This window comes from Aplidium turbinatum, chromosome 13, assembly GCF_918807975.1.
Source record: "Aplidium turbinatum chromosome 13, kaAplTurb1.1, whole genome shotgun sequence".
Lineage (NCBI taxonomy): Eukaryota > Metazoa > Chordata > Ascidiacea > Aplousobranchia > Polyclinidae > Aplidium > Aplidium turbinatum.
In genome coordinates, this window is record NC_137484.1 from 23709027 (window position 1) to 23997384 (window position 288358).

Here is a 288358-nt window from a genome sequence, read left to right on the forward strand (position 1 = left end):
ATAGAACGCCCACATTGATAGAACGCCCACATTGCTTGAACGCCCACATTGATAGAACGCCCACATTGATTGAACGCCCACATTGCTTGAACGCCCACACTGATTGAACGCCAACATTGATTGAACGTCCACATTGCTTGAACGCCCACATTGATAGAACGCCCACATTGATAGAACGCCCACATTGCTTGAACGCCCACATTGATTGAACGCCCACATTGATTGAACGCCCACATTGATTGATCGACCACATTGATTGAACGCCCACATTGATTGAACGCCCACATTGCTTGAACGCCCACACTGATTGAACGCCCACATTGATAGAACGCCCACATTGATAGAACGCCCACATTGCTTGAACGCCCACATTGATTGAACGCCCACATTGATTGAACGCCCACATTGATTGATCGACCACATTGCTTGAACGCCCACATTGATTGAACGCCCACATTGCTTGAACGCCCACACTGATTGAACGCCCACATTGCTTGAACGCCCACACTGATTGAACGCCCACATTGATAGAACGCCCACATTGATAGAACGCCCACATTGATTAAACGCCCACATTGATTGAACGCCCGCATTGATTGAACGCCCGCATTGATTGAACGCCCGCATTGATTGAACGCCCGCATTGATTGAACGCCCACATTGATTGAACACCCACATTGATTGAACGCCCGCATTGATTGAACGCCCACATTGATTGAACGCCCACAGTGCTTGAACGCCCACACTGATTGAACGCCCACATTGACTGAACACCCACATTGATAGAACGCCCACATTGATTGAACGCCCACACTGATTGAACGCCCACATTGATAGAACGCCCACATTGCTTGAACGCCCACATTGATTGAACGCCCACATTGATTGAACGCCCACATTGATTGATCGACCACATTGATTGAACGCCCACATTGATTGAACGCCCACACTGATTGAACGCCCACATTGATAGAACGCCCACATTGATAGAACGCCCACATTGCTTGAACGCCCACATTGATTGAACGCCCGCATTGATTGAACGCCCACATTGATTGATCGACCACATTGATTGAACGCCCACATTGATTGAACGCCCACATTGATTGAACACCCACATTGATTGAACGCCCACATTGCTTGAACGCCCACATTGCTTGAACGCCCACATTGCTTGAACGCCCACATTGATAGAACGCCCACATTGATTGAACGACCACATTGATTGAACACCCACATTGATTGAACGCCCACAGTGCTTGAACGCCCACATTGATTGAACGCCCACATTGCTTGAACGCCCACATTGCTTGAACGCCCACATTGATTGAACGCCCACAATGATTGAACGCCCACATTGCTTGAACGTCCACACTGATTGAACGCCCACATTGATTGAACGCCCACATTGATAGAACGCCCACATTGATTGAACGCCCACATTGCTTGAACGCCCACATTGATTGAACGCCCACATTGATAGAACGCCCACATTGATAGAACGCCCACATTGATTGAACGCCCACATTGATTGAACGCCCACATTGATAAAACGCCCACATTGATAGAACGCCCACATTGCTTGAACGCCCACATTGATTGAACGCCCACATTGCTTGAACGCCCACATTGATTGAACGGCCACATTGCTTGAACACCCACATTGATTGAACGCCCACATTGCTTGAACGCCCACATTGATTGAACGCCCACATTGCTTGAACGCCCACATTGATAGAACGCCCACATGGATAGAATGCCCACATTGATTGAACGGCCACATTGCTTGAACGCCCACATTGATTGAACGCCCACACTGATAGAACGCCCACATTGATTGAACACCCACATTGCTTGAACGCCCACATTGATTGAACGCCCACAGTGCTTGAACGCCCACATTGCTTGAACACCCACATTGATTGAACGCTCACATTGCTTGAACGCCCACATTGATTGAACGCCCACATTGATTGAACGGCCACATTGCTTGAACGCCCACATTGCTTGAACACCCACAGTGCTTGAACGCCCACATTGCTTGAACACCCACATTGATTGAACGCTCACATTGCTTGAACGCCCACATTGCTTGAACGCCCACATTGATTGAACGGCCACATTGCTTGAACGCCCACATTGCTTGAACACCCACATTGATTGAACGCTCACATTGCTAGAACGCCCACATTGATTGAACGCCCACATTGCTTGAACGCCCACATTGATAGAATGCCCACATTGATAGAACGCCCACATTGATTGAACGGCCACATTGCTTGAACGCCAACACTGATTGAACGCCCACATTGATTGAACGCCCACATTGCTTGAACGCCCACATTGATAGAACGCCCACATTGATAGAACGCCCACATTGATGGAACGCCCACATTGATTGAACGCTCACATTGCTTGAACGCCCACATTGATTGAACGCCCACATTGCTTGAACGCCCACACTGATTGAACGCCCACATTGATAGAACGCCCACATTGATAGAACGCCCACATTGAATGAACGCCCACATTGATTGAACGCCCACATTGATTGAACGCCCACATTGATTGAACACCCACATTGATTGAACGCCCACATTGCTTGAACGCCCACATTGACTGAACGCCCACATTGCTTGAACGCCCACATTGATTGAACGCCCACATTGAATGAACGCCCACATTGCTTGAACACCCACATTGCTTGAACGCCCACATTGATTGAACGCCCACATTGAATGAACGCCCACATTGCTTGAACACCCACATTGCTTGAACGCCCACACTGATTGAACGCCCACATTGATTGAACGCCCACATTGCTTGAACGCCCACATTGATTGAACGCCCGCATTGATAGAACGCCCACATTGATAGAACGCCCACATTGATTGAACGCCCACATTGATTGAACGCCCACATTGATAGAACGCCCACATTGATAGAACGCCCACATTGAATGAACGCCCACATTGCTTGAACGTCCACATTGATTGAACGCCCACATTGATTGAACACCCACATTGATAGAACGCCCACATTGATTGAACGCCCACATTGACTGAACGCCCACATTGCTTGAACGCCCACATTGATTGAACGCCCACATTGATAGAACGCCCACATTGATTGAACGCCCACATTGCTTGAACGCCCACATTGATAGAACGCCCACATTGCTTGAACGCCCACATTGATTGAACGCCCACATTGCTTGAACGCCCACATTGATTGAACGGCCACATTGCTTGAACGCCCACATTGATTGAACGCCCACATTGCTTGAACGCCCACATTGATTGAACGCCCACATTGCTTGAACGCCCACATTGATAGAACGCCCACATTGATTGAACGCCCACATTGCTTGAACGCCCACATTGCTTGAACGCTCACATTGATTGAACGCCCGCATTGATTGAACGCCCACATTGAATGAACGCCCACATTGATAGAACACCCACATTGATTGAACGCCCACATTGATTGAACGCCCGCATTGATTGAACGCCCACATTGATTGAACGCCCACATTGATTGAACGCCCACATTGATAGAACACCCACATTGATTGAACGCCCACATTGATAGAACGCCCACATTGATTGAACGCCCACATTGATTGAACGCCCACATTGATTGAACGCCCAAATTGATTGAACGCCCACATTGATAGAACGCCCGCATTGATTGAACGCCCGCATTGATTGAACGCCCACATTGATTGAACGCCCACATTGATTGAACGCCCACATTGATAGAGCACCCACATTGATTGAACGCCCACATTGATAGAACACCCACATTGATTGAACACCCACATTGATTGAACGCCCACATTGATTGAACGGCCACATTGATTGAACACCCACATTGCTTGAACGCCCACATTGATTGAACGCCCACATTGCTTGAACGCCCACATTGATAGAACGCCCACATTGATTGAACGCCCACATTGCTTGAACGCCCACATTGAATGAACGCCCACATTGCTTGAACGCCCACATTGATAGAACGCCCACATTGATTGAACGCCCACATTGATTGAACGCCCACATTGCTTGAACGCTCACATTGATTGAACGCCCGCATTGATTGAACGCCCACATTGAATGAACGCCCACATTGATAGAACACCCACATTGCTTGAACGCCCACATTGATTGAACGCCCGCATTGATTGAACGCCCACATTGATTGAACGCCCACATTGATTGAACGCCCACATTGATTGAACGCCCGCATTGATTGAACGCCCACATTGATTGAACGGCCACATTGCTTGAACGCCCACATTGATTGAACGCCCACATTGCTTGAACGCCCACATTGATTGAACGCCCACATTGCTTGAACGCCCACATTGATAGAACGCCCACATTGATTGAACGCCCACATTGCTTGAACGCCCACATTGCTTGAACGCTCACATTGATTGAACGCCCGCATTGATTGAACGCCCACATTGAATGAACGCCCACATTGATAGAACACCCACATTGATTGAACGCCCACATTGATTGAACGCCCGCATTGATTGAACGCCCACATTGATTGAACGCCCACATTGATTGAACGCCCACATTGATAGAACACCCACATTGATTGAACGCCCACATTGATAGAACGCCCACATTGATTGAACGCCCACATTGATTGAACGCCCACATTGATTGAACGCCCAAATTGATTGAACGCCCACATTGATAGAACGCCCGCATTGATTGAACGCCCGCATTGATTGAACGCCCACATTGATTGAACGCCCACATTGATTGAACGCCCACATTGATAGAGCACCCACATTGATTGAACGCCCACATTGATAGAACACCCACATTGATTGAACACCCACATTGATTGAACGCCCACATTGATTGAACGGCCACATTGATTGAACACCCACATTGCTTGAACGCCCACATTGATTGAACGCCCACATTGCTTGAACGCCCACATTGATAGAACGCCCACATTGATTGAACGCCCACATTGCTTGAACGCCCACATTGAATGAACGCCCACATTGCTTGAACGCCCACATTGATAGAACGCCCACATTGATTGAACGCCCACATTGATTGAACGCCCACATTGCTTGAACGCTCACATTGATTGAACGCCCGCATTGATTGAACGCCCACATTGAATGAACGCCCACATTGATAGAACACCCACATTGCTTGAACGCCCACATTGATTGAACGCCCGCATTGATTGAACGCCCACATTGATTGAACGCCCACATTGATTGAACGCCCACATTGATTGAACGCCCGCATTGATTGAACGCCCACATTGATTGAACGCCCGCATTGATTGAACGCCCACATTGATAGAACACCCACATTGATTGAACGCCCACATTGATTGAACGCCCGCATTGATTGAACGCCCACATTGATTGAACGCCCGCATTGATTGAACGCCCACATTGATAGAACACCCACATTGATTGAACGCCCACATTGATAGAACACCCACATTGATTGAACGCCCACATTGATAGAACGCCCACATTGATTGAACGCCCACATTGATTGAACGCCCACATTGATTGAACGCCCAAATTGATTGAACGCCCACATTGATAGAACGCCCGCATTGATTGAACGCCCGCATTGATTGAACGCCCACATTGATTGAACGCCCACATTGATTGAACGCCCACATTGATAGAGCACCCACATTGATTGAACGCCCACATTGATTGAACGCCCACATTGATAGAACACCCACATTGATTGAACGCCCACATTGATTGAACGCCCACATTGATAGAACGCCCACATTGATTGAACGCCCACATTGATTGAACGCCCACATTGATAGAACGCCCACATTGATTGAACGCCCACATTGATTGAACGCCCACATTGATAGAACGCCCGCATTGATTGAACGCCCGCATTGATTGAACGCCCACATTGATTGAACGCCCACATTGATTGAACGCCCACATTGATAGAGCACCCACATTGATTGAACGCCCACATTGATAGAACACCCACATTGATTGAACGCCCACGTTGATTGAACGCCCACATTGATTGAACGGCCACATTGATTGAACACCCACATTGATTGAACGCCCACATTGCTTGAACGCCCACATTGATTGAACACCCACATTGCTTGAACGCCCACATTGATTGAACGCCCACATTGCTTGAACGCCCACATTGATAGAACGCCCACATTGATTGAACGCCCACATTGCTTGAACGCCCACATTGATTGAACGCCCACATTGCTTGAACGCCCACATTGATAGAACGCCCACATTGATTGAACGCCCACATTGCTTGAACGCCCACATTGCTTGAACGCTCACATTAATTGAACGCCCGCATTGATTGAACGCCCACATTGAATGAACGCCCACATTGATAGAACACCCACATTGATTGAACGCCCACATTGATTGAACGCCCGCATTGATTGAACGCCCACATTGATTGAACGCCCACATTGATTGAACGCCCACATTGATTGAACGCCCGCATTGATTGAACGCCCACATTGATTGAACGCCCGCATTGATTGAACGCCCACATTGATAGAACACCCACATTGATTGAACGCCCACATTGATAGAACACCCACATTGATTGAACGCCCACATTGATAGAACGCCCACATTGATTGAACGCCCACATTGATTGAACGCCCACATTGATTGAACGCCCAAATTGATTGAACGCCCACATTGATAGAACGCCCGCATTGATTGAACGCCCGCATTGATTGAACGCCCACATTGATTGAACGCCCACATTGATTGAACGCCCACATTGATAGAGCACCCACATTGATTGAACGCCCACATTGATAGAACACCCACATTGATTGAACACCCACATTGATTGAACGCCCACATTGATTGAACGGCCACATTGATTGAACACCCACATTGCTTGAACGCCCACATTGATTGAACGCCCACATTGCTTGAACGCCCACATTGATAGAACGCCCACATTGATTGAACGCCCACATTGCTTGAACGCCCACATTGAATGAACGCCCACATTGCTTGAACGCCCACATTGATAGAACGCCCACATTGATTGAACGCCCACATTGATTGAACGCCCACATTGCTTGAACGCTCACATTGATTGAACGCCCGCATTGATTGAACGCCCACATTGAATGAACGCCCACATTGATAGAACACCCACATTGCTTGAACGCCCACATTGATTGAACGCCCGCATTGATTGAACGCCCACATTGATTGAACGCCCACATTGATTGAACGCACACATTGATTGAACGCCCGCATTGATTGAACGCCCACATTGATTGAACGCCCGCATTGATTGAACGCCCACATTGATAGAACACCCACATTGATTGAACGCCCACATTGATTGAACGCCCGCATTGATTGAACGCCCACATTGATTGAACGCCCGCATTGATTGAACGCCCACATTGATAGAACACCCACATTGATTGAACGCCCACATTGATAGAACACCCACATTGATTGAACGCCCACATTGATAGAACGCCCACATTGATTGAACGCCCACATTGATTGAACGCCCACATTGATTGAACGCCCAAATTGATTGAACGCCCACATTGATAGAACGCCCGCATTGATTGAACGCCCGCATTGATTGAACGCCCACATTGATTGAACGCCCACATTGATTGAACGCCCACATTGATAGAGCACCCACATTGATTGAACGCCCACATTGATTGAACGCCCACATTGATAGAACACCCACATTGATTGAACGCCCACATTGATTGAACGCCCACATTGATAGAACGCCCACATTGATTGAACGCCCACATTGATTGAACGCCCACATTGATAGAACGCCCACATTGATTGAACGCCCACATTGATTAAACGCCCACATTGATAGAACGCCCGCATTGATTGAACGCCCGCATTGATTGAACGCCCACATTGATTGAACGCCCACATTGATTGAACGCCCACATTGATAGAGCACCCACATTGATTGAACGCCCACATTGATAGAACACCCACATTGATTGAACGCCCACGTTGATTGAACGCCCACATTGATTGAACGGCCACATTGATTGAACACCCACATTGATTGAACGCCCACATTGCTTGAACGCCCACATTGATTGAACACCCACATTGCTTGAACGCCCACATTGATTGAACGCCCACATTGCTTGAACGCCCACATTGATAGAACGCCCACATTGATTGAACGCCCACATTGCTTGAACGCCCACATTGACTGAACGCCCACATTGCTTGAACGCCCACATTGATAGAACGCCCACATTGATTGAACGCCCACATTGCTTGAACGCCCACATTGCTTGAACGCTCACATTGATTGAACGCCCGCATTGATTGAACGCCCACATTGAATGAACGCCCACATTGATAGAACACCCACATTGATTGAACGCCCACAATGATTGAACGCCCACATTGATTGAACGCCCACATTGATTGAACGCCCACATTGATTGAACGCCCACATTGATTGAACGCCCGCATTGATTGAACGCCCACATTGATTGAACGCCCACATTGATTGAACGCCCACATTGATAGAACACCCACATTGATTGAACGCCCACATTGATTGAACACCCACATTGATTGAACGCCCACATTGATAGAACGCCCACATTGATTGAACGCCTACATTGATTGAACGCCCACATTGATTGAACGCCCACATTGATTGAACGCCCACATTGATAGAACGCCCGCATTGATTGAACGCCCGCATTGATTGAACGCCCACATTGATTGAACGCCCACATTGATTGAACGCCCACATTGATAGAGCACCCACATTGATTGAACGCCCACATTGATAGAACACCCACATTGATTGAACACCCACATTGATTGAACGCCCACATTGATTGAACGGCCACATTGATTGAACGCCCACATTGCTTGAACGCCCACATTGATTGAACGCCCACATTGCTTGAACGCCCACATTGATAGAACGCCCACATTGATTGAACGCCCACATTGCTTGAACGCCCACATTGATTGAACGCCCACATTGCTTGAACGCCAACACTGATTGAACGCCCACATTGATTGAACACCCACAGTGCTTGAACACCCACATTGAATGAACGCCCACATTGATTGAACGCCCACATTGCTTGAACGCCCACATTGATTGAACGCCCACATTGCTTGAACGCCAACACTGATTGAACGCCCACATTGATTGAACGCCCACATTGATTGAACGCCCACATTGCTTGAACGCCCACATTGATAGAACGCCCACATTGATAGAACGCCCACATTGATAGAACGCCCACATTGCTTGAACACCCACATTGATTGAACGCCCACATTGCTTGAACGCCCACATTGATTGAACGCCCACATTGATAGAACGCCCACATTGATAGAACGCCCACATTGAATGAACGCCCACATTGATTGAACGCCCACATTGATTGAACGCCCACATTGATTGAACACCCACATTGATTGAACGCCCACATTGATTGAACGCCCACATTGACTGAACGCCCACATTGCTTGAACGCCCACATTGATTGAACGCCCACATTGAATGAACGCCCACATTGCTTGAACACCCACATTGCTTGAACGCCCACATTGATTGAACGCCCACATTGATTGAACGACCACATTGATTGAACGCCCACATTGCTTGAACGCCCACATTGATTGAACGCCCACATTGCTTGAACGCCCACATTGATTGAACGCCCACATTGCTTGAACGCCCACATTGAATGAACGCCCACATTGCTTGAACACCCACATTGCTTGAACGCCCACACTTATTGAACGCCCACATTGATTGAACGCCCACATTGCTTGAACGCCCACATTGATTGAACGCCCACATTGATAGAACGCCCACATTGATAGAACGCCCACATTGATTGAACGCCCACATTGATTGAACGCATACATTGATAGAACGCCCACATTGATAGAACGCCCACATTGAATGAACGCCCACATTGCTTGAACGCCCACATTGATTGAACGCCCACATTGATTGAACACCCACATTGATTGAACGCCCACATTGCTTGAACGCCCACATTGACTGAACGCCCACATTGCTTTAACGCCCACATTGATTGAACGCCCACATTGATAGAACGCCCACATTGATTGAACGCCCACATTGCTTGAACGCCCACATTGCTTGAACGCCCACATTGATAGAACGCCCACATTGCTTGAACGCCCACATTGATTGAACGCCCACATTGCTTGAACGCCCACATTGATTGAACGCCCACATTGATTGAACGCCCACATTGATTGAACGCCCACATTGCTTGAACGCCCACATTGATTGAACGCCCGCATTGATTGAACGCCCACATTGATTGAACGCCCACATTGAATGAACGCCCACATTGATAGAACACCCACATTGATTGAACGCCCACATTGATTGAACGCCCGCATTGATTGAACGCCCACATTGATTGAACGCCCACATTGATTGAACGCCCGCATTGATTGAACGCCCACATTGCTTGAACGCCCGCATTGATTGAACGCCCACATTGAATGAACGCCCACATTGATAGAACACCCACATTGATTGAACGCCCACATTGATTGAACGCCCGCATTGATTGAACGCCCACATTGATTGAACGCCCGCATTGATTGAACGCCCACATTGATTGAACGCCCGCATTGATTGAACGCCCACATTGATAGAACACCCACATTGATTGAACGCCCACATTGATAGAACACCCACATTGATTGAACGCCCACATTGATAGAACGCCCACATTGATTGAACGCCCACATTGATTGAACGCCCACATTGATTGAACGCCCACATTGATTGAACGCCCGCATTGATTGAACGCCCACATTGCTTGAACGCCCACATTGATTGAACGGCCACATTGATTGAACGCCCACATTGATTGAACGCCCACATTGATAGAGCACCCACATTGATTGAACGCCCACATTGATAGAACACCCACATTGATTGAACGCCCACATTGATTGAACGCCCACATTGATTGAACGCCCACATTGATTGAACGCCCACATTGATTGAACGCCCACATTGATTGAACGCCCACATTGATAGAACGCCCGCATTGATTGAACGCCCGCATTGATTGAACGCCCATATTGATTGAACGCCCACATTGATTGAACGCCCACATTGATAGAGCACCCACATTGATTGAACGCCCACATTGATAGAACACCCACATTGATTGAACACCCACATTGATTGAACGCCCACATTGATTGAACGGCCACATTGATTGAACGCCCACATTGCTTGAACGCCCACATTGATTGAACGCCCACATTGCTTGAACGCCCACATTGATAGAACGCCCACATTGATTGAACGCCCACATTGCTTGAACGCCCACATTGCTTGAACGCCCACATTGCTTGAACGCCCACATTGATTGAACGCCCACATTGATAGAACGCCCAAATTGCTTGAACGCCCACATTGATAGAACGCCCACATTGATAGAACGCCCACATTGATAGAACGCCCACATTGCTTGAACACCCACATTGATTGAACGCCCACATTGCTTGAACGCCCACACTGATTGAACGCCCACATTGATAGAACGCCCACATTGATAGAACGCCCACATTGAATGAACGCCCACATTGATTGAACGCCCACATTGATTGAACGCCCACATTGATTGAACACCCACATTGATTGAACGCCCACATTGCTTGAACGCCCACATTGCTTGAACGCCCACATTGATTGAACGGCCACATTGAATGAACGCCCACATTGCTTGAACACCCACATTGATTGAACGCCCACATTGATTGAACGCCCGCATTGATTGAACGCCCACATTGATTGAACGCCCGCATTGATTGAACGCCCACATTGATAGAACGCCCACATTGATTGAACGCCCACATTGATTGAACGCCCACATTGATAGAGCACCCACATTGATTGAATGCCCACATTGATAGAACACCCACATTGATTGAACACCCACATTGATTGAACGCCCACATTGATTGAACGGCCACATTGATTGAACACCCACATTGCTTGAACGCCCACATTGATTGAACGCCCACATTGCTTGAACGCCCACATTGATAGAACGCCCACATTGATTGAACACCCACATTGCTTGAACGCCCACATTGCTTGAACGCCCACATTGCTTGAACGCCCACATTGATAGAGCACCCACATTGATTGAACGCCCACATTGATAGAACACCCACATTGATTGAACGCCCACATTGAATGAACGCCCACATTGATAGAACACCCACATTGATTGAACGCCCACATTGATTGAACGCCCACATTGATTGAACGCCCACATTGATTGAACGCCCACATTGATTGAACGCCCACATTGCTTGAACGCCCACATTGATAGAACGCCCACATTGATTGAACGCCCACATTGCTTGAACGCCCACATTGCTTGAACGCTCACATTGATTGAACGCCCGCATTGATTGAACACCCACATTGCTTGAACGCCCACATTGATTGAACGCCCACATTGCTTGAACGTCCACATTGATTGAACGCCCACATTGCTTGAACGCCCACATTGATAGAACGCCCACATTGATTGAACGCCCACAGTGCTTGAACGCCCACATTGCTTGAACGCCCACATTGACTGAACGCCCACATTGCTTGAACGCCCACATTGATTGAACGCCCACATTGATTGAACGCCCACATTGATTGAACGCCCACATTGAATGAACGCCCACATTGATTGAACGCCCACATTGAATGAACGCCCACATTGATAGAACACCCACATTGATTGAACGCCCACATTGATAGAACACCCACATTGATTGAACGCCCACATTGATAGAACGCCCACATTGATTGAACGCCCACATTGATTCAACGCCCACATTGATTGAACGCCCACATTGATTGAACGCCCACATTGATAGAACGCCCGCATTGATTGAACGCCCACATTGATTGAACGCCCACATTGCTTGAACGCCCACATTGATTGAACGGCCACATTGATAGAACGCCCACATTGATTGAACGCCCACATTGATTGAACGCCCACATTGATTGAACGGCCACATTGATTGAACGCCCACATTGATTGAACGCCCACATTGATTGAACGGCCACATTGATAGAACGCCCACATTGATTGAACGCCCACATTGATTGAACGCCCACATTGATTGAACGCCCACATTGATAGAGCACCCACATTGATAGAACGCCCACATTGATAGAACGCCCACATTGATTGAACGGCCACATTGATTGAACGCCCACATTGATTGAACGCCCACATTGATTGAACGCCCACATTGATAGAACGCCCACATTGATTGAACGCCCACATTGATAGAGCACCCACATTGATTGAACGCCCACATTGATAGAACACCCACATTGATTTAACGCCCACATTGATTGAACGCCCACATTGATAGAACGCCCACATTGATTGAACGCCCACATTGATTGAACGCCCACATTGATTGAACGCCCACATTGATTGAACGCCCACATTGATAGAACGCCCACATTGATTGAACGGCCACATTGATTGAACGCCCACATTGATTGAACGCCCACATTGATTGAACGCCCACATTGATTGAACGCCCACATTGATTGAACGCCCACATTGATAGAACGCCCACATTGATTGAACGGCCACATTGATTGAACGCCCACATTGATTGAACGCCCACATTGATTGAACGCCCGCATTGATCGAACGCCCACATTGATTGAACGCCCACATTGATAGAACGCCCACATTGATTGAACGGCCACATTGATTGAACGCCCACATTGATTGAACGCCCGCATTGATTGAACGCCCACATTGATCGAACGCCAACATTGATTGAACGCCCACATTGATCGAACGCCCACAGAATATAAAAACGACTAATTTTGTTACTTTAGTTAAGTTCTTTGTGTCTAGGTAAGTCTTCATCATTCTCCAGCTTTTCAAGGAGTCGATGGAATTGGAATTTTAATTTGTTTTGCTGGTGGATACTGTAGTATAGCATCGGGCGGTGGGATGGCGCAGCGAATGAAACGCTTGCTTTCCAATCATGAAATCCTGGTTCGACTCCCGGATTAAGCTGGTTGTTGATAAACACCCTTCACCTCTACCCAGGATCAGTGATGTACGCGCATACAAAAAATATTGACGCCGTCAGCGTAAACGCAAACGTTCGAAAAAACATACGCCGTATGCGTCAACGCAACTTGTAAAAGAAGTTGGCGGCGTCAACGTCAGCGCATACACTAGCGTAAACTAATTTTGTTTGCTAGGTGCCAAACATTCACACGGTATAAACCACTCGAAACAAACAAGTTTTATTTTGAATTTCCACGAAGAAGCACAAGCATCTGAAAGTGTTCATCTGACATTTTGCTGTGTTTTGGTTCCAATATGTCTTTGCCCATTGAAAACATTCTTTCATCTGCAGCGCTGGAAGGTATTGGCGTGTTGTACAGAAAAAAATACATTAAAAAGTATGCGTTGACGCTATGCGCTAAAAAAACGCGAAAACTTTACGGCGTAACCTCAAGCGCAAACTATCCAAAAAGATGTGGCCGCAAGCGTTAGCGCAAACAAAAAGTCTACGCCGCAAGCATGCGGCGTATACGTACATCTCTGCCCAGGATGTACTAAATTAGGTGAGGGTCATTCTGAAGGAAAAGCGGCCGAGAGAAAGGAACTGGCCACACTACTCTCGTTAGTGCCTAAAGCACAGTATGATGAGAAGCTTATCTGCTCATTGTCCGAAGATCAGCAACTGAATACAGGATCACCTTACCTTATAGAATCAGGAGGCCTCAGGACTATGTATTACAGTTCAGTTTATTTTATTTTTTCCGGTAAATAATCAAAATATACAAACCACAACAACTCATGCTGATGTAGCATGTATCTCCGCTTCACGCATAGATTGGATAAACGCTTTTCTACTTGTACACACGATTCCATTTTTTACTCATAGTTGTTGGTTCGTTGTTGGTATGGACGAGTTATGACGAAGGAACACGGCAGCACTCTTTTCACTTCATCCAAGCTGGAAAAAGGATGAATTATTCTTCTGAAAGCAAGCCAAGCCGAGTAATAAAGTTGCCTTCTTCATATTACACATCGCGACTACAAGGCCTGATAGCTGACTATCGACAAAATAGAATCATTTTCTCCGATTGGCTGTAAGTTGACTTTGTATGGACGACTACAAAAGTATAAGCTATGTCTAATTTAAGAGCATTCAATTTTAGATTATTTCGTTTGCAGGTCCAACGTAATTGGAGTTCTTCCACTTCACACAGTCCCAACTCCTTCCTACTACCAGTTAGTTGATGATGTCGTCATTCCTCTGTCTGAGTGCAATGGCTTCGCTGCGGCTTCAATGCAAAGGACGCTTTCTAACTTGGCATTTTCTGATGACATTGCATATGACTGGATGACCCGTAATATATACTTGGCAAAGCTCAACACCATCTCGGTTATTGAGCCAAGTTTACGTTATTACGTCACAATATTTGACAGCAAGCCTTACAGAATAAAAGCTTTGGCTGTACACTCAATAAAAAGGTCAGTAAATGAACTGGTTTGTTTTCATGTTGGGGCTAAATAAGTTGTTCCTGTACAACTTATAATTGTGAATTATCTTCCTTATGTGCATGAGAAGAGTGGCTAACTTCTAACTTGAATAAAAAGGAATTGTTGCTTTAATTATGGCAGCAGCCCCAAGCAACTTTTTCTACTTTTTGTAACATCCATATACTTACACCTAAAAAGGTAAATAAGAAGATACCAAATCAAGAAGACGAATATTCGTGTCTATCTTCAACTATGTTCATGTCCATCAGGCAGGGCCGTGAGAATATTTTGGGACCGGGCCGGTACCAATAACATCCTCGGGACCCAAATTAAGAAACTTTTAAGAAAAACGCATTACACCCAAAGAACACGTGATGGTTTCTCAAGGTTCCGGGCCAATTATAAATTTCCTGGGCTCCTAAAATCACCCCGGGCATTGGCCCAAAATTACCTCCTGGACCCCCCTGTCAACGCTATTGTCATCAGGTTTTACAGAAACACAGCCATGTATGCTCTCGATGGGTATCGAACCGGTGTTTTTTCAACCATCGACCAAACACTGCAACTCAGCCACGTTGCTAACTTTCCTTTAAATTTATATTTCTTGTGTAGACTTCTATTTCTTTCCACACATGGAGATGTTGATTACTTTGCACCTCACAATGACGACAGTTCGCGCATAATTGTGGTTGATTTGGCGGGAAAACAACCACGTGTTTTGTTCAACGATGAAGTTCACAATGTCCAAAGCTTGGCTGTGGATTTCAATGAAAACAGGTAGTTAGTAAGTTTTAAATGTTTACACAAATATCCAATGTCCAGGTTTTTTATGCATGTGAAATGTGTCGTTTCGAAATATATTTCTTCTTTACCTGTGACTTATTTTACTTTAAGAAATATTTCAGCTCTCACTTTTAACCATGTCGCAAAAATACAAGTAGCTTAATGTGGAATGCATTATCACGGCTGTTGAGAGAATAATTTGGCCCTGTGGCAATAGAAAGCCAGGGCCTCCCAAACAAGACTCTTTCAAAGAAAACAATAGGACTCTAAAGAATGTGTGATGTTCGCTTTGTTCTTGCTATAAAGTTTTAATACCATTATAAAATTCATCTTAAATGACGTTTCCTCCACAACAGTTGCCCCCTAAAATTTTCTTTTTTTTCTAATTTTTTTTCCAAATAATTCTTTGTCGTCACTGCACTTGTGTTTGTTTATTTAGATTGTACTTCACTGACGTCATTGGAACAAATAGCAAACTGATGTCGTCAGACTTAGACGGGTCCGACTTGATCATAAAGTATCAACGACAAAATTCTATCTTTAGCAAGTTGAGTGTTTTTGAAGTAAGTGACAATTATGATTGCCACGTTATATAATTTGTAGCATAATGAACAAATCGTGAACATCTTTTCTAAAGTTTTCTTTTACTTATTTATAATTGTATTTTTCTATATAGGCTACCAATCAAATAACTTTGGTGAAAGCTTAGATATGTTGTGTCACAATTGTGAAAGTCATTGTTGGCTAATTATAATTGGAGGATAAGAACAATAGGCTTCTTTCCACAAAGATAAGAGTTAAACTGACTGGTAAAGCGGCGGACGGATTGCGGCTACAACCTTCCTGCCAAAGAAGACGACAAGTGCGTTGTATGGCTTATGCACGACATCTGCCTCGTTTTTTCCGATCGCGAGCAGATGATCTCTCTCCTATCTTCTACCGAACCCTTCTCTTCCTGGTCCGGGCTACGGTTCAACCCACGCAAGTGTGGCACCCTTTTGTATGGGAAAGTGTCGGCGTCCCGTCTGCGGGTCGACCCGAAACCTTTCTCCCTTGCCGGGGAGAAAATTCGAGTCATCCCCAAGGGCGAGACATATAAACACCTCGGCGCTCGAACCGGTTACGCCTCGGACGCATCCCTAACCCAACCCTTCATCTCCACTCTGGAGAAGCACATTTCTCTATTAATGAAATCCTTTCTTACCCCAAGCCAGAAACTCCTGGCACTCACCTCTATCATTCTCCCGTCCGCGTCATACCATCTGCGAGTGCGGCGCTTCAGACAGTATGAGCTTCTGAAGCTTGACCGACTGGTATTGCGGTGTTTGAAGGTGGCGTGGCGTCTTCCCAAGTGGGCGTGCAGCGCGTTCTTCTACTGTAAGCCTGCATTAGGAGGTTTGGGCATCCTGAACTTGTGTCGCGAAAGTGACACGCTTTCGGTAGCTCATGCTTTCAAGATGCTGACGTCACCTGACAACATTGTCTCTGCCGTCGCTCTCGGGCAGCTTAGGCGTCATGCCTGTCTGAGGCTCGGCACTCCGGATCTCACGCCTGGTCACCTGGCCAGTTATCTAAACAGCGAACCCCCTCCCGACGGCGCCCGCTCTAGACCGTGCCCTACAGGCGAGAGCCTGTGGGGCCGTGTCCCGGCGGCCACCCGTCGTCTGAACGTACGCTGGTCCGCCCGCCCGGATGGCGGCCTTGAGTTGGCCGCGGGGAGCTCCACAATCACCCCTCCCTTAAGGAAAACAGTGGTGCCGACCCTCCATCAACACAATGACTTGTGGTGGAGGAGACAGTGGGAATCCAAACCTGACCAAGGCAAGACGGTCAGTGCCCACTGCCTGTCCGGTTTCTCAAATTCCTGGACCCGGCGCCCGGAGCTCCTGGATCACGCGGACCGAGTATTTGCGTACAAGGCCAGATTGAACCTATTGCCACTCAAATCCAAACAAAGCCATGGCCGTCCTTACCTACCTGCCATGTGTCGTGCGTGTGGGAAAGCGGCAGAGACTCTCACTCACATATTGAATCACTGCCCTACCGTGATGACTGTCGTCACGGAACGTCACAATTCAATATTGAGAGAGATCGCGGGGCACGTGCCTGCCGAATGGCAACCCGGGCTTGCCATAGATAGTACGGTTCCACAGCACGTGGAAGCGGGCGGTGCCGATCTGCGCCCTGACATCGTCTTGCAACGCCCTGACGGTGTCACGGTCGTATGTGACGTCACATGCCCGTTCGACTACGGCGCGGATTCTCTTCGAAAAGCCGCCGACAGGAAACACGACAAGTACGGCGAGTTATGTGTCAACATAAAGGAAGACAGGAAGCGCCCTTGCAGGGACGTCCTGTCATTTCCGTACGTCGTAGGCTCCCTCGGGAGCTATGCCCCGACGAGCTCTCGAGCTCTGACGGCCTTGGGCGTTCCTGCTCGGGGGGTAGCAGAGGTGGCTAGAAAAGTGGCCTCCCTCTCAATCGAAGGATCCTTCCGCGTCTGGAAAGCTTGGAACGCCGGGCTCACTTGTGGAGGGGCTACGTCATAGAAAAGACGACATCAGCGATCAGAAACTTATTCCCTAGTAACGTTACAGGAAGTATCCGAGCGCGCAAGACAGCAAACCGTTTAGACGCTATAACCTTATAACAATATTGTCTTAAAATTGATCACCTTATATCATCACCTTATTTCTATAAACCAGCGCCTTTTCTTTTACATGATACTCCAGTCTCATCAAAAACAAACATTCTAAAGTAAAAAGTAAGGAAATAAAATACCTCATGTACATTGTGACTTGAGACTGGTTTAATAGCAATTAAGCAATTTCAGTCATCACTAGATTCTCTATGTATTAATCAATCAATTGTTTCGAACTGTCATACGCTACTTTTGCCTTGTAACGTTGTTCTTGCCCGCTCGGATCAACCTCTCTCTGCTTCAACGCATCGATCAACACGATCCCCTGATCAACTCGATGCAGCCTCAAAATTTCCACCCCAATTTTCTACTTTTTCCTGGTAATGTAGCCTATCAGTGCCTCTGGTTTCGATCGCTAGCCTCCCCGACCCAGCTGGGCGAACCTGCCTCAACGTCTGGCCAGTGCACATCCGTGCTCGTCGAATCAAAGCTTACTCTTCTCCAGTGAGTATGTATTACATTCCCACCTATATTTTTTGTTTCTCTTGATTAATCGAGCCTCTGCTCCACATTTTTATTTGAATTTCGTCTGCCACGAGAGCCAAATTATCCTTAAATAGTTGACTCTCTTCCTCGTGGTAGACCCCAATTTTATCCGCTCTGCCTACTGGCAGACCGGGTATAAGAGTCAAGTACCTGCGCCGAGGTCGCGTGAAGGAGACGTGGACGCCGCCCGGCGGTCAATTACTGCCGGTTCCAGCGTCCACACGCGACGGGTCGCCCGGCCCGTCGCAGGCCATCTTTCTGGGCAATGCAGAAAGAGCCTGTCTCCCTGGCCCGCTCCGCCATTCTAAATTTGCGGACGGGTCATGTAACGTTTTCGATCCACACTCTCCCTCCACAGGTACCTCGACTCCCCAGCCTGGCCCCCACGACCTAAGCTGGTGGACTTACCCCTCCGGGTGCATCGTCACCCCTAAATCACGCCGTTCCCCGCCGCCGCGGGGTGTGGCAGGCCGGTTTCTGAAAGTCTTCGACCTGGCTATGTTTGTTTGTGCTCTCTCGCCGTGTCAATCCTTTGTACCCGTGCGCTGTTGATGCGAATAAAACAGTTTAACACTACAGTGCGATACTGATGAGCCCAGCCTCATGGGCAAAAACACGTGTCCATCGCTGTCAATTCTTGCTACAAATCGGCTGCCCAGAAACTTAGCAATAGGCTACGTTAATTTCAGCCTAGTATAGTTTTATTTAAGTTGAACGGGCTGAATTTCAACTTTAAAAAATCATCTCTAAGCATTAATTCGACACAATCCCTGATTCGACATCTACGACGAGTCGATGAAAGAAGAACAAATTTTTCTGGTGAGATGAAGAACCTTCAACGATCATTGCCAGAAATCACGAAGTTATTTTGTCGAATTTTAAAAGTAGTTTACAAAATAAAACATATTTCACAGAATCACATCTACGTAGCCGATGCGCTGAAGCAAACGCTGGCCAAGAAAACGTCGTTTGTAATTTGGACGTTAGTGAAACCAGAAAATCCTCAAGATCAACTTGCAATCTATCCCAGTAGATGTAAAAACAGACCTGTGTCTATTGCTTTATATACCCAGCAACAATCCGAACTTGTGTATAATGGTAAGTGATGTCATAGTAAAGGTGAGTCGCACACTTGAATCCAAGCATCGGGGATGAGAAGATAAGGTTCTCATTACACTAAGCCTTTGACACTAACGAGAGTAGGATGCCCAGTTCCTTTCTCTCGGCATCCCTTACTTCAGCAACTACGCCCACCCAATTTATTACACTCTAGGTCAGTGGTTCTCAACATTTTTGTTTTGGTGACCCCCTTTAAAAATTTTCGTAGATACCGCGACCCCCACTTATATTCTTTCCTAAATGCAAGTATACTATTAACAAATAATACAACAAAAAGCAGCACTAAAAATGTTTTTCTTGCATTTATTGACTAATCAATGCGATGGTTGACCTTGTAGGTCTGCAGCTAACCGTGAAATTCGAGGTTGCGTGCTACTGCTAGACAGAGCCAGTCTCGTGTCGTCTTCCACATCCATTCTATTTCTTTCCTTCGTTTTCATATGCAGAAGAGCTGAAAAACCACTCTCCCTTAGATACGTCGTAGCGAAGGGCAGTAATAATTGAAAAGCCAGCTTAGAAATCTGTGGATATGTAGATTTCTAAAGAACAACGTTGCAAAAAACACACTGTGGCTTCTCAACACTATTGGTCAATAAAGAAGTAAAACCAAGGTTAATGTACTCTTCAACGTATTTTCTCCATGGAACGATGCTCCCTTTACCTATTTTTTAGCAATCTCGAGTATTGACTGATCTCTGTTGTCTAATATACAAGGCTACTTCGTTAATAGAGTTTCAATTTACACTTTTACAGCGAATCCTACACAGTATGCGTCCACTGTGATGTAATAAACGTGACTGTAGGACCTACAGTCACGCTTATTACATCACAGTGGACGCATACTCATGCAATAATGTTGTGCTACAAGCAATCCGAATGAAATGGTACCTCGTCCTACTTACATTCACTTTTGTTGTTGCATGAGCAACAGCTTTGCGACCCCTTATAACATGCTCTGCAACCCCCTTGGGGGGTCGCGACCACCAGGTTGGGAACCACTGCTCTAGGTAGAGGTGAGCGGTGTTTGTCAACAACCAGCATAACCCGGGAGTCGAACCAGGATTCCATGATTCGAAAGCAAGCGCCTTATCCGCTGCGCCAACCCACCGCAGTAAACCCAATAGTAGTATACTCTTTTCGGCTGATTTGCTGGCTGGGTAATAACATAACGCTAGCTATGCAGCTAACACTGGGTCGAGTGAAGGCAACTTGTGGGCTTTTGTTGCTTTATCTTATCCGGCTCCGACACTGGCATGACAAGCTATGAATGAATTGATTGAAATTTACGTTTGATCAGCTGTCCCAGAGAGAGGAAGTTGCTCCTATTCACCACCTTGTGACCATATATGCTTGCCACGTTTCAACGCTAGCAGGATGTGTGTGTGCCATGCTGGTTACAAGTCCATAAACGACACAAAGTGCATTTCAAGTGAGTGATTGGTGAAAGTATTGACCAATTTAAAAGAAGCTTCGTAAGGTCTTTGCGTTTACGACAGGATTGGCTGTTCATCATAACAGCGTGATATTTAAGTTAGGCCTAATCATTCGATCATGTTTTTTTTTTCATTGCTTCCACATAGGCTATACAAGACAACTAAATACATTCAAATAAGGTTTATTTTCAAAAGTTTTAAAACTTTTTGCTGCATTGTAAAAAGAATGGTAAAATTCTGTCTAATTATATTTGATACAACGGAACTGTCACGTGTAAACGTTTTTATAAAGTTACTTATTCCGAGAAGGAGGTTTGTCATTGCTCGAAGCTGAATTTCGTTTAGTCTGACTCTCTTCATGAGCCTGTCGTCACAGTATCCGAAATGTGGTAAGGTATTTACAGATTCAAGAAATGATTAAAAACAAAAAGTAAATGCTTTGAGCTATGAAAAACCTTCTCCTAGCCAGGGGCGGATTTAACTGATGAGGGCTCGGGGCACTTTTAGATCGGGGGCCCCCGTGCAAAAAAGTCTACAGTAGACAAAACGTCTACAGTAGCATTGATCCAGCACTGCACTACACAGCATTTTGCCCTTCAAAGGCTGAAAAACAAAAAAATGATAACACAAAATCACATTTTTTCCACTTTAGGAGGCCCTTCAGAAGGGGGCCCGAGGCACCTTCTTCCCCCCCCCTAAATCTGGGCCTGCTCCTAGCAATACTAAAGTACTGTACCACAAATCATTTCTTCCAGATACTTATTCCTCATCTAATTTAATTTTGGACCCTACTACTCAATGCCATGCGCTTTACCGAGTATCGGTTTGAGAACGTATGAATCACCCAATCACGCCCTCGTGTATTGTTATCCGATGCCAAACTCACCATTTATCGTTTATGTTCAGCGACCAGTCTCCCGCGCAACACAATCACAATAGAATCTCCCTCAAAGACAGATGACACGGTCATCATTATCGCTGTGCTGCTTCCCATTGTTATCATGGCTTGCGCTGGGGCTTGGTGAGTAGTGAGTTTAAAAATATTTAATCTTTATTATGGCCTACATTGCGCTTTCTTGGCATAATCTAATCTTGGCATGACTTGAACCATTGACTTGGGTCTGGCTACCAAGAATGAAGTTTTCGGTTATGCAGCTATTTAAGTGTTCAAGCCCGCCGCCCCGATAGCTTAGTTGGTTAGCCCTTGACTTTGTGAACGGAGAAACTTCAAGATCAAACTGCTCTGGTTCGACTCTAGGGGTGTGCGCTTGAGCAACGCATTTAAGGACTGCTCTCCATTCAGCGACACTCAATGGATAGAATAAATCCCTGGCAACAAAACTTCAACAATCGGAAAACTTTACTCTGCTATTCTCGGTAACCTGCCCTGCGTCAAAAGCCTCTGCAAGTATGCGAAACTACCAGGAATAACCTATCAAGGCTTTGTCAGCCGAGGATAAAGATTCAAAACCAACTAAGCCATCGTGATTGGGTTACAAAATTAGTTCCTCGCTCAATTGTTTCAATTATAGTTTTTTAGCTATTCACCACGGGTTGAATATACTAATAGCAGATTATCCACCAATTAACAAACTTAAGGCAAGGTCTATTTTTTTATGTAAGCTACCAACTTTAATCCGCAGATTAAAGTTGACGATTACTGATTTACCAATAAACTTTAGGCAGACTGATCCTCGATTACCTAATCAGACGATCACAATCGTTTGTTTAAAAGATCCGTTGTTGATGTAACCAGCTTTAAATGTAAACTTAACACCATGGAAATTACCAATAACAACAAGTCATTGTCTATTTATTTTAACACAATATTTTAAAGTCCAGTTTTAACATCGACTTTGTCTTTCGGTGTAACTTTAATACCGAGCTCCATGGATACTAAAACTTCTTAAATTCAAAATTTTCTTTGAGAATAGTGAACCAAAAGCACTTAACATCTCAATACAATAAGGCTTAACTTTCGAAAAATAATCTTTAGTAGGAATTGCCTTTCTTCGAATATGTTTGTAAATACTTTTTTATTCGACTTCCATGTGCTCATTCCAGGTGCCTAGCGCTGCAACGCCGCAAGAGAGCGACGATGATGATACAAGACAGATCATCTGCATCCACATACCCATCACAATCTTCCACCTTCCTGTACCTTCCTGACTGCTGCAAGTGTACAGATTTTATTTGGAGTATGTGATTCTGCTTTGGACTAGCCATTCTGTGCAAGGTCACAGTGCTGCCAAAGTGGTTTTGCATCCAGGGTAGTTGAAAGGATTATTTGGACCAGATACCAATAAGATTTTCAGGCCTCAAATCAAGACAATTTCAAGAAAAACGCACCATATCCCAAAAATACTCGGTGGTTTCTATAAGTTCCCAGGCTCTTTGAAAGATTACGGGCTCAATTTATTCCGGCCCCGGGTCTAAAAGTACGCTTGGACCCAAGTGTCAACGCTACTGTTTGTACCCCTAAGGTCTTTCTAAGGTCACGTGTGATTTATTCACTGACTGATCCAAGTCAGCAAGAAAAGCCTCCCAAATCCTCTTACAAGAACGATCTCCAGATTCCATTACGCGTGGAAAGTCATGTTTGAAGTCAAAGTCAACCCAAAGTGCATTTTGTAGTCAATTTTTAATTTGAGTTGCATTACATTTACATACCATTCCCATTTTTTTAAAAGAAGCATTGTATATAACTAACTTGTTGAGAGCAAAAGTGTAATGCTTCGTTCGGCACACACGGTCACATCAATCAATTATTTTATTTTTGTCATTAACGCGTCCGGGACGAAAAAGATACTGACTACAAAAATCGATATAGACCTACCAGCACATTAATGAACGGGAAAAGGTGGTAAAACCTTGAAAGGTTTAAAACGTGCCTGAATGAAAAATTATGTAGTAGGCTATATATCAGTAGTTAGCACGGCCACAAACGGAAAATTACCCAGAGAAATTCTCAAATTCCAGCAAATTAAAAAAACTCTAACTTTATTACTCACATTTGAAAAGACATAAGAAATTGGGCTGTAGGCAACTGAAATTAAAAATTGACTACAAAAATGCACTTCGCGTCAAAATTTAGTTAAAGAAAAAAGAACGCTTCCGGGTAGTATCAAACTCATTCCCTCTAGAATAAAAGCCGGCGAAGTATCGCACGCACCACGTATCGAGTTGAATAAACTTGTCGAATTTGGAACTTATACACGCGCTTCTCGTCTTTTGCTTTGTAAGAGAAAAAGGTGCCTGTATAGTGATGTCATGACCGGTCAAATAGTGTTTCAGATTCAAAGACCGGCGCCGGTCAAATAGCCACTGCCTAATCTTTTTATAGTACGATTCCAGCACTGGATCTTCCAATCCAGAGTCCAAATGCTAGAAGCTACTACAACAGAGCTCGACTACTTCAACATTGTGTGTTCAGTAGGCTACAATACTGGTATACTGGGAAGATGTGTTAGGTAGTTCTTCACATTGACTCAGGGGTGCAGTGGTTAGAAAATTGTAGGGAGGGGGCAGAGCCTCACTGCATTGACTGACAGACCGACCTGCCTGATCTAAGTCATTGTTGTTCAGTGCATATTGCTTAACTATGTAATTTCGTAGCAGTTTAATGCAGTTAACTTACTAAAAGCATCGAAATAAATTAATTTCAATGGTACGCTATTGTTCTCATTTGTCCATGGTAAACATAAAAAAAATCAGCAAAGATACCATTTGTAGGATTAAACTTGTTACCTGTTCAGTGATACAGGTTTAACGATGCTACTTTTGCTATTGACACGCTTCCTCTGTCTATGTGAAACTTATGACTGCAACAAAACCAGCTGTAACTAAGTTACTGCACTATTCCTGCAACCATGCTTGATGCTTGTATCCTTGCACATGCTCAGTTGCAGCGTTGCCAGATGCTGGAAGCTGCTTGGCACCAAAAAGTAACTAAAATTTCACCAGATTGCATACAATTTCACCAGATATTTAAAACACTCTAAATAAAGCAATTTCACCTAAAAATACAAATTATTTTTGAGACATAAGAGTAAAATGAACCGAAAATGGAAAACACATGTTTTGTCACACATTGCATACACGGATTATAACTGTTCAATGGCAAATTGGCATATTCAATTCACAACACTTTTCATTAGGCTGTCATTCATTACTACATGTGTGCTTCTTTCTGTTTTTGCTTTATTTTTTGCTATTTGTTTTTTTTGGGTTTTGTGGCCGTGCCAACTACTGATATATAGCCTACTACATAATTTTTCATTCAGGCATGTTTTAAAACTTTCAAGGTTTTGCCACCTTTTCCTGTTCGTTAACGTGCTGGTAGGTTCAGTGGCGTAGCCAAGGGGGGAGTTTTGGGGGTTACAACCCCCCCTTTGGCACGCGTATGACGTCACGATATTGAGAATAATGCTTTCAGTCTAAAAAAAAATTGCCTAATTTTAAACAAAATTGCATTAAAAGAGCGAGTTTTGCCAATACCAAACATCTCAGCCAGGAATTAGCAACAAGAAAACATAGAGACTAAGCTTTATTTCCGAAAAATGCCGAAGAAAACTTGATCTTATCCTTTTGCTATGCTACCGGACAGCACCATTTTACAGGAATATTCGTACCCACATTTTTGTTGAAAATGCTCTCAGAATGCACCAAATTCAAAGTAATTTTTCAAAATTTTCTGGGGGAGGCCCCCCAGACCCCCCGCCGCTGGGTGGTCAAAACCCCCCCCCTTTCAAAATTCCTGGCTACGCTACTGGGTAGGTTTATATAGATTTTTGTAGTTAGTATCTTTTTCGTCCCGAACGCGTTAATGACGAAAAATAAAATGATTGATTGATGATTGATTGTAGCAGTCATATTTACCAGTAAACATCAAAAGTTCTTTACCAAAAAAGTTGCTATTTTTACTTCAAAACAGACAACATTTACTGCCAGCGTTAAAATGCACTCAAAGATGCAATAACATCCCGATGAAAAAAATTGAAAGACTTTTGCATATCCTGCTCAGGATGTCCAAGGAAATGAAATAAGTGGCCTGTAGCCTATAACTTATAAGGTCACTGATGTTGATAAACTTCTAGTTTTTGGGCAAAAAACAACCTCCTTCAAACTTGTCATTGATTTGGGCCAGTTTTTTGGTAAAAAGAACTCTCCAAACAGCAGTGTCTCGCCACTGCCTGCAACTTTGCCAGTGGCAAAATCTACACGATTGCTGGTACAGTGCTGCTGTCAAATTCAAAAGATTGATTGAAGAGCGCAAATTGGTCACTCTGAACTTGCAATACACTGCCATCACACATGCGCAAATCTCTTGCAATACGTTTTCTGTACGAGGAAAGTTTTGGCTGAAATATTTAAAAAATTTTGTAAAACTTGAGTGGGGAAAATTTCACCAGATTTCACCAAAAAGTTGTCTGGTTCCAAGGTCAAAAAGCTTGGCACCACAGACCTCTAAATTCCACCAGAATTTTTTTATTTGGTATCCTGTTTCCCCATCTGGCAACGCTGCTCAGTTGTCAGACTCAGTGTTGCCAGATGCTTAGCACCAAAAAGTAAATAAAATTTCACCAGATTGCATACAACTTCACCAGATATGTAAAACACCCTAAATAAAACAATTTCGCCTAAAAATACAAATACTTTTTAAGACATAAGACACTGCCGTCACGCATGCGCAAACCTCTTGCAAAACGTTTTCTATACGAGCGGGGATTTTTCGCTTAAAAGTTTAAAAAAACTTTCTTGAAAAAAAATGATTGGGGGAAAATTTCACTAGATTTCACCAAAAAGTTTTCTGGTCCCAAAGTCAAAAAATTTGGCATCAAAGGCCTCTAAAATTGAATTTCACCAGAATTTTTTTAAATTTGTTATCCTATTTCCCCATCTGGCAACGCTAATCAGACTCTGCAAATTCTGAGCGGGAAGGCGGGAAATTGAGCGCGGACCAGGATAACATTCGCCAGCCCATTGGCTGACGACTGATAAGTGATAATAAATCTCGGGTTTTAGTCAGAGAGTCGAACCGTTTGACTATAAAACTTGGGTTCGGTTCGACTCTCTAGTACTTTCAGTGCATTTTTAAGGAACCAATATTACAAACAATTAAAACATTTTTGTTGGAAGCCCGTGAGTTCGGATCTCTAGCAAACTTTCCTTCCAGTCATGATTGTTTCAATTAACCCACGAACTCTATATTGCTGGCCAAGGTAGCCTATATCAGATATCAAAACAGAAAGGCATGACATAACGTAGCATCCCACTGTTTCGAGAATGTGCTGGTGTGACCATAAATATGTTGACCGGAAAAAAGGTTGACGTTTCGTAGAAGTGCTAAATGTATTGCTGCACAGGAGTATAGTAGCCTAATCGGACTAAAATAACGGTGTTAATAAAATGTTACTGCCCATGTAGCCTACCGTACCTATAGTACAATTACTGCCAATGCAAGTTAAAAAAAAAACTATAAAAAGTCAGTAAAATTTTACTATTTTTGTCAGTAAAATTGCAAAACACTTTCACAGACCAGTAAATTCACTTCCAAAAAAGAAGTGAAATCATCTACTACGAAAAGAAGTAAAATTTAAAACTGCTCAATCAGTGATTCTACTATATTTGGAGTAAAAAAACGTCTTTGTCTAGTAAATATACCACAAAATGGCCAGTAATTTCAAGTACTGTAACAAGATAGTAATATTCTACTGCTCTTTTGACAGTAAAATTACGAAAATTTTTAACAGTGTGACTGCAGCATCGTGGCCCTTCTAGCATTCAGCCAGAGAGTCGATTTTTGCTTTGAAGTTTGTTTGGTAATTACAGAAGAAAAAAAAGAGTAATGGCAGAAGTGGGCATCGAACCCACGCCATCGAAATGACTACTTCCCAGCCCTAACCCTCTAAACCAGGATTGCGACGGCGAAACGTTTAATTACTTTACTTTCTAACGTGCATGAGTTACATGACTGCAATCAGTTGATTTAAATATTGCCTTCTAACTTATTTGATTAATAAACTTCATCTGCCACACCGACTTGCAGATCATTAACACTCCTACAGATTTAGAGCCAGCTGTTCAATTACCTTCAGTTGAAATGTGAAATTTTGTACAACCTGACTAGTAAATAGTAAATAACATGTAAGTTACTCTGCTTCCAGCAAATTAAAAACAGTTCTTCATACATTGCTTAAACGCAGGTGGGTGTACACACTGTATAGTCTAAGAAAGATGAACTGATTTTGTTGGTCTAGATATGTGACGAGTTAAAGGCAAGTAAATTACCTCGTGGCACCCGTGGCTCAGTGGTTATCTTCTTTGGCTCTTGTGCTGGTAGCCCTGGGTTCGATTCCAGGTCAGGTCATACCAAAGACTTTAAAAAGGGTACCGATTGTGTTCTTTCTAGCATAACGCAGTGAGGATAAATCGGGTAATAATCTGGTGACGTATCACCCTCTTCCAATCTGCCTTGAGCCAGCATGGAAGCAGTACGGCTCATAAAATCACATGGAACCCTGTCAAGTAACCATTGTTGATGCGCAATCTGCTGCGCTGCAATCTGATGCGCAATGATTATTAAATTACCTCTAGTTAGAATGTTGGAAAACTGAATTATTTTATTTGCTACAACTTAAAATATAACGCAGACTTTAAATTAATGTTAAAAGGAAGCTCATTTTGTTGAAAAACTTTACAACGAGTTATAAAGTCTACTCGAACTTTTGCAGGTTCTGCCATTTTGCAAGAATGTGCGATGACGTGCAAACAGGCCACTTTGAATTGAAGCAGACAATCTAGCAGTCAAACGCGATTCTGTGACGCGCAGGGCAAAGGTAGCGATCTTTGCACTGAACAGTTTAATCACGTTTTTGCTCGCTACTGAAAGCGGCATATGCTTCCCGAGCACCTCAAGGCAGCTTTATGATGCGATAGAAACTTCTCACAACAGCGTTGGCGATACAGCTTGATTAGTGTTCCTGCGCTGTGGAGTAGCTGCCATTATTGCATCACTTCAGGAGCGAGAGAATGGTATTCGAAAGCGCTTTATACACGCGTAGGGCAGGAAGTGGTATTTGGTGATAATGGGATTTATGAGAAAAGGAAACATCTTAAAAAAGATCAATCTTTTTCATCATCGTAGATCCAGCCAGCAAATAAATGTCTCTTTACATTGACTTAACTGCTGCAGGCAAAAAAAAATATTGTAAAATAAGAGTGATCAAAAAACAAGTTTATTCGCTGACTGGGTAGACTATAATGTTGTTACTCCTCATCAAGTACAACTGAGGATAGATATTAGCACTAGCAGCTAGACCAGAAATCTATAGGTTACTTAACGGATATTCAGTACTTCTCTACTTTCAGTACTTCAAGTACTTCAAGTGATTATTCAGTCATAAATAGTCTTCAGTTTCCGAAAAACAAAATACCGATTACCACAAGCGATATGCATTCCACATCCCAATCAGCATTCCAACCAACGGGAATGAGATGGCAAAATCTTCTACAAGTTGCAAGGTAAATGACTATAGGGACTCCAGTTAGGATGTCACCAGCTCAGTGGTCGAGTGGTTTCGCCTTCGACTGTGGTGCTGGTAGATCTGAGATCGATTCCAGGTCGGGTCAAACCGAAGACTTTAAAAACGGTACCGATTGTGTTCTATCCTGCATAGCGCAGTGAGAATGAGTCGGGTAATAATGTGATAACATCGTAAACCTGATATAAAAATAAACATGAGCCCTGTCGCTAAAAGACCTTAGCTGTTGTAGAGCGACAATAAATAAAACCATAACATTATTATTATTATTATCCAGTTAGGATGTCACATGGAAATACACTAAAATTTGGATCTACAAGAAAGGAATTATTGCTTTTAGGCTCTGGTACTAGAGAAGAATATTAAAATTATCACATTACAAATGAAGCGATTAGAAATAGAATTGGAGTGCAAGATAGATGGGTAAAGGATTCAGCAAAACAAAAGATAAAATTCGCGAGACATATGTTGAGTGGAACGGCAGGACAGCCACATCAAGTGGTTATTAAAGGTATGATGGAAGAAAACATGTGAAGGGGGCGACTTTGGGGAGATGATGTATAACAATGGGCTGACTTGTCAAGCATCGGTGAAGCAAAGCGAGTAGAAGAAGAACGTGGAGTGTGAAAGCAATTGACAACCAACCTTGGGCACGGAGACGACACATGATGATGACAGTGATGACTTCAGTCTATCTGTAGGTACGATACATCTGTAGCGACCATGACGTTTTACCTGTTTGGTATGATGACGTAATGCTGTGACATACTTTTTTCAGAGCCGAAAGTTAACTTTTGATGTTTTCACGCTGCTTCAGTTCAAAAACGCAGCAATCTCTTAGTGAAGATGTTTCTTTTGAAGCGGGAATAAGCAAAAGGTTCCTGTTTTAAAGTTTTATAAATAATAGTTTCATATTCTTAGTCATGCAATTGCGTATGTAAAGGCGGTGGGATACTAGAGCTTTCGATAAGACGTTGGCTTTCGAATATAGTATGCACACCTGGTTCGACTCTCGGCTTAAGCTGGTTGTTGAAACACACCGCTCACTTCTACCCAGGATGTAACAAATTGAATGGGCGTAGTTGCTGATGGAAAGGTGGCCGAGAGAAAGAAACTGGCCACTCTACTTTTTGTTAGTGACAAAGGTTGAGTAGGAGTATGTAAAAAGTAAGCAATAGATTGAGTTTTGCTTTTAGCAGCATGATCGTTGCTTGCTTCACAATGTAGATATTGAACACCTGTTTTAGCCTGATGCTGTGAGTTCGCTGTGGAAAGCAGTGTTGCCAGATTTTTTGAAAAAAAAGAGCCCAAAAATGCGCCAAAGCGATTTAAAAGTAGCCCAATTTGCCGTCGCGACGTCGACGATCGAGCGACGAAGGCGCAAGCTTTCTAGGGAGGTTTTGAGGCATGCCCCCAAGAGTCATGGACAAAGCAACATCTTTGTCCATCATGCTGATTGTGTAGATACAAAATGCATACACTGTTACAACATACAAGAAGTACCGTAGAATGTTCAATATTGAATCAAGCATTGTTCAATAGAAAAAAACTTAGATGGGACAATGCTATACAGACTTCCTACAAATTCCTATTTTCAAATTCAAGATACAAATGGTTCCATAGTAGATGCTAACGCATAGCATAAGCCTGTCAACTCAGATGAACTACTAAGAACTAAGACCCGACAAAATTCTTTCATCAACTGCTGAAGCTTCATTTTCATAAATAGAGCTATCATACTTCAGCACTGATGACCGGGGATCAACCAGTCATTTTTCCAATTGTTGCAGCAGAGTTCTGATCCTCAAAATCGCTGACAAAAGTTGAAGTCCCATACGATTTCGCAGTTTGGTTTTGATTGCAGAAACTCTCGAAAATGCTCGCTCAACCAATGCATTGCTGATTGATATACATTGTTAGTGCCAATTGAGCAACTTCTCTAAATTTATACTCCCCTGCACTGCAGCATTTCTAAACTCGTACACCTTGGTACAAAAAGTAGCCTACAACAATCTATCATTGTTTTTTCATCATACAAGGAAGACCAGTTTACATTCAGTATATTTCTCCACTGACATTCAATTTTTCCAACTTTAATTTATAGCTTAGACACCAATAAAAGCTTCAAAAATTATGGCACTAAAAAGATCATAACTATAATTTCCGATATTCGATACAAGTGCAATTTCACTTTCGCCACTCACCAGTCAGTCCTTCCGTTTTCCCGGATGAAAATAAATACAGCATTAATGCAACAACAGTCAAAGCTGCTCATGATCAGCGGTAAAATCAATCTTCACGCCGAATCATAAAAATAACGTCATTTTTTCCGTAATAAACCGAAACTTTACCAACATTTTCAAAGGCTCGTCGGATTCTACCAATTATTCAATTCTGCCAACTCAAAATTCACTGCCAAACAACTTAAAGTTCTGCCAAATTTAAGCGCCGTATCGCGCCAAATAAGAGACTGAAAGTAGCCCAAAAAAGCGCAAGTCGCAAACCAACATTTTTTGGCGCCAAGCCCAACTAAAAGTAGCCCAATTGCAGATAAATCGCCCAATCTGACAACACTGGTGGAAAGTAATCCCGTGTTGTAAAAGTTCTGAAGTTAAATCACGTTGAATTCTGCAATGAAGTACCTTTGTGACGTCAGGGGCGGTTTAGGCGTGAGGTCGACAAAACAATTGGTGGAATGCCGGTGGGCGTCTTGCGCTGTTGCAACGTTCGCACAGAATTCTTTATTTCTTTATGAACTCACCCACGAGCAACATAAGGAGCGAACAAAGTAATGAATCTTGCTTTAAAGTTTGCGCGGTTAACAGCTCTATGTTTATGAGCACAGCAACACGTCACAGATGTATTTGCGAATCTGATTTCCCAACAAAGTTCCAGGTGCTGGCCAAAGGAATTCTCAAAGAAAAATTTCAATAGTTGGATAGTCTTCTTACTTGTCTGAAGCTTAAGAAAGTGCTACAGAACAACTGAACCATCAACAGTTGGGGGTACGTTTATAGAAGATAGCTTTTTTAATGCTAACCATAGTAATTATCCGTTGTGTTGGAAAGAAGAAGCAGATATATTAATGTTTCAATGCTTCACTGACATTGATTTAATTTACTACTTCATCGGATAAACGTTGCAGAATGGATGAAAAGAAAGTGTACCTACGCATAGCGCCCGGAAGTTACTTGTTGATCAAATCATTTTGTTGATCCAGGTTTTAACGAGTACCTGATAGCTCAGATAATACAGAATTCATAAATTGTTCTGACAAAAGCTTAGAGAAGCTCAATGGTGAGATGGTTAAGTTTCACAAATGTTAAGAAGCCAATGTTTTGAAAAAGAGTTTGTTTTCTATAGCACGAACAAGTAGCCAATGACAATCTGTTTCTGTGCTATCCATTCCAGATATGCGTTACTCTCAGCGCTTTGTGAGGCAGACAGTGTCAGTGCAGTCTCATAGAAGCGCAACTGAGTACATTATTATCGTAAATCAATTTATTTGCCGTTACAATAACAACATTTCCCAATGGGGCCTCGCCGACTCACCATCTTGTGCATGTGGCTCAGATTTTCAGACTGCACGCCTCATTATCTATTAATGTCCAATACACTCACCATTGGGCCATGCCCCCCCTCCCCCCTTGAAAATGTTTTAGTAGTTAACGACGTAGATTAAAGCATTTAATATGTTTTGGATTGCACTGTCAAAGCAATTAGCAATGTTGTTCTATAGACTAAGCCAATACGAAATACATAGCCCAATCCACCTACCCCACCCCAGGTATGCCAATGTAGCATAGCGTTCTGTAAGCCTATTATAGTGAGAAAGAAATGGATAAAGTCTAAACTAAAACCATACTGGGATATCATGAAGACGTCTGGGATATCAATGGCCAGTGTCGTAGCCAGGGGGGGGGGTTGGGAGTTACAACCCCCCAGCCCGCCCGCCAGTCGTTAAAATCCCCCCTTTCAAAATTCCTGGCTACGCTACTGTCAATGCACCCCCCCCTCCCTTGAGAAAATCCTGCGTACGCCACTGCATGTGGACCTATGAACTCGCCATCGTCGATTGGCTGCTGTGACTGGATCTAACAATAAAACCTGGGTTGGTCTCGAAGGCAAGAAGCAGGTTATCCATCACTGAATGCAAAACAGGAATAAAGTTCAGTAGCAGTTTTGAAAAGCTTGAAGATATGACCCGACAGGGTATTGAACCCATGTCTACTAATTCAGAAGTGAATACTTTAACCATTCAGCCACTGAGCTGATTTAACAATATTTTACCTGAAATAAAACAAACAAAACGAAAAATATATATATCGAAACTTTCAGTTGTCTACGAGGCTTACTCAGGAAAATAAAATTAACCAGAGAAGCGAAACTTTGATGGAAACTATTTTGTCACAGAATCTGTTGCAAAACCGTCTGTTTTCGGTACTTTAGCTTTTGCTGACGTAATCTTGGTCTTGGTGTGTTTGGCAAGGGTTGAGATTAAAGAAGCTGATACGTGGATAATTTATCACTGCAGGTTGACCAAAAGTGGCGTGTATGAAACTCGAATGGACAAATTGGTCGCCTTAGTATCTGACGTTTCATTTCAAAGAATCCAGTTATTTTCTTGTGGTGAAAAACCTAGAAACAAAATATTAGAACTAGCGATACTTTGTCCCATTGTTTACGCAACAGAACAGTGTGCGGCAGAGAACGAGGCTTCCACAACGTGGTGTGACATCCTATGACTCAACAAACACACCTCACTAACTTGCATTGATTCATCTCCAGATTATTTGCAGCAACACAGCCGTTTAAATGCTCGAATAGGTTTGCAAGTAGTGCAAGAGTGCTGTGCAGATCGCTTGTGTTTACATTTTAAAGAAAAATAAACGCGCTTCCTCATCTTCAAGACTATTGGAACTTCAGGTGAGTGTTATCGAGCCAAACGGCTGTGGAAAGCATTGTCAGAAAGTTTGTTGTTTGTTTGTTTGCAGAAAGTTTATCACAAAGGCACAACAATCAGTAACATAGTCAGATTTGACAAAATATTTAAAGATGTTGAGCTTTTTATTTCAATTAAACTTTTTATGTTAATTACTTCGTGTGGTATATTGGCACCACTTTGTCGTTAAGCAAAAAAAAAAATAGAACAGCATCGCAAATCTAAGGTTTTAAAAGAATATACCTTTGGAACCACAGGCTCACTCGACGAAAAAGAAGCATCCCAAAGGTAAAACATATAACTGGAATAATTAATTAAACTACCATTCAACGTTTTATAGGCAGAGAAAACTTTTTCTCGAACCGTAGAAAATTTCATTATCAGATCACCGCTTCAATGCGTGATGGAAATCTACAGATAAATCTGCATCAGGCATTGCAGAGTGCAAAAAACAGTGTTGCAGAACGCGTTTTCGAATATTAAATTCTCATCAGTGCAACTACGTTTATGAACGCAATAACAACGGTTAAATTTAAACTCAATACAATACATTACAAACATTATAAGGACATATTCTCAGTGTTCAATTGAATATTAATAAATCCAGAGACATCAGAAAATCACTTCCCGCATGCAATTCCAGACCGACATTTCTATAAAACGTTGAATGGTAGTTTAATTAATTATTTCTGAAAGTTCCTTGGTTTCATATTATATAACTGGAAGTATTGTAGAGGAAACGGAAAGAGTTTCTTGGCTAGTAGTAGGCCACATCTAGCTGAGTCTCAAGCCAACGTGTGAAAAAATTTCAAAGTTGTTTTGATAAAAGTTCCCTTGGTGTTGTTTGGCTCCTACACAGTACACATTGTTATTGTAGTGCTGCAGGAAATAGCTAATTTGTCATTTCGGTAACAAGGCCCCGAGTGTCAAAGACGCAGCCAGGTTACACCGTAGATAATGATTGTCTTGTGAGTGCTCGTCTCCGCAGTGGAGCATGGCATTGCACGTTAGGGTGAATCTCTTACGTCATAGCAGGTAGTTCCCTGCCTGGTTCGCTAATGCGCTTTGCTTATTTTTGAAAAAAAAAGCTAGACGGAAAGTTTGAGCAATAATGCAGTTTTCTAAAGAATACAACAAATTGATTATTAACAGATAGAAGGTTTGCAATAAAACATTTTTACAATAAATTGAGTTTCGCTTTTAGCAGCATGATCGTTGCTTACTTCACAATGTAGATATTAACGACCTGTTTTAGCCTGATGTTGCGAGTTTGCTGCGGTAATAGCGATATGCATTAACTTTCGGAACACAGTGCTATGACGAATGGTGCTGAAGTCAGTGTGTTGTTGTTTTATTGTTTTATGTGTTGTCAGACTTAAATAGAGTCCAGTGCGTTTCCAGGTTTGTTGTCAGAACAAGTTATGTTACAAACCATGTTATTCAGGCGCAAGAAAACAATTAGGCTAGGTTTTGCATATTGATTGAAAATTACTTTTAAAACCAATGTTTTAACCCTCTACTTCAGTGGTTCTCAAAATTTTTCAAAAAATCAATTGAACTGTCCCCTTGCGATTTTTTCCACGACTCAGGGTCCTCCAAAACGGTAAATTAGCAAAAACGGTAAATAATAATTGTTACATGCAATCAAAAATGCACACGTCAATAAAATGGGTGCACCTGCTTGGGTGTTATCAGTTCTATGTTAGGTTCCGTTTGGTTCAATATGATCTTGATGTGTTACCAAATGTCTTTTCAGCTTGCTAGGTTATAGAGCAGAACTTGCTAAAACTTTACAGCATACCACGCACTGCGGCCTTTCTTCTCCTCCAGATTGTATCACAGTGAAACCAAATTGAACATAGGAATCATTGCATCCTAATTTTTTTCAAGGCTGAGCCATTTTCACTTTTTGTAGGCCTACTCAAATTTAAGTTAAAAATTCAATTAGTAAAGTTAAAAAGTTCTTAATTTTAGGTTAATTTGACTCAGGCTAAAAAAGCTAAAAGTTCGGAAAAGCATTCAAATCAAAACTGAAATTAGTAAAAATAACCAGCCTTAATCAACTTCGCCTACTTCCTTTTTAGTCATTTATATTTCGTAATTCTGTTCTTGATCTGGTAAACACGAGTGTTGTCGGAGTACGTCACAACTATGCACTCCCCTTGATGTCACAAAGACGATAAAAAACGAAACAAAGGCTATCACAATCAAACGAAAAGCCAGGTTTAAAAAACTGTGTGGAGGGATGCCAAGCCAACTTATTAAAATATATCTGTTAAGTTTGGTTTGGAAAATAAGTTGCCGGAAAATTTTTACTTTCCACAATTTTTTTTTATTTGGGATCGTGTTAATTTTTTTGGAAGATGCTTTGCGGTCCTAGAAAACTGTCTCGCGGACCCCAAAAGGCCCGCGGACCCCAGTTTGAGAACCACTGCTCTACTTAGATCATAGCAAATTTACTTAACTGCATTGGTCCACCCTGCCATTTCCTGGGTAGAGTTGCCAAATGCTTTGCCGAAAATGAAATAACATGATGCTTTCATAGTCAGGTTAAGCGGTCTACCTTTTTCAATGCAATAAATTTATGTTTAGGCTATATTAAATAGCTCGGTTTAACTATTTCATTAGCACCCCTTAAATACGGTGATGGCAGGGAGAACTGCCTGTAGTAAATGCGGGCATTAAATTACAATTAAACAAACACATTGAATGATAGCCTATAATTGTTTGTAGACAATTCAGCAGTGATGTCATCAAACGCCACTCGAATCTTGGAGCTGGAGAAGCAAATCCGGGAGCTGAGAGCGGAAAAAGATCGGACCAATGTGATGAAAGTTTCTCAATCCGCAACGGAGTTAGCGGAATTCTGCCAATCCCATGTTCTAGAAGACTTCTTCCTCGCAAGATCAGACAAATCTAACCCGTTCAAGGAAAGCAAATCCCCCTGCGTTGTTGTATAAAGTTTCACTTTCTGCTCATGAATTATTTATTTCAAAACATTGAATTGTTTTAACGTTTGTGAAGAGTAGCCGTGAATTATCTATTTACCCAGAGAGCAAAATCTATCATATGCCGACGTTGAATCAATGTAAAAGTGATAGATTTTACTCTCTGGGTAGTTAGTTCTTTGCCTCATGTCCACTGCTCTTCTCTAGTTTGCACATTTCGTCCTTTAGTCTCTTTCTCATTTCCCCATTAAGATTCCTCTTTATGACAAAATCTAATATTTCATCTACGCTTCCCTGCCTTTGTCTTTTTTGATCGAGTCTTTTAATAATCTCGCATGCTGAATAATTGCCGGAACCATTGACGTTGCCTGCTTGAGGTGCAGAGATTTATCTTGAAGTATAAATAATAATAAAAGCATATATACAACGCCAATCCACAGTGCAAACTACGCTCCTGAGCCCCGTACATGACCATGGTGATAAAATAATTTATCTAGTGATAATGTTCAGTCAAATGGAATATTTTGAATGTTAATGAATGAATAGCTACAAAGAGACATTTTCATCATCAGCAACAAACAGCTCCAGAATAGTCAAGCGTAAAAAAACGCAAAAAAACTTTTTTAATAGAAATTTATTTCATGGTTTGTTTTTTTGGATTTGTTAATGCGCACCAAATTTTGTTTCCAACTTTGCACGTTTTCATGCTGATTTTTGTGACTTTTTTGAACCCGTTATCACAAACCTAAAAACAGTCTTAGTAGTTTATTGTTTACCGTTTATTCCTGTTGTAGGCCTATATTTTTTGAATGAGCAAATGATCTCTATTTCAAGCGACTGAAGAACAGTTTCAAAACATTAAATAAGTAGATATCCCAACGATGTTAGCTTTCAGATTGTTGCTGAATGCTGAGCCTACTTCCACTTATGAAGTTGGAATTCCCCGGATTAGGAATCAGTGATTTGAATTGACGAATGCCTTAGTTCTCAAATTGTTTTAGTTTGTCAAAAAAAAAACTGGAAGACTTACCCCTGACGTTAGATTTTGAATATTGTGTAGTGCCTTCTGGCAATTATTGCTCTGCAGCTTATTGTAGCTCATTCTAGGCTACTTGTAGGCTAATAATGATCAGCAAGTACTGTAATTGTGAAATAATTTTCAATATTATTCTGCTTTGGGATAAATAAATGCAAACACTAAATCTTGCTCGTTGACATGAAAATAATTACAAAGTCGAAATCCTTACGATGAACAAGCGTATTGCTGCTGTTATTTCAACATTTGTCTGGATTGCAACGTCTGCGGACGTTGAATCAATGTACAAATGACAGATTTTTCTGTCTGGGAATATACTGCACGGGTTGGTGTTTCCGTTCATCTAAGCTGCATGACTGAATTTCCATTCTGATGTTAATTTACATCAGAAATTTATTTCTTGTGGGTTTAATCGGAGACTAATGTGATGTCACTGTGCACATTGTTTTTGATTTCTAAAAGCAAAGAAGTAAAAGCAGCATTGATGCATTGAGCAAATATTATTTTTAAACTAAGAAGGTGGCCTTTAGTGACTAGTGTCCACTGTCCACATTCAGCTCAGCAGGCCATAGCGCTAAGAAGGCATTTCTCTCTAGAGCAGCATACTGATCATACATAAGAGAAATCAACGGCAAAAGTCGAAGAGGTGCCACTCCACAAGCAACGGTATGTCTAAGTGTCTTTCCAAAGACACAACTACATGCTCTATAGCGGTGTAGAACTGGCGACCTTTCGATCGCCAAACCATCTAGGTCGTCGGAACATGATCAAGTGGGGCTGGTTCAGCAACGCATTTCAGGACTCCTCTCCATTCAGTGGCACCTAGTGGATGGAATAATTCCCCGGCAACAAGACTTCAACAATTAGAAGTTTCACTCTGTCAATTTCACTCTGTCAATTTCGGTTAGGGAACGTTCAAATATTACGTAACGCTTTTTTTCCGAATTTTTGACCCCCCCCTCCCCCATGTAACGCCAACGTAACGCTTTTTTCAATCCCCCCCTCCCCCATGTAACGCTTTTTCACTACGAATTCAGCACAAAAAACTACCATTCCGTACTCGAAAGCGTTACGTAACGTTTTGCTTGAACCCCCTCCCCCCCGATGTGACGCTAACGTAACGCTTTGCATAAACCCCCCCCCCCTCCCCCTCGAAGGCGTTACGTAATATTTGAACGTTCCCTTACCGGCCCTGCGTCAAAAGCCGCTAGAAATATGCGAAACTGCTAGAAAAATGCGATAGCAGAGGCTTTGTCATACCGTACTTTGTTTGTTTTTGGTTTTAGAAATTATATAGCCTAAGTCTATCTGAAACGCTTAAATGAGGCAACAACTTTTTTCAAGACGACATCTTCATAAGAATAACATTGACTTCTTTTGTTCATACAATGCTTGTTTGTGATGTAAAGCTGTGCCACCTCGCGTACAAATTAATGGGAGTCAACTATGGTCAATTATTTCAATTATTTGGACAACATATTTGTTTTCTTTGGAATGAAGCAAATTTCTTCTCCGTAGCTTTGACAAGGGGTTCCACGTAGTAGCCTACTTTTGGTCTCAGTCTCGAAATAATCTTAAGGCCCCGAAACCTTTCCAGGAGACCCAAAAAGTTGAAAAAAATGTGGCCTATATTTTTTGTTACAGTAAACCACACTTGCTTAGCGATGTTTATAGGCTACATTTGTTTTGGGGGCCTATGAATATCATTGGCCTTCCCGGCTCTATGTGGCTTCTTAACTGGCCTGGTTATTTTCATTGTAATTATTAAAAATTTTATTTGAAGCAAAATAAAATGATCGTAACAAAGAATTTTGCCTCCACAAAATGTATTTCAAACATTTTAAATAAGATCTCAAGCGAATAATTAGGCCTGCAGCATATCAAACGTGATCTGCATTTTTTTGGATGACTATGACGTAGGCTACTTTGAAACAAACAACCTTGGAAATTGTAGACCAACGTCCTACTTTGTGCATGATTTAATTTAAGTCACAATAATCAATCAATCAATGGTTTATTTATTAGTAACAGGAACATAGCAGCACAAAATGAATGAAGCAAGTTTGACCAAATAAAAGTTGCAGTCACTAAATAGCTTTCCAGCAATAAAAGAATGAAATTACAATTTTTTTAAGACGCTGCAGGCTATTGGTATAGGCTACGAGCAGGGCTAACAATCTACTCATTTTCAAAATTCCAGTGCAGGAGAAGGTCAGGTCATCGGTTCATGAATGGAATCATTTTCTCAAACCGTTCAAAGAATGAGAAGAAGTTAAAAGTTCGCTTTATTTGTACTAATTCTAAACATCACATAAAACAAATCGTCAAGCAATAGCAGAGGTCTAAAAAATGTAAAAACGGCAAAACTCGAACGATAAGAAAGCGAAAAAGAATAGTAACATAAGTTATTGAAAAAAATATAGCCCATATCGAGTAAAAAACTTTAGCACGGTCGCAACATCTTGGAAAAATTAAAAAACTGCAACAACCAGTAGCTACCATTCATTAAGAAAAGAATACGGCAGGGGTTCACTTTTCTAATTCATGTAGGCTATGTGGTTTTGCTCTCAAAAAACTTGGAAGATCAGAAACTATTTGTTTTTCCACCGTTTATAGCTCTATTTATTATCTAACAAGTAGGCTATGGTGGATCTTTACCATAACTATAAGGGCTAGAAAATAACTAATTTTTACATTTTATTTGTTTTTGAATAATCTGGACCCTTGAAAGTTTATTGTGAGAATGGGTGTCTTTGTTACGTCAGTTTCGCGCCTGAATCGACCCTCGCTTCGATGTAGTCCAGTCTGTGTTCTAAAAGCGAGAGTTTCTGATTTAAGAGTGCAAGCCGATGACGACAGGAAGAGTCAAACTCATTTAGAAAACTTGAAATCTTCCGGATGCTTCCGACTACCAGTTCAATGTACTCCCGATTATTCCAGTCCTCCTGGACCATGTCATGCTTTCCTGGTTCTCCCAAAGTCATATGCTTGGTAGACATCTTTCAAAAATAGCAAAGTTATTATCGTTTTGCTATATTTCATACACTCTTCTAGGCTACTATTTGGAACTTGTCAAGCTTTCAACTGAATTTCTACTTTAGAAACAAAGCAAGATGATTATAAGCAAAACCCGAACAAATACAATTATGTGATAACTTGGCCTAAGTAATGAAATCACAACTGATCAAGTAGTAGATAGCTTCAATAAAATTATGATAAACATGATCTTCGCCTATTTTTTGTTGTTTCAACGGGGCAAGCGTATCATTTCCAAGTGGTTGCTTTTCGAATTTGGTCACTGAGATATTTCATAAGGAAAAAGTTGCGGCTTTAACAGACCAATAGTTTACAAACTGACGAGTTTTTATATTCTTCAATGCGGTAGGCCGTTGCGTAGCCAATGGGCTGTCTTTTGTAGTCTAAGCTATAGCCTACAAGCTACCTTCTTTTGGCCTAAACACAACCATTTTTCTTTATGTTAAACAGTTTACAAAAAATTAGTAGGCTAAGTCATGGCTAAAGAAATATTCCATTTGCTGCTGCAATAGCAACGAATCAGTTCCAATGAACGGCAACTCGGCCAAAGCTTCATTTAGAAACCGGAAATAATGTGCAATATTAAAACGTCATGAGTTGGCTATTCAAACTGCTTGCACGAATTGCTTGCATAAGCTGGCAGAATAACTGAACTGAATTGAAAACAGTTAGCATTCTAACACCTCATTCACGCATACCCTTTCAATCATGAATTATTTTTTTTCACTTTTTTTATTATTTTTTGTGTAATTCTGGGTAAATTGAGTACACTGAACATGATTAACCACATTTTGTATTCCAAAAATTTTTACTTTGGCAGAAATTGCTTGTATCATATATGATACAATATGACTACATGGGTGCAAAATGACAAAATTGTGTCTTACAACAAAACACAGGATATGTAAGAAGTGATAACATTTTAGCTTACATTTATAGCTTAGAAAGCTTACATTGCATTTACTACCAAACTGCAAGACATTATAACTTGTTTTTTTTGCATTTTGCAACCCCCCTGCAGGCAGCTCTCCCCCAAAATTTTACCAAGCATTGGCTAAAAAGCCTTTGGCTTACCCAAAAAAAGAAGCAAATAGCAGAAAATGATCCTAACAAACATGTTACATACACACATTAGATATACAATGAATGGAAGTGATGAAAACAGTTTCTATTTTAGCTCAAACATGCATTTTATGCAAAATTTTGATGTGCAACAAGTATCTTTCATTTTATTTTCCACAACCATAGAGTCATTCTGTATCATATTTGATACACATGTCAAAAAGTACCAATAATTTATGAGAATCTAGTCCAATACCTGCTAAATAACATGGTACGAAGTCTCTAATGTCCCCCCACTACAAATCGAAACATTTCAAGCTGTACAGATGGAAATACAGGGCTAAGTTGACATGCACATAGCCTAAGTCAACAACCTTGTACTTTGACCACCAGTAATTCTTGCCAAGCAGGAAATCACTCGTCACACTTGATTGAATTTCATTCCCACACTCATTCAGGCATGATACCAAGTTAGTTGACAAATAAAAAATAATAAGGGGCTGCAGAACAAGACTTTGAAAAATGTATCATATATGATACAAGATGAATGAAAGGGTTAAGCTATTGAGGCACAGTTTTTTTTTAAAGGCTTTCTTATAGGCTATCTTTTCGAAAACATGATAAAAAATATAACAGCGTCTAGCTTCAATATTGAAATACAACTACATTTCCAAAATATAAATTCTAACAATATTTCTTTGATTATTTTTGAATGTGCTGTATAAATTTAGCCTACTAAGTAATTTAGTACTATACGGTATGTTTTTGAAGTTTTTTTTTTAATTTTCGGTAAGCGACGGCAATAGAATTTTAAAAATTGTTTAATTTATTGTTGGGCTGATGGCTGTCAAGTCTATGGTATATTTCACTACCACCCTGATTGGGCCATGATATAGCCAGCAGTAACACAATGTATCGTTTTAAGTTAACAATTCCACCAGTGCCGGTCTTAACCCAGCTAGAAATTTCACGTGTATTACACATAGATTCTACGTACCTTGGGTCGTGTATTATACGTTAATTTTCACGTATAATACACGCATATGTGTAGACACTATTTCACGTGCATTACACGTATATTTGGTGGTGGATTTTACGTGTTTTACGCTCGCATTACACCTAATTTCCTCGTATCTGACAACACTAATACACGTGTTTTCCACCTATATTTGGTGGTGGATTTTACGTGTTTTACACCCGCATTACACCTAATTTCCTCGTATCTGACACGTAGATTCTACGTACCTTGGGTCGTGTATTATACGTTAATTTTCACGTATAATACACGCATATGTGTAGACACTTATTCACGTGCATTACACGTATATTTGGTGGTGGATTTTACGTGTTTTACGCCCGCATTACACCTAATTTCCTCGTATCTGACAACACTAATACACGTGTTTTCCGCGTATATTTGGTGGTGGATTTTACGTGTTGTACACCCGCATTACACCTAATTTCCTCGTATCTGACACGTAGATTCTATGTACCTTGGGTCGTGTATTATACGTTAATTTTCACGTATAATACACGCATATGTGTAGACACTATTTCACGTGCATTACACGTATATTTGGTGGTGGATTTTACGTGTTTTTACACCCACATTCTACCTAATTTCCGCGTACCGTATCTGAAATCAACAATTTAACACATTTGTATTTATTTAACACATTTGTATAACACATATTGTTATAAGAGGCTACTGTCCAATTGTGACCCTTTTAGCACTCATTCGGAGAGTTAACGCTTGTTTTGAACTTTATTTGGAATTAGAGAAGAAAAAGAGCAATAGCAGTGGTGGGAATCGAACCCGCGTCAATGAAAGCCAACCAGCTGACAAAACCCCTAAACCAACCAGCTGACAAAAAATCCATCACTTAATTTGCTTTCTATCATCTTCTTTTCGCCATTTTTACGTCACTTAAACCGGAGCTTATGATTGGTTGGCGGTTTCATTCTAGTCATTTTTAGTGGCAGAATTTCGACTTGTTAAAGTGGCTACCGTACCAAACCTTAGTAAGTAATTGTTTAATATCAGTAAGCGAGACCACTTAAATTTACACTAAGAACTATCGTTAAAAGATCACATTAATTTGCGACTAAAAATGTCATGAAGTTTCCTTTTTACATAACGTAATAAAAACGTGTAAAGACACCTACAAAAACGCATAATCTAACTTATATCCTAAAAAATGCGGAGGAGCGTGGTTAACACCAATCCACTTGAGTGGAGAATTCTTTCTGTTTATACCGTCCTTTGGAGGTAGTTTTACCTAACACAGATTAAAAATTGCCCAAATGAACGAAAGAACTTCAACACGTTTAATATACGTGGCAAACACGTGTTACTTTTCAACAGATGGAAACGTGCAATACACGTGGAAACAACATATAATCAAAATACAAAAAATTCCTGTAAAACATCCTTCTGCTCGGGTAAACATTTTTTCTCTTTTGTATGCCCTCTTCTGGGTGTGATTTTACCTTATATACCTTAAAAATTAGTCAAATAATCATAGGATTTTGAACATGTGTAATATACGTGGAAAATACGTGTTATTTTTGCAAGAGTTATATTCAAAAAATAATCCCTGATAAAACTTCTAGAATCATATTTACACACTAGTCATACTAAATGATAGCTAAAATATGTCTCTAAAAAAATGTTTTTTAAACAAGTGAATTTGTATTGGTGTACACAAACTCCTTAATAACACCTGAATTCTACCTAAGATACCATACTACCTAAAATCAACCAAAAATCAACGTGTAATATACGTAGCTTTCTAGCTGGGAAGGTATTTCGAGCCCTGTGCGGAATATGCTTTGCGGGCCCCAATGACAATGATCCAATTCAGTAGCGTAGCTAGGTATTTTGAAAGGGGAGGGCGGTGGTTTTACGGTCGGCGGGCGAAGCCTGACGATGTGATCGCCGAAGCCGACACCCAGAGACGGGGAGTCTGGGGGAGATCCCCCAGAAAAATTTGAAAAATTACTTTGAATTTGGAGCATTCTGAGAGCATGTTCAACAAAAATTTGGGTATAAATATTACTGTAAAATGGTGCTGTCCGGTGGCATAGCAAAAGGATAAGATTATGCTTTCTTTAGCATTTTTCGGAAATAAAGCTATGTCTCTATGTTGAGTCTGGATGCAACCTATTTCGTTCCCTGAAAAATTCGTACCCTGATTTTGTACCCTGAAATCGGAGAAACCAAATCAAATTTCGACTTATTTCCCAGCTAGAAATTTCACGTGTATTACACGTAGATTCTACGTACCTTGGGTCGTGTATTATACGTTAATTTTCACGTATAATACACGCATATGTGTAGACACTATTTCACGTGCATTACACGTATATTTGGTGGTGGATTTTACGTGTTTTACGCCCGCGTTACACCTAATTTCCTCGTATCTGACACGTAGATTCTACGTACCTTGGGTCGTGTATTATACGTTAATTTTCACGTATAATACACGCATATGTGTAGACACTATTTCACGTGCATTACACGTATATTTGGTGGTGGATTTTACGTGTTTTACGCCCGCGTTACACCTAATTTCCTCGTATCTGACAACACTAATACACGTGTTTTCCACGTATATTTGGTGGTGGATTTTACGTGTTTTACACCCGCATTACACCTAATTTCCTCGTACCTGACACGTAGATTCTACGTACCTTGGGTCGTGTATTATACGTTAATTTTCACGTATAATACACGCATATGTGTAGACACTATTTCACGTGCATTACACGTATATTTGGTGGTGGATTTTACGTGTTTTACGCCCGCATTACACCTAATTTCCTCGTATCTGACACGTAGATTCTAAGTTCCTTGGGTCGTGTATTATACGTTAATTTTCACGTATAAGTGTCGACACTATTTCACGTGTATTACACGTATATTTGGTGGTGGATTTTACGTGTTTTTACACCCACATTCTACCTAATTTCCGCGTACCGTATCTGAAATCAACAATTTAACACATTTGTATTTATTTAACACATTTGTATAACACATATTGTTATAAGAGGCTACTGTCCAATTGTGACCCTTCTAGCACTCATTCGGAGAGTTAACGCTTGTTTTGAACTTTATTTGGAATTAGAGAAGAAAAAGAGCAATAGCAGTGGTGGGAATCGAACCCGCGTCAATGAAAGCCAACCAGCTGACAAAACCCCTAAGCCAACCAGCTGACAAAAAACCCATCACTTAATTTGCTTTCTATCAACTTTTTTTCGCCATTTTTACGTCACTTAAACCGGAGCTTATGATTGGTTGGCGGTTTCATTCTAGTCATTTTTAGTGGCAGAATTTCGACTTGTTAAAGTGGCTACCGTACCAAACCTTAGTAAGTAATTGTTTAATATCAGTAAGCGAGACCACTTAAATTTACACTAAGAACTATCGTTAAAAGATCACATTAATTTGCGACTAAAAAATGTCATGAAGTTTCCTTTTTACATAACGTAATAAAAACGTGTAAAGACACCTACAAAAACACATAATCTAACTTATATCCTAAAAAATGCGGAGGAGTGTGGTTGACACCAATCCACTTGAGTGGAGAATTCTTTTTGTTTATACCGTCCTTGGGAGGTAGTTTTACCTAACACAGATTAAAAATTGCCCAAATGAACGAAAGAACTTCAACACGTTTAATATACGTGGAAAACACGTGTTACTTTTCAACAGATGGAAACGTGCAATACACGTGGAAACAACATATAATCAAAATATAAAAAATTCCGATAAAACATCCTTCTGCTCGGGTAAACATTTTTTCTCTTTTGTATGCCCTCTTCTGGGTGTGATTTTACCTTATATACCTTAAAAATTAGTCAAATAATCATAGGATTTTGAACACGTGTAATATACGTGGAAAACACGTGCTATTTTTGCAAGAGTTATATTCAAAAAATAATCCCTGATAAAACTTCTAGAATCATATTTACACACTAGTCATACTAAATGATAGCTAAAATATGTCTCTAAAAAAATGTTTTTTAAACTAGTGAATTTGTGTTGGTGTACACAAACTCCTTAATAACACCTGAATTCTACCTAAGATACCATACTACCTAAAATCAACCAAAAATCAACGTGTAATATACGTAGCTTTCTAGCTGGGTTCGTCCCCTGAAAAGATCGAGAGAAATTTTGAAATGTTTGCGATAACTCCTCGATAACTTTCTCGATCTTTTCAGGGTAGGAAATGTTCAGCGGACGAAATAGGTTGCACCCGTTGAGTCTCTATGTTTTCTTTTGCTAATTCCTTTGTTGAATTCACTTGTTGAATTTTTCCATTGGAAATGACAAAATTAGTGCATTTTCTGAGTAAATTGCGGGCCCCCTAAATTGCGGGCCCTGTGCGATCGCACGGTTTGCACACCCCAAAGACCGGCACTGATTCCACTCACTTTGTTTGTCATATGGCGCTATCGAAACAAATAAATTGACTTGACTTGAATTGACTTTAAATGTTGAGATCGTGCCATTATTTTAAAGTGATTATCCTATTAAATATCAAGCCATAGCATCTTTTCACATATAAGCTAGGTGGGCAATTGCCCACCTAGTCCCATTGCTTGCCTTCCTAGTTTGAAACTAGGTGGGCAATTTTTACGACGTAATTTTTGTTTAAGTTTGATCCTAACAGCAAATCTGTAGTTTTTCTACATTCTTATGGAACACTTTACTTTTGCGAACTATCAGCGCTACCCAACGCGGGAAATCGTTGTATTTCATTGTAATTATTTTTATATAGCCTATTTACGCTATAGCAACATAGGGTGGCATCACTAGATGCCTGTATCATTTCTTACGAACGAAACCTGCCTGCCAACGCAACTACTCCGTGATTCTCACAGATTTTACCATTAATGACTCATAGACCCAAGAAGCTGAGTTGAGAATGTAACCCCACCCCTGTGTCATCAAAATAGTCCTTTCCAATTTTAATAAAAGTGATTTGGCAATTGATTCTTAACGAAAAATTATAGGGAATAGGCTATGTTTTGGTACGATGGAAATCGTCGTATTTTCATATTTAAATATGAAAATACAACGATTCCCATCATACTTAAACAAATTCCCTATAATTTAAAAATAAATTGACTGGCTATAGGGCTAAAATTGAGTAGGCTACCTACAGTTTCCATTTAAGTAGATTTCGTTTTGTAACTCTGTTCATTTCTTTCTTTCTGGCTTAAAGCAACTGAATTTTCTTGTTTTTTTCGAGGTATGTGTAATGATGCATTAGAATTTGCAGGTTATGCCGTACTGAGCAATAATGTTTCATCAGCTTGTTGCTGTCTCGCTGCTAATTATTCATTATTATTATTATTGTATAATATGTGCGGACTGCTCTGAAGTTTGAATAAACTGCAACATGATCTTCTAAATTTCCAAAAGACATGGAAAAGAATTTGCAGGACTAAACAACAGCCAGGTACCCAAACCTTAGTCATCAATGACAAAAGAACAAGAAAAGTGATAGGACAAGCTACATAACAGATTCTGCACTATTTTTTATTTCAAAAATATATTTTTATTAGGCATAACAGTTGGGAGAAAACTTTGCAGCTTTTTTCGATTGAACTTTTTAGATTATAAAAGAGATCAAGTAACGTTTTTGATACTCTTCACATTTTGAACTATTTTATTTCTTTGGCAGTTAAAGAATGAACAGCTAAATGGAAAGCTTCAGCATATATCTAGAACTTATGAGCCTACGCGAACTTGACCTTACTTATAATATCGTTAATGTTCCATTCAAGCAGATATCAATGAGTGTTGTGAGTAGGCCACCTCAAATTTTGTGTGAGATTTTAAAAGTCTGAATTACCGAAGTTTGTTGCCTGATTTTCATCAATATGAAATACCAGCTCTTTAGAATCATCTAATTCTGCAAAGATTTAACTCACTATAATATCTTAGCAGTTGTCTGTCATATATTATCATAGTTGTTTCTTTTTACTATAGTTCAAGAGACCTCTGCAACTAAATGTTGCTAGATTAAATTTTATTACATTATTAATATTTATGAAATATTGTGGGCGGGGATGAATATAGGAATCAATTATGGGTCTCAAAAGTTTAGCCTAAGCAGAATATGTCTTTTTACCCAAAATTTTCCTGAGAAGTCTACATTTTTACTTGTTTTACGCTCGAAAAAATGCCCTTTTTCCATCATTTACGCGCTAAAAGTGCCCTTTTTAACATAATTCACGCGCTAAAAATGCCCTTTTTTGAAAATTTGCCCACCTAGTCCCAATTTGTGAAAAGATGCTATGTATCAAGCACGTTATTAATGTCAGTGTTTTGTCGCTTTTACCTTTTTATGGACCTCTGCTACGTTTGACATATATTATTTTTTGGTTGTGAAGGACTGAGGGTCACAAATAAACACAAACTGAAGTGAACTGACGTGTTGTTGGGTGACAAATTACCATAATAGAAACTCAATTTTATGTTAAATAATTGTTAAAATGGCCATTGTTATTGGGAACTTACAAAATTCTGCATTTTATTTTTAAAATGTTCAAAGTCGATAGCATAAATCAGAGTTTTAGCACAGTTTGAATCACTTTACAAGTTCAATTTTGGTCCTTTTCTGCGGTTCTTTAGGACGACTGTGTTGGCATCCGTAATTATCTCCAGCCATGTGTTTTGTGACGTAATTTCGAAGTGAGTTGCTGAACATGTCTTCCCAATTTTGAGCTGAGTTGTGATTTGTAAAATAGCCAAGTTTTCTGGCTTTCGGATGCATGGATATGTTAATAAGTTGTAGTTTTCTATCTCTGATCCTATTTGCGATTCCTTTATACAAGCTTGATTAGTTCACAGGTTAATCAATTTAAAGAACTGTACTATTGAAATTGAAAGCAACCTCACTGGTGTTGACATGAATTGCAATTTGACCAATTAAATTACAGTAGAGTTTACTGAATTATGTTATTCTTTCAGAATTTTAGATGTGTAATATCAGACTCACAAGTCCTTGGGGTTAAAATTAAAAATGCCAGAATATTTTCAACGCCCAGAAAATGCTTTGAGAAAAGCCCACGGTAAGTTCTTGCAATGCCAAGTTATGATTGCCGGATATGTTGTGTTTGCTTTGATTATGTCCTAAACAGTAGTTAGTTTGGTCAAAGCAGTGCTTAGCAGACATGGCTTTTTAAGTAATATTTTTTAATCAATTATTTATAGAAATTTTATGGTACTGTACTGTATATATGTTATTTAGGCCTACATCACCAAGCTTGAGGTGGCTGCTGACTAGATGACCGTTTGGTCTTTTCGCAGTCTCCTCGTCATATGACACACAACCGATTATTATTGTATACTTTGTATTCTTTTCATGTTTGTGTTTGTGACAAATAAATGAACTGAACAACTGTACCATAGGCTACTGGTCAAAGCGGAAAACCGTGTTTTCAACTTTGCTCATCACAACAACAGCTCCATAGCTATACCAGTAACTTTTTGCATTGTAAAGGCATTTTTGTCTGGTAACGTACCTATGACCACTTATTATTTTATAATGACGATATGCTTTAATGTTAGTTACAACTGCTGAATCAGCAATAATTCATGTTTTTGAAACTTGTGATGAATTTTCGGAGCTGGTATACACATGTATTCACCCTGGTCAAAAATACCATAAAGTATATACCGTAATGCATTGAAATCAATTACAAACATAGAGTGAAATTGCTTTATCTTTGCTTTACTGTTCATTTCACATTTCACCTCATATGTCTTGGTGAATTCCAATCTTTAACATATTCATGTCCTCATTTATGGCCAGAGCAGGGATTTGTACACCAGCTAGGGATAGGCAATTCAGAATAATTCACTATTCCAGAATTATTCCGGAATACTAAACCGAATACTGAATTCTATTAACTTCCAGACTCCAGCAACGCAAAAAGTAAAAAATTTTAGACACAAAAGCTACACAATCAATGTAAATGTTTGTTGCAATGTAACACATTAAGGCATTCTAAATAACTGCCAGCCAAACGGGAGCAGTGTTGCCAGATGATGGAAGCCACTTGGCACCAAAAAGTAACTAAAATTTCACCAAATATTTAAAATTCCCTAAATAAAGCAATTTCTCCTAAAATACAAATAGTTTTTAAGACATAAGACACTGCCATCACACATACGCAAACCTCTTGCAAAACGTTTTCTATACGAGCAGGGATTATTATTTTGCTAAAAAGTTTTAAAAAATTGAAAAAACTTTCTTGAAAAAAATTGAGTGGGGAAAACTTTACCAAATTTCACCAAAAAGTTATCAGGTTCCAAGGTCAAAATGCTTGGCACCAAAGAGCTCTAAATTTCACCAGATTTTTTTAATTTGGTATTCCATTTCCCCATCTGGCAACGCTGAATGGGAGCGCATCTTAGTTGCGTCAAACCCGCACTGCAAAAGCATCGCTCGGAAGATGCTGATGTGGCAGGTATGCTGAGATATTTCAGAGCCAACTCCTTTAGCAGGGGCATCTGCTCAATGTTGTTACGCCTACCAGTCAAACTATCGCAGAGTCGCATACGCACGTAGATTGAAAAAAGCATTGCACGATTGTGCATGTGTACAAAGCGTTAAGAAAATTGCGCGCTTAGTTTCTTTGATTGCTCATGCGAGCGAGTGACGTAGGGTTGCATGCGCCGTGCGCGCACAACGCATGCAAAATGTTTTTGAAGGTGCAGAACTGCGAATGGTGTCAGTGCAAAGAAAAGAGTGAGTAAACCACACTTTTTTCAGTTCATTGTCTCCAGCTGACAGCTTGCACAAGACTTATGCATGTCCAACCGAATCTTATTACCGGTTTTATTGCCGTTTTGGATTCGGATAGTGTAGGATCCGAATCCTTCTGGATTCGGTATTCTGAATTGCCCATCCCTGACACCAGCTCTAATTTTTTTTCATGTTCATTGTAAAATGGGGTGCAACCTAGTTTGTACCATGAACAGTTCGTAGCCTACCCTGAAAAGATCGAGAAAAAAAATTCAAAACAGCCGAAGTTGCTGTTTGGAGTTTCCGCAAACAAACAAACTGAAAAGATCAATAAAAAAAATAAAACAAAGCCGAAGTCGCTGATCGCAGTTTCCATTTTTCCGCAGTTTCCGCAAACGTTTAAAAAAGGTTAGGGTTAGGAAAAAATCGAGAGAAAAAATCAGAAAAAAGCCGAAGTCGCTGATCGCAGTTTCTACAAACATTTAAAAAAGGATAAGGTTAGGGTTGGGAAAAAGATCAAGAGAAAAAAATTAAAAAAAGCCGAAGTTGCTGATCAGAGTTTCCGCAAACAAACAAGCAAACTGAAAAGATCGAGAGAAAAAATAGAACAAAGCGTAATTCGCTGATCGCAGTTTCCGTTTTTCCACAAACATTTTAAAATTTCCGGTAATGATCCTAAGAGTTTGCCGAAGTCGCTAATCGCACTTTCCGCAAACATTTTAAAAGGGTTAGGGTTGAAATCGGAGTTTTTGCAAACATTTTAAAGTTTGCGGTAATGATCTTGAAAGTTTTTGTTTGTTTTGGAAGCTGCGATCAGCGACTTCGGCTTTGTGCTATTTTTTCTTTCAATCTTTTCAGAGGGAAAATTTTAAAATGTTTGCAGAAACTGCGATCAGCGACTTCGGCTTTTTTTAATTTTTTCTTTCAATCTTTTCAGGGTACAAACTACTAACTAGGTTGCATCCGTAAAATATGCCAATATTGCAAGCATAAAAATGAGGCTTTCACGTGGGTGTAACCTATTCCGTCTCCTGAAAAGATACAACAGAGCGGAAGTCGCTTATCGGAGTTGCTCCAAACATTTCAAAATTTTTCCATTGAAAAGATTGAGAGAAAAGATACAGAAGCACCGAGACTTTGTCGAAACATTTGACCACGCTAAGTAGGGATGCACAATACAGAATATCGAATCTTAGAGATTCGAATCTCAATGTATTCGAATCGCATTTGCAGTTTCTTTTCGGATATCATGATTCGAAAATAAATATGTTAAATGAACAGTGTGCGACGTTGAACACATGTAAAGTTGATATTTTTCGTCTTGCGCGCCGACTTTTTTCTTCATGGACTGTTTGTTCCAAGCGCTTTTTTTCTTCCTTCATAAGGTTCACCGTACGAGTGCAGTGCAGTGCGTTCCCGTACGTTCCCAGACATGCGTTCCCGTGCGTTCCCAGACATGCGTTCCAGTGCGAGTGAATAATTTGTGTTTGCGGCCACGAATGATTCATTACGTCCTACAAATCCTACATTGGTGTAACAGCTCACTGCTTGGACACCAAGAGTGGTCAGTTACAAACTTTTGTTATAGCTACTAAGCAAGTCATGGACTCACACACTGGTGATAATGTAGTAGATTGGATTGAGTCCACACTTGAGGAGTATTCACTGAGCCCTAGTCAAATATTTGCTGTGGTGTCAGACAACGGTAGCAACATGGTTCGTGCATGTGATATTTTAAATGAACGGCATAACTGGACACATGTTCGATGCTCAGAGCATACTCTGCAATTGTGTATCAAAGACGCTTACAGTTCCTTACCTGCTATAAAATCTGCTCTTGCAGCTGCAAGGCACCTGATGCAATATTTTAAGCAGCCACATAAGGCAGCAGAAGCTTTGCAATTATTACAGCGGCAATAGCAACAGGGTGAAACTGTAAGTGGTACAAATATTTTTGTACAAATATTTTTGCTTTTTGTTCGATAGTATTTGAAAAAAATTGCTGTGTAATTTCAGAATAGATTCGAAATTCTGGATTCGAAATTAAGTATTCTAGAATAGCCAGGTATTCTGTATTGTGCATCCCTAACGCTAAGTATCTTGAAATAATAGTTGATAAACAGAACCTCACTATTGGGTTAGGGGTGCAACCTAGTTTGTACTCTGAAAAGATCGAGAGAAAAAATTCAAAAAAGCCGAAGTCGCTGTTCGAAGTTTCTGCAAACAAACTGAAAAAATTAATAGAAAAAAATAGAACAAAGCCGAAGTCGCTGATCGCAGTTTTTGTTTTTCCGCAGTTTCCGCAAACATTTTAAAATTTTCGGTAATGATCCTAAGAGTTTGCTGAAGTCGCTGATTGCAGTTTCCGCAAACATTTTAAAAGGGTTAGGGTTAGGAAAAGATTGAGAGAAAAAATTAAAAAAAGCCAAAGTCACTGATCGCAGTTTCCGCAAACATTTTAAAAGGGTTAGGGTTAGGAAAAGATCGAGAGAAAAAATTCTAAAAAGCCGAAGTTGCTGATTGGAGTTTCCGCAAACAAACAAACTGAAAAGATCAAGAGAAAAAAATAGAACAAAGCATAAGTCGCTGGTCGCAGTTTCCGCAAACATTTAAAAATTTCCGGTAATGAACCTAAAAGGTTGCCAAAGTCCCTGATTACAGTTTCCGCAAACATTTTAAAAGGGTTAGGGTTGAGATAAAAAAAAAGAGATTACAGTTTCTGCAAACATTTTAAAATTTCCGGTAATGATCCTGAGAGTTTTTGCTTGTTTGCGGAAACTGTGATCAGCGACTTCGGCTTTATGCTATTTTTCTCTCGATCTTTTCAAAGGAAAATTTTTTAAATGTTTGCGGAAACTGCGATCAGCGACTTTGGCTTTTTTGATTTTTTCTCTCAATCTTTTCAGGGTACGAACTAGGTTGCATCCTCGGGTTAGGGTTATTGAATTGAGGTTTGGGTTAGTCACACTTATTTTGTGGTGACCCATAAAAATTCAATGAATAATTCAAGGGGAAAATTTTGAAATGTTTGCGGAAACTTCTACCAGCGACATCAGCTTTGTTTTATTTTTTTCTCGATCTTTTCAGGGGATGCAATAGGTTGCATCCGTCTTTCACTTGCTTCATTTAAACAATGACTTGCAGAGTTTTTGGATGTTGGAAAGTTGAAACCTGCGTTGGATGTTTTGAGTGATGTTCTTCGCAGCAAGAAACATCGAACATGGCAGAAAGTCCATGAACCCATTATCCAGCAGTATTTAGAGCTCTGTGTTCAGCTACGAAAGAGCCAAGCTGCAAAAGAAGGTCTTTATCAGTACAAGATCATTTGTCAGCAGGTCAGATACTACAATTACGTGTTAAATTAAAACTGTTTAGAGAAGAAAGTCTTGTTTGCAGGCTTTTTGGTACTAGGCTTCAGAATTAAATTTAAATTGAAAAGTTTCAACAGAGTTTTTAACACATTTCTGCAGCACTAACAACAACCATTCTAAACAATTTTAGGATCCCTTTCATAGTTTTAAAGCTTGGTTTTAATATAAATTCATTTTACAAGTTTCACATTTTACTTGATTTTTTCTAGCAAGCTCTCATTGAAGGCAACTTTTTATTAACCCTTGCAATGAAGCAAAAGTTCTAAACTTGTTTATGAACAAAAGGTCAACACTAAATCACTGGAAGATGCCGTCACTCACTACTTGGAGATGGCAGAGGCTAGGACTAAGGAGGCTCGTGAAAAATCTGCAGTAACCGCATTAAAGATGGTGGAAGACTTGGATATGATTGAGTCACCAGAAGGGTGAGCCGAGGCTGTTGTCATAATGTCATATTACAGACTGATGAAAGTGCAGACATTACATTTGACTGTTGTTGTTGATGGACTTATTTGTCAATCAAGAACAAAGCATTTTCATGAAGAAGGCAGCAATGGCAACAACAAAACATCCAGGCACTGTAGAATGAAGATCTTAATCCTCGTGTAGCGGTCTAGGGTTGCCAAATATTTTTTTGGAAAATAATGAAATTTTTAACCCTTCAAAGTCACAGTAACAATTTTAAGCATTGATTAATCTTAACTGAAAAATTATACATTAGTTTGAGACTAACAAGTGAATTTAACTTAGTTCCAAAATTTTTGCTTTTTGTATCGTTTACGAATGCACAATGCACATGGAAGCTCTTAGTTACTGCTATTGTAACAGAGTATGGTGTTTTTAAATAGGTTTGAGAAAATTTGCAAATGGATAGGATACCATATTATACGGTTGAAACTTTTTTTTGCATATTTTACAACTAGACTACAGTGTTCACTGTAAAACTATGACTGAAAAGTCATTGGCAATGCGGATTGCGGAGAAGTTTAGATTTTGCAGTTATATTTTTTAAAGCACTTCTTAAAGATTTAAATGAGTTATGTTCTCATACTTTGTTGGTAATTACCTTGTCTTGTGAGGTTGTAAGTACTTTGTCGTATCGGCTGTGTCGCCGAATGGTGACAGCCATAGTTTGAAAGGGTGCTAGTTTGACACCGCTCAAGAGCTTATGGCTGTGCCTGTGTAGTGTCTATTTATAATGTATTCTGTTTTCAGAATGTTGCTTCGTGCTGTCACTGGAGAAGTGACCCAGGACCGAACAGATCGCTTGATGCTCACTCCATGGGTGAAGTATTTGTGGGAAAGCTACCGACAATGTCTTGATTTGCTTCGTAACAACAATCGTGTTGAACGACTCTACCACACTATTGCTCAACATGGTTGGTTTGTTATTTTTACCACCCACAGATATCACTGTCGACTAAATTCAAGAAGTTTTTGCAATGAAAATGCCTAAATTCCTATGTAGTTGAAAAAAGTAATAACATTTTCAGTATCGAGATTTGAACATTTTCCAAAAATTATCTAAATAGACTTTTGATTGAGATTTGTTGTTGGCCAGTGTCATGATTGAATTTTGAGTTTTGTGATACGCACAAAAAGCGAGTATCTACATCAGTACAATCTAGATAAGATTCTATTTGAATAAGACCTTCTGATGATCCGTTAGGTGAAACAATTTGTAAAGGCTTCAGATAGTAATAACTATATTTGATTTAATTCGCTCTGCTTTGCCTTTTTGCTTGGCATTGAGCACTTTTTGTAGTATTAATAGTTTTCATTGTTTCAGTACAATCTATGTATTCTTGAGTATAAGCCCTCTGGTTATCTGATAAAATTATGAATTATTTTAGTCAAGAAAATCCAGCAACTTGTTAATCTTTTCCCAACCAGCTTTCAAGTTCTGTTTGAACTATGAACGAAGAACAGAGTTTCGCAAGTTGTGTGACAACTTGCGGAATCATGTCAAGTTGAGCGAGCAACGCCAGGGGGCTCAGTTTTCAGTTGATCTGACCAAACTGGAAACCCAGGCTCTTCACCTTGAAACACGAATTGCGCAACTCGATGCTGCGATACGAATCGAGCTCTGGCAGGTTTGTATTTAATATATTTGTCTAGTTTATCATAGTTCAGCAGCCATTTTTACGGTAGGCAGGAATTGCATTGGTTGTAAAACAAGTAAAGTAGTTTAGCAAAAACTGTGTATCTGGATGATAGTCAGTTGACAGATTCATATATGCTTCTAGTTCTATATGTTGAGGTTATTGCTTCCGAGTCAAATCTTGCACTAATGTGTTGTTCCTATCATACATTGAACCAATTTAAGTTGCCAAGTAATGTCTTTTTGTTGTATCCAGATTTCAGGCATATGCCTGGTGGGCAGGATGCATCAAACCCCCCGTGAAAAAATTTTATCATGGCTGATTGGCTGTATATTAAAGTTGTACTACCCTTAGAGAAAATCAGTTGTGTTAAATATTACCAAATTTGGATGAACTCTACCGGGTCCACATCAAGCTTAAAAAAACGAAAAGTCGGTCATTCCACATTAAAAAACAACCAATATGAAAATATCTTCAATGCGATACCTCGCAAATTTTGCTGAAAAGTTGTCATACTTTGCCTTAGGCTACCAAACGAAAGAATCCCTAGTTTTAGATCAATGTCTTAAAAGGTTCGTTCTTGGCGGCCATTTGAATTTCTAGTATCACCCTCGTTTTTGACTTACAGAGATAGCGTATAGCAATTTTTGCCATTTTCAGAGCCCCATAACTTCTATTGTCAATGTAATGAAAGACTAAAATTTGTTATGCTGATTCCCACTCTTCAAAAATGAGGGTGCTACTCGAAATTAAAATGGCCACCATGGACAAACCTTTTAAGATATTGATCTAAAACTAGGGATTCTTTGCTTTTGTAGCCTAAGGCAAAGTATGACAACTTTTCAGTTAATTCTGAGAGGTATCATATTCGAGATATCTTTATAGTGTTAAAATTAAATCCCCTGCTCATTGTTTACAGGAAGCCTTTAAGGCCGTAGAGGACATTCACTATCTGATGTCGTTGTCTAAACGGCCACCAAAGCCGCAGACACTCGCCAACTTCAATGTCAAGCTGTCGTTGGTCTTCTGGATGGCTGGGAACCTCCTCTTCCATGCTTGTGCTCGCCATCGGTTGTTCCACCTCACTAAGGACATGAAAAAGAATCCATCCATTGATGACTTAACCAGGTAAGTCTGTTGCTCGAACATTCATTTTTCGTTTGAATTTTCAAATGTTAAGACAATTGGTAAAGCAATGTAGTTCATAACCACTGCATCCGAATTTTTTCCTGATTTTTATTGAAGAAACTAAACTTGCATGTTTTCCGTGTGAGCGATGTACAGTGCACCACACTGCACTAGGATAACATGGTCAACAGTTTGTTCTTTTGCGCTGCATTCTCATAATACAACTTTATTTGGTTTTGTTGAATCAAGCCATGATCACTCTGTTCCACCTCCTCCAGGATGGCATCTTTGATGCTGGTGGCCACACTGGCGATCCCCATCACCCAGCAGAAGCATGGAATTGGGAAGTTACTGGATATGGAGCAGGCATTGATTGAAAAGCACCTCAACCTCTCCAAGCTGCTTGGACTGGATCGACCTCCCACCCGGAGTGGCTTGATTGAGGACTTTGTAAGATGGCTGCTTTTTATTCATTTGCAGTTATCAAAATTGTTTTTTACGTCTCATAAAGAGTTTACGAACTAAGTTTGCGCTAATGTGAAACATTAGTATTTTATTTTTGTTTGGTTCCATATTTTTTCGGTTGCCACAGCCACTACCTACACAACAAATCTCGTTTTATTTCATTGATTCAACGTGTGCAGGCGTTGAATCAATGTAAAAACGACTGATTAGCTCGCTAGATAATGGGCTCGTTTCGTGATAAAATAAATCCTGTTTAAGCTCAGTCATTGCCTTATGCCTCGTGAAAATTGCTGATGATACTTTTACATTGATTAAACGATTCCTGACGCAAATCCAACCATCACCCAGTCAGCCTTGATGCTAACCATAGCATGAAGGTGTTACGGCGATGGCAGAGCAACTTCCATCCTGTCTCCTCAACCGCGGGATCGTATTGATTCCACATGGAGGATGCCAAGATGGTTGTTCATCACGGAGAGTGGGTGGCTTCGTATGGATGCTGCCCTAGTGTGGTTGATGAACAATGAGAATATACTGTGCAGGATCCATGCGCGAATTTGCGACCATTTTGTTACAAGGACCTCTGAAAAATATATTTGTTAACTTAAACAGTTACTTTTGTTTTTACTAGAGAGAGATTTTCATACTCTTAAGCAGTCTTCGAAATTAGCACATATTTACTTCGGTTTGATAAAGAACTAGCTGTCAGAATCGGAATCATCAGATGCTGTATCAGAGGATGATGTTGTCGCGTCGTCACTGGAATCAGAACCATCAAGAAGCTCATCGCTTGGCTGTAAATCTACACTGTCTTTGCCGTTCGCAATGAAGCGTTCACATTTTGCTGCTTTCATGTTTTTTTTTGCTTTGATAGGCCTACTTATCCACACGCCTCTTTCGCAGAGCTCCATGAGAGTGTTGACTAAGGATCAAATTTATGGCTGAGGCATGATGACTGGGAAGAATGTTTAACCCTAACCTTACAACTGCTCGTGTGCCTTCTGTATTTTTATTGCCGAATGCCGACGCTACTGCGCCATTCATGCGTCTGCAATTGCCAACGCTAATTTTGAAGTCTGCTTAAGCGTGTAATAATTTGGTTGTAGCGTTGTGTGTATAAAAAATTAGAAATGGTGCATTTTGTGATTGCTGTTTTGATACGAAATTACGTCCGAACACCACTGTCATTCTGGCAAATATTTTTGCGCGATCCGCATAATCCAACATCATCATCATCCATTTTGCTTCCAAGAAGCCTTATCTTTATCTCGAAACATCAGAGTCGACCAGTTGTCTGCAGCAACTCCTCCATCTCTATTGTTGGCATCTTTAATTTTCAAGTTTCTTTTGTTCAGGTATTCTTTCACGTCATTCCAAGTTTTCTTAGGTCTTTCTTTTCTCATTTTTCCTGTCACTACCTTATTCCAAACTTGCTTTGTCAAGTTGTTGCCATCCATTCGTTCAAGCTGTCCAGCCCATCTCAGACAATGACCACTCAAGACATCATTTCAAAATTTGTCGAGAAGTGTCTTGCCACACATCATACGAACCATCCTCATTTCTGTCGTCTGCGTTCTCCTACTATCTATCCTCTGCATCGCCCAGCATTCACTTCCATAACACATCACACTTTGTACAACCTTTCTTTCAATCTGCAAGAAAGCATTCTGACACAAAGTGTGCCTGACAACTCTTTAATTTTTTTCCAACCCGCACGTATTCTTGCCATCACTGCTCTGCTGGTACAATTATCTATTTCTAACATATTTCCAAGATAGCGGAACTCCTTAACAACTTCTATCTCATCGCATCACAATTTCACATGCTTCCCGTACGTTTCATCAGTTACAATACTGTACCTTCACATCTTGTACATTTAAAACGCATCCCACTCATCAATCTTCCATAAATGCCTGAACATCTCTTGTGCACCCAATACTTGCATTTAATCCAACAATCTGTAAAAGAACGCGCGGCAAACAATTCGATGAAAGCAATAACTCTCGGACCCTGATAAAAGCACTTCTCGTTCACATATTACCTTTTTATTACAAAAAACGTCATTTTAAAAACAAGTCACATTGTTGGCGTAAAAAGATAAAACTTACACAAGCTGTGGTAACATTATTAAACTGTTAGATTTTTTTGTGAAGTGAACGCAATTACGTTGATGGCCGCAAATTCGTATATGGACCCTATGGCTGAAACTAATTTTTGTAATAAAAAAATTTAATGTTTTGTTAAATCTTCATGTCTCAATATTCTGTTTCTATGAGAAACGTAATTCTGAATATGTTCTTGTACTTTCACAAGGCAGCAGTTTTTCATAAATGTTGGGAGAAATTTTGAAGAAAAAATCATTTTGATCTTCAGCTCAAGTTCAACTTGCTCCAATACGTCCCTCGTCAGCTCCGAGAGCTTTATCAGTGGCTAGAGGTAGACTTCCATCCCCTGCAGCTCAATCAGCGTGTTTCCACCACTCTCAAATGGATAGCGGAACAGACAAGGGAGCCGGAGTTGGTTCAATATATTCCTCATCTTCAAGGAATTGTTGTTTCACGGGTTCTCCAGCAGGTAAGGTGTTTATTACATCATTCTGTGGTGAGCATGCTATTGGCTGGATCTGTGGGCGGGCTTCAAAACCACTTGATTGACAGTTATGAAATCAATTACTGCTTTCTTTAAAAGCCATGTCATCGGAAGATTTGAGCTCTAAGGGGTTAATAATTTCATTTCAATGTGCCTCAACATCTCAGCGACTTTGACTTATGAAAATTTTCCGCATTTTGACTCATCTTTTTTATATTGTATAGCTTAGTGCGTAGTATGACAAAGTTGTTCAATTAATATCTTTCATCGTCTTGCATAAGAAGCCAACAAGTTTTGTTCATTTGATCTTTGCTCTGGAGAACTACCTGCATGGTATGTGCTAATAGCAGTATCGACGGTTTTGGTGACAAGGTGTGTGAACGTCTCATGACCGTGATGTCTCGTGCAGGTCTCGGATGTCTACCAAACCATCTCATTCAGCAAACTTCTTAAGCTGCTTCCATTCTCCACGCCGTTCCAGCTGGAACGCACTATTGTTGACGCCGCAAGGAACGGGCAATTGCAGGTGACTTCATTAATTGGCCATTATGACGCATGTGTCCTGCCACAGCCTGATCTGTCATTGTTTGAAGCTCATGCTACGACTATTCATTGTTTGATAGATGCATCGAAACGGCCGCACCAACATGATTTCGATATTGCAATTGTGTTGCGGCTATTCATCTTTTTCTTCAAATCTATTCCATAGGTTCGTTTGGACCACAATCGAGGCTCGTTAAGTTTTGGAACCGACCTCAACGCCTCCCCACTTTATGTCGAGGATGAGTTCTTTGAGGCCAACCGCTTACAGGCACTACCTAGTGAGCGGGTGTCGGACCGGTTCAACCAGATGGCTCGGGCACTGAAAGCAGCCTGCCACAAGTTGAATGGAGCGGCCCAGGAGGTACGTAAAATGATATTGCCAGTGAAACGATCCTTCATGGTGAAGCAAATGAACTTTGGAGACATTTTCTCAAACACTTTCGTTTCTTTGGTTTCAAAGTTACACTGGCATAGCTTTTGAGCTTTTTGTTCTGTGCGTTGTTGAACGATGTTAAGGATTCCTAATGTTAAGTTGCACACATAGAAGATTGCCAAACAGCAGGTTGAGCTTGGCATGATGAAGGAAGTGATTGATGGGAAGTTATTCTGGCTTCACCTACGAAACAACGCGGTGTGTTATATAAGTTCATGTATGAGTTAGCCTTTGTTAGAAAGTTTAATGAAATGTAGTTTACTTTTTTTTGGAAAGTAGATAGTTTGACTGGTCATTGCCGAGACTTTTCAAATACTCAAACTTTCCGACAGCAACCGCGTTTTGAGAAGTTTTCGTGTCGTCACGTGATACGAAGATGGTAAAAGGCGCGTATATGGCAACACTGCGAGTTGAGAGCTTCTTTTTAGTTGTTTTACTTCGATGAAATGAAAGTGTTTCACAAAGGTCGGAATTGTGACGCATTTTATTCTTCCAGGCGGAGATAAAGAAATCACAGCAGCAGGTGCTGTCGTATTACAACAAGACCCATGTCAAGGACCACCAGGCGATCCTCCAGAGGAAGATAATCATAGAACAACGGAAGGAGAGGCTGGAACACATCAACATGGAGAAGGTGGGAGTGATAAGTTTGAGGTTGTTTCATTTGCTTCTGTGGCAGCAGAATACAGGGTTGCCAACCTGTCTTCACCAAAAAAAGCCAGACCTAGTCACAAAAAAAGCCTAAAAAAAGCCAGAAGAAAATAGCTGAAAAAGCCAGTATAAAATAGCTGAAACAGCCAAGAAAAAGCCAATTAGTATTCATTAAACATACACATATAAAAAGTGCACAACCAAATAGTGTCCCACCGAACTTTGACTTCAGCGACAACGCAGAAACATAGTTAATGAAAAGACAAGCAACTAGAAAATTTTCTAGTTTCGGCTTCAAAACGACATTCGGTCGGACACTACAACCAAATATAAGTTAGAAATTACTGCTCCAACTGACGCTGACTGAATTTTTTTTCTAAAAAAAACGGGAAAGGCAAAATTAAGCCAAAAAAAGCCAAAATTATGTTGGCTTTTTATTAAGTTGACAAAAAATCGATGAAACATGAAAAAAAGCCAGAAAAAGCCAAATTTTTCTGGCTTTTTTTATTTAAAAAAAATAAGCCAAGGGAGTTGAAAAACAGCCAGATTCTCAAAATATAGCTTCAAAAAAGCCAAATTGGCCACCCTGGCAGAATATTGGAATTAGTTCATGGTTTAACTAATCTGTGTTTTTACAGAAGCAACTTTCAAGGAACAATTTCAATAGTGCTCTGTCTGTCTGGAAAGTTGAAATTTGTGTGAAACCCAGTTTCTATGTTAAGATTAACCAAGCTCAAAGATCCCGCACGGTTGCAATTTCCTTGCCCACGTCCAAAGTTTAAATAAATTAGTTTTCACAACATTCCATGCCTCACGGAACAAAATGCTTCTTGCATTCCAAGTGATAATGCCGACAAAAGTGGAGGACGAGACGGGACACTAAATCTTGAAATTTGTTTTACAGGAGATGAAGGAGATGTTGGCTGTACAGAAGCAAGAAGAGGCCGTTAAAGCCGCAGAGCAGGAGAGGCTCCAGAAGGAACAAAAGGAGAGAGAAGCTCAGCGGAAACAGGAAGAAGAACGCGAAGAAAAGCGGAAAAACGTGAGCGATCGCCTGGAGATGATCCGGAAGACGGAAATCGGGCAAAAGATGCTTGGAGGAATAAACATCACTGTGAGTTACCCGGATGCTACAAGCATCGAGTTAAAGAAACATTCTTTATTGTCTTGACAGAAAACTTACTTATTGCGTAACAAGAATGACCTTGTCTATTAGGGTGGTCCTTATTTGAGGGTAAATTTTTTTTGTGTGAAAGTTTCAGGTCTGACCATGCCAAAATGTTCTCATCGGCTTAAAAACACTCTGTGTAAAATATGAAAAAAATATACATATATTTAAAGGTAGCCCAGAGCCGTTGAAATTTGGAATTTATAGCGAAAAATGTGCATATACTAGATGTCAAAGAAATAGAGCACAAGTGCTTTTACATCATTCCATGATTGTATAGCAGTCATCAGTCCATGCTATCTGTGCTAACGATGAAAGGCAAGTAGCAAATTCTGGGAAATGAGTATGCCTGGCTAGTCACATGACCTGTTCTGATTCAACATTTTGAACTTTAGCATCTCTTTATTTACTGTGAGGGGGCCTAGCTAACTGCTTGGCGAAGGACTATTAATAAATTGATGCTTTAAAGTCCTAGCGACATAGATTTTTATCAGAAGAACATCAACCATCACAGAGTAACACAAAATACTTATTGATTGACTATAGTGTTCAACAGGTTTTTGTTCAGTCTAGAAATCATACTGATAACACAGCAAATAATATATATAGTTATATACCGATATTCTATATTTCTAATACCCTTAATTTAGGATATTATACTATGCAATGTCCATGTCCTTAGTTAGACAGTATATTCGATACTCCAACCAAGAGTGTCATGGTGACCAACAAATCATTGTTGCATTGAGGTCTTTTTGAGGGCTTGTGGATATTTCTTGCGCTGATCAGAAACGACTTGCAGGAGGAATTGTAATTGTTCTTCATCTTTTGTCAAACGTCCAGAGAAATCTTGCAGAAGAGCAACTCCTCTTTCAGCATGCTCGTTTGTAACAGCCAGAGACTTTACAGTTGCTTGAGCGGTTTGAAAATTAAGATCTTTTTCCCACTCTGTTGCTGGATGTTGAAGGTAAGAGTCTGGAATGTTCAGTTTCTTGAAGAGTGACTATGTGTTACATTGTGTTAGTTGTGAAGAATGGTGATAACATTTTTCCTTCAAGGTTACTCAATACTAATGTAACCCGTTTTACCAGGCTTTCTCCTTCATGGCTGGACATTGCTTGCACCATCTCATCTTTCATATCTGTTGTAATGTCATCATCAAACAGGGAAAGACCCACTAACTCTTTCGATAAATACCGTAAATGGGCAGCCATCTTCTTAGCCGTCACCATTGAAATGCCTTTATTAATGCACTTATAATCAACCAAGCTCTTCGAAACACACAGGTCACTGTTGGGAGCTTTAACCGCAAGTGGAGCAAGAATCCAGGCTTTTACGTAGATTCTTCATTTTTACAGTAGTTCATCCATTCTTACAATAGTTTTTGACTTTTTGTAAACCTGCATCTCGCTCAGCGGCTTCAATAAGTTCACCCATACGAGATGGCGCAACACACTTGACAGTTGATGAGATTGACGAAACTATGTTATGAATTATGAGCTATATGTTGGCACTATAATATGTTATCAGTTTTATGTTAAGTTCAATATTGAACAACAATCCGCTGTTTCAAAAGAATTAAGTTGCAGATAGCCAACATAGCCTTATTAAAAGGTTTAAGTCATTGATATGATATCTTTTGTTAAGAAACCAAACCTTTGTGCAATGTCCTTTGCAATTTCACACGACGCACCAGTGCGTTGCAACTTACAGTTGGAGAATCACTGTAGGCTAATACAGAAACAAACCACAAAAAATTTTTAAATTTCACAATTTATCAATCATGCTGAAAACTCGGAAACTTTCACGGACCCCTTGAGATTGCTTCACGGACCCCCGGTTGAGAACCACTGATCTAGAAGGTACACCTTTTTTCGACTTTTAAACACACTTGCCATTATTTTCTACTTAACTTACCAATCTGTTTAGAAAATAAGAAAGCATTGTTAGAAATTCATTTATGAAAAATAATGGTGTAAATTAAATATGATTAACCGAACAACATTCCTTCTATGGGGGTGGTGTATGGTGATTTTTCATTGCTCTTGGGCAACCTCTAAACATCAATATTTTTTAAAAAGATTTCACACACAGTGTTTTTGTGCCTAGTAGCACATTTTAGCAGGGTCAGACATTGAATTTTCCAAAATTGAAAAATAAGGACCACCCTATTGTCTATTTGTTATGGTAATGGCTACAAATACAGTAGATTAATTATTTTACAAAAACTACTGCAAATCCATCCTTTAAAATTGTGTTCTTCCCCGTATGAAGGTAACACTGTAAGGTAAGAGCTAATTACTGAACAACAATATTTTCCCAGTATTTCAAACGTGGAAGTAACGATGGTCCTACCTCTTGTAGCGTTGCCTAAAAACAACTTACTGTAAATAATTTTTCTTTCGTCTGATTGATAAATGCGGATTACCACCTGAAACACTTTGTGGTAGTTCAGCTTATTTTACACCAGAACAGCGCTTCGTGTTATTGGATGACTTTATTACTCTTAGAACATTGAGCAAATCGACCCCGATGAGTTGATGAAGAGACAGATGGAAACGATGGAACGAGAGAAGAAAGAGCTGCAAGATAAACTCAAGGCACAGGAGAAGAAGGTTTGTACTGGGAGGGGAGGGGGGTCAGTGCTCTGGTGGTTTTCGAGGAAAGGAGTTCGATTTCACTTTTGGGTTATCTTGCGAATAGCAACTTGTCATTTTTATAAATAAATACAAAGTTTACAAACATTCAACACATAATGCCAGTAAACATTCAATTGATGAATTCAAAATAGCAGTAAACATTCAATGAATCTGAATGTTTTGGTTACTTCTAGTTATTGTGCCGGTCTGCAGGACAAGGTGCTATAAAGGAGATGTTAACAAGTAATAATGATTGGTGTTCCCATGTGTCTATTTACGTGTTTGATGTTGAATGGTCTGTTTCTCTCGTAATATTTGTAACATTTGTTTGGTTGCGAAGTCTAGTCCACTTTTAAGTCTGTTGTGTTACATTGATTAAACGTTTCCTGACGCACATCCAACCATCACCCAGTCAGCCTTGATGCTAACCATAGCATGAAGGTGTTACGGCGATGGCAGAGCAACTTCCATCCTGTCTCCTCAACCGCGGGATCGTATTGATTCCACATGGAGGATGCCAAGATGGTTGTTCATCACGGAGAGTGGGTGGCTTCGTATGGATGCTGCCCTAGTGTGGTTGATGAACAATGGGTTTACACAAATAACATCGGAATGTAGATTTCATATTTTATTACTTCCGACGGCTTAAATACATAGCCGAGTGATGAATGCCCTTGTCCGGCGATCGAAAGGGCACCGGTTCGAGACCGCTCAAGAGCACTCAGCTATGTAAAAAGCTTCCCTCGGTCATGCCGTTGGGTAGGAAACAATGGCCGGTCTAGGCATGAAATCGAACTCTAAACACTCTGATTCAGAGCTCGCTGCTGAAACAATCTCGTCACAAAATCAATTGTGGGCTTAATTTCACCACGTGGTGACGCACACAAGCCACTAACTTCCTCTCAATACCAGGTCGATTATTTCGAACGTGCGAAGAGGATCAAAGAGATTCCTCTCTACCAGGCGAGAGCAGCAGAGAAGGCCGTCGGGGATGCCAAGCTCTGGGATCAGTTGGAGGATGAGAAGGTGAGTTTGGATGCTGCTGTGTTGGACATTGAGACGTTTGGATACTCGTTCAAATGGTTTGCGAGTCCGCAGCATCCACAGCTTTCATTTAAACTGACAATATACAATGTTAAGATATTTCAAGTATGCACCACACTGTAAGTATTGGTAGAAAAAAAAAGTAAACATTGATTTCGCGTGAGAGAAGAAGTAAAGATGATTTTGGTGAGGATTACGTACAACTTCCAAACAAAAGCGATTGAAGAGCTGAGTTGTAAAACTACTTAAGTGATATCTTGTGGAAATTGAGTTATCACCAAAAATAAGTGCCCGACACCATCCTTGTTATTGTTACCAATTGTTTATTCTCCTGATTTATTTCGCTTTCTGCATTCAATGAATTTGTTTCCAGATTGAAAAGTTAAAGAAAGATCAGGAAGTCGCTCTGGCTCACAGAAACCGGTTGAGTCGGATGTTTGAGGCTAGAGACGCTTTTTTGCAGCATTTGTGTCAAACACGAAGAGCTGTTTATGAGGTAATTGTTGTTAGTGAAGTCATAGAAATGTTTGGTTTCTATGTGATGTCATTGAGAGAACTTTCAGTTGTTCAAATTGAGGAAATAAAAGTGATGAGGGCAATTCTATCTGGGTTGTCTCATATATGTCCTCCTCATCACTAGGAAAAGTTGAGCGCTTTTGAAGAGGTTCTTGCTTCGGAGCGTGAAGTCCGACTCGCAAAACGGAGAGAACAACGTAAGGAGGAGCGGAGAGCAAAGTGGCTAAAAGATCGGGAGGAAGCGGAACAAAGGAGGAAGGATGAAGAGCTCAAACAAAGTAAGATGCAAAACGTTGATGGTGGCTCATTGAGGCAAGATCATGGTTGACCGAGCAATATATTCGTCCTTCCACCATGTGCCTCGCGTTTATGACGTCATCATTACGAGCTTTATAAACGTGCTTTTCATGTGGTAATTCAAGCGTTGTCGTGGCGACATGCTTGTTGAAACTCGTGGTTTTACTGTTCAGAACACGAGGAAGAAGAAAGGATAAAGAAGGAGAAAGAAGAAGAAGAGAAACGAAATTACGAAGAGAAGATGAAGAGGTTACAGGAACAGGAACAACGACAGAAGGAGAAGGAAGCAGAGATAGAAGCGAAACTGGAGAAGGAACGACAAGCAAAACTACGGCAAACTGAAAGGTTGGTTGTGATGTATCGGACAGTGTCGCCGGGTTTGCTTACAATTCTGTCACTTTTAGCTCGCTAACGCTGCCTAGTCAGAGGACAAGTGTAGCAAAGTGTCTACTTATCAAACATAGAATGATCAAACACCGGACCATTCGGACTCTATTCCGCTAGGAATGCTTGCACAGTTTTTGAAGGAATAAGATTTGCCTTTAAAATGACGACTTCGATAACTTCTATTTATTTCTGTTGACTTTAATTTCTCAGCAGTTCTGCGAGGCCTTCAAGTGAGAGGTGGGAGCCTTCTTCTGACAAGGGATCTTGGAGGACCAGGGAGGCTGAGAGTGATAGAGGTGCATGGAGAAATCGTGGGGATGAAAACCGCGAGGAATCCAAAACTCCAGAGGCATGGAGTCGTCGTGGACCCCCAAGAGATGCGTAAGTTATCTAAGGAGGAGTTTTGATCTTTTTGCGAATGAGATGAGGTTGGCAGTTACGTTATTTCATCCAAGCACTTCCTACGAAGCGCTGTAAGATTGATATTTCTATTTCGAGGTCCATAGATGAGGCAGTGGTGAATGATGAGTTGTGTGTTTTTTTTTTTTTAAAAACAACTTTGTGTCATGCAGGTCGCCACCTTCTAGGGGCTCATGGCGTGATCGCGCCCCACAGAGAGATTTCGACCGCGGACCTTCTCGAGATTTCGACCGTGGACCTCGAGACTTTGATCGTCGTCCCCAAAAAGACTCCGATCGTCCATCTCGTGATTTCCGGGACTTTGAGCGTTCGGTCCCCCGTGCTGGACCTCCATCGAGGTGGGTGAATGTTCACTTTTGACATAACCGCCCGCTTCATGGTTATGCAAAAAAAATCTCCGATGCCACGCACTTCTGGTCGTGTGGTTTATCCCGGGTGTGGCGTGCTCCTGGATTTTCTTAATTTCGCTTAAGCAGCAGTTTTGCAATTTCATCATCCGCATAAAGTGTTGCCCCATCATTGTTTATTACTTCACAGAGACGATGGTCGGTCATGGCGTCAACGCTCTCCCTCCCCCCGTCGCTCGTCTCCCCCAGGCCGACGCAGGTCTCCTCCAGGAAGAAGATTTTCTCCAACCGGGCGTCGGGACTCCCCACCCGGCCGTAGCTCTCCCCCAGGGAGGAGAAGGTCCCCAGCAGGTCGCCGCAGCCCCACTCGAGCAGCTTGGGGCAAGAGTTCTGACCAGAACACCAGCTGGCGCGGGTCAGGGTCCAACCGGCCCAGCGAGCAATCATCCTGGAGGTCGTCTCGCGCCCCACCAAGTGACAACCCGGCACCCTGGAGGCCATCAAGGTGAGTTGACGTGACAGTGTTGCCAGCTCATTCATCTTTAACTTGATAATTGACATTGTGTTGTCATAGATCCCGCACTGAGCAAGCGCCACCGCGGACCGTGGGAAAGCCCCCAAATGAGGAGCCTCGAAAGAAAGTTGATGACAACGAATGGCAGACCGTTCGCCGATGAGATGCGCCATTGGATAGATAACTTAATTTCGTATAAGGTTAAACATTACTAGACATTTATGATAATTTAATTAGCCGGAAAAAATTTACACTACATTGATTCAAAGTATGCAGTCATTGAATTAGTGTAAAAAGCGCTTTTGCCAGCTGGGTGGTGCATTGGTTCTTACACTGCAGTCGGTGTGGTGTCTGTAAATTTTTGTTAAAAATCTATATTGTGTGACAATGCCTTAAAAGCACTAAAAAAGTTTCATTCTTGCTGCTAACCGGTTTAAATGACGTGTACTGTACATATTTGTTGAAGAATTTCTGCTGATGTTGGCAGCTGCCAAACATGCTTCAGTGTTGTGGGCGCGTGTGAATAAAGTTATTACAACCAGTGTTTTGTGAGGAGGTGGGAATAGCTGACGCTTGTGCGTTGCAGTTTTAGTGGCTTTAAAATTAAGACGATAGAATAGGGTGAGGCGCCTGCCGCCACTATGTTTAGAAGCTACTGTAAGTTTCGCAAATTCCGGAGTTCTTGAATAAAAAGGCGGCTTAGTAACTAGCGATTTCAACAAACACAATGATGTGTAGGTCTAGCGTGTCAAGGCGATGAGCCGATACTGCGGCATTGTAGCTATGAATTTTGAAGATCAATGTGTCAAAAAGTTCTACCAGTAGTGACAACTAGCCCAATGTAAACCAGTATCTTGTAGTCACTTCTATAGGCTACAACAGAGTTACTCAACTAATGTTAACAAAGGTCCAAGTTGAAAGTGCTGGGGGGCGAAACCCTCCAGCAACTCGGATAATCACAGTAAAAATTGCTTCCTCCCAGAAGAAGCCCTGAAATGAGGTTAATCTTCCAAATGGTTCGGACTGCGGTCCACCAGTTGAGTAGCCCTGGGCTACAAGACATCCGTTTTTCAGCAAAGACCCGCTCAGCTTCTTCGTATGAATTACAATGATGTTTAGAACTACTGTATCAAATAGGCTGCGTAAATACGCAGTGCGTAGCTTGCGATCTCAAAGCAAAATGTTTTACAAACATCTTTCAGCAAAAATCCGGATCTCAATAAGGCAAAAGCCTGATCAAACTCCTAAAAATGTTGGTGAAGGTTTGCATATGACCATAGGAAAGAGAAGCATCAGATGAAAAAGAGTGTTTTTTTTCTGCTTAATCTTTTTCTGAATTCATTTTATTCTCTAGTTGCATAAACCACTCACCATTCCTTTCAGCTTATGCTTCTTTTTCTTAAATCTATGATCATGTGCGAACCTCTACCAAGTGTGTTAGATTCAAACCCCTCAAAGAGTTGCAAATTTCGCGGAATTCGGCTAGTTTTGCTTCAGAGTTGTAGGAAAATTCAGCAGTTGCGGACTTTTGGCCTAGTGACAATGTTCTGGCAGAACATTGACTGGTGTGATGGCAAATATAACAGGAATGCTTAGCCTATGAACATCAAAAATATCAAGATTGATACGCATAACTTGCTTTTTTTTCACAGGCTGTGAGGTTTGAAGACCACTTATTGAATCTTTTTTTTAGGACTGAAAAAGGTTTGATCTTGATCCTAGCAGTTTTGCGTAGGCTACTGTTCTTAAGGCTTTGAAGCACTGACACAGGGGCCGTCATCAAGATTAACAGTGAAGTTTCCGATTGTTGAAGTGTTGCCTGTAAATCATTTCATCCACTTATATTGTTATGTTAGTCGTATCCAGGCTTACACCTGGTGGTTGAAGATTTAGATTGAGTGGACGAGAAGGCAAGAAAGCCAATCTTTGTGTCCACCTTCAGGCATGCCTTTAAGTGCCCTGCCAAAGACATAGCCACATGCTCTTGAGCGGTGTCGAACCGGCGCCCTTTTGATTGCCGTTCCAAGGCTTTCACCACTCGGCTATGCAGCCGACTTCATCCACTTGATGGTGCTGAATGGAGAACATTTCTTGAAATGCGTTAAGCACATTCCCCAAGTGTCAAATCAACGCCACTTCATCTTGTGGAGTAGATTCTTCATTTGTGAAGTCAAACCCTCAACCAACTGAGCTGCCATTTTGAAATTTGTGTAAATCAGCAAAAAGTCGGCAGCAGTGGCCGAGTGGTTAGCGCGTTGGGCTCGCAGTCGAGAGCCTGCATGTTCGACTCCAGCCACCCACACTTGCTGTTGTTTCTCTGGGCAAGAAACTTTACGATAATTGCCTCTACCCAGTGATCGATTTCGAGTAATGGGTAGCACCAAATTTCAGTCATAAGTAGAGTAGACAGTGATGGGCATTATCGGCGATAAATTTTTATCGCTTATCGTTATCGCTCAATTATTTTTTCAGTTATCGTTTATCGTTATCGCCAAAGGCAATATTTGATTATCGCCGATAAATTTGTTTCGGATCAACGCACAAGTGGAAAAAACATGAAAAGTAGCCTAATATTTTTACTAGCCACCTAGTTAATGAAACTAAAATTGAAACCAGTTCTTCTTCAGTACCTGAAGTGTGTGTGCACAGGTCGTTGTCAGGGGAGGGGGCACACCTCCCTGCAGCGACGGCCTTGACAACACAATAATTTTTAGAGTTGCAAATTGCAATGAAATGCATGCAACAATTCTCTTGTTGTTTTGCTGCAATCGGCAATCGTGAGTGAATTTTACAATTAGAATGTAAGCGCAACTCTGACTGCAGCATCGTGCATTTTACCTCACTTTTCAAGATCAAGACTCTAGAGATTGGGATTTTATTGCATAGGCTTAGATTAGGGGCGTAGCAAGTTAAAAGTTGTTCCTGTTTAAAGTTAAAGAAAATTAGCCATGCAGTAGGCTAAGTATGAAGTAGATAGGCTATGTATGACCGTCGAGAAAAGATGCAAGAACAATACAATAGACCTATAGTTCAGTGCTCTCGCCAGAGCGAAAAAAGTAGGGAGGGGGGGCACCTGCCCAAAGTGAGAGAGCACCAAATTGTTAACCTAATGAACAAGTCATAAAAAAGCCGGTCACATAATAAACGCCATAAGTTTTCGTGGGGCAACAATATTATGAATACGGAATGGTAATTTTGCAAATCAAAGTTAACAAATAACTAATCAACATAATAAGAAATCGGTTTATAACGAGAGGCCACAGAGACAAAAAACGTAACAAATAATAGCCTCGTGAATTTGAATGAAAAATTATTTAAAATTCAGCCAGAGAACTGGGGAAGCGCTGCAAACTCACTCAGTGAAATCCGAGGATCGGAAGCTCAGGGAGTTTATCAGAGAGTTTTTGGCATTGAATAGCTAATTTTAACATTGAAAATTCCGATATTGTTGTTCCGACATAGACTTCGTTTGATTTTGCGTTTTTTGGAATTTTTTCAATTATTGCTGACTTTGCTGTAAACAGGCTTTGAAGCAGAAAGCAAAATACAAAGTTTGGAACTTTTTATGGTATTTTCATTTGATTTAATTATTTTGCCTACTGCACGTAAGCGGCAGTGTAACTCAATTGATAAAAGCATCCAACTGGTATCTGAAGGTATAATTATAAGCACGGCGGTTACCTCAGTGGTTTGATTCTGGATCAAGAGGTTGAAGATTCGATACCCACTGCCGCTGTTGCGATTCTATTCATGCATAACTTACAAAAAGTTTTGTCCCTTTACAGTAGCCTATATTATGTTCGATTTTTCGTCATGTTGATGAAAACAGTTCGTGCTGCATAGGATGGGGCAGCGCTAATCAAGAAAAATAAATTATCGTTATTGGCAGGGGCGCCGGAAGCGGGGGGGCATCTGCCCCACTGCCCCTTAATTTTTTCTGCAGAAAGAGGGGCAGGGGGGGCAATGGTGCCCTTTTAAAGTCATGTAAGCTACTGCACATGTTGCAATATAACAATTTCTGCTATTCGCTTTTAGCCTATTTATAATCTTTCATTTTTACCTCAAAATAATATTATTTACGGCACAAAATTTTGCAACTGCAACACAGTAGGCTACAGGCCTTAAAACTCGTTTTTTTTCGGCAGCCATCGTGGCCTACCGGGAGCTCCTTCTCGGCTGCCAAATCTGCGTAATTGGAGGCCAAAATACAAAATAAAAATAACGACAGCACAAGTAAATAAAATTAAACTTGCAACAATGCTAAAATGATCACTTAGCGTTGTTGAAGTCTGGACCTGGGCGACGTCCTACAATAGAATCGTTGCACCACGCAGTAACTGCTTTATCGGGATTGTAATCCAGTACTGCGGGACCATCTAACGACACTCGCACGAGTGTCTCCAATGTGGCTGATTTTAAAGAAGTTCGCCACTCCCCTAGAATTCTTTTTAGCAACGAAAAACAACGTTCGACATGTGTTGACGATGACGGCAAGGTAATAAGTATTTCAATGATGTGAAGGACATTACTAAAAGAAGCATAATTTTTGCAAAATACCTCAAAATATTTTTCCCCTCGGATGTCAACTAACCTAGTTCTCCTTTTTAACAACGATTCAATGTCCGACAACATCAAATCGACATAAAAACGACAATATTTCCAGCCGATGTAAATTAGCACTCCGAATTAAGACTTTGTTAAAATAAACGCCGGGCCGGGCCAATTGAGGAGGTAGCACCGGCGGTCATTCAAGCACTACTTTACGTCCATGGCCGCAGGCTGCTTTAAGGCTTAACAGTAGGTTACATCATTATAACATAGCATGATGCCCTTCTTTGTATACAGGACACTTGTAGGCCATCATTCCTCAATAGCCTACATAGTGAGCTGATAGATTAGCATTATCGCTATATCTTATCTTAAAACTTGAAAAAAATTGGCCTTTTAGTGAACAAAAGTGCCCTTTTTTTGTAATCTTGCCCCCCCCTTAGTCAAAAATCGTTCCGGCGCCCCTGGTTATCGGACATTATCGGCGATAATTTATCGTTTATCGTTATCGCTTAACTGAAAAATGAGTTATCGCGCCCAACACTGAGAGTAGACAACCGGAAACAGACATTGCAGTCGGCTGCAGCGTGGTTCAGGTGTACGTCGGAAGGCGTACACCGATGCATAGCGCTCAAGTCCGCTTTCCCGCAATGCAGGATAAAGATGATAAAACAAAACAAACAACATTCATTTTTTGGCACTATGTTTATCACGAAAAAATTGGGCTAGAAATTTAAAAAACATCTGGCAACCCTAAATCCCTTAAAAATTTTTTAACCTGACAAGATCCAGACCAGAATCCAGATAAAAGCATTATCATTATCAATCAATCAATCAATCAATGTTTTATTTGTCAGTAACAGGAACATAGGTACATGTTTGAAATATGCAATATACACAGTACAAAAGTTACACAAGTTCCCATACCGACAGCAAGACAACGAGACGACCATACGGTCTACTAGTCAATTGCCACCCTACGGAAATTACGATTTTGCCATTTAAAATAAGCTTACAAGAGAAAAATAATAATTGAAACGTTCCCGCGCTTCAACAACAGCATAAGCACAAAAAAAAACATATTGATGATGACGTAGGCCAAAACACAAAATTCCATGAAGCAAGCAGAGAATAATAAAGTTTCCGAAGCAACTGACAAGTTGGTTTCCATAACATATCACTTACGATGCACTGTAGCTTTGTAAAATTACCGTTTTGATCTCTTTTTTGAAACAATGAAATGATAAGTTTTTTAGCCTACTTGGAACCTCTGACCAGAGCATTGGTCCCGATACCTGCATGGACTTCTTGCCAAATTCTGTGTTTGATCTGTTTATAAAATAATTGTTGCCTGTTTGATATCTTGTGTTATGCTGATGAATAGATGAAGCATTTGTAAATAAATCACAATACGTAGACGGATACTCATTCATATGAACTTTGTACATATGTTTTTTTATTTCAATGTTATGTATGTCTTTTAGTTTCAAGATGTTCATTTTGAAAAATAAAAAATTAGTGTGAGCATAGTAATTTTGTTTCGTAATTATTCTTATAACCTTTTTTTGTAATTTTATTAATGGATCCAGTGCACTGTCACAGGCCTTTCCCCAGCTTGAAATACAATATTGCAAATGACAGTAAATCAAAGCGTGATACACATCTTTTAAAGTGTCTGTGTTGACATAATTTCTGAGTTTAAGCAACGCCCATGAACCTTTTGCTACTTTTCCGCAAATTTTATCTATGTGATATTTCCATGTTAATTTTTTATCTATGTAAACGCCAAGGTATTTTATTTGATCTTTTTGTTGAATGCTTGTGTTACCAATGTTAATGTTAAAATTTTTTATGTGTTTTTTATTTGTTATTAGCATGTATTCAGTTTTTGAGAAATTTAATGATAATCTATTAAGCTTCAACCAGTTGTAAACTTTTTGCATTTCGGCATTCACATTGTTCTGCAAATTTATTTCACATTTGTCGCTCATCGTAAGATTGGTGTCGTCAGCAAATAGTTTAACATTCATGTTTGTTGAATTTGGTAAGTCATTTATATAAAGTAAGAAAAGAAGGGGTCCCAATGTCGATCCTTGGGGCACACCGCAGGTAACCTGTCTTGAGTTTGAAGAGATTCCATTGACGACCGTGTGCTGTAGACGATTGCTGATATAGCTTTTTAACAATTGTAATGGAAGGCCCCGAAAACCGTATGTTTGCAGTTTCTGTACGAGAATAGTGTGATCAACTGTGTCGAAGGCTTTAGCTAAATCAAGAAATACAGAGCAAGTTGTATCTTTATTATCTAGGTTAGTTAAGATGTTATCACAAACGTTTGACACAGCTAACGAAGTGGAATATTGTGGTCTAAATCCATACTGATGTGGTGTGATCAGGTCTTTTTTTGTTAGATAATTGTACATTTGTTCATACAGGCATTTTTCGAATATTTTGGTGAAGGGGGACAATAGTGATATGGGCCTATAGTTGGAACAATTTTTCCTGGAGCCACTTTTGAAGATTGGGGTAACTTGAGCGACCTTTAGTACATCAGGATATACACCTTTATCGATACACTCATTGAATAAGTTGGTGAGGAAAGGGGCGATTATTGGTGAGGATAGTTTGACAAATCTTATAGGTATTCCATCATGTCCTGTACTTTTAGAGACAGAAAGATTATTAAGATGTTTTAATACTTCTTCTTGATTGACAGGTTTTAGGAAAAAGGAGAATGGGACACTTTGCAATTTCAATAATGAGCCAGGAGACGGTAGAGGGATTTTAGATGCCATAGAACAGTGGTCTCCAACCTTTTTAAGAAGCGACCCCAATTTAAGCGAAAACGAAATCAGCATTTACATGAGACCCCATTTTTGTTTTTGTTTATTTTTCTTATCTTTATCCTGCATTGAGAGAAAGCGACTTGAGCGCTATGCATCGCTGTACGCCTTCCGACGTACACCTGACCCACGCTGCAGCCGACGGCAATGTCTGTTTCCGGTTGTCTACTCTACTTATGACTTAAATTTGGTACTACCCATTACTCGAAATCGATCACTGGGTAAAGGCAATTATCGTAAAGTTTCTTGCCCAGAGAAACAATTTTCCAATACGGAGAAAAATATTTTAAGTAATGCTGAAACTAAATAGGCCTAATACGAGTAAGTTTGCAGAATTACATAGAAATGTGGCTACACAAAAGTATTCCAAATGATTGTTTTTAAGAAGTTTTACATAACACATGAACGTGATTTCACGAACACAAAATTGTCAATTTGTTTCAACATTTAATTTGCACTGTTAATGCGATGATTTCAATTTGGTCAAGAACGTCATTGGACATATCTTCAATCCTACGTTTTACTGATAGTGAAATTGAATTCAAGAGATTGCAATTTACGTTCAAAAAACTCAGATGGTTTATCCATGCAAGCAGCCTGGATGATTTTTTTTCAAAATGACGTTTAAGTTTATTTTTCTTCATCGATTCTTCTGCGAGAACTTTATGACACTTTGGTTTGCGATTTGAATCAGTAAAACCAAGTTTTAAAAAAGCCTCGTCATAGCATTTTTTTATGGTATTTTTTGCTGCAATTTTTGTATAATATTTAGCTATACTTACTAGCTACAAATTACCATTACTAACTGCAAAGCAAACCAAAAACAGCCGATGAAATGTCTGCACACTACACCTGCATAAATAACTATTCGCTCGTTCTAGAGTCACCATGAATAACAAAAAGTTAATCTAAACTAGCATCGTAGTCTTTTTTTTTCGGTAATAAATTCAATATGGTGAGTTTTGGAGACCCCAGGAAAAATTAAGGCGACCCCACTTGGGGTCGCGACCCACAGGTTGGAGACCACTGCCATAGAAGGACCAATTTCTGTGAAATAATCATTAAAACAGTTACTTATTTGTGCAGGGTCAGATATTTTTTCATTGTCAGTGCTAATTATTTCTTCTGGTATGTGAGCTGTGTGCTTATGTTTGTACTTGATGATGTCATTTATGGTTTTCCATATTTTTCCAGTGTTGTGCTTGCTTTGCGTAATAAGAAAACTGTAATGCATTTTTTTGCTTGCTCTTTGGTATGAGTAAGTACATTTCTGTACTTTTTGTATGTTGCTTGTGCAGAAGTGTTTGTTGGGTCTTTTATTTTTAAATGATATAGTCTGTTTTTAGTTTTGATGGAGTTCAAAATTCCTTTTGTTAGCCATGGTTTGGTCTTGAGTTTTCTTTCTCTTCGAGACAACAATCGTAAAGGTGCATGCTTGTTTAAAGTGTCATTAAAAGTGTCGATGAAATGATTAAATTTGCTATGAACTGAATCATTCCTTTCTGTGTATTTGGTTGGTCAAGCTATAATGGTTGGTCAAGCTATTTTCCAGATCACAAACGAATTCATTAACAACAAAGTTTTTCATGTTCCTTACTTTTTGTGTATATTTTTCTTGTTTTGGTTTTACAGAGTTTATCACAACTACAATAGGAAAGTGGTCAGAAACATCGTGAATAAGAACATGGCGTTGAATTTTATTTGATTGGTCGTTGCTGTATACATGATCGATTAAAGTTGAACTTGTGGAAGTTACACGGGTTGGGGATTGTACTAATTGATTGCAGCCTAAAGAGAGAAACGCATCACAGTAATTTTTTACAGCAGAATTTTTTGTCTTTGCTAACATATCAATATTAAAATCACCACAAATGTAATATTGTTTTTTGAAATTATTTAACGAATCAATGAATTATGAATTAATTATGAATAATGAATTATTTAACGAATTATGAAAGTGGAACAGCACTGATCAAAGTTTCCTGAAAAAACTTTCACTCTTAAACTTATTTTGTGGATGAGTCATAAAAACTTGCAACGATTGCTGATACCCAACAGAATTGAACTTCTGCGAAAACTCTGATCAGCAAGGAAGGGTTTAACTTACACAAAGCTAATATTGAAAAACCGACAAGAATGAAATTTGCTGAAATTCAACCCTTGTCACTGATCATGGAGAATTGGTGTGAAGCTTCGCCATGCATGCAGCTATCCAGTGATCTGGAGTTGGGGCCATGAATGTAGAAGTTCCGGCTGTTAAACCTATACATTGAAAAAAAGCTTGATGATGATGATGATGAAGGGCGGGAGAAAAACTTGGAAACAGTGTTGTTTGAGATAATATACGTTACCTTCTTGTATTTTTATTTTTGCTGTAGCTGTGGTTACCGGTACCACATGATAGCCATAGCCTCTAAAGCTATAGTAACCAAATGTTTATTAAAAGCAGAGTGTAAAATTTTTGGATTGAAATACCTGAACTGTTAGCACTATTATTACACAAACCCTAAAGTTCAGATCCAATTAAATTTTGCCTGGCATTTAAAAAAGATGACTTCATGGTGTGATTATTTGTTACTTCAATGACTTGTATGTTACTCACTAATGTACATCACACAGTCAATCTTGTACCCTGCTGCTACACTTTATAAACAACTTGGAAGGGCCTACCCTTTTCAATACATAAAAATAGAATGTAGTTTTCTCTGCAAAATTCAACAATAGTGGTACCAGTACTCAGTAGGCTATGTGTCAATGCATGTGTTGTAGGTAGTTCGAATATCAAACATGGTAGATTCTTAAATTATATGTATAACTTAAGTCACTAAATATATATAAACTGATTCCGCATAAGTACTTGCTTTGCTTCTTTCTTTATTTTGATAAAATGACCTCAGGTTTAACCAAGATCTTGGAGGTGGACTTAAAAAATTTGGTCCAAAACAGCGTTTTTTAACATTTGTAGATATATTCTATATCTGGTGTCATTGCATAGACTGGCCTAGCAAACATTTAAATATTGGAACATTGCCATTTCACCGGGTGCAGTGATAAGTTGGAGTCATTCAAAGTTGTGGATCGGCCTGTACTATGCTCAAAAGGACATTAGTTCAACCCGGTTTAAAGCAGATGAGGATGTTGTGGCGTGAGAGAATTGACCTGTCGCAAGGATATTTCAGTGCAAGACAGTTGGGCATGAATTAAATTTCATCTATTGAGCATATCTTGCCTTGTGCAAATGCAAATATTTTTTTTAACAGTGTCCAATTTTTGTCACAATTTTTTCATGTGGCCTTTGTGACACAAAAGTTATATAATATTGGAATAAAGAAACAAAAAAGCTAATGTACAACTAGAAGTAGCATGCTGTTACAATGCCCACTGTATGAGAGTATGTGTGTGACTTAGTAAGGGACTATATTGCAATCTAAAATGGAAGCAGGTTACTTAATGACTGATCATCTTTCACTACTTCCTAGTACTAAAACAATATGTATATAAAATTTTACAGTATTTATACTTATTTGTGTGTTTTTGTAGTTTACGAACTGCCATACTGAAACAAGTAAAAAGACTTCAAGTCTTGTCTCGTCTCTTGTGTTACATCATCATCTGTCATGTATTTTACATTTCAGAAGCTTTGTTTAAATTACCAGGATGGTGAATGATGAAGTGATTTATAGTTCAGTTTTAGTTTCTACAATTTTAATTGGACTTCCGATAAGGCAGTTGTCTTCTGTTCGATCAAAGCAACTAGCAACTTCTTTCATTGGACTGTGTCTCACCTTTGGATTATGCAAAGCTGATGGATTTCATTCTTTTGCTGCATTTCTAGGTAATCTTATCATCATTAAAATAACCAGAAACCACACTTCCTTGTTATCTTTTTTGTGGTGTTTTGGATATCTTTTATTTTTCCGATGTGCTACATTTTTTGGATTGCCCAAGGCATCTCCATTAGCTAATGCCATCCAATTGATGCTGACTTTGAAGTTAGTGAGTGTTGCAATAGAAGTTCATGATTTTAGAATTAAACAAAAGTCTCATAAGAAAGAAAATTTAGACAATGTTAAGTTTCAACTTGAATTGGTTTGTGAACCATCTACATTTGACATATTTTGTTACTCCTACTGCTACACTGGGCTTTTTACTGGGCCTTTTTTTAAATATCGAACATATTATGATTTTCTGCACATGAAATCTGCTGTTGTACAAAAAGTTGCATGGAAGGAAGAAATATTTTCCAAAACTAAAAAAGTTGTGGTCTTTGCACCATTGTACTTCTTGGCAGCTTATTTCTTTTCGATTGAGTATCCAAAATCGAATGCTTTTTATGATGAACCGTTGTGGTATCGGCTTTTCTACATGGTTCCTATTTTCTTTCTTGGTCGAATGCGATTTTACACAGGATGGCTACTTGCTGAGTGTTCGTTTGTAACTTTAACTCTTGGAGCATACAAGGGAAGCTCAAAACCAAGGCCAGGACATGGGCCAACTATCGATTTACCAGAATCTGACAAAACAAGTGATTCAGGATATAACTTTGAAGCAATTCGCAATGTAGACCCGTATGGATGTGATTTTTCACCCACGGTACGTCTCGGAATGAGAAACTGGAACATGGGAGTCCAGTGGTGGCTTGCCAATTATGTTCACAAGCGCTGGCCGCATAATCTGAAGCAACTCCGCATCCCTGCTGTCATGGGCATCAGTGCATTCTGGCATGGCATTGACCCCGGGTTCTTCGGTGCTTTTCTTACTATGCCATTTGTAATGTTTGCTGAAGATCTACTGGGAAGTTTAATTAAAAAACGTCTCCCTTCAAAACTTCATGGCACTTATGATTGGTTAAATTGGTTCACAAAGATGAGGGCTTTTGAGTACATGTACATGGCATTTGCGCTATTAACCTGGTCCGATACATACAGGTATTGGAAGTCTTTATATTTCTGTGGCCATCTCATAACTGTATTTCTGATTGCAATATGTTTGGTATCCAAAACAGTTTTGAAAAAGCCAAGACTGAAAGACTCAGCCATTGACAAAACAGCAAAAAAAGACAATTAGATGTTTTATAATATACATTTCTGTCAATTTTTATTGTATACAACAACATAGTCAGTATAACTATTAACTATTGTGCTATTTAAACCAGTGGTTCTCAAACTTTTTTGAGCGCGACCCAAATCTGAGTTTTATGAACATCTCACAACCCAAGCCTCAAGCATCAAAAATTGTATTTTTTCTGATACGCATGAAATAGAAAAGACACAGACAACCAGTTGTTTGTTTGTTTGTTTGTTTATCTTTATCCTGCATTGCGGGAAAGCGGACTTGAGCGCTATGCATCGGTGTACGCCTTCCGACATACACCTGACCCACGCTGCAGCCGACGGCAATGTCTGTTTTCCGGTTGTCTACTTTACTTATGACTTAAATTTGGTACTACCCATTACTCGAAATCGATCACTAGGTAGAGGCAATTATCGTTAAGTTTCTTGCCCAGAGAAACAACAGCAAGTGCGGGTGGCTGGAGTCGAACATGCAGGCTCTCGACTGCGAGCCCAACGCGCTAACCACTCGGCCATGGCTGCCGACGAAGTACACAGTAGCCTACTATGTACACAGTTGTAGTACACAGTAGCCTACTATGAAACAATGATTTATTACAAAGAAATGATTGATTTATTTTAGTGGGATTGATGAAACTGAAGTTTTTCCTTCATAATATCTTCAATGCACGGCTCTCTTTTAGTGAGCGCAATGCGCAGATCGTCACTAGGATCGAGGCAATTGCGATCCTTGGTTTTTATAGTAAGTGTCAGTGCCAAAAATCCTTGCTCGCACACTCGCACTGTCGCACAGATACGTGGTCGCAAACGGGAGCAGATAAGTCATTGCTTCGTCATCAATTATTGGCTTTTCCTTTTTAACCAAAGTCCAGAATTCTCCAAGTGACGCTGTGGAAAAAAATTGTCGATGAAACTGATTGTGGTGCAATTCGATAAGCTTCTCCTGTAGTCATGCAATATCTTCTGATAAGTCGTCAACCTTTGCCATAAACGGATTTCAGACCCACACCTGAGATGCCATATTTACATCCGGGATGTAACGATCGAACTCCGTGATAAGGTTTCCTAAATGCTCCAATAAGATGGGTTTAATGACATCAATTGATTCCATTCCTCGGTTCCTCCAGATACTCATTCTTGGATGGAAACGTTTGCTGTTCGTCCACGCTCCAGTTTCTTCTTCCAGAGTTGCAGCTTTTCTTTTAAGCCAGACAGCTTCTCAGAGAGAGAGTGATAACATTTTGATTTCTGCCTTGCATTGATGTGCTAAGATTGTTCACTGCGGTGAAGATGTCGTCTAAGCAACATACTTTTAACATCCACTCCTTGCAAAGCTGCGGAAAGTCTACCTTTTGATTATATCAAAAATCCTGCAAAATACTACAGTCACGGCAGGTACACTGAATTATCTCTGTTCGTAAACGTAAAAGAAAAAATTGCATTCCTAGGCTGCTATTATACTTGTTGCACTGTCTGCCTTCCACTTATCTAAAATTAATAACAAACGGGATTCTCTGAAAAACTAAGCAAGTCTTAGCAGCTACTGTAGTTGGCTATGGCTCTAGCTGGCTGCCTTCAAAACTCTCAGAAAACCACTTATATATGATGCAATCCAGGTTACTGAGAAAAAATAACTGAGAAGCCACATAAAATGATGCAATAATTCAGTCATAATGGAATTAAAAATATTATACTTGAAAAATGAAATGAAAAAAAGTTTGTTTGGGCAGAATTGAATCACCATAGCGCGACCCATTTTTTGACCCTGCATGACCCATGTTTGGGTCGCGACCCATACTTTGAGAACCACTGAATTAAAGCAATCAAGTTATTAAGTTGGGATGGTATTGTTGGTTTGTGGCGAAATAATTTCGAGATGATGCACTTCAATTGACCAAATATTCAACTATTTGTGCCCAGGCTTCAGTTATTCCTCTGTTTCAGAGTAATTTGTTTGGATATTGCCTTTAAAATATTTTCTTGTTGAACTATTATTATTGAATATATCATCATTTTTGCATAATATTGTTAGCAGTGATCCACACAACTTGTTGCCGGTTTTAGTGAAGTTTTTTTAAGATAAAATTTCAACTTTTTTGTGATATATACCCTTGCAATTTGTGAATTGTTTCAAGCAACTTGAAAATGTTCAATTTCAAAATTTTGACCCATTGTGATACCGTAACTCACTTTTGTAGCGTGGACTCCGTGTGCTTCTGATGTCCTGATGGAATGTGTGCTGGTCAGTCTTTCACTGTGTAAGGGATGGATGGTCCATTCCAGTGTTATTGCTCAGCTGCGATTTGCAGCATTAATTTGAACAATTTTGTAGCTGAAATTTAGAGAATGTTTACAAAGAAGAGATTGATCGGAACGTTGAAGTTTGAAGGCTCTTTTGTTCATCAGACAAGATCGGGTTTTATCCATGACCTTGTCTAACTGAAGATGGATATGGTCATATTAAATGTTTTCATGACATGGAACTACGCGGACATAAAAATGAAATTTCACACTCGTTGGTGTACAAAAATTCGTGTCAGGGCCGATTGAAGTCTTTCACGTCAGGGCCATGTTAATCAACATATTACTGCGAAATGAACCTTGCCTCATCCATTGTCGTGTTATCACAACTTTTAAGTTACTCAACTGTTCGTTCTACCGTTGAAGGTAATGTGCGTGGTATTGTGTATTTTACTGATGTGGTTACTTGCTGACTGATCAATTTTAAACCAATTTGTGGATAACATGTTGGGCTAACATCATGTGCTGTATTTTGCGTTGTGACATACATCATAATTTTGAATCTGTTTTTCTGAACCATGTTGAAAAAAATACCTGATAAATTTTTCCTGCCTTAGATATCACTCTGACGACAGTTCTCAACCGGGCGTGACTTTACCGACAAAGGAAGCACGGCTACATGGTGCGTTCTTGAATTTGATCTTAAAAAACATCTCTATTCGTCAACTGGGATGTTTGTAGCTCGGCAAATTGATATTTTATTCACTAATGTTGTGTAACTGTTGCATCGTGTACTTTCTACTGTGCGTATCTGATGTAAATTGAGTTGCGTTTTCAAAACACTCAACAAAAGATTTTTTTTAATCGAAAATTGCTCACCTCATTTTTGTGGAAATAAGTGGTAGGCTACGGTTCTGAGTTGAAAGGATAAATAATTGGGATAGTTGAAAAGGGATTAATGTGGATCAATATTGCCAACATTTTTATCCAATGTTTCATCAAGCAAGATGGTGTGTGGACTGTAGAGCAAACTTAAAGCCATAGTTTCTCATCAGACTTGTGTATTTTTTTTACCGTCATGCTTGTTTGTGCTGATCTTTCCTCCCACTGTTTCCGCTTTTGATCAATGGAGACTCTGTGAAACGTGAGTCAAATCTTAACTTCCGTTTGTTGGTTTGTCACCTTTAGAATTTTCAATTCAGAGGTAAATATAAATTGAAATGCGTTTCTTTTTTCGATTCAGTTTCTGTATATACTGTAGTTTCAATTTATGAAGAACATCAGTCATCAAATTATGTTAATAGACCTTTTGCATAACAAACCAACAGAGCGTGACGTTGGAGTCGTGAACGACTAGCCGCTGTTTACAATACTGTTCGCTAGAGTCAGTGGCGTAGTTTGCAGGCGAATAAATTGATTAACGTTTGCTTGAGCTGTTGTTTTGTGGTCTTTACAGGCGTGTATCAGTGTTTCAGTATAATTTACCAGAAAATAAATGTCTTTTAAGTTGTAGACTTAGGCTACAAAAACGTAAACCTTCGACCAGTTCTTTGCTGTATTGGAAGCGACCTTGCCAGGCAAAGATAGGAAGAATTTCCTGTATTATACAGCTTTAAAAGCTGGGCATGCCAATCAAAATGTTGATGCAGAACTTGATGACGATGCTAATTTCGAAATAGCTACAGGAGCACTGCATCAACACAGCGGTGGAAGATGAATTTTTGTTGGTGTTGATGAAGCTTCGCCTGGGTTTGTTTTATACAGACTTAAGCACAAGGTTTGGTATTAGTTCTGCATTCGTATTGTACACCGTATTTTTTATTCATGAATGCATCTCATGTATTTAAGGTTGATTAGTTTGAACATATTCCCTCATCGTGATGTTATCATAGCAGCCATGAAGCCAGACTTCAAGAAGGTCTACACAAGCGCCATGATCATCATCGACTGCACTGAAGTAGGCCTACGTCTCGAAACACCATCTTCACTTCACCTTTAAAAACGTACCGACGTACCGTACTCAAAAAATAAAAGTACTAACACTGCAAAGGCATTAGTCATTAGTGGGAGCTCTAAATGGGGATATTATGTTTGTATCTCAGTTGTACACTGGTAATGTGCGTGACAAAGAAATATGTGAGAGGAGTGGATTTTTTCATCTTTTGAAGCAGAAAATAGCTGCTAATGAACTGCACTTCAAGTCTTCAATGATGCTATTATGGCCGATAAAGGGTTTCTTTTCTTATAGAAAAAGATTTGCCTACATGATAATTAATATTGGTCTACATTTGAATATCCCACCGTTCCTAGGTAAGGTGAGTCCCATACTTGATCCAAGCATCGGGGAACGAGAAGATAAGGTTCTCATAGACTAAGCCTTCGGCACTAACGAGAGTAGGGTGGCCAGTTCCTTTCTCTCGGCCGCCTTTACTTCAGCAACTACGCCCACCCAATTTATTACACCCTGGGTAGAGGTGAGCGGTGTTTTTCAACAACCAGCTGAAGCCGGGAGTCGAACTAGGATTGCATGATTGGAAAGCGAGCGCCTTATCCGCTGCGCCATCCCACCGCGTGTTCCTAGGTAGAAGGCTTCAAATGAGTGAAGACGAAGTGTTGAATACACGAAGTATTGCACGCCATCGCATTCATGTAGAGAGGGCCATAAAAAAAAATTCGTCAATTTCCCATCTTCGACAGGCAAATACCAGTGACTATGCTTGGTATCATCAATGAAGTGTGGTTGGTTTGTTGCATATGTTATGCAGAATCAAAATGAAATATTGCAAGACAAGATACCATTAACGTGGTGTATAATACCCGGTCAAAATGCACACGCTCCACAATGGCCGTCCTAAATTGCCTTTCCTAGTCTGTTAGCCAAAACTATGATTAAAACGAACAAGAACTGAAATGTACCGATAACCTACAACTCGTAAACACAAAAAAATTACTTTCACCTGCCAGCGACTTCACGCTTGCTTGCAATAACAAGAAACGCCTTCATTAACCGTAGTAAACAAGCGCGTTCTTGACCCACAGTCTCTATATTACTATTGTAATATAAGATTACTATATTATTACTCTATATTACTATTGTAATATAGAGACTGTGCTTGACCCTCAGACTCCGCGTAACTCAAACGTCACGCTCTGGTGATTTTGAATGTGCAAAAGGTCTACAGTAGAACTCGGTTAATCCGGATCTTCGCCTAATGCAGATAAAACTGGAAGTACAAATGATTTGTAATCTTTTTCTTGAGAAACAGCTTCGGATCTTCGCCTATTCCGGACAAAAGTTGCGCTTTCTCCGGATTTGCCCAACCGTTTTGCCATTTTATGCTAAAACGTAACGTGGCTTATTGCGAGAAATTTGTTATCTATTGTTCCGTTAATGTGACGCAATAAATTATTACGGATTTCTTCCTTTTATGAACAGTCATCCCTCCTAACGCAAAATTCGTTGCCCAAACTCGTACTGTAACTTGAAAAGATATCGGTGGAATTTTCGGCGGTATGTCGGTGACGTTTTTCCAATAGAAGACTTTGTTTGACCGTGATTTTTTGTAAGTTTTCCAAAGAAACTCGTCTTCCGTAACTGTTTTCAAAAGTTTTGAGTGACTACAGATTATTCCGAGACGCATGTCTGAAGATATAACTTTTGCCAGTGTGTTCTTGCGTTAGACGCAGAGTTTGGGAACGTTCAAATATTACGTAACGCTTTTTTTCCGAATTTTTGACCCCCCCCCTCCCCCATGTAACGCTTTTTTCAATCCCCCCCTCCCCCATGTAACGCTTTTTCACTACGAATTCAGCACAAAAAACTACCATTCCGTACTCGAAAGCGTTACGTAACGTTTTGCTTGAACCCCCTCCGCCCCGATGTGACGCCAACGTAACGCTTTGCATAAACCCCCCCTCCCCCTCGAAGGCGTTAGGGAACGTTTAAATATTACGTAACGCTTTTTTTCCGAATTTTTGACCCTCCCCCATGTAACGCTTTTTTCAATCCCCCCCTCCCCCATGTAACGCTTTTTCACTACGAATTCAGCACAAAAAACTACCATTCCGTACTCGAAAGCGTTACGTAACGTTTTGCTTGAACCCCCTCCCCCCCGATGTGACGCTAACGTAACGCTTTGCATAAACCCCCCCTTCCCCTCGAAGGCGTTACGTAATATTTGAACGTTCCCTTTACAAAATAATACATTCGTTTTACATGCATATGGCATTTCAAAAGAATTCTATCGCTAATGTGGTGATCGCGCGTCTCGGAAATGGCAGATGACCACACTAATGCGTTCAATTCGGTGATTTTTACCGATACCCTTCTATCTAGGTACCGTAACGTCAGGCTTGATAGAACCGTCATCGGTTAATCCGGATCTTCGGTTAATCCGGATGGGAACGTTCAAATATTACGTAACGCTTTTTTTCCGAATTTTTGACCCCCCCCTCCCCCATGTAACGCTTTTTCACTACGAATTCAGCACAAAAAACTACCATTCCGTACTCGAAAGCGTTACGTAACGATTTGCTTGAACCCCCTCCCCCCCCGGTGTGACGCTAACGTAACGCTTTGCATAAACCCCCCTCCTCCCCCTCGAAGGCGTTACGTAATATTTGAACGTTCCCTATGGAATCGCCGGTCAAATCGAATTAACCGAGTTCTACTGTATTGCTGTCTGGTTGTTAGGTTTTATTTACCTAATTAAATGTTGTAATAGGCTCGGGACTGACCAACGTATTTCAGGACTTGTGATGGACAGAAATTAAAACAAACAAAATCAAGGCTTTGTCAGTCCGAGGATAAATATTTAAAAGCCAAACCAATCATTTGCATGATGTTTTTGGAATCATAAAACATAGGAGGGTCTTACCAGCTCTTTTGGTAGGTTTTGAATCTTTATCCTCGGACTGACTAAGCCTTGATAAGTTATTCTTGGTAGTTTCGCATACTTGTAGAGGCTCTTGACGTAGGGCCGGTTACCGAGATTGACAGAATGAAGTTTTCCGATTGTTGAAGTGTTGTCAGGGAATTATTCCATTCATTAGGTGCGCTGAATGGAGAGCAGTCCTGGAATGCGTTGCTCAAGCGCACACCCCCGAAAGTAGAACCAGCGCAGCGTGATCTCGAGCCGGGCGCATAACCACTGAGCTAACGGAGCAGACTAAATTTGCTCGGCCCACGCCGTGTTCTTTCAGTAAGGGAAGTGCTGTGACTTCAAGCAAGCGCGACTTCTCCACATTGCCACAAACACGGTGAGGTACGTTATTATAAAAGAAAATAGACAAACTGATTGTACGTCAAACCTTGTGCTCGCTATGACATCACGCACAGTGTTGTGTCATAAACAACGGTGAAAAATCAGTTAAACCCTTATACAAAGGTTTTGCATTAAATGAGGCTATTCCAACATTGCATGACGCTTCTGATTCTTCCTCGTAGACGTCATGTGATGTTAAAACAGCCTGTCTAGGTTGTGTATTGGCACAAGCAGCTACCTAAGGCGTATACTACGAATATGCAAAGTAAGACACGGATTTAAGGCACCTCACTTAGCGAACACAAAAATATTGAGACGAACGTATAAAAGGAAGTGGTAATCTACAAGGGAAAAGGTAGAGCGATCATCGTTCAGCATGCGTAGTCCGACAAAACATTCTATCCGGTGATGTGCACGACACAAGACGATTTACGACAACACTGCTTCTTAACCTCCAGGGTAAGCACCAAACGACATGTGGAGGACTCTGTGTGTTGCACGTCAAGGCAACAGCGAGGTAGGTGCGTGTCACGTCACAATAATGATTATCGTGACATCACAAAACGAGTGCAGCCCATCGCGCTACTGCTTTGAAGCTATGGTTTCATCAGGTCTTCGAACGACTTCTGGATTAATCAGAACATGTTCTACACGGGCGCTCTATTGAGCATACGCATTATAACGTTATGGGCAAGAATACATCAAAACTTTCTCTGCAACCGATCGTTCTCTTCCCGCAACCTCTCGCACTCCCGGAGGAGCTCCTCATTGACCGTGCACCTCTTCTCACTCAACATCCTCCGCATCATCTCCTCCTGATGCAAGGACAGCTTCACCATCACGCTCATGACGTCACTAATCTGAGCGCGCAGGTCGTCGCTGTGAAGAAAACAATCGTGTAACGATCGGGCTTGTCCGGTCACAAGCAGTTGGGAAATTGTTTTCTTTGTGATTGGAATGCTACCACCGCCGCTCGTTTGGAATTGCCAGGTCAGATCTTAGGTTTATTGGTTGCTAAGATTCAATACAAAAGTTTTCATATTCTTATTAATTATCTGGAATCCATGGCGCGATACAACAGAAAGCGTCACGCTTAACTAATGAGTTTGTTCGCAAACACAGAATTATAGATAAGATTTATGAAAATACTTTGTGTGGTGGTATATTTTATGGTCGACACGTAGATATCTAGCTGAATAAGAAAGCACAGAAAATGCAACTAGGCTAGGTCTGCAGTGTATGACAACACGCTTTAAATCATAGCCGCCGCTTTTATTTCTCAACCACTTTTGTCCACCCCGATAGCTCAGTTGGTTAGTGCGTGACTTCTGGAACGAAGAAGCTTCAAAATCAAGCGGCGCTGGTTCGACTCTCGGGGTGTGCGCTTGAGCAACGCATGTTAAGGACATCTGATAAATGGAATAATTCCCTGGCAACAAGACTTCAACAATCGGAAACTTCACTCTGTCAATCTCGGTGACCGGGCCTGCGTCAGTGATTCAAGCCTCTACAAGTATGCGAAACTGCCAGGATTAAGCTCTGCAAGAAGCTTTCCCAGTCCGAGGATAAAGATTCAATCAATCCTCTTCCCGTAAATGACCACATCAATGACTGTACCATCTTCAAGCCACCAAACGGAGTGGAAAGTCTGCGCGTCGTGGATGATGAATCCAAAGACTGGCTGCTCTCTAGTAGCCTTCCAGTGTAGTCCGAGTACATCGTGAATCTGGGGTGGTAAAAGTATAGACCCTCGGCCCTTGAGGCTCACACGACGAAGAGCATGTGGCTGTGCCTTTGGCAGCACACTTATGGGCATGCCTGAAGGTGGACACGAAGATTGGCTTACTTGCCTTCCCGTCCACTTAATCTAAATCTTTAACCACCGGGCGTAAGCCTGGATACGACAAAAAAGCGGCTCGATTGATACATCACCTCATCTCGTCGACCATCTCCTTAACTGTGTTCCTGAGATATTCCGCCTGGTACTGGAAGGCTGCCATCTCATGGTCACGTGACTGGTTGCCGGCGGATGACGTGGAAGGGGCGGAGTCTGTTGGTTGCCTGGTCACGGTTGACTGGAGCTTTCCTGTGATTGACATGAAGCATGATCAAGGTCCCGCCATCGAAGAGTTCACAGAACATTTGTAACATAAAACTCAGCAGCAATGACGTATATGTGACGTAGTCGGCGTGAAACAGCTTCACAAGCAAACCAACTTTGACACTGATGTTCAGTCGCAAACAGTTGTTGTTGTAAATTCTGCAAATCACATATGTTCAATGATAGAATGGCAACACTGCCAACAACAAAGCACAACCGACCTTGTGTGTTGCCCGGAAGGTCTGTAGATACGTCATCGCTCACTGGAGTGGGTTGCGGGTTTACGGCGATTTGGGAGGTAGGGGGCTTCAAAGTGTCTGCTGTCGTGCCGTTGCTTCGATTGCCCGTGCTGGTGGCTCCCTTTCTATTGCGGAACAAAGACGAATCTTCTGTGACATTGTCAGTGTTGCCAGGTAATGCTGATGCGGGTGAGGCGTTGTAGGATTGACGAAGGGGGTGGGGGGAGCTCTTGCTGTGGATCTGTACCCCGACTGGGGCTTTGCCTTTACTGTATCTAGTGTTTCCGGCGAGAGGGGATAAAATGTCTAAAGCAACAGAATAACATTATCTCAGTAAACAACGATGTACATCAGACAAAAGTTTAAATTTATCAAAAGTAAAAACATTTCGACAAAAATTGTAAACGAGTCCACCCAGGTGCGATTTTGAACCCAAAGCAATTGAAATACGTCACTTGTATTTTCAACTGATAGAGTTAAACCTCGTTCGAACGCACTGACGAACATGACGTAATAATAGGAGGCGTCATAGACGACTTACCGTCAGTATACGAACCGATGGTGTCGCTAGAGAGCGAAAACGTTGCCCCGGCAATTGCGCCATCTGGCGGATTGCTATCTGCAGAGGCAAGAGAGTAGTTTCCAAAGACCTCCTCACGAACAGGTGAAATGGCGCCACCTAGGTCATCCACATTGCTGGGTAAGGTTTGGCGCACTCTAGTAGTCGGGGTTGAGCTTTGGGCTTCCTTCCCATTTGTGCGGTGGCCGTTCGTTAAAACGGCCGCTGAATGAAAGCCACGGAAAGTGATTTAGCTTAAATCTAACATACAACGCAACTAGAGGTTCCCGTATGTTTCCTGCCGTTGAATTATAACAGTGTAACACGTTTTGCGGTGGTGGTAACAAGCGGTGGAATGCGTTTCCACTGCTCAGCCAAGCAATAAACACAATGCAGGGTATGACATGATTGCAAGAGCATCAACAAAGGTAATATTTATAAACCAAACTGCTATTGCACGCAGGGAAATAATTTATTGCAAAATTGTTAAAATCCTCTGATGTCTTCATCACCAACCAATTGTGATGATTATACAAGCCATGAATTAATCCTCATGTTGAGGGTGTGGCTTGTCTGTCTGTCGAGGCGAAGCCGTCCTCTCCACACCTTGCGAGCCATTGGGTTTACGAATTTTCTTCATTACTGTACTTCAAACAAAACTCCTATTTGACCTACACTGGCATCGCTACAAATGCAGTTCTCAAAATAAATAAATTTAGTCAAATTCCAAACACAAATTTAAATTGTTAAAATATTTCTTTGTTTGGGTTGCTATGACGACGAACAATAAATCGGCAAATGCGGGTTCAACATTTTGTGCCAAGTTCGAAAACTGACCATTTCTGAAGATATTTTCAAAACCAACCTTTCTTATTGGCACGCGCTGCGGAATCCATGCTCGATGAACTAGATGTCGCACTTGAGCTTATTGACTGAGGGTAATCCCCTTTACCGTGAACTGCATGACAAAAAATTAGTTTCATAAATATCGTCATTTGAGCAAAAGTAAAATTCAAAAAGAAATCTTAATTCGTTAAGATTGTATTGGACAGTAATTTCAAGTGACAATCACTTTATTACGGTACTCAAAATCAGATTTTAAAAAACTTTAAAAAGGTTTTATTTTGTGAAATATCCAAAGTAGAGTTTTAAAATTTTGCTCAAAATTGAAAGTGTTTCCCTTGAAACCTGTCTAGCCAGGACAATGTTCTAGTTTTTACTCAACAGTCGCTTTTCTACTCAATTTGTTTGTAAATTTCATCAAGTATTAATGTGCCACCCCATCCCCAGTTAGCAAATCAGTCGTTTTTTACATTGATTTAACGTCTGCAGATGTTTGATGTGAAAAACGGTTGATTTGCTGTATGGGTCACCTTTGGTTTGGGGAGGTTCCTTGATTTTGGTGGGGGCATCCCCAGCTCCTTTCCTCTCCCGAGCATCTGGTCGCGAACTTCGCGAGTGCTTCTGCAAATCGATACGTCACACGTCATAATGGCATTCGAGATTGTGTGGTTAGAAAGGACCCGTGTTATGTCACGCTTTACGGAATGTATTTCCGAACCTTTCTTTCCATATAATTCACGTTTGTAGCTGACTCTCACCCATGTACAGTTGCCAACAAGTTCACGACTTGCAGCCGCATGCCAGGTAGACGTCGGGCTATTTAGGTGCCGTCTCTTAAGTTCATTTTTCTTAATTTTATTTTACTTTTTCAATTGCAACTTGTTTTACTTTAATACAAACTTTTGTTCAAAAAGCATTGACCAAACCAGCTGGAAAATAGAAAATCAATGACAGCAGATTTAAGCACATGCGTTGTTATAAAGCCTAAAATATATAAATAAAAATCACATCAAAAAATATAACAATCATCAGTGTCAAGAGCTTGCAATCTACTAGATGTCGCTAGAGTTGCCCCTACAGCACCAGCCAGAACGCACCAACCTTGGACTTAATGAGGTTCCTCACAGCGAGGCGGTAGACGGATGTTGTGTGAGCCGATACCTCCTTGATAGGTTTGCTGAAGAACCGAAGATCATAATGGATAATCTTCCCCAAGGACGACCCGGTGAAGAGGGAGTACCCGTCGTTGAGGAAAGTGAGGGAGAGAAGGGGTTGGTCGGCTGTTACTTTGCTCAAAAATCTTGGAAAAAAATAAAGTTGCTGATTAAATAAATATCGCAGCGCCACCGGACCATTAGCAAACTGTTATCTTCCGGACAAGCTAACAACAAACAATGATACCAGATCAGTGGCCGAGTGGTTTCGGTTCTGAAGCTGTTAGATCATAGATCGATTCCAGGTCGGGTCATTCCAAAGACTTTAAAGACGGTACCGATTGTATTTTCTTTTGCATAAGGCAGTGAGAATAAGTCGCGTAATGATGCAATGACATCGTAAACCTGATACAAAATTAAAAATGAACCCTGTCGCTAAAAGACCTTATAGCAGTTGTAAAGCTACAATAAATGAACCATATCATCATTGTTAACAAACAAAAGCTGAAAAAACGCATGCCCGTCGCCACAGCAATGATATTTACACAGACAAGAATTTGTGTACTTGTGCGGAACATTCAGCAGCTTTTCAACGACTGCCGTCAACACAGAAGCAATTGTCACAGAGCACGATACATACTTTCGTCCTTTGACGTCATAGACCCGCAGCGTCTTGTCGAGGCCGACGGAGGCAAGCAGAAGCTCATTGAAGGGAGAAAACACGAGGGACATGGCGGGGGCGGTGTGGTCGTTGGTGAACTCGTGGTAGGGGCACCCTTGGAGGGAATCCCACAAACTGATGCTCCCATCGTCTGTGCACATACCTGGAGGGAGACATGACCACTAAGGGGGGCAGTTGTAAGTGCAGAAGCATTCCAAGGCTAGCCTCTCATATTATTACGTAACATAATCATCACGGGGTTAGTTTTACCACTCGAATTAGTCCTTGTCACGTGGTTGCAAGATTTTAGGAAATGATAAATGGACGATAAGTTCATATCACACATTTGCTTAGTTCATCGGGTTGAATCAGAAAGCAAACGACTAATTGACCGGGTCATTTCCACAAAACAAATTTACTTTCTACTATTCGTTCAGGATAAAATTGCTAGCACTGTTTATTGAAAACATCTTATACGTTTTTGTTCAATATAGTTAAAGCATACAGTGCATGCTTTGGATACACGAAGAATACACAACCGCTATAAACACATGTAAACTTGCACCAGAGATGAGGCTAGAGAAAAAAAAATAAAGTAAAGCAACATAAACTTTAACGTGCCACGACTATTCTGATTAAATGAAGATTATTCTCACAGTTGGCCACAAATATGTTCACAATCTTTCTTAGACAAAGTTTTCCATACGATCAAGTGATAGGCTACTTCGCAAACCTAACAACGAATGTTTCCATGGTGAGAAACTCATTGAGCGGATGGCAGAGGGCATGGCGCCATCCAGTGGCTTAGTGACGAGCTCGTTGCTAAGGTTACGGATGACAACGTCGCCTTTGTTGCTGCCAGAGGCCACGTGGGTCTCGGAATCGTTGAGGGCGATGCAGGTGATGGGGTGGCTGTGAGTCTCCTGCAAGGTCAGGGGGTGTCAACATAATTTAAACAAAATTATGCCATTCTGATAAATTAGTTCTCGAAGAAACCAAAGCAAGAGGATGCACAACAGAGCTTCAACTCTTCCGCATTACTTTCAACTAACAAGCCCTCGGTTAGTATCTGTGGGCCTCAAAGTAGACTAACAAAAATTGAAGAGCAAACAATGCGCTCACGTCGACCACTGCTCTGCTACAAAGTCTCAACAGTTTAAATAGTTACAGCATCCAGCATGGAACAAACTTTATACGGCACTGACCGGAATGGCTCGTTTCGGTGAGTCCGATTTGGTGAATTCCCTATTCGGTGAGAGCCTTTTTCGGAGAGTTCCCTATTCGGTGATTTTTTGAATTTTTTTTTTAATTATTGGGTACCGTAGCCTAATTATCATTGCCGTTTTAGGGTTAGGGTCTTATTTCAACGTTTAGCGACTTTAAAACGATGTAAAAGCGGCAATGATAGTTAGGCTACGGTACCCGATAATTTTCAAAAAAAAATTCAAAAAAATCACCAAATAGGGAACTCTCCGAAAAAGGCTCTCACCGAATAGGGAACTCACCGAATAGGGAATTCACCGAATAGAGAACTCACCGAATCGGACTCACCGAATAGTACCAGACCCGCCAATGCTCAGAATTGTTAATGGGGAATGTCTGGTTCGTGATATTTTTAAAAAGCAACAGCTTTATGACCCAACAAAGCTCCTGCTACTATCGTGGATTTTGTATCTTTCATTCAAACCTTGAACGATTTCTTCATACGGCCCGTCTCTCTATCCCAGACGCAGACTGCGCCATCAACTCCTCCCGTATACAACTTCCTGCCGTTACTTGAGACGCGGACGCAGGTTTGGTGGTCACCGATGGCATGCTCTGCTATCACCTAGCAACATGAGCAAAGTGAGGGTTAGTCAGCGAATTTCGGCAATATAAGCTATACGTTAAAAGGCGATGGAATGGATTGGCAAGAAAAGAAGAAGGCCTTCGCTCTGCAGTGGGTTACTATTGGCTGGAAGTGATGATACCGTTTAAAGTAAAAATTGGCAAATTATCGCACGTACTATTAATTCTCAGGTTTAAAACTTGATAAGACACTGGGGGTATTTCATGGGGAGCACAAGTTGCAAATGCGGAAAGGAGCAAACGATGCAACATCTACTGGAATGGCCTGACCTAAAAGCCAAGTGTTCCGCACAGGATTTGGTCCACTTCCACATTAGAGCAAGAGCTTGCATGATGCTCGGGGCTACGGCCGTGTGACACACGATGAAGAAGAATTCTCAGGTTGGGAATATAAATCTGTTTTTGTCTCTGTTTCAGACACTCCAGTAATACCATGGTACTCAGTTAAAAAGCCATCACCTTTTGACCATAAGTTACCTTTGGTTTCTCTGTTCCTTGTGGTAGGCACTCACACAACACTATCTTGTCCCCACAGGATGATGCGCTGCATAAAAACTGTGAAAACACAAAGCAAGTGGTTTGTTGATTAAGGAAACACTAATCCACAGAGCAGGAGAAAGAAAGCTTTGAACATTGAAAACTTAATTCTACCACTTTCGCATGCATCACCTTTATGAGTCAGCAAAAATCCCTTACCGAGCTATCCCTGCTCCAGGCGAGATCTTTAACAACATCCTTGTGAACATCATATTGTTTGACTACTTCCAGTTTTGAAGCATCCCATATCTTGATACCATCTCCCGCAGAGGCAAAATACTCTGTTCCTGGAACACACAACTGTTTCATTTCAAACATGTTTTGTTGAATTTTTTCAGCTCTTTTTTCGTAGCAAATCCACTCGGTAATAATTACATCACGTAGCTTATTGCACAACTAGACCTTGTTATACATACAGCTCCCTGTGGAAGTGACATCATGGATACGGTCAAGCAAACAAGCTCACCTGTAGTGCTCTGCATAGCGGCTATGTCATCACATCCATGTTCTGGAGAGCATCAATTCCAACATTGTCCGGTCACTGCGCCAGTTATCACCCAACAATACATTATCTGTTGTGACACAATCATGCAACATAAGAAAGTAACTGATCACAACATGTTGGAGAACACCAAGTTTGAAAATTTTTATGGCAGTAAACTCAGCTGAAAGGCTAGCAGCAACTTTCCGCTACCGTACTTTTTATTGCTTGTCCCAGGCATGTTAACGTATTAAAATAGTGAAATGAACATAAGCTGTATCGTGCGAGTAGTTTCACTTAACGAAATCTAGAAGCAGTGAAAATAATTGCATAGATAGAATACGGTACGTGAACAAGCATTGAAAAGTTCGGAATGGCCCGTTTCGGCGAGTCCGATTCGGCGAGTCCGATTCGACTAGTCCGATTCGGCGAGTTCCCTATTCGGCGAGAGCCTTTTTCGGCGAGTGCCCTATTCGGCGAGTTTTTGAAATTTTTAAAATGAAATTATCGGGTACCGTAGCCTAATTACAATTGCCGTTTTTACATCGTTTTAACATCGCTAAACGTTTAAATCGTGCAGAAAGGAATAAAAATAAAATGTTTGAACTATTAAATTAAAATTCGTCATGTCAGTTCAGTTATTTTTATTTTTGACCATCATATCAAAAACAATACACGTCAACATAGCAAAGGTCGAGAAAAAGGTAGAAGCGACAAAACGCGAAGTTAAAACGTGCTTGTGACCGAAGTAAGTTATTGAGTTGAAAGAAATTTGGCACGGCCGCAACACCTTCAGAAAAATTTAAGATATGAAGGGAAAATAAAACAAAGACAATGTTACAAAAAAAATCATGTTTATGTCTATAAGTTAGTACTTTTGAATAGTTAAAATGATTAGTTTGGATCAACAAATGTGTGACCTACAGCTTAGATTGAAAGGAAATTATCGGGTACCGTAGCCTAGTTATCCCGACCAGCAAAAATTTGTTCCAAGAACCCAGTTAGCCTAACAGTTCATTTTTACATTGTAGTAACAGAATAAAAAGGCTAACCAAATGTGTGGCCTATCGTTTTAACGTCGCTAAACGTTGAAATCGTGTAGAAAAGAGAACTTTGCTGACTAGGATACGTTGAAACTGAAAAACATTCACAGAAGCCCTACGATACGTTGCATTTTTAAGATAATGTATTCAGACGTTGAATCAATGTACAAATGAAATGTTATGCTAAATGGGTTCTTGGAACAATTCGAAAGGCTTCTGTGAATGTTTCTCAGCTTCAACGTATCCTAGTCAGCAAAGTTCTCTTTTCTACACGATTTCAACATTTAGCGACGTTAAAACGATGTAAAAACGGCAATTTTTGCTGGTCGGGATAACTGGGCTACGGCATCCGATAATTTCCTTTAACAAATTTCAAAAACTCGCCGAATAGGGCACTCGCCGAAAAAGGCTCTCGCCGAATAGGGAACTCGCCGAATCGGACTAGTCGAATCGGACTCGCCGAATAGTAGCAGACCCTGAAAAGTTATGGCCAAATTGTATGCATCAAACCAAGCAAGCCTTGTACCCTTTAAGGTTTAAACGCTACCGGTATTCAAATTCATGGGTAACCTTATCTGGCTCATTTATTTAGAAAAACAAAAGAATCAATGTAATACTGCACACCAAAAATCTTAAACTGACAGTGTTGTTTACTGAACAATTGTAGAATGTAGGGGTGCATAATATTCTGGGGTGGAAGATCTGGGGGAAAACTACTGACCGCGCCAAGCTGTCGTAGGTGTACATCTCACAACGAGACTATTTCACATGAATTCTATTCCATCCATTGAGCGTATCTTGCCTTACGCAGATCTTTTTGTTCACCAGTAATTCCCATCACAATTATTTTCACTTGTGACGTAACAGTTTCTGATGTATGAAACAAGGAAGTGCAAGTTACACACAAACAAAAATGTTTACCTACAACAGGAACGTATGATGATGTCACAATACCATTACATTGTTGCGTTGATACAATGGGCAATACATTCAGTAATTTGGCTTTATGATCAAAGGCAGTGGCATTTTGAGAAGTCCTAAGTTATTTTTGGTGGATACGCTCATAAGATGAAATAGAATTCGTGCCGTGTCTGGCAATGGGGCAGGCTCTGTGACAGGTCACATTGAATATCAAATGCAAAATTTAAAACGAATGCTGCATGAAAGCACCACAACATTTCCATTCTTAAATTGTCTAGATATGTTACTTCAACCTTGTAAAATAACAATGTAACACATCAGAAAACCACACATGATGCAGACATGACATTTTAACAAAACTTTTTGTTTCTTAAAAGTCAGCTGAAAAAATAATAGAAATAAGAAACTGGTGACAAGGATTCATTCGGAATCAACAGCAGATGTACTTAGCCGTTGTCGCTTTCGTTCTAAACTATCAATTTTTTCTTCAAGCGTGCAGCCTGCAGGCCTGTCCATTATTTTTCTATATGGTTTCCCAGTATTTGATGACTTTGTAAATTTGTTGTGAACTCCATGATAACCAGCATCAATATTCGCACAAACATCAGCATAACCACGTTTCGCATCAACTTTACAGTTTTGCAAAGATGTTGTTGTGTCATTTTCAATGCAATGTATCAGCTCCCTAGACAAGCATGCTTTGGTTTCTGTGTTGCACCAATACGACCGAACGTGACGCACTAGCAATACTAACGCCTCTTTTGATACTTTCCAATTTATTCCGTTATAATATGTCTTGTAAAGCACTAATGGCATCGCATCAGCAAGTCCATAACAAGGTTTGCGAGCATTCTTCTTGATGTCCAGTAATTCTGTGATAACTTCTGCTTTTTCAAGACCTGCTCCAATGAGATACAACACTGCCATCATGCTTCGGACTTGATGGTATACAAATCCGCTCCCCATGATTCTAGCATGACACATGCTATATTGTGAAGTGATATCAGTGCTGTCATTTAGTTGGATCGCAAACTCATCTATTCTCCGAACAAAGTTTGTGCTGTTCACCACATTCAATTTACCAAAGTTTCGAAAGTCGTGCAAACCACAAAACAATTTGGCAGCATTGTTCATGGCATCAATATCCAAATTTCCTTTAGGGAAAAAATATCGATATTCTCGGCCAATGCAATCATGCCGAGCACTGAAAGTTTCCTCTTCCACTGGGGCCCAAGCCAGAATTCGGACTTCAGCTGGCAACACTCTATTCAACATCATCACAAAATCAAAGTCTTGATCACTGATCATGGTTTTTAACGCAACATTTTCTGAAGTTTCCTGTAAACTCTCATGTTCATACAATTCAGAAGCATTTGTTAATGAAGCCGATTTAAATAGCTTCAGTTCTGATTCTAGATTTCCTGAGCTGTCTTTCACTTTAGTGGAGTTATCAGGGGGAATACGATGGGCTGACTCTCGATCGTCAACAGGAAGTAAAGAGGGATCAACCCACTTAGTTATACCTGGCCCACACATCAGACGAGTCCGAACTCTCACAGTGATGACTTGCTGAAAAGCACTAACACCTTTATCAGTTCGTCCACACCGTGAAAACTTTAAGGGATCATCAGTAGCAGCAAGTTTGGTTTTCCGGATTGCATCACGCAATATGTACTCCACAGTGTCTGCGAGATGAGGATTGTCCTGCAATCCACTGTAGTCCCAACCAAGATATGCAAATTTCAAGGCAATACGTCGATAATTGGAAGCCTTAAAATCAATATCTTTACCTCGACATTTTTTGCGCCGACTGTTTGCTTCTTGACAGTCTTCATTCCTTTGATTAAGCAGCTGCCGATACAAACACTGAAAGTGAATTACTTTAGATATTAACTGCTCTTTTGTCATTGATTCAAGTTCATCAGTTTTGACGAGTCGCTCAGTCATCATAAACACAGGTGTACAAGTTGAAAACAACTTCAAAGTTGTAACAGCAATATCAGAGAAAGATCTTCTTATGATCACATTCATTTGACATCAATATCTAAAAAAGAAATATCTTATAATAGCACAGAAATGAGGAACCACTGAATGCATTGAACACATTGAGCAAGGTTGCCAGATGTTGTCAACTGTCCAGATGTCGGAAACTGTCAACTCTGACATTGAACAAAAATTGTGCATACGCTAAAGTTGTACACAAATCAAAACTTGAAGTCTTCTTCTTCAGATGATTTAAATTTAAATGGAATGCAATTTGTTCAGGCTTACATATATATATTCAGTTCAGTTTGTTTTCATATCTGACCATCACAACGAAAAACAATACATATTGACCGTCGAAAACAAAAAAGTCGTAAGTGACATTTTGAGAAATTTCTTTTTTTGCATTTTCAAAGCCTATGCAGTATGCACTTAGGGCTATCTACTGCTATTTTACTATTATAGTTACAGATATTAATGCTCAAAGCAAAAGCATTAAAGAAATTCAAACAAAGAAAATAAAGGTGTTTTTTTGGTCCTTTACTCCAAAGTGTAAAAATGCACTTACGACTTTTTTGTTTTCGACCGTCGATATATGCCAAACATAGCAGAGGTCTAGAAAAAGGTAGAAGCGACAAAACACGGATATTAGCAGAGATGTTGTTGAAAATTTTAATAATTTTTGCCATTTGAGCAGAACCGGAATTAGTTATAACAGACACTTATGATAGCACAAAAATTAGAAGACAGATTGCTATGGCTAATATAGCTGTCATGTCACTTAGTACGATGTGTAAACAACAGTCAATTGGGGAAAGCACAAAATTAAGATTACTCTCATACTTTAAACAACCACATATATATGGATGAGAAAGATACGGTAGGCTACGAGCAATGAACAATTGAACATGACATAAGAAAGTCAAAATATTTTAAAATGTGGTGTCATACGAAGGTATCATGCATCAGCTAAAGAGAATGAAAATTAAATGAATCCATTATCATATCCAACAAATAGATAACTAGAATCTAATTAACAACATCAACCTCAGAAAATTATGATACATTGCAAAAAGCAGGCCAATACAAAATGTAAGGTTGACTAAGATGAGGCAAGAGAAATGATTAAAAGGATGACAAAAAATGGAATATTTTCATCATATCAAGCAAATTACAAGACTGAAAAGTATACTAAAAAGGTAAAGGTGGTCCCATACTTGATTCAAGTATCGTGTTTGTGAAAATAAGGTTCTCACTTTACTAAGCCATCGGTACTAGGAGAGTAGGGTAGACAGCTCCTTTCTCTCGACTGCCTTTCCTGCAGCAATTATACCCACCCAACTTATTACACCCTGGGTAGAGATGAGCAGTGTTTTCACCAACCAGCTAAGCCAGAAGTCGAACCAGGTTTGCATTATTGGAAAGCCAAAGTCAATGCCGTTGCACCATCCCACCACAAAAAATAGAACAGAATTCAGAGGGAGTTTATACGGAAGGTCACAGATAATAATCAAACAAAAGAAAACTCCAGTTTAAAAATTTTCTATACCTCCAATACACGTTACATCTGTCAATTATATTTTTGAAGATGGCTTCCGTGTCATCAGCATTCTTGACATTAATAGAGCCTTTAAAAACATTAAACAGAAGATATGTGTTGCCGCACAGTTAATGTATTACTATCACAATATGCACTTCATTTCAAACTGATGCCAGTAATAGACTTTAAACAAATCCAGAATAAACGATACAAGGATTATATATATGAAAACTACTTAGTTATTAACAAAAAAAACTTCTAATAACAATTTGATATTAATTAGATGAACTGTTCAAACCCTTCATTTTTATTCAAACATTCTTGGACTTACTAGAATGGGAGCCGGTGTACATGTCTCTGCCCTGGTCATAAATGCTATGATGTGAATATTCGGCTGAACCAGGGTGGAAATTTGTACACCAGCTCCCTAGAATGGTTAATGCAAATTACAGATTGGACTTGGAATCTTTTCACATTGTCTCACATTGTGGTCTACAAATCACAGTATCAGGCTCTGCTTGCTATCACAACTCATATTATGCTTGTTGTGCTTTGTCAGGACCAGTACTTTAAAGTTTAAGTCTTTTTCATTTCATTAGTTACATCAAGGTAAGCTTTACGAATCAATTTAAATGCATTCATGTCATAGTAGGGAAGTTTAGTCACAGGATCAATATATCTTGCTACTTTTTTAGTAACAGGGCAGTACAATTTAGGGTGCGGTCTGATTTTTTTGTGAGAAAATGTTTCTTTATAAGCAGAGTTTTCTGAAAATATTAAAAATGCTCGAGACACTTTGTTTTGATCATTGCTGTCTGAAGATTGTTCATTTCCAGTTTTATCAAATTTGGGGGAGGTTGGCATAGCTGTGGAAAAGTAAGTGATGGTCGGTTCATTAAAAACCCGTTTTTTCACTGAAGCTTTTTTTCTGCTTGCTTCTAACCGTTGATAATTTTCAAGAGACTTAAGATTTTTCCGCTCTGTTTTTTCAGCAACTGCCATTAACTCCTCTTGAGTTAAGCGACGAAAACCAGTTGTTGGTTTTTTTGCTGTTTCTTTTTTCTTTTTGTCAGTTTCTTCTCGTTCTTTTTGACGCAATGTAGTCATCATAGAATTAGTGGCAGTTGATCGACGTGAAGATTTTCTCATTGGCCCATCAAGAGAACTAACAGCACTACGCTTTTTAGGCACATTTTCAGATGACGTTTTACCTTCCTCCTTATTTTCTGTACTAGATTTTGTAGTTTTTTTGATTAAAGGCTCTTTGTAAGCTTTTGTAGATATCCCTTTTTTCTTGCGCTTTGGTTTGTCATCATCTTCATCACTGATTGGTTCATCATGCTCCGACTTATCAAAATCTGAATCAACTTCATCAGCAGAGTCTTCTTGATCGGACTGAAAATCTTTGTCTTCCTCTTCTTCATTAAAACCTCCATATGTTGTTTTGTAGAAATCATCTTCATCCAGCTCTTCTTCAAGAACTTTTGACATGCGATTTCCAGCATTACAACGAGGCTCTCTGGATGCAGCCATGAAGCATGTAATACACAAATGCTGTATTTAAAATAACCTAAGTCTATTTGACAAATTAAATATATAGTTTATTCCAAGACACCGGTAAGCTATAGAGTCCATATACAAATTTGCGACTATCAACGTAATTGCGCCCACTTCACAAATATTTTACAATAAAAAATAATTTGACAAAATAATTCAACAGTTCATTTATCAATAAAGCTATCACAACTTATAGCCTATAAGTTTTATCTTTTTACGCCAACTATGTGACTTGTTTTTTGGTTTTGAAATGACGTTTTTAAGACAAATTTTGTTTTTTATAAAAAAAATGATATTCTGGCTTTCATAAAATAAAAATGGGTGCTCTTCCACAAGACGCCCTGTTGGTCAATCGGAAAAAATGATGACGTCACACACATTGGAATGGACTATTATGAAGGAGGAAGTGCGGGGTGGAAATGCAATGAAACACACCAGAAGGAAATTGTCTCCCATTTATTGATTTGTTGTTCAATTTAAAGAAATTTGCGATCGTTGAAAAGCACAAGCATAGATCTAACCAACTAAGTTAATACCAAGTCCCAAAATACTACTAGCTCCATCTGGTGTCCACCTAAACTTGACCAAATTCAAACCATTATCAAAAGTTTATTTGCAATGATAAAAACATTAAACGACAACCAAATAAAAGAACATGTTACTGTTTATTGAAGTGCTAACTTTCATTTTTATATCTTATTCAATATGCGCGCAATCGTTGTTTGAAGACAGCCCCCCAACGAAGCTTTTGGCCAATGCATTTCAATGGCGAATCGATCGTCTTCCAGTTCACGCCCTGCGTGATCACGAAAATTAATTGTCTCCCATTTATTCATTTCTTGCTCAATTTCAACAGATTTGCTATCGTTGAAAAGCACAAGCATAGATCTAACCAACTAAGTTAATACTAAGTCTCAAAATACTACTAGCTCCATCTGGTGGCCACTTAAACTTGACCAAATTCAAACCATTATCAAAAGTTTATTTGCAATGATAAAGACATTAAACCACAACCAATTAAAAGAACATGTTACTGTTTATTGAAGTGTTAACTTTCATTTTTATATCCTATTCAATATGCGCGCAATCGTTGTTCGAAGACAGCTCCCCAACGAAGCTTTTGGCCAATGCATTTCAATGGCGAATCTATCGTCTTCCAGTTCACGCCCTGCGTGATCACGATTCTTCTTCTTGCGTTTGAGATCACGATAATTAATTGTCTCCCATTTATTTATTTCTTGCTCAATTTTAACAGATTTGCTATCGTTGAAAAGCACAAGCATAGATCTAACCAACTAAGTTAATACCAAGTCCCAAAATACTACTAGCTCCATCTGGTGGCCACCTAAACTTGACCAAATTCAAACCATTATCAAAAGTTTATTTGCAATGATAAAAACATTAAACGACAGCCAATTAAATGATTGCTTGCACAGTCCCATTGGTCATTCAACCACCAGTTTGTGTTTAGCTTGTCTGAAGACATATCACAGTACAATGTGTACTTTTCTGTTGTGATAGCATCATACCCAACCATATGGCTTAAACTATCATTCCAGGTCCCACTTGATACAACTTATTCATAGTGTAGAAACTGTTAACAACAGTTAACCATTTAAAGTTACTTTGGGAGCAAAAAAAACAATCAACTGACCTCGCCACTAAACTGCACAGCTCCTTTTCAAAAAGCACGATGGCTCATGTCAAAAGAATTATGCATCCATTAAAAATAAATTTACCAATTTAACATGTTTTTGTTATTTCTATTTGGAAACCGTTGCAGCAGGCATTTTACGCTGAAATTTATTTAAAGTTGCTTTCGTATTTTTTTAGATTTTGGATATCGCCACCAAACGGTCAACCATCACCATCATTATGTTTCGGCCACAGGGGTTCATACGAACCACATTGAAAACCTGTGGCTGAATTGTAAACGGAAATTTAAAAGAATGGGTGGCACCACAAGGCACATGATACCTGGGTATCTTGATAAATTTATGTCGCGACATCAGTTTCCACGGGGACGACATTTTCCGGAAGTTCTCCGCGCCATAAGGGAGTCCTACCCCTTACTGTAGCCGCCACATCGTCCATTTGCCAAAAAAAAAAACAGCCCTTTTCACGGCTACCTAATGATAAAAAAAAGTTGCTGCCAGGGGCGCCGGAACGATCATAAATATGTAGCGGACGCTGCCTTCAGCATATCCACCCATACACAGCCATCAGTGGGATGGCAACATTCCTGGGCGAAGTCGACAAGGAATGATAGAACACGAGGTCGACTACGCTGCTGTATTGTTGCTAATTCAAACTCAGAAGATCGATGCTTGCTCACAACGTAATTGTTTATAGGTTTTAATCTTCGATCCAGAAAACAGAAAGTAAAGAAAAACACCAGAATCATTAAAGCTCCACCACCAACAACTGGATACGAAATGTTGTCGCTGCTACATTATTAACAATAAACTGATCCAAACGTCATCCTGGCAGTGCCAAAAATATAGAAACAGTAGCAACAACGAAACTGATATATTGCTTTAGAATTACCAAGACTGATTGCTTGATACTGGTTTTAAGTTCTGATTTTAGATATTGCATTCAACTGATTTTCATATTGAAAGAAACAACTTTTCATATTGAACAAAAATTCAACAACCTGATTTTACATATTGCAAAACTCGACAAAAGACTGATTTTCACATAGCAAAAGACTGATTTTCACATAGCAAAAGACTTAACACATTGCTTCTTTTAATTGGTTGTCGTTTAATGTTTTTATCATAGCAAATAAACTTTTGATAATGGTTTGAATTTGGTCAAGTTTAAGTGGCCACCAGATGGAGCTAGTAGTATTTTGGGACTTGGTATTAACTTAGTTGGTTAGATCTATGCTTGTGCTTTTCAACAATAGCAAATCTGTTGAAATTGAGCAAGAAATGAATAAATGGAAGACAATTAATTATCGTGATCACGCAGGGCGTGAACTGGAAGACGATCGATTCGCCATTGAAATGCATTGGACAAAAGCTTCGTTGGGGGGCTGTTTTCGAACAACGATTGCGCGCATATTGAATAAGATATAAAAATGAAAGTTAACACTTCAATAAACAGTAACATGTTCTTTTAATTGGTTGTGGTTTAATGTCTTTATCATTGCAAATAAACTTTTGATAATGGTTTGAATTTGGTCAAGTTTAAGTGGCCACCAGATGGAGCTAGTAGTATTTTGGGACTTGGTATTAACTTAGTTGGTTAGATCTATGCTTGTGCTTTTCAACGATAGCAAATCTGTTGAAATTGAGCAAGAAATGAATAAATGGGAGACAATTAATTATGGTGAACATGCAGGGCGTGAACTGGAAGACGATCGATTCGCCATTGAAATGCATTGGCCAAAAGTTTCGTTGGGGGGCTGTCTTCGAACAACGATTGCGCGCATATTGAATAAGATATAAAAATGAAAGTTAGCACTTCAATAAACAGTAACATGTTCTTTTAATTGGTTGTCGTTTAATGTTTTTATCATTGCAAATAAACTTTTGATAATGGTTTGAATTTGGTCAAGTTTAGGTGGCCACCAGATGGAGCTAGTAGTATTTTGGGACTTGGTATTAACTTAGTTGGTTAGATCTATGCTTGTGCTTTTCAACGATCGCAAATTTCTTTAAATTGAACAACAAATCAATAAATGGGAGACAATTTCCTCCTTCATAATAGTCCATTCCAATGTGTGTGACGTCATCATTTTTTCCGATTGACCAACAGGGCGTCTTGTGGAAGAGCACCTAAAAATGTATATAATATATATACCGTATCCATGAAACTTTTTTTATCTTCACAAATTGTTTTATTAGGCGGATTGCACTGAATTATTCCACCTCCACCAGAATGACAATGGTGTTTAAACGCAATTTTTTATGAAAACAGTAATCACAAAATATGCTAAATTGTAAGTGTAGGCTACTTCACACAAACACAACAACAACACCAAATTATTACACACATAGGAGTATGAAATATCTTTCTAATAAAAAAGAAAAACTGTTTAAGTTAGAAAATACGAATTTCAGATGTCCATGAAACAAAATGGTCACAAATTCGTACACGGATGGACCCTACTTTTAGCGTTTCTAGCACTAGTTGCTACGTTCATCTGATGAAATTGAAAGTAAAATTAACAACAAACAAGATGGTTTATTGAAGGCAAGAAATTGAAGGCAGAAAAGAAATTTTCTTGCTTTCAATCGCACTGCAGTATACCGTATAACCTGGTGAAATTTTATTTTGTATGTTATTCGCTCTGAGGATGCGCATTGTCATGGTGCGCGAAACGTCAGTGAAGCAATAAACCATCTTGTTTGTTGTTAATTTTACTTTCAATTTCATCAGATGAACGTAGCAACTAGTGCTAGAAACGATAATTGTCCTGATGAACACCCAAACTTTTCAGTATTCAGCCTACTTTTAGTATTAAAAGTTATGTTAACCTCCTACTATATAGAAAAAACATGGACTGCATTCTGCATAGAGTTTATATCAGGTCAAGTTATTCAATTCAAAATACATTTAAGCTTTCTTGTAGATATTTGCAAGTTTAAGTGCCACAATTGTTAAGTTTAATCTTGTGTAGGCTACCCGAAAGAGTTTAAAACATCATATTTTACAAAATAACCAATCTTCTTTGTATTAAATTTACACCTTAATTCTAACTTATGCTATTCCTGGTATTATTTCTTCTGTTGTAAATTTATTTGGAATTACATACTGACTTGATAAACTCAAATCATTTTAAGTTAAAATTCATGGACTTTTGAATGCAGCTTTCAAATATGCCTGTCTTAGAGATTTTCTTTCAACCCGAAAAAAATGAAATTCTTCTTAAAAACTGAACAACTCCTATCAACAAAATTGGTTAAAACAAGCTGAAAGTGTGTGTTTTTATTTTTTGAAATCACGAATCCAACACATAAGGTTTTTGTAGCCCCTTTCCGAAAATGTCTTCGGGAAATTCCCTTTCTACGTCACACCGGTGAATTGATGAACGATTGTAGTTTTTCACTGTTCAGTTCAGTTCAGTTGTTTTTATTTCTAACCTTCACAGCAAAGACAATTACACGACAACATAAAGACATATACTGCATTAAGACAGCTGAAAGCGACGTTTCATTTGCTTAGTTGAGGTTTAGGCTACAAAGTAAACTGTTAATTCATTTGTAAAAGTTATTTGTTGGAGCAAAAATGCCTGGAAGATGTGTTGTTTGGGGATGCAGCAATAATCCGAAGCCTGGGATAAGTGTTCATCAGTTTCCCAAAGATCCAAACCTGTTTAAAAAATGGCAGAAATTTGTTCAACAAAACCGAAAGTATTGGAAGGCTAAAGCAAGCTCACAAATTTGTTCCGTACACTTTGACAGTAACCAATTTGAAGAATCGAGTCTACAAGTACAATTGGGGTTTTCAGGCAGGTAAGTTTCTACAGCCTAGCCTGGGTTAGACTGCATTTCCAATAGTGCTCATTGCTGCATTGCTATACTAAACTACCATAGTGTTATTAAGCTAGACTACCACTGTCACACATTAATTGGGTTAGTCTAATGTCGTTATTTCAAAGTTGATCTTTGATAAGGTTTACAGCAGGACAAGAAAGTTTTTTTTTTAAATAATCTTGAGAGTTAACTGTAAGATAATTAAACTTTCAGTAAAAGGATTCTCAAGAAACGTGCAGTTCCATCAATTCTTAGCCTGCGGCAAAACGTAGCTTGTACGTCTACGGCTGAACCACATGCAAAGACAGAGAGGAGTGCTGTCAGAAAGCGCCGAGTTCAACAAGTAAATTAGCTACCATAGCTAGCCTATAAATTGCAAACCTACTAGTTATATTCTCTCATACTATTCAGGTTTTGTGTTTATACTACGTGAAGGTTAGTAAATTATCTCGTAGCCTACATATAAAGGTGTTAATGATCAATTTTCTTTTCTGCTCATAAGACTGCCTTTAAGTACCGTACTTTTTCTTTAATTAACACATATGTTAAGTTCTATACTGGCATGTCAAGTGCACTGCTGTATTAGTCTACTTAGAGAGTATTTTATGTGGTACTGATGCCAAAAAATATTTCAGCTTTTGCAACATGAAGTAACTACAGTGCATTCGAAAGAAACCCAAAATATTGGTAGCAGCCTTGTAGATCAACAAGTGGTGTCTGTGGAAACAGAGTTAATTGCTGGTCAAAACTCTACTAGTATAACAAAAGAAGCAATTGATGAACAGGAACAGCCTTTGATGATTTATGAAGCCATGTTTATAAATCCACAATGCAAAGTTGCAATGACCCAAACCGTTAATGTTTCCAATACCAGAAGTATAGGTAATAAACTTGTTAAATAGGTTACTAGATGCTAGCCTATCGATGTTAGTCGATTTCATAATCATGCTACACTGCCCAAGGTTTAAAATAAATTATTTTTTCCTTCTTCATCAAGTTGTAAATAACTTATTGTACTGCAGTGAAATATATTGTATGTAGGCTACTGGTAAATTGTTACACAATCCACATGTGCTAAAAGTTTTCAATGATCCACTAAAGTTATTGTAGTGTCATCCAATAGTTAACATTGCATTAAAAGTATCAAAGATTAATGTTAGTGTTACAATGAAAAAAAGCAAATCCTTCATTGAGACAATACCACAGTCATAATACTACTGTAAACATTAGTTAACATAACATACATACTAGTTAACATAATTTATGACTAGCTGTATCAGCCACATTTAATTTCTGCAATGTTTTAGGCATCCAATGCAATGTACCGATAAGATGTAGTGATGCCGCAACTCAATGTGTAATACCGGTAATGGATTTTATTCAATCTTCTACTCCCATCCATAGTGAAAATGAAGAAGACATGCATGAATGTTTGGATGAAGATTACAATGAATCTTATGATTCCATTTCTTTCGAATGTAATGAGTAAGTGATGCATAATATTCTGGCTTGTGTTGACACTTGGAATGTCTAACTGGAGTTCATAGCTGCCTATTGAGCTGGAGTAGGTCAGGTCTTTATTGGCAGAATGCCTCAATTTGTCCAGCTACATCCACTTTGAAACATGTATTGATATTTTCTTTGTATTTTCCAGATCAGAAGCTAATCAAAAATCAATACCGGAAAATAAATATGTGATTTTCCATAGCATGCTCATGAGTTTGTTTTTAATCTGTCAATTATGTGGTAAGGCAGGAGCAACAACTTCCAGTACATGCAAGGGAACACTGTTGGCAGTTAAACAAATCTGCCATCACTGCCGTCAGTCTTACAAATGGTTTAGTCAGCCATTTGTGGGTGGAATACCAGAAGGAAATATTTCGTTAAGTTCCTCTATTTTGTTCAGTGGAGCACTACCTACAAAAACTTTACGTTTTTTGCGCTTTTGGGGTGTTCAGTGTTACGAAAAGCGTACCTTTTTTCGACATCAAAAAAAGTTTTTAATACCTGCTGTCAACCATGTCTGGAGTATGAAGCAACAGAATGTACTGCAAGAAGCAAAGAAGGATGTTAATCTTATTTGTGGTGGTGATGCAAGATGTGACTCTATGGGCCACTCTGCTAAATACGGAAGCTATACTCTGATGGATGTGAAGCAAAACCGTATTTTAAGCATGGAAATTGTCCAGGTAAGTTTACATGTTCTTACGATGCTACTTGCTACAAAATCGTGTCCTGAATTATGTTATGTTGTATTTTCATCTTTCAAAGGAATATATATAATATTGAATGGAGTTACCCACAATTCTGATGTCGTAATTTTGCTATTTCCGCAAATCACAAATGTAATGGAAAGCTCCCCAAAAGTTACATGAGTATTGTATACAACGAATACATGTTTTCCCTCAGTAGTTACTACTGTTCTACCTAATGTAAGACGTGTGTTTAGAGTAATGAGGTCAAGGGAAGTTACCACATGGAATTAGAGGGATTGAAAAGGTGTCTCCATACCCTTTCTAGTGCTGGAGTCAACATATGCACATTGATTACGGACAGACACCTGCAGATACAGAAGTGGATTAGGGAGGATCATGAAGAAATGACGCATTACTTTGATATATGGCATGTTGCAAAAGGTAAGCGCTAAACATTGAAGCAAAGAAAACCATAAAACGATTAACGATCTAAACAACAAGTTTAACTCTATTAGTCTACTCATTTTTCATGTAGTTTAGTTTGTGCCAAAAAAGATCTTGCTAAATGCATTAGTTATTGCAATGTGAATGGAGCATTTAGTGATCTAGTCATTCGTAAACCATTTTATACTGCAGGCAACTCGCTAATTCTGTAAATTTCCTTTGGTTAAGGTCTTTCGAAAAAACTTGTTGCTGTAGAAAAGAAGAAGGGATTTGAGCTTGTTTCGAAATGGCGACAAAGCATTATAAACCATCTGTATTGGTGTGGTTTGACAAGTGATGGAAATGGTGATTTAGCTTTAGCTAAATGGGACTCTCTGCCAAATCACATATGTGACATCCACACTGGACACAGTGAGTTATTTCCTTCGTGCTTACATCTGCCACTTGCGAAAAGGAAGTACTTCACAGCAGGTTTGTTCTGTACTTATTGTCTTTATTAACCTCAAGTGTGATTGCAGTAACATAAAAGAAGGCTGTTTCAAAAGCATGCTAACTGCTTATATTCGCTCAGTGTTGGATAAAGTACCTTGTGCAATTTTCGACTTGGCTTTTAAGTGTTTTAAGTTGACATGTGAAGTTTAGTAGCAAGACTCTTTATTTTCAGGATCTGAATGTTATGAAGCTTTGACAGGATTGTTGGGAAGCAAGAATCTACGAAAAGATGTCACGAAATTGTCCCCGGAAGGGCAGACGTTTTCCATAGAGGCCTACCACAGTCTTGTCAATCAATTTGCACCCAAAATGTTTCACTTTGGTTATGCTGCCATGAAATGCAGGTAAGCCATTCAGCAAATATTCTGCCTAACCATTGTTAAAGAGGCTTTTAAGAATGTAATAAGCCTACAGAGTTATAATGCAATGAGATTGCTAAAAAACAGCTTGTCATCGTCAGTAATCAACGCTTATGTTTAACTTTAGATTGTTACTTGCGGCCCTTCATTACAATGAAAATAGCAGAAAGGAGCAAGCTAAAACAAAAGACGGAAATTTGCAGTTTTCTCTTTCCTTTCCAAAAGGCAAAGGAGGTTCTCACACGCTAAAAAAGATAATGCAAGAATGTACCTTCAGTAAGAATACATGTCTTCTAAAATTGAAATATGTGCTAAAGTCTACTTAAACAACCTAATAGTGCGTTTATTCGTTTCTAAAACTCATAAGCATTTGCTAGTCCCTAAACACTCAGCCAGCTATTCTTCGACAGTTGCAGCTGCTTGCTTCGGTTAAATTACGCGATGAACATTGACTAGAAATATATTTTATAACCCTTGCTTTGCAGGTTACGTTGCTGAACTTATAGCTGAAGTGACTTCAAGAGTTGAAGATGCTAGTAATGACATTCCAGAGGAGTTGTCATGGGAAACCCCTCCTCCTTTATGTCACAATCTCAAGCGTCCAGATAAACAGAGTGTCGTCAACAATCATATATCGCGTTTTCTTACAAGCGCACCAGTTAATAACAGTGAAAGTTCATAACCTTATAGATGTACTTCTGTGTTTTTTGAATGTACGCCGTACAGCATATTATTTCATATTTCGCTTTCGTTTGGGATTGGTGGTCGTATTAGTTTATCTTTCATTGATTTCATTTTTCACCATTGCCATTTCTTTGACTTATTGCTTAATACCATCGCGGACATACTTAACCGCTATAAAGTAACTTACAATGCAACATAAGTTAGTAGCCTATTGCACCATATTTGTATCAAACTAGATAACACACATTGGTGAGTCTTGTAAAAGTACTTTATTAAGGGGGCGAAACATTACGTATTAAACAATAATATCGATATAACCTAAGACTTGATATGGCTTCTTCAGAAGAAGCCATATCAAGTCTTAGGTTGTTCTTCAGGTATTTACAGTTGAAATCCAACGAAATCGTCCTCATTGTTTTGGAGCGACAATTGGGTTCTTATACAAGTCACGGCGCATGCTGGAAGAACCACTCTAAGGTTTCGACCAAGGTACCCCCAACACCAACGGGCTAATTGCCTATATGCAATGTGCCTATGGCGCTTATGTTCAGGAGCCCCATGAACTCCATACTGCTGCTTGTACTGCAGCCAGGCAATTTCTAACACATCCACATTGAGACAGGCTGCCTGAAACCCAGGGTGCTCTGTTATGCACTTTATTTCGCAGCCATACGTCTCCCGTCCTTCTCTTACTTTTTGGGCAATGCACTCTATTTCGGTGCAACACCTGCATTCCGCTACTGTTGGAAGGATATCGCAGTTGTCGCACTTGCACCTGTAATTTTATGAAAAAAAAATCAAATTGCAATAGCCATACGGCATGCATATCACTTGTGTACTGTGGTGTTAAAATAAACACTGTTTTGATATCAGTGTAAGGAAGTTTTCTTAGAAAGGCACTAGATCTAAAGGTGGATGGGAAGAGGAAACGCGGTCGTCCAAGAAGTGAAACCTGGTGGGTAACGCAGTCTACTACCGGTAGGCCTACTTATAGAAATGCTTGGGATGATTACCGTAATGGTCGCATCGATGAAAAGGAATGTTTATAGAAGGCCACATGTTGTTATATAATAACTTCAAAGTAAATTGAGTAGCCTAATATTGCGCAATGCTACACAGCAAAAAAGTTATTGCCTTTCCCACAGTTTAAGCCATTTATAGGCCGCAGACAAATGTTTGTTTACAATTGGTATCTATATTGTGTAATGCTAATTAAATTTAGTGTGTAAAAATACAAACGCTGACAACATACCAGTTTAAGCTGTTCGTTCGAAGCTCAATATCCGAATCCATTGCTTCACATACTTCAATCTCCTCTTCTGAGCTGCTTGCCAAAGGCTCGAACATGTACGGTTGAACATGGTCGTGATCAGATTGCATCGGAAGATGTTCATTTCCAAAGTCACAAAATACTTCAGCCTCTTCATCAGAACCGCTGCTAAAATCTTGTAATGTCTCCATACCACGTTATTGAAACAAAATAACTTCACTTGCTGCTTGTCCGAATTACTTATTTCTGCAGTGCGATCTGACATCGATGCGAGAGAATTCCCGGTGAAACGTCATCGCTCAACAGTCGCCTTTACGCAGTGACGCGTGTCGGATCGTCAACTATCAGAAAGTGAAAATAAAAGGCCCTCAAAGCACCCCAAATACAGCTCAAAAAAACTTTTTTTTTTCAGGCATTCTTATTGACCACGTATAAAATCAGAAAATCACTTTTGTAGAAAAAATTTTTTTTCATGTCCCTAGCCCTTTAAAGTTAAAAGCTTGGAAGTTAAACTTGAATAATAATTTTTATATTCCTGCATTTCCCAGGATCCAGACTCACACGAAATTGATTGGTAACCTCAGTTCAGTGATTTCCTTTTATTATTTTCAAATTTGAAAGTTTTGCATACATTTGCGCAATCTAAATCCAGATCTCATTTTATAATCAAACTAAGATCATCTATCTAAATCCAGATCTCATTTTATAATCAAACATTCCCGATAACACAAATGTATTCATGTAGGCCTCTTGCAAATAAAATGGGGACTTTCTTGATAGCAGATCCCTAGAGACAACGGAAAAATTGTGTTTTTTGCGGTAATTGCTAAGAAAAAAAATGTGAAAGTAAGCATAAGTTAAAGAAAATAGCCTAATAAGCTCATTGCCTATACCCAATCCAAACTTAACACCACCTTAAATTCACATCTACTAGGTGCCGCTGAATAGTCCTGAAATGCGTTGCTCAAGTAGGCTCAAGCCCACATCCCAGCCGAACCATCAGTGCCGCTTGATCTTGAGTCTGGCTCGCAGTCGTAACCACTGAGCTAACTAGGCGGACAAATGATTGGTGACGTGAATCTTGAAGGAAATTACATCAAGCAGAGAGAGTTGTCGACAGTCCGAACTCAAAATTAACAAGGTCAGGACTAACAAGGGTTGAGTGTAGGCTATGTAGGCGTGTATCTTTCAAGCCGTATTTTTAGCTTTTAGGCCTATCTGGAGTGCAGATGAGTCGCAAAAACACTGTGATTGGACTCCGGATTTAGACCCAATAAAATCCTTCCAACTCTTCACTCTGACTTTTACTTAACAAGACTGCTGGCCACTGCATTCACTGGTCGTGCGGGCTTCAAGCTACCGTTGAAGTGAACATTGAATTGAATCCTTTTTGAAAGCACGGCACAAAGTAACTTTTTTGCAGAATATGCATGGAATGCACAAGCATCAACCGTTGTTGAAGGGAGAGTGAAAAAGCCTCAAATAAACAGGAGAGCAATGCCAATGAAACATCATAGCCTTCTCAACATTCGTTTGATATGTTGTTTGAAGTTACTTGCCAGAAGCTTGGGAAAGCAACAGGTTGTCTCCAACTCAGAATGCTGCAAACGCTAATTTTGCAGCAACCTTTGGTTAAATAAAATTCCAAAGCACTAGCCTATCAGGCTTAAAACAAAGCGTCTTGCTCTTTAATACAAATAGGCCTAACTAAGGTTTTCCATCTTTGAACGTCTGAGTGGTGGGCTGTTGACATTATGAAAATAAACTTGGACAAAAATAGCCTAGTTGTATATTTTATAGGAAATCTATGAAAGTTTGTGATACCGTACTTAGGCTACGTCTACAACTCAAAATAAACGTGTTCAAATTAATATTTTGCATGTTGACAGGTAAATAAAATGGACTGCGGTGGGTGATTAAAAAAGTCTAAAACAACGAAAGGAAGGTCCTGGAGGTAGCTTTTAGGAGTCTGGAACAAAAAGAAAACACCGCGCATTCTTTTGCTACGGTGCGTTTGATTTCAATTCAAGGGTAGAAGCAATTGCCCCCTACATAATTTTATCTCCCACTCTCAAAAAATAGGTTTTAATTCTTGTACCATTGCAATTTACGTTGAATAACGTTTACCACCCCATTCAAACAGTTTATTTTGCCTTCATAAATAAAATTTTCGGTTACATCACTGTTTTTAAAGACAATTCTTATTTGTCGGTGACAGAGTCTGTTTTATTCTTTATTCAACCCAACAATTTATCAATTCGTCGCTAGAAATACTTATAAGCTACTTGCAAGTTATTGTAATCTATTAATAAACTGGAAGGTCTGACGCACATTTTAAAAGTTATTTTCTCAGGACTCAAGTTGCTTTATGTTGTAATAATGTTGTAGTAATGAGACTGTAGCTTTGTGATTCCACAACGGGTAAGGCTTTTCATTGGCAGTACTTTGATGATATTTTGTGACGTTTTCTTTGCCATATTTATGGGGTAGCCACTTTAACAAGTCGAAATTCTGCCACTAAAAATGACTAGAATGAAACCGCCAACCAATCATAAGCTACGGTTTAAGTGACGTAAAAAATGGTCAAACGAGTTTTTAATTAAAATTTGGCACACTTAAAGTACAACTGGAAACTTATGTAAATTGTTTAGGAACTCCGGGAACCGCTGGACCGCGGTAACTTTGGGATCGTTCCACCGGTCCCGGCCTTCCTGATACAAACAGATAATTCCGCTGCTGATTACTGCTTTTCGAATAAAAGAATTCAAACAGCTTTAAATAGATTGTTACGCAACAAACAGTGCTTTCTGGCAGCTTTCCCACGGTGTCACGCGGCAAACTTGCTACAAATACAATTGCAGTCATGGTGGGGCTAATAGTCGCGATATGCAATTGTTAAGCAACATCGCAATACTGCTTAGTGTTGTGGGACTTTGTAGGGCTTACACAGCCGCTAGCTGCCCCTCAACAATACCGGAATGGAGTAGGGTTGATTGTTACCCAGAATCTGGGTCTACGGAACAGGGATGCAACGCTAAGGGGTGCATGTGGTGTGAGACGAGTGTCCAGGGGCCCCCTTGGTGTTTCTACGACGACGAAGCCCCAGCGACAGGTAATTTTAATCCACACTTTGCAGATGTGCATGAACAATCGACACGACACGATTCATTCCAACAAATGTATCATGTGGTTTTAAACATCTATTTTAAACTGTTAGGCTTGGTGGCCGTGCTTAAATTTACTTTCATCGACGTAGCCTATCCTTTAAATTTACATCGCACGTTTTAAACTTCTGTGGCTTTGCCGGCTTTTCCTTTTGTTGGTTTTGTTCCCGTAAACTATTGGTAACTTTATCATTGCTGTTGTTTTCCGACAAAGAAAATTAAATTGAATTGAATTGGTTTCACTTTTATCACATTTTTATGTCGTTAACATTAGGCTATTAGTTTTGGCTTAATTATCGCTTAATTATCGTAAATGGCTTAATTATATCGTAAATGGCTTAATCGTAATGGCTTAATTATCGTAAATGGCTTAATTATCGCCAGCTATCAATGATCACATATTGCTTATGTTTTGATTTTTGTTCTCTTTTTATATGTGCTTTTTATTTCGTGTGTATGCTAGTTATTGTTTATTTGCTCCATATAGGCTACTGTGTTTCTTTCTGTGTTCATTTGTTTATTTTATCAACCTTACTTTACCTTTGGGCTTGGTTATGGGCAGAGATGTACGTATACACCGCAAATTCTACGCCGCAGACTTGCGGCGTAGATTTTTTGTTTACGCTAACGCTTGCGGCCACATTTTTTTGGATAGTTTGCGCTTGAGGCTACGCCGTAAAGTTTTCGCGTTTTTTTAGCGCATAGCGTCAACGCATACTTTTTAATGTCTTTGTTTCGCTACAACACGCCAATACCTTCCAGCGCTGCAGTTGAAAGAATGTTTTCAATGGGCAAAGACCTTTTATGGAACCAAAACGCAGCAAAATGTCAGATGAACACTTTCAGATGCTTGTGTTTCTTCGTGGAAATTCAAAATAAAACTTGTTTGTTTCGAGTAGTTCATACCGTGTGAATATTTGGCACCTAGCAAACAAAATGAGTTTACGTAACGCTAGTGTATGCGCTGACGCCGCCAACTTTTTTTACAAGTTACGTTGACGCATACGGAGTATAGTTTTTCGAACGTTTGCGTTTACGCTGACGGCGTCAATATTTTTTGTTTGCGCGTACATCACTGGTTATGGGTCGAAGTAACACAAAAGAAAACTGAATGATTCTTTATCTCAGAAAGTCCATCGAATGGAGAATGCGCATCATGCTCCTCCTGCAGTAATAAGGTTGACTGCTATCCTGATCCAGGATCCAGTGAAAGTGGATGCTACTCTCGTGGATGTCTCTGGTGTCCTTCCAACAATGCTGGAGATCCTTGGTGCATCATCCCAGATGGAGGTATGAACGTTTGACGTCGCTTTACGAAGATTAAACGCAAAGCGGAGTACAAACCATAAAGTTCACCAACATTAAAAATGGTTTAACGTTGAAATTTTATTATTTCCTCAATTGATCGCAAACATAAATAATAATAAATTATTATGAGATATCTATTTTTATATATTTTTGTTCACGTTCTTATCAACTTCACAAAACCACTATAATTTTTTCAATAATATGACTATAAAAAGGTCGTTCAAGTTTCGAACCCGTGCCCTCTAGTTCACTACAACGATAACAACTTCAATTTACTTCAGGAGCAATAGGCACCATACCTCCGCCTACCAGTGGATGCGCGACTGATATCCCTGAAGAAAACCGAATAGATTGCTGGCCGGGTGGTGGCGCCACAGAGGGAGGGTGTGTGGTAAGTTATGTTTTTTGTTTATTGTAAAGGGCAGTTAATTATTTGTTTTGTAATAGATTGAGTTTCGCTTTTAGTAGCACGATTGTTGCTTACTTCGCAAACCCTAACCTAAATGGACCCTAACGTTTTTTGTCTTCGGGTGGTTTGTTTGAGGTTTGGATAAGAAGACGTTATGGGGTTTTTCTGTTTCCTGCTTTCTGAAGTAAACATAACTTATTAGTTGTGTGACATCATAGAAACATTAAGAAAACGTTTATTAGTCATCATGGCGACGGCATGTTTTTATTTGGAAGTTTTCAATGGTTTGTTTTTGTTATCACTGAAACTTTGGTTTGGAATTTTGGTACTTTTGACGTGTGTTGCTTGAAACACGTGTTCATCACATTCATTTTCATCATTTCCTCAACGATTAGTCACTGAGGATGAACACTACGTTTTACTGTCTTTGTTTGATGCTTATATGAGAAGACGCTAATGTGTTGTTTTTCTGTTTTCTTTTTTTTTCTTGCTTCTCCCATAGAATGGGTAAATCATTACAGTTACACATGACCTTACAATTGTTAGTTACACATAGAATAGTTACACATGACCATTGTGCGGCAACAATAACTTAATTGTTCACCACCATCGTTTGTAGGACGCGGGATGCATCTGGTGTGAGAGCAACAGAGATGGAACTCCCTGGTGCTTCTTCAACACGACCAATCTTCCAGAAGGAATAGCCGATGAGGAAAGAGTGAATTGCATTCCAGAGGGAGGGTTTTCTCCCAACACTTGCACCGAGAGAGGTTGTGTATTCGCGAGTGCTAACTCTCCAAATGCTCCAATGTGTTACTTTCAGGTAGACAAAGGAAATTATTATTTTTAACTTACAAGATAGCCTATGTTCTTTGGAGTAGCCTACTAACATTGAGTTCCATTAAAACTACCAGGGAGAATTATATCAAAATTGTTCACGTGTTAAGAATGCAACTGTCACCCAAAGGAATTTATTTTCATAAGATTTAAAATCAGATCCTGAAAGACTCAGAATTTAAACCCACACTTCGGTATGAAGTTAAACGTCATCGTTTTAATAGAACAAAAACCTATGGCAGCATTATCTGTTGGGCGATATTGCACTGAGTGTTCAGCCATTGTTGAGATGATTGAGCCCAGTCTACCAAAAGATTTTCAAGCTTTATCTAAACTGATTCCTGTCGTTTTTCTTGCCCAGAACGATAAATATGGCTACTCTATGACTGGCGAACCAACAACGACATCTAACGGATACCGAGTCGTCCTTGAAAGGATGCAAGGTGGCACTTTATTTGGAAATGACGTTAATACTGTGACATTGGATGTGACCTTTGACACTGCCTCAAGGTAAATGACGTATAAATTAAACAATGTTTTCGTCGTTGGTCGTCGTCGCATATACTGCATAGAGTCCTATATTTATACACATATAAGTCAGTTCAGTTGCAATCTAGATAGGCCTTTCAGTTATTTACTGATTTTAGCAAAACGATCTAATATATTAGTAAACGAAACCAAATGACGGTACAGCATTTAATATGACAAAAGACTTAAAAAATTGCGAACGTTTTTTGCTATACATCTATCTTCTGTGAAGAGTTTAATAAAACTGCTTCACATTGCTCAAATATGGAATGGTTAAGAATAATTTTTTAAGTTTGTTTCTCAACGCTCCCAATTTCCGAAAACTCTTCATCGTTATTGATACTGTTATCGGTATCTGTAGTTGTATGTTAATAAACACCGCCCGCCCATTAGCTCAGTGGTTGCGCGCCCGGCTCAAGATCACGCGGCTCAAGTTCGACTCTTGTGGTGTGCGCTTGAGCAACGCATTTCAGGATTGCTCTCCATTCAGCGGCATCAAGTGAATGGAATAATTCCCCGGCAACAACACTTCAACAATCGGAAAAATTCACTCTGCCAATCTCAGTGACCGGCCTTGTGTCAAAAGCCTCTACAAATATACGAAACTACAAGGAATAACCAATCAACGTTTTGTCAGTCCGAGGATAAAGATTCATAAACCAATCAACCAACCAGGGTGTAATAAATTGGTAGGCATAATTGCTGAAGGAAAGGAGGCCGAGAGAAAGGAACTGGCCACATAGGCGTAGCCAGGGGGGGCGAAAGGGGCCATGGCCCCCCCAAATTTTCCAAGTTTGGATTCCGAAGTTGAGCCCTTTGTTGAAAATGTAATAAAATTTGTAAAAATTTATAACGTTTCCAAGACATCTGGCTATTAACACCCCCCAGGACTTGTTTTAGACACACAGAAAGACACCGATAATTTTTGCAAATCGTAAATCGCGCAAAGTTTACGAGATTTATGTTTCTTTGAACTAATTTGTGGAAGCAATTTCAGAATGGCTTACTCTGTTGGGTTTTTGTGTACCGTAGTTATTGAGTTTTTGTGTAGCTGAGTTTTTGGTGTTTTCTAATTTTAGCCGCAGTTTTTGCCCGTTCGTGTGTAAGAGCTACCTTTAATAAGTTAATAGCTGTTTATCCGCTAATAAACTTCATACAAATATTACCCTAAAAATGTTTCCAGAAAGCGCTATAATCCATTATTTGAGTGTAATTTTTCAAAAATTTTCCGGGGGAGCATGCCCCCGGACTCCCTAGAATACACATGCCTTCGGCACGCTCTGACCCCCCACCAGTTTCATTGCTTCCCTTGCTCAACCCACCAGGATACGCCACTGCACATCAAGTGGCGATGGCTTAAATCAAACACTTTGTTGTTCTCTTCAATTCATCAAATATTTGGCCCCCCCCCCCCCCAATTTTTTTTTCTGGCTACGCCACTGACTGGCCACCCTACTCTTGTTAGTGCCAATGGCTTAGTATAATGAGAACCTTATCTTCTCATCCCACGATGCTTGGATTCAAGTATGGGACTCACATTTACCTCTTTTTCCAACTCTGCATCTAATCGGCAGACTTGCACTAGGTAGGGATGTAGCCTACCAGTAGTGGGATGCCGTAGCAGATAAGGCGCTCGCACTCCAATCATGCAATCTTGGTTCGACTCCAGGCCTAAGTTACTTGTTGATAAACACCGCTCGGGATGTGATAAACTGGGTGGACGTTGTTGCTGAAGGAAAGGCGGCTGAGATCAAAGAGGTTTTATAAACAATCACGAAAAGGTCATGATGTAGTGCTATTCTCAAGCAACTGGTTGAGCAGATGAACAACTTGATTTTTCATCCATGACTTGTCTATCTAGTGTCGGAGTCAGATGAGAGCATTGTTGGTCACATGTCTTAGGTTGCTGTTGCCACAGGAAGGGGGGGGGGCGTTTTGTCTGAATTTCCTCCTTCCAAGGGTGGGAGTTTGTTGGGAACTTTCAGAAGGAGCCGGGGGCTGGAATTGCATGTCTAGTTTCCTAAGTTGGTACTTGCGGAACGACCACGTAAAGGTAGGCCTATACTTGCTTTCGTCCTCCAGGTCATTGCTGACACAAGATGTGGAAGCCGTGCCACCTTTTCGTTTGCCTAGCGACGTTGCTGCTGCTTGTAAGATTATAGCTTTCTTAATAATATAATATTAATATAATAATGTAATATATTATAATTAACGTAAATATTTATGTGTTTATGTTTAAAAATAAAATATTTATGTCCACAGATTGCACATAAAGTTTTACGATGAGTCCAATGACCGATTTGAAGTTCCTTTGGAAATAAAAGGAGCTGATCCAACTCCGCCATCTAACCCTCTTTATGAAATTCAGTTTTTCAATGACCCATCATTCTACTTTAAGGTGGGGGCCAATCTCTTGGAGGTCACATTTTGAAAAAATTTGTAAGAATGTATGGATACAGAAGTATACACTTAAAACGAAATCAATAATTTTCAGCTGTTCCATGATTGTCTGAGTGGCATCAGTGCCAAAGTTTGAAGCTTTTTAATAGATTGAGTTTTGCTTTTAGCAGCATGATCGTTGTTTATTTCACAAACGACCTGGTAGTAGCAGTTTGTAGTAGTTGTGGTACTAGCAGTTTGTCACGAGCTTTCGGGACACAGTTCCATAGTCATGTGTACTGACGAGCGATTGTTTGTTGGTTTGAGTTTGTATTTTATATAGTTGCTGTTAATTTAATGTAGCCCCCAACTGAATACACTCACTAGTTTAGGTGTTCATCAGGATTATCATCTGTTCTAGCAGTAGTTGCAACGTTCATCTGATGAATACAAAAATGAAAGCAAAAACATACAAGTTGTTTTATTGCTTCACTGACGTTTCGCGAACCATGACAATGCGCATCCTCAGAGCGAACAATTTACAAAATAAAGTTTAATGACCTTTTGTTATCTTTCAATCCCGAAGGTGATTCGTAAGTCTTCGGGGACTGTTCTACTGGACACCTCGTTGGGCGGTTTGACCTTCAGTGACCAGTTCCTCCAAATCGCGACCCGGGTACCAACTACCACCATGTATGGCTTCGGAGAACAAGAACACGCTACGTTCGCGGTAACTATGACGTCATAATGCGCCGTTGACACCAGATTGCTGGATATTAATATCATAGTTTCCTGTATAGTATTATGCTTATAGTTATCCAGCACATCAATTCTGGCACTTGGTTCACGTACATTCACCGGTTTGTGCATGTACCGCGGTACGTGCGCATTGTATGCACCGTCCCATCACTTTCCTCGTGATTGCCCCATTTGCAGAAAAGCAACATTCTCCTCAGGAAACAAAAGTCTTCGAAACGAAATTTCACACCTGCTTAGAGTTTTCAAACTGTCTCCATGTTATTAAAACCTGCAATTGATTTTTGTTGCTCGTAAAAGAAATAACTTGGGTAAGGCTTGATTTTCGTTTCAGAATGAGTTCGATTGGGGAACCTTTGGAATGTACGCACGAGATCAGCCCCCCGATCCAGGGGCGAACTTATATGGAGTTCACCCCTTCTATGTCTCAATAGAAGACGACGGAAACAGCCACGGGGTCTTCTTTCTCAACTCCAACGCACAAGGTACCCTGGAGTGAGGTGCTGTGGTGCCATCTAGTGCATGGTTGGACAACTTTGCCTGATAGTGTCCAGTTCCTTTGAGGCAAAACTGCCACCAAAATTATTACAAGACCTCAATTGTCAACATCCACGCTAGCAGAAGGTCGAAGAAAGCTGAGAGTTTGAAAACTTTAAGAAACCAGTTGACTGCTTTCAGTAAACATTAAATGTTTCCAATAAAAGTTAATAGCGATAAGTCCCGACGATGAGTGAACGTTTTCCGCATTTCCAACGTTCGATTTGTCTTTTCTTATTACTTTGAGACCTGGTTTTAAGTGGCCACTTTGTAGGCTACATAGCAACTTATTTTGGATTATTTTTATAAGTATATTTCCCAATGTAGACGTCGCCCTGACCCCTGCCCCAGGGGTGGTCTACCGAACTATCGGGGGAGTGCTTGACATCTACGTGTTTCTCGGACCGGAACCCAACGCTGTGGTGGAACAATACTCGACCGCTATTGGGCCCACCTTCCTTCCCCCTTACTGGTCCCTTGGATTCCAGTTGTGTCGCTATGGATACGGGAGCTTGGATACGGTGAAAGAAACAGTAGCCCGGATGGATGCTTACGACATTCCAATGGTAAACACTTGGGTCAGAAATAAATAAAAAAATGTTTTTTAGCGGCTTGCCTCTCGAATTTATACCTTGTCAACGTATATTTTACAATAATTTGGAAAACTTCAGATCCTGTCAGTTATTTTCAAACTATGAAAATCAAATTTCACGACGTGTTATCACTCTGAGGATAAAGATATTTGTACAAAATATAAAAAAATCTTTGAACTTTCTCCAGGACGTGCAATATGGCGACATTGATTATATGGACGAGCAACGCGATTTTACTTATGACCTCACAACGTACGCAGGACTGCCTGATTTTGTGCACAAACTGCATGATGACGGAAAGCATTACATCGTCATTCTGGTAAGATGTCTTCAAGAAACTCATTGGAATGTCACAATATGGAAGTTATTTCCAGTTGAAACAAAAAGTTCCAGAGTCTAAATATTGCGAGTTAAGAAAATGCTTCATTCCATGATCCAAACTAACAAACGATTGGAATGTCTCCGTTCAAAACCTCCAGTACAAATGTTCATGTTTTGTCTGGTGGAGTTCTGCTGCATAGCCAAGAGGTTAGAACGTCTGCGCAACCCTCGAAAGGGCCTCAGTTCGACACCGCTCCAGAGCACGCGGGTGTATCTCGACAAAAACACGTGGCATGCCTAAATAATGTGAACAGCTCACTCGATGGCCATATCTCCCTTCCCTGTTTTCAACTGTAGGTTGAAACGACACAATAATATGACACAATAATAAAGTTATGACACAATAATACATTTTGCGCAAGAAAAGTTCAAACAAAATTTAACAAAACGCTGTAGCGAGTACAATAGTACATTCATGATTTGAAGATTTTGCTTTATTCTCAAAATAAAACAAAATTTTCATTGTTGTTTTTCTTTTTGATACAAAAATTCTGATGCAAGTTTTCTCACCTCAGAATTGATCACTTTTCTTATTTGGCCTATTCTTTCAGGATCCGTGCTTAACCGAAGATGACCCCCCCGGTAGTTACCCCCCTTACGACGAAGGTGCGGCCATGAACGTCTACGTCACTTTATCAGATGGGGTCACCCCACTCTCTGGAAAGGTAAAAACAAAATGTTTATAATTTGCAAATCTGACCTTCAAATGATACGCTAGATGTCGCAAAATAGTTTCTCTATTCTAAAATTTGCCCACTGTTTCTCCCTTTTCTAGGTCTGGCCTCCCGGCAACAGTGTGTTCCCCGACTTTACCAACCCCGACACTGCCACCTGGTGGACCAATCAATGCAAGGCCTTCCATGACGTCATCAACTTTGACGGCCTCTGGATTGTGAGTAGCAGTTCCAGTCTGTTTTAAATATTTTATAGTGCATAGAATATTGGCAATCTAGTGTATACAACACCCCAGTCAGCAAAGGTTAGTAGGGCCCACTTGGGCTGCATATGAGTTACCCACATTGTATTGCGTGGGCCCCAGTACCTATGTGTCCACGGTTTGCAGAAATGTCCCAAGTGGGCAGCCCACCTACGTCTAATGGGTGGGCAGCCCACCATGAAACCATTATTAAAATGTAAACCGCCGTCGCATTGTATCGTTGTATATATTCAATTTTTATGATTATTGCACTTTAATATAGCATAATGGACCGGTGCGAACGTATATTTTATAATTTTTCATCATGGTGGGTAGCCCACTTCATGCCCACATAAAGCCCAGAAAGTTTATTTCAAGAAATGAAAATAAATTTCCAGATACATTTTCATGATATGATAACATTATTAAGATAAATTCAATAAAAGATGTCGGGAATCGGTTGTAAAGAAAAAAATATGAAGTAGGCCGCGCACTTGGGGCCTAATCGGAAACATCAGATAAACACACCTTAAGCCCACAAGCCCACGAATGCCCATGGAAATCCCACGTGGGCCCCACGAACCCTTGCTGACTGGGACCTGGAGCAGAACTACCTCGGAAGGAATGGGTGAAGCTCAATTGCTTGCGAATAGGAGTGGACCGTTTCAATAGCAATAAGTTCAAATGGGGCCTCGCCGACTCACCATCTTGTGCATGCGGCTCAGATTTTCAGACTGCATATCACATTCTCTACCAATGTCCTGTAGGCTATGCCGATCCCAGGATAGACATTGTACTAAAACCCGTTATTCTCATTGTCTCCTTACAGGATATGAACGAACCCGCGAACTTCGGCACTGGAAGCATCAGTGGTTGCGAGACTAATAACCTCAATAATCCTCCTTACATGCCAAGTGAGTTGGTTTGATTCTTTATTCTCAGACTGACAAGTCCTCTGATAGGTTATTTCTGTTATGGTTGCTAGTAGCGACAACCCTTTCAAAATATAAATAAACAATCGCCATTTTATTTGTATACTGGAGTTAATTTCATTCGTTTTTGATTTTTTTTAATCAATTTTGATTTGAAAAGTTGCAAAAATATTCGATGCCATCCCTAAAATTCGAAAGATTTTTAAAAAGAAATAGCCGCTTGGTGGTGCAAAAGCGTTAAAGATTTAACTTCGAAACATTTATTAAATTTATCGAACTCACCTCCTTCTTGGGATGGAGACAACAGCAATTTAAATCGCCCAAACTACACCACCAACATTACCACACTCACATCCAACCTAAACACAATATGCGAATCAACAAAAACTGCATATCACTTTTACCTTGACAAAGTCAAATTAATTCCTACAAAGCAACAAAACAGATGGCAGCACATTGCTGGAATGAATTGGAAGGAAGCCACTTTAACAAGTCGAAATTCTGCCACTGCGAATGACTACAATGCAACCGCCAACCAATCAGAACATGTTATAAGAGGCTACCGTCCAATTGTGACCCTTCTAGCACTCATCCAGAGAGTTAATGCTTGTTTTGGACTTTATTTGGTAATTACAGAAGAAAAAGAGCAATAGCAGTGGTGGGAATCGAACCCGCGTCAATGAAATGACTACTTTCTAGCCCTAACCCTAACCCCTAAGCCAACCAGCTGACAAAAAAATCCATCACTTAATTTGCTTTCTATCATCTTCTTTTCGCCATTTTTTACGTCACTTAAACCGTAGCTTATGATTGGTTGGCGGTTTCATTCTAGTCAAGTTTAGTGGCAGAATTTCGACTTGTTAAAGTGGCTACCGAATTGGAACCTAACGCGGTGGGAAAACATTTACAAATCAGTACCCTACAGCTCGCTAGAGAGCAAACTACGAGCATTCCAAATAAAGCTGAACCTCAGAGCAATTGTGACCAATGACGCGTTGTTTGCGTTTGGTCTGAAGGAGAGCAACCTCTGTATATTTTGCAAAATTGCTACAGAGAATAACTTTCATTTGTTTTGTGAATGTCATGTTGTAAAGAATTATTGGGAAGATGTTTTTTCATGGATCTCAGCAAAACTGAGATATCCTGTGATAGCTAATGACCAGTTGATTCTGTTTGGAACTGTGAATTCTAATTTGTTGAATTGTTTACTTTTATGCGCACGATATGTTGTTTATCGATGCAAATATGCCGAAGCTAACCCGATAATTTCCCAGTTTATTCAAACAGTAAAAGAAACTCAGCAATCAGAGCGAGTGATCGCCGTAAAGTTTACGAATTTGAAAAAACACCAATTGAAACGGAACCACATGGCATAGATAGTTTGTGAACTAGAACTTGCATGCATCTTGCTGATGTGCTGATGAATACAATATCTTTGTGTTTGTTATCTGTGTTGTTATTGTTGTGTAATAATAAAAAAAAATAGAAATAAAAAAATAATAAAAAAAGCCAATTCCGATAGAATTTTTCAACAAAAACTGACGTTTACAGAGATCTGGGGAAACACTTTGGCTGAAAAAACGATTTGTCCTGATGCGAAGCACAAACTGGGAAACCATTATGACGTACACAATCTGTACGGCTGGAGCCAGTCTCAAGTCACCATACAGTAATTAATCGGTTTTGTTTTCGCTGAATTAAAAGAATGTTTGTTTTTTGTTTAAAAAATTACTTTAAATCAATCTTGATTGTTTATTTACCTAAAGAGGCGTTGAACCCCTGACTCCAGATGCTTCGCCAAAATTGATAGTTTCAAGTTTCCATTTGTAAAGTGTTGAGATGGCTTCCACTCACTAGGTGTTGTTGAAAGAAAAGTTGTAGGTAATCTTTGACTTGGCTGTCGCTGTGACACTGTGTGAGGTCTAACTTAGTTGCTTGGACATTGTGCAGCCAATGAGTGATTAACTGAGCTTTCACAAGCAACCTTTATATTCACATAGATCCACGCAAGCGTCGACAGGAACTCGTCCATTCGTTGTGAGCCGAAGCACCTTCCCCGGTTCCGGCCAATGGGCGGCCCACTGGCTGGGCGACAACAATTCGGACTGGCGAGATCTAAGGATGTCAGTGATTGGAATGCTGGAATTCAACCTTTTTGGAATCCCTTATGTAAACAGCAATTTTCAGCTTTGGCACTTTGTTGCGCTTCACTATTGTTACGTCGGCATGACGTCACATCAGCGAGATAAAACGACGCCATAGCTTTTCTGTATTCAAGAGGCCTCCATGCCTCAATTGAAGTCAACGTTTCTACAGATTTCCAGCGCATCAGACTGATTTGACGTCTTTGTACTTTTATGAGGTCACAGTTTGATAGAAACGGGTTCTCCGGGATCAGTGACGTCACATGATTAGTCATAAAAAATAGTTTCGAGGCAATTTAAACTGAAAGCGACTTTGAAAGAAAACATTGAGGTTTTGGATTGTCACGTGACCTATAAGAACGCCATCTGTCCAATCAGCAGTTGACAATAAGTTTGGTGTCTGATTCTCAGTAACCACAAAGTTGCTTTGGTATGGGGTTGGTTGTAATTTTGTTGTTCCTCAGGTCGGGGCTGATATATGTGGGTTCAATGGTGACGTTAATGAGGAACTGTGCGAGCGATGGATGGAACTGGGGGCTTTTTACCCCTTCTCTCGAAACCACAACGGAATTGGGTACAGGGAGCAAGATCCAGCAGTGTGGGGCGATGAGTTTGCAAGCAGAACAAGGAATGTTTTGAGAACAAGATACACACTTCTTCCCTATCTGTACACTTTGTTCTACGAGGCCCATGTCAAAGGTGAGACGAAGACGTCTGTTAAATAACAACATATTGTTGATGAAGAACATACAAACAAACACAATGCATAGGGCCAATACTTTCGACTTACCTGCTTGGTACTCCCACCAATCGATGTCGTACAGACGTGGTGGTCGCATCTATCTGCTCCATCGCAAGCGCTAATCAATCCAAGAAAGCTCCGTGCCCCGTTTTCATGTGACATCAACCATTGTGACGACATCTACAATTGAGTTTATTAGAAGAAGTTTATAACCTTTTTAAAACCGAAGTAGAGTAACATGATGTAGCTTGGAGTTATCGAGTAGTTTCTCTTTAGGTTCAAGTGCTATGTAGATTTTGGTTCGATTCCAGGTCAGGTCATACCGAAGACTTCAGAAACGGTACCGATTGTGTTCTTTCTTGCATAACGCAGTGAGGACAAGTCGGATAATAATGTAATGACATCCTAAATCTGATACAGATTAAAAATGAACCCTGTCGCTAAAAGACTTTAGCAGTTGTAGAGCGACAATAAATAAAATCATTAGAATATTATTATTATTAAGTGGTTACACAATTAAATTGAGCGAGAACTTTTGTTCATTGAAGAATCACTCTATTTGTTCTTGTAGGAAGCGGAATAGTTCGTCCATTGTCATTTGAATTCATTCAAGACAAGAGCACGCACACCATCGATCAACAGTTCCTTTGGGGTTCTGGTCTCCTTATCTCTCCTGTCCTCTACCAAGGTGAACGATCAGTGGATGCCTACTTCCCAGATGCAAGATGGTGAGTGGGGAAATGATTTTCGGTTGGTTTTGTGCTGAATAATGAAAATATGTTTTATATAGCGCTGCATCCATCAAAGATACGCGTTGTTCTCAACACTTTACTATGCAAGCGGTGTCAGCGACTGGTCAACTTTTAGGTCTACATGACACGAACCCTTTCTCACATTCTTTTCGTAATAATAATCTTTCATTTTGCGTCTATTGCGACAACATACAATAGCCTACACTACGATCATCGATGCAACACAATAGATGGCTGGATCTGGATGACATGCCCAGTGCTCTGGAGCGGTGTCGAACCAGCGTCCTCCTTTCGAATTGCGTCAACCATAACCTATGCCTCCAATCTATAGTTTACGTCTGTAGCGCAATGTATCAGTCCTGATATAGTCTATTCATCATCATGAATAAATAGGAATAATTATGAATAGATTCTATCTATTCATATCTATCTCTACAGTAGATGATGAACCTATTCACGAAACATATTACTGTAGTGCTATCGAAACAAATAAACTGATTGGTTTGGCTACCTCTACCATGAAGAACAAACCCGTGAGATAGAGATAAACCAGAGAGCAGTGATTTACAACCAATTTTCCGCAAAGAACAAACTTTGGGCTACTGATGTAGACAAACCATCTTTAATGAGCCAAGTCAAATGATTTCTTGACCAATAAAACTTTTAGGTTTGACTACTACACCGGAGTCGAGATGGGGGTGAGAGCTGGATCACAGACTCTTGATGCTCCTTTGGGCGTGATACCCCTTCACGTTCGTGGAGGAACCATCATCCCAACGCAAGATCCCGCATCAAACACAGAAGCATCACGAAAGAACCCCTTCGGACTCATTATCGCGCTGGACGAAAAGAACAAGGCATCCGGAGAGTTGTACTGGGACGGAGGAGACACTTTAGATCCGTTGAAGAATGGACAATACACTCTTCTGCAATTCAGCGCGGAAAATGTGAGTTTTCTTACTGTCATTGGTTCCAGATAATCTTTGGAGCAGACTGCAAGTATTGACGCAGCAGTGGAACGTAACCGCAAGTGTCTGTTCACACTGAGGCTTTGACTGGAGCCATCGCGCGTAAATTTTGTTTTCACTTGCTGGAGCCAGCGAGCATAAACTTTCTTTTTAGTAAGCAATCGCTTACTGAAAAGTTTGGATGTTCATCAGAACAATTCTTGTTTCTAGCACTAGTTGCAACGTTCATCAGATGAAAGTAATAGCAGCGACAAACAGGTTGATGTATTGCTTCACTGACGTTTCGTGTACCATGACAATGCGGATCCTTAGAGCGAATAACATACAAAATAAAATTTACCAAGTTATATACTGCAGTGCGGTTGAAAGCAAGAAAAAATGAGACACACATTATTTTAAAGGTTGGCAAAAAGATGTGTGAGGGGTTACTTTTCACGTTAAATTACGTAAAACTTCCAATCGTAAACATGCAATCACTTTAAGAGGTTTGAAACGTTATTGGTTCGCTTTCCCACATCACAGGATTTTAACCAAATTGATGAGAAAAAAAATGTAGTAAAGTACCCAGGCAACAAAATTCGTCATTTTAACATAGATCCAACGTTTAACCAATGTAAAAATTACGGATTTGACTGTCTGTTAGGGTGAACCAAAAATTTTGCTTTGTTTCGTTGATATTTCTTGTGGAACAACATAAAACGACCAGAAACCGAATTTGAGGAAATTTTGACCTTGGGAACCTATCCACTTTTTGGGTTGAAAATTCTGCCTTTTTCGAAAAATATGCAAAACATGCTTATGAAAATAGAACTTTAAAGACACTTTTTTTTGGCTAGATGTTCAATACACTATTTCATATTGCACTAATACTGACTTGGACTAGCTTTTAATACAAGTTTTTTTTTTTATGTTTTGAGAATCGATTGCTTTATTTTTTTTGCAAAAACATGCAATTTTTTCCAAAAATTGAATACCATTGCGTTTTAAAATCAGTTTTGGGAATATAAAATGACAGGCATGCAAAATCAACTGGATTCAACAGTCACTAACTCAATTGTAACACAAATATACTAGCACTTGATTTTAGTGTTAACAGTATCTACAAATGTGCTTGGCTGTAGTGCGACTTTGTGTCTGCAACAGGAATCAGATTCCTGGAAGCTATACCAGCACGGATGAATCCATGTCTTCTATCAAACCCACACACTTTGTACGATGCATCAGTCACCAATTTTACAATTCTTTCTACTGATTGAAGACTCGATGCACAAAGAAAAGAACGCTGGACAGAGACCATCCAATCTCTCGCACTCAAGGCGTACAGCGTGAAGCACACTCAATAACCTTACCGGACGATCAAGACAATCACCCCGACAATGTCCCATTCCTGCTAATAAGATCGCATCGCAGGTAATAAAAAATGGGATACATAAGCCGTGTGACCGTACCTCCGATCGGTTTGTTACCAAAGAAGTGACAAAGCTTTGGAAGATCAACACACCGAACCAGGAGAGCATTTCTAGCTCCTTCTCATGGAGCGAATTCAATGCTGCCCTCAAGCACCTAAAACCTGGTAAGGCCCCTGGTCCAGGTAGGATATGTCCAGAGCTTATCATGCACGCTGGTTATGTTCTAAAGTTCTGGTTATGCGATTTCCTGTCGTCCTGCCTGCGCCGCCTCAAGATTCCTAAAGTATGGAGAAGATCTCTGGTCGTCGCAATCTCTAAGCCAAACAAACCACTAGACGATGCAAAGAGCTATCGCCCCAATCTCCTTGCTCTGCATCCCTTTCAAGATCCTTGAGAGACTGATCTACGCCCGTGTCGAACCAATAATCGACCCACTGCTTCCCAAAGAACAAGCTGGTTTCCGACACGGGAGGTCAACTGTAGACCAAGTCACACTACTAACTCAGGATATTGAGGAGAGTTTCTCGGCAAAAAAGAAAGCGAGGGCTGTTTTTATCGACCTAACAGCAGCCTATGACACTGTTTGGCACCGTGGCTTAGTCTACAAGCTACTCCGCCTACTCCCTCACAGGCACATGGTCAAAATGATCATGGAATTCATCCACAACAGGAGTTTTACCGTTACCACCGGAAGCAGAAAACCAAGTAGACTGCGGCGACTCAAAAACGGTGTCCCACAGGGATCAGTCTTGGCTCCCCTCTTTTTCAACGTCTATACGCACGACCTACCATCAACAACATCTGACAAATATATGCATATGCTGATGACTTGGCCATCTTGTACTCTGCGAAGACTGGAAATCATTACAAACGACGTTGAGCCAAGACATGACGACCATATCTGGATACCTTCATCAATAGAAACTGAAGCTCAGCGAAAGTTAAACTGTGACGGCAGCCTTCCATCTCAACAACAGGGTGGCAAAACGTGACCTGAAAGTGACCGTTAACGAAAAAATTCTGCCGCCCTGCCCAGAAGCAACATACCTTGGGGTTACACTTGGCAGGTCACTCACATACCTATTACAGTCACTACGCAAAAAGCTGACATCCCGCGTCGCCCTGCTGAGACGCCTGGCAGGCACAACTTGGGGTGCAGGTGCTGACACCTTGTGCACTGCAACTATGGCTCTGGTTCACTCCACTGCTGAATACTGCGCCCCTGCCTGGTGCCGCAGTGCCCACACCCGGCTCATCGACAGCCCAATTAACGACGCATTGCGAACTGTGACTGGATGCCTGCGCCCAACTCCAACAACAGAGTATTCACCAATCCTTGCAGGCATCCAACCTGCGGAGCTCCGCCGAAAGGAAGCCATCATACACCTGGCTCGCCGGGTGGGGATCCTAACCACTTGCTTCATGCAAAACTCAACATCTCACCTCAGGAATCTCCCCTGGCAACTAAAGTCAAGACGCCCCTTTGTGCCAGCTGCTGTTAAACTACTACATCCATTCAGCGATCATGCCATCAGCGCAGCACACTTCATGAAAGATACTTGGAAAGCAGCGTGGTGCGCTACCGACACCAAATTATATGGTTTTATATCCCACCCGGTGGCGCGCCCCCCTGGTATGGACCTGCTTCGGCCGACTTGGGTCAAGCTCAACAGAATCCGAACCGCAGTCGGTCGCTTCCATTCCAACATGCACAAGTAGGGTCTGGCTCTCTCATCGGCCTGCGAATGCGGCGCGGAGGAACAAACTGCTGACCATGTCGTTCTCGAATGTCCCATCTACAAGGCACCAAATGGAATGCATGGTATAGCAACGCTGGCCGAAGCTACACTCACCTGGCTCTCCACTACATGCCCTGAAATTTGAGCTAGTCTCAAACGAAAGAAGACCGTCTTTATCAAATTGTCAGACAATCACGAAAGAGTAAACGACTATTCGACGCGGAAACTATTGAATGCGGGAATTATTGGCCTATACAAAACCAGATAACTTACTGTAACTTTTGACTTTGTTAAATTTTTAGAAAAAATCCAAGATTTTTACACTTTTTATGATTCATTTCCCTACTTTATTTTGCATCTATTGGCCCCATATTGGGAAAAACACATAAGTAAACTAATAGTTTTAGGTATAAAAGAAATATTACAATATTATATCAACTTTTAATAAGACGAAAAAAACATTGAAATTTTTTGAAATATTATGAAATTTCAACTCAAAAAGTGGGAAAGTTCCTGTTGTCAAAAATCGCTGAAATTTTTTGTGTGATGTTTTCTCCAACCTCCATAAGAAATATCTGCGAGAATGCTCAAATCCAAAATTAGTACTTTTTCACCCCACCCTACTGTCTGTAGGCTTTACAATTACGATTGTCTTCTTAGCGTAAAGTTTGGTCATGGATAAACAAAACCATACGAGACGTAGCCTACCTCACTGCCCAATCTATGAAACATCATCAGGTTTTGTCATCTTTCTTGTAATACACAGGGCCAATTGACAACGGTTGGTGAAGGAAGCGGAAGCATCACTTCGAGCATGACCATGGGAAGTCTGCGGATACTTGGAGTGAACTCACCTCCGTCATCAGTACGAGTGAATGGAGCATCAGTGGCTTTTAGTTACAGCAACGGAGTAAGTAATTTATTGAAACATAGAGCTTTTATTCGCTCAGTTAGTTAAAAGTCTGACCCCGACTTCGTGCACGAAGAAGTCTCAAGATCAAGCGGCGCTGGTTCGGTTCTAGGGGTGCGCGCTTTAATTGAGCACCGCATTCTGAAGACTGATCTCCATACAGCGGCACCTAGTGGATTGAATAATTTACTAACAACACTTCAACAACAATAAGAGTAAACTTCACTGTGCTAACCTTGGTGACGCCAAGAATAGCCCATAAAAGACTTTGTCAGTCCGAAAATAAAAATTCAAAACTAAACACCTCAAAAATCACTACGGAGCAACTGGAGTTATTGTTCACAGCGGTGAACTCATATCGACTCCGTGTCTCTGTATAGACCTTGCCTGAGCACAGCACTGATCAAACTCATCGCTTTCTGTTTCAGGCCGTGTCTGTGACGAACATGGGTGTCACCATGTCGTCATCGTTCACCGTGCAATGGTGAGTGACGTGATCTTGTCGTCATCCCACGCTGGAGTCTTCTGCAGTTGTTGGATGGATATCATAGTGTTGAGAGCAGTAACAAAATAAATGCTGAGTCATTCTGATGATGCTTGTTGACGTCAGTTTGTGTCGGTTGAGCGAGGCGAGCACGAAAGCGCGCGATGACAACGCGATAAAATAAGACGCGGTATAAAACAAATAATATATACACGAAAAAATGTGAAAATAACATGACGCAAGTGGGGAATTGCCAAGCACGTGTTTTAACGTTTCAAAACAATGAATAAATGTCAAATTGCGTAAAATTGCAGCGCGGAAGTGGAAGATACAAAACAATACACGATTGATTTGCTGCCTGGGAACTATTCACATGATGCAACAACAAAGTGAGACGCGGGTTGTGGTCGAAAGACTAACATAGGAATTATGTCATTTAACACAATATTTTGATACAGAGGTCACGATGTTCGTAGGCGTCATAGCTCTGGTCTGAAGATTGCAAAGTTGGTCCTGATAGGAAAATTGCACGAGTCCAGATACCCAGACAGCAAATCAGCCATAACAAAAAGTTATGGGATTATCTTTGTTGATTGGATAGGCTGATAAACCTTCACTTCATGAAGTGGTGAAGAGGGTGAAGATATTACAAAAGCAAATAAAAACTTCAGTAAAAAATAAATGTATTTACAGATGTGCATAAAAAGAAAATTCGCCCTTGCTTCATTCGGTGAACCCCCTTTAATAATGACATCATAAAGTTCCCTTTGATACGTAATAATTAAAATAAAGCAATAAACTATACAGCGCAAGAACACAAGTGTGTTGACTTTAATAACACTAATTAAACGTACACTAACGTTGGTGTAAGCATAAAAAGGTTACCAGGACACAAAGCGATCTGTACACATGGCCTTGCAAATGTTCGAACCTATAATAACAGGAGGCCGATGTAATTTTGGTTTTTAGGCCAAATGTGCTTTATATCTCATTGACATGATAGTTTTGAGGATCCAAATTGCCAAAGTGTGATCTCAATTCACTGCAACACTCTCAGGTGCACATGAAAAGTCTTTCCATGTTGCCAGATGCTCTTCGGTTTTCCAGCACAAGTAGCAAAATTTAGTTGAACATTTTTATGACAACATCAGCCCAAAACCACACGAAGACCACATTTATCAACTGCTATTCAAACTATCAACATATGTTGGCGATTTTGACAGCTACCAAGCACAGCAGATCGGCGTCCAGTCAAATTCAAGGCACGCACTTTGGCATGTCCTGTGCAAGCGGTGCACTATCGCGTCGTCAACGTACAATCCTTTTGCGTTGAACTAAGCGCTCCAGACGTTGAATCGATGCAAAATGGCAACTCAGTTAGCCGAGCGTCATCACGTGATTGGGGAGTAGTCACGTGATTTTTGAATAAAACTTGGGCCAACAACTTTCGCTGAATATTTTGAGTTTTCAAACTATAAAAATATCGTTTTGGCAGCAATTTCAAAAACACCTCGATAAAAAAACATTGTTTAAAAAAGATACAAAACGATGTTGTCCGTGAACGACTCCGAAAAAGTTTAAATTATGGAAGACTGGAATCAGGCAGGAAGGCGACGACGTAGAAAGACATGGCACGCTGCGGGAATAACACATTAGGGAGGAAGTCATTGATTAAACTGTTGCACAAAGTCTTTCAAGAACAATCATGTCAAAAGTGACATGGGAGTGTGTGTGACGTCACGGATAATGACGTAAATCGAGAGCAATAACAAAATGCTTCAGGTGACAGACACAACACAAGTAAAAATATCAGGCAGACAAATGTGGACCCGTTTGCCAGGCGACGGTACAAAACTAGCGCGACTGGCGGTGGGGTCGCATCGCTTTGTTTCAAACTTTTGATACATATGCGTGCGTCATCACGGCGTCACTGATGACGTGCAGTTACACGTCTGACTCTATTCGAGCGTGACCATTGCAAAGGACGTTGTCGGGTCGCTGTTGGGAAAGCAGGGGGGCAGTCTCCCCCTCTGGAAGCAGACCTGGAAAGCAACAATGAGAATGAAACCATTGACGCGGCAATAAAAACCGTCCATCGCGTTTTCTGCGCGCGCTGCGACCCAAGACAGTTGTTCCCTGAGGCTCATCTGCTTAATTGTTTCTGCGCACGCGCCACCTAACTCGTTAGCGCTTTACCCGCGAGAAGGCGCCTTCTCAAAGGTAGAGCAAGTATTGTTTCACTGTTTATTTTCAATCACTTTAGTTTTTTGTTAATGCAGTCCGGATGGCTGAGATCGTTTGTTTTTTGTAAAGAACTATTTTTAACCCTTTAAAAAGTAAAAACAAACAAACTTCAAAAAGTTGCGTCGAAGAAAGTTTTAGAAAAGGATAAGGAGACTTACAATACAAGCTTCCTAAATTTGAAAGTCACCTTAAGCAACCGTGAGGAACGATTTAATAGTTTGACAGAGATCTTTAGTGTTATATTTGTAATAGCGTCATTTTAGAAACTATTCAATATCATTGTTTGTTGTGGAATAAATTACGGGAAGTTTTTTATCCAGCCACAAAATGTGGATGATGACGAAGCAAAGCGTCAGCGCTCAAGCTGTGCAACCCGAATCAATACAAATCGTGCGGTGGAGGGTCGCGTTGGTTGAGAAAGTGTTCGCCAATGATGGAAGACTCTAGTGACATCTAGTGGATGGACACCATCTTGTATTTCAAATTGAAACTATAAACTGCCGATCTCGGTAACAGGGTATACGTCAATGGTTCAAAGCCTCTACAAGTATGCCAAACTACCAGGATTAAGCTCACAAGGAAAATTTCTCAGTCAGAGGATAAAGAAAAAATAAGTTTTTAGGGTTAGGGTTAAAAGATCAAAAGTTGATCGATCAGGGTAACAACATGACGTCACCTTGAACGTTACCACCAGGTAGTCTCGCAGCAGCGGAATGCTCAAATACCGAGTCTTCATCGTCATCAATACTGGACTCGCGACTTGAATCGATCTTCTCATCGATTCCGGATTCTGAATCGGATGACATGTAGCCGGCTTCGATGGAACTCAGATCAATGTAATCCTGCAAAATTGACATCCGGTTGTTGCAAAGCAAAGTGGAGGAACTTGATTTAAACTGGTTGTCAAGGGTGTTGCCATAGTAAGAGAGAAAACCTTGAACAAGTCATCAAGGACACGATTTTGGATGGTGGGGTTATTTTTAGTTTATTTAGACAGAAAGTATCAGTTATAATGTGCGATTTAATAACAAGTTAATGAACGGAAAAATGCGGCAAAACTTAATAGGCTTGCAAACGTGTATGAAGTCTGGGTAGAGCCTTGTTGTGCGATACTTGTTGTGCTTGTACAATTTTTTTCTTTTTTGCCAACAAAAATAAATAAACTAAACTAGAAGGTTACAGAATCTTAGCATCAAACATTAACAATATGCTGATCCATAAATATCGTGTGGTTAGCGAAACATAAAACAACGTTGCATTAACATCCTTTCCACGTCATCACTTGAGGAACTCACCGCAGATGAGGATTCGGCCAACATCCTGTCAAGGTCCTCCACTAATTGTCGGAACTTCGGTCTCTTCTGAGGATTCTCCTCCCAGCAATCTCGCATCAGTCGGTACAACTCCAGAGAGGCAAACTGGGGGTGCTCCAGTCTCTCCCCTTGCCTCAGAAATCGAACCAACTCGTGGGTCTTCACCCCGGGGTACGGGGAACCCCCCAATGAGAATATCTCCCAAAGAAGAACTCCAAAGGACCATCTGCGGGAAAGTAGGAATGACAAAATTGTAACTAATTTCCGATCGAAACTTTGGCAGCAAAGCCTTGGTTTCTTAACAACGCTAATTCAACGTTTTAAGACGTTTAAACATCTATTGAAACGCTACACATTGCAGGCCAGTACAGATGGAAGCGATAAAATACAGGCACTGGACTGTGGACAAGACATGTGACGGAAAATTTGGAATTCGGTCTCTTCGAGATAATACCGAACGAACAAAGATAAGACTTCCAACAAAGAACACGAACACAGTAAACACTTACACGTCGGTGGCGTGTGTGAACACGTTATCCATCATTGCCTCCAGCGCCATCCATTTGTACGGAAGGTGTCCCTGAGGAAATGGAAAGATGAAGAGAAAATCTAAAGGAACTTATGGGTGGAAAGTTTATCGATTAATTAAGTGAAAAGTTTTCAACTTAAAGACAAAACACTGCAAAACTTGAAAGGTTTAAGTAAACCAACCCATCTATTGTACAACCCGGTATTTGAACCCAAGACGTGTGATCTGGTCGCCTCTTCTTTACAAAGCAAATATTTCGCCATTCAAGTAGAAGCCACCAGCTACCCACCCTGGTGTGCTTCCGGTAGTAATCATTGGAGCGGATGTCGCGCGCCAGTCCGAAGTCGGCGATCTTCATCACGTAATCGTCAGTGACGAGGACGTTCCGCGCGGCGAGATCGCGATGGATGCACTGACGATGAACAGCATTGTTAGCAAGTGAAGTAAACAATGATCATGCGGCTAAAAGCGGAACTCATCTATTGCATTGTCATCGATGTTCTATAACAATAAATCATCGCGTGGCATAAAAGGCGACTCGAAGACTTCATATTCTTTTTGAACAAAGGAAGCCAACAACAACTTCCAACAGGCGGCCATTGTCGTCGCGCAGTGTTTGTGCAACATCGAGTAACCCGCCGCTCAGTGTGATGTAATAACTATGTTGCCATTTATATTGATTTGGCGAAGATGCAGATCTTCAATTCAAAATAAAAAGTTTATTCCATTTGAATAAGTTAAAGACACTATTGTCCATTGCTATAGCGAAATCGATTCTAAATACAACAATATGTTGTGAGAGAATAGACGACAATTATTATGAAAATGCCAGCGTTTAAATTATTGCGAAGAATGCAGATTAGAAGGTGATTCATTAGACAGTGGCAACACTTGTTCTCATGCAGACCTTCTTCTCTGCCAGATATTCCATCCCGCGGACAACCTGGTAGGCGGCCGACATCAAGTCCTTCTGGCTGAGGGGCTCCGATCGAGGGGCGGGCACGTTGGGGGCCGAAGGATCGTCACAGGGGTAGTACATGTCGGCGGGCCTGTTACGTCGGAGATAGTCCCTGTGTGAACAAACAATGAATGATTAGCTCCTGACGGCCTAACTGGGATACGAGGCAATGACTGTGCACAACTTATTTACTTCGTGATGTAGTAAATCGCTCTAGCGAACAATCACTGCTTTTATGTCAGCCTTGCATAAGCGCAGGTTTGAGTTTTAACTCATTAAGTTATCAAAACTTTGTCTGATGATTTCAAGAAATGCCCAATCACCCTCTCACCCATCACTAACCTCAGGTTTCCTTGCTGCGCATACTCGGTGACGAGCCATAGCAGCCCGTTCTGCGTGCAAACCCCCAGCAGGTTGATGATGTTCTTATGTCTCCCCACCCTCTTCATCTGATCCATCTCCGTCAGAAGATCCATCGCGTCCTTCTCGGTGCGCGCCGCTGTTGGTAACATAACAATCAGGTTGGGAGGAACTAAATAGTTGTCGTCATGGCAATGGAAGCGCTATCTCTGTGCTTGTGACGTCACAACCCTGACACGGCTGACACAATGGCAGTCGATCATATCTCTAGGAAAAACAGCAATGTTGCCTGGGGATCGAACCCACCACCTCAGAATGAATCCTTGTGTGCATTGGACCATGCAAATGATGACTCACACCATCAAAGCTTAGCGTTGTAGGTATTCACTTCCTTTATTGAAAGTTTAACGTTTCACCAATAAGTGAAAGCTGAGATCTTAAATCTACATCCTTGAAACTCACCCTTCAACATCTTCACAGCTGCATCCACCTTTTCTTTCCTCCCATTGACACACTTGATGAGATCTGCGATGTAAATCTGACCGAAGAATCCCTCATCGATGCGTTCCCGGAGCAAGATGCTGAAGAGGAGAAATTTAAATTATTCACTTTCTTTTATTGATTTGATTGTGACACTAAATAAAAACTTTCTGGCCGATAATTTCATTACAAAAAGTTGTCTGCATGCTATGAGCCATTCCACACCAAGTGCTACAGAAAAACGGCAATTTTTAATCACGCATGGAACTTTGAATTGAAATTTGGTAAATTTATAGAGCTTGCCTTCCTGGCTTCAAAGCTTTAGGTCGTATAGACACTGGGCAAGAATTGGCAAAATTATTCTAGCAATTTGCCAAATTTCAATTCACATTTCTATGGCGTGATTAAAAATTGCTGTTTTTCTGGTCACTTGGTATGAAATGACTCCCATTTGAATGCGCTTGATTGATCGGCATCTAGTTGGACAGATATCAAAGCTGATCTGAACAGATACGACTGATTCAAGTTACCGGAAATGCATTCAGGTTATAGAAGTTACAGAGAATGAAACTCAAGTTAAAGGTATTTCATCTTCGAACAAAGAATACGTGGTAAGTCAAGTGCAACACTATAGTTTGGTCCACAGCAGAATCCTCTGCGATAATAAAACACACACAGCCTAAAACTTTCTAAACTCATGTTCAGCAAACGTTTTGAAAACTAAACTGTTTTCTTGATGCTTATAGTCAGTTAGCTAGTTAGGCTACCTTCAAGTAGTTGAAATTTATTGCATTTTTATAAATATTTTCAGTTTCCTGATGAGGACTAAAGTAAAGCTAAAAACGTTCGACTGTTAAAACTATTTGTAAATATGTAAAAATATATTGTCATAATGCTCAACCCTGTTGTATTGTTGTGTCTTGCATGTCTTTGGTACAATTAAAGTGTTTTCATCTTGTGTAGTTTAGTTTCGAAACGTTTGCTGAACATGAGTTTAGTCTTTATTTCGGGCTCTTTATTTTTTAATAAGACTAGCCAAGCGTTCCAACCATTTTGCTCATACAACATGCTCCTCTTCACTTACTCTTCCCTCTTTAACTCCCATTGTAAGTCCGGCTGGATGTTGATTTCGATATGATCAACATGGCACATCTTATCCCAAATGTGCTCTCCTCCCATCAATAGAAGAGGCTCCTCCATCTTTGTCATCTGCGGGATGTTTTCAGGGTTCTCAATGGGAACTAGTCTTGGTATCTCTGCAGGAAGATGATGGAGTTTGTGATCCACAATGCAATGCAGCGGATGCCAGGATTAAGGATAAACCCACCTTTGCTCCCGTACTGCTTCCGGAGGACGTAGCAGATAATGGCCGCTACTAGAATGACCGCGATTCCAATGAGGATGTACAAGTAGGGAGTCTCGCTGTTGATGGGAGCAGCCACAACAGTGATTGGATCGGTTGCTGTGGTAACATTGTTTACGTTTGGAAAGCTTTACTAACAAATACACAATAATGGACAGTTCTAGACATAGCTACAAGGTCAACACTGCATAGAATACCCACCGTTTCAGACCATCACCTCATTTTAAAAAATCGAAAAATACGAATGGTGTTGCAAAATTAAAAAGACTCGGTCTCAATTAACAAAAGAATGGCACAACAATCATTTGTTTGAAAATCGCAGGATGAGTTACGAGCTGGAAACTCAAAACGTGATGCTCCAAGTGGTAAACACATATTCGAGCAACGAACATCGAGATGCCATATGCAATCTGTGCCTGGCTCGTTTCTCCTTTCAAAACACACATCCCGGGAGGCATACGTTAGAATATATCAAAAATGGCTCAGGTTTTTTTACATCCTACATGAGTGACAATGGTTGGCTAGGTAGAGAGTGATAAGTGAAGCGAATAAGTGCGCTTGTCAGTCTTCCTTCTGCGCTGAGTGGGACGAGTGAAATGCGTGTCATCATTTGAAAAGATACAAGACAAGCACAACTGTGTGCGAATCTTCAAAAATAAAATTATAAAAACACCAAACGAGCAGCACCTGTATCTACAATCAGCCAAGCTGACTTGTACGATATTCCAATTGAGTTGCCAGCCAGGCAAACGTATTCGCCTTCATCTTGTTGAGAAACATTCCTCAAAGTCAAGGTTTGCATCTCAGCGTTAGTCGTGTTGACACCAGCTTTCTATAATTATCACCACATGCGTTATTGTGACATGCAAACAAGTACACCGCGGAGATAAAACGAGCTGATAGTTACAGGAAACTCAAAACTGATTGAGGTTTAAGTTAGGAACATTTTATGGAATTAGAACCCTACATAAAATACTAGGACAATGCTTCAGAAAAATATTCACCACGCTCAAAAAGAAACTAACAGCCCTGAACTTGGCGAGTGCACATTGATTGGGCATTCCAATGACCGGGCACAACTTGACGAAGCCCTCAGTGTCAGGTCAAAGAATTTGTTTGCGACCATGTCGGGGCAACAACTGGATGTGAAGACAGCATGCAACGTATAACGTAGTTCCATTAAACGGGGCTTCCACTTCTACAATATGATGTCATCAGATTTTCACTGGTTTCACTCATGGCGGACAAGTTTTCCAGGTGATGGCGAATGAAGTAAGCTCTTCCAACAGGAAAGTGGACAGCCATTGCTCATCCTTCTCCGAAGTACAATGACGATGGTAGACCGGTAGTAACATGGGCCCAGCAAGAAAATCAATCATTTTTGCATCAACTCAAAGTCGGTAGCCGAGACGTTGAATCAATGTAAAAACAGGATTGATATTCTGGTACAGTGGTTGATACAGGAATGATTTCTTGGATCATGGGCTTCATGCTTGGATTATCTTTCACCACTCGTGCAAGACAAAGACGACAAATCAAATTGACGTCACTGATTAAAGAAAGCACCGGACAGATTAGAAAGCTGTTATCGTTGTTGCAATTACGTTGAATCAACGCACCTGATTTGACGTCTGCACATTTGCATACAACGGGTCAACACAAAAAGGTCTGGTTAGGTTTTCACCAAACTAAGCGACGTTCTAACGTTCCTGGTTTGACTCCCGGTGTGGGCTTTTGTTGAACAACGCACTTCAAGATCAGTGAAAATTAAACGATACACAAAATGGCGATAACAATGCAAGCATGCGAAGCTGCCACGAATGAGCTTTAGAACAAACTCATGGTAACCATGAGTTACACTCAGTTCAATTTCAGAAGCTGCTTGCAGCCAGCACGACTTCCACCAAATGTTCCTTCCGAGAAGCAGCAACAATTACAACAAAGGGCCACCAAATTAGGTCACTTAGTTTTCACCCGGCACCGCTGTGCTCATGCAATGCTGGTACCGATTGTAAGAAAGGCCGTGTTATTTATGTCTCCGATGTAGTTCGACGCGTAACAAACATATTCTCCTGCATCTGCCATTGTTACGTTTTTCAAATGCAGCTTCTGCATGTCCGTAGAATTTATGCCTGAACTCTGGAGAGAATGCGACGTTTAAATTTCCAAAAACTCTATTAAGCAGACCAAGACATATATAAATAATGTAGCAAAAAGTAAATGTCAATGGTTTCTAACGGAGTTATCCAATTTAAATTTAAAATATAATTTATTAATTTCATAAGCAAAAAATATTTTTGTTTTTTGTAGATGCTGTATGACTGTCGGCAATTGACTTCAAAAATAAAAGCAGAAAGCTTATGTAAAATTGTAAATAGCACGTTATTTAACAAAGATACATAAAAGATTAATTATTTCATAAGATAAATCTATTTGAATAAGAGTCGGTCTGACGATTGATAGGGATGCCCTCTTAGTAATGGACAATTTCTCCAGCCAGATATTAACTAGCCTGGTCCAGTTGTGAAAAAACGAGCAGTTTGTTCAATTGCTGCAATATATGCAGATACAAGGCAATGGCAGGACCAAACTAGGATAGCACTGGATTGCATTGAAGACGACGTTAACCGTGAAGTCGCTCTGAGCATCCGACACGCATAAACGATTCTCGTCGGGTTTAAACCGCAGTGACGTGATAGTAGACGTTTCCATGGCAACGTATCCTCCCAGCAAGCAGTCAGTGGGAGGACTATGAGTCATAAACCAGTTGGCCATGTGGCTATATACTAATATATATTGACAGGTGGTTGGGTAGTGCTGCCGACTTCCTGCTCATGATAACTCGGCCAATGACTGCGTTGAACGAGCCACTTAAAGACAAATATGACAAGAATGGTTGTTACCATAGCAACTGCAAGCAACATCTTGCGATGTCATCCACATAACTTTACTTTTGTTGATCAAGCAAACAAAATGTATCAGGTTAGATAAAGTAAACAATAATTAGACACGCATGGTACAATTCAAGTTAACTCGAAACTACAATAACATGATGAACACAAATGCATATGGTGTGGATGAAGCAACTACTTCACTTGAGGTTGTATACATTGACCAGTTTCATGATTAATCGAGTGAAGACATTCATGCAACATCGAAACAAGTAAATTTGCTCGATAGAACCAACAAACATGCCACCACCAGACAAGATGGGAGGTTGTGAGGATGATAAGCATGCTTCAGGCAATGAATGGAACGACACAAATAATTTTTAACTATTGTATGGGCTTTTTTGTCAGAAAGGTGGTGCTTGTGGCATCCGACTTAATATGCAGCGATAAAATAATTTAACAAAAAGGAAGATTTAAACTTCTTCAAAGCTTTCTTCCTCCAGGATTTAACAGGCAGCACCATGAAGTGTCAAGCATTCCACCTCAGAATACATTTCGTGCGGCCGGTGATGTCTTTCGGGATTTTAAAACAACCAATCATCAGGTATTCCAAGCGCCACATATTATTTGAAATTTAGATCAAAGTTAATTATTTTCGAAACTTCATCAAAAATATACCAGCAAGTAGAAATCTTCCAGCAAATATAAATTTCCGAAAGTTGCGAATACCATTAGCCTTCAGGTTATAGCAACTTCTAAAAATGTCAACTAACTGTATTTTTGTATAAAAAGCTGTAGCTGTGTCTTATTGCGGATGTTACAAAATACATTGGTAAAAGAGTTTTTAATAAACTCTGTGTTGGTTTGAAATGAATGTGAAGAAGCAATGTCATCAATAAACTTCGTCTTTTGTAAGATGCCGATTTAGTGATTCCAGGGATGACTCTATTGGTGATGGTTTCATTAAGCATTTTATAGCAAATGCTCACAAACAAAATGTCAGCAATGCATATGTTGAAATTGTGAAGGAAATACATTGCACCACTAGCACCAGAAAGACAACAATAGTATTGATTCTTTCATATCGGACGTCGCAAGTGTGACGTGATATGTGAAGGTGCTTCGAACCCTACTCAGTGACATCATAATCATGATGATGTCACAAATCGACAGTCAAACAACAATTACTTTTATTTGATTGGCTGTGATGGTTGATCGTGCTATTACCTTCACAACGATATAATCCGTAGAATTGGTCGTGTTTATCTTAAGCCACTGCACATGAGGGACTGTATCACTGAACACCTTGCATCGAAACGTGGCATCGGCACCGATACTGACGGTCTGGTTTTTCAACAAGCCTTCTTGCAATATCGGCTTAGCGGCCGATCGTTCTGAAGATCAAAGACACCAAAACATCACCGTCATAGCTAGCGAGGGTTATGCAAGAATAAGTGAACAAACAGAAATGGATTATTGGGTTAATAAATAACAAACAAGAAAACAAAGCAAATAAAAATGTTAAATATGAAGAAATGATGTTAGATCATGATAACACAAGTTAATAATAATGATCATTATTAGTATCACCACAGGCAAGCCACAGCAAGATGACATTAAGATTGCGACGGCATCAAGTGAAAAGTCTCTCTCCACTCATTTCTGATTCAGAAAAGTCGCCATCGCAATCAATCGTAAGAGAGCAGCAGCCATGACGTGCAGAGTGCCATCAATACCTTCAGGATTTTCACATAAGGCGTGTTCGTTTCAGGATCGATTTTGCTGCCGTTTATTTCAATTTTCTTGAGCCACTGTAAATGTGGATGGGCATCGCTGTACACTTCGCAGCGGAATTCAACATCGTCTCCAGGCCTGGCAGTCTTATTGGCGGGCAAACCATGTACAAGAATAGGGCGATGTGCAGAGCGTTCTGTACCAGTGTGATAGGTTAGTAGACAAGGCAGACAAACCATTACATTGTGCCGCGTAAAGTTGATTTTCGGCATTGTCAAAGTCACACGATAATGACCCTTGACCGTTGTGACGTCATTTGAGGGAACCCTCCACATAGTGACAAGTTGCGACGTCACGCGAACGTAATAAACGAAAACTTTGATGATTGATTCAATTTTAAATTTCAATGACAAGTTTCAGTGAAATGATCATATTTTGACATCATGTGACAAAATATGAAGTGAAGGTTTTTAATCAAATGTGCGGACACAATCATAGAAAGATTTTCATAAAACTTTCTACACTTTGGACGTGACGTCACTACAAGGCGACCATTGTCCTACATTCAGTATGACGTCAACTGCGGACAACAGAAGACAAGGATTCGACTTCTAAATCAAATTTCTTCATCGCAAATTTAACATAAAAGACAACAGCATGATGTCACAGGCTGATGAAACAGGAAGTGACGACGGTAATGAAACAGGAAGTGACGCTCCAGGTAATTTTTTACAAAATCAACTCGGAAATTTCAAGTCCGAAAGCAATACATCGGTGTTCCCACATGAAAATGGTGAAGAATTTACCATAAAGTCAAGTTTCCAGATTCTATTGTAATTGTGCATTGTAAAAGTGCACCTGCTGTTCTGAACTGCAGGACACAAACAGCGTGATAAACTACCACACCAAACCACAAGTCCAAACAAAAAACTACGATCACACAAACTTACCCAAAATTACGCTGATTCTACATAAAATATTAGAAGAAAACGTCAATACATAAAAATAAAAAAATATCAGCATAGAGGCTTAGCCACTCACGAGCAGCCTCAATAACACAATTAAACTTGTGACAAGTCAAATCGTGTTGCATAAAACTTCAATCGTTATTTGGATTTTAACATTGTTAAATTAACAGAGGAATGGCGAGGGCGACAAAGCTACAGTCCACTGTAGGCGAGTTGCAGCTGCACAGCACGTCTGCAAAGAACACTCAGCCACATGCCACCAATTGAACACAATGGATGGATACATTGATTGGCCGATCAAGTGGCTTAGTACTTCCTATTCACATCCATTCGTCGTTCCGACTGATTACAAGATTTTTCAACAGTCACATCACAAACCATGTTCAGAGGAAGGTTTTTTGCGCAAAAATTTGATTGAAAGAAATTTAGAGAAACCAAGAAATAAAAGCACCTACCAACAGAAAATCAAAAATAACTTTGTGTTGTAAACCACTCAGCATCAATGTCGTCCAACCAGACATGGAAGATCAGGTTGACCTTTCCAACTTATCTGAGGTTCTTCTTGGCACAATACCGATTGAAACGCCGAATAAAGAGGAGAGCTCCAAGATTAGTTTCAAGCTAAGCCACGACATCACAACACAAGCAGTGACAGGCATATCAAACGGTTACTTCGAGACAACTTATTTAATGTTTTCCATAAATTAAAAATTTTATAACAAAATTACTAAATCCGGCAGGAGTGTATGTTATTACTGACATAAAACAAAAGGTAAAAATGACAAACTCTCCGGCAACTGCGAGATGTTCCAACCAAACAACTTGAACTTAATTACAAATCATTTCCTCATTTGAAGGAAATTTGTTTTAAACCAAGAGACGAACGGATCTATTATATTGTAACACACGAATCGCTTCCTTGTATTACGGTATGACAAATTAAGCGATCGCTAAGAAGTAAAAACATAAACAACTACCCCTCAGAAAACAACACAAGTACTATTCGAAACAATGCGAGACAGGCAAAGATGACCACAAGCAGGAAGAAGATTATCGAACCAATCGCCACAAACGCCGACGGCAATCGCCACATTCGACTAAAGATTTTGAGATAAAATCTACGAAACGTCTTCGCTGCTTTTTTTACGTTTTCTAACATCACGGCAATGTTGAAATAGTACTTTTCTAGGAAAATTTCTATCATTAATATCTCAACATTCTCAAGCATCCTGACAAGATATTGACTGACGTTATCAGCAATGGAGCAGCAATACCAAAGTAAAATGTATCTAAAGTAAATCACGGCCATGAAACTTGCGAGCGTGTTAATTTAGAGGCTGGCCACATACCACAATCAGAGCATGTCTACAATCTACAAGAACTTAGTTTTTGTATAAACGTGACCAGGAGTGTCCAGGATGGAAAGGAAAATATCAGTTCGTGATCAGTTACAGGCAATATACCAGCACCCCAATGGAACAACACCCCACACACCAGTTTGAAATGCAACACGTAACATCACACGTCAACAGTTTTATACTTTTTTCACTAAACATACGTTTGTGAGACCCATCTTAGATCATCTTAACGGAAATGAAAGTTTGGTCAACTAAATAAACCAATGGAAGCGTGAAGAGAACATTCACGAGACGTTCACATAAAACATCCAAAGTGGATTCATACAAAGTAACACAGAACTTGGATAAGCAGAACTTGTACATTAGTGACTAGATACTAAGGCGTACCTGTGATATCAAGCTCATAAGTATGATTGATGGAACCGTACTGGTTGGATACGACGCAGTGGTACTCTCCGTCGTCGGACACAACCGCAGCTTTCAACTCTATGATTTGAAACTTATGACGAAACTGCGAAAGAATATGAAAACCAAGATGTCATGGTGGCGTTTCCAACTTTTTAACTAAACTTATTTTTGTTACTTTTGGTTGAGTTGGAAATCTCAAGAAAATAGTGCCAAGAGATATAACGTCAAAATAAATAACGTTAACAAACAAATACGACCGAAAGTTTTAACCAGAGCTTTAAGTAACAATAAGCCAACAATTTCACTAGAATCTGAGTTAATCTAATTTCACTCGAACAAAGGCTTAGTAGTGGTCCAGTTTTAATCCGGTGGCGTCTCCGTTACCGAGGGTGGCAGTAGAGGTGGATCCGGCCATCCTCGGTAACGGGAACATCATCGGACTAAAACCGGACTACTACTAAGTCTTTACGTTCGAGTTGCATCAATCCATTCGGTCCACTTACCTTATAACCGCCAACTCTTTCGTCTTTCTTTATTTTTACTCCATTTTTAAACCATTCGGTAGTTAAAGGCTTTGATCCCTCGGCTTGGCAACGAAACTGCACGGTACTCCCGGCTGGCTCAGCATGGAGAATCTTCTTCATCTTCTTGGGGTTCGCCCAATGAGGAGCTAAGGAAGTTGATAAGCAATCTCAGGAAGACAAAACTTAACCCAAACGCTGTTAACTAGACAGCAAATTAGTCGTTTTTTGACATTAATTCAAGGTTTACATGCATTGAATCAGTGTAAAAACACGACTGATTTATTGTCTGGGCAAGAAAGTCCAAAACGACTTTTTATTTTGGTAAAAAAGAAGCAATATTTTACCGGAATAGGCAGCTTCAAATGGAGTGTTTTTCAACTGTAAATAAAATCAAGACAAAAGCATTTTGCAGCTAAACATCCTTTCTACAAAAATTTAGTGATCCAACTGATACCTTCACATGTCCCTGCTACTTATAATTCTCAGTTGGGGTTTTACAAACATTGCTCAGTCCACTCACCTTCATCAAATTTTTCTTCATTCGATTCTGAAAATACAAACAAAAGAATAAGTTACACACATAACCTTTGTGGTTAGTCAAATGAGAGCATTACCAGACAGAGTTAGTATATAGTATTTCTGGCTTGATACAATATTTTTCCTGAAGTCAAGACCTTGTGTATATCATATAGTTTAAAAAAATTGACTGCAAGTACTTAAACTGTCAAGAACTAGACCAAACTTCAAATATGCGAAATGCATTCTCAGACAACGAGCGGTAAAAATCTCTACATGCATTTTCTTTTGCATTTTTTTGCGGTTCTTGAAACCATGACCACTAATACATCACACGTCAACAAGTTAAGTTCTTTTAATCTTGACTGAATATCCGATGGAATAACTGGGATGCATTATTAGTTGGAACATGCACTGCAGCATATATCAGTACGGTACTGCATTAGTTGCTCACCAACACAGTTTTCTTATTTAATAAATTTTTCTGATGAAAAGTAAAATAAGAATCAATCCACTGATTGTTAGCAAAGCTTTATCTTTAATTGTTTTGCCTGGTATTTATAATGCTTTGTATTTTGATAACAAAATAACAAATTATTACCAACACTTTCTGAAACTGTGTCCATATCCAACAAAATACAAATCCACAATTTGTTTTGAGTCATAATGGCTTATTGGATTTTTCTTATTATTAGTTCCACTCAAATCAATTACAGTGACCAATAAAAGATGGAACCACAAAATAGAATTGCAAAACTTCTTAATTTTGCAATTGCTATCACACCGTCAACTTCATTTGACGTTTCAAACACAAACTACTGCGAAAGTTTAGTAAAGCAAGCAAGTCTTAACTTTTTTATATACCAAGCAAAGACTGCTCTTTTAAAATTGCAAAACTGCACCAGTTTTACAAGTGTTACATGCAAACATGAGCCTTGACCACCAAAGTGCCACCACTGCTGCACCAAATATAATACCTAGAATAGATCCATCATTGACTACAACAAGGAATGGTAAGGTTTTACTGTCAAAAATATTTCTGGCTTCACATCTGTATTTCCCACCACCATCTGGCTGAATGTCAGTAACGCGCAAAAGTGACCCTGCCACCTCTATATTGTGGGAGTTACTCAGCAATTGGCTTTCTTTGTAAAATCTAACTTCAGGTTTAGGCTTGCCACGTACTCCACAACGAAAGTTCATTATACCGCCAATACGAACTTCGGTAGGTTTATGTGCTCTTTCAATTGTTGCATCTTTGAAAACTGGTGGCTGGAAACCTGATGGGCAACAAATTTCAATCATCAAACTTTGTGAATGATTTTAAGACAAAATTTACTTGAATATTACACAAACACAAGTCCCATTTGCTATCAATAGCCATATCATACAGCAGAAATAATCTTATGTTACTGAATATACAATATATATAATAGCTGAAAAATCAAATACAATGCTTCTAAATCCTACCATTGTTCCTGTCATCATACAGTGTCCCAAAGCACTATTGGTATCAGCAGCCAAACTATTTTGTCTTGAAAACTGGATAAAATTCAACTTGCTTTCTAACTACAGCACTCTTCTCAATGAAACACAAAGCACGTCTTTTAGGTGCAGACAGCTAGGTGCCTGCCAAATAGGTACGCACACTGTGGTGTCAGGATATTTAGCTGCGACGCACGATCATTCAGGTGCTATTACCAGTAAAATCTGTTTCATTAGGTGCTTGATGGTAATACGGCAGACAGTGGTGTACACTAAATTTTCTCAAGGGGAGCCATTTGAAATGCTTTTCGAAGCAAAACGTAAACAATTTAAAAACACAACCATTTGGTAATTATAACCAGCAAGTTATATTGCATAAGATTAGCCTACCATAGCCTAATCAGCTTGCATTGACAATATTTTGTTAGTTTGAGCTTGCTAAGTGGGTTCTTGGCTGTACTTGCACAGTCAGGTACTTTAAACTGAAATTCACTTTGTAACACAGCTCTGGGAGAACTGTGACATAGTCAAACAGTTCTGATAAATGATTATGAGTGTAATTTGACACAAGGAATAGCACCTAAATGTCTGGGCGCAACAGTGCGCCTAATATAAATATCCTGACGCCACAGTGCGCGCATCTATCTGACAGGTACCTAATTGTCTGCGCTTAATAGACGTAGAGCCATGAAACAACCATTTAAGGCAAAGGTACTCATGTTCTTGTTTTCTGATGAAATCTTTCATAAGAATTGAAGCTATCTTTTGAGTTATCTACTTTGTTGATACATACTCTGTCTTAAAACATCTACATGTACAACATAGACTGTGTATATCCGAACCATTTTTCTACAAAACTCTATATTTACTGCTTTAATGTGTTGCTGAGTTTCTACAAGAAATATCAATCTCTTACTACTACAGTCTTCAAAATTAGCATATTTTCACTTCGGCAAAAACGTTGCCGAGGCCAAACAGCAAAACTTGAAATTGCCTCGGCAATTGCTGTGAACGTTTAATACGAAACAGTTGTACCAAAACATGTAAAACAAGAAGCGAAAAATATAATAGAGTAGTCTATCATGGCCGCACCGTTTGATTTGTTGTGATGTAATAACACCAAAAGTAGTGATAAAGCGAGCAACGCAATACGGTAATTCACGTTAAATATCTCACGGGGAAAAGTTAATTTTGGGTTGATTCAACGTTCGAATCAGTATAATACAAATCGATTTAATTTTCCCGGCGGGTTATATTGCGTAATAACAATGCCAAATAAGAAATTTACGTTTGTTTTACATTAATTTGACATCTAGCGACGTTGAATTATCATAAAATAACGTTCCTTGCTCAACCACGTACCAGTAACAAATTAATAGCTCCCTGCGAGACGATCGCCTCAATGTACGTACACACTAACATAATTTCGGCACAATTGGGATATATACTGCGAGCAACACAAAGTCTGTTTGATGAAGAACTAGTTGTCAGAATCATCAGATGCTGTATCGGAGGATGAGGTTGTCGCGTCATCACTGGAATCAGACATATCAAGAGGCTCATCGCTTGGCTGTAAATCTACACTGTCTTCGCCGTTCGCAATAAAGCGTCCACGTTTTGCGGCTTTCGTGCTTTGATACCCATCCACTCCACACGCCTCTTTCTCAGAGCTCCATCAAGGTGTTGACTAAGAAACAAATCTATGGCTGTGGCATAACGAGTGGAAGAAATGTTTAATGCTAACCTTACATACAAGCGCTCGTCTGGGTTTTTTTTTTCGGTCATTTATCGGTCATTGACCGATTTTTTAGCAAAATGACCGAAAAAAATATGTAGGCAATTGACTATATATGACCAAAAATGATTAAAAATGACCGAAATAAATAAAAATGACCGAATTTTTTCAAGTCATTTCGGGCAAATGACCGAAAAGTCTCAGCGAAAAAATAAACCCAGGCGCTCGTGTGGCCTCAGCATTTTTATTGCCGACGCTAATGCGCCATTCGTGCATCTGCGTCGGCAATCACCTCAGCAATTGTCGATTGCCGAGGCTAATTTCGAAGACTGCTACCATACTGGTGAACAGACAACTCAACACTTTTGAATAGCTCATTGTATTCATGTGCGATTTGCATACTTAACTCAAGCCTGTTAAAACGTTACAAATTTATAAGTTGCATAAGTCACACCTAGACTTTGTCAGTATTAATATTTTGTATAAAATTTTGCGTCTAATTCATGAATAAATGCGGTAACTGAACCTTGAAAGGAATTAAAAGCCTGATGTCTATTGGCACAGTTCATGATTTATAATCTGTTGCAGGCCTCGAAACAACTTTTTTTTTCCGGCGGCCAAACGTGTCCGACTGAAGCAAGCTGTTCGGCGGCCAATCACAAGCACATGGCGGCCATCGGAACTTCGACACGCATCAACATACAGTCTTCGAAATTAGCACATTTTTACTTCGGCAGAAGCGAAAAATATACTAGAGTAGTCTATCACGACCGTACTGTTTGATTTGTTGTGATGTATTCATGTAATAATGCCAAAAGTAGCGATAAAGCGAGCAACAAGATACGCACGTCGCACGGTGTTATAGTAATTCACGTTAAATAACTCACGGGGGGGAAAGTAAGTTAATTTTGGGTTGATTCAACGTTCGAGTCAGCACAAATCGATTTAATTTTTCCGGCGGGTTATATTGCGTAACAACAATGCCCAATAAGAAAGTTACGTTTGTTTTGCATTAGTTCGACATCTAGCAACGTTGAATTATCATAAAATAATGTCAATTGCTCAATCAGGTACCGGTAACAAATTAATAGCTCCCTGCGAGAAGTTTGCATCGATTTACGTATACACTAACATAATTTTGGCACAATTGGGATACTGCGAACAACACAAAGTCTGTTTGATAAAGAACTAGCTGTCAGAATCGGAATCATCAGATGCTGTATCGGAGCACGAGGTTGTCGCGTCATCACGCCTTTGCCGTTTGCAATGAAGCGTCCACGTTTTGCGGCTTTCGGGCTTTGATACCCATCCACACGCCTCTTTCTTTTTCATAGAGATCCATCAGGGTGTTGACTAAGGAACAAATCTATGGCTGTGCCATAACGACTGGGAGGAATATCTAACCCTAACCTTACAAGCGCTCGTGTAGCCTCGGCATTTTTATTGCCGACGCTAATGCGCCATTTGCCGACGCTAATTTCGAAGACTGAATATATCGCATCAATAAAATGTATTGTGATGTCACTTGCATCCTGCGGAGGTCAGACATCAGCTGCTTGGTCACTCAATAATGTTAACAATTCAAGCATAGACAGGGTGTATTGTGATTTATCGGATACTTTGACTGCTTTCTAATCCTTTGTGATTATAAGTGGCAAAGTACTTTATTCACAAGGCCGCTTGCGTAAATTTTCTCGGAACTTCATGGCGGACAAATGCGGCCGACGGAAGGGCGAGACCCGGCGGACAAAATGTCGGTTTTTGTAGGTTAATCGCGGCCATGGCCGCGATGGCCGCCTTCAGTTTCGAGGCCTGTGTTGAAATCATCCTTTGTTAGGCTTATTTTTTTTCAAATTACCGACTTGCATTCATTATTTATCAAAAGAAAAGAAAGGTGGAATGATTACTTTTGTTATAAAAATAAATGCACATTAAACTTTTCCCTAGACAAATAGCAAAGTACAAAGTAGATAAAATACACAACATATGCAACTCGATGACAATCCTATCAAATTGAGGCATTAAACTTACCCTCTGAATCTGTTTTCAACACAGCAAGTGTGCCAATTTTATCAACAGTATTACTTGTTGTCGTATTGTTCACAGCTCCAGCAATATAAAAAAGTTTTATACAACAAATAAACCAAATCACTTTCAACATGATCAAGACACAGCTCTTCAACCTGTCAAAACAACATTCATCAGTTGATGAGATTGAGGTGATCATCAATGAAACAAAGTGGAATAGGCCAAAATACAGAAAGGATAGGATTTACATTTCAGTAGGCTACCAGTACCACATATTAGTGTTATGCTGTGCCTTTATATGATAATAATTAATTGATTAAGTTCATAGGTAGTATTGTCACCAGGGCTGGAAAAAATGTTTAGCTTCCCGGGAATCTGTTTTTAGCGAAAAAATTTCCTGCGGCTTACAATCACGATAATGACGTCATAATTACACTGTTCACAGTTTTCCTGCGAAAAGCCTCACGCAAAAAATATAGACGGCCATCTGTAGCTTCATAGTTCCAATAAAGAATCTCGGTATCGTATTCGTAAGCAGGCATGGCGCACTGTTTGTGCCTGATGAGCCAGCTGTTGATCGGAATACATTGGCCAACAACAACAGGCTTAATAAATTAGACGCCGCATGCATACAAATTAGATCCACTGACTCACCGACTACGACATCACGAGCCGCTTGTTACGTACTTGACAAGTTAACAATATGCTTCATGCTCGAACGGGTTGATAGTATGTGCAATGTGCATGAATAGCATAACTAATTATTAAGCGATATAGGCATATAGCACAAAAAACGGCCAGACAGCTGAAGGCACAACAAGTTTCGCTGAGTGAGAACACAAGACGTTGGGAAAATTACTTCTGTAACCTACAAAACAACCAGTCGGTTACACGAAAAATGACGAAAGCATTAAGTAATTTGACAACAAAATCCAAATTACGACGCTAAAACAGCTGTTTTTTGTGAATCAAAGAAACCGCAAGCAAGTTTTGCCCATGTGAAATTACTACAAATACATTACCAGGACATAAAAAATAGTGACGATTTCTTGTTGTTTGGTCTATCTACCACCGCAGACACTTTGTACATTTTCGAGCGAACATCATTAGTACTAAAATGCCATAGTTTTTCTTTGAAATGTAGGTTAAGAGCCTGTTTCACAATGTTATTACACTTGCTTAATGCTTATGTGAGGCCCATTCCAGTGAATGAGCAGCTCGTTGCTAATGTCTTTATTTATTTATTTTTTATTTATGGATGTTTTTGTACCTCCGCAAACATTTCGATTTTTTTAATTACACTTCCCGTGCTTTTTACGACGCTTTCGGGCGGACTACTGCAGTATATTTGCGCAATTTTGCTAAGAACTTGTTCAGCTCTGAGGTACAAGTTGGAAATCGTAAATACGCACTACGCAGTGATACGAATTAAGGTCGGAACTGCAATGTGTCAGCAAATTGCGATGACGGTGAATGAAAGACGTTAGTAACGTGATTCTTACGGCAAAAATTTCCCGCGAACCGACAAATTTCCCGGGAATGTCATTCCCGGATTCCTCATTTTTTCCAGGCCTGATTGTCACGCTTTTCTTGGTGTTTTTTTTTGGCAGTGGCTATTTGACCGGCGCCGGTCTTTGAATCCGAAACACTATTTGACCGGTCATGACGTCACTATATAAGCATTTTTTTCTTTTTCTCTTTCAAAGCAAAAGACGAGAAGAGTGCCTTACGCATTACATTTTTGCGTCGTTCGGCAAACACGGTCATATCCTCTTATGACGAACGGAAAATTATCCAGAGAAATTCTTAAATTCAAGAAAATTAAAAAATAAAATCAAGCAGCCTAATAAAGTTAGAGTTTTTGATTTTCTGGAATTTGAAGACTTCTCTGGGTAATTTTCCGTTCGTCATTACATTTTTGCTTCGTTCGGCAAACACGATCACATCCTTTTATGACGAACGGAAAATTATCTAGAGAAATTCTTAAATGCAAGAAAATTAAAAACCTCTAACTTTATTAGCCTACTCATATTTGAAGACATAAAAAATTGGGCTGTAGGCTACTCAAATTAAAAATTGACAACAAAAATGCAAAAGCCTAACGATTGAGTCACTTCGGGTCAAAATTAAGTTAAAAATAAGAAAAAAAACGCTTCCGCACAGTATCGAACTCATTCCCTGTGGAGCACCAGCCTGATACGTATCCTACGCGCCACAGAATCAGTTGAACATAAACGTTGAATTTAGAACTTATATAAGCACTCTTCTCATCTTTTCCTTTGAAAGAGAAAAAGAAAAAATGCCTATATAGTGACATCATGACCGGTCAAATAGTGTTTCAGATTCAAAGACCGGCGCCGGTCAAATAGCCACTGCCTTTTTTTTTCTTGTTTATGACTTCCTTGTTAGTCAAGTCATATTTTTGCTACGTAAGTTATCATGAAGGTAAAAAAACACTACTGTACTTACAAAACCATTATTATTATATTTTGTATACGTAATAACGGTACATTATGTTGAACCCGCAAAAGAAAAAAATAAAAGAACTTCTTCTTCGCTAACCGCTTAGGTATTTTGCTTGTCTATTGTTCAACAATGCAAACTCTCTACCAAAGCTTTGAAATTTTAATTATTTACGATTGCTGTTTTATTTTTGCAGTTGCAGTAACGTAAAATGAAAAAAATATTGCAGTAAAATCTTTTGTCTCTCTGGTTTTCTAGATTCAGAAATGAGAAACGATCGGATCAAAAATGTAGCGCAGCGTTGCCAGATGCTGAAAGCTGCTTGGCACCAAAAAGTAACTAAAATTTCACCAGATTGCATTCAATTTCACCAGATATTTAAAATACCCTAAATAAAGCAATTTCGCCTAAAAATGCAAATAGTTTTTGACTTTTTGAGACATAAGACTGAAATGAAACGAATATACAAAACATATGTTTTGTTACACATTGCATAGTGCATACACGGATTATATATAACTGTAGCAGTCATAAATATCAGTATAAACATCAAAAGTTCTTAACCGAAAAAGCTGTTGTTTTTACTTTAAAAGCGGAAGCTTTTACGGCCAGGGTTAAAATGCACTTCAAGATGCAATAACATCCCGATGAAAAAATTTGAAAGACTTTTGCATATCCTGCACAGTGCACAGGATATCCATGAAGATGAAACAAGTGGCCACTGTATGCTTGTGTAGCCTATGTAAGGTCACTGATGTCGATAAACTTTTATTTTTGGGCAAAAACAACCTCCTTCACTAATTTTAAATATAAAACTTGCCTTTATGGCTAGTTTTCAGTAAAAAGAACTCTCCAAAAAGCATTGTCTCGCCACTGCCTGCAACTATGCCAGTGGCAAAAGCTACACGATTGCTGGTACAGTGCTGCTGTCAGATTCAAAATATTGATTGAAGAGCGCAAATTGGTCATTCTGAACTTGCAACACACTCACTCTGAACTGAACACAGCCATCACGCATGCGCAAACCTCTTGCAAAACGTTTTCTGCACGAGTAGATTTTTTGCTAAAAAGTTTAAAAAATTTTGGAAAAACTTGAATGGGGAATATTTCACCAGATTTCACCAAAACGTTGTCTGGTTCCAAGGTCAAAAACCGTGGTACCAAAGACCTCTAAATTTCACCCGAATTTTTTTATTTGGTATCCTATTTCCCCATCTGGCAACGCTGATGTAGCGTTACCAGACTCCACGAAATGTAATGTCCGTGACACCGTGAATTATTCTGTCCACTAAGTGCCGCTAAATAAAAGTAGTAGATATAGGTTCGGCTCAATATCTACCATGACTTTTAGCCTAGTCATAACACCTCGGTGCTTACAACATTTAATATTTATTATATTATTATTATAACCACCAACAAGCACAATTCTGGTAGTTTTGCATACTTGGAGGTTTTTGACACAGTGCCAGTTTTCCCTAGGCGGATTGAGATTGACAAGGTGAAGTTTTCCGATTGTTGGAATGCTGATGCTGGGGAATTATTCCATTGAATGGAAGCAGTCCTGAAATGTGGTGGTCAAGCACAGGCTCCGAGAGTCGAACCATTGCCGTGTAATCTTGTCGAGCGCGTAGCTACCGTGCTAACGGTAACGGGTGGACTGGAGTCAATAGGCTATTCTATGAATAGCCTACCATATTTGAAGTAGGGATTGAGCTTGGAGTTACAGACGTCGGAGTGGTGCAGAAGTTTAGAAAACCTGACGCTGTAGGTCCAATCTACACCTCTGATTTCAACTTTCCATTCTGTTTTTTGTTTGCTAGTTTGGTCATTTTCTGGCTTGAATTAAATTTTTACCGTTGTTAAGCTCGTTTGCTTATAGATGGCCCACTTTTTATTTGGTCGAAAAATGTTTGGCTATATCTGACCATTTTTGAACCGTTTGGGGATGTTGCTTGATTTTCTAATGGCAATAAACTTAATAGTTTCAGTTCATTTAAAAAGTACAATTTTGGTAGAGAGGTGATTTTTTTAACCATAGACAAACTATTATATTAACTGGCGTCTGGTTGTTAGGTTTATTTGTTCATTTCAAAAGTGTTTTGAATAAAAATAAATAAAAAGGTTGAAATCTCGCATTTTGACGCAAAACCTTTTGTGTCTTTCAAACAGCAATTTCACTTTCGTTGGAAATTGAAAACGAAAACAAAAGACATCAGTTTGCTGATTATTTGGAGCTTTTGAAGGTTTTTGAAGTTTGCTGTTTAAAGGGAGCCTTGGCCGCCAACAGGTGGATCGACCCCTCGTGGTCGCAAACCTGTGGATTGTGACACCACGTGGGGTCGCTATAACTCACAGTAAGCAGCTGTTTTTATAGAATTTATTTTGTGCTTAAACCGGCTTCAACTTTTTTATAGGTGGGAGATGTTCAGGGGCGCCGGAACGATTTTTGACTGGGGGGCAAGATTACGAAAAAAGGGCACTTTTGTTTACTAAAAGGCCAATTTTTTTCAAGTTTTAAGATAAAATATAGTGATAATGGTAATCCGGTATACAAAGAAGGGCACCATGCTATGTCATAATGATGTAACCTACTGTCAAGACTTAAAGCAGCCTGCGGCCATGGCCGCTAAGTTGTGCTTGAATGAACGGTCGGTGCTACCTCCTCAATCGGCCAAGTTTGGCCGCCGGTCTCTTCTAGCCAATTATTTAATTTCGCAATAGAATGATCGTGGATTAACAGTCGAAAATATGTAGTATCAAAGAGTGACGCAAAATTAGGTCAGCGCGTCATAATCGCCACTGTTGCATTGTGCGGGGAATATTTGTTATTGATGGAATATATCCATTTGCGATCACCAGCGCTGTAAGTCTTGTTTGTAATTCCCAACGTTTATTTTAACAAAGTCTTAATCCGAAGTGCTAATTTACATCGGTTGGCAATATTGTCGTTTTTATGTCGATTCGATGTTGTCGGACATTGAATCGTTGTTAAAAAGGAGAACTAGGTTAGTTGACATCAATGGGGAAACAACATTTTTTGATCATATTTTGCAAAAATTATGCTTCTTTTAGTATAGTAATGTCTTTTAGTAATGTACATCATTGAAATAGCTAAAACCTCAATTGCTAAGGCAACAGGGATCAGATGTCAGTAGATGTAACAGAAAATATATTTCGCACTGGCTAGAGTATCGTCAGTTCTGATAAAGGGCAGTTAAAGCCTACAAGTAATGTGTTAATCATTGAAATACTTATTTCATTACCTTGCCGTCATCGTCAACACATGTCGAACGTTGTTTTTCGTTGCTAAAAAGAATTCTAGGGGAGTGGCGAACTTCTATAAAATCGGCCACATTGGAGACACTCGTGCGAGTGTTGTTTGAATAGTACTGGATTACAATCCCGATAAAGCAGTTATTGCGTGGTGCAACGATCAGGGCCGGATTTACCAGTAGGTAGAGTAGGCAGTTGCCTAGGGCGTCAAATTATTGGGGGCGTCAAATTATTGGGGGCGTCAAATTATTGGGGGCGGCAAAATATACGAATATATTACATTGATAATACTGCACGTGAATTTAATAATTCACAACTTAATAAATATGTTATCACATCACACACATTTATAAACAGTGCGGCAAGTCATGTATGGCAAGTCATCGCCCCTAGAGTACTTCACACTTGGTTGGTTTTCAACAATATGTGCTGCTTAGCACTTCTTTTAGTTATCTGTCTCGCTTAGTATGGAGGACTAGGCTTTGTCTGTCCAATTTTTATTAATCTTTGTTCGGTTTGTTTCACTGTTAGTAAATTTGAAGGAGCCTAGAAAAAAATTTTTTAGTCAATGTTAGGTTGATGGAAAAGTTGCAGGCCATTTTGTGTACTTGCCTTGATGCTTAAAGTATGCAAACAAGCCAAAAAGTAAGACTAGTATAAGAAAGAACTTTAGTTTCATGAAGTTTTATAAAAACGGCGGCATTGAGGACAAATGAGAACAAGTGCCTGTGTTGTATCGAAAAATCGAAAATCACCATGGCAAAATTTTTTTTGGAGGCGGCACTTTTCTCATCTGCCTAGGGCAGCACTTAGGCAAAATCCGGCCCTGGCAACGATTCTATTGTAGGACGTCGCCCAGGCCCAGACTTCAACAACGCTAAGTGATCATTTTAGCATTGTTGCAAGTTTAATTCTATTTACTGGTGTTATCGTTATTTTTATTTTGGCCTCCAAGCACGCAGATTTGGCTGCCGAAAAGGAGCTCCCGGTAGGCCACGATGGCTGCCGAAAAAAAAAACGAGTTTTAGGGCTTGTACTATGTTGCAAAACTTTGTGCCGTAAATATTATTTTGAGACAAAAATGAAAGATTATAATTAGGCTTCTTGCTTATGAGGCAGCAATTCAGGTAACATCTCCCAAACATCTCACAAATACAGGCTGGCGAGTTGCTTAAAAATTAGGCTTAAAGCGAATAGCAGAAATTGTTATATTGCAAAATGTGCAGTAGCTTACATGACTTTAAAAGGGCACCATTGCCCCCCCTGCCCCTCCATCTGCAGAAAATTTGAGGGCAGGGGGGGCATTTGCCCCCCTGCTCCCCCGCTTCCGGCGCCCTTGGAGATGTTGCCTGAATTGCTGCCTCATAAGCAAAAAGAAGAAGAAGAACTTTTTTATGTGTTTATTTTATCAGTGTTGGTTGAGCGAAAGCTGGTGTCGCGACTATTTTTATACGGTATGGTACATAAGGATAGGATGATAGAACCGATAATTCAAAAGTTTGGGTATTCATCAGGAATATCGTTTTTTCTAGCAATAACTTAGCTGCATCGTTCATCTGATGAATACGAAAGTGCAAGCAGAAACATACAAGTTGTTTTATTGCTTCACTGACGTTTCGCGAACCATGTAATTAACTGCATGTTTAGAAGTAGCCAAATTGTAATTTTGAAAACTTCATCACAATGTAGGCTACCTTAATTGAACATATATTGATAGTAAATTGTAATTGAAGATGTAATTAGAAAATGTAATAGTCCGCCCAGTTAGCTCAGTAGTTACGCGCCCGGCTCAAGATCACGCGGTGCTGGTTCGACTCTCGAGGTGTGCGCTTGAGCAACGCATTTCAGGGCTGCTTTCCATTCAGCGGCATCTAGTGAATGGAATAATTCCACGGCAACAACACTTCAACAATCGGAAACTTCACTCTGCCAATCTTGGTAACCGGCCCTGCGTCGAAAGCCTCTAGTCTACAAGTATGCGGAGCTACCAGGAAAATAACCGATCAAGGTTTTGTCAGTCCGAGGATAAAGGTTCAAAACCAACCAACCAAGAGAAATTATGCAATCGATTCAACCCTAATTTTATTGTGTCGGTTCATTTGTCGATCTTTTATAATGTAGGCTACGGCGCTTACTGATAGCCGAGTGCATTGCAAGTGCTGCGGTAGGTTTATTTCCTATCCACTTATTAGGCTTCAGCGTTTCTCAACCTGGGGGTCGCGAGGGTCATTTCAAGGGGGTTGCAAAGATATTCATAAAAAAATTTCGAAATCGCAATAATGTCCAGATGAATGAAAATTTTTTGCAGCAATCACTTTAGTATACATTAATGTCGTAGTAAGTGACTGATTGGTTACACTGTTACGAAAGGGAACGGGTAGCTTGGTTGTAGGCCAATTTATCATCGTTTGTTCAAGTAGAATGATATTTCTCTGAGCTCAAAGAAACAGATGCCACAACATACTTCTGCGAAAGTGGTTTTTCTGCTCTTGCCCATATCAAAACAAAGGCAAGAAATCGAAGGAAAGTTGAAGATGATATGAGATTGGAGTTATCAAGCACTCAACCACTAATTTCGAAGTTGAAGTTGACCAAATAGTTGCAGAGTCAACCGTCGCATTAAAAGTTGTGACATTCACCAATTCTTTGAAATTAAATGTTATTGCAATGTATTTTTGTGCTAATTTGTATATCTATAGAAAACCTAACAGGAAGGGGGTCGCAGGCTGTATTAAACACCTAAAAGGGGTCGTGAACCACAAAAGGTTGAGAAACACTGGGCTATCTACTGCAGCAGTTACGCAACCGCAAGCTCAATGCGGCAGCAATCTGCGGAACCAAAACTTTGAGAAAGTTGCATTTGCAACAATCGGTTTTCTAATTGGCTGATTTATCTTCATCGGCAAGCATTGATTGCTCTTGTTTGCTGAAAGATTGCAGCGATTGCAATTGTTTTGCAAACTTTTAATTTCAGGTAGGTAAATAGAAAGGGCAAGGAAGGAGAGATGTTTAGAAATAGCAAATTGTGTTGAGATAAATTTAAAAAGTTCAAACATAAAAGAAAACCAATTAAATTAAATAAACTTCAGTGACAAATAAATAAAGATGCTTGAATAAGTTTTTTCTCACAGTTAAGCTTGTTATTCTTGTGCCTAAAAATTAAATCTGGACGACGGGTGCTGTTTATAGAGTAGGCCAGAGGCGTAATCAGAGGCGTGTTAACTGCCTCCGGTACCCTTTGGTCGGGAGGAGGGGCACGGCCGATTAGGGGCCCACTCATTTTAGTCTCAGCCTTAACCGTATCTGTCACTGGCGTAGACCTTATGGTCTCGCCCTCTGCTAATTCAGCAATTTCACATAGAAGCAGTGATGAGATTGAGATTTCTTGAGATTGACTTTTACTTGAACCTGAGATTTCTTGACTTTTACTTTTTTTTTTTTGCCCCAACTTTTAATCCCGATTATGTTGGTATCGGATAATTGTGAAGTTCAAAATAAACCTTTTGTCACAGCCAGTTATAAAATGCAAGAAATTTCCTGATATTCAATAGCTTGATTGACAGTTTACTATTAGCGTGCGGTTTCATTTTGTGTCTGTCAGTCATAACACGATGGCGCTAAAATTCCATTCTCTACCCAGGCAGCAAAATCCGTCATTTTTACATTGATTCAACGTCGATTTTTCTGTCTGGGTAGGGAGTTGGTCTTTGACGCGATATGAGTCATTCTTTGCTGGCAGATATCAATTATAAACAGACATAACTCAGCAACAACACTACATTTAACATTATAAAAACAAAAAACAAAAAGCGAACGTTTTCGGCTAGTCATATAGCCCTTTTCAAGCCTATAAGAAAATACATTATTAAAAGAAATGCTAAAGAATCATATAGTATCACAGCAAAAATATGGTCAAAGCTAAAACATTTGAGAAACTGCCTCGCTCACACAAAATGATAACTGAAAATTACACAGCACAACGGGTCAAGTATTTCAGAGGTAAAATTAATTGATTGTTCAGACAAGGACTCAGGCAGATACGCAAGAAAGACAGAAGCACAAGAGATAGTGGCACAAAACAAAGTAAATGCGAGAAACACAAGACGTGATAATTCAATCAAAAAACTGCTAAAAGGTAAGAAGCTCCGCAAGCAAATAATTGCCTGTTGAGCCCTGGGTTTAAAGATTTGATGATCAATGCCTCGTGAATCTTGGTGTCGGATTCGGACAAATTCTTATAGGCTTGAAAAGGGCTATATGACTAGCCGAAAACGTTCGCTTTTTGTTTTTTGTTTTTATAATGTTAAATGTAGTGTTGTTGCTGAGTTATGTCTGTTTATGGTTTAAAAGAGTTACCTCTCTACCCAAATTGTATAGATATCAATTAGGAAGGTAATTTATTATTTGCGCAAATTGCTTTGTAGTGCAAAAAGTGCATGGAATATTGCTTGCACAGAAACGGAAAAACAAAATTGATGAAATTCTGTGTTCTATGCAAGAGGACTTTCAAAATAAAATGTCAACTGGGAAATTTGACCAAGAAATGGCGAAAATAGGTCAAAAACCGAGTCTTTATCACCTTTTCTACCTAAAATACACAATCACGAATATATTTTGCGAAATAAATTGATTGAAGTGATAGATAAGGCTTTTGACCAACGGCATACTTTTTCCCGTTGTTATTTGATATAAGCCGACGGAGTAATTAGCAATAAGAAAGACGTAGACCTGATGGTCTCGGCCAGTAACTCTTGACGCCAAAAGGAAGCAGTGACAGATACGGTTAAGCTGGCTGCCAACAAGATCGCTCCTTTCTGCACAACATCCATAGTCATGGGAGCCATAGGTGTACGGGAAGCATATTTTTTGGGGGTGCGAAATAATTGTTGCCCAAATATAGGCTAATCAACCGCGCCAAAACAAAAGTAGGGGAAGGTCGGGGCCTATGAGCATATAGGATTCTATGATCCACACCTTTATTTTTTCAAATAAAAAGTTTTTCCAGTCCGTTTCAGTCGAGATCTTTTCTTCATGCTTAAATGCATTTCTCACAATTCCTAGGACAATCTCCTGTGAGAATTCGAGGTGAAAAGAGAGTTTCTTTGTTTTTATGTTGAAAAAGTAAATTTTGAGGGGTTCTTAAATTTTACTATACCTTCCTAGTTTTTCAACAGATATTCAAATGGTTTAATTTGGTGAGAAGTAGTGTCCTTTTTAAAGGAATAATGAAAGAAGTGCACTATTAAAGTTAATAGTTTAGAGTCAATAAACGTGAACTTGTCAATATGGAGAGTTGGAACCTATGAGCCACCTTGTGTGCTGATCCTATGAGGCCGGCTCATAGGATCCTACTTGGTGGAAATTTAGATCACAATTAGTTATTGTTAGAAAGTTGTTTATTAATTTTTTATATTTAAGCTAATTAAGATTATAGTAAATTGTTTATGTGTATTTTTCAATTTTTGTTTAACAGTTTAAGATACGTTTGTAGGCAGTGTTGTACGCGTCATTGAAATAATTTGACGGCGTCAGCGTCAGCGCGAATTGCCTAAAAACTTTACGGCGTAAAGGACTGCGTAAGCTCTTAAAGAAATTGACGGCGTCAGCGTCAGCGCTAATTTCTAGCGCTATTTTTTGCCAGCGTCTCATAAAACGGAAATATTTCAACCAAGTTCAGGCTAACAATAGCTATAAATAAAGAGCAGGTATTATGTTTTGCCGAATGGATCAGAAACCAAACGAAATTACGAGATATAGCCTATTAAGCACAATCAAGAAACTAAAATGGTCCTGGGTAGGTCATATAGCAAGATATCAGGACAATAGATGGACTAAAAAATTAACAACATGGACACCACGAGAAACCAAAAGAAAGAAAGGAAAACCAAAAGTGAGATGGAGGGACGACATTGACAAACAATGCAATACAACCAATTGGTACCAACTAGCACATAATCGTGTAAATTGGCATGAAAAGGGGAAGGCTTACGCTCTGCAGTGGGCTCTCACAGGCTGAAAATGATGATGATGATGATTATGTTTTGAGACTGTATATTGTAATTAGCTGCTCAGCCTATTAGTTATTTCCTTGCAGAAAAACAAGCATTTCAAAACGTTTGTCTGACAATCTGCTGCGTTTGGGACGCATATTTAGGGGCGCCGGAGCGATTTTTGACTGGATGGGCAGGAGTATGAAAAAAGGGCACTTTTGTTGCTGAAAGGCCAATTTTTTTGTAAGTTTTAGGATAAGATATAGCGATAATGCTCATCTATCAGCTCATTATCGAGTAATGATACAAGTGTCCGCTATACAAAGAACAATGGCACGGAAGGGCATCATGCTATTTTATAATGATGTAATATAACTTACTGTGATGGAGAATTTTGTGTCGTGAATATTATTTTGAGGCAAAAATAGAACATTATAATTAGGCTAAAAGCGAATAGCATAAATTGTTATATTGCAAAGTGTGCAGTAGCTTACATGACCTTAAAAGGGCACCATTGCCCCCTCTTCCCTCCCCATCCATAGAAATTTGAGGGCAGGGGGGCATCCGCTTCCCCTGCTCTCCCTCGCTTCCGGCGCCCCTGCGCATATTGTCCTTTCCAAGTGAAAACATGCGTTCCACAGCAGCGCTGGTTGGTATTGGTGTGTTGTATTTCAAAAACAAGTTGAAAACGTTTAGTCGGAAAGGTATCACTGTTCCAAGCGTGCTGTGATAGTTTAGCATGAATAACTCTTTTAACGAGGTCCACTGCACCAACATCGCTCTTTTTAGGGGCATAGAGCCCTTGAAATAAAGTATATTCAACGTCCTCGATGCCATTCTTGGATTTTTTGCTTTCTGTCTCTGATCCCTCGTTCTCAATACAAGGGTGATCACCATTTGGCGAACTTCTTCCGCATGTATTCCAAGGAGCCATTGCAACCAACGCAAAAGCCGGTAATTCGGATGAGTCGCGCTGGCCAGAATACATTGTGAAACTCTTATTGTGAAACGAGATTTTCCATGAAAACAAAAAATGACGCTTAGCGCTTGACGCTTAAAATCAGCAAAATACTTGACTGACGGCGCTAGCCTCAGCGTCAACAAAAAGTTGACGCCGTCAAATGACGCCGTCAAATTGACGGCGTCAACGTACAACACTGTTTGTAGGCTATATCTGTACATAAGAAATTTCAAAAATTAGTTCACAAAACTGACCATAATGCCTCGAACAACTGCTAAAAAAAATCATTGTGGTAAATCGCTGTTCCATTTTCCTCTGTAGTCCACCCATCACTACTGGGTCAACAAAAAGGGTGAAGGGAATTAGAAAAATTTCGATTGACTTTTCTGCTTTTGACCTTGTGTAAATAGCCTGTTAATAGCCTATATTCGATGGATCGGTTTTGTAAGCTTGTGATCATAAAAATGATGGCACGGTTGTGGCATGCTTAATTTGTTTCATATTTTCTAGCCTTCTAGGCCTATATGATCTGTCACTTATAAAATATGATTTGTCACTTATAAAATGTAGGCCTAATGTGATTATTAGAAATTATTATCTTTTTATTTAAAAATTGTGGAAATCTTCCAGTTTCATGATCACTTAAGCCTCTATTTTCAACTTATCACGTCCCATTATCTTGTAAATGTGTTGCTGTGTATTCATGTAAATGTATTCATCAATGTATTCATGTAAATACGTTTATTCTTTTGATTGTACTGGTGGCTCATAGGACCCCACGCGTTGGATCCTATGAGCCACTTCAACAAATTTACATGTTTTGCTCCACATTAAAAATCTGAAAAGATACGAATTTTCTCTTTGGTGATTCAACAGGTTATATCACAAGTTATGCTAGCATGAAATATGAAGTAAAAATATTCAGAAATAAAAAAGTTATGGAGCTAAATCAAAAAGGGGGATCATAGGCCCCGACCTTCCCCTACACATGTAAGAAAAAGCAATAACATAGCCTTCAAGAAAAAAAACAAAAACAGCATAAGGCATCAACTGACAAGACTTCCACAAAGCCACTGGTATGATAAATATACCATTATGCAAATTTGCAAAACAACAAATTCATCAAAGACAATTGAAGGGAGTAATTGACACTACACTAACGAACCAGTAGAATGCAGTAGGCTACTACCGGTACGTGGCTCTAAGACTGCAAAACTAAACTAAGAAGTATTGATTAGTAGATGAAACACAGTGGTAGACTGGTGGTATACACAAATTTAAAAGTATTTGTTTCGCCCACTTCGTTGTCCAAATATATCTAAAGTGCGATTGACATCCACTTTATTTGTTGTTGGTCTTTCCAAGTGCAACAAAGCTAAGTTTGACAGTCGTGTTTGGCCCATTGTTGATCTCAGATACAGGCATGGAGGAACCACGTAGGCTTCGTGGGCCTGGGCCCCCCTACTTTATTTTTTGGGTGGGCCTGGCCCACCCACTTTTGAAAGACAAATTTATTTGAAGGCAGCGAAAACGGCAAATCCGAGAGGAAGTTCCAAAAAAAGGTCTTCACTCAATTGATACACACTAGTTTGATTTGATCTTTTGATAAGCTTAGATCAATGTTGAAATCCAATCTTCAAACTTTTCTGTTGAGCCCACTATTGATGGGCAGCACGTGTGGGTGTGGTTGCGTGTGATTGGTGGAGCAATCTATTAATCAATATAATTATTCTCTATAGTTAAAACAGTGGTATGATTACATATGCACGTACTGTATAATGCTGCAAATTACTGCTCCCAGGTGGTATTATAACTGTGAGTGTATTGTTTGTTGCCTTTTTATTTGTGTGTACATCGCCTACATCGCCATATTTTGTAAGCCTACAGAGCTATAGAGCAATTTAACAATTTTGTAATTTTTTGGCCAAATCGGGCCCAAAAATGGAAAATTTCCGCTTGTTGGCACGAAAGGCAATCATGAAAACACAATGTAGCCCATAAACAATTTTAAGTATTAGGAGTGCAACAATGTTGTGAGGGGTCTGGGGGGAGAAGCCCCCCCAGAAGTTGGATTAACTTTGACTACTGCGCCTCTGGGCCCACCTACTTTTAAAATGGTTCCTCCATGCCTGCTCAGATATGTCTTCAGTCGTCGTAATCCGGAAAAAGACCTCTCAGCTGAAGATGAAGTTGCAGGAACTGTTGCTACAATTTTTGCAGCTTTTGCAAAGTGAGGCATAGTTTTATCTCACCCATTTGAAATTAGGAATTTTGAACATTGTACAGCAGTTTTGATTTCTCTGTTGCGAGTGAGTTGGTGAAAAAGTTGATATTCCGATTCCAGGAAATCCTGTTCCACGATGTAGAATTCAGATATCAACTTCAAGCTTTGTTGGTTGACAATATTTGTATCTCCCGAAAATTATCTTTTTGAAGACTACGGAGAGTAGATAGGTATGAAATCTTGCCCAAATATGAAATCTTGCCCAAATTCTCGACAGATTGGGGGTGCGATTGCACCCCCTGCACCCCCGGCTCGTACACCTATGCATGGGACAATTCAGCAGTGGACTTCTGCACTGAAACTTTCAGTGTTATTGAACGTTATTTGTGGTTTGCAGGCGAGTTTCAGTTTGCTGAAAACTTCATTTATTGTTGTTATGTTGAAAAACTATTTTTTCGCATGCTGTGGGATATTGTTCTACATTGTTTTGTTTGTACAACACTCAAAAGCTGGAAGGAGTCGCTCTCATGCAAACATTGATGTTGAAATAGGTAAAATTTTCCTTAATTGTAGATGTTTTAATTAAACATTGTTTTCCTTCCCTAGAAATACTTTAAAAGAGACATGAGAAAATTACGCCTTCACCTAAATCTGGCCCGTTTCACCGTTAAATCTGGCCCACGAACCATTTTCTAAAACATTTTAATTATGGATGGTTTTTTAGTTTCACATTTTTAGTTGAAATTTGAGCAGGTTAGCTTGTCACACAGAATAGTGGCTTACTACATTGAAGTAATTGACAGTTAGAAAAGTCTTCTAATAATAAAGTCAATTTCCGTTAATCTGCATTTTCCCTAATATTTATTAAAGACATTTGAGCCTTGCGATCACTATAGCCATGGCTAGGTTTTTCTTTTTTGGAAATTCTTTGGAGACATATTTTTTTAACTGTTCAATTGTAGCCTATCTCGTTCCAACACTTTCATTTGTTATAAACAGCGGTTTTTAACCTTGTTTGTACATTTTAGCGAACAGATTTGCCATGTATACTCGCTCTATATACAAATGCACTCAAACAGACTACTAAAAAAGGTAAACTACAGAATTATCTGATCAACCGTACCGATACTCAGTTTAGCGACACTGGGCGACCTAGTTGCTCACTGATGGAGTCGGATCACCCTTGTTGATACGTAGTAGGCTTCAGGCAGAGATACCGATTGAATATAATACAGTAGTAGGCCTATAGACTTTGAACTTGTTGAGTTTATGTGCGTTAACACACAAAATCAAGAAAGCAATCAAGACAGCAGCCTCAAGTCGAAGGAAGAACCTCATAAAACAACGACACACTGACTACAACACGATTGGTCAATCGTCATAGCACATGACTAGGGAACTGTATTCGGTTCAAGCTGTATTAGTTACAAACCGTTACTACTACAGCAAACCCCCGGCATCAGGCAAAACAAGTCGTTTGTATCTACATTTGTGAAGTAGACATGTTTATTTTTGCCAACTTGACAAACTTAAATACATTTTTATGATCCAAGATATTTGGCTGAGCAGACGCAGTTGCATCCATTTTTTTTAATATTTCCTTGTGTTATATGTTCACCGATCAGAAATTAATTGCTGGCAAGTTGAATTTGATCATGATCGTCCAAGATTCATTTCTTCATTCATCTGGTCAGTTGCATTACTAGTTATTATACTAGCATTGTACATATTCCAGGCGTGACGTGCAAGCTTTTCCACAAGCGGGCCAAATGTGATAATGTGGAAGTGCCCAAGGACCAACAATTTCTGATAATCTTATTTTTGTCGAAGAGTAGTGCATTATATAAGAATAATTGGATGTAATAAATTGACTGTAAGATCATCTTTACTCAGCTGAAACTGACGCCCTAATTTCAATACCTATTTCAAGTCTGGTTCGAACTTAGTGGGTAGACAAGGATAAAACATCACGTAGCCTATGCGAGAGTCGCTCAGTTTCGATCTCAAGCGATTCTTGTTTCAAGTTCATAACCGAGAACGTCTGCTCCCACAAATTTGTTAAGCCGAACAAGCTCAATGTTTCGCATTTCTGGCTTTTTTTTATTGAGCTACTGGTATAAAAATAACAAGGGAAAGATGTTGTTGTCGGCTTCGGCGTCTCAGTGAAGCTCGTGAGCCGGAGCCTCATCAGGGTTCACGCAGAAAGAAGTGAATAGCAACAAGTTCGTTTCATTTTCGGCAAAATCCCGACAGCGGTTGTTTAATTCGCTGATTCGGACTTTTTTTGAGTTGTGAGAAAATGCTATCAATTATTTTTTAAATGCAAATTAAATTGGTATGATTTCTGTGTATCTGCAGCCTGCAGGCCAAAATTAACACATTGTGAAACAATGGGCGATGGCCACACAAAACCGTATCGCGAACCAGATTTGACCCGCGGGCCGGACTTTGGACATCCCTGACATATTTACTGTAATATAAATGTTAGTTGCTAAGAAGAGAGGAAAAAGTTATCTGATTCTGGCATTTGATTTGAAGGTGGTTGGTAAAAGGAAACATGGATGTTGAAATGGAAGGAAACAATCAACTCCACTCGTGGAGACAAACCGAATTTGAAAAAACCTACCTGATAAATAAGCATGATAGCTTACTAATAAATGGCAATAGCCTATTCATTGTCTAGCGAGTTGGAGAACAATCATGTTTTTCTTCAGCTTTGAAAATTTTCAAAAATGTGTGAAGTCGCAGACGCGACGGTTGCTTTTATACTGTAGCAAGTTTAAATTATATTGCAACCCAAAACGGAAGGTCTCGTGACCCACTAGTTGCGGATCTTTAACTAAACCACTCACTTTTTAACTGTTTATAAAATTTTGTTTCAGTTATGGCTAAATTAGTTTCTTTGTAGCAAAGTAAGCTTATAGCCGCATTATTCTAGCTCCCCATTGGACCAGGGCAAAGAAGATGAAGAAGCGATTCCACGGAGAACCTGCTGGCAACACTGTCCAGTTCAAGTGCATAGCTGCCGGGGAAGCCCCCCTCATTACGAAATGGTTCAAAGACGGAGAGGAGATCGTGAGGGACCAACGGATCGGAAGCTTTAAGGTGATCCATGTTTATGTTGAAGGATTAGTGATGAAAGTATATCCGATATCACCGATTGATCGCTGTCGCTATGAACAGACTTTATGGTTCAATCTTTGGCAACACTGAACGATTGTACTTGTTGGTATCAGTTTCCTTGAAACATGTCGATACGTCTCGTGATTCATTGATAACTTCCTCTGGAGCCAGTATTGGACGAAATGCTGACAAAAATATTTTAATGAAATCCTGTCTGTCTTCGCACAACTTTCAACATTTTCACAACATATTTTGCTTCCATAGTTCCGCCACAAGAACCAAACCATCTTATTAGAGTCGGTTGTGCTATCGGACAAGGGGATGTACAAATGCGTGGTCTCCAACAAGTTCGGATCAATCAATCATACATATGAGCTGGAAGTTAGCGGTAGGCAAACTTTCGCTTGATGGATTCTCACATCTTTACAGCGACTGGGCCTCTGAGAGAAATTTTCACTAGGGGTACGAAAAGTCATTCCGGGCCCCCCTCTCACTCCGGGCCCCCTTTGTCTTGGGCAAAACGCATGATGTTTGCTGAGGCGTATTGCGCACCATACAGTATTTTACTGCAGAATTGGACATCTGTGCACAATAATAGTATCAGGCTGCAATAAAACTATTATTTAGTGTTTTGTGTTGTGCATATCATGTGATCTGTCCCTGGCCAATAATGTGTATCCTGCATCGAATTCGTGACTCAGTTGTTGATGGTGCTGTTGAGAGGTGTCGCTTGTACAGCTTTAATGTAAAATTTTCAATCTCATCTATTTATTTCTCTTAGATGTATTTATTTCTCTTAGATGTAGATGTATAGTAGATGTATAGCCTAATTATTCCTGATGAGGACACTATGTGGTGTCGAAAACATTAGATTTAGTAGTTTTTTTTCTTGTTTTTTTGTGTGTTTAATAAAAAATGTTAAATCCGTTAACGTTAGGCTACTGAGTGTTATGTATCTGGTACAAGCCAAGCTCTCTACCAAGGCTCAAACATAACATCTTGTTAAAACATAATCAAGTTAATCATCTGACCAATAACCTTTTTTCATCAACTTTTGCACTCACCACATGCCTAGCAGAGGTGAACGACAGAAGTCACTTTCTTGACTCCGGCTCCGTTCCGAAAGTATTCTCCGGTTCCTGCTCTAACTCCGAAATTCATTTTGAAGTGAAATAAGCGTGAAACTATCTTTTTCAAACAGTTTTTAAAAAACACAAAAAACCCCAAAAACACTCTCAAGGCTTTTTGCCCGGCTTTTTCTCAAACCTGCTTTTGCTACACTATGCCCCCCCTAGATAGGAGAATAACTAACTTTTATGATTTAATTTAGGGTGCTTCAGAACATTTTTGCACGTAAAGCATTAAATTACCACTTTGGGCCCCTAATTTGCTCCGATGCACTCAATTCCGTGCACATGCACTCAAAACCTTTCCGGGCCCTTTTGCTACATTACGGGCCCCGCCCCAGAACTAAAGAATAACAACTTTTATGCTTGAATTTAGTCGTTTAAGATGGTTTTAACCAAATATTTTTGCGCGTAAACTATAAAATCACAATTTCGGGCCCCCCAACAAACGCAGGACTGGGCCCTCAAGGGTACACCGTACCCTCCGTACTCCCCTCTCATAGGCCTTGTGCAGCGACATCGCAAAATATGGGGTTCTTTCAAATTATTATGATATAATCCAACATTACTATGTCATGCAATTGATTGAGTTTTGCTTTTAGCAGCATGATCGTTGCTTACTTCACAAGGTACAGTAGATTTAAACGATCTGTTTTAGCCTGATGCTGCGAGTTTGCTGTGGCAATAGTAAATTGCACAAGCTTTCGGAACACAGTTCCCTAGTCATGTGCTATGACGAATGGTGTTGAAGTCAGTGAGTGGTTCTTTAATGTGGTTCTTTGGTTTAGCTTGAGGCTGCTGGTTGTTGAGTTTCTGTGTTGTTAGGCGTTTTTTGTTGGACAGTTTTGTTGAATCAGTTGATTAGTAGATTAGATGACGTAGTTCTTCCCTTTCGGCACAGTTGTTGATTTTAGGATTTTGTCTGCTTAACCGTTATGCCGACGTGAAAGCGACTGAGGTTGTTGTGGATTACGCAGCTTACCTCCAGTCTGGGTGGTTCACAGTTTGCATCTGTTCACCTGCTGTGGTTGATGTTGAGATCTGTGAGTGTGTCCACATCAAGATGCATGCCACACTGTCTGATGAAGACGAACCTGAGTGGTGGGACGTGTTCATGGCGTTTTGTCGTTATAAGTGATTCCATATGATCCAGTGGGGATCAGACCTGTTCTCATCGAGTGTCGTGAAAATTCCTCTCATTGCATTCAATGTTTTACAATTATTCAACATCATTAAGTGCCAAATCAACGTGAAGCGGTTAGTTTTGTTTGTAACTTCACTTCATTGGTGAAGTTGGTAGCCTACCTTGCACGTGGCCTATCCACTTACGAACAGGGTCAGTCTAGCGTTGCACCAGTGCTGGCGTTGGGATGGTTTGGGCAACCATACTACATACTAGACAACCACGTGGCTGAAGCTTATTGTTATCATCAAGTTCAAGTCCTGACTCTGTCGCTTTCATGGGTGCCAGTGCAGCAATCCCCTTTTGACTGTGTTGGTCGGTGGTAGAATATTATTTATTTTTGTTAAGTTCATCAATTTACCAGTTGCCTCGATAATACTAACCATGGCACGCCGGCACAGAACGATCAACATACGGTACCGTCCAATTCTTCAATATGGCTTTCCCGCCAATAAGACTTCCAAACCCCGAGACGATGTTGAGTTTGTGTTGAGTTTGTTGAGTTTGTCTGCAAAGTCTACAGTGATCCTCATCCTCACATGCAGTGGCTCAAGAAAATTGAAATAAACGGCAGCAAATTTGACCTTGAAACCAAAAGTCCTAACGTGAAAATCCTTAAAGCAGTGGTTCTTAACCGGGGGTGCACGCGAGAGCTGTTTCTAGGGGTGCGGGAATGCTGAATGATGGGTTGGTTATAAAGGAATAATTAGGAATAATTTTAGAAGGGGGTGCGAGAACTTGTTGGTGATTTCAAAGTGGTGCCAACAAGGAAAAAGGTTAAGAACCACTGGTCTAGAGGGACATATGACTATCGTTCCAACTGCACGTCATGGCTGCTGCTCGGCTGCATGGCTGCTGATGGCGTTCCAAGGTATTGATCGCACTCTGCGTGTCACGGCTGCTGCTCTCTCTTGCGATTGCGATGGCGACTTTTCTGAACCAGAAATGAGTGGAGAGAGACTTTCTACATAATGATGTCGCAATCTTCATGTCGTCTTACTGTGGCTTGCCTGTGGTGACACTAATAATAATAATTAATCATTATTATTAACTTGTGTTGTCATTGTAACATCATTCCTTCATGATTAACACCGTTTTTATTTTTGCTTTCTTTCCTTTATGTACAGTATTAACACATTTAGTTTATTTCTGTTTGTTCACTTGTTCTTGCATAACTCTTGCTAGCTATGATGGTGATGTTTTTGTGTCTTTAATCTTCAGAACGACCGTCAGCTAAGCCGATAATACAAGGTGGCTCGTTGAAAAACCAGACCGTCAGTATCGGTGCCGACGCCACGTTTCGATGCAAAGTGTTCAGTGACACTCACCCTCATGTGCAGTGGCTTAAGATAAATACCTCCAATCCAGATGACATTTTCATCATAAAGGTAATAGCAAAAGGAATTGTAATTTTTTTGAAAATTATATAAAGTTTCGACTGAATTCCATAATTCTCCCATTTTGTTGCTGTGGCGGAAGAAATGTTATTACACACAAGACAAAAGAATCAAATCAAACCATTGTGTTCAGCATGTCATTGTGATCATCATGCCATTGTAATCAGCATGCTATTGTAATCGGCATGTCATTGTGATCAGCATGTCATTGTGATCATCATGCTATTGTAATCAGCATGCTATTGTGATCAGCATGCCATTGTGATCATCATGCCATTGTAATCAGCATGCTATTGTAATCGGCATATCTTTGTTATCAGCATGCCATTGTGATCATCATGCTATTGTAAACAGCATGCTATTGTGATCAGCATGCCATTGTGATCATCATGCCATTGTAACAGCATGCTATTGTAATCGGCATGTCTTCTTCTTCTTCTTGCTTATGAGGCAGCAATTCAGGCAACATCTCCCAATTGTTGCAACCAGAGCAATGTCTTCATATCAGGGTCTATGAGATTCACATGTTCTTCAGGTCGAAACACTGGACAGTGATGTATGATGTGCTGTGCTGTTTGACAGTCACCACAAATACAGGCTGGTGAGTCACACAATCCCCAGGTAAACATATTGTGCTTGAAGCGACCAACACCAGTACGGAGGCGATTCAAAGTTACCCATTCTTTCTTGGCAGGTCTGAGCCAGGTGGTACCGTAGTGTCTGGTGTGACTTGGAACTGGTTGGGCCGTGAGATGGTTTCCCAGCGGTCTCTCCATGACTTCATCAGGTCGAAGTGACCTTCATGAAGCGCCACAATGTGTTGAGAAAAAGGGCGCCTAGAAGGCAATGAAATCGGCATGTCATTGTGATCATCATGCCATTATGATCAGCATGCTATTGTAATCGGCATGTCATTGGGTTCAGCATGCCATTGTGATCATCATGCCATTGTAATCAGCATGTTATTGTAATCAGCATGCCATTGTGATCATCATGCCATTGTAATCAGCATGCTATTGTAGTCAGCATATCATTGTTATCAGCATATTATTGTGATCAGCATGTCATTGTGATCAGCATGCCATTGTGATCAGCATGCTATTGTGATCAGCATGCCATTGTGATGATCAATCAATCCGTTAGATGGTTGTACTGTACATAAAGTAGTTTGATTCTTTTCTCAGTGTAGCCTACTTGTTGGCATGTCACAATAACGCATGTGGTGATAATTATAGAAAGCTGGTGTCAACAGGACTAACGCTGAGATGCAAACCTTGACTTTGAGGAATGTCTCTCAACAAGATGAAGGCGAATATGTTTGCCTGGCTGGCAACTCAATTGGAATATCTCACCAATCAGCGTGGCTCACTGTAGGATCAGGTGATTACGTTGAAGTTGGTTAGGGTTAGGATTAAACGTTTCCACCATCTCGCTTTCTTGGGGTTCTTGTTGTCAAGCAGAAGAAGATATATGAACAAGAAGCTGCAAAAAGAGTTGCAACGAGACTAATCTTTTCCATGTTTAAACTTTTTCAATTTTTTAGTATTTCAATTGGGATTCCTAACTGATAAAAAGCCGCCCCTAAATGTATTCGTTTTTACTAGTAATCGTATTTACTAAACTTCAAAGGTCACAGAATAGGTTACAGAGCAAAACAAATTAGTTTCTTCTTTCAAATTCTGGAACCGTCTTTCCTTTACATTTTTTTACCATATATTGTTTCGTAATTGGGCATTGTAAATCAGTATCTTCAAGTGTTTCAATAATTTTTCTGCGCAATACTATAAATTGCCTAGCATTCCTATATGAGCATTGTAAATCAGTTTTTTCAAAAGCTAAACAAGGGCTAGATATACAGCCGAAAACGTTTGCAATTTTCTTTTCCTTTATCGTATTGTATGTCCGTGCATTTATTCGCATGGAAAAAGATTTGTCTAAAAGAATTGATATCAAGCGTGGAGTACGTCAAGGATGTGTACTTTCTCCATGTCTTTTTAATTTACTCACAGAAATGATTTTTCGACGCATTGATGATGTGAAAGGGGTAAAAGTTGGCGGTTTGAACATAACAAATTTATGCTATGCTGATGATACTGTTCTGTTGGCTGAATCACAGGAAGATCTTCAAGAAATATTGGACAATGTTAACTCAATTGGTAAAGAATTTAATATGAAAATTAACACTAAAAAGGCCAAATCAATGATAATCTCAAAATCACCAGACACTCCAGTACGGCACTCCAAATTATAGCTGACAATGGAAATATACAAAAAGTAAATTCTTTTCCCTATCTTGGACATTTAATAACTGAAGATGGGAGGTGTGACCATGAAATTCCAAGACGGATAGAAATTGCAAGAACTATATTTGGAAAAATGAAAAATGTTTTAATCAATCAAAGTTTAAATTTATCAATTCGTCAAAGGATATTAATATGCTATATCTGGTCAACCCTATTATACAATTCTGAAACTTGGACAGTGTCACAAAAAATGGAGAAACGGATCGATGCCTTCGAGCTCTGGACATAGGCTACAGGCAAATGTTAAAAATTTCATGGAAACAAAAGATCACTATCGATGAAGTATTATCCAATTCAGTTCAAGCAAAATTCTCTTACAAATAGTCAAAAGAAGAAAATTGAAGTATTTCGGACACACAATAAGGCAAAACTCGTTACAAAGATCAATAATACAAGGAAAAATAAACGGTAAAAGAAGTAAAGGCAGACCAAGAATGATTTGGACAACAAACATCACTAAATGGACAAAATTAACTTATGAAAGTGGAGTACGAATAGCTCATGATCGAGAACAATGGAGCATTGTATCCAACCCTCAATACGAGGAAGGAACATAATGATGATGATTCCGTGTGGTAGACTAATTTCCCGTGATTAAGGTTTGGTAGATGTCAAAATTTGGTGAAGCGTCGGACTTTGTTCACAATAAACCACAAGATCAAGCAATACTGGTTCGGTTCTCAAGGTGTGCGTTTGATAACGTATTAAAGCAATGTTCTTTACTCAGCTGATCCCAGTGAATGGAATAAGTTACAGATAAAAATTTTCAAAACGCGGAAACTTTCTGTCCAACTCGGTGACCGGCTGCGTCAGTGGTTCAAAGCTTCGACAAGTATGCGAAATTATCAGGATTACGCCTTCAAAGAAGCTTTCTCAGTCCGAGAATAACTTTTTGTTTTAACTCCTCATTGGCTGAACTTCAAACATGTCAAATTACTTTGCGACTCAGAGTGGGAGCTCTTGCGGCCCAAATTTGAGTCGAAACTCAGTCTTCTCGGACCCCTGTACTAAACGAATAAGCAAGCTTTTTTCCAACTGTTTAAACAGTTTTTTGTTTCAACTATGGCGAAATTAGATTGTTTGCAGCAAAGTAAGCTTATAGCCGCTGTTATCTAGCTCCCCATTGGACCAGTGCAAGGAAGATGAAGCCACTCCACGCAGAACCTGCTGGCAACACTGTCCAAATCAGGTGCTTAGCCGACGGGGACGGCCCCGTCACCACGAAATGGTTCAAAGATGGGAAGGAGATCTTAAGGTCTTCACGAATGGGAAGCTTTGAGGTGATCCATGTGTGATGTTGATAAAACAAACCCTCTCACCTCTATGTGTCGTCTGTCATCACCGATGGATCGCCGTCGCTATGAACAGCCTTTATGATTCAATCCTTGACCACACTGAACGATTGTACTTGTTTGTGTCAGCTGGATGGTCAGTTGCATTGAAAACATGCGTCGGCAAGTCTTATAGGTTCCCATAGAGCCGGTATTGGTTGAAATGTGGAAAACATTTTGATGAAACCCTGGTTTATTTTCTTTTTCACTTTTATCAGTCCGTTAGCTCAGTGGTTACCCGCTCGACTCAAGATCAAGCGGCGCTGGTTCGACTCTTTGATTGTGCGCTAAAATAACGTGTTTCAGGGCTGATCTCGACTAAGCGGCACTTAGTGAATGGAATAATACACAGACAACGTCACTTCAACAACAATCGGAAACTCCACTCTCTCAATCTCGGTGACCAGGACTGCGCCAGTGGTTCCAAGACTCTACAAGTATGCGAAACTGCCAGGAATAAGCTCTCAAAGAAACTCGATGAAAATCAAATCAATCAATCCTCGCACAACTTTCAACATTTCTATGTAACACATTTTGCTTCTACAGTTCCGTCACAACAACCAGATCATTGAAATAAGGTCGGTTGTGGTATCGGACCATGGAATGTACAAATGCGTGGTCTCCAACAGATTCGGATCAATCAACTATACCTCTGAACTGGATGTTGCAGGTAAACACGCTCCTACTAGATGGATTCTCACATCTTTGCGGCGATATAACGTTGCAGAAAATGGGGTTTTTCCAAATTATCATGACGTTGTCTAACATCACCATGTTGATTCCACCTGCTGCATTAACATGACGTAGTCAGTCGTCATGACGACATGAAAGCGACTGAAGTTATTGTAGAGCACGCTAGAGATGCAGCGAACCCAAAATTTTTATCCGCACACCGCACCGCAACTGACTCATCTATCCGCGCACCGCACCGCACACCGCAATTTATCTGGAACTTTGACACTGCACCGCACCGCACACCGCAAATTACAAAATTAAAAAAAAATATTTTAACGAGTTATTGTTTAGAAAGTCAATTGTAGGAAAAAGCATCCATGGCATATAACTGGTAACCTAGTACCAATACAGTTGTGCACTAATTGGCCAGGCTAACCAGATCATATTCTCTTATCAGCAATGCATCTAAGTTCTAAGACATAATACAAACTAAGACAAATAGAATGTTCCTGGATCCAGTATCAGGACTTTTGAACACTTTTTGTAAGCAATAATGCAATTATAATGCCAGTGGCTATATGAACTACACACACAAGAGTAAAACTTATAGCCTGAACTCACTGGGCTAACTGATATAGTAAATAATGCGGTAGTTGCGCTAGGCCTATAGCCTGGTAACTGAGCTTATCAGCTAGGCTACTAACCAAAAACATTCGTACAGCTTCCCTGACAAGCAAGCCCTAAAACCCTGTCAACTGCAAGCCATTTGCAATTTGCATTTGCATAGCTTTCCATCTTAGGGTTTCCGAAGGGAAAAATAACTGATCCGTGTTTCCAATTTAAATTTGAAGTTTCATAGCTGATTCTTGAAAAGTTGAAAGTTTACGTTTACGAAAGTTTAATTTCTTGAAAGTTTACGTTTACGAAAAATTAATTTCTTGAAAGTTTACGCGGCAAGCGGCGCGGCGCGGCTTTGTCATTTCAACCTTCCACGCGGCGCGGCGCGGCACGCGGCGAAAAAGTCAAAAGCGGCCGCGTACGCGGCGCGGCGCGGCTTGCATCACTAGAGCACGCAGCTTATCTCCAGTCTAGGTGGTTCACAGTTTGCATCAGTTCACCTCAGATGCTGAGCTCTGTGCGTCTACATCAAGATGCATGCCACACTATGTCTGATGAAGACGAACCTGAGTGGTGGGACGTGATTGGACTCTCCGGGTGTGCGCTTGAGCAACGCATTCTAAGGACTGCACTTCATTCAACGGTACCTAATGCATGGAATAATTACCCGGCAACAAGACTTCAATAATCGGAAACTTCACTCTTTCCATCTCGGTAACTGGACCTGCGTCAGTGATTCAAAGCCTCTACAAATATGTGAAACCGCCAAAATTAAGCTCTTAAAGAAGCTTTCCCAGTCCGAGGATAAAAATTTAAACAAACAAACGTGTTCATGGCTTTTGTCTTCATAAGTAATTTCATAGGATCCAGTGGAGATCAGACCTGTTCTCATCGAGTGTAACGAAAATTGCATTCAATGTTTACATTTATTCAACATCATTAAGTGAAAAATCAACGTGAAGCGGTTGGTTTTGTTTGTAACTTCACTTCATTAGTGAAGTTAGTAGCCTACCTTTCCCGTGTCCTATCCACTTACGGCCATGGTTAGTTCCGCGTTGCGCCAGTGCTGGCGTTGGTCTGGTCTGGACAACCATATCAGACAATCACATGGCTAAAGCTTATTGTCATCAAATTCAAGTCCTGACCCTGTCGCTTTCATTGGTGCCCGTGCAGCAATCCCCTTTTGACTGTGTTGGTCGGTAGTAGAATATCATTTATTCTTGTTGAGTTTATCTAACAATTTACGGTACCAGTTGTTTTGATAATACTAACCATGGCACACTGGCACAGAACGCTCTGCACATCGCCCTATTCTTGTACATGGTTTGCCCGCCAACAAGACTGCCAGACCTGGAGACGATGTTGAATTTCGCTGCGTAGTGTACAGCGATACCTATCCATATATCCAGTGGCTCAAGAAAATTGAAATAAACGGCAGCAAAATCGATCCTGAAACGAAAAGTCCTTACGTGAAAATCCTTAAGGTATTGATCGCACTCTGCACGTCATGGCTGCTGCTCTCTTACGATTGATTGCGATGGCGACTTTTCTGAACCAGAAATGAGTGGAGAGAGTCTTTCCACATGATGCCGTCCCAATCTTTATGTTGTCTTGCTGTGGCTTGCCTGTGGTGATACTAATAATAATAATTATTATGAACTCAAATTGTCATTATCTAAGATCATTTCTTCATGAAGAATAGTTTTGTTTTTTATTTCTTTTCCTCGTTTTTCGTTCAAGTACGTTTACCAAAAGTTTCAGCTTGATTTGTTTCTTCCTGCTAACTTTTTCAAATTTTACCAACTTTCGGTTGAGTAAAAATTTTGAAAGATAATATTTGCTTCTCCTTTTCACTGTCATCCCCAAATGTCAAATTGAGTTTTTTACTTCACCCCGCTTTAAAAAACAAGCACTTGATTCAAAAGATTTCGGTTAGACTGTCAATCGCTTGCTATCGGTCTAATGATCAGAAGCGCACGCCGAAGAGTCTGTAAACAATTACAATTGGTTGACTTCACAATCAAACACGAAAAATTTACATGTAACGTCTAATAATGCTATATGATTGATCAGCATGTTATTGTGATTAGCATGTCATGTGATTAGCATGCTATATGATTAGCATGCTATGGAGATCAGCATGCCATATGATCAGCATGCCATGTGATCAACATGCCATTATGATTAGCACGCCATGTGATCATCATGCCATTGTGATCAGCATGTCATTGTGATTACATGCCATGTGATCTATATGCCATATGATCAGCATGCCATGTGATCAACATGCTATTGTGTTCAGTATGCCATTGTGATCAGCATGTCACGTGATTATTGTGTATAGCATGCGGTGTGATCAACATGTTATTGTGATCACTGATCAGCATGCCACATGATCAACACGCCATGTGATCAGCATGCCATGTGATCAGCATGTCACATGATCAACACGCCATCTGATCAGCATGCCATGTGATCAGCATGCCATTGTGATCAGCATGTCATTGTGATCAGCATGCCATGTGATCAGCATGCCATTGTGATCAGCATGCCATGTGATCAGCATGCCATTGTGATCAGCATGTCATTGTGATCAGCATGCCATTGTGATCAGCATGCCATTGTATCATCATGTCATGTGATCAAGATGCCATTGTGATCAGCATGCCATTGTGATCAGCATGTCATTGTGATCAGCATGACATTTGAGTAGACGTCAATCCGTTAGATGTTTACATACAGTCAACCCTTGATTTAACGGACAAATGCGAACAAGCAACAGTCCGTTGCTGGAAAAAGCCGTTGTTCCAAAATACCGTAAGCTCCTACTCTTTAGTACAGTTACGTTATGTAGGCTTCTGTATTACTGTACTGTGACGTTCACCAAAGCTATGGCAGTTAATGACGCAACACTGCTTTGATGATTGACATAATATAAATCAACGATGATAAAGATGGGAAGTGAATTTTGGAAAAAGCCAATTGATCCATACAATTTCTCCAAATAAACATTTGCCGTCGAGAGATTTCCAAGAAGGTCTGTACCGAATCGATCGTGTCCGAAAACAGCCGTCTCCGGATTGTCACAAACCGTAAAAAAGCTACCGATTTTGATCAGACGGCTCTTCATATGCTGTTCTTTAATGATACGCTCCTTGATGTTTCTGAAGTACCCATGTTGATGTGCCATTTCAGGTAGCTGGCTTTAGGTGGAATAATCAATGAAGGCATCGATACGATATGAGTCCATAAAGTTGACAGTGTCCCTTTGAGAACTACCATAGCTTCTTCTTCATTGCTTCTTTCTTCCAAAATTCACCAAAAATGTCTCTATCTTAGCATTGTGTCCACATCCCATTCATCCAGCCAATCTTTTCAGTTAGCAATAGTAGTGGATACCTTCCTACTACACCGTAACACTTCGAATAATTCTTGTACTTCTAAAGCTTGAAAGTTAGCTTCCCCATCTTTATCCTTCAGAAATTTGTTCCAAGAATTAGTAAAATTATCATCCTTTTGAAGCACCTTTACTGTGCCTACAGTAGCTCGCATACGAGCTTCTCTTCGTTGGGATGCGCTGGGGCATTGTCAAGAAGTAAAACCTTTTGTACGTCGTCGGGGGCAGTTTTAGTACTTCTTGATATTTCCAAACCGCAGACATAAAATAGGAAAAAAAAACAGTCTGTGAATATAACAAAAGTCAACTAATAAGCTAATGGAATGTAGAGTTAGATACTTAGTACCTTTAATGCCGGTGGTTTTCTAGATTTTCTACTATGGCTAGCTTGAGTTGGTGTGTACCGGTAGAATTGAACAGGACCAGGACCGGAAGTCTTTACTGGTTTGATTTCTTCCCTTCGGAATATTCCTCACCTCAACAAACTGGAATATTTTTTGGAATAGAACACCAAAACATATCTGTCTCGTCTGCATTGTAAGCATGAGAAAGGGTGAGGTCTTCATCGATAATAAGTATTTCTCGTGAAAAGTAGCAACACTCACTGCATCTGCATCACCAGCGTCGCCATGCAGTGCTCGGTTAGATAATAATCCGTGACGATTTAGGAATCACGAAAACCACATATCCCATTATAATCCATGATGCTAAGATGAACAGCAAGCTTGGTTGTCCCTCGCACATTCACTCCACTGCATCCACTCGCACTTATAAACTTGCTCATGATATCTTTTGGTTAACGTTGAAGAAAGAACGTCGTCGTCAAACCGAGCCCGTTAAATCGATGGTTGACTGCAGTTTGATTCTTTTCTCAGCCTACTTGCTTGCATGTCACAATAACGCATGTGATGTAATTATAGAAACCTGGTATCACTGTGTCTCATCCTGAGATACTGACTTTGAGGAATGTCTCACAACAAGATGAAGGCGAATACGTTTGCCTGGCTGGCAACTCAATTGGAATATCGCAGCAGTCAGCGTGGCTCACTGTGGGAACAGGTGAGTTGTTTAAACATTTCTTCCATCGCGTTCTCTTTGTGATTTTGCTGACAACGATTGCGCTGATGATCTCCAAAACAACGACACCAGTTGGATGCTGAAAACAATCTTAGTTCATATTTTTGATCTGAACTTTTTATTTCTTTGTTCAACTATAATTTATAATTTCTAGCGAATGATGGTCTCTTGAAGCTGAGTTCTTTTTTGGGAATTCTCAAGACGTCCGTAGCAATTCTTGAAAACTTGCTAAGTGATGGGTTCTGATGACGGAATGCTTGAAATCGTTTTCAATGACGTGGAGAAATGTGATTGGTTTTTAAATATTCACTCAATGTCATGACTATGCTCATTCGTCATCATTTTGGACTTTTTTTACATTTAATAGCGTCGGCTAGATGGCAGTCAAGAGTTTAATATGAATTTGTCAAGATTGTAATTCAGTGACCTCAAAACTTCAAAGTACCCAACAATGTCATCTTGCATGGCTCAGTTGTAGAACGGCAACACTGCACCAATATCCATTTCACCTGATTGGACAAATTGGAATGCGAAGCTCAGTTGTTGGCAATGAGAAATAAATTGTCCACAAGAAGCAATTTGTTGACACGAATTATAATTCGTGTTATTATGGCAAATAATTATGGCAAAATAAATTCACGATCTCCACATATTTTTGTCTGGTTTGAACCTATCACAGTGAGTGTAATCAGTCGCCTTTCGTGAACTCTCCACGTTTAATTAAAATTACATTAAGTTGTGTTCTCATTGAGTGAGTAGCTTAGATTAGACATCAATGTTTATGGTTGCTTGGCAATTGTGATATAGCCTACAGTGCAGCAATGTTGAAAAGAATTCTGCATTGTCGACCACGATTGTTTGTATGGGGTGGCAATTGTCTACATGTGAATAAGCTTTGTGTATGTAGTCCAATTACATTTATATCGCTCGAGGTTGCATCTGCGAACTCGTGTGTGACCTGACCTATCATTTCAGAGTTGTGACCTGACCTATCATTTCAGAGTTGTGACCTCACCTATATCATTTCAGAGTTATGACCTCACCTATCATTTGAGAGTCAAAATGTATCAGCCAGAGCTTTCAACGAAAAAATGTCTATGTCGTAATTCAAGAACCATTAGATATAAAAGAAAGGGGTTTCCTCCATGTCCACCTATAAAAACGCCATCTGGAACAGCATGCATAATCAACATAAACTTATTTTCCTCCATGTCCACATAGTCAATATAAACTTGGGGGAGAACTAGTTTGGGGAGAACCATTGAACCCCGGCGCTGGATGATTTTAGGAACTCGGAAGCTCAAAGAACCACCGCGTGTTCTTTGGATATAATGCTTTTCTTAGAAGTGTCTTAATTTGGGGCCCTTGCATCTTATTGATATCGGGCCCAAAATGTCTTTTCAATGGCCCTGGAAATAATAACATCCGCTTGAACGCAGTGACAGACATGATCGAACCAGCCTGCCAACCTTAGCATATTAGGGTTATCAGGGTTACATACTTAGGCTAATTCCTATCCAAGTTCACCACCCACTTTCAGATTAGATTCTTTAAAAGCGCTTTCAGATCGTAAAACTAGACTCCATTGCAAAAAACTGGTGTGATGAGTTTAAAAATTATTGTATGTTCATCATCATCATCATTTCCAGCCTGTGAGAGCCCACTGCAGAGCGTAAGCCTTCCCCTTTTCATGCCAATTTACATGATTATGTGCTAGTTGGTACCAATTGGTTGTATTGCATTGTTTGTCAATGTCGTCTCTCCATCTTACTTTTGGTTTTCCTTTCTTTCTTTTGCTTTCTCGTGGTGTCCATGTTGTTAATTTTTTAGTCCATTTATTGTCCTGATATCTTGCTATATGACCTGCCCAGGACCATTTTAGTTTCTTGATTGTGCTTAATATATCTCGTAATTTCGTTTGATTTCTAATCCATTCAGCAGTCTTTTTATCTCGCCATGTTAAACCCATCATGATTCGTTCATGTGCTCTCTGCATAGTTCTTAGTTTTAAGTGTTAATTTCCAAGTTTCTGCACCATATGTAGCGGTTGGAAGGATGCATTGATCGTAGACTTGTTTCTTGAGAGAAAGAGGCAGTTTTGACTTAAATATCGAACTTGCTCTTCCGAAGGCTTGCCATCCAAGTGATATTCTTCTCTTGATTTCATCTTTTTTATTGGAGTTGGTTGTAATTTTTTGGCCAAGATATATATAGTGATCAACTTTTTCGATAGTCGCTCCATCCAAAAGAATATTGCTGTCGATGTCTGCCAGTTTGTTAAACATAACTTTCGTTTTGTTAAAGTTCATATGAAGGCCAATCTTTTTGCTTTCTGTATTGAGTTCACTTAACATTGTTTGTAGTTGTTTAGGTTGCTCAGATATAAGGATGATGTCATCAGCAAAACGTAAATGGTTTATGTATTCACCATCAATTTTGATTCCTTTTTCTTCTCAGTTAAGTTGCTTAAAAATTTCCTCATTGTATGTTAACAAACCAGAAATGAATGCAACAAACATTTTTTGTTATCTTGTTCGCCTCTTGCGTTGGTTTTTTGTTTGTTTGATGGTTAAAGACTTGGATTAAGTGGACGGAAAGGCAAAGAAGACAATCTTCGAGCCCACATTCAGGCATGCCTTTAAGTGTCCTGCCAGAGACACAGCCACGAGCTCTTGAGGTGTCGAGCCGACGCCACTCCAGGCTCTCCTCACTTGGCTATGCATCCGTGTGAGCCGGTGAAGACATCATTAGCTTTCATCTCAACTTCTATACGCGCGTGTTTCTAAACATGAACTAAGGACCAGGGGTTCCTAACCTTTTTTTTACGTTCCTCCCATTACCCATTTTGGAACTATTTATTCCTCCCCATATTACTAAAAACAATAAAAGGAGTCCTAAATTTTAGGAACCCTAGCATTTTAACTACAATAGTTTCTCTACAATTCCCCCAGATCGTAGTAAAAACCATTATTCTAGGGTTCTTAGACTCTTTCCTCATTTCGATCGGAAGTAAAACTGAATCGGGGAATCGAAGTCACAATTGGCCGACTTAAATATACCAAATCACAAGTGGAATCGCCCATCGCGTCGATCATCCTCATTCTGCGCAAGCGGATCCCAGGGTGTGTTGGCGTGTAGGCAGCCCACATAACCCACTTCGATGGGTATCAGTTTTAAGGATTTTTTCCCTTTACACGTAACATCACTAAAAAAACAAAAAGGAGATAAAAAAATTACAATTATTTTGACATATCAATTTATTTCACAGTACAACTCAATGCGAAATTTACTCTTGTTTGCGTTCTGTAAGTAAGTGTATGCGCTCAACAGTTCGTGACAGTGCTCAACGCAGGTCATCCTCAACATTAATTTTGTTTTTTGTTTGCTGTTAATCTGCAACAGAGCAGATAATCCTGACTCACATTCACATAGGTAAGTCGAAACAAAAGGGTTTACGAAAAGATGTTTCTGTTGTTTTGGGGTAAGAATCTTTCATTCCGATCCAGAACTGTTGAAAAAGTTTAGTGCTAAATATTTTGCACCGATCTGAAGAAGATTTTTAGTGCGGTAACATTTTCAATGTAATTTTTTTTAAATGTAATGAAATTCCTCCCCTGAACTCATGAAATTCCTCCCTAGTGAGGAATTCCTCCCCGGTTTGGAACCACTGAACTAAGCCTTATTCGACCTCAATGATAGCCTGCATTCTCAGACAACAAATCAGTCGTCTGCAGACGTTGAGTCAATGTAAAAAATTAATGATATGTTGTCTAGGTACGGGCCTATTCGGCATGTTTTACGCTGTAAACTAGCTCCTCTAATCAAGCAACAATACGGCGAAATTTATCACGAGAGCGTTCTCGCTCAAACATTTGGCCTTTGTCAACCACATCAATATCTGATTTACGCCGCATTGTACAAAATGTTAGAGAAAGCGTTCCATCACACATGAAAATACAACAAGTGATTATTTATTTAAAAATGGATAACACATGTAACGCTCCTCTGACGCCAACTGTCAGTTGCACCCTGGTTTGTAAGCTTTGATTTGGACTTTCTGAATTTCTGTGTAAGGAGAAATACTTTTCTGTGGTAAAGTTGATTGATCAACGACTTCGTTGTTTCATCTGTTGTTGTCTCATCACTGACATTGTTTAAAACAAGCAGTGGCCGGGAATCATATTTTTATTTTTAGTGGCTGGACGTCAGGCTACAGTCTGTCGATGAATATGAACGCTATTTTATTGTGTAGTTCGTCTCATGTTGTTATTGTTGATTTTTCTCCTGAAGTAATTTTCTATTACGAAACTTACTACTAAAAGGTTCTGTGTACGTGCATTGCCAGAAGCTTCTCCGGCTACATTATGGAGTTCTTGTGATGTGATATTATCATAATTCTGGAAGCTTCTGGTCAAAGCAAACCTGTTATAAATAGCCTCGTGATTTGAGTATGATTTTACATTGTGTATTATGGGGACTAGAGTTGTATGAGGAGTTGTGTGTGAAGTACGTTGAAGTCGATTATAAGAGTTACAGATGTTGGAATTTATTGTAAAAGTGGAGAAGTTATTGCTATTCACAGTTATTTTGAATATTTGTTAAAAATGCTGAATCATTCGTTAAAGTCCTTCAAGAATTTTCATTTATCATCTCACTAGTAGAACTATTCGACCATTTATTTGACTGGTTTACGTTGATATCCCATTAAACTACGTCATTGAACCTTTCTAAGTCTCTTTCCTGGTAAGAGATGGAAAGAATCGTGACATTCGTATTAAGGAAGAATAAAAAATTTCGATATTAATTGATTGTTTAACATTTGATATCCCAATAAACCAGGTCATCAATCTTTCTATACTCAATTTACATGTAAAGACAGAGAAGAAATGTAACAACTAAAAAATAAGTAAAGGCACATTATCTGGCAACACTGAGCGGTCAAACTTGTTTGTCATGCAACCTGACAATGGAAAGTTCTCGAAACAAAACGCGATGCAGAAAACTTCAATACGTCGACCATTTTGCTCTCCGCTTTGAGATGGTATTTGTTCTAGTCTTGCGTTATTATAACGTAATTTTCATGTGCAAGATAACTCCGAGTGTTTACATTCTCGTGTACAGGGTACAAACGTCTGATCTGATTACATGTGCGGCGCTCATGATCAAATCTACGCTTTGTACTCTTCGCCTTAGCTCTATTGTGGGCTCCTTTTACATCATATATTGCTTTGCGAGATAGCTCAGTCCATATACATAACCTGGTCTACCATCGACTTGTACTCAAAAACAGCCAGCTCAGTTGCTGAGGGGTTTCATCTTCGGCTATAGTGCTGGCAGGCCTGAGATTGATTCCAGGTCTGATCGCATCGAAGACTTTAAAAACGGAACCTATTTTGTTTTTTCTTGCATAACGCATTGAGGATGACTCGAGTAATAATGTGATGATACCGTATACCTGATATATTAAAAATGTGCCTTGTTGCAAAAAGACTTCAGAAATAATTGTGGAGCGGCAATACACAAAACCTTAACATTTTTATTATTCTACTCAAAAATAAAAACGATGAAAAAACGGCATTTTTCGGCTTTAACCCTATCTTGATACGAGCTGTTTTCGTACGCGGAAAGCACGTCACGGGCTATCTTAGCCCCATACTGATTAATCGTTAATAACAGGAGCTATGAAAATCACAAAACAAAAATATTTTACAAGGTAATAGCCATGTGTATTGTGCGTATAAAAATTACATTTTTACCCAACAAATTTATTGAAATAAAGTGTTTGAGATGAAAAAACGTCAGAAAGTCGGTTGTTAGTCTATTTTACCGAAATAGCTTCAAAATTGATATTTTTGAATTATAACTAAACTAAACAAAAAATTACTTTTGCTCATTAATATAAGGCATTTTTGAACGTTTCTACACTTCAAAGTAATTGCACTAACATTTATATTGCACTAACATTAACATTTGTATAACCACCATTGCACGAAAATGTCTAGTCACCTGAGACAAAATGCTTATTGTGAAGGGCAGGAAGGTAGAAAAATGACCAGTTTAGGTTTAAAAAATTCGCAAAGAACAAAAACTAAAAGTCAAGAAATTTCACATTTCTAGCATATTTCCTTCTGTGAAATATTTCACTAATAGAGTGGAGCGTCCTTATAAAACCCGTGTCGTATTAAGATAGGGTTAAACGTTAGCACATATGTCAAGCATATCATAGTGTGAAAAGACTCAGCAACTGCATAACTGGTCGACATCATGGATGTTGCACTCATTTGAGGAAGCATGGACTTTAGAGTGGAAGAAATGACTCAGCTTCTAACTGAGGGTCAAAAGGTGAAGATAATGTTAAGTGTAATAATGTTAAGGTGAAGCCACTCTGGCTTCACCTTTTTAAATGTGTTGCCGTCTGTGCTTAAATGGAGCATAGCGAGACGTGACTGTTTGTCGACACAGGAATTGTTGAGCTCTAGAAGACTCTGGCTGAACTATTCCTGTGCAGTGTAAACATTTTGAGTCGATCTCCGAGCGTTTGTGTTTCACTTTCACATTTTACTTGATGTTACTTGCAATGGGACAGTATGAAAGCAATTGTCTTCACTCCCAACAGTGGTTGATTGTTTGTTAAATTGTCGTGAACTAATACATACTTTATTACGCAAGCTTATATTAGCTTTAACAAACTAAATAGAACATCTAAATAAATATAAACAAATGAATTAGTACAGCAGAGAAATAAGATTATCAACCTGAACCGCACATCAACATAACAAGCAAGTAAACAGAGTGGGAGTGCCAACTCAACAGTTGCGTTGGCCAAAGGCATTATGCGTGGAACGCGGCAGGAGTTTCCACTGTAGCATACATCGCAAATTACACGACATTCACCCCTTCATAAAAATTACAGCAAGCCTACAATGCGCAAACGTTCCATTATAGTTTAGCTTTTTTGGATGGTTTTTTATAAGAACAGAACGCCAGTTTTTCTGTGTTTGCAATTCAACATTAGGTTCAATAGGTTGCGTGTCAATAACCGCACAATCGTCTTCAGAGCTCCTCTCACAGGTAATTTCACGTTCGACGTCATCATAAACATTTCTAATTCTGGAGTTCACTTCATTCGATTTCCTCCACTTCAGCAGGGTTGACGCGGTCGGCAAAGTCTCGTCCTGGCGCTGCCAAGTCTCTGGCAGATACAATTGTTTCCCTTCCATTTGGGAACTTTACCACAGCATAGTTTGGATTTGCATTCACAAGTTGAACCTCGTCCACTAGTGGATCGTACTTGTTACGTACAAAACGTTTTACGAGTACCTTGTCTTCTTCCGCCAACCACGAAAGCACACATTATCCAAAAGTTGAGCGTCGTGGAAAATTGAAAAGTCTTTCGTGAGGCGTTTCATTTGTGGCTGTGCAATGTGCATAATAACGATCGAAGTGAATGCAATAGGCTACTTCAGGAACAACCAAATCCCATTGTGAAATTTCAAAATTTTTAGTGCGAAGTGCTAACTTAACTCTTTCGCGCCCAGCATCATTTTAAAATGATTTGCGGTTTAATGCGAAACGCCCAGCATCATTTTAAAATGATTTGAGGTTTACTGCGAAACGCCCAGCATCATTTTAAAATGATTCTGTTTGATGCGTGATATAAAACTTTGTCTTTGTAGCAGAATATCCATAAATTTACTGGTCCCTTGTAAAATGCTTATTTTATTGATATTCTTGTGTTTTTAAAAAAAAAATGCTCAAACTTGACAAAGTGTGGTTACTTTAGCCAACTGTCAAAAGAAAAGTATGTACTAAAGGAACAAGGCATGTTTGATTTTTCCTTGACACTTCATATCATTAGGAAGTCCACTGAAGAAAAAAAATCTTTTTAGGTTCTACAGAAAAAGTGAGAGTATTTTTTTTTGTAAGATGCTTCATTTTCACAAAATTTTTAACAAAAAAAAAAAGTTAAAAAGGTACACATTTTGAAAATACTGCATCTTCAAATATGTTGCATTAGGAAAGTAGGTTGTAACATTTATAGTCAGAACTTGAAATTATCTTTCCAATGAGATATTCCATGTCAAAATACACAATCGGTGTCACGCGTGTCAACTCGTTAAACTTAGAGAAAAAAAAGCAAAAATGCCTGGGTTTTGCGGTCAAACCGTGCAAAATCGCTGGGGGCGAAAGAGTTAATTGCATTCCAAACAACACCATTATAACGCGTTATCCGTAATATTACATCAGGCGGGAAGGCCTATGGCGTTTTTTCTCGGACCCGGAATTCGAACGAAAAGCGATATTCTAGTATCGAAAAAGAAGCTACTGCCTTCATAGAAGCGGTTCGAAAGTGGTCACATTTCCTTTTAGGCAGACATTTTACATTGATCACTGATCAAAATTCAGTTGCTTTTATGTTCGACCACAGAAGAGAAAAAGCAAAAAACGACAAGATAATGCGTTGGCGAGTCGAATTGGCACAATATTCGTATGATATCGTGTATCGCGAAGGCAAACTTAACGTGGCATCTGATGCTTTATCTCGTGCGTATTGTGCCAGTACAACTGGGAACACACTGAAAGAAAATGATGAAAATTTGTGTCATCCGGGAGTTGTGAGAATGCAACATTTTGTAAGAACAATGAATTTGCCATACTCGATGGATGATGTGAAAAGATTGGTCACAAATTGCAAAGTTTGTTGCGAAGTGAAGCCAAGGTTTTACAAACCTCCGAAAGCTACATTGATTAAGGCGACACAACCATTTGAACGATTGAGTGTTGACTTCAAAGGACCATTGCCGTCAAATACTAAAAATCATTTCTTTTTAACTGTTGTTGATGAACTTTCGCGTTTCCCTTTGTTTATCCTTGTAATAACACTACTTTTCATACCGAAATTACTTGTTTGAAATCTTTGTTCAACATGTTTGGTATGCCAGCTGTAATGCATAGTGACAATGCAAAATGCTTTATATCCAGGGCGGATTAAGGGCACTGTAGGCCTAAGGCTGTTTACTAGAGAAGAGCCTATTTTTTCAAACCAAGCTACAAAAAGTAATAAAAATACATACAGGAAAAATTGAAATTATTTACTGCAAAACAACATAAACATAACAGAAAAATGGCCAACGATGGCGCCTAATTGCTTTTTAAAACAAACACAATTTTTATTGTCAAATTTGAAGCAGATGAAAAAGATTTTGGAAAGAACGAAATGGATAGTAGGTATAGGCTACCTATGGTAATACTTTACCTAATGGCACTCTAAACCAGGGGTTTTCAACATTTTTTCCACCGCGACCCTCTCAGAGCAATCAATGTAGTCTCGCGCCCTCCTATAAAAATATTCAAAAAAAGCATATTTAATGCAAAATTTAACCAAATTTGATTTATGCCGATATCCAGTTATTTTTAGTTTTGCTGTTCCAACGTAAACTTCCGAAACGAAAAACCTTTTTTTGCGATGTTATCACGGCGTTTAGGCTATTACATTTCCTTCGACTGTGATTTCCTTTTTGTATCAAGCTTAGCTAGATGATAGGAGAAAAAACAATGAGAATAATCTACGTTTTCGCATTTTCATCGATTGAATTTATGGCAATCTTTTATGAATTTATTTAAATCAATTTCAGTGAGATGGTTGGTGCTGCATATTTTTAACTATTAAGTTTGTCAATGCGTGCACCTGTTGCTGAAAGAACTTTCAAACAAAATAGCCGACATTAATTTTTTCAATGCCATTGAAAACGATACTGAGAAATCTATATTTTGCATGGGATTCTACATAATTTTGCTTTTTTACCATTGTTACTGGTTAGCCTAACTTTATTCTGCACAAAACAACGTACAAGAACTTGGTGAAAAATATCGAATGCTTTCCTATAGTTAAAGTCTTTGTAATGTCTGAAAGCTTAAACAATATAATAACCTCAAGTAGAGGAATGGGCCATTGCGAAAAAAACATACTTTTTAATCTTTTCTAGCAAAAAAAAAAAAAAAAACTGAAAACAATACACTGGAGTTTCAAGCGCCTCGCGGACCTCCGAAAAACGGCTCGCGACCCCCAGGTTGAAAATCCCTGCTCTAAACTCAATTTCGGTAAAAGTGACGCCTAGGCCTACGTGGTTTTAGAAATGGGCTCTTCATATGTATTGACTCAACTCAGTCATTCGTAATATCCGAGGCATCAGTTTCGACTGAAAAGGGCAAGTTTTCATCTATTACCTTCAAAGTGGCTTCTGCCAAGACTTGTCGAAGTTCGTTAAAACACGAGATAGCTTGATCACTCAGGGAAAACCTATTACTATCAACACACAGTTAAAGTGCATTTGCAAATTGCCATTCTCATTGATTTCGGCGAAATGTTCTCATAATTTAAATTTGTTAGTTAAAAACATAATACATGTTACACACTTTTCAGATCCAATGTGCTAAAAAAAGAATATTGATCAATCTTGTTGACCAAATTTTGCATGTTCGGCAATGTATATCCGTCTAACAACGTAAACTTATTAATAGGTTGACTGTAATCAATGCACATTCTTTTCCTGTGATTTTCTCCAGATACCACAAGGACTTGAGCTCGCCATGGTGCAGTGCTTGGCTCAATTACACCTTGCTGAAGATCTTTTTGTATAGTTTCAGCTATAAACCTTTCGTTGGCAGCAGAGTGTTTTCTGGCTTTAGTCACAGTTGGCTTACAGTTGGGCGATAAATGCAGAAATAATCTTGAACAATATCCGTTTTCACGCATTTTAGTGCCTCCAGATACAAAGGAGCTTCGCTACCTCCAAAGTTAATTTTTACGTGCGTATGCTGAGCCAAGAAGTCTTGCCCCAAACTCACGTCCGTTAGAAAATTATCAAGCACGATAAGTTTCACTTTATCGTATTCACGTCTTTGAAAGCAAACTTTAACGGTAGAACATCCATCGCTTAGAGAATTTTTTTTATTTATGGTCACACCAGTTTCATTAAATTTCCGTTCGATAGGAATTGCATTCTTTAAAGCAAAATGTTTGCTCACATGACTTAGGGTAGAACCCGTGTCCACAAGTGCTCTTGCAGTGACACCATTAATACGCACAGTGTAGTTAACTTTATTTGGAGCAGAATGTAAGGAGAATAAAGCAGCACTAGACGGATTTTGTGAAATTCGTTTTCTACGAGAACGACACTCCCTTGCATAGTGACCGAGATAACCACACTTATAGCACTTACTGTTCTTCGCAGGGCATCTTTCTCTTCCATGATTGTCAGGACAGCCACAGTGGGAGCATTTTTTCTTCAAATCAGCTGCAGCACAACTTTCATTTAACGGAAGTCTTTCACGCAAGGAAATCTCTTGTTCGGCCGATTCTCTCTGAGAACACTGTATCGCGTTGGCAAATGTTGATGTGTTTTCTTGGTAGTAGGTTTGCTGTTGATTAGAAACTAGAAAGGCATCAGAATTTTTCTGAGCAATATCTAATGAGCGAGCTTGATTAAAAATGGCATCGAGAGTTAAGGTTTCTTCTCTAATATTTTCCATGAGTCTTTGACGCATTGATGCGGACAATATCCCTGATATAAAAGCGTCGCCAATTGCTTCATTACGGCAAACTTCCGCGATTACGGCTTTATAATTGCAATCTCGAGATAACCGCTTCAAGTTTAATACGTAATCCTCTAATGACTGTTCTGCCTGTTGTTTGCACGTCATTAGCAAATGTCTGGCAAATATGAGATTATTTGGTTTCACGTATAATCTTTCTGAAGTTCTTATTGCAAGGTTATAAGTATTACATTCACTGATGTAATCGTAAACATCCTTATCAACGTGAGCGGTCAAACATCGCAGTTTATCGTCATCACTGATCTCTGGTTCAGCTGGAAATGCTGCAAGAAAATTTGCAAATGTTTGATGCCAATGTTTCCACTCTTTACTAGCTTGACTAGAATCGGGGTCAGCGCTGAACAAACTGGGCTTTATAAACTTGCTATCCATCTTCAATTAGTTTGTTAAATTGTCGTGAACTGATACATACTTTATTACGCAAGCTTATATTAGCTTTAACAAACTAAATAGAACATCTAAATAAATATAAACACATGAATTAGCACTGCAGAGAAATAAGATTATCAACCTGAACCGCGCATCAACATAACAAGCAAGTAAACAGAGTGGGAGTGCCAACTCAACAGTTACGTTGGCCAAAGGCATTATGCGTGGAACGCGGCATAAGTTTCTACTGTAGCATACATCGCAAATTACACGACAACTAGTAACTAACTCACTAATCACTAGTCACCAATCACTAATCACTAAGTCACTAGTCAATAATCAATAATCAATAATCAATAGTCACTAATCACTAAGTCACTAGTCAATAATCAATAATCAATAGTCACTAGTCAATAATCAATAGTCACTAGTCAATAATCAATAGTCACTAATCACTAATTACTAAGTCAACAGTCACTAAACACTAAGCCAACAGTCACTAATTACTAAGTCAACAGTCACTAATCACTGGTCACTGGTCACTGGTCACTGGCCACTGGCCACTAGCCAGTAGCCAATAAAATTGGTCCAGCGTAATTCTGCCTTGTGGAGACAGCAGGAGAAAATGTGCGATAAATGAAAATAATGTAAAAAGTAAAGAGTATAAATGGCTGACAGCTTTACTAAATGATTAAAACTTTTTTAGATACAATCTTATTATTTTGACTGAAAAATGGACTTTTTGATTTTGAAGTAATGGCAGATATTGCCTTGCTCATTGTTTTCAAAATTTGTTTGCCAAATGCAGCGTCTTTTTTCTTTTTCCACGAACCACAATAAACGTCAACTTTAGAAAGGTCACCTGATCCCCTTTCTTAAACGACTAAAACAGTAAGGATAACATTTGGAGTGGTACTATAGTAGTAGTAGCCATATCATCAGGTAACAACGGGAGAGCAGTCATCGTACGATTGTTGATAACAATTTGTTCGATCTCCGAAGGGTATGTTAGCAATTCGAATTCTCCGCGGGTGGCTTCTGCTACAATGGAGCAAAAAACCTTCCTTAACCCAATAGGATGATGATAGGGAATTGCAGAACACCTCCACCGCGAATAATCTTCAAAATGCCGGAGCCGAGCAATAGCTTGCTGCAGCTTGTAGAGATCCGAGTATCCTGCAAACTGCGGAGTCAAGACGACTTCTAAACAAGCAACTTGGGAAAAGCATTGTCTTTTACAAACTTTTCAACAAACAACTACAACAGTTGTACACCATGAAACGAGACACTTTGCTTGGCTGCAAAAAGTGCATCAGCAAATTTATGCAATTCAATTCTAACCAATTCCTTGCCAGCACACAATGTACAACATCAAGTTTTTAGTGTGAGGCAATGAATTCAACCACTTTCCCAATTTAACTTCAAACCCAGAAAAGTTAATAGTTTATTGAAACCGAGGATGAAAATAGAAACTTAAAACTCTAAACCTTGTCTTAAAAATATATTTTTGTATATTCCTGGTAAATATTGATGATGATGTCATGTTCATGATGATGTTGATGATGATGATTGCCAACCTGGAGTGGTAAAGTAGGTTAACAGACTTTCGAGCACAAGCGCTCAAATGACTACGATCAAACAATTTTAGTATTTATTTTTTCTTGGTATTACTATAGCACCTGGTGTAATGAGCATGATAGACAGTCAAGGCACGTTTTTATTTTTTGCAATGACAGTTAAGAACACTATTGTTTTGAAATCAAATTCATATGCAAATACTTGCATGAGTAGTTAGTTCATAGATTCGTTTGACGGGCTCTTGCTTTAGTATGAAGAAAATAAAAAAATAAACTTTTGTTTGGATTGTGAAAAGATTGACTAGTAATGTTGAACATATCCAATTATACAACCAACGCAAGTTACTTCCGTGGCATTGAGCACTTTTTGTGGTACTAATAGTCAAGGATATCTAAAGAACGGGATGCAAAGGCTCACAGCTATTGCTTTATTCTCACGACACTATACCAGGGTGGCAGTTTGTAACGCGTGAAACATGCGGTTCTTTTCACAATTGCAGAAAGTTTTGTAGTGTAGCTGGTACAGTCAGCTACAGAAAACAGTTAGTAAATGTTATGTAGAGCATATTTAAAGAATACTTGTTTGGACAGACAGTTGAAAAGTTACCAGTAAGCTGTTTTTCTTAACAAAGCCTTTGCTGTAGGCTAGATGTAAAGCAAGTATACAGGTAGTTAAATTAACAAGCAACCATGAGCATGAGCATCATGATTTTGGACACTTTGGACAAGTTTAATATTGATAGACATGTAGGCTAATCATCGGTTTGGTGTTTGATACAACATCAGTTAACACAGGAATTCATAAAAGAGTAACTGTTTGCCTGGAAAGAGAACTTGAAAGTAGTCTATCGCAACTACTTAGCCAAACCCTAGCTTGTCGACTTCATGTGCTGGAACGTTTGTGTGGAGCGGCTGCTGCTTTGGTGTATAGCACCACAAAATCACCAAATGAAGCAACATTTAAAGTTCTTCTCGACCGCTGACCTTTCCTTGACAAACAAGACTTCTAAATGTGTGAAGTAAAATGAGGAAGGAAAAAACTGCATGTGAAAACACCAGTTCTTTTTGTAAAGCTGCAATACTTGATGATAGGCTACTTCTAAAAAAAATTATCGATAAATTTTGAAGCTGACTCTCAGCTTTCTTGGTAGCCTAAGTATCCTGTTTTTACTTTGTAGCCTCCACATTATTGCAGAAATATCTCATTTCTGTCGTAATTAGCTTACGGATGATAATTGGTATTTCCGGAGAAGTGTTGCCAGAAGGAAAGGTATTTAGAATGAGGGCACCTGGTGCGAGGCATCATGCATGCTGGATGGCGAAGGTAATCTATACCATTGAGATTACCATGCTGCAGCACCAGTTGAAAGAAGATATTCCACAGTCTCAACTGATGAAAATTGTGGACCTTGCTAAGTTTCTATGCCTGTTCTATGTCAATTGTCAAGAGCAGCTTTACCTTTTCAAACTCCTGTCGAGGATTTGAATTTATACAAAATATTACTTACAATTGTAAAAGAACATAAATCTGAGAGATTTCCACAATTCAACCAAGCCATGGCTAGCAAATTCGAAACCACTTTTGGTATCTGACAGAGCGTTTGGTCGTCCTTTCTCTTTTCATTAACGCTGGTGTGCAACAAAAACAAAATATGGCTAGGACAATGAAGAGATACAGCAAAGAATCTTCTTTGAAAAGTGCTGAGCAACAGATGCCTGCCATATTTTCCACGCAGCTGAAAGACTTATTCAGCCGAAGTAGTCTTATATGTATGATCCAACAAGTAAATGTGGTGACGCTAAGTGGTGACACTAGATTGTGAGCCCATTTTTCGACCGATGATGCTTATATCAAAGACAACTCATTTTTCGGCTGATGACGCTATAGCAAAGACGACACATTTTTCTGCCGATTTTAGCGGGTGAGAGCAACGGTTTATTTGAACCAGGAAGTTGCAAAAGGAAGCTTTACTAAATTGCACTTCAGGTGATGCTGTGGTTAGACAAAAGTGTGAATGGCGTGACGTCACACCAACGCGTACGCTGACAAGGAAGTAATTTATTTCAGGTTTACTTACATACGTAGCCTACATAGGTATTTCTTTGAAGGGATTTTTTTTGGGGTTATTAAAATATCAATACTGTTGGATCTTGACTATCACTCTGCCTTTTTTTACTCCGGTGTTTGCATATAAACGCGAAAGGAGTACTAATGTTCTAAATTATAAAACAAAAATGTCTTATCACGAGCTTAAAAAAATGTCTTATGAAGAGATTCAGCATATGATGAAAGGTGTGATGATCTACAAAAGGGGTTCTTCCCTCAACACTTCAAACCGATTGATAGTGATGATGAGGATAGTGGATATGAATCCGACCACCGAAGATGTGTTATCCCTCTAAATACCTCAACCCCTAAGGGTGTTTTTGAAAGGTTCGGCCTATCTGATCGCGAAGGATACATTCCGCCTCTACACACACTTTGTGATCCCCTCTTAGCCCCTTCTCCAATATTTGATGTGGAGGAAAGCAATGAAGAAGTTGATTCAATTCCTCTTCAAGAAGAAAAAAGCATCAAAGCCCCCTTTTAAACTACTGATGAATGGGATCTTAGGAGATGTGAGCATCGAGAATGTGACGCCCAATGCCTCTGCGAGATTTCTGACTTGTTTGAAGAGGTTGAAACCCCATCTTAATCCTCACCCGATTTGTTTAGTGATGAGTTTTGGAGCGTTAATAAATCGTGTAAATAAATATTATACCGTCGGTGTTGTTTTCTGTATTATCGAAATATACCACACACACAGGGCCGTTGACAGGATTTCTCGGGCCCGGTACCCATTTATTTTCGGGCCCCCTTCATTGACAATGTTATGAATATAAAGGTTGTGTACAAAATTTTATTGAAGCTGTTAAAATGAGGATGACACATGCCGTTCAATGTAGAAAATTAAAAGGAATATCATTTATATATTCTCAAAGATTTGTTGTATCCACGAGTTTCCTCAACTGTGCAATTACGCATTAGGGATTTCTCCATAAACCGCAAAATCCTTGCTCTCAATCACGATCTTCGTCGATATGTTTAAAATTGTTGGAGTTTTCGACTGAAATTAATTCTTTGTAAAGTAGAGTAGCCGTAGGAGAGTAAAACATTTTTGGGGGGCGAAAATAATTTTCCCAAATTTTGTCTTTGCATATATATTTTCAAAAATACAAAATTATTCACAACCTCTGAGAGTCATCAACTTGGCCGTGTACGAAATACAAGCAAAAAAAAACACGTACAACAGCAAAACAAGGCTGAACTTACTTTAATCTACGTTCATAGACCTGCCTGTGTCCCAATTAAATGAACCATCAAATTAAAACATTCTTATGTATCACAAAAAATATACAGTATATATATTAAGCCTAACTGGATTCAAAAAAATTTGAACTGAGACTTCAGCAATAACTGGATAACAATAATTGCTGAATATTCATGTCACCAGATTATATGAAAATCTCCAGCCCAACTTCAATAAAAGGCCTGACCAAAAGTAGCTCAATCTTTTCAATTCAAAGATAGTCCAAAGACTCAATATTTGTAAATTTGCATTGAAAAATACTAAAATGACAATCCGCTTAGGCCTACGTATCAAACCAGTAACATTACTTAATCCATGCTGCTTCAAATCCTACAGCCTGAAAAGAATTGGACAGTTTACCATGCTATGTGCATCAAACTTCCACCTTTGAACAAAACTAGCTTTGATACCCAAAATATTGATATTATATTACAATATAATCATAGTCAATGTTTTTTCAGAAGATCATTACAAAGATAATCTTACTTCACAATGAAACTGCTAGGCCTACTCAAATCACAAGCACTGAAGAAAAATGACTCCCAGATAGCAACTTCAAACTCAATCGTTGCCACAAAATACAGACCACATTACCAAAACATGACACAAAAATAGCACTAATTACATTGCCTGATATATTAACTGCATGAATTGGATGACAAAACAACATAACATGTGTCTTTATATTTAATTGTTGTTGCTCTAATACTGTGTCATAGATAGTAAATAGCTGAGCATATCAACCCTGGGACTGGCAAAGACAAACAGCAGTTTATACAAAAAAATTCAATACAGAAAACAGTTAAAATATAGCTCACAAAAACATGAAATTAAATCCAGGAAAATTCACAAGTTGTTTTCATTTAATATACTTTTTCACTTTGTACATAACTACAGTTAGTGGCCGGGATCAATGCTCACAAAAGTGGTGTATACAGTATGTGGCCTCACAACTGTTGCTTATTAAAGTTTATAACAAATGCTTATTTTGTTTGACCATATCTAAAAATGATAAGCTATCTTTGTAGTATTTAAGTCAAGTTTTACGAGCATAGCATAACTCATGGTAAAATTGACTTATCCAATAATTGGATATTTTTGCCCAAATATTTTTACAAACAACTACATTAGTGGAATATAGAGAAAAAACAAAAACTTCATAAGTTCACCAGAACCCAGCAAGGTTTCAAAATTCTACCAATGAAGGAATGTAGGCTAGTGTGACATTCTAATGAATATCTGTAATAAGCTTATCTCAGCTTTTCGAAGCATTATTTTGCATTTTTTTCGGCAAATACTGAATCGAAACTTATTCTGTCCAAATTTTAATACCAAATATAAAAGTTTTCAAATTGTTGATACTCTGTTTTACATTCAAAGCAAAATGTTTTTATACCAAATGCAACACTATAAAGTTACTAAACTGGTAGAATGTTGAAAACTTATGGTAAAAATTGATTTGTCCAAATAACTAGACATTTTTGCCCAAATGATTTTTATAATCAACTACATTAGTAGGATATTGAGAAAAAACAAAAAACCTTGTAAAGTTACCAGTACACAGTAGCCTAGGCTTTTAAATCTTACCCATGAAGAAATGCAGCCTACAGCCCTACATGTTAGTGAATATCAGTAATAAGCTTACCTCTGTTTCCCAACTGTACTTTTTACAGAGTGTTCTATTTTGCAGTTGTCGAATCGAAACTTATTCTGCCCAGATTGCAATACCACATGCAACAGTTTTCAAAGTCGGTGATAATACATTTACATTCATTGGAAAATATTAATGTACTGGTATCTCATAAATTTCAACAATTATGTAAAGTTTTTTAACTGGTGAGGCATCGAAACATTGTGATAAGATTGATTTGCCCAAATAACTTGACATTTTTGTCCAAATTTGCGACATTTTGTTTCAGCGGGGGAGCAACCGCCCCCACCCCCCTGCCCGCCCACCTCCTATGGCTATGATTTGCAATTGCAAGTAGCTAGAAGTGATTACCACCAAAAAATATATATATTCAGAATTAAAGAGTGGGTGAAGAAAAATATTTCGTGTTTTTGAAAAAAAAATCGTGGTTAGGGAAATCACTATACCCGGAAGGGGGCCCGATACTTTACTATCTGACGGCTGAAGTGACTGTTTTAACCTCTGATGGCAATTCCTTTAGATCTGATTATATTAAGATCTTGATAATGTTTGAAGTCGCGGGGAATCTTTTAAATCCGAGCCCTCTAAATATTCCGGGCCCGGGTCCAAAAGTACCACCTAGAACCCCCTGTCAACGCCCCTGCACACACAAATCGTAAACAGTTTGTTTTATTGGACTGCACAAGCGAAGAAATTGTAAGCGGAGTTACACAGCAATTAAATCATAGCAAATTATCAAAATTAATACACAGCAATATCCTTCATATTTGATTTTCGTTTGGTAAGTAGGTATAATCTTGCAGGTATTTCTTTTGAAAAGATTTTGTTTGTTAGGTTATTAAAATATCAATACTGTTGGATCTTGACTTTTCTTACTCAACCAACATAAAAATATCAATCTCACAAAATAAGTAATGTAGTGTTGTTGATTTAAACTGCATATCTTTTGGTTCTAGTCATATAGAACATCACTATTTGAAATACCAACGCAAAATATATCAAAATCATGGACACAGTAATATTGCTAACATTAACATACGGAGCAGAAACGTGGTCATTCACAAAACAACAAACAAGAAAACTGGCAGCGGCGCAAAGGAACATGGAAAGAATAACATTAAACATAAATAGAAATGATAAGATTAGAAATAAAGTCATCAGAAACAAAACTTGTATCAAAGATGTCATAGAAGCAGCAACAAACCTAAAGTGACAATGGGCGGGACATGTAGCAAGAATGACAGACACCAGATGAGCCAAGATAACCACAAAATGAACACCAAGATACTGTATGCGTATGGACCTAAAAATTGTAGATCGGTTAATATGTAGGATTTAATTAAGTTAATTTCATAAAAGTTTTGTTAACTTTTTATCGGTTTTGTTGTAGCCATGTTTTTTCGTAAAGCTGTTTGCTTGCAGGAATAGAGTTTTCACTGTTGATTCTGATGGATAGGTCTATTGGTTCGATTCCAGGTCTTTCCGAATATTGTGTGTTCCCTTCCTTCATAACTTGTCATTGATTGGTGGGATATTTTGGTGGTTTTATTGGTATATGAGGTTTCACTGTTGTTTCGAATGTTTAGGTTGATTGAAGATTTCGCTGTACTTTGATGAGTCTTTTGATCTGTGGATCGGTTTTAGTTTATTGTACGGCAAATGATTAAAGGGTTGGTTATAATTATTATAATCTATGACTTGTCCAAAAAGCTTAATAAATACTGTATTTAATCATCTTGAACAGTAATAAATACTGCATTTTATCGTTTTTTCGGTTAATCTGCGTTTCGGTTTATGTTGGTTTCGGTAAACCTTTATTTTACCATGTCTCCGTTTCGCTGTAACAGTGGTTTCAGCTAAACCTTTATAGTAACGTTTGATAAATGTAACTACTATGGAATAATGACGTAGGCCTAACTTTAGGCTTATCATGTAGGAATAACATTTACGATTTTGTTTTATGATTCTTATTACAATTAAACCTTTCTATGATAATAATAACATGACGATGCAACTCAACACACAACCACTAAATTAAGACAAAGAACCTCCTGCTTTGGTATTGTTCAGTTTAGATCTGTGTAGCTTGTCAGGTTCATAATTTAGCTAAGCATTTGTTTGATAAATATCATTGAAACAGTGATTTACAACAACTTACCTGAAAGTTAAATTTTGGTTTTATGATGTCATTTAAAGCTTATAAGAATAATAGCTTTTTCAAAACAACGTTACTCTAAGTTTGTTATTGTTTGTTTGTACGAACAAATTTTACATTTTTATTTTAGATCATGCTTCTTCTTCTTCTTGCGTTTGAGGCCGCCACAGATCACGTTGTTACATCCAGGCACAGCAGCCAATGGATTGTGTATTCATCGAGCATTGTTAGGTCCACATGTCTATCTTGTGGTCGGTATACAGGACATTGATAGATAATGTGGTGTGCAGTTTGAAAATCTGAGCCACACGCACAAGATGGTGAATCGGCGATATAATCATGCTAATACCAGCTAAGCAATCAACAGTCCCTTTATGCAATGATAACACCCAAATTAACAGCTATAGAACAAATTGTTGCAATATATACTTCTACATTCTGACAACTAGAAAACAAAATCAACAAACCTAACGCAATTTGACAGAAAAAATTTGGAGCTGTTTAAGTTAACAAATAAAATGTCTAAAGGTCCCTGAAGATAAACGGTCGCAAATTAGTACATGGACTACAAGTCTGACAATTAGAAAAATATGTTTTCTTTCAACTGACATTAGTATATTTTATTATTGTCCTTTTGATCCATTTATTCCCAAAATAACAATAACACAATTATAGTGCTTTCAGCACTAAACCAGTAGGCTACATTTTCTGCATTTAGTTTGGTATGTTTTTTCACAGCTATACAGGTAAGTCCTTATTCCTTATTTGTTATGCTTAAACCTAAATGTAACATATGTAATAAGGTTGTTCGCAGCAACCAGAAATCCACATTTTGCAGCATGTGTGGCTTTTCTTATCACTTTAAATGCACTACCAGTAATATAAGAATACCCACTGGTACATGTAAAAAACTTGATCATTCTTACTTATGCAGAAATTGTCTGCAAAACTCTTTACCCTTTTTAAACTGTGATGATACTAATTTCTCAGAACTGTTCATACACACAGCTCCTCAACCCCTCAGCAATGAACCTTCAGTACTTAACAAGCTTTTTTCATCTAAAAATGCAAATGAAATTGCCAGTAATGATGAATCAGATCTATATTTTGAAGTCAATGATGTGTATATCAGTTCAACTGAAGCAAGCTCATTATTAGCAAATATGCAAATAAATGAATCCCTGATAACTATGCATCTAAACATTAGATCGCTATCCAACCCAAACAATTTCTCTAAACTTCAAGCACTTTTAACCTCCATGAAAATTAAACCACATATTATATCCATCAATGAAACATGGCTAAAAATAAATCAGATTGGTGAATTTACCTCCCTAGCAGGGTATGTTTTTCTTGCAAACAGCAGATGCAAACAGAAGGGCGGAGGAGTAGCACTGTACATTAAAGATAATCTTATGTTCTCTGTAAGAAATGACTTAACTATTATGAAAGAAAAAAAGTTTGAATCTCTTTTTGTTGATTTATTCGTGAACAAAAAAAAGTTAACTTGTGGTACTATTTATAGATCCCCTCAATCACTCTGTGCTGTAAACTCTGATTTTCTACAGACACTCCTTCTAACTATAAAAACAATATCAAAATCAAATGCACAATGTTTTATTATGGGCGATTTTAATTACAATCTATTAGACCATAACAACTGTCACACTAGTAACTATGTTGATGCAATGTTTGAATACAGCTTCCATCCATTGATAACTAAACCAACTAGAATTACTTCATCCAGTTCCACAGCTATTGATCACATATGGACAAATGTCTATAATGCCAAAACAAATGCTGGTATAATAGTTGACTGCATTGCTGACCATCTGCCTGTAATACAATGCTCTCAATTAGGTTTAATTCAAGAATTTTCCCACCTCAAAGAGAAAAGGTGCTTTAGTAACACAAACATCTGTAATTTTGTTAAAAGACTATCAGAGTTTAACACTAAAAATATAATGGAAGAAACTAACACTGATGCAGCTTACAATAGGTTTTTTAACAATTACTCCGAATTATTTAAAAATAGTTTTCCTGTCAAATCAGTAAAACACACGAAAACCCAATGTTGGTATGATGCTGAACTCTGTGAACTTCATAGAAAAAAACAACTTGCATATAAAAAGTACATTAGAAAATCATCTGAAATAAATAAATCCCGGTACAATGCTCTGAGAAACTTTTATGTTAGATCACTGAAACTCAAAAAGAAAAATCATTTCAAAATTGCTCTGTTAAAACACAAAAATGATCTTAAAAGCACCTGGAGTGTTTTAAATCAGCTATTAGGGAGAAGCAAGTGCAACAAATGGTCCCGTCTGGCTGCTGGAGATAAAATCTTAACTCACAACAAAGATAAAGCTGACTACTTTAATGAATATTTTTCTTCAATTGCCTCAAAGCTAGTTGATAAAATCCCAAACAAAACTTCACAATTTTCAGAATACCTTTCCAATCCTATTAGTAAATCAATTTTTTTACAGCCCACCACCACTCTTGAAATTAAGCAAATTCTCTCTTCCTTTCAATCCAAATTAAGTTGTGGCATTGATGAAATACCAACAAAAATTATAAAAGCTTCCCCAGACAATATACTTACTGCACTTGCACATATATTTAACCTATCCTTAACCAATGGCAAATTCATATCATCATTCAAAACATCTAAAGTAATACCTGTATTTAAAAAAGGGAAAGCAGAAGACTGCAGTAATTATCGACCTATCAGTTTATTACCATCAATTTCAAAAGTACTTGAGAAAATAATGTACAATAGAATATACAATTTTCTAGAAGGCAATAACTTCTTCTATGGTCAGCAGTTTGGTTTCAGACAAAATCACTCAACAAGTCATGCAGCATTACATCTTGTTGATAAAATTTCAAATGCAATTGAAAGAAAAGAAACAACACTAGGTATATTTTTGGACCTGTCCAAAGCATTTGATACTATCGATCACCACATTCTGCTAAACAAACTTTACTATTTTGGTATTAGGGGTATAGCCCATGACTGGTTCAGAAGTTACTTACAAAACAGATTTCAAGTTGTAGAAGTATCTCACTCAATGTCTGCTAAAAGAGAATTATGTTATGGAGTACCACAAGGATCGATCCTTGGACCACTATTATTTTTAATCTATGTTAATGATTTTTCGAGATGTTTAGTACACTCTGAATCTATAATGTTTGCTGACGATACCAATTTATTCTTTTGCAGTAAAAATTATGATAAACTTTTCGAAATGGCGAATGAGGAAATGACAGGAGTAACAAATTGGTTAGCAGCAAATAAGTTATCACTAAATGTAAAAAAAAACAAAATACATGTTATTCAATAATACAAATAAACTTTCAAACCTCTCTTACACACTATCTATATGCAATCAACCCATTGAACGTGTCAACACTATTAGTTTTCTGGGCATTTTGCTGAGCGAAGACTTGTCATGGAAACCCCACATGCTATCTTTACTGCAAAAACTTCGCAAAAACTTTGGAGTTATCTGCAAGGTTAAGCCCTACCTAAACACCAACAATTTGATTTGCCTTTACCATTCCTTAATTGAAAGCAATCTCCGGTATTGCATAAGTGTATGGAAGCATGGTCATGTAACTGTTTTAAAAAAGCTTCAAAAGATTTGCGACAAATTTATAAAAATGATTGCAAAACATGAATCAAATCACTCTGAATCCCATAATTTCTTCACAATTGACGAACTATACACAATAGAAACTGCAAAATTTATGTTCAAACTCAAACACAATCACTTACCCCAATGCTTTAATTCTCTATTTCAACTTAATAACAATTTGCACTCAATATCAACCAGAAGCAACAATCACTTTTTCCTCCCCTACTTCTCCAAAAGCTTGACTCAACAATCCATTCAGTTTAGTGGAGTTAAAGTGTGGAACCATCTCCCGAAAACCATCACTGAAATTGAAACCTTTTCAATATTTTGCAATAACCTGAAAAAGCACTTGCGTTTTGAAAATTAACCTCTAACAACCTATGCTGTAACTCTTTAATTATCTGACTGTATTATTGATTGTTGCACCATATCCTGGTATAGCATGCCTTTCCAAATGCCACTTTTGTAAATTTATCCTACATATCATATATTACTATATTATACATTAACATATCTTACTATACGTATATCTTATATATTACACCCGACCGGATAAGGATGATGATTACTATCTTTACTCTTCAATGAATAAGCTACTATATCGTATTGCATAATTTAATATTTGCCAGATAAGAATATATCACTAAGTTACTACCAGCTTGCATCTAACTACTCCCCTGATTATTATAAGCTATTATGTTCGTTCAGAGGATCGCTTGACTTTTCGTAAGATTATTATTTAGGTTGGTTTGGAAAAGATGCATGAAACAACTCAGACACTACATCCTTCATCGGCGCTACCAAAGAGTCTCCACCTCTCATTAGCGATACCAAAAACACTCCATCCCTCACTGACGCTATCAAAGATGATTCAACTCTTATTAGAAATACCAAAAACACGCTGCTATATCATCATGCTTGTTATGCTCTTACATGCGCAGGAAATTAATTTAAAAAACAAAGCTTTTTTAACTATTTTATCTTGATAATGAGCTGCCATATTATGTATTTGTTCTACAATATATAGGCTACTTAATATCGTTGCTGCGAACACTTTATTTCTGTATGAAATCTGTAAATAGTCCTTGTTTTGATAGTCCGTTATGTAATTTCAATATGTGTGTGTAACTGTGTATATTAGTTTGTTTTTGTGATGTTGGGTTCAGTCGTGTTCTCGTTGCTTTAAGAATTGGCGCTCCAGTTGTTCCAGGAACGAGGAGGCGACTGATTCTTAACTAATTCATCAACTTAGTTTAAAGTATCAGGTTTGGTGGCCGTGCTTGACTATATTTATTGATGCATATACCGCAATATTAGATCCTTTCACGCACGTCTTAAACCATTAAGGTTTTGCCACCTTTTCCTTTTGTTAGTTTTGTTACTGTATTTCTTTTTCTCAATATCATTTCTTTTGCATTCTGACAAAGAAAAATAAATTGAATTGAATTGAATTGAAGACAAGCATGAAAAAATGCAAACTCTAGCAGAATGCGAGCACAAATTTTGCAACACACAATGACACCTGATGATAAAAACACACAAACAAATTTCCGAACACAGATTTTAACGTTACAAATTATGCAACAGAAACTTGTGCTATTTTGTTGTAGTTTCTTAAGCTTGTAAAAATAAAATTGTAATTTGCTGAAAGTATTTTTAAGTTTGTAAAAGAAAATTTAAGTTTGTGACTTAAAATAATTTTTTATATGCATGTCTTTCAGAGGTAAACTTTCAGATTACAATTTGTTGAAACTGTTTTTTTTTTACTTTCACTTTGTAAGTTATGGAACTTATAAGTTTGTTGTTTGTTAAAACTATTTTTTCAGTTGTAAATTACGGAACTTAAAAGTTTGCACCTAGTCAGTTAATTTTTGTTTTGATTTGTCAATCATACAACTTAAAAGTTTGTAGTTTGTTAAAAAATATTTTTAGTTGTTGGTTTTTACAATGAAAGCTTTGTGATTTATTAAAAATTTTTTTATTTTTGCAAGTAACTGAACTAACATTTTCAATTTCCTAAAATAATTTTCCATGTCAATAATGTTAGAGCAAAAACTTTCAATTTACAATTTGTTGAAATAATTCTTTTATTTCTCTCAAGGATAGTACATCTGCTTATTTATTTATTTGTTTATTTTTATATGCTACACAATTCAGTTTGTAACGTTTTAGCATAGAAAATCAAGATGAGGTATTTCTACCAACTTAAAGCACACTTATGATTTGCAAACTCTTAAATTGTTTTTATAATCTTCATCTAAAAATAATAAAACACTTTGAATGTGTCACATGAGACTTTTAAACGGCAACACTGTTTACTTAAGGTTTCACCTCCATTCTGTTCTGAAGGTTTTATTGTTGAGCTGTTGGATCCGTGATCGATCCCACGCTTACATTTTTAAAAAGGATTAGTGTCAAGTATTTTTTTTTCACATTTTCAACCCCTGTTATTTTTGTTAAACACACGCATGGTTTACTTTGTAGATGCTAAAATTTTTATTTTGGTTGTTTTATGAAGCATATTACTTAAAGTGATTTATAGTTTCTACCTGCTACAACTGCAATTTAATTTCACATTTATTCTTAGCGATTCAGAGATTACTTATGTATATTCTTCCTATTCCATAAGCATTAAAAACGTCTTTGGTAGGCTACATATGCGTTGCATTTTGCAAACTACAGAACCACTGCATGAGGTTGTTTAAGAAACAGAGGAAGTCACGAAGTTGCATTGTTTTTGCATTGTTGCAGTGGTAGCCTATAGTACCATCAAACTGCTTCTACTTATTCTCACCGTATCTCGCTAATTACTGTATATTTGCTTTTGTCTTACCAGTATGCTGTGTTGTGTGTTGTATGTAGGCTATATGCCATTTTGTATTTTTGCATCATTTCCAGTGGTCCTGTTTTTATATTGCACTGTTAAATTTCGTATGTGTATTGTTTTTTATGTTGTATATAATATATCAATCAATCAATCAATCAAATCAATCAATCAATATATCAATCAATCAATATTTGCGTTCAACGTCGACGCCGTTCCATTTCAAATAAGCCATGACACTACACGGATGTGGCAGACTTGATGACCAGTTCGGTCCTTCTGCTACTCCCATCATCATCAGCAAACAACCTAGCTCACGTTGTAATCTTGTATTGTTTTTTTTTTCTCGCATGTGCTGATGATGCAAAATAAAAGAACTTTTTCTTTACCGTTTTGATCAAATGCTTTGAAGGGTAAGACTTTTGTGGTATTGACGTAAATTTACCGTTCAAGGGTTGGTTGCTTATAAGTTTATAACACAAGATTCACTTTCTCACATAAAAACATAGAAATCTAAAAATTTATAATACGTCACCTTTCGTTTGCTCAGATTCCAACATAAATGAATAAAAAAATCTCATTACCTTTGATCTATTTTCCTATTTTCTGGAAAGCATTCAGGTTTTAGCAATACGTTTGCAACAACTTAGGTATTAAGTTTTTACGTGTGTTCTAGCTACAATCTACTTATCTCGAGTTCACTTATAATAAAAATGGCGGATAAAAATTAAAAAATTCAACTTAGAATTGTATAACCTTCGTGATTTGCGATAAGCTTGTGCATACAAAATGTCAATTTTGAAACTGAGCCAAAGTTGAACACGTATAGCAATAATATTTTACTTTATGCAACAATACCAAAAGTAGTAATTATTTCCAACCATATAGCATCATCCATTCTGTTAGAATCGATGTAACCTATTTTTTAAACAAGTCTGAACACGATTTACATTTTTTTTTATTTCACTGTGTTATTGTTTGGTAATTTTTGTAAGTATTTCCATCTTGTGTGTAACTTTAAGTGTTTTGTAAGTCTAAACAAAAAAATCAATCAATCTGATACATTTCATGGTAGCTTTTGAACAGGTCTAAACAGGTTTTATTGAACAGGTTTTGATGAAAATATGCTTGAAAACACTTAATGATGCTTTATTAAATGACCCACATATGTCAACCAATTGCAATAATTTTGTTTCACAACACCAGAAAACTTTTGTTTTCGTAGATTTTAATAATTGTTTGGTCTGTAATCGACTTTACCGGTTTGTTTACCATCAACTTACGTTTAAACATAAGAAAATTATTTAAACATTCTACTTGGTTACATAATACCACAGCATTTACGTGTGATGATTTCTTGTAACAACTGCAAACCAATGACGCCAATTTATTCAACAGAACCATTAAGTGAAGATTTGTTTATCATTATTCGCCACTATTTCTATTGTCTTTTCACCATTTACCATTGAATCTGTTCCTCAGACTTTCTTTTGTCGTGTGTTATGTGATGTTTTAATTCTTAAAAAATATGTTATTTGAACAATTTTGCTTATCCCCATCTCAAATAGATATTCACCAAAATGCATTTGTCAAGAAAAACTAGAATATACTATATAGAACAAATACTTTAATATATTCTATATAATTTTTAATAGGTATAATATGATATATATATAATAAGAATATAATAGAAAGATATAGTTTTATAGGATAATCTAGTTATAATATGTTTTTCTGCAAATGCGCTTTGGTGAATATTGTCTTAGATTTTGTTTGATAGCTTGCAGTTAGCATTACACAATCATATTAAATACAAATAGGCTACGTCACCACAAACATCTCGAACAAGTGTTGTGGAAGGAGCACCACCTAAGCAGACAAACACTGTGGAAAGGTGTGTACAGATATGTGACATATCTAAAAGAAAAAACGTTTTCTCAAGCAAAAGATAGATTGTTACTGTGTAACAGAAAGTGATCACCAAAACTGAGTGATTTAACAATTTTAGTGAAAAGTATTACATAGATATACATTTCTTTTTCTCGTTTCTAGGTTCAAACACAATTTTATGATATTTTGTAAATGTCTTAAAAATGTGTTTGAAGTTATTTTGAAAATGATACACAAAATTAAAGCTTTACCCTTGGCTTTATATCTGTGAAAAAACACATGAGTGGTGGTAAAATACCATGGATATGTAAAAACAGAAAGACTAGTTGGTAAACTTATTAAGTTTTGAGTCAATAAGATCAGAGAAAGACTAAAGAGGTGTTTGGAAAAAATTAAAGCGGTTCTACTGTAAGATTAAGTGAAGATAAAGAGGATGAATCTACTGTCTGGAAGTAAAAACTAGTACAATGTGCATATGTCAGTATTACATAGACTAACCACAAACCAGTGTATTCTAAGTGAGATAGGGTAATAAAGATGAAGCACCAGGAACATGTGACCAAAAGATAGTTCAAAAGGAACCAAACAATAAGTTTAGATGTAGGAGCAAGATCAAAGAGTTAAATGAAACATGGATCTTTACTAAAATATGGAAACTATTAAAATATACAGTCTTCACAAACAATCTATTTGAGATGGGGATAAGCAAAATTGTTCAAATAACATATTTTTTAAGAATTAAAACATCACATAACACACGACAAAGAAAGTCTGAGGAACAGATTCAATGGTGAATGGTGAAAAGACAATAGAAATAGTTGCGAATAATGATAAACAAATCTTCACTTAATGGTCCTGTTGAATAAATTGGCGTCATTGGTTTGCAGTTGTTACAAGAAATCATCACACATAAATGCTGTGGTATTATGTAACCAAGTAGAATGTTCAAATAATTTTCTTATGTTTAAACGTAAGTTGATGGTAAACAAACCGGTAAAGTCGATTACAGACCAAACAATTATTAAAATCTACGAAAACAAAAGTTTTCTGGTGTTGTGAAACAAAATTATTGCAATTGGTTGACATATGTGGGTCATTTAATAAAGCATCATTAAGTGTTTTCAAGCATATTTTCATCAAAACCTGTTCAATAAAACCTGTTTAGACCTGTTCAAAAGCTACCATGAAATGTATCAGATTGATTGATTTTTTGTTTAGATCTTACAAAACACTTAAAGTTACACACAAAATGGAAATACTTACAAAAATTACCAAACAATAACACAGTGAAATAAAAAAAAATGTAAATGGTGTTCAGACTTGTTTAAAAAATAGGTTACATCGATTCTAACAGAATGGATGATGCTATATGGTTGGAAATAATTACTACTTTTGGTATTGTTGCATAAAGTAAAATGTTATTGCTATACGTGTTCAACTTTGGCTCAGTTTCAAAATTGACATTTTGTATGCACAAGCTTATCGCAAATCACGAAGGTTATACAATTCTAAGTTGAATTTTTTAATTTTTATCCGCCATTTTTATTATAAGTGAACTCGAGATAAGTAGATTGTAGCTAGAACACACGTAAAAACTTAATACCTAAGTTGTTGCAAACGTATTGCCAAAACCTGAATGCTTTCCAGAAAATAGGAAAATAGATCAAAGGTAATGAGATTTTTTTATTCATTTATGTTGGAATCTGAGCAAACGAAAGGTGACTTATTATAAATTTTTAGATTTCTATGTTTTTATGTGAGAAAGTGAATCTTGTGTTATAAACTTATAAGCAACCAACCCTTGAATGGTAAATTTACGTCAATACTACAAAAGTCTTACCCTTCAAAGCATTTGATCAAAACGGTAAAGAAGAAGTTCTTTTATTTTGCATCATCAGCACATGCGAAAAAAAAAACAATACAAGATTACAATGTGAGCTAGGTTGTTTGCTGATGATGATGGGAGTAGCAGAAGGACCGAACTGGTCATCAAGTCTGCCACATCCGTGTAGTGTCATGGCTTATTTGAAATGGAACGGCGTCGACGTTGAACGCAAATATTGATTGATTGATATATTGATTGATTTGATTGATTGATTTGATTGATTGATTGATTGATTGATTGATTGATTGATTGATTGATTGATTGATTGATTGATTGATTGATTGATTGATTGATTGATTGATTGATTGATATATTATATTCAACATAAAAAACAATACACATACGAAATTTAACAGTGCAATATAAAAACAGGAATACTGGAAATGATGCAAAAATACAAAATGGCATATACATACAACACACAACACAGCATACTGGTAAGACAAAATAGTGCAGTCGTGGAAGGTTTTTTGTGGGAAAATTTTTTTATCAAGCTGATACTTTTCTCAGACCTTCCCCATACTATGCAAATGGCTCAGAAAAAATTCCCCATCAATCGGATGATGGGAAACCCCCTTTTGGGCCCATTTTCCAAATGACGTCACAATCCCTTTATGAAAATTTTAAGTTTTTCAAAATAGGACATATTATACATCATTTTTTAGGTTTTTTCAAGGGAAACAACTTTTTCTATTAACAAGAACCCTGAAAATGTACAGAAAAAGAGTTATTACCGATTAAGCAAAAGGATAAATTTATGAATTCCAGGCAAATTTGAAAGTATTCGTCACTGTTGGACTTATTCTTCTACATTCGTTAACAAGAATTAAACAAAGTAAACGAAACAAAATTGAAGCTATCATCATCATCAAAAACGTTAAAGATGTTGCTTTCCTCCTCGTCTTGTCCCGTTTCATCTTCATTGTAAGAGCACTCCTCTTCGGTACCAACATCGACGTTATGCAAAAGTGAAAAAAAAAACTTCATTCTTAAGTTTTTCGTCTAGTCTCTGGAGTATGTCGTTCACTCGTTCATACTTATTATACTTAGATACGAAAAAGATGTGAAACTATCTTTGTATTTGAAGCATACTTAGGCTACTATACTATTATATTCGACACCATGACTCCAGATATTGCTGATATTTGCAGAATTCTCTTTTCATCTATGGTTGTAAGCTTACGATCAACTTCTAACCGAGCAGCACACAGTAAAGAGGACAGCAAAAAGCTTCACCGGAATTTGGAAAGATCTTGCGATCGAGTAAGCTCTTATGCGCTCAATTAAGTCGCGTGGAGGATTGACGGAAGGAAAAGTATGCAGAAAGTGTTCGACATCTTTGGGTTTTTGGTGTGAGTCACTCGGCAAGTATTCATGAAGCAATGACGCAACTAAACAAGGCTCAGTTTCTATGAAGTAGGCTAACCAGCATGAAGAGTTGGGTGCTTCAATAAAAAAGAGGGATTACGAAGATTGTAAAAGTTTCTGGCCTGGTTAACAACGAAAAATCCATTCTTAGTACCAGATGTAAACCTATCTTCTCCTTCAAACGGTCTAGTGTCCATCGCCGGAAAAGATGACGTCAATTGTGAACAAGCGGAGCAAATTGGTCAAAATATCCAAAAAGGTTTAGATGGGGTAGCAATTACTATCGCATCAATCAATTGTTCAAACCATTAGAATCCTTAATGGAAGTAAACAAAACAAAAAGTAGTGCAAGTGGTATTGGTTCGAAAGTCATGTTCAATGAGATGTTTGCTGTTGCTGAAAGCGAGGAAAGCCTTGAGCAATTTTTCGAATTCGAGTTGACTTCAGAGCCAATGTCTATGTTCAAGGAAGGCATGATGAAAAAGCCTGACAAACCCTCTCTTCGAAAAATTCTTTTGCCTGCTTCTTCGTCGCATGCCTTAGAGGAAATCAACAAGCAACTTCTGTTATATCGACGGTGGTGCATTACTACATAAAGTTCGCTGGAAAAAAGGAATGAAGTTTTTGGAAGTTTGAAATTCGTATATGAAATATATCCAAAAACATTATACCCATGCTGTAGTTGTATTTGATGTCTATCATGACGAAAGTACTAAACGTCACGAGCACTTGCGCCGAAATTCCGTTCCACAGAGCACGTTTGTGAAAATTGATCCGAGCAATTCACTTCCTTTTACTCAAGATCGCTACCTCATCTGCATCGAAACCAAGGCTGAATACATCAAGTTTGTTTCTACCCTGCTGAGACAATCCGAAGTTGAAGTTCACAACTGCTCTGATGATTTTACAATAACATCTACATTGAAAATAACTGATCTACACAATGAATATTGAAAAACGAAATGCACAAGATTAAAACTGCAAAGCAGAGGAGAAAGGCACATCGCATGGCGGTTAATTACGCGAGGCAAAATGCTCTGATGATGCTGACGGTTCCATTGTAGCGAAATCCCTTGATTATGCTCTTCTTCGAAAAGGTCCAGTAAATGTCATTGCTGATGATACTGATGTAGTTACTATGTTACTGCATCATTGGAAGACTGACACTCATGATGATATTTACTTCGACCAAGGAGCGCTTCAACAAAGCCTGGAAAATCAAAGAAGCTAACCCAAGTATTAAAGATATTAAAGAAGATCTTCTTTTCCTCCATGCATGGTCAGGATGCGACACAACGTTATCGATACTTGAAAAAGGGAAAAAAAAGTTTGCGAAAATCAGAAACGCTGAAAGAGAACTGAAATTATCAGCAATGTCTGGAGTTCCCAAAACGAGGTCGGAGAAGCCTCTATAACTACATTCAAGATCTGGTATTGTGGCAATGAAGATTCAACGCTTACTAAACTCAGGTATGTATTTTTACATAGGGATTATATAATAATGTTTACACTTTCAAGATATTGTCCAATTCTAGATACCCTGTATGTAATATTTATCTTTGTTTACTTTTAGACATGACAATTACATGTATATGGCATGCGAAGGGATAATTGCACCGAAAAGCTACCACCGAGCCAAAGAGCAGCCTGCTTTCATGGGTTACGTCTTTAGAATTTAAATTCAATGTTTGTGAATGGGGATGGAGAAACAATAGCAACAACGAACTTGTCCCAATAATGACGGATATGCCTATAGCACCAGAAGCATTGACCAAAGTAATTAGATGCAGATGTAAGAAATCAACGAAAAATCCATGTGGAACGAAAACTTGCACCTGTCGTAATTATGGAATGGCATGTGTTTCTTTGTGTGGTGAATGTCATGGTGTGGAATGTAACAGTATAGTAGCGTAAGCAGTAAGCATGCTTGAAATACAAAGATAGTTTCACATCTTTTTCGTATCTAAGTAATAATTTGTATGAAGGACATATTCCAGAGACTAGACGAAAAACTTAAGAATGAAGATTTTTTTTCACTTCTGCGTAACGTCGATGTTGGTACCGAAGAAAAAGAATTCTCGTACAATGAAGATATGAAACAGGACAAGACGAGAAGGAAAGCAACATCTTTGTCGTTTTTGATGATAGCTTCAATTTACATTTCGCTTACTTTGTTTAATTTTTGTTATAGAATATAGAAGCATAAGTCCAACAGTGACGAATAATTTCAAATTTGCCTGAAATTGACAGATTTATCCTTTTGCTTAATCGGTAATAACTCTTTTTCTGTACATTTTCAGGGTTCTTGTAAATAGAAAAAGTTGTTTCCCTTGAAAAAAGCTAAAAAATGATGTATAATATGTCCTATTTTGAAAAACTTAAAATTTTCATAAAGGGATTGTGACGTCATTTGGAAAATGGGTCCAAAAGGGAGGTTCCCATCATCCGATTGATGGGAAATTTTTTCTGAGCCATCTGCATAATATGGGGAAGGTCTGAGAAAAGTATCAGCTTGATAAAACATTTTTCCCACAAACACCACTTTTTAAGCTCCCACGACTACACTAAAAGCGAATATACAGTAATTAGCGAGATACGGTGAGAATAAGTAGAAACAGTTTGGTGATATTATAGGCTACCACTGCAACAATGCAAAAACAATGCAACTTCGTGACTTCCTCTGTTTCTTAAACAACCTCATGCAGTGGTTCTGGAGTTTGCAAAATACAACGCATATGTAGCCTACCAAAGACGTTTTTAATGCTTATGGAATAGGAAGAATATACATAAGTAATCTCTGAATCGCTAAGAATGAATGTGAAATTAAATTGCAGTTGTAGCAGGTAGAAACTATAAATCACTTTAAGTAATATGCTTCATAAAACAACCAAAATAAAAATTTTAGCATCTACAAAGTAAACCATGCGTGTGTTTAACAAAAATAACAGGGGTTGAAAATGTGAAAAAAAATACTTGACACTAATCCTTTTTAAAAATGTAAGCGTGGGATCGATCACGGATCCAACAGCTCAACAATAAAACCTTTAGAACAGAATGGAGGTGAAACCTTAAGTAAACAGTGTTGCCGTTTAAAAGTCTCATGTGACACATTCATGTGATGTGACACAAATGTTTTATTACTTTTAGATGAAGATTATAAAAACAATTTAAGAGTTTGCAAATCATAAGTGTGCTTTAAGTTGGTAGAAATACCTCATCTTGATTTTCTATGCTAAAACGTTACAAACTGAATTGTGTAGCATATAAAAAATAAATAAATAAATAAGTCGATGTACTATCCTTGAGAGAAACAAAAGAATTATGTCAACAAACTGTAAATTGAAAGTTTTTGCTCTAAAATTATTGACACGGAAAATTATTTTAAGAAATTAAAAATGTTAGTTCTGTTACTTGCAAAAATGAAAAAAAAAAATTTTAATAAATCACTAAGCTTTCGTTGTAAAAACCAACAACTAAAAATATTTTTTAACAAACTACAAACTTTTAAGTTGTATGATTGACAAATCAAAACAAAAATTAACTGACTAGGTGCATACTTTTAAGTTCCGTAATTTACAACTAAAAAAATAGTTTTAACAAACAACAAACTTATAAGTTCAATAACTTACAAAATGAAAGTAAAAAACCCTTTGATCATTTGCCGTACAATAAACTAAAACCGATCCACAGATCAAAAGATTCATCAAAGTACAACAAAATCTTCAATCAACCTAAACATTCGAAACAACAGTGAAACCTCATATATCAATAAAACCACCAAAATATCCCACCAATCAATAACAAGTTATGAAGGAAGGGAACACACAATATTCGGAAAGACCTGGAATCGAACCAATAGACCTATCCATCAGAATCAACAGTCCATACGAATACAGTATCTTGGTGTCCATTCTGTGGTTATCTTGGTTCATCTGGTGTCTGTCATTCTTGCTACATGTCCCGCCCATTGCCACTTTAGGTTTGTTGTTGTTTCTATGACATCTTTGACACAAGTTTTGTTTCTGATGACTTTATTTCTAATCTTATCATTTCTATTTATGTTTAATGTTATTCTTTCCATGTTCCTTTGCGCCGCTGCCAGTTTTCTTGTTTGTTGTTTTGTGAATGACCACGTTTCTGCTCCGTATGTTAATGTTAGCAATATTACTGTGTCCATGATTTTGATATATTTTGCGTTGGTATTTCAAATAGTGATGTTCTATATGACTAGAACCAAAAGATATGCAGTTTAAATCAACAACACTACATTACTTATTTTGGGAGATTGATCTTTTTATGTTGGTTGAGTAAGAAATGTCAAGATCCAACAGTATTGATATTTTAATAACCTAACAAACAAAATCTCTTTAAAAGAAACACCTGCATAATGATACCTACTTACCAAGCGAAAATCAAATATGAAGGATATTGCTGTGTATTAATTTTGATAATTTGCTATGATTTAATTGCTGTGTAACTCCGCTTACAATTTCTTCGCTTGTGTAGTCCATTAAAACAAACTGTTTACGATTTGTGTGTGGTATATTTCGATAATAGGTACAGAAAACAACACCGACGGTATAATATTTATTTACACGATTTATTAACGCTCCAAAACTCATCACTAAACAAATCGGGTGAGGATTGAGATGGGGTTTCAACCTCTTCAAACAAGTCAGAAATCTCGCAGAGGCATTGGGCGTCACATCCTCGATGCTCACATCTCCTAAGATCCCATACATCAGTAATTTAAAGGGGGCTTTGATGTTTTTTCTTCTTGAAGATGAATTGAATCCACTTCTTCATTGCTTTCCTCCACATCAAATATTGGAGAAGGGGCTAAGAGGGGATCACAAAGTGTGTGTAGAGGCGGAATGTATCCTTCGCGATCAGATAGACCGAACCTTTCAAAAACACCCTTAGGGGTTGAGGTATTTAGAGGGATAACACATCTTCGGTGGTCGGATTCATATCCACTATCCTCATCATCACTATCAATCGGTTTGAAGTGTTGAGGGAAGAACCCCTTTTGTAGATCATCATCCCCTTTCATCATATGCTGAATCTCTTCATGACATTCTTTTAAGCTAGTGATAAGACATTTTTGTTTTATAATTTAGAACATTAGTACTCCTTTCGCGTTATATGCAAACACCGGAGTAAAAAAAGGCAGAGTGATAGTCAAGATCCAACAGTATTGATATTTTAATAACCCAAAAAAAAATCCCTTCAAAGAAATACCTATGTAGGCTATGTATGTAAGTAAACCTGAAATAAATTACTTCCTTGTCAGCGTACGCGTTGGTGTGACGTCACGCCGTTCACACTTTTGTCTAACCACAGCATCATCTGAAGTGCAATTTAGTAAAGCTTCCTTTTGCAACTTCCTGGTTCAAATAAACCGTTACTCTCACCCGCTCAAATCGGACGAAAAATGCGCTCACTTTAAAATAGCGTTAATCCTCAATGCTTAGCAAATCGCCAGAAAAATGAGCTGTCTTTAAAGCTTCCTTTTTGCTGATTGCAACTTCCTGGTTCAAATTAACCGTTGCTCTCACCCGCTAAAATCTGCAGAAAAATGTGTTGTCTTTGCTATAGCGTCATCAGCCGAAAAATGAGTTGTCTTTGGTATAAGCATCATCGGTCGAAAAATGGGCTCACAATCTAGTGTCACCACTTAGCGTCACCACATTTACTTGTTGGATCATACATATAAGACTACTAGCCTACAGTCTCGGTTGCTTTTCAATGTTATTAATGAGGAGTCCGTCTTTCTGTCCGAACGGACTTCTCCCTGGGGAAAAAATGAGGATTAAAGCCGCATCAAAGGACGACTTTCTCAAGGTTGTGAATGACTTTTCAAAACGAGCGCTTGGGCTTGTCCAGGGTAGCCAAAATGTTCCAATAAAAAGATACCCCAATGTCAAACGAGCTGCACTGAAGATAAACTGTCAATGTTTTGATCAACATACGTCTGTGTGCAGTGATGGGCATTATCGGTGATAATTTATTTCGGATCAACACACAAGAGGAAAGAACATGAAAAGTAGGCTAATATTTTTACTAGCCACCTAGTTCATGAAACTAAAATTAAAACCAGTTCTTCTTCAGTGCCTGAAGTGTGTGTGCACAGGTAGTTGTCAGGGGAGGGGCACGCCCCCCCTGCAACGACGGCCCTGACAACACAATAATTTTTAGAGTTGCAAATTGCAATGAAATGCATGCAACAATTCTCTTGTTGTTTTGCTGCAACCGGCAATCGCGAGTGAATTTTACAATTAAAATGTAAGCGCACAGGCGGCACAGCTTCCTTTGAAGCGAAGTGAAAGAAATTGGCAAGTGGTTTGTGAAAGTGTCGCAATACGAGCAGTCGCGTAGCCAGAAAAAAAAGTTTGGGGGGGGGGCAAACATTTGATGAATTGAAGAGAACAACAAAGTGTTTGATTTAAGCCATCGCCACTTGATGTGCAGTGGCATATCCTGGCGGCTTGAGCAAGGCAAGCAATGAAACTGGTGGGGGGTTAGAGCGCGCCTAAGGCACGCGTATCCTAAGGGGGTCCGGGGGCATGCCCCCCAGGAAATTTTTTGAAAAATTACACTCAAATAATGGATTATAGCGCTTTCTGGAAACACTTTTAGCGTAATGTTTGTATGAAATTTACTAGTAGATAAACAGCTGTTAACTTATTTAAGGTAGCTCTTACACACGAACGGGCAAAACTGCGGCTAAAATTAGAGAACACCAAAAACTCATCTACACAAAAACTCAATAACTACACAAAAACCCAACAGAGTAAGCCATTCTGAAATTGCTTCCACAAATTAGTTCAAAGAAACTATTTACGATTAGAAACTATTTACGATTCACGATTTACGATTTGCAAAATTTATTGGTGTCTTTCTGTGTGTCTAAAACAAGTCCTTGGGGGTGTTAATAGCCAGATGTCTTGGAAAACGTAATAAATTTCTACAAATTTTATTACATTTTCAACAAAGGGCTCAACTTCGGAATCCAAACTTGGAAAATTTGGGGGGGCCATGGCCTCTTTTGCCTCCCCCCTGGCTACGCCTATAAATACGAGGCCGCTTTCAAGTAAGCATTGCAGCAGAAAGAGTACTCTGATTGCAACATCGTGCATTTTACCGCACTTTTCAAGATTAAAACTCTGGAGAATGGGATTTTATTGCATAGCCTAGGGGAGACCGGGGATAGCTCGGACGATTTTTTGAAAACAGCCTATATATTTTTTAAATTACACAACAAGTTCGTAAATGTTATTTTGTTGTAAACCTTAAAGCTTTGCCAAAAAAGGGTAGGAGTATCGTTTGTTTCAGAAAACCGGAAATGCTTATAAAAAGCATAATTTCTACGGTCCTCAAATGTCCGAAGTCACCCCGGTACCGGGGTAATTTCGGACATGCCTGGGGTCATCTCGGACAGCAATTTTTGACAGTTAATACAGAAAATTTGTTTTTCTTTTATATGTCCGAACCATTATGTCTTTAAAATCCAATAAATTATTCAAAAGATCTGAAAATAAGATTTTGTTTAAGTTTGATTTTTTCCACGGGGATACTTCGGCCATTGTGTCCGAAGTATCCCCGACCACGTGACTGCAGGTAAATGAAGAAAATATGGCTACCTGATTAACCGCTGGTCAAAATCATCACTTGCTTATCTGAGTATAGCTTTCTAACTACAAAAAGGTTTGTTTTGGTTAACTGCAACGGAATTATGACCTTACATGAACAATTTAAAAATCTTGATATCACTGATAAAATTACTTTTCCGGCCTCAACTTTCTAAGAAAACTAGACATACTTGCAAACTTTATCCTGATTTGTAATGGAGCCACAAAGCTTTGGTAAACGTGATTTAACAATACTCTACTGTGACGTCAAATGCCTTATCCGAGGTATCCCTGCGTCCGCACTATCCCCGGTCTCCCCTATAGGCTTAGATTAGGGGCGTAGCAAGTTAAAAGTTGTTTCTGTTTAAAGTTAAAGAAAATTAGCCATGCAGTAAGTATGAAGTAGATAAGCTATGTATGACCGTCGAGAAAAGATGCAAGAACAATACAGTAGGCCTATAGTTCAGTGCTCTCACCAGAGCGAAAAAAGTAGGGAAGGGGCACCTGCCCAAAGTGAGAGAGCACCAAATTGTTAACCTAATGAACAAGTCATAAAAAAGCCGGTCACATAATAAACGCCATAAGTTTTTGTGGGGCAACAATATTATGAATGCTGAATGGTCATTTTGCAAATCAGAGTTAACAAATAACTAGCCTATAGCCTATTCCAGGGCTTCCCAAACTGGGGGTCGCGACCCCGACGAACTTCAGGGGTCGCAGAGAGTGTACCAATTTTACTCAAAGTACTGAATATTAACATCCGTCCACAAAAAGTGTAGTGAAATTAAAGGGTCACTCAGACCGGACCCACATTACTCATGCCCACGCTGTCAGGCACAGCAAGACCAATAGATGGCAGGCCGGTAAGCGAGGTTGAGGTTGAAGGTGGCACACTTGACGTGGTAGCTGACTTTTGCTACCTTGGTGATACCATGTCTTCTGGAGGGGGGTGTGAGCATGCGGCTATAACGCGACGCAAGTCAGCCTGGAAAAAGTTTAGAGAACTCCTCCCTATCCTCACATGCAAGCAACTTCCTGCTGCAACCAAAGGACAAGTTTACTCCAGTTGTGTGAGGAGTGTCATGCTCTATGGCTCTGAAACGTGGGCTACTTTAGCAAGCACCGTCAAGCGCCTACAACGTAGTGACAGAGCGATGGTAAGATGGACCTGCCTAGTCAAACCTGAAGACAACATCCAGTTTGAGACTCTTCTATCAAAGCTCAAATTGAATGACATCAGTGTAGTCCTCCAATTAGGCAGACTGAGATGGCTTGGTCACGTTGAGCGCAGCTCAAGCTGGATCTCACAGGTCAGATGCGTCAACATCGCAGCACAGCGGGGTCAAGGTAGACCAAAACTTTCTTGGGAGGAACTTGTAAAACGTGACCTTGTAGCCCTGAACATGGACTCTGCCAACCCAATAAATCGCGAGGTGTGGGGGGGAAGACTTCGTTCTCGACAGACAGACAGGCCACACCCTCGACATGAGGATTAATTCATGGCCTGTATAATCAAAATTGGTTGATGATGATGATCTGGTTCTTGAAATTAAGCTATTTATCAGATTTTCTTAAAAACTGATCGAACTTAATTTGTCTCTCCATAGAGAAAACATCTATGTTTTTACAGTGAAATCTAAAATTAAAGCGTTCATCAACACATTAAACGTCTGAAAACAAAAAGTTGAAAATGATTCCTTTGAAATGTTCTCATTTACTGAAAAGTTTTTGGTTAACAATGATGTGAAATCAAATGTTATTAAGCCTTTGGTTATTAAACGTTTGTCAAATCTGTTGACAGTTTCAGAAGTATTTTTTTCTAGAATTGGACAATACCAAATTAGCCTATATTGATCCAAAACCTATTTGCAACACAAAAACAAAGTAGCTAACCTACCGTGCACTTCTCTCAGAAAGAAATTACTGATCTATCTTCTGCCTTAAAGTTTAAATTTTGTGGAAATTTATAAATTTTACGCAAAAAAACCTTCACACTTTTTGGCTTAACGTTAGAGCGGAATATCTACCATGACCTGATTCAGCAGTAACCGCACTCTTGTCGTTTGTTTTGACGTATTTGTCTTGAAAATTTCCAGCAGAGGAAACTGAGGCAAATGCTGGGTACTCGTTGAGGAGATCGTCTCGCCCAAGTAGCCTAAACATTAATCTAGACTCGTAGGAACAACTTGCCAGTGATAAGCCAGGATACAAAAGGTTCAGAAAAAATAAAACATTAGAAAAAACGCTAATAGCCTACAACCACATTCACAACTGCCCATACAATGTGACTTTTGGCCACGTCTTTTCCACTGTAGTAGGTAGAGTAGGCCTCCAAAGCCACATACGACTGCAAATAAAGCCAATGCTCGGACAGACGGACACGAGCTGGAGCCTACGACGACAATTTGTGCGAGTCAGCGTTTTTAACGTCACTGATGAACAGAAACCTTCAAAACTGAGCAACGTTGAAACCGCCTTGGGACCAGCAGTGGCCAATTAGGCCACGGCTGGACTTGCTTTGTAGCAAAAAAAAGGTCGCATCCATCACACTCATATGCATGTGAATAAATGTGTTTGCTTCTTTGTTTTGTTTCAAGTAGGTTGCGTGTAAACTGTAAAGTAACAGTCATTGAGTGCCGTTAGCTTGTTTTAAGTTTTCATTTGAAAACCTTTCCATCAATATCACAAATGTAGGCTATAACGTGAAGGGTCGCGAAAAGTATTAGGAGATTAAAAGGGGTCGCGAGCAAAAAATTTTGGGAAGCCCTGGCCTATTCAACATTATAAGAAATCGGTTTATAAGGAGAAGCCACAGAGACAAAAACGTAACAAATAATAGCCTATAGTGAATTTGAATGAAAAATCATTTAAAATTTAGCCAGAGAACTGGGGAAGCGCTGCAAACTCACTCAGTGGAATCCGAGGATCGGAAGCTCAGGGAGTTTATCAGAGAGTTTATGGCATTAAATGGCTAATTTTAACATTGAAAAATCCGATATTGTTGTTTTGATATAAATTTCGTTTAATTTTGCGTTTTTTGGAATTTTTTTAATATTGCTCACTTTGCTGTAAACAGCCCTTTAAGCAGAAAGCAAAATACAAAGTTTGGAATTTTTTTTGGTATTTTCATTTGATTTAATTATTTTGCCTACTGCACGTAAGCGGCAGTGTAACTCAATTGATAAAAGCATCCAACTGGTAGATGAAGGTATAATTATAAGCACGGCGGTTACCTCAGTGGTTTGATTCTGGATCAAGAGGTTGAAAATTCGATACCCACTGCCGCTGTTGCGATTCTATTCATACATAACTTACAAAAAGTTTTGTCATTTTACAGTATATTATGTTCGATTTTTCGTTATGTTGATGAAAACAGTTCGTGCTGCATAGGATGGGGCAGCGCTAATCAAGAAAAAAAAAGTATCGTTATCGGACATTATCGGCGATAATTTATCGTTTATCGTTATCGCTTAACTTTTTTTTGATTTATCGTTTATCGTTATCGCTTTAGGCATTTTTCGTTTATCGATTATCGTTATCGCTTAACTGAAAAATGAGTTATCGCGCCCAACACTGCCTGTGTGTCAGTGTTTTCTACCCTAAACAAGTGAAATCAAATTATCGATCTGTTCTGACTGACACCCATGTGAACGAATTACTTCGATTGCAACAACGGAATACAAGCCAAATTTAACGACGATCGTTCCAGGCGAGGATTGCCAAAAGCCTCATTAAAATACTTTAGCCTGACACACAAAGTAATATATGACTTTAAACAAAGGTGTGTATGAGAGGAAGAGACATGGTGAAGAGTTCATGTGTGCCCATGTGTAAGATATGACCCTTGTAGTCAGGGCCTCAGAGAGAAATTTTCACTAGGGGTACGAAGAGTCATTCCAAGACCCCTCTCACTCCGGGCCCCCTTTGTCTTGGGCAAAACGCGTAACGTTTGCTTAGGCGTATTGCACGCCATACAACATTTTACTGCAGAATTGGATATCTGTGCACAATAATAGTATCAGGCTGCAATAAAACTATTATTTAGTGATTTGTGTTGTGCATATCATGTGCTCTGTCCCTCGCCAATTTGTGTATCCTGCATTGGATTTGTGTGTCAGTTGTTGATGGTGCTGTTGAGAGGTACTGTCGCTTGTACAGCTTTAATGTAAAAATTTCAAATTCATTTATTCATTTCTCTTAGATGTAGCATATAATTATTCCTGGTGAGGACACTATGTGGTGTCGAAAACGTTGGAATTAGCAATTTTTTTCTTGTTTTTTTTTGTGTGTTTAATAAAAAATGTTAATCCATTAACGTTACTGAGTGTTATATGATTATATCTATCTGGTACAAGTCAAGCTCTCTACAAAGGCTCAAACATAACAACTTGTTAAAACATAATCAAGTTAATCATCTGACCAATAACCTTCATTAACTTTTGCATTCACCACATGCCTAGCAGAGGTGAACGATAGAAGTCACTTTTTTTGACACCGGCTCCGCTACTGCTCCGAAAGTATTCTCCGGCTCCTGCTCAAACTTCGAAATTCATTTTGAAGTGAAATAAGCGTAAAACTACCTTTTTCAAATAGTTTTTAAAAAACACTAAAAACCCCAACACCCAGGCTTTTTGCCCGGCCTTTTCTCAAACCTGCTTTTGCTAAACTATGCCCCCGCCCCTACAGACAGGAGAATAAACAACCTCTATGATTTAATGTAGAGTGCTTTTAAAAGCATTAAATTACCACTTTGGGCCGCTAATTTGCTCACAATGCACTCAATTATCTTTCCGGGCCCTTTTGCTAGTAGGCTACATTACGGGCCCCGCCCCAGGACTAAAGAATAACAACTTTTATGCTTGAATTTAGTCGTTTAGGATGGTTTTAACCACACATTTTTGCGCGTAAACTATAAAATCACTACTTCGGGCCCCCCAACAAACACAGACCTGGGCCCTCAAGGGTACGCCGTACCCTCCGTACCCCCTCTCATAGGCCTTGCTTGTAGTTAACACTTACTGGTTGGCCACCCTTGCGTTACTGCGTGACTTGTTCGTTAAATTTCGTGTATTTTTGGTTTTTCTGCAGTGTTTATGAGTTATGGTTTTTGTAATCTGTTAGGGTATGTCCTTTCCCATTGAGTTTTAATTTAGAAATGAGACTCTTACTGGTTGGCCACCCTTGCGTTACTGTATGACTTGTTCGTTAAATTTCGTGTAATTTGGGTTTTATGCAGTGAGTATAAGTTGTGGTTTTTGTAATCTGTTATTAGCCTACTTTCTTTTCTATTGAAGTAATTTCATCATCGAATCTGATTTGTTGGCCAAAACAGGTACTTTAAAATTTACATAACGATGAAAATTGTAAAACATACAAATTTTTTCAGTAGGCAGAGGGTTAAACCGTGATGATAAAATGTTGATAAAATTTTTCATAGAAAATCCGACGTTGTTGTGCTGAAAATTAGTTACTGTCCGAAAGTAGAATATTTGTGTCGTGGAAGAAAAGCTAATAGGTTAATAAGTTAATAAGGATAATAAGGCTAGAAAGGCTAGACCTATTTTAAACATGTTTACCATCTAGGACAGGGGTGACGAACCTTTTTGCGGTCGCGGGCCACTTTGTCAATTACACATGAGTTATTGGGCCAAATTACTTTTTAACTGCCGCCCCGATAGCTCAATTGGTTAGCGCGTCACTTCTGGAACGAAGAAGCTTCAAGATCAAGCTGCGCTGGTTCGACTCTCGGGGTGTGCGCTTGAGCAACGCACGTTAAGGACTGCTCTCCATTCAGCGGCACCTAATGGATAGAATAGTTCCTCAGCAACAAGACTTCAACAATCGGAAACTTCACTCTGTCAATCTCGGTGACAGGGCCTGCGTCAGTGATTCAAAGCCTCTACAAGTATGCGAAACTGTCAGGATTAAGCTCTGCAAGAAGCTTTCCCAGTCCGAGGATAAAGATTCAATCAATCAATCAATCAATCGTAACCTACTATGAAATGTTTTAGAAGCGACTCATGATATTATTCATGAAAAGTAACAAACGGCAAATGAAAGCAATAAAACCCACACAATTGAAATTATCTTACTCAGAATCGAAACATACAACAGTAAAAATAAAAACAAATCAACTTGAGCAAAAAGGATAGAGCAACAGTACTTGCACTGAAAACAGTTTAATTTTCAAGTTTATGCGTTTGCTTTCTTCTTGTTTTTGGCTCTATCCTTTTTGCTCAAGTTGACGAAATGTTTCGACCATTATGCTCCGAAACAACAAATCAGTTAATGAAATTTCTTTTTCAAACAACAAACAAAAGCCCATGCGAATCATACAGCTGAAGCTATCTAATGCAGCATTGAAGCATAAAATATTAAAAAATAACATTAAAGCGTTGAATTTTGTTGCTTAGTGGGATTTTTGGAAAGTTTTTAGCTTGACTAAGCGTTCAATATTAGGTCGAACAGACGATGGGGCAACTCTCAACTGCACACTAAGATTTTCAGCTGTCAGCCTCGATCTGTATCGACCTGTAGCAAAGGAAAGGTGTACCAGTGAAGGCATAAAACAATTTTGAGATGTCTTTGGTCTTTAATGCATGAGCGATTGTCAAATGTTTTACGGGCCGCACAAAATTCTTTGACGGGCCGCAGGTTCGTTACCTCTGATCTATAGGATTTTGTCGTGGAGTAGATTTTTATATGATTTGCGCGTAAGTAATTACAGAATCTGATATGATCATGCATTTTACTACACCAATTTACAGTGGCGGATTCAGAGGGCGATCGGGGCAATTGCTCTCCTTAAATTAGCCTACAAGAGGTCATAGAATATCTTGTTGTGCCTTAAAATCAGGGCGAAAATGCAAATTAAATTTATCTTCTCTCCTCTATTTACAGTGTGTGATTTATGAACACTGTGAATATTCTGTTGCATATAGTTTTTATAACAGTGTTTCAAATTGAACAATGAACATTGAAAATTGAACATTGAACAATTTATACAATGATCATCACAATAAAATTGCGTCATTGAACTACAGATATGACAGTTTAAACTTGAGTGTTACAAAAGTGACGTAACAATTTGTAATTGTGATGCATGAATGACTTCGTCGAGGTTTCTTCACAAATTAATCGCGATTTTATTGAACTGTTTGCAAAAAAATATCAATAACTTCTCTAAACTTGTGGAAATTGCTCTATTTGTAGCATTCAAACCAAAATCTTTGTTTCAACCATGCTGAAAATTATAATTTCAATTTATGTGCAAAAATTGAAGTTAAAGTAGAGTCAAAATTTTATCTAAGTTAAAACAAAATTGTTCAATATAAACATGGACGTTATTTTTACATACTTTTATGCAGTTGCTCTGACAAAACCTGTAAACTCAACATTTTTATGTGAAAAGGTTAGTAGAGTCAAAATTTAATGTAAAAAAAAACAAATGAAATTGTTTTTAGTGTTTTATTATTTATTATGGTGATTATGTTTAGAATAATCATGTTTGAGCTATTAACTAGTTGTTTGGTGTGTGTTAATTTGTTGGTAGCCACTGGTGGCTGTAAATGTGGACAAATCATTCCGGACCAATGTTCAGCAACTAACGAATGCGAGGATAACGGCAGGTGCCATCCTTCCGATGGAAGTCAGTTCAACAATTCATGTCATCATCACAATTACCATTTCACAGAAGAACAGAAATGTGATGGTTTCGCAAACTGCGGCAATTGCTTCGATGAAAACAATTGCACTGACCCACTCAGGCGCAACTATGTTCGCTGCGATGACGGATCCGGATGCGGATCATTAACTTTCTTATGTAATGGGGATGTCAATTGTCGTGATGAATCAGATGAGAAACAAATTGGATTTGGTTTCAAGTGCAATGGTATTCCTAGCAACTTTCGTGGCTACCGATATCAAAATTCTACAGCTGTTCCGTATCGATGCATTGTTCCACAACAATCTATGCTGCCAACGCCAAGAAAATTTGATAAAAGACTTCCAGTCTGTTTTAACAATGAAGATGATTGTTATACGTTCAATAAAGATGGGAAACCAATCTTAAACATTTCCAAATGCTGGCCTTGTCTTGATGGAACAATTATACAACGTCAGCAAGTGTGCGATACTGTGTTTGATTGTGCTGACTTATCGGACGAATGTTTATGCGAGAGACAATTTACCAGCGAGATTTGCGATCCTTTGCTTCGTGATCACAATTGCTCTCAAAACGAAGTTCCATGTGCGTTAGGAACCAAATGCATTGATGTTCATCAAATATGTGATGGCTCGAACGACTGTCCTAATGGAACTGATGAAATGCGATGCAAAAATACTCCTGATTGTCCAACTGCAACAATTGAATGTCTGGGGTAAGAAAGTGATTTTAAACCTTTGTTGTTAAAAGTTTTCAAGTACATTAATTACCATAGTCATACTAAACTACCATAATAAAACTATCTAACTAAACTTGCAAACTAACAAATGCGCATTGACATATAAGATACTTTTAAAGATGTTTTGTATTGATCACGTAAAAACGCATTCTCATATTGTTGGATTTCAAGCCACCTAGAACGAGTAAACGCGTCAATTGACGCATACTGGAAATAAGCCAGTGGCGGCTACACGAGAGACAATGGAGACAAAACCTCTCGTAAAATCCAGCCCATCCAAGCACTCAAATTTTTGTGCAAAATCACACTACCTATATTTGGCTGAAAGGGGGTTTATAGCAAAATAAAACAAGAAAAAATGAATCCTTTAAATTTAAACACTTGATGACCTAATGCGAAAGGCTTTGGAGCAAGAAGTTGTGCCGAAGTAGTCTGAAATTTTTAGAAATGCTCAGCAGCAAATGATTCATTAATATATTGGGTTGATTAAATACAAAATGCTACTTCTCTTTATCTGCTCAGGAAAATTTTGCACATTTTCTATTTCTGTTGTTTTTAAAAAAGTTTCTTCAAATCAAAGTTTCTTTCAAGAGGGGTAGCTTGCGAGTGAAGTAATTCAGACTTGAATTCAGATCAATCCTGTTATAGCCGTCATTCATTTACGTTGATTCTATGAAACTCATGACCAGCGTCATTGCAACAATTACCTCCAGCGTTTTCTAGTGCAGACGTTGGACTTGATTACATCCGCACTGCGCGTCGCAATCGATTAGCGTTCTGTACTACATTCCTCAGTTGCATGCCTTGCGTTTCTTTGTTGGCATAAGTTGCGCTACTCTTTGTAGTCAAAGTTAAGTAAGTACAAGAGGTCAGTAGATTCTACTGGGTTGGCTAAAATTATTGTGTTTAATATCTCGACAGTCCGACTGTCACTACGACCTGGCTTACTTCGTTTTTCTTATATGTCTAAAAATACGAATCCATTGCAACTTTAGCTATCCATTTAAAAATCGATTGATTAAAGATTTGATTTCATAAACCATTCCATTGATATTCCACAAATAGGAAAAACAAATAGCTGCAAACTTAACAATTTTGGTATGTGCGGATGAAAATTTTGCGAAACGAAAAAGGTGCGTACCGTTGTTTTAAAGGTTGAAAAGCACTGCACTATTGTATTTCAATCTTTTCCGTGCTGTGTCACAGGTCCATAGCCCAGAGCATCTTGCTCTATTGTTGAACTCAGCTAAATCCTAGGCAGAGCATTTAGCTTTCAGGACAGGGCATTCGAGTAGATGTTGCTTCGTTTCCTCCAGTCCACATACGCAACTTTTGCTTCCCAAGGAATACCCCAGTGTCGCATCATCGTCTTACATCTTCCAATACCAGTTCTTAAGCGGTTGATGTATCGTCATTACCCACAGGGCTGACGCTTTCCGGGAAGAAGGCTTTCTGTTGGAGAGAGCTCCATATTGGCCGATGTCGGCCCAGCCGCCTGCTCTTCTTGCCACAGTTGGACCCGAAGATTGGCGGTGACCTCATCTTGACCCAGTAGGACAACTGAAGCAAGGAAACTTTTTCTTGACTTCAATCGCCTGCGGGCTGGGGTTTGGCCATAGTGGGTGTCTCAAATCCATGTCCTGACAAGATTTTTCCTTTCTGCTGGTCACGCTTCTTTAGATGTTGATAAAAGCAATTCCCAACAGAATGTGTAATAACGTGATTTTGGTCGGTTTGAGACAGCCTGTCATAATCAAACGGTAGCTTTGGTTCAATATGGGGTCGGTTCTATTGGCATGTGCTGAACGTTCCCAAATTTGGCATGCATATTCTGCAAACGAATAGCATAAGCTAAAGCATTTAATTGACCGTGTTGTATCCGGAAGGACTCCCCAATCAGAGTTTCCTAGTTTCTGTAAAATATAATTTCGAGAAGCCAAATAGCTTTTACTTTTTCGATATGGGGTTTGTATGTGAGGAACCTATCTAGTTTAACACCGAGGTATGTGGGATTGGTAGAATGTGTCAGTTTGGTTCCATTCCAGGAAATGTTTGGTTGGCGTGTTAAGATTTGGCTATTAAATTAGACACTTGGTGTAATGGTGACCTTATGCGGGAAAGTTTAAAGCAAGCAGTTGTGCTAAACTGATCTGAAGTTTTTAAAAATCTTCAACAGCAAAAGGGTCATTGATATAGCCAAGAGGTGGGAAAACTACGACCCGCGGGCCGCATGCGGCCGAAACAACTTTCTGTGCGGCCGCGAAAGCCTGAAGCTAATATACAATAAAATAACCTAAAAATGCTTGAAAATTTTAATTACTACAATGACTTAATTAATCTTTTTCTTCATATATTTCATCTTGATAAAGATAAATTATTATAGTCTTTTGTCGCATTGTAGTAGTTTGTTTCCCCAGCCACATTGTGATCTTGCGTGAATGCATGTCTATTATCAGTGTCAGAGCAGCCATTGTTAAACAGCCAATTACGTCACAATCGAAATTTCTGACTTCGGCCTGTCGCATCATGAGACTTTCTTTTTCGTTTTAGTCTTGGATCAACGCCAAGACTCTTGCTGTTGGTAGAGAGAAAAGCGGCGATTGCGACAGTTTTTCTGATTACGCGTTAAAATCCACATGTATGCTGTGCAGTGAGCATGTTACGCGATGCTCGCAATCCTCGCACGCAAAATACAAACGCTTAATAGCAGCGCTAACGCGCGATCCGTAGCATTCGTTTGTGAGAAGTTCAGAACCTCGTGTATAAGTCGCACCCTCGTGTATATGTCGCACCCCAATCTTTTTGGGCAAGATTTAGTGCAAAATTTTGCGACTTATACACGGATAAATACGGTATGTTAATTCGCTCACAGATGAATTCTGTTTAATTTGCTCAAAGTGCGTCTGGCAAAGTGTTATCTTGATGTGGGTTGTATTAAAACAAATAATTGAGACAAACATTTTTTGTATCTTTTATGTAGCCTACATGTACTGTATATAAATCACCGTTTTTTTCGTCACTTTAAAAATAAATAAAAGCTTGTGTTTTGACTATTTTAGTTTTGACCTATAATCTTAATTATACTATACTGCGGCCCTCGAACAAATTCAAATTCTGAGCGCGGCCCTCGAGATAAAAAGTTTGCCTGCCCTTGATATAGCCTACTTGGATAGTTTAAAAAAATGCTAATTCTCTCAATGTAAGATAATTTCCATTATTGTTGTTAACCAAATACTGTATAATTTCTTTCACTTGTCAAGTGCGCAAGAGCAGTAGCGAGTGAAGTAAATCAGACTTGATGTCAGATCAACCCATTGCAACTATACTATCGATACATAGATAGATAAATAGCTATCGATAAAATTTGCAGCCATTTAACCACTTGCACAAGCCCCCCCCCCCCCCCCCCAATAGCTTTATTTTATAATCACTAGCACAACCCAGTTTATCTATTCCATGCAGTTACTAATTACACAGATTTTTCAAATTTTACGACATTTAAGATGTCAACATTTTAAACTACATCATCAATTCAATAACATCCTAAATAGCATTTTAATTAACATCTTCAATTAGCCGGGCACTTATTTTGTTGCAAAGTTGCACTAACCTGCTGCCATGCTGAAATTAAAGCGAGTAGTTCCAATACAAGTGAAAGTTGTAGCCCACTAAAAATTAGACCAGCTACTAGTGAAAAACATACCAGTTAAGCTTATTCAAGCAGATGGTTTGCCTGGGTATACAGTAGCCAACATTGGTTTATGCAGACATACTATACACGACGACGACGATAGGCTTATGGACAAAAAATTTACTAGTCCGCAAAAAATAGAAATTTTGACTTTTTTTTTCCATCACAAGAAATTTCTTGGCTATAATTGCTGTTATCAAAACCAATCAAAACATAATTTCTGTCTTTCTTAACCTCATTGTAGACAAAAATAATTAGATCTATATAATTAAAAGGATAATTTGAGCCCGGTTTCAAAGAGACCCTGGGGCGCCAAATCAAGATATTTTTAAGAAAAACACGTCGTATCGAAAGAATACTCAGTGGTTTCTTCAAGTTCTTGGTCTCTTGAGAAGGTTTGAGGCCCCTAAAATCATCAAAAAGTACTCCATGGACCCCTTGTCATCGTTACTTCTTCTTCGTCGTGTGAGCTCCTGGGGCCGAGGGTCTATTCTTTTATCACTTCAAATTCACAATGTTCCCGGACTATGCTGGATAGCTACTAGAGAGCAGCCAGTCTTCGGTTTCATCATCCCTACGCAAACCTTCAAATCCGTTAACCCTATCCATGGCCACCTGGAGATGAGGTCTGATTTGTCACATTTTGCAGATTTTGATTACCGCTACTGTTAGTGTTTGACTAACATTTTCTGAGATGTTTTTACTTTTTGCTGTCTCTTAATCATATAAAAGCTTTTCGTTGGCTTGGGGAAACAGTGGCAAATGAGAAAACATAAGTTAAAAAACGCTCAATCAGACTGTTATTGAAAAATTGACAGTCTGACTAAAATCTTCGAAATCAAATTGTCTTTGTTTTTCAACATCTGATGATGTTAAAACCTACTGCGTCGTCTGGGGGAAAACAGTAAAGAAGGCGAAAAAATATAATTTTTAGAAAAATCCAATTAAACGGTCGCCTAAAATTGGCAAAATCTGGAAATTTCTGCAAAATGTAACAAATCAGGCCGTATCTTTAGGTAGCCATGCCTTATCTTAGTACGAGATGTTTTCGTACGCAGAAAGTACGTCACGGCTATCTTAGCCCCGTGCTAATTAATCGCTAATAACGGGAGCTATGAAAATCACAGAGGCAAAATATTTTACAAGATAATAGTCATGTGTACTGTGCGTATAGAAATTACATTTTTACCCTACAAATTTATTGAAATAAACTGTTTGAGATGAAAAAATATCAGAAAGTCGGTTTTTATTCTAATTTTCCGAAAATAGCTTCAAAATTGAAATTTTTGAATTATAACAGAGAGTAATGCTAGACTAAACAAAAAATTACTTTTGCTCATAAATATAAGGCATTTTTGGGCGTTTTTACATTTCAGAGTAATTGCATTAACATTAATATACAGTAAATAAATAGGGTGTTTCATTTTTTCACCATTTTTGAAATTCAAAATGCCTGGGGTCCCATCTGGTGGTATTTGGGGTAAAAAGTTTACACCGCAATGTTTTTTCAATTACCCGTCATATTGAGGTGGTCCACGAGGTTTGAAATTTTTGGGCCTCAAAATCTCAAAATTTGGCCGTATTTCCGGAACCACTTATCATAGATCGACAAAATTAGTGCCAAAATGCACAGAAGGGTCAGTTTCCTATACCTGATGTAGAGAATATTAAGGTCTATCTGCTTCAGAAAAAAGGTTATTTCAAAAAATCTGATTTTCGGTCTATTTTCTCCTGATGAACAGAGATCAGGTGATCAAGATAAAAAGTTTTTCTGTATTTTTTCACTCTTGAAAGCTGCTATTGCGTAATAATAGTCCTTGTTCGTTTTGCAAGAGATGAAACGGTAATAATTGAAGGTATTACTATTATAATGTAACCGTTGAAGAGGTATGCTGTTCAGTGTTCACCTGCTTAAGATATTTATCTATCTGTGTCATTATGGCATTAAGGTCAGGTATTAGTAAGTCGATGCAAAACTTCAAGGAATTGGAGAGAAGTGTGCTTCTCCTTAATTCAGACATAGTCAGTCACTATTTTTACTTGAGGAAGAAAGTAGCCTACTAGCCGAAACTGATCCTAAGTTTTTGAAGAAAATACCCCATTTCAAAGATTTGAAAGATGAACTGCTGAAAGATGCAGTTGGCGTATGGAACAAAACTGGTCTTCCAGTGCTTAGCAAACAGAGAATTGAAGCGAAGTTAAAAGACGTGATAAAGAAATACAATACTGCGAGAAAGAAGGAAATAAAACGCAGATGTAATGAGGTTAATCAAGAATGGTTACAGAACTTGTTCGATATTATGTGCAATGTGCATGCAAGTGTTCGATTTTCCAAAATCCGGTTGTTTTTCAAAAGAAACTCTTCTGCAGCTGTGAACTCGAAAACCGAGTCCAGGAGAAAGAAATCGCTTTCTTGAAAGATCAGCGAAATAATAAAAAAATGTTTATCGGTGGCGTAGATCTAAACCATGTAGAAAAGGCTTTGGAATGGGAAAATCATAAAAGGAGGTAGGAAACGAGCAGTGAAGTTAAACAGATGAGCACTTCTGGCATACAACCTGCTAAAGCATCGACACTAACTATGTTCGAAACAGAGAAAAAGCAATGAAGCAGTTAGATATCTACATCGTAGCGAAAGCGACTCTGATGGGGATATAAATTGGAAAGATGATAAGGAATACGAGCCTCTGAAACCAGCTGTTGGGGGGAAAATGTACCAGAAAGTACATTCTTTTTCAATAAATGATAGAAGTTGTGTGCTTGCTGATCGTAGGATGACTTCGGTACGCCAGCAGTCAGATCTTATGAGGTCGGTTCTTGGAAAAGATCAAATAGCTGCATCACCTTCGACAGTATACCGCCAACGACAAAAAACAAGAGAAAAGTCTCTGATGGAAAGTGAGAACCTTCTCAACTCAGCTTCTGCCATGCAGTTATGTTATGATGGGCGCATTGTCGATAAAATAGATCGATACGTTTTCTTTGGTCAACTTGTTGATGATAATGGCATGAAGCACAAAAGTGTGCTTGCTGTTAAACATTTTCCCAAGTGTGTCGGTCACTGCAGAACTGATTTTTGACACTATCATCCAGGAGGCTTGCAGAGTTTATCTACCTCAAGTATATTCAGTCATGGCATGGCTGATACGACTGCTCTCAACACAGGAAAAAAGTCCGGAGTCAATACTCGACTGGTCAATTATTTTAATGATGACGTTGGTCATGATATTCATACCCTTAAATGTATGTTCCACATAAACGAAATATATCTTTCCCATGTCATTTCTTTTGTGGACGACGCCAAGAAGGGTCCTGGACCAATGCAAGATGGGGCGTTGCTTAACAGATAGCAAGACTAGACAAGCCAAGTGCTGGAACCTTAACACCAACTGACCAGTTGAACGTTCCTTCAATTAATACCTTCAATTATTACCGTTTCATCTCTTGCAAAATGAACAAGGACTATTATTACGCAATAGAAGCTTCCAAGAGTGAAAAAATACAGAAAAATTTCTTATCTTGATCACCTAATCTCTGTTCATCAGTAGAAAATAGACCGAAAATTAGATTTTTTGAAATAACTTTTTTTCTGAAGCAAATAGACCTTAATATTCTCTACATCAGGTATAGGAAACTGACCCTTCTGCGCATTTTGGCACTAATTTTGTCGATCTATAATGAGTGGTTCTAGAGATACGGCTAAATTTCGAGATTTTAAGGCCCAAAAATTTCAAACCTCGTGGACCACCTCAATGTGACGTCATAATTTAAAAACATTGGGGTGTAAACTTTTTACCCCAAATATCACCAGATGGGACTCCAGGTATTTTTATTTCAAAACTGGTGAAAAAATGAAACACAGTATAACTAGCATTGCACAAAAGAGTCTAGCCACCTGAGACAAAATGCTTATTGTGAAGGGCAGAAAGGTTAGAAAAATGACCAGTGTAATAATAATAATCATGTTTTTATTTGCGCCCATTGCGATAACATACAGTACACTGCGATCACATATATGCGATACAACAGACGACAGGAAGCAGCGAAGTGACATATAGTCTTCGAGTCAGCTGCTTCCCTTATTTTGGCTTGCCATTAAGTGTCTTTGCCAAGACACAGGCGCGTGCTCTGGAGCGGTGTCGAACCCACGTCCTTTCGAACGTCGCGAAGACGTTCTCATTACTCAGCTACGCAGCCGACAAGGTTAAGGTTTAGAAAATTTGCAAAGAATAAAAACTAAAAGTCAAGAAATTTCACATTTCTAGCATATTTTTTTCTGTGAAATATTTCACTGCTAAAGTGGGGCGTCTCCATAAAACCCCGTGTCGCTACAGATAAGGTTAAAGTGGCTTGAACATGGTACAGTCATTGATAATGAGGTTTCGAGAAATATAAAACTTCACTTATGAAGTGACAAATCTTGTAACTTCTTTCTTATAAGTTCTGCTTGTAGGTTAAATTATTTTGTAAACATTATCATGTTTTGATGAGTTTGATTAAGATGATAAAAAAAACTTTTACTTAATTTTAAAATAATTTTCAATGGGCAAGTATTGGGCGGCAACAACTGTAAAACAAAAGTTTAGCCGAAAAGTTTGAACAAGATCCTGCAAGGCTGAATTTTAATACACATGGTCGAATGCATTTATTTTTTATTGTTGTTACGCTTGTAAGTGCTGCAGAATAGCTACAGAAACCCACAAATGTAAAGGAATTGAAGAGAGGTTTTAACACGAGTAGAGCTATGTGTACAAGTGACAAATCACTATGTAGTGGTTACCAAGCCCTGCTGCAATAATTGCAAACTACTCAGAGCTACAGGGTGGCATGACGTAATCAAGCGCACGTGACTCGGCGCAATGCACTGGCACTAAGGTAATAACCATAACGCAAAACTAACGTTACTGAACTGTATCATTCCTCCCTTATAAATTAACACTTAGCAATAGAAAGAAGACATGGCATTCCACCATAAACGTAGACCTAGACGACACATCATCTCGTGCAAAAACATTACAGCTAAAGGAAGGTGATACTAACCAAGTATTTACAGCTTAACATACACAACAATGTATAATATATATTGCTTCTAACAGATCCCTGTAATATTGGTCATATTACAATTAGCGTCAGAAGAACATACGACTAACAAACGTATTGGCTAGGCTTGATAGAAATCAGGTTTGCGTATGCTTCGAACTGGATAGCGTCTCTGCCGTACTGCTTTACTATGCCCAGAGTGTTCATTGGTATCAGTCAGTTCAGACTCTTTCTTTGGACTTGTTGCAAATTTATCTTTACTTAAATCAGAAAAGTCACTTTTACTTTCAGTTTAAACGTTTTGAAACCTGATTTGGAGTTGATTTATGTGTCTCCTCCAAACGCCTCGTTCCGTTCGTGCATTGTACAGAACACTTCCACGCCTTTTAATTACCGCACCCGGAGCCACTGCGAATCAGATGCAGAGTTTCGAGCATAAACTAAGGAACCTTCTTCAAAGCTTCGCTTGTTATGAGATGCAGATCCTTGTTTTGAATTACTTTTTTCGATTGGCAAGAACAAGAGCAATAGCGTTTGGCGCCCATGGAAAACTTCAGCTGGGGTATTCAAGTCGAGACATGGGTGATATGTGCTTCTATACGTCGTAAGTACTAACAGATGAGCATCTTATGCTGGCTCACTTCTTCCTTTGCAGTTTTTGTCCATTGCCCTTTTAAAGGTTTGTACGAAGCGTTCCGCTTCGCCATTTGAATCTGGATGGAACATTGCAGAGGTGATGTGATCTATCTCTAATTTCGAACAGAACTTCTTGAACTCTCCAGGAGTGAACTGACTTCCGTTATCCGAGATAATCGTGTCTGGGAAAAAATCTATCGTAAAGATCTGCTGCAGTGCGTTGATCGCTGCTTTAGAGGTTGCCTGTTCGATGTTCTACAGAGAAACATAAGGATATTTTGCGTGTGCATCAACGAAAATCATCCACATTTTCCTTAAGAAAGGTTTAGCATAGTCGAGATGACTCCGCTGCCACGGCTTTGTTGTTTTTGGCCATCCCTGGTACTCTTTGTCCGGAGCTTTTGCCACAAGCCTGCAAGGTCCGCCACGACTTCACCATCTCTTTAATACTTTTGTTCAACTCCGGCCACCATACGCATCTGCGTGCAATGTGCTTTGTTCAAGTGATTTCCCGGTGACCTTCATGCAAGAGTTTTAAAACTTGTACCTGATAACATTGCGGAACTACTGCTCGTGGAAAACCGTCACATTGTAAAAGTATTACACCGTTTTCTACCCACATCGACAAGCAAGTGTGCAATGTTGTGTCTACCTAAACGTTGCTCTCTTCTTCAACAACGAATTTAAAGGTTTTTCCTCCTGGAAGATTAGCTATAAAACAACCATAATAGTTTTGCGGTTGGGGTAATTGTTTTATTGCTTCTACTGATGTGCTCGACGGTCGCTTGCTGTCTTTGTCGATTACATAACCAAGGTTTTCGACCGAATTCTTGAAAAATTCACATTTTTGTACTTTAACACAAAACCCACACTCGCTCAAAGGTTCCATAAGATTGTCTAAGCAGTTCCAATGTTTTTTTTTTCTGAAGGACCTGTTATTATAAGATATCGTCTATATATGCTGCTACACCAGGGATTTCCGAAATCATTTTATCCATGGAACGTTGAAATTAGGCTGGGCTTGATGCCACACCGAAACACATACGGTTGTCCTGGAAAAGACCAAAAGGTGTGTTTATGACACAAAGTTTTTTGCTTCGTCATCCAGCTCTAATTGCAAGTAAGCATCCGACAAGTCAATTTTAGAAAAGTACTGACCTTTTCCCAGCGATTCCAGCAACGTGTCCAACGTCGGCAACGGATGTTCATCCACTTGTATTTGCTGGTTCAGTCCCTTGAAATCGCCGCAAATTCGTATTCTTCCATTTACTTTCGACACCGCTACGATTGAACGTCCTACTATTTTGGTATTCAAAAAAGCACTCCTGTTGTTGAGAACTCGATTTAGCGGGAGAAGACAAGCCCTTAAGGGGCTGAGGGAGCTCAGTCACATGCACAGCCCGATCACGTTCCTCACACACGTTAAATTCAGGAGGCGTGATACGCCTCTCACAACCACCCAAATTACGTGTAGCTGGGCGATCAAAACCTAGCGGCGCAGAAAACTGCGAAGGGGCAAAACATTACTTCTGATGGCGGCCCCGTGACCTGTACGCTCTGGGGGGAGGAGTTCGGTTATAATTCGCAGGCCTTGGCTCTGGAGCTTTCGGAAGACCTTTAGCCGCGGCCCCGAGTCCTCCTGAAACAGCTTGAAAACATGTGGATTGTACAGGTCCACTTACAGATTGAACAGGCGTCTGGAAAAGGTTATGTAAATTTAACCGCGAGTGAAGTTCACTTCTGGAATACCTAGAAGAGCCCTTCTTAGAGCTACGCCCGGAGCCCACCTCTGATCGATATTCAGCTCTCAACTGAGCGTCTTTGAGTGCGAACTCAGCAGTTCTCGCGGCGGCCTCAGCTCTCGCGGCGGCCTCAGCTCTCGCGGTGGCCTCAGCAGCTCTCGCTTCGGCCTCGGCTTGTATCTGGAGCTCCTATCGTCTTAGCTGCAGGTTAATTTGTGCAACTATCCGTGACGAGCTCCTAGACATCTTAGTGCTTACATTTGAGGCGCTATCCTCAGGATGTATGTCAGCATCCAACATATCGGTGTACTCACTTTCTTTTTGTTCGAAGTTATTTTTTAACAAGTTAAATTCGGGATCTACCCTATCACGGAGTTCTGCCAAATTTTCAGAGTTAACAATTTTACTCAAAAGAGCATGGAAATGCCGCAAATCCTCTTCCAAAGTAGAGAACTTAGATCTAAAAATTAACAATTCCTGCTTATCACTCAAGAAATCTAGGGCTACAGAAAGTTCCCTAATTTAAGTCAAAATATCTTTTCTAAGATACCGGGCTTCCCTAACTAACTTAGTCTCATCATTACTGGGTCCCTCCCCAGAATGGCCTGCCCGACCGCAAAGAACAACATCAGGTTTGAACCCAATCGAGTCGACGGCAGTCGAGTCCTTGTCGCCACCGAGTGTTAAATTGATCGTTTAGTTAAAATGTAATAATTCGTAATAACGTTTCCCTGTTTTACAATTTCACTATTCTGTAATGTTTAAATTCAATTTGTGTATAGACCTACAATATTATATGAACACCTTCTGATAACTTAAAATTATAATTCGAATAACAATTGTGTGGAATAAAAGTAATTTGCGTTCTTCTGGTGACTATTTACTAGGTTACCTCCTGATGTTAAAGATGATAACTAGCTTTTGTATTTCCGACGTTTCGTCAGTCAGCACGACTGACTTTATCAAGGTGGCTAAAACAGGTTAACACAACCTGTTCAGCAACGATGGCACAACACAAAAACGTACTGATAAAATGAATAAAGTAAGCAGCAAGAATCAGAATTAAAACACGCAACAAGATACCTAGAGGTTAAACTGAATGCAGTGAACAGTCTCTCTCTGTTTTTACTACCAATTGTGTGGAAATTAGTTGATGGAGTCAGATAGCTAAATTAGATAAGTTAGATAGAATATTTATCAGGTAGTCAGACAGCCTTAATATCAAGTTCAAATATAAACAAACATTAGACCTTAAATAAAATGGGCCTATCTTATTTTTGTGCTTTATTTTGTTGTTTGTGCTTTATTTGTGTATTACAGTGCTTCTCAAAGTGTAAGTCGCAACGCACCAGTTCGTTGTGACGTAGCCTACAGTTTGAGAATCACTGTAATACACAAAATAAAGCACAAACAACTTTTCAGTTTCGTAATTTATCAATTATGCTGCAAACTTGGAAACGTTCACGGACCCCTTGGGGTCCACGAACCCCCGCGGTTAAGAACCACTGGCCAAAGGTGTTGCGCCGTGACATGTTTTAACCTGAAAACCATTAAAAACGCCAAATTTCTGAAATTTAACATTAAATCCGCAAATATGGTGTAGAGTTTAGCTCTATTCAATAACTCAGATACTAGTAAATAAAAATGGCTGCTGATGGCGACAGCCGTATATATACGCGAATTGTAGGTCACGTGTTCTACGGATGAACACACAGGGAGGTAATACTACATCTCCCCTTCAAGAAACTAAAACGTTTAAAGAAACGACACCAACGTGGAGAGAGGAAGGGCTACATCTTGTAGTATTAAGTACATCTTGTAGAAAGGGCTACATTTCCCTTTTGGAAAAAAATACAACTTCACATATAGTCAAGAAGAAAACTGAGGGAGGAAGGGCTACATCTCCTCTCGATAGAAAGAAATCTCATAAAAAAAAACAAAAAAAAAACAACAACACCAAAACAATTACACGATACTATTGCCAATTATCAGTATAACGATCTGGTGGCTTTATAGTACGACCACTGCGGGTTCTCTACAAATCAGAATCGTCTGATCATGGTCAACCTGATCAGTTTCTGACTCTGTAACCGCGATTTCAGTCTTTTGGTTTGCCGGTCTTGATATTAAACTGTGACGGTTTCGTCTGATAATGTCACAATGAGTTTCGACCATGTAAGAGCGAGGAGATGGAGTTTGTTCAATTATGTGTCCTTCATCCAAATCTGGCTCGATCCAAACATTTGCGTTTGGAGATAGGGGAGGCAGCACCGTTGCTCTATGTCTCTTATCGTGATCTAACTTTTGCTGTTGTTTTAGTTCTTTATCACGAAGGCGAAATTGTTTTAAGTAAGGTCACTTTGGATCATATATTTTAGGATCAGCGGGAACAATCGATCGCAGCTTGCGTCCTATTAATAGTTCACATGGACTGAATCCAGACTGCAGTGGAGTGCTTGCGTAATTAATGAGTGCAAGTTGTGGATTCGTTGATTTGTCGAATAGCGATTTCACTGTTTGAACAGCTCTTTCTGCTTCGCCATTGCTCTTTGGATATCGCAGACTGCTAGTTTTGTGTAAAACCCATACTCCTCGGAGAATCTGCAAAAGATGTGAGAAGAGTATTGTGGGCCATTGTCGCTGACGAGTATTTCGGGGATTCCGTGAGTCGAAAAAATCTTTTTCAAATGTTTGATAACATCAAAGGATGTAGTGGAGTGGTCAAGACACAACACTTTAATAAAACGCGAAAAATAGTCGACCACAATCAAATACTGTTTGTTCTGCCATTGGAACAAATCACAGCCAACTTTCTGCCAAGGATAGTCCGGCAAACTCGGAGGCATGAGAGGTTCTGGGCTGTAAACACGGTGTTGGCTGCAAACAGAACATTTGGTTACAAAACTGGCAAAGTCATCATTCATACCAGGCCACCATATACAAGATCTAGCCAGGGATCTACACTTGACTATTCCTTGATGGCCAGTGTGGATGCGGTAAAGCATATCATTACGTAGCTTGAGACGGATTAACAGGCGATTGCGAAAAAGCAATAAGTTCCTTTCAAACGACAGTTCATTTCGGACTTTGAAGTACGGCATCAAGTGCAGATCTAGCACGGATTTGCTCGGCCACTGCGTTTGACAGTAATCAATTAATTTAGCACATACCGGATCATCTCGAATTTCGGCGCGAATCTGATATAAGCGTTCGGACGAGGCAGGCAGTGAAACAATAACGGCATCCACATGAAGTTCTGCCTCCTCATGCAAATCATCTTTGTTGCCTGTTGAGGCAGGGCTTCTGGAAAGCATGTCTGCTGAACAAAGTAATTTTCCTGGAACATATTTAATTATAGGCAGATATTTCCAACTTAAGTCACCTACGCCCTTTGCTCTATGTTCTAATGTTGTGTATAAATTCAGTTGTTTGCGTGGTGCAAGCCTGACATACATCGGTATGTCAACAAGACATTTATCGACTAGAGCTGGGGAACACTTGAATTTGAATTCCATACAGAAAAGCGCAATTAAAGATCACATTTTCTCGTGTACAGTATGCAAAAACAGCGTTTCTATAAAACAATTTCAGATTATGTCCAGAGGCAGGTCTGAGTATCAAACTAAAATCTTAGAAGCCTTGTACATAAAACGTAGTAACAATCCACCTTTGAACAGACAATTGTATGCTTGCGGCTCATCTTTCTTGCTCTCTGTACAGTATTTTAAAATTAGTTGTTTCGCACTTTGCCTTTCTACCATATCATGTGATCTGCTCAACACCTTTTGATGCAGTTACCTTTGATTCTTGCAGAGCCTATATCGTTGAGTTTGAGCTAGTCAGAAGTACTGTGCAGTTTTTGTTTTTTCCTGTTTATAGTTATAACAACCATTGTATTTTATTCAGATGTATTAAAAATTGTATATATGTTATTCCTGAAGACGACATCGTGTGATGTCGAAAACGTTTGATATTTAATTGTTGCGTAGTTTTGTGTTTTTTTTTTGTAAATGCAATAATCTTTAATATGTTAAACATGATAACGTTGCTCGGCTTCGTATGCCTATGGTTCAACAAGACAAACTCTCTACCGAAGCTGTATATTTAATCTCATCTCGTAAGAATGTCACATCAATTTCATTCTGAAGCGTTGAATGCGAGGAGGCAACTCGTCAAGACTTTTGTTGCCCAGCAGCGATATTAACGGTTGATGATCAGTGTTTATTTCAAATAAAGTGCCAATCAAAAAGTTTCGGAATTTTTCACATCCCCAAGTTACAGCCAATGCCTCTGTTTTGATCTGGGCATATCGAGTTTCAGCCGGAGTGAGTGATCTTGATGCAAGGCAACATGATGCAATTGCCCAAATTGCATTTCCACAATACAGCCACTAACCCATAAGAAGGCGAGTCTGCCGAAAGAACAGTTTTAGCTTTAGGGTCATAGTGAATTACCACAGGTGTGTCTGTTAACGCAGACTTGATATCATTGAAATATTTTTGTTGGTTGAGGCCCCAAACCCAAGAGGTTTCTTTGCGTAACAACTCTCGTAATGGTTGTGACAATTCTGCTAGGTTAGGCAAAAACTTTGCAAGCTGATTAGCCATGCCCCAAAACCAGCGTATTCCACTTGTGTCTGAAGGAGCTTTCATGTCTTTAACAGCCGATATCTTTTCAGAGTTTGTTTGTTTGTTTATTTGTTTATCTTTATCCTGCATTGCAGGAAAGCGGACTTGAGCGCTATGCATCGGTGTACGCCTTCCGACATACACCTGACCCACGCTGCAGCCGACTGCAATGTCTGTTTCCGGTTGTCTACTCTATTTATGACTGAAATTTGGTACTACCCATTACTCGAAATCGATCACTGGGTAGAGGCAATTATCGTAAATTTTCTTGCCCAGAGAAACAACAGCAAGTGCGGGTGGCTGGAGTCGAACATGCAGGCTCTGGACTGCGAGCCCAACGCGCTAACCACTCGGCCACTGCTGCCGACAAGGATACCCTTGGATACCCTTGTTATCAACTATGTGGCCCAGGAATTCTATCGATTGCTTGGAAAATTCACATTTATTGTCATTAAGAGTCACTGTCGCAGCAGACAGCCTAGCCAAAACGTCATTCAGTCTTTTATCATGTTCACTTTTTGTCGCCCCAAATATCAACACGTCATCCATAAGACATAACTCCCAGGTAATCCTTCCAGAATAGAAGACATTTCGCGTTGAAAATGTTCTGGGGCTGATGAGATTCCTAATGGTAATCGGTTGAAACAATGCCTTCCGGATGGACTGATAAATGTAGTCAGCAATCGTGAGTGTTCGGACAGGGGAATTTCCAAAATCCTGAATTGGCATCAAGTTTTAAAAAATACTGGGTACCCGAAAGTTTGGCCAGGGTTTCTTCGACGGTGGGGAGCATATGACGCTCTCTTTGAACACTTTTATTTAGCTGTGTAAAGTCTACACAAATTCATACCCGACCGTTTTTCTTTGGAGCCACAACCATTCCAAAACACCACTCTGTAGGCTCCGTAACTTTTGAAATGACTCCATCAAGTTCCTCCATGCGCTTCAACTCACCCTTCACCTGGTCCTCCAACGGCAATGGAACTCGTCTCGGAGCTGAAAGACAGTAAGGTTTCGCCTCAGCTTTTAAGCAAATGTTACAGTATATTTGCGGCCCAGTTTGCCTAAACCTGTGAATAAGTCTGGATATTGTTCGCTAAAAATTGATTGCTGTGAAACCGAAAGTTCCCTGACATTATTAAAGCAAGCAAAGATACCCAGTTCTTTTATTGCAGGCCAATCTACCAGTAGTTGCGTCAATCCTTTTATGACATAAACGTTCTGTGTGCAGGAAATGTTCCTTACGCTCAAAGTAGCAGTGAATTTGCCTTGCAATTGCAGTCGTGTGGATTGAGGGCCGACTAAGTCAACATATGACGGCGTAGCGAAACTTTAAGTTTTTTACTGTCCTTTAGGGACATCGCCGTAACGTCAGCTCCTGAATCAATTCGAAACCGCATCATTGCGTCATTCACTTAAATGTTTTCTTCGGGTCTGTGGTAGGCCTACATTGCACTATTGTTCAAATTTCCAAGCATTAAATCAGATTGTGAGTTGACAACTAGTTGGGACACTTTGTTGCGCTTACTTCTGCACACTTTTTGGAAGTGGCCTAATTTACCACAACTGTGACAGGTAACATTGCGAGCAGGGTAAATCGTTTTAGAATGAGCCGCATTTCCACACCATGAACAAGATTGTCGATTAATTTGGTTTGGTTTGCGTTCAAATCGTTGTCGCACTGCGCTCACTGCAGGCGTGCAATCATCAAAACGTGCGCTGTCCACTTCTAAAACAAGCAGATTTTTAATGGCTTGGGTTCCAAATAGCGACTGTCAGAACAGCGACTGTCAATAGAGCGACCACACGACAGCGATTAATTAAAAACAGCGACTGTCAATAGAGCGACTACACGACAGCGATTCATCAAGAACTCGATTAATTAAAAACAGCGACCTCGAAATTTGGCCTCCAAGTCAAAACCTGCTGACTGGCATGATATAAATCCAAAAATTATGAAGTCGCTATTATGAAGTCGCTATTATGAAGTCGCCATTATTACAGTCGCTGTTTTGACAGTCGCTATCCGGCCTGGATGCCATTTTTAATAAACCACGAACCAATCAGCTACGTTGTCTGTCCAATTGTGATCATTCCAGCATTCAGCCAGAGAATTGATTATTACTTTGAACTTGTTTGGTAATTACAGAAGAAAAAAGAGTTATAACAGAGGTGGGAGTCAAACCCACGTCAATGAAATGACTACCACCGCCCTAACCCTCTACGCCAAGTCAACCGATGGCAAGGTAATGATTTAATTTAGCTAGAATTTGCGTTTTTCCTTTGTTATTCCTAAACGCAACCTTGATGACGTCATGAACAGCGTAGCTTCTGATTGATTAATGGTTCGTGGTTTATTAGAAATCTGCTTTTTAAAGTGGCTACCCTTCTAAAACACTTGTTTGCTGCAAGAGCTTTTGCTGATTTTTCACCAATTCGGTGTTGCGAACCATCCGAATTGCTTTATCAAGGGTCAATTCCGAATGTAGTTGCAATCTTTCAGACAAGTCTTTGTTTGAAATACCAACAACAATTCTATCACGGATTATTTCATCACGCAAATCGCCATAATTACAGTTTTCCGCCAAAGAGTAAAGCGACGTAATAAATTCATCGGCTGTTTCATGAATTTCTTGTTTTCTAAGGTCAAACTTTGCTCGTTCATATATGACGTTGTGGTGAGTGTCGAAATACTTGTTAAACTTTGCTATCACCGTGTCATACTTGTTCCTGTCCTTTGCACTTAACCCGAATGTTGCCAAAATATCGTCAGCTTTATCTCCGATCAAATTCATCAGAAAGTTAACTTGTTCTTTCTCAGGCTTGTCACTAAGTGCTGAAGCAATTTTGTATCGTTCAAATCTGCGGCTCCAACTTCGCCATTCTTCTGGCTTATCAAAATTAAACTGGTCTGGAGGTCGAAGGTTTCCTGCCATTCTGACACCATGTAGTGTTTAGCTCTATTCAATAACTTAGATACTAGTAACTGAAACGGCTGCTGATGGCGACAGCCGTATATATAGCCTACGCGAACTGTAGGTCACGTGATCTGCGGATGAACACACAGGGAGGTAATAATCCATATGGCAATCCTGTTTGAGTCTCATCTTGTTCAGTCGCATTTGGCTTCCAATCCAGATGCTATTATAGCGACGTCCACGTGCAACAAATGAATTGAACACCAAAACAGTTACAACTTAAGTCGAGACACTAATACACAAAACTGATCAATCCCGGTAAATATCACAACTTCATTCTATCCCGATCAGTTTATAAAGCAGGTGCCTTCGTTTGCTTGTATTGTTGTCACAAATATGGTATTTGCATAAAACATGTCAGTCAGTCGACCCAACCTACAGTGATGACAAAAGTAAATCAAAACCCTTTTCTTCGTATACGCTGTTGTTTTAAACCCTATCAGTCACCCATAATGACATCAAGTATAATTTAATATTTTTTTACAAAATTATTACATCTTACAAAATTTATTTTTTCAAAACCACAAAACACTTAAACCAGAACAGCACATTTTCATCCAATAAAAGCCCTATCATAGCACGCCGGGTTGAGGTTGACTGTAATGACTATAAAGAGGTTGACTGTAATGTTGGAAAGGATCAATGAAAGGTGATATACAGTCAAATATCTTTGTTTCTTCTTTATAATTAGCAATGTCATTGGAGCAATGTCGTGATTCAATTTGTTTAAGTCGTTATCTCGTTTAATTTCAGTTTGAGTGGAAGATTCTTCCGAAGTATCACCGCAACTAAATGCGATGGACGTTTCGAATGCTTGTATGCTAAGGATGAATGTGGAATTGGCTGCCCTGGTGAGTTGCAGACATTGACCATTCTAACAGAAATTCAAAATTAATTTTATTTGTTTATTAAATTATCACTGAAATCGCATATTCCTTTTGGAATGAATGTTTGTTCCCTGGAATTTGCAATAATTGGCAGCAAAAAGTAGCCTACCAAGGCCGAACCGGACGTCACCGTACCAATTTATTACAACTGCTGAGATCTGACATCAGAAAAGCTGGCCTGGGATCCCTGCTCAGCACACCACATCTCCATCGATTGCAAAACATTGCAAAGGACAAAACAGAATGGAGATCCTATCAACCTTGTTGAAAGACTGATCGAAGCCAGCGGATGCCAAACGATTTGGCTACACTGGCGGCGGAGACAGTTGCAATAATATATAACATAAGCAAAAAATCATTAACGACAGACGTTGTTCTGCCTAAACAATGGTCCGCTTGACCAGAGTGTCTGAAAGTCTTACTGTCATGACGTGATGTTTGTTTTACAATTTGGGTAAAAGGTTAATATTTCAACGATATACAGACATAGCTCAGCAACACTACAACATTTAACATTATAATATACAAAAATAAAATAGCGAACGTTTTCGGCTATGCATATAGTCCAATTCAAGCATTTAAAAGAAAATTAATTGACTTTGTGTAAGAATTACTTCAAAAACCTACAGTATAACAACAAAAATATGGTCTGACCTAAACATCTGAGAACTGCTTATCTTGCTCACGTATGAAATGATAACTAAAAAATTACGCAGCACAGCAGGTTAAGTATTTGATAGAGGAAAATATAAGTTCAGAGGAGAAGTGTTCAAGCAAATTATGCAAGATCAGCGGAAGCATAACACGAAATAATTGCACAAAACAAGGGCAATACGTGAAGGCAAAACAGGTGACAATGTAATCACGGTTAAGAGATAGTAGGCTTCGCCTTAAAACAATTGCTTGTTAAGCTCTGGTTTGAAAGATTTAAGAATTAGTGCCTCGTGGATCTTGTGTCGAACTCGGACAAACAATTACCAACAAGCAGGAAAGACTTCAATGAGGGTTTATTATTTGAAAACGAACGGCTGTTCCGAATATGATTTTTAATAGCACTTCACTAAAATTATCCCAATTCAGAGGCGCCCCCACACTCGTGTCCAAATGTCGTGTGGTCATACCAATATATGTGGAACTCGCATCATGCGAGCAAGTGAACTTATACACGACGTTCAAATAGGGGAGGTAGGGGACCTATGGAACCAAATTCAATTTTTTTGAAATTTAGCGATACATGTCAGCACACGTTGGCCAAAGTAGTGTTTATCTAATACTGCAGTCCACGCTCTACCTAACTGCAAAAAATAAGAAGATTTCAATAACTATTTGTTATATTTTTTTATATATTTAAAACGTGACTCAAGTGTTCCATAGGTCCCCACGGATGGGGACCTATGGGACATGGTCGGGGACCTATGGAACACGCATTTTTAGAAAAATATTGTTAAAGGTGCTGTACAATTAACTTGATTTTTACTTTTAATATCACTGTTTCTTCTGTTTATTAGAGCATACAGAGATTTTGCGACAATAGGTTGTAATTACTGGACAATAAATACACAAAATAAAATCAAAAGTGAAGAGTATTTGTCAGTTACAGATTTACAATCCATAATGTGCAAGATTTCCTTCAAACTTAAAAATTCCAGACAGACGTTTTGTAGCAGCGCAAGGTATTGGCGCAGACAGAATACGAACGATGTCAGCACCTTTTACTGATGCCAGGTCATCTTCCTCTAGAAACAAAAAACCACCCGTAATCTTCTGAGAGCGCTTCATATATTTGACATCAAAATCACCATCATCATCTGGTCCATCTGTAATAACCGCTATAAAATTTTGGTGTCGTTTTCCGTTTGTGAATACCTTCACGATGATGTGATCGCCAACTTTTACAAGATCTGCAAGCGACTCTTGGCCACAATCTTCTGCTGTTTGCCTTTCCTGGTAATCGCTGTCTTCAGCGCTTGATGATTCCTCATCATATTCAGTGTCGGAATGGAGAGACATGGCCAGATCACTGTCGCTACTGGAAGAGAGCTGCTGTGCTCGTTTAGTAAACACTGACACTTTGGCTCGATTGGAAGACACTGGTACTTTTTTCTTTCGCAGTGATGAAATCCTTTCTTTCTCTGGAGTGTCAGTGATGATGGCTGTTTTTGATTTCGTTCTGGTACTTCGCTTTGCTGTGGATGACACTCTCGGATAAGGCAGAATAGACGTTAGGAGAGTTTCATCATCAATTTCAACATCGGTTGCCCAAATGCCATCGGATAAATTATTAGCAGGAGTTCCTTCTTCAAGTGGAATGTCAGTGACAACTGAAGGCAAAAAACATCATCTGGGAAAATGTCTGGATTAAAAGGATATATTCCCGTAGCTCTAAAAGAAGAAACAATGTTTTGAATTGAGAAAGCTCTGGCAAAAGCTTGCCCAGACAGTTCGGCTGTCTCGTAAATAGTAACTGGGCGTCCACTGTGCTGGCTCAACGACGAGTCGATAAAAGAGCCATAATATTTTTTAAAAGGGCCGTACACACAAACATCCAGAGGCTGCAGTTTGTGGCTACAATGCGGTGGGAAAGTAAGCAACGACAACCCGTTTTCTTTGGCAAGGTCAATAGCTTCTAGAGAAATATGGCTAACATGGTTATCCATTAAAAGCACTCCAGGTTTGCTTTTGGAGATGTTCATATGTTCAATAAAATGAGCTAAAGCTTGTGGAAATAATTCGCTATTCATCCATCCGGAGTTACATGCCAATCCAAGGCTTCCCGGAGGAGCACCTTTTAACATACGATCTTGAAAATGAACCCTGGGAAATATGTAGACAGGAGGAAGAGCATGTCCTGTAGCGCTAATGCAACAGCACATGGTCACATTAACGCCACGTTCAGCAGAAGAAATTCGGCTGACTTGCTTTATGCCTTTCTGTGCAAGAACTTTACCAGAGCTCACAACAGTGGACATGCCAGTTTCATCTAAATTAAAAATATTTTGAGGAGGAACAATACTTCCTTCAAGTTTTCAAAGAACGCATTTACAGCAATTCTGTTGAACCCCATAGTACGAGCTAAGCTTGTTGATTCAGGATGTCGAAAACTTATGTTTCCAGCTCTTTTTCTGAATCCACGAAGCCAGTCTTCACCGGCAGCCTGGTGAACCTCCCAACTTTTAGGAATCGCTAACTGTTTCCTCACTGCAAATTTGAAAGCTAATTGCCTGATTTTGATTTTAGAAAGGCCGTAGAACATCTTTGAAGATTGCGTGATGTATTTCAATAACGTCTGTTCTTCCTCTTCAGTGAAAATCTAAAAATAAATATCGATTTTAAAAATTCAGTAGGTCTTTAACTCTTTATGCTAAAATGGTAGGCCTATATAGGAGAAAGCTCACGCTATTAAAGTCTTTTAGCATTACAACTGTGTGATAATTTTGCTTTTACTTTATGCTAAAATTATGATAGATCCGCAATAATGTTAGCTAGTTTCGTTAATAAAACGGTTCGGTGGCTTAGTGGTTAGTGCGCCCGCCTCTGAATCGGTAGGCATGGGTTCGATACCTTGTTGGGTCATACCAAAGACTTTTTAAAAATGGTACTGAATCTAATTCCTGCTTGGCACTGAACAATGGAGTGGATTCGGGTAATAATGTACTCAGTTGCGCCTCTATACGGCTGCATTGACACTGTCTGTTTTGTAAAGCGCTGAGGAGCAACGCATTCTGCGATGGATACAGCGCTATATAAAAACTAACATTATTATTATTATTATTAATATGCTTTGGTGATATTTACCTGTTTAGTTACCATGCTTTGCTTGGAAATTTCTTCTGTACCATGCTCTCTTGCTTGTCGAATGTATCTTGAGAGAGTCGTTTTGGGCACACCATAAACAGCTACAGCACCTCTAAGAGTTTGACGTTTATCGATAACATCTTTCACAGCTAATTTTAATTGCTCGTCAGTAAACAATCTTCTCATGTTCTTACTTTTTTTGAAAGTTGGCATTGTTGAAAAGTATTTATAAGGGCACCCACAATAATTTATTGATATATCTGAACAAACAAAGTCAACAAATAAACAACAAGCAACTTCGCCTCAGTTAGGGACCTATAGACCACTGCCCCATAGGTCCCCACCCCATGGTGGACCATAGGTCCCCAGGCAGCCATTTTCAATTGTACACTCAGATTAGCACTAACGATCAGACTAGCAGCTATAACCTTGATGGTACCTGTAAACAGCTCAAATAAGCTTTCGATATAACTACAAAAGCTTTCTGAAAATTCTTGTTGTGATTGCTAAACTTCAAAAAATAATGACCTGTCGTTTTTCACTTTCATGCCCTAAAAAAACGTTTTAACGATGAAGAGGTAACTTTCGCTGCTGCTAGCCAAACTAACATGTGCTGACAAGAAAGAGAGACATCTCGGTTCCACAACATAAATAGCGCAGCAAAACGGACACTAGATGGCGAAATATTCCAATGGTTCCATAGGTCCCTTGGGTCCATAGGTCCCCTATCTCCCATACACAGGCTAACAAAAAAAATTTTGGCATAAAAGATGAGAGTCATTTTACAATATTTCAGGGCCCCTTATTCCGAATATGCACTTGGTTTTTTCGAATTGGCTCTAGTTTTCGAGATATTTGACAACGAAAATACTTTTGAAATCGTTACTCAAAAGCTTTCAATAGGCAAATTACTTATTTTCAGCCCTGTGTTACTATTATGATGTCATAATTACACTTGTCTAGTTCAATTGGTTGATATTGTACAAAAGTTAAAAACGCAAGCAAGGATTGAAATGAACTGTGATTTATGTAAGGGGGGACATGATTATTCAATGAAAACAGTTGTGAATCAGTACATCACAAGAAACATGGCCCGAATGTCATGTGTTTATGAATGCAGCTTTGTATTGAAAAGGGATAATTAAGTACAAATGAAATTTTATTCTAAGCCTTTGGTAAGGCCAATTCTTTGCTGCAAGAAGTTTTTTTGCTCTATAGGCTAATAAAATATGCCTTTGACAAGTAGGATGCTGTCCTAACAATCCAGATATATTTTACTTTAACTGTGAAAAATATATGACAAAGGAAAAGCGCTTCAGTCTGAAGTATAATGTACTGTACTTAGTTGCGCCTCCATACGGCTGCATTGACACTGTCTGCTTTGTAAAACGCTTAGGAGCAACGCATTCTGCGATGGATACAGCGCTATTATAAAAACAATCATTCACAAGACAACAATTTTTTGTTTATCTGTTATATTCAGTGTTTCTATATGTTTTTTGGGTCGCTGATGCCAAATTTGGTGCTAGTTTTTGTCTAGTGTCAATGATTTAGAAAATATTTGCAAAAACACATTTTCACTGATATTTGAAAATTTGTCAAAACATTGTGCACTAATTGGGGTTATAATTTTCTTTAAATTGCTGTTAGATATCATACAACCAGCTTAAGTCATTTACATGGCCACCTGGAGATGCGGCATTTTGCAGATTTTGATTACAGCTACTGCTAGTGCTTGACTGACATTTTTTGAGATGTTTTTACTTTTTGCGGTTTCCTAGTGACAAAAACCTTTTTTGTTGCCTTGGGGAAGCAGTAGTAAATGAGAAAAAGTAAGTTGAAAAACGCAAAATCAGACTGTTATTGAAAATTAACAGTCTGACTAAAATTTACAAAATCAAATTTTCTTTGTTTTTCAACATGTGAGGATGTTAAAACCTATTGTGTCATCTGGGGAAAAGAATAAAGAAAGCGTAAAAATCTAATTTTTAGAAAAAATTTATTTAAACGTTCGCCCAAAGTTAGAAAAACCTGGAAATTTCTGCAAAACGTGACAAATCAGGCCGTATCTTTAGGTGGCCATGGTCATTTATTATTCCTTTTTATCTCTTTGCTAGATGACGGTGAAAAACTACAAACTTGCAACGTGGAAATTTTCAACACGTAATAGGTTAAAATTTTGGCTGTTTACAACTGGCCACATTTTTTTGGAGAGTTGGGCCAGTGGCTAAGTCTTTATTATTTATATCATAGTCAGACGTTGAAGATACGGACGTTAGTAACCAGTTGAGTTTACAGTGTGTAGTTAATAGGGTAAGCATGTTTTGAAATAGTTTAATTTGGTAAGAAAAAATTATAAAAGCAATTGAAGCGCCCCAGTGGCTCAAGCTGGATGGTTTTAGCCACTAAATTGCACATTCTGTTTAAATGAAAGATCGCGAATCTGTGAAAATATTGCTGGACTTGACACAACACAAGAACCACAATCAGGACGTAGACTATGTGGAAATTTTTATATGATTGCTTTCTTGTTTGGTTTGCAAGGCGGCTATACCAAACATTCTTGTTTAATTGTGGAATAAAAGAGCAGATGAGCAGCCCTACTTGATAAAAGACTGGTCAGTCCACAAAGAACTCACCCCAAGCTACCACAATGCCAAAGACGTAGCCTCCCTCTCATTGAATAGAGTGAAGTATTCTTGCCACCTTCACATATAAAACTTGGGCTTGCTAAACACTTGTAAAAGCATTGGGTCCAGCAAGTTTGTGTCTTTGAATACATCCGCTCAATGTTTCCTAACCTTTCTGAAGCTAAAGTATAAGGGTGGGATATTTGTTGGGCCCCAAATAAAGAAAGTGTTGCCATCAAGCGATCTGGAGAAATCAATGACTGCTTTGAAAAAAAGTGCATGGCTAACTTTTGCAATGGTAATGAAAGGAATTCTTGATTACTATAGAAGAGAAGACCACGTTATGATTGTGTTAAATTTGATTGAAAGGTACCAAAAGCTTGGATGCCGCATGTCCTTGCCCCTTAGTGCACTATTTGCATTTTCATTTGATATTTTTCCGTGATAACTTGGGCGATGTAAGCGAGGAGCATGGTGAACGATTTCATCATAACATTTTAGTTTGGAAAAACAATATATACCAAGGGAGGTGGGATGAAATTATGGGAAATTACATTTGAAGTTCGTTACGGGAGGTTTACACAACATACAAACGAATCACTCTGTCGATTGTGTATTTTTGACTAGATGTCCATACTGTTTTTCTTACTATGTTTTATTGTGTTTTATTAAATGTGGTACCGGTACGCAATTTTTACGGCATGTAAGATCTACTTGTAATACATGTTAACTTGAAATCATGATTTCATAAAAATAGAATTTGTGACAGAACCATTGACATTACAAACATTTTAATGTCATTTTTGAAATCAGCGACCCAAAAAACATACAAAAACACTCTAAAATTATGATAAACAAAATTTTACCAAAAAATTGTTGTCCAGTGATTCATATTATTACTTTGACATGAAGCTGGGTGATCAAGGTAAGTCCCAGGTTCCCCTTAAAATATGCAAACATTGCACTCATGGTGTGCAAGGCGGCCATTGCGTGGACGTTACCATTTCTCAAAACCATTTCTACCACCTACTGTAGTTAGAGATTTAGTTATCAAAAGTGGCAGCTGGAATCTTGGCTCCTCATCTCGATCAACGTGGCATTCTTGACTCCGAGGCTAAGATTACGTTCTTCCGTAACAAGGATAAAATTCTAAGCAGCTACTTTACTGAAGAACATAACTTTGTATTCTGTAATTACATAAATGGCCTTCATACCTTGATGGGGTGTTGCTCAGTAGGCTTACCACAATAAAGAGTTGCGTTTGTTCATCGATAGCTTTGTTTTGCTTATTTGTCTACTGTAGTTTGTTAAGCAAAACAATGTATGCATTTTGTTTGTAGCCTACGAGTTGTAATCAACTTGATTGGTTCCAAATAGCGTTTATACAACTCAGAAATGTGCCTGAGATTACTTCCAGCTTTGTCTATGTAATAAACGACACGACCTTATATCTATAGGGACTCAAAAATCCAAAAAAATATTTTTGCTGTATCTCAAAAACTAGAGCCAGTTCGAAAAAAGAAGTGCATTTTCGGAATCAAGGGCCTCGAAATACCCTAAAATGACCCTCACATGTCATGCCTTTTGAAAAAAAAATTGCTTTGTTGGCCTGTGATATAGGCGGAAAGGAGTTTTAGACTTCAATTGAAAATAGCCAGGGATATCTAAAGAAAGGGATACGAAAGCTTTTATTACGTCTGACAATAGAAGGGCTTCTGTTTGTCGTAAGTAATCTGTGTTTATTGTAAAATGACAATTGGCACCGATAGTAGTTTAATAAATCTTGTTATGATAACTTGCATTGCGCTATTAGAATCAGGCCTGGATATTCACAGCATGCTCATGGTTGCTTGTTAATTCAACGACCCATATACTTGCTTTACATTTAGCCTACTGCAAAGGTTTTGTTAAGAAAAACAGCTTTCTGGTAACTTTTCAACTGTCTTTGTAAACAAGTATTCTTTAAATATGCTCTATGTAACATTTACTAACTGTCTTCTGTAGTTCATTGTACCAGCTGCACTACAAAACTTTCTACGATTTAAAAAAGAACCACATGTTTAAAGCACTACAAACTACCACCCTGGTAGTGTCATGAGAATAAGGCAATCGCTGCGAGCCTTCTGACCAGCCTTCTGACCAGCCAGAGTATCCATTTTAAACGACGCTTAATCATACGGTTTAACGCCAAGTTCGCACACCAAATCACTCGAAACAAACGTCAACTGCGAACCAGGATCATGCTGACAATACACCAACTTCGATTTGCCAGTCATTGGATTCAAAACACGAGCAGCAGTAACGCGGTTAAAGGCTGCTTTAACATTTCCAATCTTAACATTACGCACAGAAACTCTGGCACAAGCATCATCTTTGCTGACCGAATCCAGAGAATCCCGTGACGTCACATAAAAATCATGCAGAAGAAAAATGTGTTTCCTATCGTTGTTAGGCCCACATTGACGACAGTTGTTTGCATGATTACAGTCTCTAACCATATGCTGGCGCAAACAATTCAAGCATTTGCCAGCTTTCACGATAACATCTCTCCGATCTTGAGGTGTCAAGCGCAAAAAATCTTTACAATTAGACAAAAAATGATATTCAACTTGACCACGTGACGAACAATAAATACATGCCGATAGGTCTCTACGTTTGGCCACACCACCGCGCGGTGCGCCAACAGCAGTCGAGTACTGCGAACTCCCTGACATCACATTATCATGGGGTTTTACCAACGTCTGCCTAACCGGACATGAAGGCAATTTTCCTTTGCCAAACTTTTTAAAATGCTGCGACTCACCAGAGTCGCACATTAGCATAATAGCAAAATCAGTCGACTTGCGCGTTTCCTCCCGTACTACAAAATCAAACAAACTCTGAAAAGTAGGCTCATCAGTGCTACCATACTAATCACGTAAAAAGTCAAGATAGCGTTGTTTAGCGTCAAACGGGAGTCGCTTCACCAAATCCAAAACAAAACGTCCTTCCAATTTATCACGCTGACCATAAGCTTGCGCGTAAAGCAAACACTGCGACAATTCATCTTTAAACTCTTTCAGAGCACTAGAAGAGATCGAAGTCAATTTGCTACCATAGCGGTACTTCCTAATTTCCGGTTCGGCAAAAAGACCTCCACGAACCCCAAAACGTTGGGACAAGCGATCCAACGACATTTCTATCCTGTCTTCCTCTGACAAGCCAGGGGTGTCAGAAACCAAATTAGCAATCGTTTGCGCAGCTGTCCTAACACAAGCTGCTTGTAACAAAGTCAAACGAGTTCCCTTTAAAGGGAAAAGCTGCCATCAAGACCGTAATACGATTTTTAAAGAAGATAAATGGCATATTATTACCATCGTAACCAATCAAGGCCGCCTTATCGAAAAACGTCCTACTATTTTGGTATTCAAAAAAGCACTCCTGTTGTTGAGAACTCGATTTAGCGGGAGAAGACAAGCTATATCCCTTAAGGGGCTGAGGGGGCTCAGTCACATGCACAGCCCGATCACGCTCCTCACACACGTTAAATTCAGGAGACGCGATACGCCTCTCACAACCACCCTGATTACGTGTAGCTGGTCGATCAACTAGCGGCGCAGAAAACTGCGAAGGGGGCAAAACATTACTGCTAATGGCGGCCCCGTGACCTGTACGCTCTGGGGGAGGAGTTCGGTTATAATTCGCTAGCCTTGGCTCTAGAGCTTTCGGAATACCCTTAGCCGCGGCCCCGAGACTTCCTGAAACAGCTTGAAAACGCGTGGATTGCACTGGTCCACCCACAGATTTAACAGGCATCTGGAAAAGGTTATGTAAATTAAACTGCGATTGATGTTCACTTCTGGAATGGCTAGAAGAGCCCTTCTTAGAACTACGCCGGGAGCCCAACTCTGATCGATATTCAGCTAAAGCTACCTCCTTACGTTGTTCAGCCCTCAACTGAGCGTCTTTGAGTGCGAACTCAGCAGCTCTCGCTTCGGCTTTCGCGGCGGCCTCAGCAGCTCTCGCTTTGGCCTCAGCAGCTCTCGCTTTGGCCTCAGCTCGTATGGCCTCAGCTCTCGCGATGGCCTCAGCAGCTCTTGCTTCGGCTTTCGCTTGTATCTGGAGCTCCTATCGTCTTAGCTGCAGGTTAATTTGTGCAACTATCCGTGACGAGCTCCTAGACATCCTATCGCTTACATTTGAGGGGCTATCCTCAGGATGTATGTCAGCATCCAACATATCTGAGAACTCAACTACTTTTTGTTCAAAGTTATTTTTTAACGAGTTAAATTCAGGATCTACCCTATCATGAAGTTCTGCCAAAATTGCAGAGTTGAAAATTTTACTCAAAGGAGCATGGAAATGCCGTAACTCCTCTTCTAAAGTAAATGTAAGATCGAAGAATCAACAGTTCCTGCTTATCACTCAAAGAACCTAGGGCTACAGAAAGTTCCCCAATTTGAGTCAAAATATCCCTTCTAAGATGCCGGGCCTCTCGAACTGACTTGACCTCATCGTTACTGGGTCCCTCCCCAGAATGAATCTCCAGAATGTCTGCCCGACCGCAAAGAACATCATCAGGCCTAAACTCAGTCGAGTCGACGGCAGTCGAGTCCTTGTCGTCACCGAGTGTAGACATATTAAATGTTGGGGCTAAATTTACCAATTAAAAAAATTAAGTTACACAAACACACAAAATATTAAGTTATAAAAAACTTAACTGCAAAGACCGTAAAAATACAAAAAGAATTTAAATGCACAATACCGTAGTTGTAGGGGTAGCTTATAATATGAAGTCCTAAAGTACCACAGAACTTGCTTGGATTCGTCCACTTGAATCTTCAAGCACAGATCGATTGTCTTTAATCTTTTTTCTTGCTAATGAATGTCAAAGTTGTTTTTCTTGATAACCAACAAAGAAACGCCTTTAATTTTCAGCTTGAAGTTCTTCAGTACCAACTGAGAAGAAACGTCTTAATTATTTCTTGTGCTTCTGTAGCCTACCAACCAACAACAAATCGTCTTCATTATTTATGGTCACAACGGTAAACCATAATCTCTTCGTGGGAAAATTGTAACATAAGATTCCCGAATCCGTTCGTCTGTATGCAATGACCGAAAAGAAACATTCTTCTGAAAACATCTATTTAAGAATTGTATTTCTGTAAAAATAGCCTCAAAGCTGTCGAAATTGGAACGCAACACCGTACGCCACTAAAAATTGTCACTACAATACAAATTACTGAGATAAAGACGGAAATTTCGTCCAGCCGGCAAGCACTAAGCAAACAGTTAAATATTCGACCAACTCTTCAAGCAACAATTTTAAAATGACGAGAATAGATTGCAATATTTCAAACGCAGGTAAACATCTTGTGTGACGTAATAATGATAAGCATTATGAAGCTATTCCAGTGTGCGCGAAAGGGCTACTTCTCCTTCTTTTCTTTGTTCTAAGTTTTGACTGTATTAAATATATGGAAACGATTGTGCACCTTTTGCTTATTCTCTTCCTTTTTTCAAAAACTCTATTGATAAGTAAACAAACGACCAACTTTACTTCAACCAAACTAAAAACTAATCAATTTTTTGCTCAACGTAGTCAAAAAATGAAACCTGTAACTTTCAAAAAATGTGAGATCATCTGAAGGCAAGCGCGAGACTAATTTAGTTTCTCGTGCGGGCTTGCGGTGATCGAAGCCAAACGTCACACCAGCCCTCCCCCAGATGAACCATGTGATTATCCAAACAAAGATGGTGAATCGACAAAAAAACGAATGATGTATAAAATAATGTAATACATAAGAAACCGACAATAACATAACTGATGCTCACTTAAACGATGTTCAAACTATCACAGTTGCGGAAACCAATTCCTAACTACATCTATGATAAGATGTAAGCTGTAGGTTGCTAAACTCAGACGGCAAAAATCGAATTCAACAGTTGATAACAACTTCATGAGGCCTTAGTAAGCTTGTATCTTTTGAAATTGATGCAAATCGAGCGAACTCAGAGCATTGTTTCACCTTTACAAGTGCGAACACAAAATAAATCACGCAGACACAATAACAAAATAATTAGTTTGACCAGGGCTACAAGTCGCAAAGCAAACTTAAATTTATAGTTAAACTAAACATCATGCCGAACAGATCATTCGCAGTGCTCAGCAATGTGTAATGAAGGGTTGCAAAGTGTGGATCTGATGTGCTGTGTGTACAAAGGGCAAGTACGTAATCGACGCGAGAAGATGACTCGTGCCTACTAGGAATTCCTCGTTCGAGGAAAACAATTGGAATTCCCTATCCCGAGCACGGTCGGGGTTACCAGGATCTCGAGTGAAGAGGCTCCGGCTGATCCGACCAGTGTAGGGCGCGTGCGCCCCAGAACATCTATCTAAGGGCATCACAGACATGTTATTGCTCAATCTCGTGCGGCTGAATGCCGCCTGTCCCTCTAAGAGCGCCGGCAATCGTTCCATCGTGGCGGCGCCGCCGTAACGGCGTCGCCGGTCAGCGAACCGCCGGGTATTTATCAGGTCAGAGTTTCGTTCGTCATCGGGATTTACCAGACAAATCGATCCACCAACTAAGCACGGCCATGCAACTTTCCTGCAGAAAGAGAAAATATTATTCAGGATAACATACAAATGGATTAGGGTTTGTATCTTGACGGCGGTACAACCACGCAGCCAGCACGCGTTTGCACAAAAGCCTGCCAACTATCCTCTTCCCGAGAGCCTGGGATTGGTTGAGTATTGCTGCCGTCCTGCCCGTTGCTGACATTCCGTTCTGGTTCGTCGGTTGGTCTATAAAAAAAACTTTCCGTCTGTCAACAGAAATGGATTTTTCTTTGCTGTTTATCAAAAGTATAAAATATTTCTCATTTCGTTTGATTACTTCGTATGGTCCGCTGAATCGGGGACGTAGTGGGGCCTGTTGGTGGTCGTTTCTAACTACAACATACTTGCAAGTCCAGAGGTTTTGTCCACATATGAAGTCACTTCACTGTGAACGCGTGGAGGTGTAGGGCGGATGCTGGCGAAGTATTCTTTTAGTTTGCGAACGAATTGTTGAGTATCCACAATCTGATTCGGAGATTCCCTAAATTCTTGAGGCAACTTCAGTGTTTCACCATAAACAAGTTCTGCAGGTGACCATTCTAATTCTTCCTTCAGAGTGGTACGTATCGTCAGTAAAACGAGAGGTTAATTTTGATGCCAAGTGTCTGGATTCTTTTGCATACGAAGAGCATCTTGTACCAACGAGTGAATCGATCGATGACCGTAAGCAAGTATCGGTAACCGTTGCTGGGTGGAAGTAGACCAACAATGTCGATATGAATATTGGAAAATCTACGAGACGGTAAGGTAAATTGTTGAAGCTTTGCTTTATTATGTCTAATGATTTTTCCTTTTTGACATGTGAGGCATGTTTTAACCGAAAAGGCAATCTCTTTCTTCATGAGGTACCATACAAATCGTTGTTGAATTAACGATCGAGTTGCGTTCACACCAGGATGTGATAAGTTATGAATCTTGTCGAAAACAAGTCTTTGAAAATCGAGAGAAATAATCGGTCTTACTTTTGGCATAGATGTATCGCAGATCAAGGCCACATCGCAGTTCTCAAGTGGAAATTCCTTCAGTTTCAGGTTGGACTTTTGTGGGTTGTTTAGCACTTCACGAATATAAGCGTCTTTTGTTTGAGCTTTCGCAATCGCAGCATAGTCAATTCCTTCCTGTCTACATATAACATTGTTAATTTCAATTTGTGACAGAGCATCTGCAGTAAAATTAGCTTCTCCTTTTATATGCTGGACATCATTCGTGAACTCCGCAATGAAACTCATTTGTCGTGCGCGCCTTGCAATTATTAGGTCAGATCTGGAGTAAAATGCAGCGACTAGTGGCTTGTGGTCAGTGAATAAGGTGAACGTCTTACCTTCCACCAAGTGATAGAAGTGCTGCACGGATAAATAAGAAGCCAGAAGCTCCCTATCAAAAGTAGAGTACCTTTTTTGTGTGTCATCTAGTTTCCTGGAGAAGAAAGCAATTGGTTTCCAGGTTTCATCATGTTTTTGTTGTAGAACTCCACCTATGGCAACGTCACTTGCATCCACCTGAATACTTGTTGGAAAATTATTGTCAGGATACACTAGTAGTGCTGCATTCGCTAACAACTCTTTACTGTTTTCAAAACATTCTTTAGTCTCGTCAGACCAAGAAACAAGATCCTGGTTTCTGTTTTTGGGCTTTTTCAGCAAGTCGTATAACGGAAATAAATATTTTGACAAATTCTCCACAAATCTGTGATAGTAGTTGATAAATCCAAGATATGAACGCAATTGCTTACATTTTTGAGGACGAGGATAATCTTTGACGACCTTTACACGCTCTTCTAAGGGAAGAATTCCGTCCGGTGTTACGATATGTCCAAGAAAGTTGAGACGTTGCAAACCGAATTCCGACTTTGATGGATTAATGGCTACTCCAAATCGGTCTAAGCGTTGGAAAAGTTCTTCGAGATGACGTTTGTGATCTTCTGCAGAAGAGGAAAATATTATTAAATCGTCTATGTAAGCCATTACATTGGTTAAGCTTTGCAAAACATGATCGATGAATCGTTGAAATGTGGCACCCGAGTTTTTAAGACCAAGCGGCATGAACAAGTATTCAAAAAGACCGAACGGGGTTGTAACTGCAGTCATCGGAATAGATTCCTCATCCAGCGGAATCTGGTGGTATGCCTTGACCAGGTCGATCTTTGAAAATATTGTTGAGCCTTGTAACCTGTGAAACAAAGTTTGGATTTTTGGGACCAGATATTTGTCTTCTACTGTCATTTTGTTTAACTGTCTGTAATCACATCACATCCTGTAAGTAGACCCATTTTTGCTTGATTTAGGGACCATATGTAGAGGACTAGCAAAAGGTGAATCGGACCTTCGTATAATGCCGGCTTCCATCAGATCATCGATTCCCTTCTGAGCATGACGAAACTTCTAGGGAGTTAGAGGCCGTGGTCGAGCAGAACAAGGGTAGGGGAAGGTGGGGTAAGTTGAGCAGGTTTTTATAAACACGCGTTTCTTGAAAATGTGTCAGGCGTCAGAGAATATTTTTGTCATGGATGTTAAAGGTATGCTCATTGGCCCTGCTTCAAAGCAAAAGTATTTTTCTTGTCTCTTATATTTCATCTGATCTGAGTAGTTTTGTAAAAGTTGCTCAACTTACCCCACCCTTTTTTTAATGGGGTAAGTTGAGCAACAGCATGGGGTAAGTTGAGCAACAATGAATTAAGGCGTTGATTGCTTACATTAATAAGAAATCAAGACAACTTCAATTTCTTAAGTTGCAGAGTTAGTATTAATATTAATTCATGTTTTTATTGCAACTGAGCCATTGATTTACCACTCAGAATACGTTTTTGGTCTTCGTATCTACTGTAGGGAAGGGGTGGTTGCCCCAGTTTTCAATATATCACCATATAAACTATTGAAATGTTAGGCTATAGTGAGGAGTTTTTGGAAAAATTTCTTGCAGACCGATCACGTAATGCTGTAGTAGGCCTACGACTTAAACGGTCCGTACACAGCCTTGTCTAGAGGCTGTAGTTGATGCGATGTGTGTGGTGGTTTGGTTAGCAAAACCATACCGCTAGCTCTGCAAAGCTCTACTGACTGAAGTCACATTATCGGCAGCGACAGCATTCTTCACTCGATTCATGTAACGAGTCAGCGTCATCCGTTTAATACCATGATCAATACAAGCAACATTTACAGATTTTCCATTTATAACATTAATTATCTGCTGCACTCCTCAGCACAGCATCTTGAATGTTTCCCCTGTTTGTTTTTCTTTGGTATATACGTGGCATTGTATTTAACTGACCAAGCAATATATTTGAAAAGGTAACCTGTACATCAATTGTAGCTTTAACATGAAAAGGAAAGAAAAAAACAAGATAATTAGCTGGCTTGACCTGATCAGCTGTCTTAAGTTAATTACTGGGGTAAGTTGAGCAGTTGCTCAACTTACCCCATTTCCACCATTTTTAAAAAAAGTTAATTTTTTCAAAGACTGCTAGAAAACTATATTGCATTATTGGCTACAAGCCGAGGCAGATGTAACGTCTCCCTCAATTGCAAAACGAATTTCATCTATCTCTACTAATAATTCAATAAACAGAAATTTTCGCCGCTGCCAAATATTTACTCCTAAGCACCTAAACTCAAAAAAGTGGAACCATTCCTAAACAAAGCTTCCAGTTGTTTAGATCGATATAGTGGCTTAAAAGGCATTATGGGTAAAATAACTTGGTGGCGGAAAAAATCGTTTTAGCTTTTCCGTTTTCCCGAAACTAGGGGTTGCTCAACTTACCCCATTGCTCAACTCACCCCACCTTCCCCTACCCACTAATCGCTATTTTATGCTTAATTCTATGCTTCGGTGGGTTTTTGCGGTTTGGAGGTCTGGTTAAATCAGGGTACTTAGCCAAAATCTTCATAAAGTCGTTTTGTGGAACAAATGGTCGTGGAGCTTGAATGTTGCATATCATCTTTTCCACCAGATATCCGAAACACTGTTGCTCTTGATCTCTCAAGCATTTTCGATCGAAGTCCAGCGATAAGGAAAGGTGAGCCAAAAATCCCCACCAAGAATATTATGGCACACATCTGCAATCATAAAAATCCATTTAAATGGCTTAGTAGTACCAATCTCTATTGTCATGGAACGGTACCCGTAGGTTGCGATGGGGGAATCATTGGCAGCCGCCAAAGTACGATCAGTGATTTTATACTTCCGTTCAGTTTTACTCGGTTTCACCACTGAAATTTCAGCACCCGTGTCGATAAGAAGTAGAGTTCCGGTACGTTGATCTCGAACATGAGGAAGTGGGCTTCTGTCTTGATTCTCCACATCCGCCACTATTGACGTGGATCCCATCCGTTTCCCTGGTTAAATGCTCTTGGACGCTATTCGCATGGTGCTGTGCATCGGAATGCTCTATTGCCGAATCTCTGATGATAAAAACATAATTGATTAAGATTTTGCCTTCCTCGTGACTGAGGATGGTTGTGCTGGTTAAATCTAGGTGAGCGAAAATTGCTCGAGTCAGAATATCTATGATGAGGTGATTGGTATTCAGAGGTTGAAGGCTTATTATAAGGTGAATGTTGGTTCAAAATGATCTCCATTTTCTCTTCCAAGTTATTAAGACAAGCTTGAAGGGTTCTTCGTTCATTTTAAGCTATAGATTCGCTAAAAGCCGTATTTCCTGTAGAAGCGGAGAAAATATTATGAATTCCGGGTGGTGGAGAGATTACAACCATTTTATCCGCGGCTTCCGCTATCTGTTCCACGGAAGATTTAGTCATGGTGCACAACGAGAGGCGAATGCTTTTGGCATGCGTAGTATGAATATTTCTTTTAGCATGCTAGGGGAGATATCTTTTCGCGCTAGAGTTGCCTTTAAGTGTATTAATAAGTCTGAAGGCCGTCTGTCACCCAAGTGTGTTGGATTGAGTAATTCCGCCACCCTGCTACTCATTGATGGTTCAAACCTGTGTAACAAACGAGATTTAATGGAATCTTAGGTAGGCTCTTCAAACAGTAAAACCTGGATAACTAAAAAGGTTCCTCAGTTAGATGTGTTACTAACATATCTGTGCGGATATTTTTGTTTGTAATGTTCCAGAATTTTAGCCTGAGTTCCAATGCGGCAAACCAGATGGAAGGATGTCGTTTATTAAAATCTATGAAAATCTTTCTTCCTGGTTGGTAATTCAAAGAGGGAGTTTGTTGTTGAGATGCTACAGGTTGAAATGGGTCAAATGTGAATGGATCAGTAGCGGGATTGTTTGATTTGAAGGGAATCTTTTGACTCAAAAGGGGATGCGAAGAATTGTAATCTGGTACGAGTGGTAGGTTACCTGGTGTTGTTGATTTTGATGAGTTGAAGTTACCGGACTGGTTGCAGTGGTTGGAAAGGTGGATGGACATCTGATCCTCCTGCTTGAAGTCTTTGAACCTACTAGGCACGTGCGGCGTAGTCCTTGCTGCTTGAAATTGTTGTATTTCCAGACGTATAATATAAAATAAACAATAATAATTGCAGCGATAGCCAACCAAGTGAAAAAACCATTTACCTCTTGTTACTTACTGATTCAGTGTATCAAAGCAACACAATATATAGTAAGAAAGAAACGCAAAACAATCAACTAAGGAACGTGGTACAGAACGCTAAATTGATTACACGCGCAGTGCGGTGGTAATCAATTCCAGCGTTTGTACCAGGAAACGCTGAATGTTATTATGTAGTGAGGCAGGTCACAAGTTACATAAAATCAACGTAAATAAAATGACGTCTATAACACCTCCGTCGATAATTTTTATACACAAGAAAAATATGAACAAGACACCGAATTAAACAGTAAAACTCAAAGTCGGAAACGAGCTGGAGGTTTGCGGCGACGGCTCGACCTTCGTGGGTTGTGTGGCCCGAATTCCGGTACAGTCGGTGTGTCGTCCGAATCCGTTCGAGCTGAGGTGGAGACAGGGGAAGAGTCGACTGTTGGTGCAGGAGTTTCTCCCGGCTCCTGGTCCTCCGATGATGCATAGCGAGGTTGCAGTTGGTCCATATGGCGCCTCCACGTCGGACCATGTGGCAGCAGACGTACCAGGAAGATTCAGCTACCCTGTCGCTTAATCACCTCGGCTGGAACCCAACGAGAATAACTGGCTCCGTCGTGGAGTGAATGATAGCGCGTAACAGGGATCTCCCGGTTTGAAATGTCGTTTTGTACCTTCGGAGGGGTCCGTGTTGTGAGGGTTTTGTCGGGGTACCACTTGAGACGGTGTGGGGAGAAGCGTGTCGATCTTGGTTCGAATTTGACGATTGTTGAGTAATTGACTTGGAGAGTAGCCACTCGGAGTGGGCGTGCGTCTCTACTGCTGTAGGAATTCCAAGACGGCTTGTTTCAGGGGCAGGGAAGATTTGCGAAGTGCTTGCTTGAAAGTACGTACGAGGCGCTCCGCCGCTCCATTGGTTTCCGGATGGTAAGGTGCACCCGTGATGTGTACCATACCCCTCTCCTTACAGAAAGTTTGAAATTCTGTGGATTTAAAAGTAGTAGCATTATCGGTAACTATAGTATGGGAATAGCCGAAATGAGCAAAATCTTCTTCTAGCAGGTTGATAGTAGCTGTTGAAGATAAGGAAGTAGTAGCATGAATACATGGGTATTTAGAAAAAGCATCAATGCTGAGTAACCAATGGTAACCCATGAATTCTACCGCATGATCTATGTGTAAGCGACTCCACGGTGCTTCTGGAACCGTCCATGATTGGACCTGGGTTTTAGATTGCGGTTGATATTCGCCACAGGTACTGCACTTGTGACAAAGTTCCGTTATGTCTCGGTCAATGTTTGGCCAGTAAACGGATGTTCTTGCCAACTGCTTCATTCTCTCAATGCCAAAATGTCCTTCATGAAGCAATTGAAGGACGGAAGCACGAAGTTTGGACGGGATGACCACTCTGGAACCGTAAAGTATACATCCGTAACAAGTAGAAAGAGAGTCTGCGTACTTACGAAACGGTTCGACCGGGTCTTGTGGGGAAGACTTGGCCGGCCATCCTTCATGAATGAAACGCATTACCGTAAAAATGGTAGGATCTTTAGAAGATTCTTTACGCAGTGAGGCAGCATTTGGGGTCTGGACCTGCAAATCCAAAGCATCGATAGCGCAGACGATATCAATGTCATCCGCACTTTCCTCTTCATCGAAGACTTTATCCCCTCCTGCTGGTAAGCGACTCAAAGCATCAGCGTTTTGATGATTCTTCGTCTTCCTGTACTCAATAGTGTATGTAAATTGCGACAAAAAGAGTGCCCAACGAGCAAAACGATTTGCTGCCAAAGAAGGTGTCAATTTGGTCGGGCCAAAAAGACTAAGCAATGGTTTATGATCTGTGACCAAAATGAATGATCTACCAAAAAGATATTGATAGAATTTCTTTAGCGCAAAAATTATCGACAAAGCCTCTTTTTGGATTTGGCTATAGTTTTTCTGCGAAGCTGTTAATATCTTTGAAACGTTTGCTATAGGCCGTTCTGTGCCATCTGGGTAACGGTGAAACAAAGTAGCACCGATGCCCACACTAGAAGCATCACATGCGATACCTACCGGAAGTGACGCATTGAAATGTGTAAAAACCTCATCAGTAGAAGGATAATGCTTCAGCTGAACAAAAGAGTTTTCCTCTTGTTTTCCCCATCTCTAAGGAATGTCCTTTTTCGTGAGATGGTATAGTGTTTCTGCTACTGTGGAAGCGTTCAACGGTAGAAACTTCGAATAAAATTGTAAGGAACCTAAAAATGAACGAAGAGAAGATACGTCAGTGGGGGCAGACATCTCCAGTATGGCGTTTACCTTAGGACCTTTGGAGATGCCCTGCCTGGACAAAATGTGTCCGAGATATTCTACCTGAGGTTGTGCAAACTTACACTTGTCCTTTCTACACCTCAGGCCTTTTGAGTGAAGTCGATCGAGGAGCCGTCTAAGATTCTGGAGATGCTCCTCAGCAGTAGTGCCACTGACAAGAATGTTGTCTAGGTAGACTGCGACCCTTGGAAAGTCGGCTGTAAGGACGGACCACCCACCTGTTTGACCAGTGGGTCACTAGCTAACTGTTCAACAATGTCTTCCTTTATGTATTCAGACTAAAGATGTCAGAAATTAAAACAACTAGCAATAAAACAGGGTTGTTTAGTTCTGAAAATCTCAACAAAGCTGTCGAAGATGTTTTGAAACAAAATATTTTTGTTCGAAACTCGGCGAAAAAATATGATATACCACGAACAACGTTGGCTCGTTATGTTAAAGAATGAATCAATGGATAATGAGAAAACTACTGCACCAACACCCGTGGCATCTACAAAACACCTGTCTGGTATCTTAAAGTTTTCTGCAACTTTAGAAAAATATGAGATTTAAAAAGAGTAAAATAAACACCAAAAACACTTGAATCTCATATTATGAAATTGAATTGAATATGAAAATATGAAATGAAATTTCATAATAAAAGCATATTTCTAGTGCTTGTTGCTTATGTTGTTGTGTTGTTTGTATGTTGTTCGTGTATTAAATAGTCCAAAATAAGCACCAGTGCATCAGATTTTTGCCAAGTAGAAGTGACCCGTTGGTCGAATAGCAGTGGCCCGTTGGTCGTATAGGGGTTTGACCAACGGGGCACTTTTTATTATCATTTAAAAGTTATTTTTCGGCAGTTAGTATTTGGAAAATTAAAAAACTTTTTTGGCTGAATATACCAGGGTATGTGACCTACTGTTATGCCAAAAAAGAACGACACATGACCTTTGTATGGACAGAAAATAACAAATATGTGAAAAATGACCCGTTGGTGACACATCTCCCCTACGCCACGGTGAGTGCTTAATGCGAGTCGCATTCGACTGTCAAGACCAAGTCGAATCTGATTGTAGGCATCAGCCAAGTCTATCTTGCTGAAACCATACCCACCACCCAACTTTTGCATTAAGTCTTCTGGTGAGGGTAACGGGTGACGATGGGTCTCCAGGGAAGGGTTCACCGTGACTGAATAATCGCCACATATGCGTAACTTGGCCTTCGCTTCTGAAGAGTTTGAAGGCTTACGGACTGGAACAACCGGTGTGCCCCAATCGCAAAACTGAACTGGTGTCCATACACCACGTGCAATACCCTAATCATAGGCTTGTGCTAAGCCCTCCTTTAGCGCGAAAGGTACAGGCCTAGGTTTGAGAAAAATAGGTTTAGCATCAGACTTAAAATCTATGTCTAATTCATAATCTCGTAAGCACCCGAGTTCAGGCTTAAAAACATCTTTGAACTCGTCACATAAGAGGGAGCATGCTTTCTCCAGACTCTTATCAGGCTTGTCGCATGACTGGATACTTTGTAAAGTAGAATAGTTAGACAAAAGGAATTTATCGATAGAAATTCCTAAAGACGAGATTGCATCACGACCTAGCAAGTTTAGTCCTTTGACTGTCGTGACTACAAAAGGAATATTATCTGATCTTCCTGAGGAAGGACAAGTTACCTGGGCCGTGAAAGAATCCGTGATTGGTACTAGATGCTTGGTAGCAGATTGGAACTGCGACACTGGTGCTTGCAATTGAGGTGCGCCTACCCGAGTCCAGACGTCGTTGGAAAGGAAATTTCCATTCGTAGCAGTGTCCAGTTCTAAGTGTGTGGTTACCGAATTAATGAAGATCAGTACTTCCAACTTTGAATTTCGAGGTTTTCTGCAAGAACTAGAGAGCATGTTAATTTCCTCGATACAATTTACCTTAGAAGGTTTGAACTGTTTAGCTTTCTTTCGACAAACACTCTGTAAGTGTCCCGTAATATTGCAAAAATGGCAGGTGGCTTTCTTAAACCTACAGTCATTGGCGTTGTGGTTGGAATTACCACAGCAATAGCATTCTTTATTTTTAGAAGTAAAGAAAGTACCTGTAAGTTGCCTAGTTTTTGGAGGTTTGCTGATGGTCCTTACTTTCAAAACTGGTGCTGGTGGAGTGCCGTAAACAGTTTCTTTGGCCACCTTGGCTGCCTCTTCGGTTTCTGATGCAACCTCCACCGCACGTTTGAAAGTAAGTTCATCAGCTCTGATTTTGAATAACGCCTAGCACCGCCTCGTTACCTATTGAACAAATAAAACGAGTACGTAAAGCTTCGTCCAATGGATTTGAAATGGACGAGAAGTCACAGGTGGCAGCTGCTTGGCGTATGCGGACGGCTAGTTCTTGAGCTGTTTCACCGGGCTTGCGCTTCATTTCGCTCCAAAAACGGAATCGCTCCCTCACGATGAAGCGTTTTGGGTCGAATTGTTGAGCCATGTAATGTGTAATTTCCGTCATGGTGAGATCGTTAACTTCCTTTGGGTTTGTTTCCTGCGCAGCCAAATTTGTTAACATTTTGTAGATTGTAGGTGATTGATTGGTGAGAAAAACCTGCGGCATTTTGTCTTGCGCGACTGAATGTGCTGCTACAAAGGTGTTAAACCTCTTCCAATAGTCTGCCCACAGTTCAGTGGTGGCATCGAACATTACAAACTTAGGTAAAGATACCTGCTGTTGTATTGCTGTTGGTTGTGGTCTTGAAGTTTTGGCTCGCATTTCTCGTAGTTGCTCCATGAGTAGTTTCGTCTGATCTTGGTGACGTTGTTCTTGTTCTCGGTGACGTTCTTCCTGTCTGGCAATTTGCTCCTTCGTCTGGCGTTCTTGGTTGGCAATTTGCTCCTTCGTCTGGCGTTCTTGGTTGGCAATTTGTTGTTGCAGGACTTCGATCAGTTTTTCCATGTTTCTAAAATCCTGTAGAAATTCTGTAAAAATCCTGCCGACGACGCCAGTTAAATGTCTGTTGTATTTCCAGACGTTTAATATAAAATAAACAATAATAATTGTAGCGATAGCCAACCAAGTGAGAAAACCATTTACCTCTTGTTACTTACTGATTCAGTGTATCAAAGCAACACAATATATAGTAAGAAAGAAACGCAAAACAATCAACTAAGGAACGTAGTACAGAACGCTTAATTGATTACACGCGTTGTGCGGTAGTAATCAATTCCAGCGTCTGTACCAGAAAACGCTGAATGTTATTATGTAGTGAGGCAGGTCACAAGTTACATAAAATCAACGTAAATAAAATGACGGCTATAACAGAAATGTTAAGTGCATGTGATCGGCCAGCTCCTTGTCCATCTCGCTTCCCATTGTGGGGCTACCTGGAATACTCGTGGGGTCGGTTATGTTGAGAGGCTTACTGCCAGGTAACTTTAAAAGTTTTGCTCGTGACCTAGTGACCATCTGATGTGACCTCGCCAGGGTTGCTGTTCCTTCCTTCCTGCCAGTATATCGTAATCGATCACAATCCTGTTATAAACGATCACGTCGTGGTCACCAATGTGCGCAAACGGGCTACTTCTCCTTCTTTTCTTTGTTCTAAGTTTTGACTGTATTAAATGTAGGATGGACGACAAATGGCTCCTCGTACCCCATCCTGTGAGTACCATCTGCTTTCAACCAGATGAGAAACGAAATTTGTCAACAAAAAGCCTCCACCCGGACGGCACAGCTGCAAGGGGCAATTTTCAGACGCCCCACCATTCTGCAGCTCAACATAGAAGGCTACACAACAAGCAAGACCAAAGTTGTGGAGCAGCTTGCCCATACCAACCGGGCACTCGTCATCCTCCTCCAGGAGACCCACTGCACTTCTGCAGATAGGCTAGCTATTCCCAACTACACGCTAGCCGGGTCTACCTTAAGCAGGAAGCACGGCATTGCCACGTTTGTGCATGAGAGCCTGAAGTGGACGTTTGTCGACCAATCTCCAACTGATGCCGAGATTGAGTGGGTGTGCATATGTATCTCAGACTACAACATCGTCAACATCTACAAGCCCCCACCCTCGCGAATGTTGCCATCATCCCTTCCAACGTTCCCCTCCCCCAGTCTCTACGCTAGCGACTTCAACTGCCAGCACATCGACTGGGGCTACAACAACACAAGCAGCGACGGAGAATTGCTGGCTGACTGGGCCTCTACAAACCATCTTGCCCTCCTATTCAATCCAAATGCCCTCCTATTCATTCCTCCTAAACAATCTTCTAACACCACCGCCACCAGACTACTTGAGCGGCTGGACGCAAAGAAGCTTGAGCGATGGAATGAAGCCGTCCAAACCATCGAATTCTCACACTCAAGCCGCAAAGCATGGAGCATCATCAACAACCTCACTGGGCGCTCAGCAAACTCCCCTCGCCAGTGCCCCGTTTCTGCAAATGCCATCGCTTCCCAGCTAGTGCAGAATGGGGTTTACAAAACAAAGGACCGCGAGACATCCCGCCTTGTCGCCAAGGAAGTGTCTGCCCTGTAACCAGTGGTAACACCACAAGAAGAAACAATCTCTGGAGATTTGACTCTAAAGGAATTCGCCACCGCCCTCCGCCTAGTGAAACCACACAAGTCTCCAGGGCCGGATAAGATCTGCCCTGAGCTTGTGCTCCATACTGGCCCTGCCCTAAAGTCCTGGTTACGTAGATTCCTCTCTTCCTGCCTGCACCACCTTACAATTCCAAAAATCTGGAAAAGAGCTCTAGTAGTTGCGATCCCTAAGCCTCACAAGCCACCAGAGGACCCAAGGAGTTATCGTTCGATATCCCTCCTCTGCGTTCCTTTCAAAATCCTCGAAAGGCTAATCTATGCCCGAGTCAACCCAATCATCGACCCGCTCCTTCCAAAAGAGCAAGCTGAGTTTCGGCGCGAAAAATCCACCGTAGATCAGGTCACACTGTTGACCCAAGACATCGAGGACTGCTTTGAGGCAAAATAAGGAGGTCGGCGCTGTCTTTCTAGTTCTCACAGCTGCCTACAATACTGTATGGCATCGCGGCCTTACTTACAAGCTGCTTCGCCTGCTTCCTGACCGACATATGGTCCATATGATTATGGAAATTGTCAGGAATCGAAGCTTCACCCTCACCACCGGCAATCCACAGCGAAGCAGACTGAGACGCCTGAAAAACGGCGTCCCACAGGGATCGGTCCTGGCTCCACTTCTTTTCAACATCTACACCCACGACCTGCCAACCACGGTCTCCGCAAAATACGCTTATGCGGACGATATGGCAATTCTCCACTCCACAAAGTCGTGGGAAAATCTAGAAGACATCTTGAGCCAGGACATGCAAACTATCTCAGCTTATCTCCAGAACTGGCGACTGAAACTCAGCGAAACCAAAACTGTGGCGGCAGCTTTCCACCTACACAATCGGGAAGCTGATCGTGAGCTACATGTCCACAACAACGGAAAACCTCTGTCCTTTTGCCCCGAGCCAAGGTATCTTGAGGTGACACTAGACAGATCGCTCACATACCGCCACCATTTGGTGTCACTGCGCAAGAAACTGACATCCCGCGCTGCACTACTGAAGCGCTTGGCAGGCTCTAGCTGGGGGGGCGAGGGCTGACACTTTGCGAATAGCAGCCTTAGCCCTTGTCTACTCTTCTGCAGAGTACTGTGCACCTGTCTGGTGCCGCAGTGCTCACTGCTACAACATCGACACTGCCATAAACAGCGCCCTGTGCACAGTGACCGGATACCTGCGTCCCACACCATTGGACAATCTCCTCATTCTCGCTGGCATCTAACCTGCTGAGCTTCATCGCGAAGAAGCCACTCTGTCCCTCGGTTGACGGGCACTGGAGCCTAACCATCTTCTTCACCACAAGATCTCTGCCTTCCCAAACGGGCACCCCCGCCGACTGAAATCAAGACACCCATCATTCGTGCCAGCCGCTCGGCTTCTGATCAACGAAGCTGATGAACAAGACATCTCTGCGGCTACTTGAACGGACCATAAATGGAATTCTGAATGGAGGTCAAGCACCACCAGACTCCATTCATTCATCCCCGACGCCGACACACGCCCAATCGGCCTGACACTACAGAGACAGACATGGGTGCGCCTCAACCGTCTCCGTACGGGCGTCGGGCTTTTCCGCTCAATCATACACCAATGGGAAATGGCTTCTTCCTCCTCCTGTGAATGTGGTGCCAAGGAACAGACTGCAGACCACATCATCAATGACTGTACCATCTTCAAGCCACCTAACGGAGTGGAAGGTCTGCGCGTCATCGATGATGAAACTAAAAACTGGCTGCTCTCTAGCAGCCTTCCAGTGAAGTCCGGGAACATCGTGAATCTGGAGTGGTAAAAGGATAGACCCTCGGCCCCAGCAGCTCAGACGACGACGACTGTATTAAATATATGGAAACAATTGTGCACCTTTTGTTTATTCTCTTCCTTTTTTCAAAAACTCTATCGATAAGCAAGCAAACGACCAACTTTACTTCAACCAAACTAAAAACTAATCAATTTTTGCTCAACGTAGTCAAAAAATGAAACGTGTAACTTACAAAAAATGTGAGATCATCTGAAGGCAAGCGCGAGACTAGTTTAGTTTCTCGCGCGGGCTTGCGGTGATCGAAGCCAAACGTCACACCAACACCTGTTGGCTTTGGCTTGCACCATATCTCGTAATTCAAGATTTAACGATGATGTAATGTTTCAACAGGTGTGACAAAGGGTGATGCAATCTTTGCTTATTTCAAGCAACAGTCCATGACGTAAGACGCCAGCTAAGTTAAGTAGACCATAACGATTCTATGTGACGTTTGATTTAAAATTTGTCCGTAACAACGTTTGTTCAACGGACATGTACAGTGACAATGGCGGCAATTTTGTGGCGGCAGAACACGAACTCAAACAAGGAATAAAGAACCTACATCAGAAGAAGGTTAACGACAAACTCTTGTCCCTGTTGTCTCGGGACAAACGTCTTCGAAACGAGATTAATTTGCATTTCTATCCTCCACGGGCTTCGAACAAGGGTGGTTTCTATGAAATATTTTTTCATTTGGTAAGGAAACTGATGCGATCGATGGTTGGAGATGCTACGCTTGACGAATTTGACCTTCTGACCAGAGATCGAAAGGATACTGAATGGCCGCGCCATTACCCCACTTCCATCGTCACCA

The 288358-nt window shown here is 39.5% G+C and overlaps 13 protein-coding genes across 17 annotated transcripts; 6 read left to right on the forward strand and 7 right to left on the reverse strand.

Moving 5' to 3' along the window:
• Nucleotides 1-21930: 21930 nt before the first annotated feature.
• On the forward strand, nucleotides 21931-24355 carry LOC145781926 (uncharacterized). Its single transcript, XM_082593621.1, has 3 exons — nucleotides 21931-22139; nucleotides 23050-23164; nucleotides 24208-24355. Exons 1-3 carry the CDS (start codon nucleotides 22085-22087, stop codon nucleotides 24347-24349), a joined length of 312 nt encoding a protein of 103 aa, XP_082449747.1. The 5' UTR covers nucleotides 21931-22084; the 3' UTR covers nucleotides 24350-24355.
• Nucleotides 24356-51697: 27342 nt separating this feature from the next.
• Nucleotides 51698-72626, forward strand: LOC145781982 (eukaryotic translation initiation factor 3 subunit A-like). Of its 2 annotated transcripts, none has more exons than XM_082593699.1 (21): nucleotides 51698-51798; nucleotides 56622-56812; nucleotides 57134-57273; nucleotides 58064-58227; nucleotides 58742-58941; nucleotides 59870-60078; nucleotides 60357-60528; nucleotides 62917-63117; nucleotides 63542-63658; nucleotides 63842-64036; nucleotides 64605-64742; nucleotides 65664-65873; nucleotides 68438-68542; nucleotides 69479-69592; nucleotides 69984-70106; nucleotides 70251-70404; nucleotides 70597-70768; nucleotides 71021-71191; nucleotides 71383-71568; nucleotides 71768-72082; nucleotides 72152-72626. In XM_082593699.1, exons 1-21 carry the CDS (start codon nucleotides 51750-51752, stop codon nucleotides 72252-72254), a joined length of 3429 nt encoding a protein of 1142 aa, XP_082449825.1. In that variant the 5' UTR covers nucleotides 51698-51749; the 3' UTR covers nucleotides 72255-72626. The 2 variants fall into 2 exon arrangements, with proteins under 2 accessions (XP_082449825.1, XP_082449826.1); XM_082593700.1 differs by having other exon boundaries at nucleotides 71024-71191.
• A 10513-nt stretch (nucleotides 72627-83139) lies between these two features.
• On the forward strand, nucleotides 83140-88221 carry LOC145781972 (membrane-bound acylglycerophosphatidylinositol O-acyltransferase mboat7-like). The gene has a single exon (XM_082593686.1). The coding sequence runs from the start codon at nucleotides 83140-83142 to the stop codon at nucleotides 84547-84549; it is 1410 nt and encodes a 469-aa protein (XP_082449812.1). The 3' UTR covers nucleotides 84550-88221.
• A 3829-nt stretch (nucleotides 88222-92050) lies between these two features.
• Nucleotides 92051-102422, reverse strand: LOC145782302 (uncharacterized). The gene is made up of 13 exons (XM_082594091.1): nucleotides 100468-102422; nucleotides 100161-100288; nucleotides 99942-100019; nucleotides 99304-99444; nucleotides 98350-98539; nucleotides 97596-97779; nucleotides 96903-97101; nucleotides 96332-96422; nucleotides 95824-95916; nucleotides 94941-95183; nucleotides 94382-94705; nucleotides 93992-94145; nucleotides 92051-92938 (listed from the first exon to the last, which is right to left on the reverse strand). The coding sequence occupies exons 1-13, from the start codon at nucleotides 100481-100483 to the stop codon at nucleotides 92761-92763; spliced, it is 2019 nt and encodes a 672-aa protein (XP_082450217.1). The 5' UTR covers nucleotides 100484-102422; the 3' UTR covers nucleotides 92051-92760.
• A 444-nt stretch (nucleotides 102423-102866) lies between these two features.
• Nucleotides 102867-104395, reverse strand: LOC145781761 (tRNA pseudouridine(38/39) synthase-like). Its single transcript, XM_082593431.1, has one exon. The coding sequence runs from the start codon at nucleotides 104391-104393 to the stop codon at nucleotides 102867-102869; it is 1527 nt and encodes a 508-aa protein (XP_082449557.1). The 5' UTR covers nucleotides 104394-104395.
• A 94-nt stretch (nucleotides 104396-104489) lies between these two features.
• LOC145782073 (vacuolar protein sorting-associated protein 72 homolog) lies at nucleotides 104490-107530 on the reverse strand. Its single transcript, XM_082593809.1, has one exon. The coding sequence runs from the start codon at nucleotides 107500-107502 to the stop codon at nucleotides 106546-106548; it is 957 nt and encodes a 318-aa protein (XP_082449935.1). The 5' UTR covers nucleotides 107503-107530; the 3' UTR covers nucleotides 104490-106545.
• Nucleotides 107531-112635: 5105 nt separating this feature from the next.
• LOC145782564 (uncharacterized) lies at nucleotides 112636-117520 on the forward strand. Its single transcript, XM_082594370.1, has 10 exons — nucleotides 112636-112991; nucleotides 113226-113355; nucleotides 113648-113894; nucleotides 114320-114497; nucleotides 114667-115201; nucleotides 115462-115648; nucleotides 115880-116122; nucleotides 116316-116487; nucleotides 116630-116778; nucleotides 116988-117520. Exons 1-10 carry the CDS (start codon nucleotides 112765-112767, stop codon nucleotides 117182-117184), a joined length of 2265 nt encoding a protein of 754 aa, XP_082450496.1. The 5' UTR covers nucleotides 112636-112764; the 3' UTR covers nucleotides 117185-117520.
• Nucleotides 117521-117567: 47 nt separating this feature from the next.
• LOC145782565 (uncharacterized) lies at nucleotides 117568-118930 on the reverse strand. Its single transcript, XM_082594371.1, has 2 exons — nucleotides 118439-118930; nucleotides 117568-117961 (listed from the first exon to the last, which is right to left on the reverse strand). Exons 1-2 carry the CDS (start codon nucleotides 118645-118647, stop codon nucleotides 117568-117570), a joined length of 603 nt encoding a protein of 200 aa, XP_082450497.1. The 5' UTR covers nucleotides 118648-118930.
• Nucleotides 118931-121342: 2412 nt separating this feature from the next.
• Nucleotides 121343-140451, forward strand: LOC145782468 (lysosomal alpha-glucosidase-like). The gene is made up of 20 exons (XM_082594260.1): nucleotides 121343-121568; nucleotides 122749-122910; nucleotides 123210-123319; nucleotides 123957-124160; nucleotides 124536-124684; nucleotides 126965-127100; nucleotides 127668-127811; nucleotides 128172-128322; nucleotides 128702-128940; nucleotides 129155-129286; nucleotides 129900-130013; nucleotides 130124-130240; nucleotides 131094-131178; nucleotides 132748-132865; nucleotides 133197-133365; nucleotides 133805-134039; nucleotides 134654-134810; nucleotides 135502-135781; nucleotides 139717-139860; nucleotides 140289-140451. Exons 1-20 carry the CDS (start codon nucleotides 121343-121345, stop codon nucleotides 140346-140348), a joined length of 3132 nt encoding a protein of 1043 aa, XP_082450386.1. The 3' UTR covers nucleotides 140349-140451.
• On the reverse strand, nucleotides 140417-161382 carry LOC145782469 (fibroblast growth factor receptor-like). 4 transcript variants are annotated; one of them, XM_082594264.1, is made up of 17 exons: nucleotides 161242-161382; nucleotides 156968-157270; nucleotides 155995-156021; nucleotides 155454-155620; nucleotides 154930-155053; nucleotides 151710-151876; nucleotides 148279-148423; nucleotides 147556-147690; nucleotides 147313-147484; nucleotides 146211-146329; nucleotides 145731-145887; nucleotides 145338-145500; nucleotides 144720-144842; nucleotides 144411-144481; nucleotides 143884-144127; nucleotides 143265-143430; nucleotides 140417-142386 (listed from the first exon to the last, which is right to left on the reverse strand). In XM_082594264.1, the coding sequence occupies exons 1-17, from the start codon at nucleotides 161369-161371 to the stop codon at nucleotides 142289-142291; spliced, it is 2511 nt and encodes an 836-aa protein (XP_082450390.1). In that variant the 5' UTR covers nucleotides 161372-161382; the 3' UTR covers nucleotides 140417-142288. The 4 variants fall into 4 exon arrangements, with proteins under 4 accessions (XP_082450390.1, XP_082450388.1, XP_082450389.1 ...); XM_082594262.1 differs by lacking the exon at nucleotides 151710-151876 and adding an exon at nucleotides 152219-152412; XM_082594263.1 differs by lacking the exons at nucleotides 148279-148423; nucleotides 151710-151876 and adding exons at nucleotides 149598-149730; nucleotides 152219-152412.
• A 9626-nt stretch (nucleotides 161383-171008) lies between these two features.
• Nucleotides 171009-193136, forward strand: LOC145782449 (fibroblast growth factor receptor 4-like). Its single transcript, XM_082594242.1, has 10 exons — nucleotides 171009-171109; nucleotides 179088-179254; nucleotides 179537-179660; nucleotides 182804-182970; nucleotides 184215-184359; nucleotides 186399-186562; nucleotides 187160-187283; nucleotides 189197-189390; nucleotides 192224-192362; nucleotides 192535-193136. The coding sequence occupies exons 2-10, from the start codon at nucleotides 179114-179116 to the stop codon at nucleotides 192624-192626; spliced, it is 1290 nt and encodes a 429-aa protein (XP_082450368.1). The 5' UTR covers nucleotides 171009-171109; nucleotides 179088-179113; the 3' UTR covers nucleotides 192627-193136.
• A 56961-nt stretch (nucleotides 193137-250097) lies between these two features.
• Nucleotides 250098-256500, reverse strand: LOC145781762 (uncharacterized). The gene is made up of 5 exons (XM_082593432.1): nucleotides 256244-256500; nucleotides 255019-255151; nucleotides 254208-254449; nucleotides 250492-250585; nucleotides 250098-250361 (listed from the first exon to the last, which is right to left on the reverse strand). Exons 1-5 carry the CDS (start codon nucleotides 256498-256500, stop codon nucleotides 250098-250100), a joined length of 990 nt encoding a protein of 329 aa, XP_082449558.1.
• A 2357-nt stretch (nucleotides 256501-258857) lies between these two features.
• Nucleotides 258858-259412, reverse strand: LOC145781763 (uncharacterized). Its single transcript, XM_082593434.1, has one exon. It carries the CDS (start codon nucleotides 259410-259412, stop codon nucleotides 258858-258860), a length of 555 nt encoding a protein of 184 aa, XP_082449560.1.
• Between the last annotated feature and the right edge of the window lie 28946 nt (nucleotides 259413-288358).

Bases quoted from the DNA above. Each gene is read 5' to 3' on its own strand.
- LOC145782564 (XM_082594370.1), top strand. From the start codon at position 112,765: ATGCCTGGAAGATGTGTTGTTTGGGGATGCAGCAATAATCCGAAGCCT. The intron at 112,992-113,225 runs GTAAGTTTCTAC...TTAAACTTTCAG, and splicing joins CAATTGGGGTTTTCAGGCAG to TAAAAGGATTCTCAAGAAAC. The intron at 116,123-116,315 runs GTTTGTTCTGTA...CTTTATTTTCAG, and splicing joins AAGGAAGTACTTCACAGCAG to GATCTGAATGTTATGAAGCT.
- LOC145781761 (XM_082593431.1), bottom strand. From the start codon at position 104,393: ATGACTGAGCGACTCGTCAAAACTGATGAACTTGAATCAATGACAAAA.
- LOC145782449 (XM_082594242.1), top strand. From the start codon at position 179,114: ATGAAGAAGCGATTCCACGGAGAACCTGCTGGCAACACTGTCCAGTTC. The intron at 186,563-187,159 runs GTGATCCATGTG...TTGCTTCTACAG, and splicing joins CACGAATGGGAAGCTTTGAG to TTCCGTCACAACAACCAGAT. The intron at 189,391-192,223 runs GTATTGATCGCA...ATGTAATTATAG, and splicing joins CTTACGTGAAAATCCTTAAG to AAACCTGGTATCACTGTGTC.
- LOC145782302 (XM_082594091.1), bottom strand. The intron at 94,706-94,940 runs GTAAGTCGTCTA...CTGTTGCTTTAG, and splicing joins CATCGGTTCGTATACTGACG to ACATTTTATCCCCTCTCGCC. The intron at 94,146-94,381 runs GTCGGTTGTGCT...TGTCAATCACAG, and splicing joins CCTTCCGGGCAACACACAAG to GAAAGCTCCAGTCAACCGTG.
- LOC145781982 (XM_082593699.1), top strand. From the start codon at position 51,750: ATGCCAGAATATTTTCAACGCCCAGAAAATGCTTTGAGAAAAGCCCAC. The intron at 58,942-59,869 runs GTTTGTATTTAA...CATTGTTTACAG, and splicing joins TACGAATCGAGCTCTGGCAG to GAAGCCTTTAAGGCCGTAGA. The intron at 60,079-60,356 runs GTAAGTCTGTTG...CACCTCCTCCAG, and splicing joins TCCATTGATGACTTAACCAG to GATGGCATCTTTGATGCTGG.
- LOC145781762 (XM_082593432.1), bottom strand. From the start codon at position 256,500: ATGAAAGCTCCTTCAGACACAAGTGGAATACGCTGGTTTTGGGGCATG. The intron at 250,586-254,207 runs GTGACCTTACTT...CATTGCACGCAG, and splicing joins CCTAAAATATATGATCCAAA to ATGCGTATGGTGGCCGGAGT. The intron at 250,362-250,491 runs GTACCAGGGATG...GTTTCTCTGTAG, and splicing joins GCAAAAGCTCCGGACAAAGA to AACATCGAACAGGCAACCTC.
- LOC145782565 (XM_082594371.1), bottom strand. From the start codon at position 118,647: ATGGAGACATTACAAGATTTTAGCAGCGGTTCTGATGAAGAGGCTGAA. The intron at 117,962-118,438 runs GTATGTTGTCAG...ATAAAATTACAG, and splicing joins CGAACGAACAGCTTAAACTG to GTGCAAGTGCGACAACTGCG.
- LOC145782468 (XM_082594260.1), top strand. From the start codon at position 121,343: ATGCAATTGTTAAGCAACATCGCAATACTGCTTAGTGTTGTGGGACTT. The intron at 131,179-132,747 runs GTGAGTTGGTTT...TGACGTTTACAG, and splicing joins TAATCCTCCTTACATGCCAA to AGATCTGGGGAAACACTTTG. The intron at 139,861-140,288 runs GTAAGTAATTTA...TTTCTGTTTCAG, and splicing joins CTTTTAGTTACAGCAACGGA to GCCGTGTCTGTGACGAACAT.
- LOC145782073 (XM_082593809.1), bottom strand. From the start codon at position 107,502: ATGGCTGCATCCAGAGAGCCTCGTTGTAATGCTGGAAATCGCATGTCA.
- LOC145781972 (XM_082593686.1), top strand. From the start codon at position 83,140: ATGGTGAATGATGAAGTGATTTATAGTTCAGTTTTAGTTTCTACAATT.
- LOC145781926 (XM_082593621.1), top strand. From the start codon at position 22,085: ATGTGTGTGTGCCATGCTGGTTACAAGTCCATAAACGACACAAAGTGC. The intron at 22,140-23,049 runs GTGAGTGATTGG...GTTTATGTTCAG, and splicing joins CGACACAAAGTGCATTTCAA to CGACCAGTCTCCCGCGCAAC. The intron at 23,165-24,207 runs GTGAGTAGTGAG...TGCTCATTCCAG, and splicing joins ATGGCTTGCGCTGGGGCTTG to GTGCCTAGCGCTGCAACGCC.
- LOC145781763 (XM_082593434.1), bottom strand. From the start codon at position 259,412: ATGGCAGGAAACCTTCGACCTCCAGACCAGTTTAATTTTGATAAGCCA.
- LOC145782469 (XM_082594262.1), bottom strand. From the start codon at position 161,371: ATGTTGAAAGTGATTTGGTTTATTTGTTGTATAAAACTTTTTTATATT. The intron at 156,022-156,967 runs GTATTATATTTG...TTGTATTTTCAG, and splicing joins CAATGATGGATCTATTCTAG to AATCGAATGAAGAAAAATTT. The intron at 143,431-143,883 runs GTGAGTTCCTCA...TCAATTTTGCAG, and splicing joins TGGCCGAATCCTCATCTGCG to GATTACATTGATCTGAGTTC.